Below are 251,178 nucleotides of genomic sequence, written 5' to 3'. Positions count from 1 at the left end.
TTTTACTGGCACTTTGGAAATAGTCTAAACATTCATCAAAAGGAGCAAGCTAAAATGTACTGACTTGGGAAAATACACTATTGTTGTTCATTCGCTCAGTCGTGTCCGATTCTTTGCAACCCCATGGACTGCAGCACGCCAGGCTTCCCTGTCCTTCACCATCTCCTGGAGCTTGCTCAAACTCATGTCCATTGAGTCAGTGATACCATCCAACCATCTCATCTTCTGTCATCCCCTTCTCCTCCTGCCTTCAATCTTTCCCAGCATCAGGGTCTTTTCTAAGGAGTTGGCTCTTTGCATTAGGTGGCCAAAGTATTGGAGCTTCAGCATCAGTCCTTCCAATGGATATTCAGGATTGGTTTTCTTTAGGATCAAATGATTTGATCTCCTTGTTGTCCAAGGAACTCTCAAGAATCTTCTCCAACACCACGGTTCAAAAGCATCAATTCTTCGGGTTCAGCCTTCTTTATGGCTGAAACATTCATCAAAAGGACCTAGCTAATATGTACTGACTTAAGGAAATGCCTACCATATAATAGGTTAAAAAGTAAGTTATATAACATTATAATGCTATTTTACTTGTATAGTGCATAATGTTAGTTGTTCAGTCATGTCCGACTCTTTGCGACCCTAGAAAGTGTAGGCCAGGCTCCTCTGTTTATGGAATTCTCCAGGCAAGGATACTGGAGTGGGTTGCCATTTCCTTCTCCAGGGGCACTTCCCAACCCAGGGATCAAACCCAGGTCTCCTGCATTGCAGGCAGATTCTTTACCATTTGAGCCACCAGGGAAGCCCAATTTTACTTGTATAAAGAAGTGTATTTTGATATAAACAAAGAAAACATCTGGAAGCATAACCAGCTAGTTTAACTGTGGCTACTTGTAAGAGACAGAATTTGGAGATGGGGATTAATCAGGGATTTAAAAAAAAGATTTATTCTTTTAATGAGGACATATTGGTTTCTTTTATAATTAAAAACATCAATCTTTTGGAAGTTTTTAGACATGGTGGCTAACTCTACACTCTTCTTTACATCTGGTAAATTATGATACACAGAATAAAGAGAATCAACTTAGTTGGCACAAAGAACATTAGTTGAAAATTAATATTTCTGGTTTTGCATTCTGTCATTATTTATAAGCAAAGACTAGTCAGAAAGAGAAAAGAGGACTATAATTGCTTATTCTTATTTACAAAGTGACCAGTCAGGGATGCCCAGTCTACTTTTTGAAACTGTAGTTTGTGAAAATTGCTTTAATTATGTACATCTGCTTAGGGGGAGTAATATAACAATGCTTATGATAGTTCACATTTTATAATTAAGTTATTACTTCAAATATTAATTCTTTTTTCAGGTTTAGCCAATAGAAAAATGACCATTATTCCTCTGTTTTAAACTTTTTTGCTGTTGTTTGTGTTGTACCTTAAGGTGGAAGAGTTTCGGGATAGGAGGAGGGTGAAGAAACTATCAAAGCCACTTTGTTATTAAACATGCTGTGCTTAGTTGCCCAGTCATGTCTGACTCACTCTTTGCGTCCCCCTGAACTGTAGCCTGCCAGGCTCCTCTGTCCATGGGGATTCTTCAGGCAAGAATACTGGAGTGGATTGCCATGCCCTCTCCAGGGGACCTTCCCAACCCAGGGATCAAACCCAGGTCTCTCACATTGCAGGCGGATTCTTTACTGTGTGAGCCACCAAAGGATATTACATAATTAAGAATAAATAGTGGTGAAAATTATGACTAGTAATATTCATTCTAAACTGATATATTGTTTCAATCATTCTGTCTTTTTTTATTGTGGTAAGAGATACACAACATAAAATTGACAATCTTAATCGTTGGTAAGCATACAGTTCAGTAGCACTAAGTATATTCACATTGTTCTGAAAGTGTCATTCTAGTGGACTGGTTTTCAGCCACCTCTTTTGTAACCTGTTTACCCATAACACTATGCAAATCAAGACTCTTTAACTTTCTATGATCTGGATACACAAAGTGAAGAGTTTTTATACCAGCTATATAATACTGTTAAGTGTTTAGTTCATAAAACTGTTCCTTAAAAGGATGATAAAATAAGACAGCTTTATAGTAATGTTTCTTCCAGGCTGGCCTGTCCCACGGTGGCCATGATAAAAACCCACTGGGTAGAAAGAACCAAATGTTGGGTAGGAAAGAAGCAAACAGATCTTTTCCCATTGAGACAGCATTTTCTTCTGCTGCTGCTGCTGCTAAGTCACTTCAGTCATGTCCGACTCTGTGTGATCCCATAGATGGCAGCCCACCAGGCTCCCCGGTCCCTGGGATTCTCCAGGCAAGAACACTGGAGTGGGTTGCCATTTCCTTCTCCAATGCATGAAAGTGAAAAGTGAAAGTGAAGTCGCTCAGTCGTGTCCGACTCTTAGCGACCCCATGGACCACAGCCTACCAGGCTCCTCCATCCATGGGATTTTTCAGGCAAGAGTACTGGAGTGGGGTGCCATTGCCTTCTCCTTCTCTTCTTCTTCTCTTTACTTTTGCCAGAGTAAATTAATCCCCAGTACAATGGCTGAAAAGACAAGATTCCATGGGACACAGGTATTCTTATCAGTTCAGTTCAGTTCAGTTCAGTCACTCAGTCGTGTCCGACTCTTTGCAACCCCATGAATCACAGCACGCCAGGCCTCCCTGTCCATCATCAACTCCCAGAGTTTACTCAAACTCATGTCCATCGAGTCAGTGATGCCATCCAGCCATCTCATCCTCTGTCGTCCCCTTCTCCTCCTGCCCCCAATCCCTCCCAGCATCAGGGTCTTTTCCAATGAGTCAACCCTTCGCATGAGGTGGCCAAAGTATTAGAGTTTCAGCTTCAGCATCAGTGCTTCCAATGAACACCCAGGACTGATCTCCTTTAGGATGGACTGGTTGGATCTCCTTGCAGTCCAAGGGACTCTCAAGAGTCTTCTCCAACACCACAGTTCAAAAGCATCAATTTTTCGGAACTCAGCTTTCTTCACAGTCCAACTCTCACATCCATATATGACCATTGGAAAAACCATAGCCTTGACTAGACGGACCTTTGTTGGCAAAGTAATGTCTCTGATATTTAATATTTATTCTTATAGACAAACCCAAATCATCAGTATCCTTGGCTTTCCCCAGAAAATTTTAACTCAGATTCAGTTCTGGCTTTCTTACACAGCTCTAAGCCTAGCTAGCTCCCAGCTAATTGGAAGCTTACCCTCCTTCTCTGTACCTCTTTCTCTCTCTCAATCAGCTCAGCACCCAAACGTTTAGGCACTAAATGTAAACTGCCATCTCCCCAAACCCAGGCCCTGTTTGGAATCTACTTACAGAGTCCAAGAGAAGTGAGTGTTGAATAAGTGGTATAGTGGATATAACAGTCTCTTCTTTCTTTTCTCCCTGGATTTCCCACAACAAACAGGGATATGGTCATGCTGTAACCGGTGGCAGCCCCACACTTCACCCCAAGTGAGGCTTTTTATTCTTTCCCCTCACTTCTCTCTACTTGTCTTCACTGAGGCCTGTCATATCTGGGGTCTGCTGTGTTCACTCACCAAACTGAGCCTGCTTACCACAGAAGGATTGCCTCACTTTCCGATCTGTCCTCCTAGGGAATAATTGTGAATGATCACCTACTCCACTCTTAAACCTATTTACTTCTTATTGATATCTCCTCCAGCGGTGAAACTGTTTTGCCTTCATCCTCGAGTTCTTCCTTGAAGTGAGAACAATTTTTTTTTTTTGAGAACAATTTTTTCTAAGTAACATTTACTAAAGATTTTTATTCAAATTAACTGTTGTATTGAATACATTAACATTTAAATGTGCCTATATCCTTTCTTCTTAGGCCCACTCTCATGTTTGTCTCCTTCCCCTTCTCTGTCTGGTGTTTAAGATCTATTCTTATGTAAGTGAAATTATCTATTTACTGTAATACTGTCTTATAGTCTCCATTTATGAAATCTTATCTAAAAGTCTGAATATTAACTTTGAAAAATATGTAATTTTCTCAATTAAGATTGAATACTTGGAGAAGTGAAAACTTCCCTTTTAAAAAAGTCATAGGAATAATGTCAAGGGATTCCTAAAATATTTAAAAATATTAACAAATAATTATAACATCTTATGTTATATAAGTTTTGTTAGACCAAGATCACAGGAAAAAGCAGGACAACAATTTTCTTTTTCAAAAGTGTGACTGCACATCTACATTGCCCTTGGATGTGTAGAAGCCCTGTTAAGCTAAATTGTCTGTTTCTTTCATTTGGTAAAGATTCTTGCTTTTTTTTCCTTGTCAAGCAGACTTTCAAGTTATTTTATTCTCAGACCTTGAACTAAATGTTGTTCTTTTGAGTAAAATGCACAGAAGGACTGCATCAGGGAGATGACAAATGTCCAATTCATTTAAATAGTATTAGTATGATTTAATTATCTTAGCTTTTGCTTTGCTTTCTGTGAAATAAATTAGATAACATGTTTAAATGTTAAATGACAATTTTATTGATTATCCAGAGACTTAATTGTATATGAGCCCTTATCTAAGCATAAATGAAAGTTGCACAGTTAGGAATTTCTCTGGTGGTTCAGTGGCTAAGACTCCATGCTCCCAATGCAGAGGGCCTGGGTTTGATCCTGCTCAGAGGACTAGAACCTGCATGCCTCAGCTAAGACCTGAAGCAGCCGAATAAATTAAAATAAATGTTAAAAACTCAAAACATGGATAACATATTATCCATTTATTAAAGGTAGATAAATACTTACCTAAATTATCATTGTAACAGAATAATAGCTGTAATTTGAAAGGTCATTCTTCGTTGAGCCTTACTTTATTTTTATGCTATCTAGTTCATATATATTTCTCATTGGGGTCATAAGGGTTGAAATTTAAAAAAAGATAGCCATAAGCTTTGTATCTCTTACTAGGCTTGGGTTAAGAAGGAGTTAAAAGGCTTTCCTACGCATGGTATCAATATGCCACAGGAAATTCTTACCCTGCTCCGGTGTCCTAAAATATTCCCATGTGGGAGAAAGACTTCATATATTAGAGTACTTGTATAAGTGTTACCAATGATGCCATAGAAATTGGAATGAGAGATAGAATAAGTTATGGTAGATGATTTCACATCAGGTGGGCCTAAAGGAATCTTCACTAGAGGGCTCAAAGACATGTTTTGTGCAATATCTGCACTATTAACAATTATATATATGGACCCCCTGCAAACTGGAATGATTGCAGATAATGGAAAAAGTCAAGCATAATACTCAATTTTTAATGGAAAAGGGAGGAACTGGAAGATCACACTCTGTTTAGTCTTCTTTGAAATACCATGGTGTTAATCTTTGAAAAACAACAACCAAAGGAAAAAAAAAAACACCCTGTAATTTATAAGTCCACAGAGGGTGGCCAAGTATCCATTGTCTAATATGAGTTTGCGAAAAGCAATCTTACTTATTTTACTTCTTAAATAAATGGCAAAAAGAATGTGTATAATAGTATGGCAAAGTGGTAAAGAATCTGCCTGCAATACAGGAGAGGCAGATTCAATCCCTGGGTTGGGAAGATCCCTTGGAGTAGGAAAGAGCAACCCACTCCACTCTTCTTGCCTGGGAAGTCCCATAGACAGAGGAGCCTGGTGAGCTACAGTCCATGGGATTGCAAAGAGTTGGACATGACTGAGAGACCGAACATAGATGCATGCATGTTTAATTAGATATATGATCATTGCTGATCCTACAAAATATTGTGATTTAGAGAAAATTCAGTTATCTGCTCCTAGCCTTGTTTAATATATTCAGATTACTCATAGAATTGTATATGCTATATATGCACAGTTTCAAGTTCTGATTAATTCATTTAGCATTATATCATAAACTACATACTACTCTTATGTGACCAAGTTACTAAGAAATCTGAACTTGGTGGGGATATAAACACAAAATATTGTATTTTTCCTTTAGCCACTGCTCCCACTGTACTATGTTGAATAAACACCCTTTCTCCACAGGCAGATTCCATAGTTTTCTGCTCTTTTAAGATACTCAAAGTCCAGCCTGGCCTAGTTTCTAAAATTTTGGTGTCCTAAAACCCCCTCCAATGGGGCCAGATTTGTAGCCAAGGGGACGTGAAATGAGGAAGGGAGTATAACTAATTTTTCAGTCCTTCTCCCTCATCGGGCCCCTAAAGACTGGGCTGGGTGTCTGGTTCCAGGATTTTTTTTCCTCCTTCTTTTGCAAGGCTCATTCCTCTGGTATCGAGGGCTAGAAGTAGGAATAGAGGAGGAATGAATCTTGCTCTTTGTCTTGGTCATCTATGCTTCTCCAACTGGCACTGACTACCCTCAGTGTTCTAAACTGCCTCACCCATAGCACACATCAGTTCCTTCAGGGAGCAGAAGGGACCTCAGTATCGTAACAACACCCTCACAAGGAAACTCGGGCACCTTTCTGTGTTCTTTATTGGATTTATTTACTTGTGTTTTCCATGACATCGTATGGAAAAACCTGAGCAAACTTTTTGGCCACTCCAACTCAATACTTTGTTAGTAGTCTTCCCTTTTGGTGGAAGACTGCAAAAACAATTCAAGCCCCAATATCTTCCTGGTGTCTCCTGACCTACAGGAAATCCACACGTTATTTCTTGTATACAGTCAATGTCCCCAATGCATTGGACACACACAGTCCTATCAGCTATCATATCTTCACAAGATAATTAAATTTAAAATGTTAGCCAATGCCAATGCTCTTCATATAAGGTGGGGGTAGGGTGGGGAGTGACAATAATGTAAAGTATAGCTACTATTTAACCCTGACTTCTGCAGGTGGCCATAAGGCCTAAGTTGATACTCATAATTTCATTTTTCAACCCTTCATTTCACATCCCTTTATCCCTCTAAGCATCTTGACCTTTCATTCTTTATCTACTTCAGGCCTAAATCTTAATTCCAAAATGATCTTGGTCCACTGTGGACTTATTTTTGGACTTATATTGGCTATCTTCTCTGAGTTGCCTCTGTTGGATTTCAAACATCATCTATGTCCCATGTATAGCAGTAACTGAATTTCCCTTTGATGACTGGGATTAATCACCACATGACTATGGTGTCCCTTTTCTGCCTTTAATTCTATAGCTCCAGGAGCTAAAGATAGCCAGGGAAACTTTCAGCTTCCAACTCCTCTGAACCCTGATGGAAGCGTTCCTCCCTTAGATATAAGATTTTAAAAAGCATGAGCCCAACGTTGTTGGGAAGAAAAGCAAAAATTTCTTCAGTGGTTTACTTGGTGTGATAGTGAGAGGTCCATTTTTACTTCCTCTTTTATGTAGTACATGGGTTAGTACTACAGGGATCCTTTTTTAATCTCCAGTGTTCTGGTATTTTATAATCTGCCTTGGTATTGAACCTTTTTCTTTAATTGTTCTGTGTACACAGAGGACACTTTGAAACTCAAAACTCATCTTTTGAATTTGAGAAATTCTTATTTTTTTCTTTGCTAATTTCTTCCCCATAATTTAAAATCTCTATTTTCTCTGGAGATCCTACTAACCAAAAATTAGTTCCCGTGGTTTAACTCTTTTTATTTAAATATTTTTTTTCTTCGATTCTTTGTGTATTGTCCTCCTTTCTGAGATTTTTACAACAGTTTAATTACAATCCTTTTACTAACATTTTTACCACTCACTAGCTGTATGACATTGGGAAAGCTGTTTAATATCTCAGTCTGCTTCCTCATCTTTGAAATGGAGATATTAGCAGGAGATAACCATACTTCACGGTGTTGGTTTTTTGGTGTGGTTTTTTTTTTTTTTTTTTTGAGGATAGAATCATAAAAAGTGCTTAGAATATTTTGACACACACGAAGTACTCAACAATAAATATTAGTTAACATTAGTTATTCATCAGTATCTTGTGAACTTGGTTAGTGTAAGTGATCTTTGGGCTGTTTAGAAGATAATTTCTAACCAGATCCTGACCTTGGCCTCTTTTGAAAAGACCAAACAGTTGGCCTTTGGCAGTCATGCCTCTCTATCTCATTATGTTCTTCAAGTGCAGCAATTTTCAAAGTCCTTCTCCAGTTTTGCCTAAATCTGTACCTGTGGTTTATTGTTGTTGTTCAGTTACTAAGTCATGTCCGACTCTTTTGCAGCCCCATGGACTGTAACCCGCCACGTTCCTCTGTCCATGGGATTTCCCAGGAGTGTGTTGCCATTTCCTTCTCTAGGGGATCTTCCCAACCCAGGGACTGAACCCAGGTCTCCTGCATTGCAGGTGGATTCTTTACTGCTGTGCCACCAGGGAAGCCCTGTATCTGTGCTTACATGTATATATTTTGTAATGTAAAATTACATGTAATGTGTTGTAGGAAACTCTTATTCTTAAAAAGGGAAATGATAGAGGGAAAATGATGATTCATGAGAATGGTCTGCTCCAGGAGTGTGCATTTATCCTTTTATCAAGCATCTTTATTTAACACTGCTATGTGTTTAACCTCTGCTAATTGCTAAGGACAGAGATTTTGTTTATATCATCTTCTTAATTACTTTGAGCATCTACTATGCTTGAGAATCTATGTAAGTTCACAATCTATGACAGTACTTTTAAAGTATGGGTCATGAAATCAATTCAGGATGTTGAAACTTGAGTTTAAAAAAAAAGAAATAGAATAGTATAGAATAGTAAATACCAGGGTACATTGCATGTAATAAAGTTCAATATTGCTTCATGGAATTTTTATTTCAATGTATCCTGGGGTTGTGATTTAAAAAACATATTTTTTTACTACTTAAGTCTGGGTCAATGAAGTTTGAAAGTCACCAATGGAAACGCCAATAAACAAGGAGGTATTTGCAACACCATGTGATAAATATTATGGTGAAAAGGCAAGTTAAGGATTATATTCTGGAGGAGGGATTCTTGATCTGTATTTTAAAGGCTAGACAAATTGTAATAAATGTGGAGTAACATATTTCCAATAAATGAAATAGCATAAAAACTCAAAAATCCTTGTGGCTAAAGGAACAAGTATAATAGTAATATGTAAGTAAGAGGAAGGAGCCAGGTCAGGGAGCTTCTACTCTTCATCATCTGAGGAGCTGGGATTTTATATTGACATCTCTAGAGAGCTACTAGAGGATGGGGAATACAAATACAAAATTTAGTATCTGTTTTGTGTTGAACACTCGACAGCACTGTGAAGAATGGATTGGAGGATAGTGACAGGAGGCAGAAAGTGGAGAACTGGAGGCATGGAGAGCAATTAGGAGGCATAATAAAGGCCATTTTAATCAAGAGAAGAGATTTTAAAAAGACTGAAGGAGAAGGAAAACACAGGACTGGGCAGCTATTTGGATGTGTGGAGTAAGGAAGAGTCTGATACCCAGCTTTCTGGCTTGAGTCACTAAGGCAATGGTAATTGTCTTTTTCTAGAAGGTTGCCTATCTCCTCTTCATTTCATTGTTTTTCTGGGGTTTTATCTTGTCCCTTCATCTGGGACATAACCTTCTGCTTTTTCATCCTGATTAACTTTCTGTAATGTGGCTTTTGTTTAGGCTGCTGTGGGGCTGTGTTTCTTGCTTCTCCTGTGTGCCCTCTGATGGAGGAGTCTAAGAGGCTGTGAGCAGTGGGAAAAACTGGGTCTTGCTCTGGTGGGCAGGGCCTTGTTCAATAAAGCTTTAGTCCAATTATCTGCTGATGTTATGGTGCTTTAGTCACTAAGTTGTGTCTGACTCTTGCGACCCCATGGACTGTAGCATGCCAGGCTTCTCTGTCCATGGGATTTTCCAGGCAAGAATACCGGAGTGGGTTGCCATTTCGTTCTCCAGGGGATCTTCCCAACCCAGAGATTGAACACAGGTCTCCTGCATTGCAGGCAGATTCTTTACCAACTGAGCTACGAGGGAAGCTATCTGCTGATGGGTGGGGTTATACTCCCTCCCTGGTAGCTGCTTTGGCCTGAAGCCACCTAGGGTCTGCAGGCTCTATGATGGCGTTAATGGAGACCTCAAAGAGGGTTGCCACCAAGAGGGACCTTTCCAGACTGCTGCTGCCAGTGCCCCTGTCCCTGTGGTGAGCCCCTGTCGATCCACCACCCCCTACCTCCCACAGGAGACCCTCCAACACTAGCAGGTAGTTTTGGTTCAGTCTCCTGTGGGGTCACTGCTCCTTTCCTCTGGGTCTTGGTGCGTGCAAACTTTTGTTTGTGCCCTCCAAGACTGGTGTCTCTGTTTCCCCCAGTCCTATGGAAGTCCTGTAATCAAATCCCACTGAGCTGCAAGATCAGATTCCCTGGGGATTCCCAGTCCTTTTGTCAGATCGCCAAACTGGGAAGCCCGATATAGGGTTAAGAATCTTCATAACAGTAGGAGAACTTCTTTGGTATTATTGGTCTCTAGTTTTTGGGTCACCCGCACAGCAGGTATGGGGTTTTATTTTATCGTGATTGCACCCCTCCTACTGTCTTGCTGTGGCTTCTTCTTTGTCTTTGAATGTGGGGTATGTTTTTTTTGGTGGGTTCCAGTGTTCTCTTGTCGATGGTTGTTCAACGGCTAGTTGCAATTTTGGTGCTCTCGCAGGAGGAGATGAACATACATCCTTCTACTCTGACATCTTGAACCAGAAGCAGTGGTAATGGTCTATACTTAGGAAATATTGATAACAGGACTAATAGCTTGTGGTCTTGACCAGTTAAGAATAATCAATAAACACTTAAGTGGTACCTATATAGTTAATGTCAAGCATTGAGATAAGTGTTAGGGCCAAGAAGGAAGTATAGGATAATAAGATACATCCTGGAAGAAACAGGAATCATGAAATCAAAAAATGGCAAATCATACTTTCCATGAAACCTTCAGAATATTACTCAGCTTGAACTGATTTTTTCTTTTTCTGAAATATATTGCATATTTACCACAGTTAAGTATATGCATTATTTTTTAATATCTATTTTATTATTTGGCTGCATATCTTCTCTGGTGGCTCAGTCAGTAAAGAGTCTGCCTACAATGAGGGAGACCTGGGTTCAGTCTCTGGGCTGGGAAGATCCCTTGGAGAAGGAAATAGCAACCCACTCCAGTATTCTTGCATGGAGAATTCTGTTGTCAGACGAGCCTGGTGAGCTACAGTCTGTGGGGTCACAAAGAGTCAGACACGACTGAGTGACCAACACTTTCACACTCTGACTGCACCAGGTCTTGGTTGTGGCATGTGGACTCTTTAGTTGCAACATTCAAACTCTTAGTTGCAGCATGTTCCCTGACCAGGGGTTGAACCTAGGCCCCCTACATGGGGAGCACAGAGTCTTAGCCACTGGACCACCAGGGGAGTCCTCTGCACTGTTAGTTAATGGTATTAGCTGTGTTTTTCCTTCTTAATACATTATGAGATCTTTATCAGTTCGTTTCAGTTGCTCAGTCATGTCCAACTCTTTGCGACCCAATGGACTGCAGCATGCCAGGCCTCCCTGTCCATCACCAACTCCTGGAGTTTACTCAAACTCATGTCCATTGAGTCGGTGATGCCATCCAGCCATCTCATCCTCTGTTGTCCCCTTCTCCTCCTGCCCCCAATCCCTCCCAGCATCAGGGTCTTTTCCAATGAGTCAATTCTTCGCATGAGGTGGCCAAAGTATTGGAGTTTCAGCTTCAGCATCAGTGCTTCCAATGAACACCCAGGACTCATCTCCTTTAGGATGGACTGGATGGATCTCCTTGCAGTGCAAGGGACTCTCAAGAGTCTTCTCCAACACCATGGTTCAAAAGCATCAATTCTTTGGCCCTTAGCTTTCTTTATAGTCCAACTCTCACATCCATACATGATGACTGGAAAAACCATGGTCTTGACTAGATGGACCTTTGTTGGCAAAGTAATGTCTCTGCTTTTTTTAATATGCTGTCTAGGTTGGTCATAACTTTCCTCCCAAGGAGTACGTGTCTTAATTTCATGGCTGCAACCACCATCTGCAGTGATTTTGGAGCCCAAAAAAGTAAAGTCTGCCACTGTTTCCGCTGTTTCTTCATCTATTTGCCTTGAAGTGATGGGACCAGATGCCATGATCTTAGTTTTCTGAATGTTGAGCTTTAAGCCAACTTTTTTCACTCTCCTCCTTCACTTTCATCAAGAAGCTGTTTAGTTCTTCTTCAGTTTCTGCCATGATGGTGAGATCTTTATGGTGAGAGGAATAATTATGTTCCCTTTATATTTCCTGGCTTATTATGGATACTGTGTCTAAGAGATGGAGTAGAACTTCATGGCCATTTAGAATTCCATATGATGAAATGCTCTATCATCTTTTTATGGTTCTCTAGTATGTTTGAACAAAGTGGGATTTATCTCAGCTACTACTGAGCAGTTTCTCTGTGATCCATGTCCCCTCTTTACCACCCAGTTATGCCTTGGGTTTCACTCATTTGGCTGCTCTTCCCTTCCTAGAACTCTGAACCTACTGTCTTTGATGATACGATGTTGCTGCTGCCACATGGATCTCAGTGAAGGAGTGATACGAGAAAGGCTACATTCAGCATTACTGCACCTTAATTTTTATTCCATACCATCAACACAAAACTAATTCACATAAAATGCTTTACTGAAAGTTTGGAGATGATTAAGGGAAGTATAACTGCTGACTGTCTTATTCCCCATCCTCATCCTGTATTGTCCGGGTAAGCCCATCCATTCATCCATCCAGGCTGAGGAAAGAGCAGGATGAGCAAACAATGACTATTTTCTGGGGTTTCTTATCAAGTTGTAAAAATAAGAGATAATATAGACAAGACCATGTAGATCTGTAACTCTGATTTTTTCCCATGCTGACCAGAGTCAATGAAGAAGCTGCAGGTTAGGGTTACCCAGAAACTTCCTCAAAAGTTCAGAATATATTGACTCTCTCTCTCTCTCTTTTTTTTTTTTTTTGGTATTTTTGCTGCATCACAAAACCTGCAGGATGATTCCCTGACCAGGGATCAAACCTGACCCTCTGCAGTCAAAGAGCTGAATTCTAACCACTAGGCCATCAGGGAATTCCCTAATTAATCCTTTTTATACATAAATGTATTCTTCTCCATTGTGACATCTTTTGAAGTACAGAGACCTTATACCACAGTGAAGACTTCTTATAAGTATTACATTGTCACATTTTTATTATATTGTCATTACTTTGGAGTAAACTGAAATGTTAGTCACTCAGTCATGTCCGACTCTTTGAGCCCCAATGGATGATAGCCCGTCAGGCTCCTCTGTCCATGGAATTCTCCAGGCAAGAATGTTGGAGTCGATTGCCATTCCCTTATTCAGGGAATCGTCCCAATCCAGAGATTGAACACTGGCCTGTTTGCATTGCAGGCAGATTATTTACCATCTGAGTCACCAGGGAAGTCATTATCTTAAGGTGGTATATATCCTATCGTCAGGGCCACTGGGAATGGAAAATGCAGAATACTACTTTGAGACCTTTTAACAGTTCTTGGTCAAGCTCCTTCTGTGTTCTCAGCTTCTGACCTCTTCCAATCAAAAGAAAGCCAGTCATTCCACAATTCTGCCCACTTTTCCTCCTTGATTTCTGTCTTTCCACAAGGTCTAACTCTCCTCTAGGTCTAGCTCATTCACGATGTTTCTCCATAACTTTCTAACTTAAACTTTCAGATTATGTTTCTGGTCACTACAATTTTATGCTGATCAATATTACATTATTCCTTTATAGTGATTCTTCAGAAGGAGTTTCTTCCTGGCCATACCCTAGTTCCTAGTTTCCTTCTCTTGAGAATTGTGGCCCTCTCTTCCTTTAATGAATTCTTTCTTTAGATCTCTCGCTACAAATCTGCCCTTGACTTTTGTGGAAACTCTCTACTGTTTGGGGTTGGTTTCAAACTAGGATGAGTTCTCCTTTCCCCAAACAGCAATCCAAGGACACAATGACCCACTGCAGGATATTTCCCATCAAAGTCTTGAGTTTCTTAGCCTAGATTTACACTCTAGGGGCATTTCAGCAGGGGAGTCCCAGGGCAGACTTCAGTCTCCAAGTCTGGTACTTTCCAAGGTTTCTGTCAATATGGTATGCAAATATACCTCGACATTCTTCCTCTCGTTTCCCTGTGGGTAACCATTAGGCCAAACAGACACATGGACACAAACACACAACTCCCAAGGACAAATAATTACTGTCTAAATCCATGATAAGGAAAAATTTTTTTTCTCAATGCAAAATATCTTTTCACAGCTTTTGCTGCCCATACTAGAGATATACTATTTGTCAAGCAGCTTCAGTTTCTTTTCCCTACTCTCCAGCAATGGACAGAGGCATGTCGGTGTTTAAGTAACAAGTTCCATTACAATTTCTAGCCAAATAACAGAATTACATAACTGGGTAACATTTTCAGCTTCAAAAGACTGGGCCCAATTTCCTCCAGCCTTTGATTATGAAAAATTTCAAAAGCATACAAAAGTTGAAAGACGTTTTGCAGTGAATTCCCAAATACCAACCCCCACCCCAGGGTGCCTCAGTTTCCTCAATAACAACTGAATTTTTATAGTATCTGAAAACTGAGGTGGGGGGGTGGGGCGTCCCTGATGGCTAAGACAGTAAAAAATCCATCTGCAGTTTAGGAGACCTGGGTTTGATCCCTGGGTCAGGAAGATCTCCCAAAGAAGAGAATAGCTACCCACTCCACTACTCTTGCCTGAAGAATTCCATGGACAGAGGAGCCTGGTGGGCTACATACAGTCCATGGAGTTGCAAAGAGACGACACTAACACATACCCCAGTTGGGCATCACATTATCTATGTATCTACCCATTCATTCTTGTGTTTCTTTTATGGATTTCAAAGTAAATTTAATATACCAGTAGTCTTCTTAAATACTTCATGTCATCACTTAGAGTTCAGTATTTATTTATAGATTTTTTTTTTTTTGACCTGGACTGCCAGGGAAGTCCCCAGGTTTGTTTGTTTGTTTGTTTTTTTCCTTTTGAGGAAAAATTTACACACTATGAAATTTATAAACTTTAAGTGTACATTCCTTAAATTTTGGAAAATACATACATGTGTGACCTAAACCCCTAGCATGACATAGACTATTACTATCGCTCCAGATTCCCTCATACCTCTTTCCAGTCAATTCCTCTCCCTAAACAACCATGATTCTGAATTTTTCTAGCATAGGTTAGTTTTGTTTGTTCTAGAACATTACATAAATGTAATCATATAGTATATGCTCTTTTGTACTATGTAAAGCTTCTTGCATTTAGCATGATATGTTTTTTTAAGTTGCAAGATAATTGCTTTACAATGTTGTGTGGTTTCTGCTGTAGAACAAGGTGAATCAGTCATAAGTATACATATATCCCCTTGCTCATGAGCCTCCTACCCACTCCATCCCCCCATCCCACTCCTTTAGGTTGTCCAGAGTACCAGGCTGAGCTCCCTGTGTTACACAGCCACTTCCCACCAGCTATCTATTTTACGCATAGTATGATACTTTTAAGACTCATCCATGTTGTTGTGTTTATCAGTAGTTTGCTCTCTTTTATTCCTGGATAGTATTCCATTCTGTGAATATAGCATAGTTTGTTTATCCATTCACCTATTGATGAATCACTGGGCTGTCTCCAGTTTTGGCTTTTATGAATAAAATAGTTGTGAATACTCTTGACCAAGTCAAGTCTTCTTAAGAAGACTTGGTCAAGAGTGTTGACCGCATTTTCATTTCTCTTGAGTAAATCCTGAAAACTAGAATTGCTGAGTCATAGTGTACTGTCTGTTTAGTTTTATAAGAACCTGCTTGATCCTTTCCCAAAGTAATTATACCATTTACATTTTCACTACAGTGCATGAGAACTCTGGTTGCACCATATCCTTGCCAGAATCTGGTGTGTTCAGTCTTTTTAATTTTAGCCATCCTAGTGGGTGTGTAGTGCTATCTTTTTACTGTGACTTAATTTGCATTCCCTGATGATTAATGATATACAGTTTTTCATGTGCATATTAGCTACTAGTATATCATCTTTTGTAAAATGTTCACCTCTTTTGCCCATTTTCAAACTAGGCTGTTTATTTATCACTGAGTTCTATGAATTCTTTATATTCTGGATGTCAGTCCTTTGCTGTATATATATTTGCTAATTTTTCTCCCAGATGTGACTTGCCTATTTCTTTCCTTTTTTGTTTTTTTTCCCCTATTAATTTCTTTTTTTCCTCCTACCCTACTTTATTTTATATATAAAAAATTTTTTTTGACATGTATACACACCTATATTTATTTATTTATTTATTTTTGGCTGCACTGGGTCTTCATTGCTGCTCTTGGACTTTCTCTAATTGTGGAAAATGGGGGCTACTCTCTAGCTGTGGTACACAGGCTTCTCATTATGGTGGCTTCTCTTGTTGCAGAGTATAGGCCCTAGGCTTCAGTAGCTGCAACTTGCTGTCTCTTGGGTGAGTGGACTTCAGTAGTTGCAGCATAGGGGCTCATTAGTTGTGGCTCATGGGTTCTAGAGCTCAGACTCAGAAGTTGTAGAACATGGTCTTAGTTGCTTCATGACATGTAGAGTCTTCCCACACCAGGGATTGAACCCATGTCCCCTGTATTGGCAAGCAGATTCTTATCCACTGTGCCACCAGAGAAGTAATTCTATTAATTTTCTTAAAGCTGTCTTTTGACAAGTAGACAGTTTTGAGTTTAGTGAAATCTAATTTAGCAGTTTATTAATTTATGGTTATTGATTTTTCTGTTCTGACTAAAAAAACTTTACCTACCTCTGAGTCATGAAGATATTCTTTAATGTTTTCCACTAAAAGCTTTATGGTTTTAGCTTTTGCATTTAGGTCTATGATTCATCTCAAATTTATTTTAGAATATATTTAGAGGTAGAGATTGAAGTTTCTTTATTTTTCCACATAGATATGTATCTAGTCAAGTGTCATTTGTTGAAAAGTTTCCTTGCCCCTACTGGATTGCATTAGTATAATACTTTTGTTAGAAATCAAGTGACTTTATAATTTTGTAACTATTTCTGGGCTCTCTATTCAGTTCCATTGATCTATTTATCAATCTTTTTGCCAGCCAGTACCGTACTGAATTGATTTCTTTAGCTTTGTACTAGATACTGAAGCCAGGAAGTATAAATCCTTCAACTTTGTTCTTTTTCAAGTTTACTTTGGATATTCTGAGGCCTTTGCTTTTCTCTCAGCAGTTTTTAAAGAGCAATTTTTTTCCTTTACTTTGGATCAGATCCAAAGCTTCCCTCCTTACTGACCTCTAAGTAGGAGGGAGGCAAAAACCAGATCCAAGTAAATCTCCGGGGGTGGGGTTAGGGGTGGTTGGTTGAAGGACTAGGCAGGATGTTTGTTCTCCTAGTTATATACTTTTGATTGGAATGGGAATATGTGACAAACCACAGAGTTTTTACTGCATTATTACCTAAAGCTGCCTTGACCTTTGGCATATGCAAAAGTTTTGGTATCATTCTTTCAGCTGTATTCATTGAAAAAATTAATGATAGTAGTTGCTGCAGTAAAACATTCTCCACACTTTCAGAATCATGCTATCTGTTTTTTTCATATTTTCTGTAGCTGCAAGAGCTAGTTTAGTGCCAACATAAGGCACTTAATAAATTTTGTTAACTAAAATTTGGGTTATTATAAATCATAATATCAGAGTGTTAAAAGAAGCATTAAAGCTCATCTAGTTCAATCCTCCATCTGATCATAAGGTTTCCCACTAAATACCAGCTTGTACTGACTTATATAGTAATAGGGTACTCACAGCCTTAAGCATCTACAAAAGTTCATTCCATGAATTCCTTCCAAAATCCATTGGGAATCCATTGGGAAATCCATTGGATTTCCCAAATCCATTGGGAAAAATCCATTGGGAAAAACAAAACAAAACAAAAACCTGACTGTTACTGCTTCCATAACGGAAAAAAGAAGACTGTGGTCCCAAACTAAGATCACTGTTATTCCCACTGTATAATTCATAGGACTTAGAGTCAGACTGTGAGGAAGAGCAGCTTAGGCAGATGCAATTATAAGAGTACATCTGTTTCATCTGATTCTGATATGCCACTCTTCCCTCTCCACCAAAATGAGAATTTATTTCAATTAGAGCAAATGTTTCTACAGGTAATATAATACTTGTACAGTATAGAGAAGTCCTAAAATGTGTCATTTATCTAGTATCTAACTATGAGTGGCATAGGTTGAAATAGTCATTTCGGATTTATTGATTTCCAGGTCAGCCTTCCAGTTGGAACATAATTTGCTCACACTTGGACACTTAACTCTTTACACTTCTCCCCTGTCTACCCTCTGCCATTTCCCCATAAAGACTCTTAGCAAGGAAAAAGTTAAAAGCACAATTTATAAAATTTGTAGGTTTTGGAATATTTCAATAAAATATAAAGAACTACCTTGTAATTTTAGGTATAGGCCAAAATCAATATACACTTAAAATTTCCAGATGTTCAAATTCCTTTGTATCTGTGTCATTTATTTCATTATGCTATTTATTTTCTAAAAAGATTTATTCACTTATTTTTTGGTTGTGGTGGGTCTTCATTGCTCTCCTCGGACTTTCTCTAGTTGCTGTGAGTGGGGCATACTCTGTTGCGATGCATGGGGTTCTCATTGCGGTGGGCTTCTCCCTTGTGGAGCACAAGCTATAGGTGAACGGGCTTCAGGAGTGGCAGCTCATGGGCTCGGCAGTTGTGGTTCACGGGCTCCAGAGCACGTGCTCAGTAGCTGTCACACACATGCTCAGTTGCTCTGCAGCATGTGGGAATGTCTCAGACCAGGGATCGAACTATGTCCTTTGCTGGATTCTTAATCACTGGGCCACCAGGAAAGCCCCTATTCTAAATATTCTAAGTGAGCATCTTGATGTGGGGGAGGGATACAATCCAGCTTCTTCCTCATCATAGTGTCATAGTGATGACATAAGTACCTTTAGTCTAGGAGGAGCCCCACTCCTGGTTTAATTAGTCATGACATCCTAATGCTCTACTAGTGTTTGTAGATTTACTTCTTGAAAGATGACATTCATCATACCTGTGTGGGATATGGAAACAGGAACAAAATGTATTCCTGTCAGTAGGGCTTCCCAGGTGGCGCTAGCGGTAAAGAATCCGCCAATGCAGGAAACGTGGGTTGGATCCCTGGGTCCGGAAGATCCCCTGAAGTAGGAAATGGCAACCCACTCCAGTATTCTTGCCTGAAGAATCCTATGGATAGAAGAGCCTGGCAGGCTACAGTCCATGGGGTCACAAAGAGTCAGACACAGCTGAGCACACACACTCATGGCCCATGCAGAATCTCTCACCTCGCAAAATAATGAGAGGAAGCTAGAAAATAAACCGAAAGAATATGTTATTAAAGATAAAAGGAGGGCCAAGAGTTGCGGCAAAACAGGCTCAATGGAAATTGCCTCTTGTTTTAATAATTACATTTTGGTTTATCAGGGCACTAGGCATTAGCATAATTCTAACTTTCACCCACAAAGTTAATACAGTGTAAGCTGCCTGGGAGTTGGAGACATATTTCTGCGGATTGGTCTAGTAAGCCCATACTTTGCTTTTGCATCTGGGGGTAATATTTTTTGAGCAAGGACTTCACAGGCAGATTTAAATTTCCAGCTCAATCAAGCTACATATTAAATAAAAAGTGACTATTGATAACAATACTTTTGCAGCTAGTCTCTTAGCCTTTAACTTCCAATTTTGCTTTCTGCAATGTTATTCTTTTCAACTCAATCTTCAAGTTTTCCACTTATAGTTGTTGTGCCACAGTTTTAAAATTGCTTCTTGTTTATAAATATCACCTTGCAATCTAAAGAAAGAGTTATAAATTACTATATTGGGATTTTTATTTTTAAAAATTGTAAGAAGTTTTGAATTATTTCTACCTCCTTTTCCCAAATATACTGTGAATCTAATTTGACAGGTTTGTCTTTTGCTATCCCATTAACTCATAAGTTTTCCCTCAACCCTGATCATCTACAATTGAGGAAAAAATAGGTTTTAATATCTAATAATACTGTTAGCCAATCATCATAATAGAATGACAGCTTGCAAAATTTTTGAGGGCAGAAGCTCCAATTCACTTGTTTTTGTATTCCTTTCAATACTTAGTTCATCCCATGGTACCTACTTTTAATATCTTTATTCACTTTATTGTTTGTTGTATTTGGATAGATGAAAAATCCAGCAAAATTCACCTTTATTTAGGGTAGCTGAGTTTTTCTAACTTCTCATTATTCAGGGTAGCTGGCAGCCTTAGTTTTAAGTTGTTAATATCATCTCCATTGTGACTAGATTGGCACCAGTGAAACTCTTAAAACTTGCTTAAAAATCATCTATTTTTTATCCAGGAAAATTGTTATTATGGCCTAGTGTTTATTCCTATGAATTATTGTGGGGAATTCTGTCTAAATGTAGTGTTGTCTTCCTCTCTCCAAGTGGCCAGTTTGACCCTAAATTTCACTCCAACAGTATGGATTTGGCAAACAACAATATGTTCCATTAGCAAATAATCCCTTCATTTAAATAAATGCCTTCCTTTCCCTTAAGTACTTTTATTTGAACTGAGGGACTTTGGGCTACAAACAGACATCCTTCCCTTGAAAAGTAACATACAATAAACATCTTGAGATTCCTACTTAGAGAAACTTCATACAATAAGAAAGCAGAGTGTCAGGGACATAAGGTGCTAGTAAAACAAATTATGAATTTGTAAATCTTGGTCCATAGGGTCACAAAGAATAGGACATGACTGAAGTGACTTAGTACGTATATCCAATTACATTGTTAAAAGAAGTTTGAACAGACTGAAGAAAGAGATGTGATGGTGGCAGACAGTTAAATCTACTGCAGAAGAAAAGCTCACTTTAGGAGTACTTGTAATACGTTGTTCCTTATCCACAATTTCCATCTGCTGCTGCACTTTCCTCATTTCTTTGGATGTGTGTGCCGGGTGCTCAGTCATGTCTGACTCTTTGCAGCCTTCCAGGCTTCTCTGTCCATGGAATTTTCCAGGCAAGGAAACTTTCCTGGAGAGGGTTGCCATTTCCTCCTTCAGAGGATCTTCCTGACCCAGCAATCAAACCTACTGTCTTCCGCTTTGGAAGGCAGATTCTTCACCACTAGTGCCCCCTGGAAAGCCCATTAACTTGGATACTTAACAGAAATAAAACCATTAGTGAGACTTTAGAAAAGGGAAACCTCTTGTTAGATTCAACACTGGAAGCATGAAAGAGGGTGGAGGAGGGATTATTGCACTAAATGAGATAAGCTAAAGCTTGGAGTGTTAGGCTTTTTTTTTTTTAAATAGGGAGCATGCTTTTTGGGGCTATTCTGGTGCCTCAGATGGTAAAGAATCTGCCTGCAGTGCAGTAGACCTGGGTTCGATCCCTGGGTTGGGAGGTTCCCTACCGAATGGGAATGACTACCTACTTCCATATTCTTGTCTGGAGAACTCTATGAACAAAGGAGCCTGGTGGGCTACAGTCCATGGCGTTGCAATGAGTTGGATAAGACTGAGCGACTAACACTTCACTTTCATGCTTCCTTTAAAGACACAAACAAACAAAATACACAGAGCTGGGATTTCGGAATGCACTGACCATCTCTAAGCTAGACGTAGGGACTATATGTTATTAATCTTTGTATTCTTTATACACAGGATTGTATCTGGCATGCAATAGATGCCCAGCAATGTTGTTGAGTGACTCAATATTCGGCTCAATATAGTGGTAATGGCAAGACTCAGTTTGAGAGACACTATTTTGGTTCAAAGTAGAGCTACTTATTTTTGGATGGGGCTGGAAATGTTTTTGTAGAGGGAAGTTGGGCCAGGATTCAGTGCCAGCCCTGGCAGATGGATTTTTTCCCCCCTAAACATTTGTGTCCCACCTCAACCGGAAAGGGATCTGGGTGACTAGGAAGGTGGAGTCTACTAATAAAGCTTTATAACAGTACAGGAGGTAGTCTATTAAGTGTATTCATCCCATGCCAATTTAAGGGCATATTTCTCAAGTTACCTTTACCTAGGTTTGCCCCAGAATGAATGAGTTCCAGGCTGTTTTATTGTCAGTATTTCCCTCTCGTCAACGATTCAATTATTATCGTTGTTATTATTATTATTGAGACACGTTCTTTGATCCTTCGAAATCCCGCTCAATCTAGGCCTCAAGTGTTCCTGTAAGTCTCAAGGGAAAACGACTTTGGCTGAAGTCGGCGCGCAAAGCCACACCCTGCAAGAGGCCTTAAGAGACCTGGGGCTTTCCTGGCAGCTACCCAGCTGCTGGCAACCACGCGGCGCGTCGGAATCCCACAGTTTGGCACCGAGGTCGTCCCGTGGGAGGCCGACCCGCCTCCTCGCGCCGCGGACTAGCTGCTTCTGGCCGGGACGCGGCCCTTCACGCCGCCCCGCCCGCCCCGGGCTCATTTGCATAGGGACGCGCGCGGCGCCGGCGAGCGGGAGGGCGGGCGCGGCCGGGGAGGCGGCGCGCGCGCGCCCTGACAGCTCGGCCCTGCTCGCTCACTCGCTCGTCCCCGGCTTCCGAGCACAGCATGGCGGTCAAGGTGACTCTAACTCTCTGCTGCTGCCTTTATTTCATAAGAGACATTCCGGGGACCCTGCCTGCAGCCCCTCACGTCTTCCCACTGACTTTTTCGCCTGATTGTTAGATGGCGTGTCCTGGGGCTCCAGGAAGAACTGTGCGGGGCTTGGACCGGAGGGAGAGGATGCCCGGCGGGGGGAGGGGAAGGAGGAGGGATTGTGAGTTGGAGGGGCTTGTAAGGACCACTGGTCGGTGAAGGAGGAGGAGTATCCTGCCCTAGGTACATGGGGTTGTGAGCCAGCAGTTGGAGGGCATCAGAAAGGGAGTGGGAGGAAGTGGCATGGATAGCCGGGGATACCCAAGGCATCCGTGTATTGTGGTGGGGGAGGGGGTGAGTGAGTATTTGGGGGCCTCTGGAGCCAGGGGCAGCGGTTGGCATTTGAGCTGCAGGTGGCAGGATGTCTAAAGTATTTAGAAACGTTGTAGCCGCTTTCATTATTTTAGGTTGGGTGGAGAAAGAAAGAGGCGTAGAGATAATTATATTCTGCATTGCTTTCCACGGGAAGAAAGGCCAGTAGGCCATGCGATTAATTTGGGTGTTTCAACTTTGCTGTTGTTTCTACTCTTGCTGGACTCTTGGTTTGAAGGTGGGTGGATGCTCACTGTGTCACTAGTGGATGTGGAATAAAGTAAGGGCTTGATTCTCATGGCGTTTCCTTTCCAGCCCAGGGGAAATCTATCTGATAGATTTTGCTGTTTCTTAGGCTCTTCACACCTGTCTTTCCACCGTGTGATCACACAGCTCCAATTTGACAGTTGTTATCAGTATTAGTGCTTTTAATTTGTTTTCAACTAAATGCACTTGTAAAAGATAAGAGCATTGATTGTTAGCATCTGTGAACTCTAATCTGCAGAGATTATGTGATCTCTAGTGAAGCATTAACTGGCTTTTTTTTTTTTTTTCCCTTTACAGACAACCAAGCGAGGTGATCCTCAGGAGTTAAGAAACATATTCCTACAGGTAATAGCTTATGTGTTGTGCTTCTTCTTGGTAGGGCAGGTGTTGGGGGGAAGGTGTAAGTCTAGTACTTTTCAGGCCTTAGCTTTCAGGAATGTTTTATCCATATTTTCATGTATTCTTCAGAACATGAGAATAAATAATATAAATTATAACTCTTATTAAGATTTGATAAAAAGATTTCCCTCAAATTATTGTTTTTTTTTAAATGACTTAAGACATAAAAAAAAATCACTAAGGAGAAAAATTTCAGTTTCCCTTAAGCATTGTGACTAAAAATTTCAAAACATATTGACACACTTGTGCAATTGATAGTTATGATTCACATTTCTTTGTTCTTTGAAAATTATGTTTATAAAGTTTTCCTGCTTCTAAGCAACTCTCGGTGCAATTTGTTACAGAGATAAGAATATTATAGTTATTCTTAATTTGTGTGTGTCTTTTCTTCTTCTGTTTATTTTTATTATATCCATGGGCTTGGGGGGGGTGTGTTACAAAATGTTACTATGTGTGATTCTTGCAAGAATCCACCCTCACTTCTGTTAAGTTTTTATAATCAGTGACTTGGCTGTAGACTTTTTAAAAATTGGCTTAGTTTTTTGTTTTGCTTTCATTTCTTAATTTCAGAAGTTCTGCATGCAGGAAATTGTGCTTAAGTACATATAAAGGGAGGCAAGCTTAGGTGTCCTACCAAATACTGTGTTTTTCTCTGAATTCTTTAGAGAATGTTTGAGAACGGGTCTATTCTGGACCCGTTCTTGTATAGAAACTTTGACCTTGGGCAGGTCCCTGCTGGGTGTTAGTTTCCTCTGTAAAATGAGAGGTGATCTTCCAAGATTCCTTCCAGCTCCAAAAGTCTATGATTCTATATTAGGAACAGATTCTAACATGCACATCAGCCTGGTGCAGATGACATTTTTATCTGAGAAATGTGGATTGCTTAAGCTATTGTTGGGGAGGAGGCTGCATAGATGACCAGTTAGTGAAAATGAGAATCTTAAATTTTATAAACTCTGGTAAAAAAAAATAAATAAACTCTGGTAAAGGGAAGCATCATTTCCAGAACAAAAGTAATTGTAATAGAGATGCTCTGTTTGTGGTTTGAAACCTTGATTTCTCACAAGAGTTCTTAAAAATAACCAAAAATATGTCAGTGTTAACCACGCCACGTACTCAGTTGTTTCATGAGGAATTCATGTGATATAGTTAATTTTGTTTTCTAAATGAAGTAGGCATAGGAAAAATCAGTGGAAATGCCTCATGAACTAATGAACAGGGCATTGACCAGGTGTTGGCAACACTGGGTTCAATCGCCAGTCCTGCCTCTATCTTGTGGTTTTACCTGTGAGCTAATTATCTGACCTTCCTGGGCTTCATCTTCTCATGTAGTTCTCAATGGGCTATAAGGGAATGGGAATTGAAGTCCTTTCAGCTTTAAAAATCTTGTGGAAAAAAATCTGTGATTCTGTATGGATTTGATTTTGGAGAGGAGAGGGCTGGGACTATGCCTCACTTTTTGAAAACTTTCAAGTTTTATCTTTTTATACATTATTTTGATGATGCCCTTACTTTTTATACTGAAAATTTGTGGAATTCATTAACTACATGTTTAGCAGTAACAGTAAAGCATTGACCCAAGAGTTATTGATAAGAGTCAGAACATAGATACTAGCTTCTGGTAACTGAAACAGCTTGATATAGAATAGAGTTAGTTGAGTCAGTTTGAGAGCTATTAGCAAGTAACATAGATTTTGAATTTATATCTTAAATACTTCAAACTATAGTTACTTGAAGCTATAGGGCATTATTTAGAAACAGTTTTGTTTTAGATGCATTTGGTTTTTTAATATTTTAGAAACAATAGCAGGCAAAAATACATACTACTATGCATTTCTTTGGCAACTTAACATATTTATCAAAATATTCACTGGGAATTATTTACTGTGTGTCATGTATGTACTTGTATTTAGTTTAGTAGTAGACACTAACATGTTGAATAATTAAAGGGGAGAATTGAGCCAAGACTTGAATGAACAGGTAAACGTGACTAGTCCCTCTTTGAGACCTGTCCCATGTCCCACAACTTATGGTTGAGGGAGTCAAGAACAAATGAAGGCAGATATATAGCCTCTGGTACGATAGTCAAATTGATTTGTCTAGATCCTTGTGGTCATGTAGTAATAATGACAATGGCTATCATTTATTGATCATTCTGAAGTATGCTGGGCATTGGCCTAGTCTTTTAGGGTATTATATTAATTTTTTTTCTTTTTAAACTGACATATAGTTAATTTACAGTATTTCAGGTAAGGATATTTTATTAATTTTCATAACAACCTTCCTGCATGCTTAGTCACTCAGTCATGTCTGACTGTGACCCCATGGACTGTAGCCCACCAGGCTCCCTTGTCCATTGGATTCTCCAGGCGAGAATACTGGAGTGGGTTGCCATTTCCTTCTCCAGGGGATCTTTCTAATCCAGGGGTTGAACCTGGGTCTCCTGCATTTCAGGCAGATTCTTTAACAACCTTAGGAGATAGCATTATTGTCCCTGTTAAATCATGCTCAGTCGCTAAGTTATGTCTGACTCTATGACCCAATTGACTGTAGCCCACCAGGTTCCTCTGTCCATGAGATTTTCTTGGCAAGAATACTGGAGTGGGTTGCCATTTCCTTTTGCAGGGGATTTTCCCAACCCAGGGATCAAATCTGTATCCCTTGATTCTGGATTCTGTCTGCATTGGCAGACAGATTGTTTACCACTGAGCCACCTGGGAAACCTCTCCTGTTAAATAGATGAAGTTAAATGAGTTGGTTATTGTCACTTAGCTCATAAATGGTAGAGACTGGATTCTAGTCAAACTCTAGAATCCACATTCTTAACCCTTACATGATACCACTTGTGGGTTCTTGAATGACTTTTGAAAGCTAGAGACATGTAAAAGTCTAACCGCAGCTGTGTTTCTTAAGAAATTAAAGAAAAAAACCTGGTTACTTAGGTGATGAAATAAAATACCTTTCCACTGTTGACTATCTAGAACATTTGGCTAAGGACTTTGGATTTGAAACAGTAGGAAGGCACTCTGGGTTTCTCACTGGGCAAGTTGAAGTGGGTAAATTCTGGCAGCTCTTTGTGTATGTTGGATAAAGTGTGGAGAGGCTGAAAGTAGGTAGAGAGATCTGTTAAGAGGCCATTGAAATAATTCATGTGGGAGATAATGACCTGGAGTGGCTGATGGCTGGGGAAATGGAATGGAAGGTCGATACCAGGGACTTTGGAAGGGATGAAATCAATTCAATGTGGTATTAAATATGTAAGTAAAGGAAAGAGCAGTGAATCTAGCATTTTTATGATAGATGTTAATTTATAAGGCATCTATTTTAGGAGTTGGGTGAGAGGATTGTTAAAGTTTGGTTCCTAAATAAATGTGTCCCAATAAACTGAAGTCAGATACAAGTTTTGTATAGGTGGTTGATGAAATGTTGGATTAGGAGGAATAATTACAAAATAAACAAGACAGGGAATAAATGACTGATTTATAAGTGATATTATCAATTGAAATGGAAGGAGGAGGAGTGGAAGTGAAGGAGGGAGAATGGCCTCATGGGAGTTTAGAGTGTCACAGAAAAGGGTCTAGTCAAAGTAAAATCTAGATTATTCTGTTATTAATATAATTTTGTTTTGGTAGGATTTGAGGGGTCACTTGAATTCAGGGTCATTTGAGCTGCTTAAAGACTACAGAGAAGATATAATTTTGAATTTTAGAATGCAGTTGAAAAATTCTGAAAAATTTAGATCTATGGCATTGACTGTCTAAATTCACAACTAGCTGGTGTGGCTCACAGTCATTTGTTTTATAAACAGCAAAATATTCCTGTTTGAGAGTGATGTTATACCTATTCATGACACTTCATTTTATGTGCAAGTCCATTTATGTGCAAGTCGATAAGAGTAAGTAAGCATTTTGATTCTGAGTATAGAGAAATGTTTTTTTTTATGTTCATCATTGCTCAAATTTTGGTGAGCTGTGTTTTCTATTAATTAAAAAAAAAAGAAAAATAGTATTCACTAGGATTCTTTTTCCTGCCCCCCCCCCCAAGTACGTAAAATTGGAGCTCAGCAAATGAATTCTTATGTGTTAGACTGCTGTAATTTTACAACCAGCTGTCAAACTAATATTTTACTGTTAGTACCTTTGAAACTGTCAATCCTGGATTTGTCTTCTACCTCTCTCAGCCACACACTATCATTGACCCAAATCTGCTACATCAGAGGTATATAGTAGCAAAAGGAGACAATGGAAGCAGTGAAAAGGAAGGTGAGGTAAGGACAAGGGGAATGTCATAGGCTGTTTGTTATAAACCTGGCAAATTTAAAAATGAGTTAATCTGGTTTGGTCTGTGTTTTGTGGCAAAGTAGGTTTATCAAAAAGCTGTTTTAACGGACTTCCCTGGTGCTCCTGTGATTAGGACTTGGCTCTTTCACTGCTGTGGCCCAGGGAATTAAGATCCTGCAGGCCATACAGTGCTGCCCAAAAATGAAAAACTGTTTTAAGTGAATGATTTTTGAAGATCTCTTTTTTTCTTTTTAAGTTGATAGATTTTTTTTTGTTCATTTACCAGTGTATCCTATGATAAAAGCAATACATGTTGAGACTGTAGCATAATATATGCTAGGCCCAAAATGTGTGGCAATGTAGAAATCAAATACTATTTTTATCCTTTTTTCTCATCACCAGTGTAACTAGAAGATTGTATCCCATATCAAATTATGAAAATCCATTTTTTCTGTCTTGTTTATTTTACATTAGAAAGTAAAGAGGATGCTGCTGCTAATGTAAAGTAAACAGTGATTCTTCTGTAGAGTTTTTATTATAACAAATTTTTAATTGAAAGAAAGGTCCTTTATTCAATAAATATTTTTTTTACATATTATGTATTTATTTACTTTTGGCAATAACCTGCAGCTGAAAAGGGAATTAGCTTTTAGCAGGAGACTCTTCTATTTTGTTGAACTATGAGTTAGGGCTATGTTTTCCAAAGTGTAGGAAGTGAATAACAATATTACAGTTATAATAAGAGAATCAGGTATTGAAAGATGACAACATCTACTGAGGCCAAATGTGGAGAAAAAAGGTGCTCTCATAGTGCATTTGTGGAAACAAAGACTCTTTGCAAAGCACTTGGCAATGGTTTAAAATAAAGATACCATTTAAAGAAACAATCCTATTTTGGGGATGTTTATCCCAGAGAAATAAAAATACTCATAAGAATATACACGTACAAGATTGTTAGTGGCAGCGCTCAGTTGTTCCTCAAAAACAAAAAAAAGTTGGGGGGCACAAAATAAATGCTATCAAAGGTCAGTGGTAGAAAAATTTTGAAATAACCATGGAAAATTAAGCAGATACTAAAAGAATGAGTTAGACTTACTCCAGCTAATTTAGAGGAATTTCAAATGTACTGTAAATGAGTCTGCCTGCAGTGTGGGAGACCCTGGTTTGACCCCTGGATCAGGAAGATCTCCTGGAGAAGGGAATGGCTACCCATTCCACTATTTTTGAGACTTTCCTGATGGATCAGATGGTAAAGAATCTGCCTGCAGTCAGAAGACCCAGGTTCAATCAGGAAGATCCCCTGGAGAAGAGAATGGTTACCCACTCCAGTATTCTTGCCTGGAGAATTCCATGGACAGAGGAACCTGTCCTGCTATACTCCATGGGGTCACAAAGAATGAGATACAACTGAACGACTGACATTTTTTTTTTCTTTATAAATGAGGAAAGACAGGTGTATATACGGAAGGATAGATAATGTTAACTTGGTTGAGGTAAGAATTCAGGGGAAATAAAAACAAACTCTCAATGTATATGTGCTAAATTTTGAGCAAGTGCATAATTTAAAAGTAAGAACTTAGTAATTCAGAACATGAAGTTAAAAGAGACTTCCCAGCATGAATTGGGTTGAAGAAACCAGTGAGAGAGACACAGGAAGGGATCTATAGTTTTCTTAGCCACCCTGATTAAGGGTTTTCACCAGTTTTTCAGGCTATAGGAATTGAAGGTAATAGCCTTTATCTTTAGTTTATAAAGTATTTGCCATGAACTATATAGAGTTCTTATTTTTAAAAAAGTATTAGGCATTAAGGGCATGCTAGCAATATAGTGAAGACTTTATCCTTGAATCAACTAGACAGATGAAAAAATAATTAGGATTAAAACATTAGAGTTATCAAATGCTGTCTATGTCCTACTATCAGTCAATACATTTTTAATTGCCTAATAGGCTAGGCGCTATACGAGGTTTGGAGGTACGACAGAGGAGTTTGATGAAGGCATGACCTCACATTCTAGGTAGGGGTGAGACAGACAATAACAAAGACCACACATTAAAAAACAAATATCAACCACGGGATTGTGACAGTTCTGATAGGTAGAATGATGGAAAAGGTGATCGTTTTTCAAGATGGTGGTCAGTGAAGGCCCCTAAGGAAGTGATATCAGGGCTGAGAACTGAAAGGTAAGTAGAGAGAATTCCACACGTGCAAAGGCCTGGATGTGGATAGGATTTGGTATGTGCAACAAACAAAAATGAGGCCAGTGCTCCTGAAGCCTCAGTGAGTGAGGGGGTGAATGGCCAGTAAGAGATGAGGCTGAAGGAACCACAAGCAGGACCTTGTTTGTTTATAGGCCATGAAGAAGAGTTTGGATTCTTTTCTAAAAAATGTTGTGGAACCTGTTGGAGGTCTTTCACCTTGAAAGTGGAATGATTCAATTTATATGTTAAATAGATTGCATTTAAAGAGATCATACTGAAATGTAAGCTTTCTCATATATTTCTGTGCTTTCTCATGGATTTTCTACTCTACCTTGAGTAGACTGTGATTTTTCCAATTTAATTTCCTCCTGTCCATAGCATTCTTAGGATATCTTGATCTGGGCCTTGGTTGACTCCTTTTCATCCAGGAGGCAACAGAATGTAGCCAGAACCTTACATGGGCTTTGTAGTCTAACCAGAATCTGAATACTCTTTGATCCCTTTTGCTGAGTGACCTTAGGTGTTTACATTTCTGTGGGAGTCTGTCTTCTCATCTGTCTAAGAAAGGATAACTGCATCTAGCATATAGGGATGTTACAAAGATAAGATAATGTGTAAATAGTGCCTGGCACTCAGAGAACCTGGTAAAACTTAGTTCTTTGTCCCTTTCCTTTTCTTCTGAGCTGAGGACTTTTCTTTCCTGAAAAGGAGCTCAGTCCCTTGTGTTCCCCAGGTAACTGTGCTGGACCTAGAAAGTGACTAAGGATGCTAATAAGTATTTATGATCATGTACATGTAATCAGTTAATTAATTATTAATTACATTCTTGAGATATACATCTGAAGATCTTCACAAATCCCCATATTCAGAAATATCTCCACAAAAGATAATTTCTCTCTCAAGTCTAGAGATCCTGAGAAGGGGTAGAGCCATGATTAAAAACTGGGAGACTGTGGAAGTATGTGCAGAGTTTTCATTTAGGCCTTCTGTTGCTCTGTCTTAACCAGAGGAGGAATAGTAGTCCAACCAAGAAATACCAAGATGCAGACCTGAAAGAGAGACTTATAATTCATTCTTTATGTTTGTAATTTGTGAAAAATCATCTCCCTGTTCTGGTCAGCTCTCTTTTACTTAGCACTGCTGAAATTTCTGAAACATGACTCACTGAAACCAGTGCCATGGCTTCTAGGACTGTACTATTGTTTGTTAGCTGTTATGTTGTAGGGACTATTTTAAGCTTTTTATACAAATCACTGTATGTAATCCCCAGGACAACTCTATAAGGTAGGTGCCATTAATATTCCCATTTAATAGATGAGAAAACTGAGCCCCAGAACGGTTAAGCATCCTGCTCAAGGTTATATAGTAAATGGAGGAGACTTGCTTTATGTATGTTAATACAACTTGCCTTATTTACTTAATATTGTATGGCAATGCAGGTATGGTAGTACATATAGAATCATCTTATTTTTGGGGTAGCCTTTTTTATTATGAAAAACTTCAAACATATATGAATTTAAAGAAAATACCATAATGAATTGCCATCTACCATCACTAATCTTTGACTATCATGGCTAATTTTGCTTCATTTATATTGCAGCTGCAGGGGATTATTTTGAAGCAATTCTCAGACATCTTATCACTGCATCCATAAATACTTCAATGTCTATCTCTAAAAGATGATGACTCTGGAAAACAAACCAAACAAACCACAATACTTTCTTGCACCTAAAATTTTTCCTTAACAAACGAATTTCAGTTCAGAGTTGCAGTTTTCATGCTTGTTTCATTTTTTTTTTTAAGTTACTTTTTAAAAATCAGGATCCAAGCCAGGTTCCTGCATTGCATTTTGTTGATCTGTCGCTGCTCCCTACCAGGATAAGAGACCTTTTTTCCTTATGGCAAAAATCTTGCTATGTAATCAAGGTTTACCAACAATAAAGCATTTGATACACCTGGGAGCTGCACCTTGATTATTAAACACATGATTTGTCCAGGCTTGTAAATATATATGCCCCTGAAATGTTCCCATGGTTACTTTGACCAGGAAATGGAAGTATTTATTTTAAGAACAATGCAAATTATTCAACTTAATCTGCTATGAAACATTCTAGTTCCAGTTACTGAATTCTCTAGGGTCATTATTTCCAAGGTTTTTGGCCATTTTTAGGAGTTAAATTGTTTTGAAAAACTTAGCTTACTGTGGTAACTTCTGTTAATTTCAGTGATTAACTGAAGTCTTGCACTTCCTCACTTTGTTAGACATTGCATGGTAGCTGACAGAGGGCCTTGATGTAACAAATAGTAAAAATACACATATTAATACCAAAAGAAGGTAGTGTTTCATGAAACAATCTGAGAAAGGCAAGTTTTTGGAGAATTTTTTTTGCAGTATTAAATAGGTTTTGTTTACAGTGTAAGTGAAATATGCAACTGAAAATGCTAATTATATGTATAAAACTGCCTTTTCCTAAAAAATGCATGTGTAGATTTTAGTAAATACCAAAAAAATTTTGTGTCACTCATTAAAATCTGTTTTAAAAAATTAATGTGGCTTCATAGAGTTGTTAAAAATTGATGTGGCTGTATGTATTAAAAATTATTTTTTCTCATTAAAATATTATTTCTGCTCTTGAATTCCCCATTGCACTATTGTAACAGAATTTGTGTTGTTGGATCTGTTGTGGTCTTTGCTTGTTACATAGAGTGCTTGAGTAGTGAAAGGGCATGCATTCCGGACTAAATTTGGCTTGCATTAGGAGTAAGAGCAGTAATAGTGAAGGACAACAAGATTAGCTTCATGTGCTCAACTCTTGCCTTGGTACAAGTTTTTCTCTTCCTTCGCTCATGTAATTCTTTTTTCTGTATAGGAAATGCCCTGTGTGATATTTGTAGTTGCCAAATTTTGTGACATTGTCCTTTAGAGTTAGAAATCGCAAGGATGTTGCAATCTGAAAATGTCAGTTTATCTCAATTGGAACAAAGTCAGGGAGGAACAGTTTGTTTTGACTCATGTTACAACCACATGTTGGATAAGCAGAGATGAAGGTGCCTAGACCAGTCAGGACTGACTTTCTGGTAAACCCAAGAATAGTAGAAGTATAGAAGTATAGTAGAAGGAAACCTTGGTTAGAATAAGGGTGAAGAGTTAGAACAGTAACTCCTTCATGTTTGAGCAGAAGCAGAAAAATTCAGTATGCAAGGAGGGAAACTGGGATCTGCTGCTTTTCTGTATTTCTAAGCGTTTTAGAATAACTATGTCAATCTGCATTAACTTTGCAATTTCCAAGTACTTTGATGTTCAAGATCTCACTTTTTTCCCTTACAGAAAGATCTACCTTTCTGTAATTTCTCGTTAAAGAGACTCTGAGAAGTGTGTGTTTGCTCCAGAAATCTCTACTATTTAACAACACCAGGAGATTAGAACCTCTTTTCTGACCTTGGTTTCAGTGTCCATCATGCCATGGTCTCTGAGTGACCTGAGGACAGGAACTATGTTTTCTTGATTCTGCATCCCTAGTGCCAGACCTAGTGCCCAGCACAAAGTTGGTACTTGATAAATGTTCTAAAATGAATGCAAAATAACCTGAAAGATTTAAGCAGATTTTCCGCGTAATAAGAAGTGCTTCTAGATATATTACCTTGGTTTTGGTGGGCGTACTGAAAAAGAAAATCCTTGATCTTGACACACTATAATTTTTAAAAAGTGACCAACATTCTAGTCACAGCCTATCAGAACTTTCCTTTATAATTTCTGGAAAATCTTTTAGAAATATAAAACTCGAAAACTTCTGTTTTTAAACTTCAACCATTTAAACAGCTAATTTATATCATTAAAACTATTTGGGTCTATTTACTCATTCATGTTCTTGAATTTTAAATTAACCTTTTTTTTTCTTCCCTTACTCAGTGGAAATGTAGTGTGTAAACTTTGTAAAGTCTGCTTTATAATAACCTGTGATGTTGGTTGCATACATTCTAAAGGTTACTTAAGGTTACATTTGGCAAAATTGCAAAGGAGTTATTAGTATGCAGTTAACTACAGTCACCTGAGGTCTTGATGTGTTGATCTGTTGGCTTGATAGAACATTTCTGGATAACATGATCGTCTCTTTTGAAGCTAGAGGTAGTTTAGTGAAAGTATAACATAAATCTGTGTATGAAATCATACTTTTATCAGCAATGATTTTGATTAAATGTATAAAGATTTTAATCTTTCTTTAAGATCCATTTTCTTTCTCATGCTTCAGAATGTCAAGGCTTTTTCAAACACATATGAGCTATACTCAAATTCAGATATTTCTGGAAATGCCAAAGCTATGGGCACTTACACATTAAAACACTTCAGTTAGGTTTTAAAAAATAGACCACCTATTTTTTTTCTGATACTGTCAGCTGCTTCTTGTCTGTCTTTTATGTGTCCTTGACTTCTTGCCCAAGAAGGATTTATGACTGCTTAAGAAACATCTTTGAAATGGCAAATGATTAACTCTAAAGTTATTTGGAGTATGGGTATAATATTTGGCTAATTTCATTTCAAGTCATTTTAGTTCAGCCTTTGAAATGATAGGAACAAGATAAAAACAGTATTGTGCAACTAAATTAATATATTAATTTTTTATCATAAGTGTTAGCCTAGGAGATCCAAAAGTTTGTTTTAAATTGCCTTTTTTCATTTTTAGTGTAAACATGCAAGTCATTTTGGTTAGCAGAAAAAGTCTTAGTAAGCCTGGTTAACCTTTCTTTATTTCTAGCTGTGTTACTTTAGGCCATGTTTCCTTTTTTTGTTTGTTTAAGCGTTATTATTCAGTCAGTTAAAATCAGCATTAAAAGTAATGAAGTTATTTAAAATAAATAGGTCATTCTTATTTTAAAAAATATTTTTAGTTTAAATGTATCACCCTTTTTGAGGTACCTGCTTTTCTTTGTTAAGGAAATGTTCTAGCCTTTTGGCTGACTGTGGGTAGATTCTAGTTTCAGTTCTGAATTCCCTCTTCTGTTTTGTCTGTTCAGACAGCAGGCTCAGTGACATTGCCAAGTAATTGTCTCTAATTTAATGAGTTAATTAGTTAACTGTCTCCTGCAGAAGTCAAGTACTGACTCCTTGTGGCTGAGAAGACTTGTGTTATTTTCCTCTGAGCTATGCACTTTATCTTTCAGTTAAAATAGACTAGGAGAGTTGGGAAAAACACTAGCAAAATACCTCAGGGTAAGTGATTCTCTGGCATCATTTATAACCCCAGATATTAGCAAAGCCTGTTCCAGTACGTGTCAACAAAAGCAATTGTTTTCCTTGTTGGCTGCTGTGTCCTTGGTGGTTTGTGCTAAGGCTGCTCCGTTTCCTGATGGTTTTAAAGTTAAGAATGTCAGAATTTCTCTCTGTGTGTATGTAATCTGTGTATATAGTGGTGATAGTCCTGGCAGTAAGATTCAGGTATTAGATATCAGACACCTTTGTGACAAAAAGAAGTGGACACTTCAGTCAGTTCAGTTACTCAGTCGTGTCCGACTCTCTTTGCGACCCCATGGACTGCAGCATGCCAGGCCTCCCTGTCCATCACCGTCTCCCAGAGTTTACTCAAACTCCTGTCCATCGAGTCAGTGATGCCATCCAACTATCTCCTCCTCTGTCATCCCCTTCTCCTCCTGCCTCCAGTCTTTCCCAGCATCAGGGTCTTTTCAAATGAGTCAGCTCTTCACATCAGGTGGCCAGAGTATTGGAGTTTCAGCTTCAGCATCAGTCCTTCCAATGAATATTCAGGATTGATTTCCTTTAGGATAGACTGGTTGGATCTCCTTGCAGTCCAAGGGACTCTCAAGAGTCTTCTCCAACAACACAGTTCAAAAGCTGTTGATGGTTGGATGGCATCACCGATTCGATGGACATGAGTTTGAGTAAGCTCTGGGAGTTGGTGATGGACAGGGAAGTCTGGCGTGCTGCCGTCCATGGGGTTGCAGAGTCAGACATGACTGAGCGACAGAACTGACTGACTGATAGTTCTTTATATATTATATATATATATATACACACACACACACACACACATATATTTTTGGGTATGTATTTATATATTGCTAAATTACTTTTTTTGTTTAATTTTTTTTAATTGGAGGATAATTTCTTTACAGTATTGTCTTGGTATTTGCTGTATATCTGAATCACTTTTTTAAAGGACTGAATGTGAAAAAGCAAGATGGATAGAACAGTGTGAATAGTATGTTATCATTTGTGTTAAAAAGACATGAATAAGAATAATCATACATATTTGTATGTATATATTGGCATATATGGGGCTTCTCAGGTGGTGCTGATGGAGATATAAGAGACATAACAAATGTGGGTTCATTCCATGGGTTGGGAAGATCTTCTGGATAAGGGCATGACAACCCACTCCAGTATTCTTGCCTGGAGAATCCCCATGGGCAGAGAAGCCTGACAGACTACAGTCCATAGGATCGCGAAGAGTCAGACCAACTGAAGCAACTTACTGTGCATGAATGCATATTGGCGTCTATATATATATATATATATATCTTATATATAAAATTTACTTGTTTATGCACAAAAAAATATCTGAAAGTGTGTGTGAGAAATTGATTGCCTCTGGAGTGAGGAATTGAGTGACTGGAAAGAGGCGGGAGGAAGACTTTTTTCATTGTATATTCTTATTTTGAATGGTGTGAATTGACAGTATTAAAATCATAAATAAAACAAAAAGCCTCTAGCAGTGGGTGAAAATCCCCGTTGTTTTTTCATTTTCACTCCTACTGCTTTGGTGCAGGCCTTGGTCTCTTTCCCCTGGATCTTTGCAGTAGCCACTACGTGGTCTCCCTGCCCCCAGGCAGCTTATCTTTTCTCCAGTCCGTCTTTCACATTGCTGCTGGGGAGAGCACATGTCAGATCATGTCTCTCACTTCCTAAAATTTTAAGTGGTATCCCATGGCCCATAGGATAAAGTTCCAACTCTTTGTTTTAGCATTCCAAGTCTTCCACTGCCTGGTCTCAAATTGTCTTTGCAGTGTCACTTGTACACATCTTTGTGTACCCTCTCTTTGTTATCTTTCTCCAGACAGCAACTCCCTCCCCCCAAAAAGAAATAAATTCATTTAAAATTTTTCTGTTTTTTTTTTTTTTTTTTTTTTAAGCCTGAAATACCCTTTCTCTCAATTTGCAGTTAAAACTGAATTTTGCTTTCAAGGCCTGTTCCGAACATTATTTTCTTTTTCCTCTCACCAACTCCCTGCCATCTATCCTCAAAATGAATCATTTATTTTTGGTTTGCATTGTATGTGTCTCATACCTTTGGCACTCATTCTAGTTAATTGCTCACTTATCAGTTGCTTAAGTTCTATTTTTAGACTTCCTTGTATTGATCCCTCTTTCCAGTTCCAGTAGCCTTGCCAACATTGTGCCTTTCTCCACTCCTGCCTGTCTTTAACCCTGGTGGTTTTCATATCTTGGTAAATGTGTCAGATTATGTTATACATTGAAGAATTTTGAGGAGAAGCAGCAATTGATTAGAATTAGTAGAATCCACTCAATGTCATAGTTTATTTTTTCTTTATCCTGTTTGCATGCCTGTTTTGAAATGTCAAAGATAATTTAGTTTTCATTTTATAGATATGTGATATATATCTAGGGACCTGGGAGGAGAATGTCCTTGTTGAAGGACTCACAGTGAATAAGTTTAGAGCCAGGGTGTAAACACAGGAACCTTTCAGGTATGACTTTTATAGCATGTGGAGAGAACATGACTTTATTTTGGGATTATACTAGTTAGGTGCTTTTGGTGGTACCAGCTAGTAAGAATGTGTCCACCTTTGGGCTGCTTCTTATGTTGACGATAGAGCATTTGCTGTGATAACCTCAATGATATTTTTCAGAATACAACAAAGGAAACTATTTAAAATTTAATTCTGTCCTTATTGAAAGAGCTAATGGCTTGGTTTAGTCAGATTCCCAAATGAAGACATTTGAAATGCTTAACCAAAAGCAAACCAACAGTCCTTTGATCTTTTGATCCTTGTCTTTCCTAGAAGCAACCTCTTGTAATTTTTTTAGTTATTCATTTTTCATGAATAGAAGTATTTCTATACTTTGCTTTTCATAAAGTGTAGAAATACTTCATATCTTTGTACTGCTGCTTCTAGACACTATTGACTTTCTCTTATAGCAGCTGAGGTATTTGACTTCCTCTCCCATTCTTCTCCCTCCATGCTTATCATTATATTTATAATTGTTGCTAAATTAATATTTGGTATCTACATTATTATAATTCTAAATTGTTTATTTTCTGCCAAATCATGTAATGTTTTCTGTTTTTATATGACAAAAATACTTGTTCATAATTTACTTTTTTATAGAGTTAAAAATTGCTTAACTTTTCGTTTACTTAGTGATTCGTGTACCTGTTACTGATCCCTTAACAAATATTTACAGAGTGCCTACCATGTGTCAGCTATTATTCTTGGTGTTTGGGATACATCAGTGAACATGCTAGGCAAAAATTTCTTCTTTTGTGATATTTACATGCCACTTGCGAGATAGACAGCAAACATAATAAGTAGAATACATAGTATGGTAGTTGATAGGTGCCAAGGGGAAAAGCAGAACACCATAGGGGATTTGGGAATATAAATACAAGTCTGGGTGGGTAAGTCTCATTGAGGAGCTGACATTTGTGTAAAGATTTAGGCTCCTCCCAGGGTTATTTTCCACAAAGCCAAATGCCTCGAATAATCTGACATTGCAGTTTCCCTAGCGGCTTGCTTTCTTGGAGCCCTCCCTCTGCCAGCCAGGACTGGCACTCCAGAGCCCTGCAACACAAATGTTGTCCCGGGATTTCCCTTGGCCACTTCACTGGGCTGGATCATCTGGTTTCCTGGATCCTCCGTCTTTCTATTACTTGGTTCATGCTGTCTTTTTGATGGGGCAAATTATCCCATAGCTTCCTGAGAAAGCGTACATTAAAGGGAGGGAAAGCATATTGAGAATATGGATATTCCAGAGTACTTTTAACCTACCCTTACAGTTGATTGAAAGTTTGGCTCAGTTTAGAATTCTTGGTTAGAAATCATTTCTCTTAGAATTTTCAGTGCCTTACTGCATTGTCGTCAAGCTTTCAAAGTTTCTGTTGGGAAACATTGAGGGCCATGATTCATAATTGTTTATACATGACCTATTTTTTCTCTCTGAAAACATTTAAGATTTTCTCTTTATTCTGTTGTTCTTTAATTTTATGATGATGAGTCAAGCCCTGGTGTGGGTCTTTGTTGTGTTTTAATTGACTGTGCTTGGCACTTAGTGGCCCCTTGTATTCTTCAATTCTGGGAAATGTTCTGATGTTACTACTTTGATAGTTGACTGAAGTAGCTAAGTTAATCAACTGCAACCCATAGAGGAAGGCTTTGGCTGTTCATGTTTGGTCACCAGTTTAGTCAGTTCAGTTCAGTCGTGTCTGACTCTTGGCACCCCCATGAACTGCAGCACACCAGACTTCCCTGTCTATCACCAGCGCCCGGAGCTTGCTCGAACTCATGTCTATCAAGTCGGTGATGCCATCCAACCATCTCATCTCTGTCGTCCCCTTCTCCTCCTGCCTTCAGTCTTTCCCAGCATCAGAGTCTTTTCCAGTGAGTCAGTTCTTCACATCAAGTGGCCAAAGTATTGGAGTTTCAGCTTCACATCAGTCCTTCCAATGAATATTTAGGACTGATCTCCTTTAGGATGGACTGGTTGGATCTCCTTGCAGTCTAAGGGAGTCTCAAGAGTCTTCTCCAACACCACAGTTCAAAAGTGTCAGTTCTTTGGTGCTGAACTTTCTTTACCATAGTACATAAGACCCTTACTATATATTGAGTTGTTTATTTAATAAGCAGATATTATTATTATTTTATTCTCTAAAATTATTGACATAAAAGGCAGAATTTTTTGTTTCTTTTTTCCAGCTCCTGGTACTTAGAAGGAGTACCTGTGTTGGAAGGTCTTGTTTGTTATGCTGTCGTTGGTCATTGCCCGTGTAAGGTTTGGCAGGTGTGTCCCCACCCCCACTCTTGCCATCAGGAAGCCTCCAGAGGCTTTGAGGCTTTCTTAACTTGGTTGCCCTTTCACCTTTCTTTATCTTTCTCATATTTCTTCATGTGTGTATACACACACACACACACACCCGCCCCCCCCATAAAATTCACCATTTTAAAGTGTCCAAGTCAGTGTTTTTTTTTTTTTTTCCAGTTTATTTACAATGTTGTGTGACTTCACCACTGTTTAATTCCAGAGCATTTTTATCACCCCCAAGGAAACTCCCCCTATGTAAAGTGGTTAACTCCATTCCCCAATCCTTCTAGTTCCTGGCAACTACTCCTGTACTTTTCTGATGCTGTGAATTTGCCTATTATGGACAGTTCATATAAATGAGGTCATGAGTTATATGGTCTTGTGTGTAGTTTCTTTAAAGTGTTTTCAAGGTTCATCCATATTGTAGCATGTATCAATACTTTGCTAATGTTTTGAACCCAGGCTCTGGGTGTCTGTTTTTGGACTATCCAGAAAAAACTTCTACATTTATTGTTACCTTGATTATGATACTGGCATTTAATTTACTTTTTCAGGAAACTTTTGTTGGGTACAAAAAGATACTGAACAATTTTAACTTTAAGTATACATTATTTACTTTTTAGTATGCCAGTACTGAGGTTGATGGAGAACATTACATGACCCCGGAAGACTTTGTCCAGCGCTATCTTGGACTGTATAATGATCCAAATAGCAATCCGAAGATTGTGCAGCTCTTGGCAGGAGTAGCCGATCAAACCAAGGATGGGTAAGAACTTGTATGCTCTTTTGAAAGCTAATGTTATTCAATGTCGTACTAAAAAAATGGGAAAACCATAAATTTACCCATGACTATTTAGAATTTTAATGTTAATAAACCATATCTTTTCTTAGAAGTTTAAAAAAATTGTTATTTACTGCCATTATCAAGTATACTTTCCTTTCTTTCTTTTTTTGAAAAAAAAATACATGCAAAGCCATATTTTATGTTGAATAATCTGACCAGAATGGTTTTCGGATAGCTAAGTTATCTTTTATTCATTCATTCAGTAAATATTGAGTACTTACTGTGTTTTAGGCACTTTCTATGTACTAGAATTCCATCAGTGAATAAACCACAGAAAAACAATAAACAAAATTTAAAAGTAAACTATAATGTTAGGTGGTTATAACTGCTATAAGGAATAATAAGGAAGCATTTAGAGTGATACTTATTCATCTATCTGTCCATTTATCTGTCAGGTATTTATGAGACAGCCATCATTTGCCAGGCACTGGTGAACATTAGGAATATAAATAAAATGAGGTTCATGACCTTGAGAAGAAACTCATGGCTTAGTGAGAAAGAATGAGTAAACAAAGGGAAAAAGTAATACTTTGGGAATAAGGTGCTATGATAGAACCATATAAAATATACAAAGGACACCTAAGACAGTATAATTAACTCTGTTTTGGGTGTTTAGGAGAGCATCTTAGAAGAAGCGATGCTTGAGTGAATCTGGCAAGACAAAAAGAGTTTGCTGGTTGCTGGACAAAGAAGGAGAATTCCAGGAATGGAAACAATTGGCATGAAACATCAAGGGGCAGGGACACGCAGTTTTGAGGGCACCTCACCGTGTCCCCTTTGACTAGCAAAGCAATAAAGCTATTCTTTTCTACTTCACCTCCCCACACAAAACCCATCAAGGGGCACCTGCATGTCCGTGTTGCCTCCCCAGTGGGCAGGTTGTCAGAGTAATGGTCGGGGCACAGCTGGGGACCTTGTGTGCTAAGCTTTGACTGTATCCTATAGGCTTGTGACTCTCAGACTTGCAGGTATTTTTAGCCTGGCGTTGTAGACATGTGTGTAGTCACAGTAATTACAAAGTGCATCTTACTTAAGTGTCAGTTTACTCAAATCAAGGGGAAAAGGCATTTTTATATTAAAATCTAGTAGTACTGTATTATGGAGGGAATGGAATGTTTGTATTCTTTGCTTTGTGAGTTCCAAGCTAGAGCCCCAGGACTCCAAGGGCCCAGTTTCTTTTTCTTGCCTGTAGAGGGACTTGTGTGAAAAACTAGGCAAAATTAGTTTTAACTCTTTAAAATGTTTAGAAGGCTGTCGTAATACAGTGGAAGTGTTGGTTTCTAAGTTCTTTGAATCCAGGGTTATTGTATTCATTTGTATTTTCTCACAGAATTTAGCACAGTGCATGAAATTTACTATGAGTATTTTATTTCTTGTAAAGATTTTATATAATTCATCACTGACAGATATTGAGGAACTTGTATACATTTTGTGCCCAGTCTCTAGAAAAAGTCAAATTGGCTGCTAGGCTACTGTGGACCATTCAGTCATTGAGTATCTCAATAATGATTAGACAGTGAGGCATATACAAATTAATCATATTTAATCAGAATTCCTTCTTCAAATTTAGAAATTTTAATTATTATCATTAACTTGGTCTGAGACTTGTCAGACGTATCTTTTCAGATGTTTCCTCCATATCTTTTCAGATGCTTCCTTTTGTGACCATATGTTCTGATCCATTCCACTGGTGTATCTTATTTGAAGTTTCATGTGGTTCTGTCAGAAGCAGTTGTGTTGTTAAAGTGTGGTCAAGTGGAATTGAGTGTTTAAGTTGCCAGAGTAGAATCGGTCAAAAATGGGTTTTGGCTAGTAAAGAATCTAATAATGTTGAATACTGTTTACTTAAAAAAAGCAAACTGTCTCTCTTTTGAAAAGGTATATCTGTTCTATTTAAAATTTTAAAAACTGCTTAAACTTCCTTTTTTCCCTCCCTCCTTAGAATAAGTCAGATTGAGATTGGGTAGGAAATTTGATTCATAGAGTTAGGTCATAAAAATTATAAACATATACATTATTTCTAAAAGAGAAAGGTGGAATTTTCTAGAAACCTCCCATTCATGGTCGGTCTTCATAGTTTCCTGAACTTACTGAAATATAATGCAAAAATGAATGATTTTGTATTTTCATTTTTCTGGGGAGAAATCACAGGTTTTTGAAAGGGTCTATGACTTCAGAAGGGTTTAAATATCATTGTTAAAGTTGTTTTTCTTTTTAAATATTTTAATTTAAGAAAATCAAAGGTGTTGATGATGTTTAAACTTATTCCAAGTAGTCAGCCCTTCCTCATTTCACATTTAAGGAAAATGAACTCCAGAGAGATTGATTGACTTGTCCAATAACACAAGATTAATTCTCTTAATTTTTAGCTCATCTTCTTGTAATCATTTTAAAAAGCTATCTTTTCTGTATCATTCTGTTTCCTGCTCCTTTAAGCAGGGCAGTGATGAAAGTTAGGATAGTTTAGTTGGTTTATCTTTTTTCCAACTCCAAGAAGTATTCCTTGATTCTATTATAGTCTTTTTAGGACAAGTCCTGTAGGTATATGGGCTTCCTAGGTGGCTCAGTGATAAAGAATCTGCCTGCCAATGCAGGAGACGCAAGAGACATGGATTAGCTCCCTGGGTTAGAATGATCCCCTGGAGTAGGAAGTGGCAACCCACTCCAGAATTCTTGCCTGGAAAATTCTGTGGACAGTGGACTGCAGTTCATGGCGTTGCAAAGTCGGACATGAGTGAGCATAGCATGGCCTATAGGTATGTAACTTGACAAGAATCATGTAATAATGTTTATAATTACTCCAGACCAAATCTGAGTTAATTAATAATCTGAGTGATTTAGTTAAGTGTATGAGAAAAGCAGGTTTAGGGGTGGTTAGTACTATGTCTCTTTTGTGTTCTATCCTTGCCTGCCCTCCCTTGTTTTCTTAGCACTTTAACTGCTCCCTTTCTCTTCTCCTGGCTCCCTTTCTTCTAATAAATGGTAAAGTAAGCAAGAGTGTTTTGATACAGGTGCTTGCTATGGACAACCGTGTATTTCTTTTTTGGTTTGTTTTTTGTTTTTTAAATATTTCGTTTGGCTCTGCCACATGGCATATGAGATCTTAGTTCTCTGAACAGGGATCAAACCCGGGCCCCTCGCACTGGAAGGTTGGAGTCTTAACCACTGGACTGCCAGGGAAGTCCCTGGAGAGCCACGAGAGACAACACTGTATAAATAGCATAATTGGTTGTCTAAAAGTAAAAGCCATTCGGTTCAGTTCAGTCACTCAGTCGTGTCCGACTCTTCCCGACCCCATGGACCACAGCACGCCAGGTCTCCCTGTCCATCACCAACTCCCGGAGTTTACTCAAACTCATCTCCGCTGAGTCGGTGATGCCATCCAACCATCTCATCCTCTGTCGTCCCCTTCTCCTCCTGCTCTCAATCTTTCCCAGCCTCAGGGTCTTTTCAAATGAATCAGCTCTTCAAAACAGGTGACCAAAATATTGGAGTTTCAGCTTCAATGTCAGTCCTTCCAGTGACAACTCAGGACTGATCTACTTTAGGATGGACTGGTTGGATCTCCTTGCAGTCCAAGGGACTCTCAAGAGTCTTCTCCAACACCATGGTTCAAAAGCATCAATTCTTTGGCATTCAGCTTTCTTTGTAGTTCAACTCTAACATCCATACATGACTACTGGAAAAATCATAGCCTTGACTAGAAGGACCTTTGTTGACAAAGTGATGTCTCTGCTTTTTAATATGCTGTCTAGGTTGGTCACAACTTTCCTTCCAAGGAGTAAGCGTCTTTTAATTTCGTGGCTGCAATCACCATCTGCAGTGATTTTTGGAGCCCCCCAAAATGAAGTCTGTCACTGTTTCCACTGTTTCCCCATCTATTTGCCATGAAGTGATGGGACCAAATGCTATGATCTTAGTTTTCTGAATGTTGAGCTTTGAGCCAACTTTTTCACTTTACTCTTTCACTTTTATCAAGAGGCTCTTTAGTTCTTCTTCACTTTCTGCCGTATGGGTGGTGTCATCTGCATATCTGAGGTTATGGATATTTCTCCCAGCAATCTTGATTCCAGCTTGTACGTCATCTAGCCCAGCGTTTCTCATGATGTACTCTGCATATAAGTTAAATAGCAGGGTGACAATATACAGCCTTGATGTATTCCCTTCCCTATTTGGAACCAGTCTGTTGTTCCATGTCCAGTTCTAATTGTTGCTTCCTGACCTGCATACAGATTTCTGAAGAGGCGGGTCTGGTGGTCTGGTATTCCCATCCCATGAAGAATTTTCCACAGTTTATTGTGATGCACATAGTCAAAGGCTTTGGCATAGTCAATAAAGCAGAAATAGATGTTCTTCTGGAACTCTCTTGCTTTTTGATGATCCATCAGATGTTGGCAATTTGATCTCTGGTTCCTCTGCCTTTTCTAAATCCAGCTTGAACATCGGGAAGTTCATGGTTCATGTACTGTTGAAGCCTGGCTTGGAGAATTTTGAACATTACTTTACTAGCCTGTGAGATGAGTGCAATTGTGTGGTAGTTTGAGCATTCTTTGGCATTGCTTTTCTTTGGGATTGGAATGAAAACTGACCTTTTCCATTCCTGTGGCTACTGCTGAGTTTTCCAAAATGCCCATCAACAGAGGAATAGATAAAGCAAATGTGGTACATTAATGCAGTAGAATATTACTCAGCCATTAAAGAGAATGAATGCTATTGCAGCACCATGTCTGAACCTAGAGATTGTCATCCTGAGTCAACTAAGTCAGAGGAGGAGAAATATTGTATGACACTTCTTATATGTGGAATCTGAAAAGAAATGATATTAGTGAACTTATAAAACAGAAAGAATGGATACATGTATATGCATTTGAAGTGTGCAACCTGTGAGAACTCCAAAATTAAAACTCGTTGCTGAACAACTGTCAACAGGAGAATGTGGGATCCCACCAAAAAATATACCCCCCATCCAAGGGCAAAGGAGAGGCTGCAGCAAGTCAGTAGGAGGGATGAAATCATGTTTAGAATCAAACCCTCTTCCTGCCAGAGACGTTTGGAGGGCTGAAACAAAACCTGTATGCAGCAGGAGACTCCACAGAGAGTGACAGACCTGCCTTTGAGTGTTTGAGTGTCTCCTGTGGAGGTACAGGTCAGCAGTGGCTTGCTGCAGGGACTCTGGGTGCAGCAGACCTGGGTATGGCATAAGCCCTCTTGGAGGAGGTCACCATTAACCCCACCATAGAGCCACCAGAACTTACACAGGACTGGGGAAACAGACTCTTGGAGGGCACAAACAAAAACTTGTGTGTACCAGGACCCAGGAGAAAGGAACAGTGACCCCACAAGAGACTGACCCAGACTTCACATGAGTGGCCAGGAGTCTCCTTGGGTTGACGGTGGCCTGGTGCAGGGTTGGGGTCACTGAGTGTGACAGTGCGTGCATGGACCCTTTTGAAGGAGATTGCCATTATCTTCATTACATATACAGTTACAGTTCAGTCTCTCAGTCGGGTCTGACCCTTTGTGACCCCATGGACTGCAGCACACCAGGCTTCCCTGTCCATCACCAACTCCCCACGTTTACTCAAACTCATGTCCATCGAGTTGGTGATGCCATCCAGCCAGCTCATCCTCTGACATCTCCTTCTCCTCCCACCTTCAATCTTTCCCAGAATCAGGGTCTTTTCCAATGAGTCAGTTCTTTGCATCAGGTGGCCAAAGTATTGGAGCTTCAGCATTAGTCCTTCCAATGAATATTCAGGACTCATTTCCTTTAAGATCGACTGGTTGGATCTCCTTGGTGTCCAAGGGACTCTCAAGAGTCTTCTGCAACATCACAGTTCAAAAGCATCAGTTCTTCAGTGCTCAACTTTCTTTATAGTCCAACTCTCACATTCATACATGACTACTGGAAAAACCATAGCTTTGACTAGATGAATCTTTGTTGGCAAAGTAATGTCTCTGCTTTTTAATATGCTGTCTAGATTGGTCACATGGACTACATGTGACCTTGTCTAATTCAATGAATTAGTCCTTGGACCTTAGTCCTTGTCTAATTCAATGAAACCATGAGCCATGTGATGTAGGGCCCCCCAAGGTCATTGTGGAGAGTTCTGACAAAAGGTGGTCCGCTGGAGAAGGGAATGGCAAACCACTTCAGTGTTCTTGCCTTGAGAACCCCATGAACAGTATGAAAAGACAAAAAGATAAGACACTGAAAGATGAACTCCCCAGGTCGGTAGGTGCCCAATATGCTACTGGAGATCAGTGGAGAAATAACTCCAGAAAGAATGAGCAATATTGCATAGGAACCTGGAATGTTAGGTCCATGAATCAAGGTAAATTGGAAGTGTCCAACAAGAGATGGCAAGAGTGAACATCGACATTCTAGGAATCAGTGAACTAAAATGGACTGGAAAGGGTGAATTTAACTCAGATGACCATTATATCTACTACTGTGGGCAACAGTCACTTAGAATAAATGGAGTAGCCCTCATAGAAAACAAAAGAGTCCAAAATGCAGTACTTGGATGCAGTCTCAAAAATGACAGAATAATCTCTGTTTGTTTCCAAGGCAAACCATTCACTGTCACAGTAATCCAAGTCTCTGTCCCAACCAGTAATGCTGAAGAAGCTGAAGTTGACCAGTTCTATGAAGACCTACAATATCTTCTAGAACTAACACCCAAAAAAGATGTCCTTTTCAGTATGGGGCACTGGAATGCAATAGTAGGAAGTCAAGAGATACCTGGAGTAACAGGCAGATTTGGCCTTGGAGGACAGAATGAAGCAGGGCAACGGCTAACAGAATTTTGTCAAGAGAATACACTGGTCATAGCAAACACTCTCTTCCAACAACACAAGAGAAGACTGTACACATGGACATCACCAGATGGTCAACACCGAAATCAGATTGATTATATTCTTTGCAGCCAAAGATGGAGAAGCTCTATACAGTCAGCAAAAACAAAACCAGGAGCTGAGTGTGGCTCAGATCATGAACTCCTGATTGCCAAATTCAGACTTAAACTGAAGAAAGTAGGGAAAACCACTAGACCATTCAGGTATGACCTAAATCAAAACCCTTACGATTATACAGTGGAAGTGAGAAATAGATTCAAGGGATTAGATCTGATAGAGTCCCTGAAGAACTACAGATGGAGGTTCATGACATTGTATAGGAGGCAGTGATCAAGACCATCCCCAAGAAAAAGAAATGCAAAAAGGCAAAATGGTTGTCTGAGGAGCTCTTACAAATAGCTGAGAAAAGAAAAAATGCAAAAGGCAAAGGAGAAAAGGAAAGATATTCCCATTTGAATGCAGAGTTCCAAATAGCAAGGAGAGATAAGAAAGCCTTCCTTAGTGATCAATGCAAAGAAATAGAGGAAAACAGTTGAATGGGAATGTCTAGAGATCTCGTCAAGAAAATTAGAGATACCAAGGGTACATTTCATGCAAAGTTGGGCTCAATAAAGGACAGAAATGGTATGGACCTAACAGAAGCAGAAGATAAGAAGAGATGGGAAGAAAACACAGTTAAGAACTGTATAAAAAAGATCTTCACGACCCAGATAATCACAATGGTGTGATCACTCATCTAGAGCCAGACATCCTGTAATGTGAAGTCAAATGGGCCTTAGGAAGCATCACTACAAACAAAGCTAGTGGAGGTGATGGAATTCCGGTTGAGCTATTTCAACTCCTAAAAGATGATGCTGTGAAAGTGCTGCGCTCAATATGCCAGCAAATTTGGAAAACTCAGCAGTGGCCACAGGACTGGAAAAGGTCAGTTTTCATTTCAGTCCCAAAGAGAGGCAATGCCAAAGAATGTTCAAACTACTGCACAGTTGCACTCATCTCACATGCTAGTAAAGTAATGCTCAAAATTCTCCAAGCCAGGCTTCAACAGTACATGAACCATGAACTTCCAGATGTTCAAGCTGGGTTTACAAAAGGCAGAAGAACCAGAGATCAAATTGCAAACATCTGTTGGCTCATAGAAAAAGCAAGAGTGTTCCAAAAAAACATCTATTTCTGCTTTATTGACTATGCGAAAGCCTTTGACTGTGTGGATCATGACAAACCTTGGAAAATTCTTCAAGGGATGGGAATACCAGACCACTTTACCTGCCTCTTAGAAATCTGTATGCAGGTCAAGAAGCAATAGTTAGAACTGAACGTGGAACAACAGATTTGGTTCCAAATCAGGAAAGGAGTCCTTCAAGGCTGTGTATTGTCACCCTGCTTATTTAACATCATGAGAAACGCTGGGCTGGCTAAAGTAGAAGCTGGAATCAAGATCGCTGGGAGTAATATCCATAACTGGAGATATGCAGATGATACCACCCTTATGGTAGAAAGTAAAGAAGAACTAAAGAGCCTCTTGGTGAAAGTGAAAGAGGAGAGTGAAAATGTTGACTTAAAGCTCAACATTCAGAAAACTAAGATCATGGCATCTGGTCCCATCACTTCATGGCAAATAGATGGGGAAACAATGGAAACAGTGAGAGACTGTATTTTTGGGGGGTTCCAAAATCACTGCAAATGGTGACTGCAGCCATGAAATTAAAAGACACTTGCTCCTTGGAAGAAAAGCTATGATCAATCTAGACAGCATGTTAAAAAGCAGAAATGTTAAAAAAAAAAAAAAAAAAAAAGCAGAAATGTTACTTTGCCAACAAACGTCCATCTAGTAAAGCTATGGTTTTTCCAGTAGTCATGTATGGATGTGAGAGTTGGACTACAAAGAAAGCTGAGTGCGGAAGAATTCATGCTTTTGAACTATGGTGTTGGAGAAGACTCTTGAGAGTTCCTTGGACTGCAAGGAGATCCAACCAGTCCATCCTAAAGGAAATGAGTCCTGAATGTTCATTGGAAGGACTGATGCTGAAGCTCCAATACTTTGGCCACCTGATGTGAAGAGCTGACTCATTTGAAACGACCCTCATGCTGGGAAAGGTGGAAGGTGAGAGGAGAAGGGGACGACAGAGGATGAGATGGTCCGTCACCGTCTCAATGGACATGAGTTTGAGTAAGCTCCAGGAGTCGGGGACGGACAGGGAAGCCTGGCGTGCTGTAGTTCATGGAGTCACAAAAGTTGGACATGACTAAGTGACTGAACTGTTCTGAAGCACATTCACATCACCACTATTCAGCTTCAGAACTTTTTCATTTTCCCATACTTAAACTCCACCTCATTGAACAAGTCCCCATTCTCCCCCAATACCCAGTTCCAGGTTACCACTATTCTGTTTTCTGTCTTTATGGATTTGTTCTAAGTACTTCATATCAGTGAAATAATATTTGTCCTCTTGCATCTGGCTTATTTCACTTAGCATGGTGTTTTAAAGATTCATTCATGTTATAGCATGTATCAGAATTTCATTCCTTTTTAAGACTGAATAGTACAAAGTGACTTATTTTGAAGTTGCTGATGCTTTTGTGTTTCTTAATTGACTTTCTTCAATAAATCACCCTGTATAACAAAGGTAACTGAATATTAAGGTTTGGCTCAGTATCCCCCAGATGCCTTCTTTTTTTTTTTTTCCCCAGATGCCTTCTTATAATAATATTCTACTTGTTAGAGATACCAGATACCCTTCCTATTTTTCAGCTATAACTTTAAATTTGGGGTTGGGGGACAGGATGGTGTACACTGGATTGATTGAAGGTAGAAGTTGAGTCTTCACCTTGGCTTACTGAGTTGCTGAATGTCTTTGTACAAATCACTTCTTTAAATTTTCTAAGGGTCCTTCTGACTCTAAATTGCATAAATATATGATATGCCTTTCTGAGTATACTAGTATATAAAAATGTAGATATTTAATTAAGTTCATAGAATGTGTATATATTTTTTCTCTCTCTGCTTTTTTGTTTTATTAATTTACCTATTTTATTTTTTAACTTGTATTTTACTTTGGGGTATATAATTGATCAACAATGTTGTGTTAGTTTCAAGTGTATAGCAAAGTGATTCACTTATGCATATATATGCATCTGTTCTTTTTCAAATTCTTTTTCCATTTAGGTTATTATAGAACTTTCTTCTTTTAATTGAAGTATAGTTGGTTTATAATGCTGTGCCAGTCTTTGCCATATAGCAGAATGACTCACTTATATACATATGTGCATTCTTTTTCCAATTTTCTTTTCCTTTATGGTTTATTACAGAATATAGCTCCTGTGCTATACATGAGGTCCTTGTCATTTGTCCATTCTAAATGTAGTAGTTTGCCTCTACCAACCCCAGACTCCCAGTTCCTCCCTTTCCCTCCCCACCTCCCCTTTGGCAACCGCAAGTCTGTTCTCTGTGTCTGTGAGTCTTTCTGTTTTGTAGATATGTTCATTTGTGACATACTTTAGATTCCACATGTAAGCGATACCAACGTGACTATCCACACACTCCCAAAAAGCAAATGATTGGTTTGCCAGCCAACCATTTATGACCTTTGCTAGTTAAGGAGAAAACCTCTGACTGCTTTTCGTAAATACAGAAATTTTACTACTGAACATGAAATATGTTTAAAATCTAATATTCTGTATTTCAGGGTAACTGTATTTTTATGTTTAATTGCTGAGACTTGGCCTGTTTTGGAAAAATCAAGATGCTGTGCGTTGTTCTTTCCTCCTATAATCAGCCTAGCAACTTTTAATTTTATGAGCAGAAGAAATAATGCTAATTCTTCATTATAAATATAAAAATTTTAAATGTTTCTAAATTACATAATGTAGAAAGTGACAACCTACTCTCACTGGTTCCCTAGATCACTGTTGTATTTGTGTTTTATATTCTCACTGATCTTGAGTTTTGTTCAGAACTTAAAACCACAAATTGCTCATTGCTTTTTAGGAGTATACAGATATAGTCATGATGATACCACTGTTTTTACTACCCTAAAATTTGTGTACTGATAATCATACTTTATAGAGTTTTACTGTGTTTTTTAGTAATGCATAAGATGTGTTATATGACACGTGGCTTGATAAACAGTTTTGATTGGCTTGTTCCTCCTAGGATTCTCTAGCTTGAGCACAGGGAAGGCTTAGTCTCCAGTGCCCTGAGTACTACTGCCACAAAGCCATTCTTTTCCCTCAGTAAAGGGCAAAGGCATAGAGTATATTGGGCTTCCCAGGTGGTTCAGTGGTAAAGAATCTGCCTGTCAAGCAGGAGACTCAGATTTGATCCCTCCGTTGGGAAGATCCCCTGGAGGAGGAAATGGCAACCCATTCCTGTATTCTTGCCTAGAGTATCCCATGGACAGGGGAGCCTGGCAGGCTATAGTCCATGTGGTCCAAAAGAGTTGGACATAACTTAGCAACAAAATAGCAGCAGCATTGCCTTTGGATATAATGTAATTTAAACATACTTCAAAATGTTTTAAGTAATAAAAATGTAACTTTGAGTGTGTAATATGACTTAGATGAGTGAGGGCATAAAATGAAATGTGAAATGTAGTCATTTTCTTAATAATGTGTTGGAAAACATGTCTCTAAAAAGTCATATATCCTAAATTGAGTTTATTCAAGAATATTTGAGTTCCTGCCCTGAATCAAGCCTGTGCTCTGACAAGCCTACTTTCTGGCAGGGAATTAGATTTGAAATAGTGAGTTACGTAATTACTTTAACAGGGATTTTGTGAGGGGCACCGAACAAATGCTGTAAGGATGTGACGTAGTCTGCATACTTTAAGATGATTCTCTTGAGGAAATGATATTTGAAATGAGCTATGTAAAGATTTTGTATGTGATTTGTGTGCTTAGTCAACTTTTTGCTCAACCTCAAAGACTGTAGCCCACCAGGCTTCTCTCTCCAGGATTTCCCAGGCAAAAATACTGCAGTGGGTTGCCATTTCCTTCTCCAGGGGATCTTCCCAACCTAGGAATTGAACCTACATTAGCAGGCAGATTTTTTTTTTTTTTTTTTAACTGATGAGTCACAAGGGAAGCCCAAATGCTCCATAAAATCACTGAAGGCTCTTTCCCACTTTTTGATTGGGTTGTTTGTTTTTCTGGCATTGAGTTGTATGAACTGCTTATATATTTTGGAAATTAATCCTTTGTTAGTTGTTTCATTCTATTATTTTCTCCCATTCTGAGGGTTGTCTTTTCACCTTGCTTCTAGTTTCCTTTGCTGTGCAAAAACTTTTAAGTTTAATCAGGTCCCACTTGTTTACTTTCCTTTTTATTTCCATTACCTTAGGAGATGGGTCATAGAGGATCTTGCTTTGATTTACGTCATCGACTGTTCTGCCTATGTTTTTCTCTAAAAATTTTATAATTTCTGGTCTTACATTTAGGTCTTTAATCCATTTTGAGTTTATTTTTGTGTATGGTGTTAGGAAGTGTTCTAATTTCATTCTTTTACATGTAGCTGTCCAGTTTTCCCAGCACCATTTATTGAAGAGGCTGTCTTTGCTGCATTGTATATTCTTGCCTCCTTTGTCAAAAATAAGGTATCCATAGGTGCATGGGTTCATTTCTGGGCTTATCTTGTTCCATTGGTCTATGTTTCTGTTTTTGTGCCAGTACCATACTGTCTTGATGACTGTAGCTTTGTAATATAACCCACAGTCAGGAAGGTGATTCCTCTCCATTCTTCTTTCTCAGGACTGCTGTGGCTATTCAGGGTCTTTTGTGTTTCCATATGAATTGTGAAATTTTTTGTGCTAGTTCTGTGAAAAATGCCATTGGTAGTTTGATAGGGATTGAATTGAATCTGTAGATTGCATTTGGTAGTATAGTCGTTTTTCCAGTCAAAAAGTAGGAAAAAGACTTAAACAGACATTTCTCCAAAGAAGACATACAGATGGCTAACAAACACATGAAAAGATGCTCAAACATTGCTCATTATTAGAGAAATGCAAATCAAAACTACAATGAGATATCACCTCATGCCGGTCAGAATGGCCATCATCAAAAAGTCTACAAACAATAAATGCTGGAGAGGGTGTGGAGAAAAGGGAACGCTCTTGCACTGTTGATGGGAATGTAAATTGAGAGAGCCACTATGGAAGACAGTATGGAGATTCCTTAAAAAAACTAGGAATAAAACTATCATATGACCCAGCAATCCCACTCCTAGGCATATACCCTCAGGAAACCAAAATTGAAAAAGACACATTTCCCATTGTTTATTGCAGCACTATTTACAAAGCTAGAACATGGAAGCAACCTAGATGTCCATTGACAGATGAATGGATAAAGAAGTTGTGGTATATATACACAATGGAATATTATTGAGCCATAAAAAGGAATGCATTTGAGTCAGTTCTGATGAGGTGGATGAACCTAGAACCTATTATAGAGTGAAGTGAGTCAGAAAGAGAAAGGTAAATATCGTATTCTAACACATATATACACAATCTAGAAAAATGATACTGAAGAATTTATTTACAGGCCAGCAATGGAGAAACAGACATAGAGAATAGACTTGTGGACATGGGGAGAAGGGAGGAGAGGGTGAGATGTGTGGGAAGAGTTTCTTGGAAACTTACATCACCATATGTAAAATAGATAGCCAACGGGAATTTGCTGTATGGCTCAGGAAACTCAAACAGGGGCTCTGTATCAACGTAGAGGGGTGGGATGGGGAGGGGGAGGGGAGGGAGGTTCAGAAGGGAGGGGATTTATGTATACCTGTGGCTGATTCATGTTGAGGTTTGACAGAAAACAGCAAAATTCTGTAAAGCAATTATCCTTCAATTAAAAAATAAATTAGAAAAAAATCCATTGAAGGCTATTTCAGTGTAGTTTTGGCCTCTGGCTAGTTTCATAGCCTTTAGTATTATAGGATGAATAAGCTTTGGTTTTCCTTTTTGTTTTGAATTTTCCTTTAAAGTTTTTATTAGTGGCATTTCAAATATATAAAAGAAAGAGTAGTGTAATAAATTCAATATACTCATCAACCCACTTTTTTTTGAGGTTCATTTGTGCTTTTATTTGCCAGTATAGTTTAATCACACACATATATATATTATGTATATATATATATGTAAAAGTGAAACAAAACTTTGTCAAAATTATCCACCTTGAGTATTAATTCTTTTTTAAGACTTTTTTTTTTTAAACCAAGAATGAACTGCGCTGTTGCATGTAATCACCCCAGTTCATGTTAGAGTTCACTTTAATAAAGTGTGACTACACCTTTTTTAAAAAATACACCTACTTTTAGTAATTGTGAGGATAATTACTAAATTTATTTCACTTATATCTCCACCCATTCCTCCATCCCCTGGATTATTTTGAAGTAAATTCCAGGTGACATATTTTATCTATAAATATCTCAATGTGTATTTCTATAAGATAAGAAAAATTACCAAAGACAAATCTCAAAGATATTGATGTGTCAGTATTATCAAGCATTTGTGTTATATCAGTATTTTCATTTCCTGGTTTTCTTATAAACTAAAAAAAATTTATTTTGTTTTAATCAGAATCCAAATAAGATCTGTATCTTTGTAATTAATTGCTGTATCTTTTAGGTCTTTAATGTGGTTCTTTTCCGTATCTTCTTTAAAAGTTTTTTTTTCCAACTCCGGAATGTTAATTTCTAGATTACCACAGTCTACATTTTTGCTGATTGTGTTTCTGTCATAATGTTTAATTTAACATGCTTCTTTGTCCTTTATATTTTTCTGCAAATTGTTGATTACATCTAAAACATTGGTTCTCAACGTGCTGGGTGGTGTTGGCGTCTAGTGGTCAGTGATGTTGCTAAACATGATACAATGCATAGGAGGCCTCCCACAGCAGAGTTACCCAGCTTCAAATGTCACTGTTGAGTGCGGAGGTTTGGAAACTCTGATCTAGAGACTTGGTCAGATTCAGTTTCAATTATTTTTCATCCAGTCTCTTTCTTTCTGTGATATTTAGGGACTGTTGATTATTGCTTAGGTCCATCAATGTGTTTACAAAAGGGTAATATTCTATCATGGGCTCCCCTGGTGGTTCAGTGGTAAAGAATCCACCCGCCAGAGCAGGAGATGCAGGTTCAGTCCCTGAGTCAGCAAGACTTCCTGGAGAAGGAAATGGCTACCCATTCCAGTATGCTTACCTGAAAAATTCTGTGGACAGAGGAGCCTGGTGGGCTATAATCCACTGAGTCACAAGAGTTGGACACCACTTAGCGACTACACCACCACCAACCAATATTCTATCATTCCTTCTGTCTTTATTATCTGGAATACCACTATAGAGAAACTTCCCTTCATCAGTTATTTGGTTACCCTGAGCTATAGTTCGTACTGTAAAGGCAGGTTACCAGCTGATGATATTTTATATTTTATTCCAGGTTGATCTCCTATCAAGAGTTTTTGGCATTTGAATCTGTATTATGTGCTCCAGATTCCATGTTCATAGTGGCTTTCCAATTATTTGACAAGAGTGGAAATGGAGAGGTGACATTTGGTAAGAAAAAAAAAAGATTATATAGTTAAGTGAAGTTAGTGAGGCTGGTTCAATCTTTAATTGCTAAATTTAGTAACTGCATACAGATTGCTGCTTATTTAAGAGCTAGTCAGAAGATGAAGTTTTAATTTCCTTAAAGAATTTATGTAGATAAAATTAAAATGGTTTTATTTTCTTTAAAGCATTAGATTATTGCAAAAAAAAATTAAGGAACATAGGAATGTTGTTGCTTCAACTCATTGCCTCTCTGATGCTTTCATATTCCTAAAGTTGGTGGTATAAAATTACCTTGTTCTGGGCCAGTCTGGGATAGATTTTTTCTGAAACAGACTGAACAACATGGAGTAATCATCTCATTCTTTAAGGGGTTTCAGGGTAGAGAATTCAGAGCTTCTCTGGAGCCTCTTTGGAAAATTGCTACTGTGTCATGTTAATGCCCAAGAACTGAAGGAAGGAACTGAAGGAAGGAGTTAAGGCAGGAATAGTTAGCATTCTCTGAAGCCCCATTTAAAATTTTTGATTTTAGAAAAGAAGGCTAGAATATTAAAGTTGCCTTCTGAATTGGGTGTAGAAATCCATTTAAATCATTTGGTAGGCACATCATTGAGCACACTGTGGATGTCTCAAAAGTGTACAAACTAGGATTTCTGTATATAGCTATATATTAGTTTTTTAGAAGAGGCCTACTTCCAGAAATTAGTATGTGTTTAGTAAAAGTATCAGCTAATTTTTCCTGCAATAGACTTTTCAATTAAAAAGTAGTGTTTTCAAGGACCTAGAGCACTCCTCCCTTTTTTTAATATTTGAATTTTTTTTCATTGTGGTAAACAGTACCTAACACTAGCCTTAGCATCTTAACCATTTGTAAGCATACAGTTCGGGAGTGTTGAGTATATTCACATTGTCATGAAACACATCTCCAGGACTTTTTCATCTTGTAAAACTGAACTTGAGCCCTTTTAGTGGCGTGCACTGTGAATTGGCATCAGTTTGTGGTAGAGAGACTCCTGAAAATCTGGCTTCCCCTGAGCCATGGTGCTAAGTATTTATCACTGTAGTGTTTGTTAGAAAACAAATATCCTCTTGTTAAACCCAAAGGGAGACGTGTCACTGCTGTGGTAAGAATGGTGAGAAAGTACAGGCATTGGAAAGGACTAGTGTTGCTTTTGCTGTCATCTTCTTGGGCATATGTTCTAGCACGGCATTAATTGATTTCTTCTGCCCACTGACCCATTGTCTTCTGTGTAAGAACATTTTCCCAAATAAATACCTACGCAGAGCTCTTTAGGTTTCTGTGTTTATCTCAGCATTCTCTCTTTGGAGCAAGCCCTGGCCTTTTCTGCCTCCTAAAGAATATTGACTTTCCTCAGAAAAGCCTAGATTTTATAGTTTAAAACATAAAGGCTTTATCATCTGATCATTCAGCATTAACTTTGTACTTCTAAGAATGTTGCATTTTCTATATTCAGTAGTTACCACACATGTTCGTGTGCCTTCTAAAAATGGTGCACAAATGCTTGGGAAATAACTTGATATAAATATCAGTGTTAGTGACAGTATACCCATACTTCTATCATGTGTCCTTGATTAAAAATTAGATTTCCCGAAGCCAAATTCTAACTTACTTTGCCACTTTTACCTTGGTATTATGATTCTTTGATTGCTTTTTCCAATTTCTATTTTAAAAAATAAGTCACTCGTCAGTTCATTCAACAGACTAACAATAGAGATTCATACCATTGTTGATTAGTGGATTAAAATGTGTAGGAAGTAGCTGAATGGTTTATACACACCATATTATTTCATGCAAATGAAAGCTTATAGTTATTAGACTCCAGCTTTAGCGTTTTATAGATCTTTTGTTTTTCCCCTCATACTGATTTATGAGTTAAGACCTCAAGAAAATACAAATAGAATTAAAAGCAAAATGAATCAGTTTTTATAGCACCTGGTATAAACAGAACATGGAATTCCTCCAGAATCCTTCGTTCTACTGCTCCATATTAGAGTTGGGAAAATTCTTATAGAATAAGATGAATTTGAACTCCCTTTTGATGTTGTTCCTGTGATCCCTGGCCAACTGGATGGTTCTCTTGATGGTGTTCACCTAAATCCTGGGGACCTGGACCATTCCCTTCCCTAATGTTGAGGATTGATTTTTAGACAAACCTTCTTAACTATAATGAATCATAATGAAGGAGAGAAAAAAGCAATGAAACTGTTACAAATGCCATTTAACAAGATTTCTAAGGCCCACTCATTTCAGGCTGTATTCGACTACAGAATTTCAGCATAAGGAAATAATTAACCTGGAGTTAATTTTAATAGAATTTTGGATCTGTGATAAAGGTCAGTTTTAATGTTTGTACTCACTTAATAAAAAGAATTATGCTTATATCTTTATAGATGTATGTTTAGGTAGAAAGAAAATTTAGATCCTTTCTAACTCAATCCTTTTCACCTGATGGACTTATGTTTTCTAGTTTAGAGCTTATTTAAAGTATAGTTTTTTCTTGTGCACATCAGGAGAGAAAGCCAGGAGAGAATATTGGATGCAAAATAAAATGGAATAGGGAAAGACTATTATGCCATCAGTATTATCTCTGTCTCATGGACTCTGATGATTTATGTGTACGTCTGTATATATTGTTCTCATCTTTGCTTTTGTTTTTTAGATATGGCTTTTATACACATCAAATTGTGTACTTAAATTGTGTACCTCTTTCAAGTATCTATATATATAGCAGTATTGAATAACATTTACTTGAATGCTGGACAAGCTTTTTTTTAAAGATGCCTTTGCTGTAGGGGAGAGGACTTAGATCAAGACGTTGATAATCCATTTCAGAATGTACAAGCTCAGGAGAGGGTTCTGAAGTTTTTAAAAGAATGAATAGCATGATTAGTTGTTTCTTCTTTGGTGTTCTTTTAGTGAAACTTCTAATGCATGCTGTGGATGATTACTTAATGGCTTGTATATCTGTTTCTGCCTGGTGGCATGAGCCTTCTACGGGCCATTGCATGATTGGTGTGTGCTAGATATAGTGTAAACTTGCCTTGCTTTCACTATCATCCACTAGTGTACTGGGTGTTCTGCTCAATAGAATTGGATTGAGGTAACCAAGATAACCAGCTATCCTACACTGCGTTGTCAATAGTTGCCATACCTTTGTCCTAAGATTAAAAAAAGAAGAAGAAGAAACCTGTTGCTTTAACAAGGATTCCAAAAAACCCAACAATACTCTTACCTATTAACTAATAAATGAATATAAAATGTTATGTATTCTAAATTTCCTATTAAAAAGCTCATCAATATTGTGTTCTAAAAGTGTTTGCCTAGAAATGGGAACTGTTATAAGGAAACTTTTCCAGGGGCATATCTTTATCCCTGACTGTAGAACTCTCAAGAAATAGGGTTTGCTTTTAATTTTATGCTGTTTGACCACCAATGTGTATAGCAAATAAATATGTGTTCCATTTGTGCCTCTAAAATACTCTTTTTCCATAAAGGGAATAATAATCAGATTGGAGTGTTTTAGGCATGACTGCTGCTATGGTTAAAAGGTTTAGGAGATGGAAGTCTACATATGAAAAATGTCATATCCTCTGTCAGTGGAAACAAAGCTCTAGACATGGTATAATATGAAATTCTAATGGTAATAAATACCTAGTTTAACTTGGTAAGAATGAGAGCTTCACTTGGGTGTTCAAATTAAATCAGTAAGAACTTTTGAGACTCAGATATTACAGAGAAGGTCACATTAATACTCAAGACTGCTAGAGTAGCTTAGAGTTTGAGGTAAAAAAAGGACATGGTATCGCTTACTTTTATGCCATTTGATGGTAGATTGTTGAAGCATCTACCTTCTATAGTAATAGATGCTCTTTAAATGTAAGCTCATTTTTCCTGAGAAATGGACCTTTACATATATTGGGCAGCAGGACTACTGTGTGGACTGATTGTGCAGTAGTCCCTTTTGGAGGTAGGTAAAGGGGTTAATAGAAATACTTTTCCCTCAGTAAAACAGAGGAGGTTACCCAGAAATGAAGCCACCTGAAGTAGGACTTAGAAGTCTGGCTTGACATGCTGTGTTGGCTGGGACTTCTACAAGCTCCTGTTGTTGATCTTTTTATTGTTGTTGTTTGTTTTCCTTTGTTTTCTTTTTCAGTCTCTTAGTTGTTCCTCTTCTTTCCCCTCAAGTTTTCTTTCTCTGAGAAGCTCTTCCACAAGTCTTGCCATTGTTTTTGTTCAGTTATACACAAGGATATTCATTGTTCATGGTGGGAGTCCTTTTAAAAGCCTCTCTGACTTCACTTTAAGAATTGTGCAGGTGAAACTTGGCTGTTGAGGACTCTCTTTTTTCCCCTCTGACAATAAAAATGTTTGCTCTCAAGCCTATAAGCTGGAAGCAGTGGCTCCTGCTGGGCTGGAATCCTTGGAATCAGGATGTCGTTGGGCTGATGGTAGGTGGGCTGTGTCACAGGGCTGATGGCTTGTATACCTACAGGAGGAGTTCTCTGGCCACACCGTTGGTACAGCAGCTCCTTCCAGGCTCATTCATGGAACAGGCATGGTGGCAGTCTTGGAGAAGAGTGCCAGCCCCGGTCAGAGGTAATTTTGTACTGCAGAAAGGTGAACAAGACCAATAGGAAGCTCCCATAAGGACCAGGGGAGGGATGAGGGTGGATAAGATGGGGAGACACAGTGTGGGCTGCTGGGGAAGTTAAAACCTCTGTTAAGACATATTTACATAATATATGTGCTTCAGTGTATTTCATTTAGTCCAATCATCATAAGTGACTGATACAGCTAAACTGACTAATGTTATAGGTCTGTGAACATTTTTACTTAATCACAGTTGTCACCATTTACCTGCCCTCCTGACAGATCATTGTGCTCCTCTCCTTTAAGCAAAGAGAACATGACAGGCTACTTTTGTATCTGACCCCATTTCCCTTTTCAAAGGAATTATAAACCATCTCTTTTATAAGCCCATGCTCCGCAGGAAGTGAAAAAGTGGTCTTTTGTTTTCTGTATGTCAGAAAACAAATGGATTCCTATTTCCCTTAGCAATGCCAACCTGATATAAAACACTCAGTCATGATCCTGTTGCCAGTAAGATGTGACTCCCATCACTTTCATCCAAGCCAGAACTGTGGCCACTGAAATAGCACTGCTTAGAGAGCTAAAGACCTTTGTTTGCCACTGGAAAGACGGGATTCTCTCTGGGGAGAAACTTACTATGTAGCTTCAGTCGGATACATTGGGTGTTTTTGAGATTATTGGTGCCCCCCTTTCATGTCATACAGAGCCTGATAAAACTGGATAAGAGGAGATCATTAGCACTTTGGGCTATTCCCTCAGTATTAAGCTCTCCAGTTCTGGAGCTTTTGTACAACCTTTTTTTTTTTTTTTTTGGATAAGCATATCCTGGTAAAAGTAAAGTGGCAATTATGAATTTGACTTTAAAGCAGTGGTTGTACTAATTATTTCTCTGAGCGTCCTGATTTAGCCTTAGGGAGTTGGTAGCGGAAACAACAACAGAAAGGAAGTGGGATACACCAAGAGATGCCAGAGCAGGTTTGAAAGTCTGCAACCTGTGACATGGCTAAAATAATTAAAAGTGTCTGTGGGTACTGAATAAACCATAGCACGTAATAATGGTCATAATAAAACCATGTACAAAACTGTCAGCTGACCACTTTGGGAGAAGTGGGAAATGTTTAAACAAATATTCATGGAAAATGACATTTCTATGTTTGGAGAAATTACTATGAGTAATTTAAACCATCACTTTAATTGTTTCAAAGGTATTGTAAGATCTTATTTAAAGGTTGCTAAGAAATTTACTAAATAGGATTTTAGTTAAAAGTTTTTATTATAGTGCTATTTTTTTATGAATGTAAATTACACATTGTAATTTTGGTTTATACATGTCCTTTTTGTGATAGAAAAAGCAATTTTTATGGTTCATTAAATTTTCATAAGTTTGAAAGATTTTGAGTCTGGTTTTATTTGATATAGTTTCACATGAGATTCTGGTATTTTCCAATCATACAAAGGGAATTCAGTTTTATTCTGCTATTGTATAAAACTTACTTAGGTAGCAGTAAGTATATTTCTTATCAAGCAGTTGAGTTTGGAGAGTTGTGACCTTTAAATAAAGGTTATAAAAAAACTTATTCCCTTTAATAATTTATCTTATGTAATTAAGTTATCCTAATATGCTTTCCATCAATTTTTTCATATTCCCTTAGTTTAATACTTAAAATAAGAAACCAAATTAATTTGGAAAGAGAAGCAGGTAGGAGGATCCTAAAAAAAAAAATCTTTGCTAAACTGCCATAGTATTTTTAGCTCAAAAGAGTTTTCTGCCATCCTTGTTATTTTAATAATTTCATAAACTAACATATTTTACAACTTGTTGAAGTCTCACGTAGAGTTGAGGGTAATCCTCTGTGTTGCTTAGGATCCCATAACTTGCTACTGCATTAATTCTTTGCTTTCAGAAACTAAAGCTCATATCTTTGATTTGTGTTTATGGAAGATGAAAATAATTGACATGATTTGAAAACTCTGAAATACTGTTGCTATTTAGGCCAGAAATAGATGCTACATTCCATTTGAAAGAAAAGATGAGAATCCCATCTCCCCAGTGACATCCAATGCCGCCTTCCAACTGACCGATCGCTGTGACCTATTCAGAGCTGTCGTGTTGAGTCCAAACTGGTAGGATTTCCAGTTCAGGATTCTTACACTTCTCCCACTTCCCCACCATAGCAATGCTTTTATCAAAAAAAAAAAAGTATATTAAATCTAAAGGGAATCCATTAAACCATTTACAATGTGAGATTTATATCTGTTTAGAGAATTTTCAGAAATTAGATAAAATAGCATAGTTGGAGATTATAAAACATTAAGCTTATACTTACTAATTCTTAATATAATTGACAGCTATAGATAGTGAAAGCCTTTCACTAATATAATTGGCTTAAATTTGAAAATAATTTTGTTCTTAAGACATCAGTAAAAAAGGCTTCCTGCTTTCTTAACTTTGTTAATGATTTTTTTTTTTTTTTGGCATGAGCTTCTAAATTAGTCTATCCAGTCTATGCTTGTTAAAGTACCAGTCATTTGTGAATTGACTTTTCTAGTGAGTGTAGAACTGTGTAAGAAGGTGAATGCCATTGTCAGTGCATGAAGACAAGCTGTCGGAGGGTTTTGGTTGTATATTACATGGTGTGACTGGTTCCTATCTAAAAGTTAGTATACTGTGTTTAGTCCTTCTTTATTTAAAAGTGAATCACTAATTTCACTTATCTTAAAATATTTTAATAGCTGAGACTAATAATCATGGTTTTACGGGGATTTTGAAGCTTTGTGTCAAGACCATATTTTTGACAATATCAGAAGCTTTTAATAAGGTGCTTGCTGCTGAGCTAATGATATGCTTTGGGTAGTATTTCTTATACCTATCTTCAATAGATATATTCAGGCTAGTGTGAATGTAATAATCAAGCCTCAATCAAGCCATACTTAGTATGACAAATATTGCATTATACCGTAATTTAGCTATTCATGCTTCTGATAAAGGGCTTAATTCGACTCCTTGAGGAACCGGGAAAACACTATTGATTTTATACTGGAATGCAAAGTAGCAGCCATTTATAGTGCAAGATATAAATCACTTCCTAATTAAAATTAAATCAAGAGAAATTAAGAATCTCATGGCCTTATATGTAATGGTACACAATCTTAACTGTAAAATTATATTTTGTATCAATTGTGTTCCTGTGCATGGGTTTCTGGGCACAAAAAATTTTGCAGCTAATCTTAATAGAAGCAGATAATATTGACTTTTAAAATTTCTCTTAATTTCTTTCTGTAGGAACATTGCAGTGGACTAAACTACTTATTCCAGATATAATTTATTTATTTTTATTTTCCTTTTCAAGAAAATGTCAAAGAAATTTTTGGACAGACTACTATTCATCATCATATCCCTTTTAATTGGGACTGTGAATTTATCCGGCTACACTTTGGGCATAATCGGAAGAAGCACCTTAACTACACAGAATTCACACAGTTTCTTCAGGTGAGCTTAGTTTTTCATAACCAGTGTAAATATATAACATTCCATATCCTTCCCTTTTAGTTTTATTAGGTTTATTACAAAAAAAATAGCAATTCTCTGTGGAATTTTAACCTCATTTTTCGTTTCCCACTACCAGAGGCAATTTATTTAAATTCTTACAGTTATTTCTTTCCTTCAGTGTTTACTTTCATAGCTTTAAATAATAAACATTTAAATGTTTTGAAGTGCTGATACTTCAATTTTTAATTTTTCACTCTTAGATATTTTTTAAATTTAATTTGAACCGTTGAAGATTAGCAACTAGCTCTTTCACCTTTCCCTCTCAGACATTTTCTGTTTCCACCCTCCATATAATCATGTCATGATTCTGCTTAGATTATCATATTTGAATCACCACAATTTTGTAAACACTGTACATGACTAAAATGATTACTTTTCTTAGAGACTCTAATTTTTATTGGTTCATTTTCTGTGTGTTAATGCTAATTCATTCTCAGACTCTGCCTCAGTTATTAAACTCTCATTTTTAATATGTTAATAACAGAATAAGTGTTTGATCAGTTTTGTTCTCTTGGAGCAATCCAGGAGCTTTCTTTTTTAAAAAAATTTGAGGTAAAATTCACTTAACATTAAATTAGCCATGTGAAAGTGCATAATTTAGTGGCATTTACTACATTAACCAGCTCTGATTCCAAAATCTTTTCATTACCCCAAAAGAAAACCCTATACCAAAGAAGCAGTCACACTCCATTCTTGCCTCTCCTCAGCTAGTGAAGCCACCAGTTTACTTTCTGTCTCTATGGAGTTACTTACTCTGGGTATTTCATATAAATGGAATTATACAGTGTGAATTCTTGTGTCTGGCTTTATCTTAGCATAGTGTTTTCAAGGATTACCTGTGTGTAGCATATATTAGTACTTCATACTTCATTCTTTCTGTGGCTGAATAATATTCCATTGTGTGGGTATATCATATCTTGTCTATCCGTTAGTTGATGGGCACTTGGGTTCTCGCCTTTCGGCTGTTATGAATAGTGCCGCTGTGAACATTGGTGTACATGTATTTGTTTGAATACCTGTTTTCGAATCTTTTGAGTGTATCTCTAAGGTGTGGGATTATTGGATCACTTGATAATTTTAACTTTTTGAGGAACTACCAGACAGTTTTCCACAGCCCCTGCACCACTTTTCTGGAACTTTCTGATACCTGACTTTGTACTTATTACATAGCTATCAGCTTGTGATCGCCCTTCACCTTCATACTGGGAAGTCCATTTGCCTTTCTGTTATGTTGAACCTTCCATTTGCTGGATTTCATCTCTTCATTTGCTATGATTTTTTTCCCTTCTTTTTGGTACTTACTGCAAGGGCTTCCTAAGGAAAGTAAAAGAATTCTTTTGTGAGACTTTTTACATCTGAAAACCTCTGCTGTATCATTACATTTAGTTTGGCCGGGTATAGAATTTTAGTACGAATTTATTTTCCACCTAATTTGAAAGTAAATCCCTCTTTTTCCCCCCCTAACATCCAGTGTTGCCACTGAGCAGTTAATTACCATTCTTTTTTGGTTCTCTTTTGACATTTTTTTTTTACCCCACTCTAGAGGGTTTTAAGATTTTTTTGTTTTCAGTATTTTGAAATTTCATGATGCTGTACCTTGATGTGAGTTTATTTTTATTCATTGTGTTGGACATTCAGGGGCTCTTTTAATTTGAAAGCTTGTGTACTTTAATTCTTGAAAATATTCTTCTATTTTTTTTTCTTGCCTTGAACTAGTAAATATAATAACTGTATGATCCTTTAGTTCTCTTTTCTCTCCTGAATCTTCTATTAAGTTGTTTTTATTATATTTCTAATTTTCGGGAGTTCTTTTTGGTTTCCTAATATTCCTTTTAAAATACTATATTGTTCTTCTTTCATGAATGTACTATTTTCTCTCACTTCTCCAAAAATATTATAGACAGGTGTTTTGTTTTTAAATTTTCTTCTTGCAATCTGCCTTTTTCCTTCAAGTTACTTTATTTCTTTTTGTTTGGATCTCCGTTTTTCCTGTTAGTAGCTCTTCTTCCAAGTCTAATGATTCGGGGTCCTCTGCTCATATTAAAATTAGGATTGAGGCTTATTGGGAGCTTTGGGTTCATGTACCTTACTGTAAAGTTCTCTGGGTGGGTGGTCTTATTGGGGACCCTCTAGTTCAGGTCTTTTATTTTGGATAGGGGAATCAGAATAATCATTTGGCTTCCCATCTGAAGTATTAGACCTGGCTTTTGATATTTAGGTTGCTGAGTAAGACAAGAGGGTTACAGGTCTCAGTATTCAGTATGGAGGTGGTATGTGTGCTCAGTCATGTCCGACTTTTTGCAACCTTATGGACTGTAGCCTGCCAACTCCTCTGTTCATGAATTTTCCAGATAAGAGTACTGGAGTGGGTTGCCCTTTCCTCCTCCAGTGGAAGTGGACTCTCGTTTATTTTCTTCCTTTCATCTGTGCCTTGTCTCTCTTAGTCCGGACATCCTCTGTTAAAACTCACCTTGCTGTCTGCCAGGGTTGGGAACAGGCCAGAGGCCCAGCTCTGGTGGAGTATGGCAGGCAACTAACTGCTTTATAAACAAACTTCCATCTAAGCTTCCTGTTCTCATTGCCACCTTCACCATCACTCTAGGGGTACTGGTACTGCCAATTCATGAGGCTTTAGCAGATTCTGTTACGTACATTGGATTGCTTTTTTTGCTTTTCTAGTTTTCTTGGGCCTTCTAAGCCAGTTATCATTTGCCTCTTTGCACTCTAACCTTAAAAATGTAGTTGCTGTCTTCTTTTTTGGTTCTCTTTGTCTTTGAGTGTCTGTTTTTCATTCTTTACTGGGATTTTTGGTGAGGAATAGAATTTTGAAAGACAGAGCTAAATGTATGAGTTCAGTCTCATTCAAAGCCACGGTATTTCTGAAGCTCTGCTATTTTATCTCATAGTTAGATGAGATGCATTTCTAAGAACACAAGATCTTTAGCTTTAGTATAACTTCCTTTATTTACTCTTTTCCCCAGTTCCTTTTCCTGCCCTTTCAATCTGGAAGCAGATTTATTTTCTTTTATTATTAGAATATTTTTATCTCTTTACAATATCTTTATTTTATCTTTTATAAGTCCAGAATATTTTTTTTTTAGGGTGATCACATTGTCTATTCTACCCAATGTTTTGATTATACTACATAAATGGAGAGCTTATATGCAGAACTTTCTTCCTTTAGTTGCTTCTTTTTGAAGGCCTTAATTTAAATTTTTTAACTTTTTATTTTGAAAGATGTCTATATTAAAAAAAACAACAACCCATGTACCCATCAACCAGCTTCAACAATTATATATTGACCAGTTATTTATTTATTTTTTTTACCTATACTTACCACTCTGTTCCATACTCGAGAATTTGGAAGGCAATTCCATTTAATCTATAGTTGCATATGTGATACTTCAAATACATATATCTTTAAAAGATACAAAAGAGTCCTTTAACTGTTGACCTGATAGAAAATAGAAAATCTATTCTTCTGACATTAGTCTTGCAGTGAGGATTCTGCTTTGTCTTTAACATAAAGGTGCACATTTTCTTCAGTACTAAGTGTTATTAATACGGCTTAATCATGCCCATGGTTGCCACTGGATATTTCTGAGAGGTTAAGATGCGTGCATGGAGAAGACAAAGATACAACAAAGGCATAAATCGGGAGGAAAATAAGCAGAAGTGCGGAAGAGAAAGCCTATATAAGATGGAGTAGATGTGTGTCTGCTTCTGATGCTGCTCAGGAATATCCTTTCCTTGGGGAATGCTCTCAACCATATTTTAAGGCTGAAATAGAGATTTTAAATGCCTGCTTCATTTGAGGGATGATGTGGTTGGAACTGAGGTGATAAAAATATGAAGTGGGTTAGGGAGAAGGACTAAAGTAGAAGAGGAAAAAATTTACAAATTGGAGATTGAACAGCATGCTCCTAAATAATGGTTCATAGACAGAATCAAAGAAAAGTAAAAAAATATCTTGAGACAAATGAAAATGGAAGCACAGCGTACCAGAGCATTCATTCTTTGGTGCTTAGCAAAAGCAGTTCTAAGAGGGAAGGTTATGGTGATAAACACCTGCATTACAAAAAAATAAAAACCTCAGTCTACCTTTGTACTTCAAGGAACTGGAAAGAGAATAAGCTCAAAGTCAGAAGGAGTTAACAAAGATCAAAGCAGAAATAAATGAAATAGAGACTAGAAAGAAAATAGGAAGATCAATGAAACCAAAAATGGCTTTTTTAAACAAGTAAAATTGACAAACATTTAGCTACACTAAGGAAAAAAGAAGACTCAAAATCAGAAAGAGGAGACTGATTACAACTGATAAAGATCATAAGAAGCTACTATAAACAGTTATACACCAACAAATGAGATAACCTAGGAGAAATGGATAAATTCCTAGAAACATACAACCTACTTCCATTTCATGAAGAAATGGAAAATCTAAACAGACCAGTTACTAGCAAGGAGATTGAATTAGTAAATAAAAACCTCTCAATAGAGAAAAGTCCAGGACCAGACGGCTTCACTGTTGTTGTCCAGTTGCTCAATTGTGTTTGACTCTTGGTGACCCCGTGGACGGCCACACACCAGGCTTCTCTGTCCTCCACCATCTCCCAGAGTTTGCCCAAATTCATGTCCATTGAGCTGATGATGCCATCCAACCATCTCATCCTCTGTTGCCACCTTCTCCTCCTGTCCTCAATCTTTCCCAGAATCATAGTATTTTCCAGTGAATTGGCCCTTCACATCAGGTGGCCAAAATATTGGAGCTTCAGCTTTAGCATCAGTCCTTCCAGTGAATGTTCAAGGTTGCTCTCCTTTAGGGTTGACTGATTTGATCTCCTTGCTGTCCAAAGGACCCTCAAGAGTCTCCTCTAGCACCACTAGAGGAAATCATTAATTCTTTGGTGCTTAACCTTCCTTATGGTCCACCTCTCACATTTGTACATGCCTACTGGAAAAACCATAGCTTTGACTATAGGGTCCTTTGTTGGCAAACTGTTGTCTCTGCTTTTTAATATACTGTCTAGGTTTGTCATAGTTTTTCTTCCAAGGAGCAATCGTCTTTTAATTCCGTGGCTGCAGTCACAATCTACAGTGATTTTGGCTTCACTGATGAATACTGCCAAACATTTTAAGAAGAATTAATACCAATCCTTCTCAAACTCTTCCAAAAAGCAGAGGAGAGTGCACTTCTTCCAAATTCATTGTACAAGATCAATATTACCCTAATAGCAAAGCCAGACAAGGGCACTATAGGAAAAGAAAAGAACAGGTCAGTATCCCTGATAAAGATTGATGGACATATTCTCAACAAAATATTAGCAAACTGAATTCAGTAGTAGACTAAAAGGGTCATAATCAAGTGGAACTTACTCCTGAGATGTCCTAACCAGAGCAATCAGACAAGGAAAAGAAATAAAAGGCATCCAAGTTAGAAAGGAGAAATTAAAGTTGTCCTTGCTTGCAGAGGACGTAATATATGTAGACTACCCTGAAGATTTTATGCGTACACAAAATACTGTTAGAACTAATAAATAATTTCAGGAAAATTGTCAGACATAAAATTAGTATACAAAACTGAGTAACATTTCTGTATACCAGCAGCAAACTATTGAAAAGGTAAATTAAGAAGATGGTTTCATAATAATATGAAAAAAGAAGGAAACCAGAATAAATTTAACTAAGTGAAAGATCTGGAAACTATAAGATGTTGATGAAAGAAATTGAATACATAAATGAAAAGATTTTGTGTTCATGGATTGAGAAATTAATATTGTTAAAATATCCATAGTACTCAAAAAAGGATTTATGGATTCAGTGCAATCCCTGTCAAAATTCCAGCAGCGTTTTTCTCAGAAATGGAAAAAAACAATCCTCAAATTTGTATGGAACCACACACACAGAAAAACAAAACCCAAATATCCAAATCTATCTTGAGAAAGAACAAAGCTGCAGGGATGACACATCCTGAATTCAAACTATGTTGTGAAGGGATAACATTCAAAACAGTATGATATTGTCATGAAACAGACACATGGATCAATGGAGCAGAATAAAGAGCCCAGAAATAAACCCATGTAAATATGGAGAAAGAGTAGTCTCTTTAATAAATGGTGTTGGGGAAACGGGATTCCTATCTTAAACCATACACAAAAGCCAACTCAAAATGGATTAAAAATTTGAATGTAAGACCTGAAACTTTAACCCCCTAGAAGAAAACATGGAGAGTAAGCTCCTTGACATCCATCTTGGCAATGATTTTTTTTAATTTGACACCACAAGCAAAGGCAACAAAAGGGAAAATAAACAAGTAGGACTGCATCAAACTGAAAAGTGGCACAGCAAAGAAAACCAACAGCAAAATGAAAAGTTAAGCTATGGAATGGGAGAAAATATTTTCAAACTATATATCTGATAAAGGATTCATATCCAAAAAATGCAAGGAACTCATTCAGCTCAGTAGCAGAACAAAGCGAACACCCTCAAATGCAATTGCAAAATGGACAAGGGGCCAGAATAAACATTTTTCCAGAGAGGACGTACAGATCACCAACCGATACATGAAAACTTGCTCAGCATTGCTAATCAGGGAAGTGTGAATCAAAACCACAATGAAATACCACCTCACACTTACTGCGTTGTCTGTTGTTAAAAAGACCAGAGATGACAAATATCGTCAAGGATGTGGAGGAAAGGGAACCTGTGTACACTGTTGATGGGAAAGTAAACTGGTAAAGCCACCATGGAAAACAATACGGGAGTTTCTCAAGGAGTTAAAGGAGCTTCTGTGATCCAGCAATCCTACTTCTGAGTATGTATCCAAAGGAAACAAAATCCTCATCTCAAATAGACTGTATTCTTGTTTATCATAGTAGCCAAGGTATAGAAACAAGTGTCCATTGACAAAGGAGTGGTTAAAGAAAATGTGGCATGTGTATGTGTACACACACACACACACACCATTCCACATTTATGCAATGGAATACTATTCAACAACAACAGAAAAGGAAATCCTGTCATTTGCAACTGCATGGATGAACTTGGAGGGCATTCTACTAAGTGACATAAGCTAGACACAGAAAAAAACTACTTCCTGGTATCACTTAAAAAATAAAACATTGTACGTGTAGAAACAGTAAAATAATGATTATGATTGGAGGGGGTAGGAGAAATAAGAAGAGGCTGGAAAAAGGGCATAAATTTTATTATAAGATGAATAAAACCTGAAGATCTAATGTATAACATGGTGATGATAATACTGTATTGTATAATTGAAATTTGCTAAGAGTAGCACTTAAGTGTTCTTGTCAAAAAAAAAAGTAAGTATGTGAAGTGATGGATGTGTTAATTAACTCAATGGTGGGAATCCTTGCACAATGTATACATGTATCAAATCATAACATTGTACACATTTTAAATATACTACAATTTTATTTGTCAATTATACTTTAATAAGTTGGAATTTTAAAAGTAGAAGGGGTGGAAAAGAAAACTATTTTGTCAAATCATGCGTGTGCTTAGTCGCTCAGTTGTGCCCGACTGTATACAGCCCCATGGACTATAACCTGCCAGGCTCCTCTGTCCATGGAATTTTCCAGGCAAGAATACTGTAGTGGGTTGCCATTTCCTGCCTCAGGGGATTGTCCTGACCCGGGGATCAAACCCGCATCTCTTGTCTCCAGGATTGGCTGGTGGATTTTTTTTTTTACCACTAGTGCCACCTGGAAGTCCTTGTTAAATCATGCTTGTTGTTTATTTTGTACTCTATCTTTCATATATTTTTACCAGTTGATTTTTAGTTTCTCTACTTCTGTTGGTCTTTTCAAGAAAATCCAAATATGTGTGATGGTATTATTAAATTTTTTAAAAGTTAAGATTATTGATAGACTTGTCTCTAGCTTATCAACCTGCTAAGAAAATACTTAAAAATTTGTTTTATTGTTAAATATCATACAACTATGGACATATTTATATGTGTGTTTTATACAAATATAAAACAAATTTACAGTTTAATGAATTACGAGTGAAACCAATTTTAATGTCTTTCAACCACTGTTGAGATACAAAAAAAATATAATTAGTAAAATGGCGAAACTTCTATCAAAAGCTATTTTAAATGTCAGTAAAGGGTAAAGCAACATTGATTTGTAGGCTTTTATAAATGAATGATAATGCTAATTGCAATGTTTAATATATATTCTGTGAATAATATTTATATATTTAGATAGCAATATTGTTTCCAAGGCCTTCCCTGGTGGCTCAGACTGAAATCCATAGAGAAGATACCCTGGAAAAGGAACTGGCGACCCACTCTAGTATTCTTGCCTGGAGAATTCCATGGACAGAGGACCTGAATCGCTACAGTCCATGGGGTTGAAGAGTCGGACATAGCTGACTCACTTTCATTATTTCCAGAGTTGCAGATAGTGTAAAAATGGCATCTAATAGCACTATTATGACGTTGTGATAACAGATTTATTTGGATTGTGTCACATGTCCTAGGAAAGAAATGCTCTAATTTTGACTTTTAAGTAGTCCTTAGGATATTGTGAAAGTGAAGTCACTCAGTCGTATCCGACTCTTTGCGACCCCGTGGACTGTAGCCCACCAGGCTCCTCTGTCCATTGCATTCTCCAGGCAAGAATACTGGAGTGGGTTGCCATTTCCTTCTCCAGGGGATCTTCCCCTTAGGGTATTACTTGCACTTTAAAAATTTATTTAATTAATTATTTTGGCTGTGCAGGGGCTTTCTCTAGTTGCAACGAGCAGGGGCTTCTCTTGTTGGAGAGCATGGTATCTGGGGTGTGTGGGCTCAGTAGTTATGGCACACGGGCTTAGTTGCCCCATAGCATATGGGATCTTCCCAGATCAGGTATCAAACCTGCATACCCTGATTTTGGCAGGTGGATTGTTAACCACTGGACCACCAGGGAAGCCCACTTTTTTTTTTTTTTTTAATTGATGTCACCTACTACAAAGTTTGGCTGCCCAATAGTTGAAAAGTTCCTAGATCTTCTGGATTGTTCTACAGTTTGTGGAAGCCACATAGAGTGATAGATGAACAGTGTTTTGCAGTTTGTTATTCATAACTTTCATATTAGAATTTGAGCTGTGGTTGGTTGAATCTAAGGACATGAAACCCTCGGATACAGAGAGCTACTTGTAATCTAGAAAGAGCTCTGGGATGACAATAACTTCTTCAAGCAGGAGAGTTACTACATATTTTAAAAGCAGAACTTAAAGCACTAAAAAGATACTCTGTTTTCAATAATGAAAACTTTTCAAGTAAACAAAGGTGTTTTTTTTTTTTCCCCTCCCTTTTTATTGACATTCTGTGAGTCACTTTTCTTCCTGAGGAATAACCTGTAATAAGTATATTTTCAGGAAAATGTGCTTTTTGAAAAGAAATGAAGAGTTTTGCTGTACACTCAGAGATGTGTATTATTCATTTTTAAAGTAAATGCATGTACAGGAAGGATGTCCATGCTTTTCTAAAACACATATTTGGGGTATGCTTCAGTCAGCCTCAGGCCCTGTTTCTGACTTCTCCCCCCAGGAACTACAGTTGGAACATGCAAGGCAAGCCTTTGCTCTCAAAGACAAAAGCAAAAGTGGCCTGATCTCTGGTCTGGATTTCAGTGACATCATGGTTACCATCCGCTCTCACATGCTTACTCCCTTCGTGGAGGAGAACTTAGTCTCAGTAAGTGAAAAGCAATGACTTCAACTCTCTGTTTCCTTAAACCTTTGAAACCCTTGTCCTGGCTTGCGTCCCTCGGCGTGTCTGCCTCTCATCTGTTGTAACTTTACTCTTGGTTGGTAGGAGGTAATCAGATGTGTGTAACGGAGGTATGTGTGTGTGGGGGGGGTGGTGATAGTGAATAGTTTCCCCCCAGATCAGCACCACAATCTTGCTCTCATATATTTCCAAATTGTTTATTTCCATTTACAGAGTCCACCTAAAGAAAACAGGGGAGTATGTAGACAAGGGTGTGCAATTACTTTTTCCCGAGGGCAGTACTTCTCACAGACACTACTGCCTTCACCTTTGGCCTCTTTCCATCCCACCAGGCTCCCAAAGCCTTGCTATAAGGATGGCTCCTTCCTTTGTTGCCTGCAGGGTGCTGTTTGCTAGAGGGATCATCACTGACCTCTACACTGTTTTAATAACCATGGCTGTGGCAGAAGGTATGGAGGAAATATGTGGGCGTCAGCCTCTGTGGCTCACTCCTCTCTCTGCCCCTTCACCTGTGCATTCAGTCTGCATGGACCAGACAGTTTTTTGTTCTCTAAACTGCTAAACTCTGTAAAGTAAGCATCTGGGCCAATAGCAAACTGATGTCATCCACTTCCTCACAAAGAATGGTGAAACTGTCCTCACTTACCAGTTTTCTTGTTCCTGTATTGTACTTATGTGTAAGTTTTTGATTGCTGCTTGTTTTAAATGGAGGGAAGCCAATGAGCGCTTTTGTTGTCTCAGCTGAAGATCATTATCCCTGATTTAGACCAGGGTATAAGGATCAACTTCTGTTCTTTTTCTTCAGTGAATTTGAACATGGAGCATGTCACTTTCTCCTACACATTTCACCTCCTTGACACCCATCTCCCACTCCCCTACCCTCACCTCATACCCTAGCCAAAAACATGAAAGAAGGAAGAAAAGAAAGTAAGGGAGAGAGAGAGGAGAGAAGAAAAGAAAATCCTAGAGAGAAGGACTCAGTACCTTGGGGTGAGGGGACCCCTTTAATCTTTTCCAGTTGAGTTAGATAGACCTGTTATAGCCTCAGTTTACCAAATGCCATCTCAGTTTCTGGAGGAACATGTTAAATAATTTGAATCTGGCTTTTTGGGTCACTGGTATCCAAATTCAGGCTAATACAAGTATCACATATATTTGGGTTAAGGCTTGTGTGTGAGGGATGGGAGGTGGGAACATATGCCCATCATTACCTATACTGTCCTTAATATAGATCTTTATGATTAAGGTTGTCACACTGTTATTTCCATAAGTATTTGAGTTTTTAATAGAGAATGTTTTTGATCATCTGGATTCCTCTCACTCGGCTTAGAAATTAAACGTTTGCAAGCTATGAAAAATATTCTCTTTTGAGTTTATGTCCAACTGTTGGATAGAGGGAGAAGTTACTTCCTACCCTGCAGAGTAGGGTAGGCTGTATTGTCCCCATTCCTCCCCAGGCATGAGAGAGCCTCTTTAACACTATTCCACTAAAGACGCATTTACAGCAAGTAAATCCTCCCTAGATTTTCTCTACATCTTTTTGGAGTTTTTTGGTAGTTTTACGTTTTGTCATAGAGATCCAGAGCTCAGTACAGACCATTCTATATGTTAATTATAACAAGGAGCTAAAAAAGAAAAGATTAGTAAAGTTGATAAAGTGAAATAGTCTTAAAATTTAAAGTTACCACTGGTTTTTATTATATGGGTATGAAAAAAAAAAGCAAGTTTAAAAAATGTTTCTTATATTGTATGTTGAGGTTTGGATTATCCAGAAATAGCAGGAGTTTCATAGTTGAAGGTCTTGAAAATCCTGTTTAAATAATCATTGGTTTTGATCTGTGATAATTATATTTGTTGTTTTTGACCTTATAGGTAGATGAACCATGAAGTCCAACTTCCAGATGTTGCTTTTCTTCCTTAACACCTAAATTATATAGACTTTCCTGAGGGCTTGAAATGCACTGAGAGTGTTTCAGCATGATACCTTCTTGTGTTTATGGACTGGTTGTTTATCATTTTAGTAACGAAGACACCTTTGCTTCTTCTCTGAGAAAGTTCGGTGTCCATAAATGTGTTTTTGTTGTTGTTTGTTTAACTTTCTGTGTTGTCATTTCCTAGGCAGCCGGAGGAAGTATCTCACACCAGGTTAGCTTCTCATACTTCAATGCATTTAACTCCTTACTGAATAACATGGAGCTTGTTCGTAAGATATATAGCACTCTAGCTGGCACAAGGAAAGATGTTGAAGTCACAAAGGGTAAGATTTTTAAAATACATATTGATTCGAATCTCAGCATTTTCACTTTTCTTTACCTAGGGCGAGAGGTTGATCTGGGTTTCCTACTGGGAAGCCACATCTAGAAAGTATGTTACCATGTGTGTATATTTCACTTGGACCATCATGGTCTCCAAAAATCCAGTTGGATTTAATGGGATGCTGAGGTCAGGAGTGGAAAAGTGGCTTTGACAGTTTTAAAAAGAACCTTGGCCCAGTCTGTCAAACAGATCAGTGGCAACGGCTTCTTTGTATGAGGAAGGAGTGGCCACAGAAAGATGGGCAGGACTACTCCTTTTGCTGAATTGTAGTGGGATGTTTTAAGTGACTGGAGAAGAGCCAGTTCTTTTATCTTGTAGCTCTGGAGACCAAAGCAAATAAACAAGATGAGGTTAGAGGAATCTAAAGAGATTGTTTTACCTCTGAAATTACTTTACCTGCTTTACTGTTTCATCATCTTAACATTTTATCTTTTGCCAGTTTTCATATTTTTGTAGTTATTTCTATGTGGCTGAACTTAGATATTGAAATTCAGTTCTAGATTTTAAAAATAATACCAAAATGCTTTTAGCTTTCAGATAATAGTTAAGCTAGAAGTTTTTTATATGTTAAGAGTCTTTGAAGATTTTAAAGTATTTTCTTTTTCTTTCAGAGGAATTTGCCCAGAGTGCCATACGCTATGGACAAGTCACCCCACTAGAAATTGACATCCTATACCAGCTTTCAGACTTATATAATGCTACAGGGTAACTATTCCAGTAATTCCTCATGAAAATTTTTAGGACTGTTACTTTAATGTGAAGCAGTGGTGTTCTCAGTATATAAATTTCAAGAAAAAGACACAGGCAGATATGAGGAACAGGGGAGGAGGATGAGACAGGTGAAGACAGACTGAAGTTAGGGGGAAATGGAGGAAGGGAAAGGGAAAGCAGGAAGGGGAGGGGAAGAGAAAGGAAGGGAAGAAATGGAGAGAGAGGTAAAGAAGGGAGTAAGGGTTGTTGAAGAGTGTGAGAGAGGGAAATGGGGAAGGAAGAATTATATAGGAGGGGGAGAGTGAAATGAGAAGTAAGTGAGTGACAGAAAAATTGATTTAATCTGGACTCTGTAGAGGTGGTTAGAAATTTTTAGAGATTTGTGGCTATTTGCCTAAATTTATAAAATAAATTGAAGTACATGTTCAGGAATCTTACAACCTTTTTTGATTCATTGTGAGTGGGCATTTTCCTAAACAGTATATACCATTTTGTGTTGGAGGGTATCATTTTCTTGAAATATGCCTGTGACATTATTATCATGGTTCTCATCATAATTAAGCTTAGATGTTTTATGTCTCTTTTATAATTGAAAAAACCCAAAGCACATAGAGAGTATTTCATTTGTGAAGTCTTACACAAATCCAGATGAAAAAGCTTTGTCTGTGGGCATCTAGTAAGACCTTGGAATAGGGGACTCATGGTCTACTAAGTGATCAGATTTTCTTAGTCAGCTTTAGCAGTTATGTAAGTGTAGGCATATCTGAAAAATAGGTTTTAACCCTAGAACTGAAGACTAGTAGAAGTTGAGTGTACATAGATAATTTATTGCCTTCATGTTACATAATAAATTGTCAAGCTGGAGTTGATACTGAATAAACCAGCCAGTCTTTGATGACTGACATGAAATATCAGGCCATACCTCATCCATCTAGAATTTACATTTGTAGTAAAGGTATTGAACATCCTTCATGATAATAAAAGCTTGCAAAGAGTGCTTCTCAAAACTGGATCTGAAGTGACCTACTGCCTGGTTCATGCAATACACTTATTTTAAAACAGTAGTTCATTCAGTCAGTTCAAAACTCAAAAGAGTTTAAGAGCCCACTGTAAAAACATCTCCCATCCACCCCTTCTCCCTTCTACCCTTAAAAGCAACCAGTATCTATCACTTTTGTGTTTATCCTTCTCAAGATACTTTGCACTTAAGTATTAAAGATGTATGCTAAAGAAATATATTCAATGTGTATGAACTGAACAGTCAGTGTTTATACTTTGCTTCTGAGAAGAATTATTTCTTTAGTTTTTTTAATCTATCTTGAGAGTCATTAAATTTGTGTACTCTCTATTATTTCTTTAGAGTCTTTTGCTTTTTGTGTGGCAAGCAAAGTCTGGGTTTTTTTTTTCAATCTTACTAAAATGATGTGTGAATAGGGAAATACTACTTTTAAACCATAGTTCTTTTTCACCCTTTTCTTTCTGAAGAAAGGTGATCTTAGTATGAGGTGTCTGTCGGTGTCTAACAGTTCTTTCTTTCCCATATTTTTGCCTGAAGGCGCTTGACTTTGGCAGATATTGAGAGAATAGCCCCACTGGCTGAAGGAGCCTTACCTTACAACCTGGCAGAACTTCAGAGACAGGTAAGAGGCATCTCATAAACAGAATCATCTTCAAAAAGGCTAAAGTAGTATGGACATGACAGCCTGAACTTTCTGAATCTATGGAAATGAAGACATGATTTACAGAAAGACTTTACTTAACTCAAAGATGACCTTTATAGAACTGCTACCCTCACCCTTATTGAGTATTCTCATGGGGCAGCTAGATTTATGTTTGTGTTTTGTTTTTTTTTTTCTTTTAGCTTTTTAAGATGAGGAAGATAAAAGTGTAGACATATATGGGCTTGGCTTCCCTCCCCCAGAGTAGCAGTCTTTTCCTTTCATTTGTCTGGTGACATTTAAAGATTAGTGTGAAGTTCACTTTGTATTATCAAACTGGTATTTTTAGGGTTTTTAAAATACAAGACATTCCTCTACTGAAATGAATCTTTGACTGAGAATCTTTCACTGTAGTGTCTTATAGATTACAACAATAACACAGGAAAACTGTCAATAATGAACTAGAAAGAAAACCTTGATTATTATTACATTTTTGATAATACTAGTTTTTGTTTATGTTAAGAGTGATAAAAACAATAACTTCTGAGTCCTGTAAAGTTAATGCAGCCTTATTTCTGGTTTCAAAAATACTCTCTTAGTAGGAAAATTAACTCCATGATATATATTACCTTGAAGAGTAGAATTGAGCAGATTTTTAAAAAATCTTGTTTTAAACTGAAACCCTATTTCTGAGGCATTTGGAAGAAACCTCAGTTGCAGTGGTAGTCACATAGTTTTGGGGGTGGGGATGAAGGTTATAGGAGGGCTAGTCCTTGTCTAACAGACATGAGACCTGTGTCCCTCATGGTTCTTTAGAAGATTGATACACTGTGAGGCTAGGAGACGTGGGGAGGGTGAGGGGAGATGGGGGGAAGAAGACAGGAGTCGAGGGAGAAGAGAGAGAGAGAGAAAAGCTACATTGGCATACCATGGAAAAGGCCCATGTCTGTCTTGCTGCTACCACGTTGGTGAGTAGCCAGATGTGCTAGCAAAAGATCAAGGTATCTGAGTGTGGTTCACTGTGGGAAGTTTTAGTAGCAAAACTTTCTTCTGTTTGAGCTCCATGGAATGATGATTCTGCCTCTGAAACAAATTAGAATTTTCAGTTTTACTCTGTGTAATAATCAGGAACTTCATAGGTATTATAAGATCTTATTTAAAGGTTGCTAAGAAATTTACAAAATAGGATTTTAGTTAAAAGTTTTTATAATAGTGCTATAGTCAGGTAAGTAAATTGAAAATGGAAACTAATTGCTTTTATATCTACATTTTATGTTAATACTTTGCTTGGGGTGTAGTAAAGCTTCCTGTAAATTAAAATATATCAGTAACCCACTGAGATTTAGCCTCTCTAGTAGTAAAAAACTCTTATTTGCTGCCTTCAAAGTTTATTTTTGTTATAAGTTCTCAGATCCTTTAAAAAAAATAGGTGGATTTATTCCGATTCATTGATTTATAGTAAAATTTAATAAAATTATTTAAAATTTGGAGATGTGTTAAAATATTTAAAGAGCTCTTACTGAATATAGTTTTATCTTTTATAGTACACATTTTATAAACAAGCATTTTTTTCTTGAAGTTTGAAAAATTTCATTTCAAAAGGAGGTTTTTTTTTTTTTTTAGTGTTACATGTCTATGAATAAAGCTTTCCTTGGGGGTGTCCTTAATAATTCTTAACTGGGGAATATCTCATTTAGCTTATTAAAAACAGTGTAATGAATTGAAAAACCCAACTCATTTCCTCCTTTTTCAGCCTTTCTGGCGCTCTTCTTATTTTACTGTTTTTCTCGCCCCTAGCTATTTTGCTGGAGGCCATCAGTGAAGGTTGCTTTTGTAATCTTTGGTGCCCTAAGTTTGCATTGCTCATAGTTCTGATTCCTTAGGAAGGTGTTGTAATTCTGCTACTGTTGGAAATTTTCTTGAAGACAGATTAGAAGATGATTTGCCTGCCTTCAGTGGCAGCACTGATGCCCAAAGCTCTTGTCAGTTACTTAGAAAATGGGCAGTGATAGAGACCACCATTATCTCTCACTGTGTTTCTGACTGCCATCCAGGGTGGTGGTAGAGTGCCTTCTCTTCCTTTTCCCTAACTGGTAGAATGGCATGGGGACCTGCAGTCTCCAGAGAACAGGTAGACATCCTGGATATACTTATATTGGTCCCAAAGGAGGAAGCTCAGAGCCTGTATTGTTTATTTTTCCTTTCACATATCAGTTAGATTGGGTAATCTTATTACTGAGGGGTTGGGCTTCCCAGGTGGCACAGATGAAGAATCCACTTGCCAGTGCAGGAGATGTAAGAGATGTGGGTTTGGTCCTTGGGTCAGAAAAATCCCCTGGAGGAGGAAATGGTACCCCACTCCAGTATTATTGCCTGGAAAATTCCATGGACAAAGGAACTAGAAGGCTACAGTCCGTGGGCTTGCACAGAGTTGGACATGACTGAACAATTGAACACACACACATTGCTGAGAGTTTGGAATAAAGAAACAAAAATGAAGATTTAAAATCTTTTTTTTTTCCTGTAAATAATTGTAAAAACAACATGTGGAAAAAATAAAACTCAAGTCATAAATAATTTTTACAATTTCATGGAAACATATATGAATATTACTTAAGAGGGATTCAAATTAATATCCCTAGTTACAGCCATTGTAAAATCTGATCCTTACTGTCTTTGGGATCTGGTATAAGTTTCTATGGACCTCGGTTTCTCATTTAGTAAAATGAGTACCTGCAGATCTTTCTAAGAATCCTTCAAGTTCCTGCATCCTGTAAAAATTATGTGAAGCAATGGATTTTTTTCTTTTTCAAAAATTTTAATGTATCTCCCTTTTTCCTTGTAACATTAAAGGCTTTATAAGGAATATAGGCTAGGACCTAAGTAGAATAATATAAAAATATGCCGAAGTTCTTACAGCAAACAAAGTAATACATTTTCTGCAGTTTTCAGTCTAGAAAAAGTTTTCTTAGTTAAATTATTTTAAACTTATTAATATGAAGCATTCTAAGGTAGCCATATAGACTGCAATTTTAGTGACTTGTTTTTAAAACTTCTCTAGACCACAAAATCACAGTAGTGCTAACCATAATTATGTCCATGTTACTTCCAGAAGACACTTTTGATTCTCTTGTAATTTTTCCTTTGTTATCAAACTAGGAGTACATAATTGTTTACATTTCGTATGTAGAGTATTCCCCTATAGGAATTTCCTTGAAACTAGACAAAAAATAGGGAGAATGGCATATTGTGTTATCTCAACCTGTGAAAGTTAAGAAAACACTTGTGTATGATGGAGGGTCTCCAAGCTTAGAAATAAAAGTTATGAGAAAGGCAGAGTTTAAGAACTTGGGCACCGATTAGGTAACATCTTTCCTGTGTCAGTCTCATCATTTATTAAGTAGAGAGCGTAGTATCCATCTCACAGAATTGTTGTGAGAATTACATGAGATCATGCACTTATACCTACTAAGTATGCAATACATGTTAACTGCTATTATTGTGGTGGTGGTGGTTAAATATGAGAAGGCTATCTGAGCAAACTCCAAGTCAAACTCACATACAGATATGACACAACTGCTTCATTCACCCTCATCTACTTTCCTTAGAAGAATGGCAAGTGAGGAAGAATTATATCTTGTGTCTTCTCCTTTATGGCCTGAAATGTTTCACTTTTTAAATTTTGGGGCTGGCTGAAATTCTATATTTTTTAAAAAATTTTGATTGATGGATATCATATACAAAAAAATTCCCGCCCCACAGCATACCCCAAAATCTATTCCTCCTGGGGTGTTCTAAACTTGAAAGATAAAAGCTTAGAGAAGATAACATAGGAGATTATATTCATAATCAAAAGATAAATATAGAGATTTTTACAAACAGGGCATAAAATACTTGTCATAAAAAAAAAAGTCAAACTTCATTAAATTTAAGAATCTTTGTTCATTAAAACATATCACTGAAAGGCTGAGAAGACAGGCTACACAGAAGAGAAAGAGGATATCCAAATGGGGGAAGGAAGCAGGGAGTGAAGAAAGAAAGAGGGGAAAGAAAATTCCGAATCATTAGTAAACAGAAAAAAATACATATTAAAACTACAATTAGATGCCATTTTATACTATCCAGATTGGCCAGAATTACATCTGACAATGGCAAGTGTTGTTTAGGAGGAGGAGGAATGAGAACTGTCATATACTGCTGGCATCTCAACTTTGAAAATTATTTGGGTGTATCAACTACAGTTGAAGAGACCTGTGACCTGACAGTTCCTCTCCTGGGTGTAGTCCGTGACAGGAATAAGTATGTTGATTAAAAGGAACATGAAACAATGTATGTAGCAACATTATTTGCAATGTGTTATCAGTAGTAGAATGGGTAGATATGTTGTGGTATAGAGATGACCAATGAGAAAAATGGAAATTTTCGTTTGATTAAAATGAGTTAAAAAGAAAAAGGTGGGTTGCAGAGAGAAGAGAATGTGACATTTTTGGACCATGAAGCGCTTTGGAGATTAAAGACCGATTCTAGTCCAATATGAGAATAGGTAGACAACTTCTTTATTTTTTCTTTACTGTATATCACATAATTACTTTTTCAACTATATGGGGTAAATTTTATCTACGATGGACCTGCTTGGGAATATACATACTTTTTAAAAGTATTGTTCCTATGGGAAATTATATTTAAGCTGCAGTCCACTCGCACAAGAAACTTTTGGAATGTAAGATGGCTTGGGTTCTGTCAGAACATTATTAGAATGATTTTTCCCTCTATTTCATGTATATCGCTTCTTAGACATAAGAGTTTGTGTATTTTTCATTCTAATAGACCTTCTTTAAAACTTTGAATAGCTGCGGAGTAAATAGAAACATTATAATTCAGTTACTGATTCCTCTTTTTTTTTGAACTTTTAACACCTGTCATCTGTGATAATATTACCATAAATTGAAGTCTGTTCTCAGAAAAGAAGAGATTGACTTTCTATACTAGATTTGTCTATTTATTAACCATTTACCTCATTTAAAGTGTTATAATTAAAGACTTATTACAGTTTTTAACACAATTTAACCTCACTTCTTAGTCAGAAAGAAGTATATATTGTTTAGCATTAGGGAGAAATATATATGCAAATATGGGCTTCCCTGCTGGCTCAGTGGTGAAAAATCTGCCTACAGTGTAAGAGACGTGGGTTGGAGACAGCGGTTCAGTCCCTGAGTGGGACAGATCCCCGAGAGAAGGAATTGCCAACCCATTCTAGTATTCTTGCCTGGGAATTCCATGGACAGAGGAGTCTGGCAGGTTACAGTCCATGGAATTGCAAGAGTCAGACACGACTTAGTGATTATACCACCACACATATATATGTGTGTGTGTATATGTATGTATATATATAATTTTTTTTTCTTCCATCTCATAGACTATCACAGCTTTGGATTATAATCTTGTTTTGTGAGCTCAAATTCAGGTGTGTTAAATTTGTAGATGTGATTTGCAGACAAAAGAACTTTGTTTTATTTTCCCTAACCTTTTAGGGGGCTTCCCAGGTTGCCCTAGTGGTAAAGAACCCTCCTGCCAATGCAAGAGACATAAGAAATGTGGGTTTGATCCCTGGGTTGGAAAGATCCCCTGGAGGAGGGCATGGCAACCCATGCCAGTGTTCTTGCCTGGAGAAGCCCATGGACAAAGGAGCCTGACGGGCATCATATAGTCCATAGGGTCGCAAAGAGAAGGACTGAAGTGATTTAGCACAGCACATTTTGCCATTACAGTCATGCATTTTAGTTGGCATAAAGTCTAGTCTTCCCCTCCCGCCCCAACGCATGCTCAGTATAAAAAACTTTAGCCTTTCCTTCTTTTTTTTTCTGTTCATCAGTAGTGTACTATTTGGAAGAGGCACTTCTGTTTATTGGGTTGGCATACTATGTGAAGTAGCTTGGTTTGGGCAGGGTGCTTGACTTGTTAACTGACATGGTCTTGCCTTATCTAATTCTCATAGGATGAGTTATGGTTAACAACAAAGTAAAAGAACTTTCTCTTCTGCAAATGAGATCTTGAACCATTTCCTCATTTCCTATCATCCACATAGCTTTTAGAGAGCAGGTTAAAAATCGTTTAAGGTTCTCAGCTCTTATTGTGCTTTGAAAAACACTTAATTAATCTTGTTAAATATCACCTTCATGATCATAATCATAACCTTAAGGAAAAGAGTGCCTCTTTCCTTTGGCCCATTTGTTCACGGTGGGTGATCTTCTTAGTGCTGAGATTTTCTTTCAGCCTAAATGCTAAAAAATTCAGTATACAATCATTAATAGAGATGACAGCTACAGTAGCATTGTACTTATGAATATTCATGAAGTGAAATCCATAGCATTAATTACATTAATTTACATACCTGAATATAAGTGAACCATAAGTGATGGCTAAGCCTAAAAAAAAAAATCCTCAGTAGCCGTATATTGTATGCTTTTAAAAAAAATAAATGCTATTTAATAAGGGTGGAGGTGACATTTCTTTCAAAAGGCATTTGGGTATTTAGAGTTAAAGATGTTTTTAGTTAAGGATTAAATCACAGTATAATCCTACAGTGTTCATAGGATTTTGTAGGGCTTAAAAATGTTCTTTAAAGGACGAGCATGTAAAGAAAATATATGATTTGAACACAGGAGAAACCTTTTATATGAATGAGGGAATTAGTGGTTACTTGATTCCTTCTTTAATTAAGGTATAGTTGACTTACAACATTACATTAACTTCAGGTATATAACAGTGGTTCAGTATTTTTATAGATTATACTCCATTTAAAGTTATTACAAAATGATGACTATATTTCCCTGTATGATATATCCTCTTTGCTTCTTTATTTTATACTTAGTAGTTTGTCTCTTAATCACATACTCCCCCTTTAGTTTTAGTTTTTAAAAAAATTCTATTGTATAGTTGATTTATAATGTGTTTAATTTCTACTGTATAGCAAAGTGACTCAATTATACACATATACATTCACTGTTTTTCATAGTCTTTTCTGTTACGGTTCAAGATATGAATATAATTCCTTCTGCTATACAGTAGGACCTTTTTGTTTATCCATCCTATATGTAATAGTTTGCATCTGCTAATCCCAAACTCCCAATTCTTCCCTCCCCTGCCCACTTGGCAACCACAGTTCTGTTCTCTATATCTGTGTGTCTGTTTCATAGATAGTTCCTTTTTGTCATATTTTAGGTTCCACTTATCAGGATACCATTTGGCCTACACCCCTATCTTGCCCCTCCCCATTCTTAATTCTTATTTGGGATCATAGCTGTTTTAGTCAGTGACTTTTAAATTTAACATTCTTTTGAAAGGAGTCATGATTGGAAATAATTCATATTCTATGAGAATGAGATTTATTTTCACCCAGTTTTGTGATTGAGAAACTCCAATTTCAGAGAAGTTTCATGTGTGCATGATTAGAAATTAAAAGCATATGTGCTATAGAGGTAGTATAACAGCTATAGTGGTTATGAAAGATTTTAAAATCTAAGCCAAAATGCCATAACTTGAATTTCTTTAAAATATTTGATGTTGAACATCATCTTTGCCTCAGATACAGATTATGTTTGTTTTCAAATGAATTGTCCTTGAAACAGCATATCTGAATTAACTGGTTAGCCTCATCATATTTGATCAATATTTGAAAAACTGACTGAAGCATTTTCAGTTAATATAATACTTTAAAGTGACACCAAAAAGGGTTTTGCATTAATAAATGCAAAATAAAATTTAAATTATTTTGTTTCATTTCAGTTCAGTTCAATCGCTCAGTCGTGTCTGACTCTTTGCAACCCCATGAACCGCAGCATGCCAGGCCTCCTTGTCTATTACCAGCTCCTGAAGCCTACCCAAACTCATGTCCATTGAGTCGTGATGCCATCCAACCATCTCATCCTCTGTCGTCCCCTTCTCCTCCTGCCCTCAATCTTTCCCAGCATCAGGGTCTTTTCCAGTGAGTCAGCTCTTCACATCAGGTGGCCAAAGTATTGGAGTTTCAGCTTCAACATCAGTCCTTCCAATGAACACCCAGGACTGATCTCCTTTAGGATGGACTGGTTGGATCTCCTTGCAGTCCAGGGGCCTCTCCAGAGTCGTCTCCAACACCACAGTTCAAAAGCATCAATTCTTTGGCGCTCAGCTTTCTTTATAGTCCAACTCTCACATCCATACATGACCACTGGAAAAACCATAGCCTTGACTAGATGGACCTTTGTTGGCAAAGTAATGTCTCTGCTTTTTAATATGCTATCTAGGTTGGTCATAACTTTCCTTCCAAGGAGTAAGTGTCTTTTAATTTCATGGCTGCAGTCTCCATCTGCAGTGATTTTGGAGCCCAAAAAAATAAAGTCAGCCACTGTTTCCCCATCTATTTGCCATGAAGTAATGGGACCGGATGCCATGATCTTAGTTTTCTGAATGTTGAACTTTAAGCCAACTTTTTCACTCTCATTTTTGTATAATTTCATCTCATTCTTGTATATTTTCTATTTTTGTATGTTTAGAATATATATTGTATGTAATTTAATAATGTTATTTAGGTTTTTATGCATATAGTCAATATAGTGCAACATACATATAACTTATAAATGAAATCATATAGTATCTGGCAGGAGTGTTCAGTCAGAAACAGTTGTTGGAAATGGTGGCAAAGACAGTGGGTGACACAGGCCATTGCTCTGCTTACTCCCTATTTCACAGTAAGACCTTCGGCAAGTCACCTGTCCTGTCCGAAGTGTGGCCATCTTACCTGTGTATGTATAGTGGACTGACTGACAAATTAGTACAGTGTGATCTCAACTGTGGGTAGAAGTTGCTGAGAGCAAGCACCCTTCTGATGGTCTCACAGGGGAATTTATTTCTAGAAGATTGTAAAACATGGATCCCCAGAAACTACCACAACATTGTAAAGCAATTTTATTCCCATAAAAAACAAGAAAGAAAGAAAAACATTGGGCCCCTTGAGGGCTACATTTGGTCGCCAATCCTGAGTCCTTGGTAAAGTGCTTTCATCTTTTGGGGGACAGCACATCTCTAAATAAAATTAATAGTATTATTATAGTAATAAATGGAACAAGAAGTAATTATCTTTTAGATGGCATATTTTTTTTTTTACTGTTCTCTGAATGAATCAAAATTAGACTATACACAAGGTTTTGTTAAAATATTCTCTTTCCCAAAATAAAATAAAATATTCTCTTTCCCTTTTTAAAGTTCAAATAAAATATCAGTATTAAATGATTAATTGCTCACTTTTATTGCAGCATATAAATCAAACATAATGGATGGCTATGTAGTTGCTTGGGCTAACTTACTAGGAAATAAATGTACCCCCTACAAAATCATAATTATGTCCTATGTGCAATTTTTCACCTTTTTATTTTATTTAAGATTTATTTATTGATTTATTTTTGGCTGTGCTAGGGCTTTCTCAAGTTGTGAAGAGCAGGGAACTACTCTTTGTTGGGCTTTCTCTAGTTCCAGAGCACAGAATCTAGGCATGTGTGAGGGCTCAGTAGTTGTGGCTCAAGAACTTAGCTGCCCTGTGGCACGTGGGATCCTCCCCATCAGGTATCGAACCGTGTCCCCTGCATTAGCAGGCAGATTCTTAACCCCCAGAGCACCAGAGAAGCCCTCACCTTTTAAATAATGGTTTCTTCTACACATTAAATTCTGTTTTAGATGTAATGGATGTATACTCTCAGCTAATTGTATGTGCTTCCCTGGTGGCTTAGATGGTAAAGAATTAACCTGCAATGCATGCGGGAGACTGGGTTTGATTCCTGGGTTGGGAAGAGCCCTGGACGAGGGCATGGCAACCCACTCCAGTATTCTTGCCTGGAGGAACCCCCTGGACAGAGGAGCCTGGTGAGCTACAGTCCATGGGGTCACAAAGAGTCAGACACAACTGAGCGACTTAGCACACAAATTTGGTATGTTGGGACAGTTGACATTTATACAATAGTGATTTTATTTGAAGTAAAGATATTTGACTAATTGCCAGATCTTCCAAGGGTTTCATATTGACTTTTCATCAAACATTACTGATTTTCCTTCTTACTATAGAATTTATTGAACCACAACACTGTGGCAAGTATAATGAGGTTTTAAAGATCTCTGCCTACAGAGATCACATTCAGGTAGTAAATATTAGTATTTAGATATCAGATGCTTTTGTTAAAAGAAATGCTGTGGTGCAAAACAAGAACACAAGCCTTTCTATAGGCTGCTCCCCAAATTGTTAATAAATATCTGGTTTTGTCATTTTTAGCTTGCTTCATTGAACTTTGAGGAGATTGTACAAATGAAAGCAGATTGGCTTACTTTTTTCTTTCCTTTAGATTTTAGGCATGGAGTCCCTTTCCATTAAATTATTCTAGTGAGAGTAACTAAACTTTTTTATTATGCTAGTGTTTTAAAAGCTCATTCAAGTTGATATTTTTCAAGTTTTCTTATGATAAAATAGTATTTCATTCAGACTGTTATCATTTGTAGCTGCTATTTTTCATAATCAAAATATTAAAGAAGACTGAAACATTAATACAGAAAAATTATTTCAGGTCATTAATGCTGCGGATACCAATGAAATATCATTCTGAATCATAATAGGATTTTCCAATTTGCTTCATTTGCAACACAAATTTTGTATTAGAACTACAAATATGATGAGGACAGTGGCTCTCAACCTAACTATACAGCAGGATGATTTGAAGCCTTTTAAAAATTTACAAGCCCCAGACCTCAAGGATATCTTTAAGTGTTTCAGATGTTCTCTTTGCATAGGCAGAATTGAGGAATACATAGGTATAGGAGAGCAGATGCTCAGTAGCATAGGTGAGAAGTATTATAATTATCTAGTGGTAACCTCAGTGGTTAAGCTTCAGAGCCAGAAGTAAGGGGGCAAATGCTCTGAACTCTCGAAATATAGCAGCTATTAAAGTTTTTCACGTTAGCCCAGAAAGACGTCTTTGACCCTGCTTATGTCTAATCCTGATAGTTCTAGTTAAGTGATTTCTTCAGCCTTGATAGATGGGAGGGAAGCATCAAAATCAAACTAGGAGGCTGTTGGTAAAAGAAGTTATAGCTGTCAAGCATGGGAAGATAGCACAAACAGCTGCCTTAGATCCTGGTCGTATGAATGGTCGTATGATAGTCGCATGAATATGTTGACCTTCTGTCTAATGTGGATCTTCATCTAATCTACCAGAGATGGTAAATTATGATCAGTATTCTCTGAGGAAACAAGATAGTTTTTGTACATTTTAGAAAGATTTTTCAATTTTAAGTTGATTAAAGCAAAGAAGGTATAAAGATTTTATACCTAAAATATTTACCTGAAAGATTCACTTCTGTAGAATGACAGTGTATTATTCCCCAATAGTAGCAGATAAATGAGGCATTAACAGGCTTGTGAAAATGAGGGGGGAAAGCTACTGTATCTGTTTGACCAGATATGGTTTTTAAATGTCGATAGTAGAAGTGTCTGTTTCAGAATCTTAAATTAACGTAGCCAAATTATAGCTTTTTTCATTTGCTGTATGCTTTTCCAATTTTTTTTTTTTTTAATATTTTCTTCTCCCCCACAGCAATCTCATGGTTTAGGCAGGCCTATCTGGCTCCAGATTGCCGAGTCTGCTTACAGATTCACTCTGGGCTCAGTTGCTGGAGGTGAGTGACATGTCTGTGTGCTGTTTCAAGCTTGTATTCATGTAATATTATCTCACTAGACTAGGAGAGATCAGCAAAGGTGCAGTTCATTGTTCGCAAGGGTCACGAGTTCAGGGCTTTCTGAAGTGTTCTTTATTTTTACCTATGATCAGAGGACTTGTCATAGCACAGCCATGGCCCCTTTGGCTCCAGTCTGTCTTCGGGACAAAAACCTCTGGAATCATGTGAACGTCTTGGATGTGTGCTGCATTCCACTAGTTATTATGGTAAAGCCAGTATGAAGAAATGGAGACTAAGACTGTTTTTTGGTGTTAGGAGTGAGGGAAGGTGGGAAATCAAGATTTGGGGTACAAATCCCAGACGCTTAAGAAATAAAAGAACGTCTTAAAGTGATTCACTTTTGCTTTTCTCCTTGTGTTTGGTGTCTTGCCTTCCCCCCCCCACCTTTCATCTTTTGTTGGTTGAAGAATATCTAGACTTGTTAGTGATTTGCTAAAATGAACCTCCCTTCTCTGCTCTTGGGCAGAATTTAAGAGGCTTTTTTTTTTCTTTCTGGCTTAAATCGCTCCATAGAATATGTGTAAAACCTGAAGTTGCTTTGTTGAGAAGAACCTAGTAGATGTGATTAAAATACTTACGTTTTTCAAAACAAGCCTGAACTGATGAAGCTATTATTTTTTTCTTTTCAGTCTCAGTTTTAGAAGTTGCAAAGCATGTTTTCGTTTTCAACAGTTGAAAAAGTTAATACACTAATTCATGTTATAAATTTTTTAGTGCCTGAGATATTCTGAAGCCTGGCCTTTTTTAAACAAAACAAAACAAAACTGGGTTCTGTAAGTAGGGGGAGGGTCATGTTGAGATTTGGTTCCAATATTATAGCTGTAACTAAGGTCAATTTACCAAAGTGCTGTAGTAAACTAAATTGTAAATTTATAGCCACTTCTGTGTACATATGTAGTTATTTTAAGGGGTAACTGGTATAATATATGGACACTTACTGGAACATATAAAGAACTATGTTATATATAATAGTTGAATGTTAAAGAAAATTGAGTGTTGACTATCTAATGTTGGTGACAACGTGAAAATTTGCTACAGTTGTTCTCTGTAGCAGCTGTATTTATGGATCCCAGTGGTTGCTAGCCTCTGATCCTTCATCTGTGTGTGAAAGAAAGAAAAACTACCTAAAGTCTCTTATGTGAGAATAGATACTGTGTTCTATTTCCTAGTTCTCTGAGATGAGATTTGTTGTCCTTACAGATTCTCCATTTAATTGTGCTTTCTTTTAAGCCTAAAAATTGTTTTGTTTGTAGCTGTGGGAGCCACCGCAGTATATCCTATAGATCTGGTGAAGACTCGCATGCAAAACCAGCGTGGCACCGGCTCTGTTGTGGGAGAGCTGATGTACAAAAACAGCTTTGACTGTTTTAAGAAAGTCTTGCGTTATGAGGGCTTCTTTGGACTCTACCGGGGTGAGTAAGTGAATCTCAGCTGCTGAAGTAAGTGAGTTTATCTCACCGCAGCAGACGTGGCCTCACTCATGAAAATCGGTGCGTAGCCTGTTCAGTCAGACCAGGATTGTTTTTCTTCTTATTGTCTTCTTGTTCATTTTCCCTTTTTACATTCTTGCTGGTAACTAGCTATATTAGTCTGCAAACAAGGTCTTTATTTCTTATTTCTGCCCTCCAAAGTCTACACTTGTCCCAATATGGGTTTGTAGTCACTGTGCTCTTACAAACTGAAGCACAGGTCTGCAGGTGAAATACAAGGATGACAGGTAAGAAATAGAGAGCTCCTTTTCTCAGTGAATTTTAAAGGAGAAATAACACCTCTTCTCTTTGAAAGAGAAGCCAACCTGCCCTTTGGAGGTGAGTTTACTCGCTATTCACTTGTTTCAGCTGAAAGAAATAGCAAATGTTTTTGTCTCTTCCAAGGGGACCATTCATAAGTATTTGCCAGTGAGTCATCTGAAGTCTAAAAGACAACAGAAAAGGAAAGCTTTTTGCTCCCAGTCCCGTTCTTGCTCCACTCCTCCTCTTCGCTTGGAGGCACTGGGTGGAAGCAGGCTGTCTTTTGCAGGGAATGTGATCACCAGCTGTAAGCTGAGCACAGTGCTGTCGGCGTCAGAGGCAGCCGCCATGCAGGATTCTCCCCAGCACCGTCGGCTTTGTAGGAACTTGTTCTCTTGGGAGAGGGAGACTTTCATGTACGTGTTTTCACATTAGAATTTAGAGTTTCCTTTGGGAGGGAGATTAATTTTTTAATCCCTTTGGGCGCCACTTGGAATTCTTTGAAAAACTCTCTACATGCTCAGGTCCAGGGCATTTATGTAATTTACTGTACTTGTTTGTTTGCACACACAGTCTCATTAATCCTGAGCTCATTCTGAGCCTGAACAAAGACTGGGCCTGAACAAAGCTTTATGCTCGTGGACAGGAGGAGAAACGCCTCTGATTGGTAATATGTGCAGATACTCAAGTGAAAAGGTAGTTCTGATATACTTGAAGGAGAGGGTCACAAGGATGTTCATTTTTGGCATTTTATTTAGAACAAGAGAGTGGTTCTGGAATCAGATTAGGCTCAAACACCCTGCCCTTGAGAGGGAATGTGATGAATTTTCTTAAGATATTCAGAACTCTAGCCTGTCTTAAATTCTAGTCGCACAACATGCGCAGAGGTGTACATTGTCTAGAATGCAGGTCTGTGCATGTCAGTCTTGTTTGAGACTTTATTAATCACTGCATATCTGAATTCTGTTTATATGAAACCTGATGGTTAAGTGGTGCTAAGTGGCTTTTTCTTTGACATCTCCAATCTTTCTTTGTTGAATATGACTCTTTCTCCCTGTTTGGCATACTTTAAAAGAGAAGGAACCTGGATATACATACTGCAGTTTACCTTCTCAATAGATGGATGCTTACAGAAGATTTTATTTGAGAGAGATGTCATTATTTGGATTCAATATAGCAAGTTGGAGCTAGGGGGTAAAGAAATTATTAGCTTGATTTAAGATGTGAGCTGATAAAATCAGTCCTTTAAATGAGAAACTCTTATATTGGGGGGAAGATTGTAGGAGTCCTGTATGTGAACACTGTGTTGAGATTGTCATATATTGTTTAGAGCTGGTCCATTATTTTGTCAGATGATTGACAAAACTGTTGACAGAGTAGCCTAAATTTCTTTGTAGGCAGCAATGGTAAAATGACATAAACCATCAGTACTATATTAAAATTCTATGAGCCTTACTGAGACAAGGTTGTAAAACAAATACTCATGCTGACATGGTTGTATGGGAATCAGATTAAAAGTAATAAGGCCTGATAATCATGAGAGAAAGTTAAGACTGCCATCTGCTGATTTATTCTTTTAAATCAGCTGCTACCCATTAAAGGTGTGTGCAGATTTGTGTTTGTCATTGATAATTCAGTTTGACTGACAGTAGCCTATATGTATGATTACTTGCTGGCTCTCAACTTGTAGAAAATCACTTAGCAATATCCTCAAAGTAGGCTTAAGATCAACAGTGAGCATGCAAACACACACATAATTTCCCCTTGCCTGGGTGATTTAAAGACTATAATATGTTTATTGTTAGCATCTTTAAAAACTGTATGCAAAAATGTGTTTTAACGATTTGGATAATCTGTGTGCTTTAGAAAGTTGAGTCCTGTGAATAGCTACAGATGTTGAATTGTTTATATATTTTTTCTTTTGCAGCCAGCCTGGAAAATTTAACTTTCTAAGAATAATGGTTTCCTTTATTTTAGGAGAATTCTTTTGAAATGACTTACGTTTGACATATATTAGTACATAGGCTAACAGTGGGCTGTGTTTTCCTTGTAGAGCATACCCATTAATTGGTACTTTAAGCTGCATTTTTCTTTGTAGTTTTGGCTTTCTTTTAAATAAATGAGCACTAAATTCTGCGTTTCTCTAAAGAGAAAATTATGGGAGTTGATTTTCTGTACTAGCCAAGCCACTGTGTGCTGTTACACAGGTAGCATCATTTGTGGCAGAACCTGGGTCTACTTAATAGGATGCTTTCAAGAGCTTTTCCAGGCATACATCATTGGCTTCTCTAAAATGTCTATGTAAGTTAGTATGTTGTTGGTGGTAAAGAGAGGGAATGTGGTTCTGTTGTCATTGGTAGTGTTCTGGGAGTAGAGAAGATCCATGGGCTCCCTTTCTTCCTCATAGTTTTTGAGAGGTGTTAGATAACTAGACTTTGAGGGAAACCTGCCTAAGAAAAGGATTTATAGCAACAGACGGTATAACATTGTATTTAACATAAATAATTATTATATACATATGCATAGTTTTTAGGATAATCCATTTTTTCCCACTTTCATGAAAATCCTAAGATGTTTGATGGGTAAATAATGTGGGGGAAAACGCCTCATTGGGCTTGTGTGTTCATGTCTAGTACATCTATGTTGCTTACAGTTCTCTTTGTTTACCTAGGTCTGATACCGCAACTTATAGGGGTTGCTCCAGAGAAGGCCATTAAACTGACTGTAAGTTGCTAACTCATTGAATTTATGTCATTTGTTTAGATTATCACTAAGCCAAAAATTAAAACTGCTTCTGGGACTTCCCTGCTGGTCCAGTGGTTGAACCCCACACTTTCATTGCAGGGGCCACAGGTTCAGTCCCTGGTTGGGGAACTAAGATTCCTCATGTTGTGTGGCATGGCAAAAAAATTAAAAAAAAAAATACAAACAAACCAAAACTGACACTGCTAAGACTAGCACACTGTTGAGGCATTTGTAAAATTTTGAATTTATATGTAGACATCTGCTAATTTTAAATTTTATATGAGACAAATATTTTGCTGACTTGGAAAACTAATAATGTACCACTAAAGGCAATGGTTGGGAGTTCTGGTTAATTAATGTTGTCTTTCTAATTAGGTTAATGATTTTGTCCGGGACAAATTTACCAGGAGAGATGGCTCCATTCCACTTTTAGCAGAAATCCTCGCTGGAGGTTGTGTAAGTATTAATACTGTGATTTCTCATGACAAATATGTTTCTTTAGCCTTTTGCAGATATAATACCTGAGTAACATCCCCTCAAGCTCAAGGAATTCTAGGCAGTTTTCTCAGATCGTATGATTTTTAAAAATATTTTATTGCATAATCTTAACTGGTTTTGAGGCAGAAAAGAGTATTTTTGTCAGCTCAGTCTGTTAGAAGCTCCTGAAACATCACCTTTCACACTTTTTGAAGTTCTAATTCTGTTTGTTTTTAAATACCACAGAAAACAGAATAGTGGGTAGAGTTACCATTTATTTTTATTGACTGGAATAAGTGTGAGGTGACTGATTAATTGGGCCCTTTTATTTTAGGTGTAGGATTGAGTAAATCATTGTAGTATCATTACAATTTCCCTTCTTTTAGGGACCAGAGCAAGCAACCATAAATATGTTGAAGCTGTTGACAATTTTGAACCCAGAGACTTTATCTTTAAAGTGTGAGCATGACATTGGATTTTGTCCAATCCTCAAATCTAAGTTTGCAGCTCAGCTAATTTGTGGTATTCCTTTCACATTTAGTAGTACCTAATTTGTTTAATCCATTTTGTCCTTGAAACCCTTAATGACTTCCAGTTGACTTGGCTGACAGTCTTGACTCAATCCTCTTCAGTTGTTTGTGGAACTGAGGTGATGAGGTCAGTGACCTTTGCAGCTTTTAATTCCGAGAAGATGCCCTGAGGGTGAGAGAGAGAGGTCCCTCTGGATTCTCCTTCATGATGTTTGTCAGCCTTGCACATACCTAGGTCCTTACCTTTCTGCAGCCAAAGCTCTTATGGAAGAGGCAGCTGGGTGCACTCCCTTGTGTGATTATGTGTTTGCCTCTACACCTTCACGTATGCCCACGTGCATTCTTAGAAAGAAGACTCATGTCTTTGGCTATCTCTTTTTTTCATGAACAACAAATAAGAAACATAGAATAAGACCTTTGCTAGCTCTTACTATAGTTTCTCTTCGTCTTTACTCCAATTAGATGCTACAATTTTTCTCTTCAAATTAAAGACCCATCGCAAATCATATTCTTTTTCTCAGTGGTTTTAGTTTTAATTTGGTTAAGAAATTTCCTAACTCAGTTTTGCCACAGCACATGTTATACATTTGTCAGAAATCTCTCAAGTAGTGTTCTCTTGTTCCATATAGATAATTATTTGTTTCCATTTGTAACATCCAGAGGTTTTTGCCCATGAAATTGACTTGTTCCCCCATGGCTGACCTGTGACCTAAGTAGTTACATTATGATCAGGTATTTGGTTCCTTTGTTCTTTCTAGGTAAAGACCCTGTTTCTAGGTTTGAACTTTGGGAATTTCTGTTGAAATCTGGAGTACCTCGAGGGTTGTACTGACACTCTACATTTCTTCCTTAATCATGACTCATTTCTGGAGGCTTTGATGGATTGTCTAGCTAGAAACTGACAGCATGAAAAAAAGTAGGTTGGGCTCTAAGCAGAATGATTTCATTGTCTGCAATTCTTCACCACAAACACTTATGCTTCCCTCTTCCCTCTGAATCTCTTCATTCAGGGATAAAAGGAAATGTATAATTATCAAGTTTCCACTAATAAATTCAATCACACTACTGTGTAAGTGATTGGTGAAGCACAATCTGCTACTTCTCCCAAAAGTCTCCTTATTTCAATGGAGAGTAAAGCCCTAAACAAAGAAGAGGTCTCTGTTGATAGACTATCAGGCATTGTGGAATATAGGAATAGTCTTTTTGCTGAATGAAATCTGGTAAGCAGTCACCAGGTAAAGAGTGGCTACCCAAGAGGTAGATAGGTAGGGGGGTATGTGTGTGTGTTGCTTAGTCATGTCTGATTCTTTGCAACTCCATGGACTGTAGCCTGCCAAGCTCCCAGTCCCTGTGTGTGTGATGCTTAGTCATGTCCAACTCTGCAGCTTTGTGGACTGTGGCCCACCAACCTCCTCTGTCCATGAAATTCTCCAAGTAAGAATACTGAAGTGGGTAACCATTCCCTTCTCCAGGGGATCTTCCCAACCCAGGGAATGAACCTGGGTCTCCTGCATTGCAGGCAGGAATGAACCTGGGTCTCCTGCATTGCAGGCAGATTCTTTTTAGTCTGAGTCACCAGCGAAGCCTGATCATAAAAACCTTAGGATCCTGGGTACGGGCAGTGATAGAATGTGGAGTGCCCCATGGGTGTTTGGCTAAATGCTGTCAGTGCCACCAGGCACCAGGAGTGTGGTCACTCAGTTTTAAAGATGTACTTAATGTGTTAGCCTAATGCAAGTTGATTCAGAAGAAATAGTGTTGACTTTATAGGTTTTTTCTTAGCAGAAGGGTCAGCTAGGACCAGGGCCTCAGGTTCCCTACATGTGCAAGTGAAAGTTTACTGCTCTGAAAATGACTGTGCTGTCCTTTAGGCAAAATGATGTGCACTGACTGGATCATATGGTAACCAAGAAATGAAACTGTCTGGTCCTTAAGCATTATGTATTTTCTTGTTTTTTGTTTTGTGATCTGTTTTAAAAAGTATGTGATATTAGATACATGCAAAAGAGAATATGTAGATTAAAAGCTAAAATGAGCATCCATAAACCTACCACTCCAACTAAATATTGCTATTATCATTGATGCTAATCTGCTTGAATGCTAATGAGCAGTAGGGACTTTTCTTATTGGGTTGGACATTTTATAGGCATTATTCTTTCCAGTTGGAGTTGAAAAAAATAAAACCTGAGAAAAGACATAGCACTTAGTGAATGACAAAATTGACAGTCAAACCACTTTTGTCTCTAAATCTCTGTTAGTACACATTTGGTATGTTTTCATTCTCTCTTTCATTTATTCATTCTCATTCAACAAGCTGTCAAGGCTGAGAATGATTTAGAGTTTCCTCCTGTGCAAGGAACCAGACTTAAGATATGTTTATATCTCATAGAAAAAGGGTAGTTCTGACCATTCTCACCAGATAAACTTAATCTTAAATCTAATCATATTCCACTTTGGTAATTTGAAAGTAGAATTTCTTATCGTGATTTGCTTCATTTCTACATGTCACCAAAGAAAATACATGCTTATTATTATCATCATAATAGCTACCATTTCTTGACCATCTTGTACTAGACTGAACACTTTATAGGCATTATCTCGTTGTTATTCCCAGCTATTAATAGAGTTGAAGAAACTAAAAGCTCAGTGAAACCAAGCACTTAATAAATGGAAAAATTGAGATGCAAACTACTGTCTCTAAATCTGTATTCTTTCATATTTGGTATATGTTTCTATTCATTCAGTCTTTCATTCATTCTCTCATTTGTTGAATGATTGCTATGTTTAAGGAAAAGTTTTGAAATAACAGCTTTATTGAGATAGAATTCATATATCATGTAATTCCCCACATATGAAGTAAACAGTTCAGTAGCTTTTAGTATATTCATAGAGCTGTGTAATTATCACTATAGTCAATTTTAGAACATTCTTATCCCCCAAAGAAACCTACTACCCTGTCTCTAATGATTCACCATTTCTGGACATTTCTTATAAATGGAATCAAACATGTGGCCTTTTGTTTCTGGCTCCTTGGACTCAGAGTAGTGTTTTCAAGGTTCATGCATGTTGTGGTATGTATCAGTATTTCAAGCGTTTTTATTGCTGAATAATATTTCAGCATAATTATATATAGGTAATACCTATAAATAATATATAGATAATACCATATTTTGTTTATTCATTCATCAGTTGTTAAACATTTGGGTTTTTTCCGCCTTTTAGCTTTATGATTAAGTGCTGCTATGAACATTCATGTAAAGTTTTGTGGACATATGTTTTCATTTCTCTTGTATATATACTTAGTTGTAGAATTGGTAGGTCATATGGTAACTCTAATTAGTATTTTGAGGACCTGTGAGACCATTTTCCAAAGTAGCTGCACCATTTTGCAGTCCTCCCAGCAGTGTATGAGGGTTCCTATTTTTCCACACTCTTACTTACTACCTGTCCTTTATAGCCATCCCAGTTGGTATTTAGTGGTATCTTACTGTGATCTAATGACTGACATTGTTGAGCATTTTTTCATGAATGTACTGGCATTTATATATCTTTGGAGAGCAATCTATTCAGAATATTTGGTCATTTTTAGTTGGGTTGTTTGTCTTATTATTGAACTATAGGAGTTCTTTATGTATTTAGTGTACCTTATCAGATATATAATTTCCAGATATTTTTCACTTTCTTGACTGTGTCCTTTTGCAGAATTGAACTTTGATTTTGATGAAGTCCAACTTACCTTATTTTTTGTTGTTGTTTGTGCTTTTCATGTCATACCTAAGAAGTCATTGCCTAATCCAAGATCATAAAGATTTATACCTCTATTTTCTCCAAGGGTTTTATAGTTTTAGATCTTACATTTAGCTCTTTGATCTTTCACATGAATTTTTAACCTTATTTTACAGTATTTTGCTTTGAGCAGAGATATTACCAAATGAAGGTTTTATTTTTTATTGTCAACATCTTATTATATTTCCTCTTAATGTTTTTATATACATGATCATATGCATGTACACGGACACATGCTTGCACAATATTTTTTAAACCAGGTCCAAGTTTTGTTAACTCTGACTTCCTGTTTGGAAATGCAAGCAGCTCTCACTGCTTTTAAGGGCAGCAGAAAATCACAGTGGAGCTTCTCACTTTGGAAATAGATACGATCTTTGGGAAAAAAATTATAAACAGAGTGTGCATTTTCATATTTTAAATTTTCATCATAAACATTAATCAAACTTACTTTATATCTATATTAAAGTCTTCTCAAGAAACACTAGTTCAGAATTTATGATTTAGGTGTGATTGCTTATTTTTTGTTGTTGTTATTTCTATAACTTGAATTTTAGATTTAATAATTTCCCCACCCTTTTTTAGGTGGAGATGGGATAAGAGTGTGTACATGTGGGTACAGTTACTCAGTAAATATCTGTTATGGGTGCATATGAGTAATGTATATGTAACAATAGTCTTCAAATAATTTTTCTCATTGTTCTCATAGGTAAGCCATCCTTATCAGGCTGTATGTTTTTATTTTTCTATAAGAAAGTCTCTCTTTATATATGTATAAGTATATACATATTTGTATATACACACATTACATGTCCATATCAGACATAAATATAATTGTTTAATTATGATATCTGTTGTGTGCAAAATAATACTATGTCAACTCAGAATTTTTCAAAGTACTTTCACATGCACTATTATCATCTCCTATAAAATGGGTAGATGAAGAACAGCAGCTCAGAGTCTACCTCTCACCTCAGATCACACAGCTAATATATGTTGCAGTTTTCATGTATTCTCAAGTATTTTGATTTTAAGATCAACTCCTTTTGTTCTGTAATACTATCTTAGGAAATCAAATCAAGGCCTCGTCCATTTATCAAAATAAATCTAGATGAGTCCATTCAACTTTGTAGTGGCTTTTCTTTTTTGAAAAATATTATATGGATGTATATTATAATAATTTAGCATATATCTGAATATATATGCTATTTAGGTATAAAATATATTAAAAAATCTTAGCTATCAGCTTAATGAGTTTTAACAAATGTATACACCCATGAGATCAGCACTCAAGAGTGAGATGAGGAACATTTCGCTCCAGGAAATTAATTCATGCCTCTTTCCAGTCAGTCATGCTTCCCCTCCCCCAAGCAGCCACTGTTCTGATTTCTGTCGACAGTTTTGTTTCTTCTTGGATTTCATATCAACAGACTCATACAAAATGCTTTCTTTTATGGTTGGCCTCTTTTGCTTAATAAAGTGTTTTCAAGAGTCATCCTTGTGTGGGTATCAGTATTGGTTTTTTTGTTCAGTTTTACTGAGCATTATTCCATGGTATGAATTAACTACAGTTTGCTTCCCATTCTTCTCTTGAAGGACATTTTGGGCTGTTTTCAGTTTTTATCTATTATAAATAAGGTTGTTATAAGCATTATTTAGTACCTAAGAGTAGTCTAAGGTAGATGGATATTTTATTTATTATAAAAGACATTGCCAGTTGGTTCTTTTGACATATCATTTTACAGTCTCATCAGCAGTGTACAAATATTCTAGTTCCTCCCTATTCTCAAAATGTTTGATATTTTTAGTCTGTTTTAGTTATTCTGATTGGTCTGAAATTATATCTTGTTGTGGTTTTAATTTGCATTTCTCTGATGCCTAAAGATATTGAGCATCCTTTCATGTGTTTATTGGCTATTTATCTTTTTTGGTGAATTATCTGTTCTAGTCTTCTACCTGTTTAATTAGGTTACTCACTGTTACTGTTGATTTGTAGGAGTTCTGTATACATCATGGATACAGTCTGTTGTCAGATATATGTGTTATGAATATTCTTCCCAATCTGTGACTTGCCTATTAATTATCTTAATGGTTTCTGTAGTGGTTTTATGAAAGAAAAGGATTATGTGAATTTTTTGCACATGTCCATAAACCTAAGTGGGAAAAAATTTAGTGTCTTTCTGAGTCAACAAAGTCCCTTGAGAAGTCTAAAGGGACTGACCTATATGTATTTTCTAATGGTTAATTTCTCTCTGGTTAAGTATCTGTTTTTATGTTGTTAAACTCTAGCCAGAGCACTTAGGAGCTTCCCTGGTAGCTCAGCTGATAAAGAATCTGCCTGCAATGCAGGAGACACCAGATCGATTCCTGGATCAGGAAGATCCCCTGGAGGAGATTGGATAGGCTACCACCTCCAATATTCTTGGCTTCCCTGGTGGCTCAGACAGGAAAGAATCTGCCTGCAATGCGAGAGACCTGGGTTTGATCCCTGGTTTGGGAAGATCTGGAGGAGAGCATGGCAACCCACTTCAGTATTCTTGCCTGAAGAATCCCCATGGACAGAGGAGCCTGGTGGCCTACGGTTCATGGAATCATGGAGTCAGACACAACTGAGCAACTAGGCACAGCACAGAGCACTTACCTATCTGATCACATTTACCTCTTTCAGGTAAATGATCACATTTACCTACTTCTAAAAGGATAAGGTTCCAAATAGGAAAAGGAGTACATCAAGGCTGTATATTGTCACCCTGCTTATTTAACTTATATGCAGAGTACATCATGAGAAACGCTGGGCTGGAAGAAGCACAAGCTGGAATCAAGATTGCTGGAAGAAATATCAATAACCTCAGATATGCAGATGACACCACCCATATGCCAGAAAGTGAAGGAGAACTGAAGAGCCTCTTGATGAAAGTGAAGGAGGAGAGTGAAAGAGTTGGCTTAAAGCTCAGCATTCAGAAAACTAAGATCATGGCATCTGGTCCCATCACTTCATGGGAAACAGATGGGGAAACAGTGGAAACAGTGTCAGACTTCATTCTTTTGGGCTCCAAAATCACTGTAGATGGTGATTGCAGCCATGAAATTAAAAGACGCTTACTCATTGGAAGGAAAGTTATAACCAACCTAGATAGCATATTAAAAAGCAGAGACATTACTTTGCCAACAAAGGTCTGTCTAGATCAAGGCTATGGTTTTTCCAGTGGTCATGTATGGATGTGAGAGTTGGATGGTGAAGAAAGCTGAGCGCCAAAGAATTGATGCTTTTGAACTGTGGTGTTGGAGAAGACTTGGACTGCAAGGAGATCCAACCAGTCCATCCTAAAGGAGTTCAGTCCTGGGTGTTCATTGGAAGGACTGATGTTGAAGCTGAAACTCCAATACTTCGGCCACCTCATGCAAAGAGTTGACTCATCGGAAAAGAACCTGATGCTGGGAGGGATTGGGGGCAGGAGGAGAAGGGGACGACAGAGGATGAGATGGCTGGATGGCATCACAGACTTAATGGACATGAGTTTGGGTACACTCTGGGAGCTGGTGATGGAGAGGGAGGCCTGGTGTGTTGCGATTCATGGGGTCGCAAAGAGTTGGACACGACTGAACTGAACTGAAGAGGATAAAAGTCATAAAATTCAAAATGTACATATTGCTCAACAAAGGACTGAGGGCCCCATTTTCATAGCCCTGTATGAACTTACGTCCTGGAGAACACATCCCTTCCCTTGTTTCTTGCTTCCAGTCGGTGTGGTGCTCTCACCTTAGTTACTGCACAGGAGATATGTGAGGTAGATAAGGTAGATGATGGAATCTCTATTGTCATATTAGGAAACCAAGGAATGAAAAGCTTATGACCTATCTCGGTTACAAAGCTAACAACCATATAGGTCGGCAGCTTTCCAAACCCGGAATCTTTCTGTTCTTTTTCTCCCTTTGGCCTGTGTGTGCACATGTGCTCGCACGCACCACCATATCCGTGCCCATATAGGTGTAGCAAGGGGCCCACTTCTTAGTTGGAGCACCTACTAATCCTGGGAGCCCAGAGTGGTAGTTCGCCAGCTCCCTAAGCCATATCTTTCTCAGCAAGCTGAGCTTGCAGGTCTCTATAAAGAGCTGTTTGGAAATGGTCTCTTCAGCTCCCATCCCCAGGAACCAGTGTGGTCTCAACTATGCTTGCATACTTACATGGACACACATACATATGCGCACATATTAAAAGTCCACATATATTAGTGTGTAATTTAATCTATTCATATCTCTGAACACCCTGGCATTTATCATCACTCCTTTAAACTCTGACTGTCTTGGACTATTTTAGAGCGAACCATAGTGTTTCCTGTTGCTGTATACAATAAGGATGCTTGGTTGATGGCATTGTGAGCCAGAGCCACTGTCTCTTTTCATCCTGCTTGAGTCAAAGTGACAGCTAATTCTATGACTTTTGTTTGTTTTTCTGGCTGTTTTAAATGTATATATTTGGTACATCTGTTCAAGGAGCTGATATGGCCTTAAATTGAAGTTAGATTTTCATTTGTCTCTGTAAGGGAAGACTTTATAAAATGAATTGTTTAGATTGGACATTTGTCAGTTGGAAAATAGTTTCAAACTATAAGAGACAACAGATCAAAGAGGAAGGTAAACAGGGGACTTGGTGCTGGAGGTGGAGGGGCATGGGGGGGTGGGTCATGCAGCCGGTGGCTGGATCCCCAGCCTCTTTGTGGTCTTTGCCCCCGGGTAGGATTATGCGGGCCGGTCGAACAGGCCCAGTCCTGTGTGCAGCCCCTTGGTCTCAGGCACATCAAAGGTGAGTGGTGACATCTCAGTATCACATCCTTTTCTCCTAACTTCTGCTGTCAGCTTTGTCTGTTATTCGCTCAGTGATGTCCAACTCTTTGCGACCCCGTGGACTGTGGCCTGCCAGGCTCATCTGTGTATGGGATTCTCCAGGCCAAAATACTGGAGTGGGTTGCCATTCCTTTCTCCAGGGATCTGGAGAAAGGAATCTTCCTTACCCAGGGATCGAACCTGGGTTTCCTGCATTACAGGCAGATTCTTTACTGTCTGAGCCACCAGGGAAGTCACTAAAGCTTTAATAACTAAAGCTGTCAGCTTTCGTTGGTTTATTTTCTCATTAAAAAATTATGCAACACAAGATGATATGGAGGTTTTTCCATTCTATTTTCTGTAGGATGTGGGTAAGCCTCATTCAAAATGAGATTTGTTCTGTCTCATTGTGTCATTTGTAATTCAGTTCTGGAACAAAGAAATGACAACTTAATACTGAAAAATGGAAGCATCTAAGTCAGTTTTAATATTAATGCTCGCATCTCTTTAAAACAATAAACAACAAGTTTGAGAGGGAAGTTTAACAGTTAGAGGTTAGAAATTAATTTTGTTGATTTGGTGAGTGAAAAAATTCACCAGAGGTATTATTGTATGAATTGGTATGCTAGTTAACACAAGTGCAAGGTAGGAAGGTAGGAAGACATCAAATTACACAGTGTTCATTTAAGGCTACATAGCTGTGTATCATCATGTTTTAACCTGCAGTTTTATTTATCTCAGTGTCTATTATTTCAGATCACTACCTTTACTTAGTTTGATTTTTTTTTGATGTCCATATATACTTAGGTAGATAAGCCTATTGAAAATTTTGGATCCACAGATAACTAGGGCTAACTAGTTTTTTCAAATGCATTTAAAATATATGAGTTCCCAAGTTTCCCATGGGGAAGCATGTATGAGAGAGGACCTGGTATGTAAAAAGAGCCGTTGTTTCTAAAACCAGTTCTGTTTCTTATTTCTGGTGGTGGGGGTAGGGGTTGTTTTTTGTTTTTGAGTAGTTAGTATATTCGATTCAGAATTTAAAAGATATAATGGCATATACTTTGCAAATTCTTTCTCCTAGCTATTTACTTCTCCTCCCGGGGGTGCAACCAATGTTTTCATCTCTAAGCTATTCTGTTTTTTTATAAACTTTACTAAATTTTGACATATTTGTGATAAATGGGTGCCTAATGTTTTTTGTTCTGTTTATGTAACTTAGCATGATTTTATTATCTAATATTATAGACTGAATAAGAGCATAGAATTATTTGTGCTTAAATATTTACTTATTAGTCATTTTAATTTTTTTGTTTAATTTTGTTGCTTCTAAAAATAGCAAATGTCAGCCTATTTGTAAAAATACAGATACTTTTTAAATTAAAAAGTTACTATATTTTTATTTCACACTTTAACACATCTGAAATTCGGTATATTCAGTGATTATATTTACTGTAAGTAGTGTTTTTTCCCTGTGAATATCTGTTATTAAATTCATGATATCAGAATCAGTAGAGTCTTAAAATAGAGGAGAAATGATATTTTCTGGTGTGTTTGTTTCTCAGAGGGGAAACAGTTAAGGATGTGATAACATCATAATCTTGTTCTTTGTCACTAGATTTCTTATCAGAGTAATTGAATTAGTTGCAAATTTTATTCCCCCTTCTCCCTGTTCCCAGTTTAATATGTATGAGAGTAGTTAACCTCAGAGCTTAAAAAAGGACAGTGCATATTTGCCTTGTGTGTTTTCCTTAAAGTGTTACAACGTACCCAAAGTTTTAGACAAATTAGATAGCAATCTTTATTATTCAGTGTTTCTGTGTTATTCAACTCAGGCTTGGCTGCTTGCATCTTGAAAGCCAGTACTTGAGAAGTGAGTGTTGGTTAGAAAAGGAAGGGTTGCTTTATTCAGGAGGCTAGCAATCTGGGCAGAAGGCAGACTCGCGTCCAAAAACCAACTTCAAAGATTCTGCTCAACTGTGAAAGTTTTTAAAGGGAGAATCATTTGGGGAGGGGGATCTGTCTTCATTATCTTCCGCTGTGTACAGTCAGTGATGAGGTAGCATGGCAGTGCTCCCGCAATCTTGTATTAAGCCTGAAGTTGCCGTTCTCCACCTGCATGGGGGCCTTAGTTCCTATAGCAGTCAAAGGTAATTTGTCCTGTATACTTCTTGGGGAGGAACCAGAAACCTGCCTCCCGGCTGCATCCGCTGTTTCTTGACTGCTCCTGCTTTGTCTCTGGGCTTCTGCTCCCTCCCTTTCCTGAAAAGCAACTCTTTGAATCTGTCCTTTGGAACTCAGGGAAGGTCAGGGAGGCTGAAGGAAGCCTATTTACTACAAACTAGAAACAGGAGACAGAAGAAAGGATCCCACAGGGTCTTGCTCCATTTCATCTGGATATTGTCTATATATTCCTAGGTCTGTCATAAAGTTCTTAAAAATGATTATTTTTAAAGAATGTATAGATCATGAAATTGGTAGAAATTTTCTCCTTCAATCATAGTAGAGTACACACATAGGTGTGAAACAAACACACAGGTGTGTGCCTTGCTTATAGTGTTATTTCATTGTTTACACATTCACTTGTTATATTTCATGTATTTTACATATATATGGACATAAATATATCTATATACATATATATGTTTAGCTTTGTGATTGTGTCCAATGTGTTGATGGGACTTAGTGTATGTTGTTATTGTTGTTCAGTTGCTCAGTAGTGTCTAACTTTGTAACCCCATAGACTGCAGCCAGGCTTCCTGCAGCCAGGCTTCCCCGTCCTTCACTATCTCCCTGAGTTTGTTCAAACTCATGTTCTTTGAGTCGGTGATGCCATCCAACCATCTCATCCTCTGTAGCCCCCTTTTCCTCCTGCTTTCAATTTTTTCCAGCATCAGGATCTTTTCCAGTGAGTCATGTCTTTGAATCAGGCGGTCAAAGTATTGGAGCTTCAGCTTGAGCATCAGTCCTTCCAATGAATATTCCTTTAGGATTGACTGGTTTGATCTCCTTGCTGTCCAAGGGACTCTCAAATCTCCAGCACCACAGTTTGACATTATCAGTTCTTTCTAACTGATGAAAGACAGCTGACAGAAAAGCCTCTTTCATGGTCCGACTCTCAACATCTGTACAAGACTACTGGAAAAACCATAGCTTTGACCGTATGGCCCTTTTTGTATATGTAGTACAGGTGCTGGGTAACAGATCTTAAAGGCGTGTAATGGTTAATGTGTTCGTGTTTTCCTTCTTTTATTTGTACTGTTTTAATTGAAAGCCTATTACATGCACATGTAGAAAGAAATTTGGAGAGTTGTTAAATACAAACTTCACTAAACTGACAGTTATTTCCAGAAGGGTCTGTGAGAGACAGAAGAGGAGGGAACTGTGTCTTTGTGGTTGGGGGCGCAGTGCTGTTTGGAGTATTTCTACTCTGCAGGATATTATAATTTACTAATGATTAAAAACATGAAAGAACTTTGTATTTATTTAAACATAATGTCCATATTTAATGAGTAGAACCCAGGGGTTGACATCATCTGGTGGTGGCGAATTTGGGGGATTATAATAAAAATTTATGCTTTTTTTTTTTTTAATCTGCTTTAGTTTAGAACATAAAGCGCATTTTCCCAGAGATAGTCTTTGCAACCATTATTTAAACAAGAGGTTTCAAGGAAGTAGTAAACTTTTGTAATTGGTTTGGTCTTTAATACTAGAGCTACAGGAGCAATTACTTGGATTATCATTTTAACATAATTTTTCACCCAGCAATCCTTTTCATAGTATTGTTTCCTTAGATTGAAACATTGAAATACTTTCTCCTGCCTGCAGTGCAACAGATTAAGAGACAGAAGCAGGGGCAAATCAACATGTAAAATTGGGTCAGTCGTCATTCAGGAACCTTAGTGCCAGTGGTCTGGGTTGTGTAGATTTGGGAAATCCAGAGAGAGACAGCAAATTGCTGCATCCTCAGTACTTGGTGGACAAAAAGAGGATTAGAGCCCTGAGGAATCCAGGGCAATCACTTCCCACCAAGAGGAAAGGAATCTTGTGTCAGTGTTGGCAGTTGTGGATTTTGATAGGAATGAGGGATCAGGGTGAGAGCAGGGGTGTTTTGTTGGTTTATAGCCCCTGGTCAGTTAGGAGAATGGTCTGGGACTTTTTGTTGCCCCTTGGAAAGGGGATCTGGAGGGCTGTGGGTTTTAGAAAAATGAACAGGAATATGGGTGAAGGTAGAGTATTGAAGTGGCATTGAATGTTGCCTGTGGGTTTTATGGGTATTGTTTATAGTTTTCTATACCTGTGGGATTCCAGTACCCAGTGAGGCACCTGTTTCCTGTTTCACATGTGACATGCTATTACAGTGAAGTTATGATTATGTAATGTAATTATGGTTATACGAGTGTGGTTCTGATTATATAATATAAACAGCTACACTTAAGATGACAATGTGCAAATGAGATTTTTTTCACTTCATGAATGGAAATGTATATTATGTTTTTAAATTTTTATTTATTTTTATCTATCCATATGTGTACACACACATTTTTTTCTTCCTATGGAAACCAAAAAAGGAGTTGGTAGCAGTTTTGTTAAACATTCTCTCTACTCCCCCCAACAGACTTCCAGTGCAGATACACTTTCATTATCTAAATTTAAGTATCTATGGTCGCTCACCACGGGTGAGTGTGGAGTGTGGCTTTGGTTTGCCTTCTCTTGTACTTGTGATAACTAGATGCTCCATTTCCCACCTCTGTCTTGAACAGTGTTTCTAGTTTGGTCTTGAAATGATACTGCAATTGTCCTTCCAAATTATCTTCTTTTGTGTGGATGTGGTTGCAGAGTTTTGTTCGGGATAATACATTTTAGAATTTGAACCAGAGGAGACTTTCCACCTTTGGCTAGCGTGGGGTAAAAACACCTCTGTGTTAATTGCTCTGCAGTCCAAGAAAGTAGCAGCAAGTGGTTGAGCTAAGGAGACTGCTTGTTTTTAAGAAGAGGAAAGAAGCTATGTAGATCTGAATTTTAGCTCCAGCTTGGTAGAAGATACCAGTCAATCTCCTACCATCTCTTTCCCTTTCTTTGGAGCACCAGCTGCCACATCTGGCTTCACTTTTGTTTTCCAAATGAGTTTATTAGTTTTGCCATTTTGGATATGGGTGGGTTGACCCAGGGAAGATTGATCTGGGAAACACTCCTGACATTTCAAATAGAAGCAAAACTAGACGTAAGTTGATTTGAGACAGAGTTTGGGGCCATCCCTGTGAACCCTTCCAGCATCGGCCAAAGCATCGGACTCTCATTCCCCTCCCTGCAAAGGGGGAGGAGTAAAGAGGTACAGTGTGGAGGTCTATAGATTTTTTTTTGGCTGTACTCCGGGTCGGTCGGGCTCTGATATGGAAATCTGCTCTGTCTCTCCTTTCTTGCCTGCAGGCTGGCGGCTCTCAGGTCATCTTTACTAACCCTCTGGAGATAGTAAAGATTCGCCTACAGGTAGCTGGAGAGATCACCACAGGACCCAGGGTCAGTGCCCTGAATGTGCTCCGGGACCTGGGACTCTTTGGTCTGTATAAGGTGGGTAGATTCCCTTGGGTTTTCTCAATAAGAGAGGTTGTAGTGTACTCCATAGAAATGTGAAAAAATGTCAAAATCAGACTACTTCCCCATAAATGGAAAAGCAATCTTGTCCAGCAGGGTAGTTCCAATAGTAGAAAATCAAAACAAAAAGAAAAAATCAGGACACTTCTATTAGAGGCAGTGGGATGTGCAACCACGCTGTCCTGTTGTCATCTTCAGGCTTTTATGAAGCTGCCAGCAGGGAGGCCAGCACCACAGACCCGCTGGCTTCAGGCTCACAGCCTTTTATTTACTGGTGGATATGGGAGAAGTTTCTTTGGTGTTCTTTTGGGGCTGGTTTAGGACTGACTTCAAAATAGTCTTATGTTTATTTTGAGTCTGAGCTATCTCTATTGTTATCTTCCCAGTAGGAGCTTGTCTTTGTCTTAATAATTTGACCACAGTGAAACAGTAGTAGAGTTTGGTAGGATTCAGGTCTTTAAGAAGTTAAGTGGTGGGATTTGTCAATAATGAATTGCATTTTAAAAAAGCAAAACAAAAGCAAACCAGAGTGTACTGTACTTTAGCAAAATGCCAGTCAACAGATTCCTTCCCTGCAGGTATGCTTACTCCCATCATTACAGATCAGATGTAATGGAGCAGAAGCTATTATTTTTCTTAAACAAGGAAGAGTATTTCTTTCTCTTCTTTTGCCTGGTGTAAGGGGAGCGATACGAAAATTTAGCTTTTATAGACAACTGTTTCCACAGTGTCTGATTTATTTATAGATCCATCACTGTAGAAATGTGTAAATTGGCTTCTGTAGCTGCAAATTGGAAATTAGAAATTCTCTCGATTAGAATCACACAGCTACAAAGCTCTTAGGAGACCAGTAAACCAATGATGCCTGTCCTGAGAGTTTTGTACATACTCTCTCCCTTCTACCCCCAACTGCCATCCTTTTTAGAATTCCCTTGGAAAACTGACTTTATTAAAATTGTTTCTCTCTGTAGTATCTCTCAGAGAGTCCCAGGAATTTTTTTTTTCTTTAATGTTTGAGTTTGTCTTTTAAAAACAGAGCCATCCGGAAAACAAGTACCAAAGATGGAGTGTCTGCCTGGCCGGCTAAAGCCTCAGCAGTAGGCTAGTGTGGGCTGAGGAAGGGGCAGTGTCAGTCACCAAGACAAGCTGTCTGACTAGATTTCTACTCTCAGGAAAACTTCCTGATAAAGTATTTTCTCTGGGTTTCCCTGTCCTCTGCCATTTAGGACATGGGAAGTGAGGAGGGAAGTTTGGTGGTTTCTTTTTCCCTTTCCCTAGAATGCGTTAGTCGTTCAGTTGTGTCCAACTCCTTGAGATCTCATGGACTGTAGCCCACCAGGCTCCTCTGTCCATGGGATTCTTCAGGCAATACTGGAGTGGGTAGGCATTCCCTTCTCCAGGGCATCTTCCCGACCCAGGGATCAAACCCAAGTCTCCTGCAACAGGGGCAGATTCTTTACCATCTGAGCCACCAGGGAAGCTTCCCTTCCTTTTCCATGGCTCCTACCCATAGCTTTTTACCTGGTGCTTCAGGGGCTCTACGCTGAGGTGGACCGAGTTGGTAATTTGTTAGTTTGAGGAGCTGCCTTCGTTGGTTGCTTTGAAATCAAGCTCTCAATACTGGGTTTCTAAGTCTGTTCCCAGCCACACCCCATCCCCTGGCACTCACCAAGGTGAACCAGAACAAGCGGCCTAGAGGTTTGAACATTGAATTTTTATTAACCTTAAAATCTGATCCATACTGGAAATGCCAGAAGATTCTTAGTTGTCAGAATACCATTGTTAACTAACTCTAGGACTCCCAGATCCACCAGACTTTCTCAAACTTTGAGCTGCTTCTCAATTTCCCTGTGCCTGACTTGTTATCCTGTTTCTTTTCCACGTCAGTCTCAATGCTGTCTGAGGGGCATCTCTGGCTTGTCACCCTGGATCCCTCGTGGTCATTCACACCTTGTTTATACAACTGTTTTGCACTATTTCCTCACTCTGTGACAGGGTGCCAAAGCGTGTTTCCTCCGAGACATTCCCTTCTCTGCAATTTATTTTCCTGTTTATGCTCACTGCAAACTACTTCTGGCTGATGAAAACGGACACGTGGGAGGTATAAATCTCCTTGCAGCTGGAGCCATGGCAGGTAACTATTTTTTTTTCTTTTAAGCCAAAAGAGTCCCTACCCACCCCACCCCCATTCTCTAAGTACAGAATCTCTGTGCTCCTCTTCTTTATTTCTGGAAAGGTTATTGTCTGTATCTGACTTAGTTTAAATATGACTGCTTTTTCTCCTTTGTGGGGTATGCTATAATTCTGATGAGCGTTAATTACATTTGCATAATGTGGATAAACAGCTTAATGCAGCTTAGGAACTCGCAGCCAAATTAGCTCTGCCCATCTCAATTGGGCTTTCATCAGTACCGTGTTTCTTAGCCGCCTCTGCCCCTGAAACCTTGGGTGCAGTCAAGCTGAGCATTAACGTAGAAAAGTTCATCACATCAGTTGCTTTGTTGCACCTCATCATGATGCACAGGTCTAGCATCCCCTCACTTTCTTATTCTGTATATTGGAATCAACATGATTTGGCTCCAACTTGAGTTTGAAACTGACCGTGTTCCTTCTACCATCATCCTCATCAGACCAAACAAAGCCATACTTCCTCAGCTGCACCACTCCGCGGTGGCATCTCTTCTCAGCTCTTAACATGCTCCGTCTTTTACTGATGGTTGTTTACGTAAATCCTGCTCTCTCTCCTGGGCCGGGAGCCCCTTGAAAGCCCCAGGGGTTTCAAATGTAGGAAGGTACTGCGAAGCTTCCTCTCAATCCCGTGCTCTAGCCTTTCTCTTGTGTTGAGAGGGAGCTGATTCCAGATAGAAGGGGAGGACCAGGTTGTCCTTCACTGCAGCAATCCTCACACTTGGCAGAAGAAGGAAAGGGCGTGTGTTTACTTGCCATCACCGCTGCTTAGGGAGACAGACGGGCGAGGTGAATGAACACAAGCCCAGTGCTGTCCCTGGGTGCTCAGGTGGCTCTGACCACCCAGGCTCCTGCAATGCGTGGCGGTCCCTGGGTGCCTTCTCCTCTGGTCTGCTGGCTCAGCGGAGCAGGACAGCCTGGGCACCCCTGGGGGTGTGGGATATAGCAGGAACCCTGGGGTCCAGGGCTGCTGGGTGGACATGTTATTCTTCTCATCCATGATGACAGGGAATGACTCATGATGATTAAGAAACTCTCCCAGGGAGCCTTGAGCCCTTATTTGAGGCAGTCACTTGCAGTTATAATTCAAAAGCCAGTAAAGCTACCAGCTCAGTCTTGGCACTGAGTGTTCATCCAGCTCCTTTCAGGTATTCACCAAAGTCGCCCCAGTTGAAGGGAGGGCCAGCACATCTTTCCTCATCTTTGCTCTCTGCTATTCAGACAGCAGCAAAGAACACTCTAATCATGGACAGGCATTTTGCCAGTGGCTGATGGAACCATGTAAACATTTTCATGGAGCTGTCAGCACCAGTTTCTTGCCCACAGACATTTGCTGTCAGTTTTTGGAATTAGAAATGAATTTTTCTAATTTTTACCTGTAAAGCTTTGCTGGCAGGCACTGAGAACATTCAGGATTCAGAACATTCCAAAGGCAGCAATTTACCTAGTTTCACGTGAATGAGGTATAGGGCTTGGCGGGAGGATATTTGCATCGTCTCTAACAGAGCACTCCCCGCCGCCCGCACCAACTACCTACCCTGAGTGGCCAGCTTCATCTGCCTAGTGATGATTCGGTGAAATTCAGACCAAATTGAATTTCTTCCCCCTGAGGAAGATTATCTTGCTCCTTTGTTCCCTGTTTTGTTTTATAAGTGAAAGGTGTGGTTGTGAAATCCATCTTGTGTCCTGCCGCTGATGAGTCTCAGCGTGGCCCCAGGGAGCTGGGGCCCAGGGAATGGCTGACAAGGCCTTTTGATGATCAGTTCCCCCACTGTTCCCTAACTGGTTGCCTGGCCGTCTCTGCTTCAGTTGTAATGACTTCTGTCATGTAAGCATGTCTGAAAGGAGTCACAGTCAACTCTCAAGTCAGCCCCTCAAAGGGTGAGTGGATATGAGTATTGATATACACCTCATACAGTAAGGCGATAGGAATCAGCAAAAAAAACACTACAGTTTGCTATCAGGTAATATTTAGCAGCTCATTAAATTGATATTATCCTCATTCTTTATTATAGATGAAAGTACTGTCTTATTTAAGAAAGGAAAGAGGTAATAAAATAATTGAAACCCAAAGGGGAACACTGGGAATTGTCCTAGTAATATTGCTTCATTTATTCCTCTCACTGTTCTTTGGGATCATGCAACATAGAGTGATTTTCCTAATTCAGAGTGAATAAAAGAGTCTTACCGTGACTCCACTGAAGCAGCTAGTGGGACTTTATTTCCTTTTTCCATTATTGCCCAAGGTATCTATCTAAGAAGCGTTGAGTACAGCAGTCAAAGTTGTTAATTGTCCTGTTAGCTGTTAGCAGTCTGTCTGCCCTCTGTAAGGGATCTGGGATGAATTAAACGTGCCTTTCTCCTGGAAGGGGTGCCTGCTGCTTCTCTGGTGACCCCCGCTGATGTCATCAAGACGAGGCTGCAGGTGGCTGCCCGCGCCGGCCAGACGACATACAGTGGGGTCATCGACTGTTTCAGGAAGATACTCCGGGAAGAAGGGCCCTCAGCGTTTTGGAAAGGAACTGCAGGTAGGGGCCAGAGCCGTGTGGAAAGGCTGGCTGGCATGGGGTCCTGCTCCCATTACTCGCGTGTGGTCTTTGCCGTAGCCATCTTGCTGTTAACTGCCCCTTCCCCCTTTCTCTCTCTCTTAGCTCGAGTGTTTCGGTCCTCTCCCCAGTTTGGTGTTACTTTGGTCACCTATGAACTTCTCCAGCGGTGGTTTTACATTGATTTTGGAGGCCTGTAAGTGCAACTTTTCAAACTCCCTTATAAAGAAAGCACCAAAACGCCAGACAGGTGTTCGTTCAGCCTATAAAGGCATTTTTGGGATAGCAGCTGATAGGACAGAGGACCCTGCAGGAGCAACACGCTTAAAACAAACCATGGGCCTGAGACTCTTCACTGTTAGAGGAGTAAGACTTGGACAGGGTGACCCCATACACAGCATTAAGCAACTGCTTGCGCAAAGTTTAGAGAGGAAGCAAATTAAAATGTAATATGAATAGTTCCTTTTTGGTGTAAGCAGATACTGAGCTTCATGGATTTACGTCCTTATTTGGCCTTTTTACCAGAAGTAATATAAATTTGTGTTAGTTACACTTTTGTAAACTTCTGAAAACTCAGTCAAGCCCTTTCACACCCTTATGATTTCATTATTCACCATAATTTATTATTAGATAGGTTTAGAAGTTCTTAGAACTAATTCTTTGCCAAAGAAAAAAAAGGTTCAAAGAAAGGTTATGCCCATGGACATAATCACTGGTGAGATTTAGGCCAGAAATTGGGCCTTTTGACAGTTAGTACTTGAAGCTTTCACCGTGGATAAGAGGAATCACTTGAATTTGCTGGGAGGGGAAGGTTGTACCCAAAGCAAGCAATTACCAGCTTTTCAACAGAAGATCAAATTCTGTATCTGAGTCTTTACTGCATAAACCTATGAACTCTTTTCCTGCTCAGAAGCCAGGTAGGGAGTTAGCTGTTGAACCAAGAAGTTGAGGGACTTCAACTGCACAAAGAAAGTAAGCACAATCTCAAAGTTTCGGGCTTTTCAGTACTTTTGCATTCTGGAAAAGTAAGAATTATGTTTACTTCTCTTTAAATAATTTTAGTAGTAACCTTCATGAGCTTATTACTTAAAAAGTTAGCTTTTAAAATTATGTCAAAATAAAATGTAAATTTTCTGCAGTTAATTTATGCTTAGTGTAAAAAATTGGGAAAATAGAAAAATCATTCGTAATCCTACTTCCCAGAGTGGTAATATATGAGTGTATTTCTTTCCGGTCTCTCTCTCTGTGGATCCATTTGTGTGTATGAAATGGAGGCCACTTCTCTTCTAAAACAAATATGTGAATGTGTTGCTTTCAGTGCAGCTGTAAATCATGACTAGTGCAGCATAATTGACAAGGAGGTAATTGCACACTCTTGGTGGCACATGGGTCAGGCTGAAAGTGTGCAGTTGTGTGTCACCGTCGTCAGTGTTTTGGTTTGTTTTCTTGGAGTATAGTTGCTCACAGTGCCGTGTGTCTGCTGCTCCTCAACCGTGAACACACTGACCATTGACTTTTCCTACCAACAGCAAACCCTCTGGCTCAGAACCGACACCTAAGTCCCGCATCGCAGACCTTCCTCCTGCCAATCCTGATCACATCGGTGGATACAGACTCGCCACCGCCACTTTTGCTGGCATTGAGAACAAGTTTGGCCTTTATCTCCCCAAGTTTAAACCTCCTAGTGTTGCTGTGGCAAAGGTGGCGGCAGCAGCTCAGTGATGAGACAACCATTCGGCCTGGCAGAATGGCGCCCTAGAAAGAGAAGCCTAGGAGAGCAGCCTCGCGATGTATCCAGTCAGCTGCATGGTGCTGACTGAGCTGAAGAATCAAATTATTCTTTCTATATGACATATACATATATTTGTTTATAAACTAATCATTTGCCCAGGAAAAAAAAAATTACAATGCAGTTTGAAGCTTTAGTTTTATGTGTTGAAATGTTTTCTAAGCCTTGGCATGAATTAGTGTTCTAGACTGCTTTGCACAGCTTGCACTTACAGCGACTGTACATATTGTACATCTTTGTACAGAGACATCTTGGCACCTCATCCCAACAAATCTCATTTATAGAATGTAATGCAGTTCTGAGTGGCTTGAAATGTACAGAATGTTTTGAAAGTGTTTTATTAAGAGTCACACGAAAATAAATGTATTAAAATTAAATTCATTCTTTTATTGGTGACTTTTGGAAATAATGCATCAATATTGGATGTATTTGATTCCTAGCTTGTTTTCCATTCTGGAGTGGAAAGGTATTTGCTGATAAGAGGCATAATGAGACCAAGTGCTGACACCATTGAATAAGAGACCCTTTGGAACAGATGCATGCCAGCGGATGCCGGAGGACCAGGCTGATGACTTGCGTGTGCTGATGTGTTTCCATTTGTATTTCACGTGTGTATAGATTCTCCTCTGTTCATCAACCGAAAGGCATTTCCTAGACAGCTCCTCGCCTGTCAGTGTGCATATGGAAGCAGGGATGTCTCCAGCATTACCAGCTTAGTTTCCGCCTTCCTCCGACGCAGCAAGGCAAGGCACAGCTGGCATAGCTTTCAAAAGAGTAAAGAATACTTCGGCAGTTTTCATTCGTATGGATATGATTCCAATCGAAAATAAAATGCACACCAAAATGTATGCATGGAGTTGGATTTTCCTTCATAAATGTACTGATAGCGCTTTTGATTTTGATTCACTACCAGTTGCCCATGACTAGTGATCAGGTTTCCCTCTATCCCACTTTTACAGGAAATCATTTGACTTGGAAAGGGCTGTGGTGGAGTAACTGGAGAAGATGTAGTGGGCTCTAGCTTCTTCCTTGTGAATCTAAATACAAACTGCTAATTCCAAAAGTCACTCACCAAGGGTGTGATTGCTAATTTAGATCTAAACATATGTCTTGACAGCCACATCCTCACTGCTCTAGTTGTGATTTGATGTGTAGCATCAGAGTTTATTTACTTTAGCAAAGTGCTTTGGGAAAACATTATTGTCGTTGCCAGTGAGCTGGGATAGGAAATAGTATGCAAATATTTTCAAGGGGTGAGCCTGGAGATGGACCAAGTCACTTAATATCCTTCTCATGGTTCATCGTTGATGGCTGACAGCCCTGTAACACAACGATAGGCTCTCTTGAGGCCTTCCAGGAACAAAAGAATTAGCTTTGAAAGCAAGTTATTTCCTAATGTATTCAGTTATTCTCATTGGAATGGAATAAATAGCAATACAGTTGTTTTGCTATTACCACCTGTTAAAAATGAACAAGTAGCCTGTGGATGTGTTCTTACAAAAATTCAGAAATTTGGTGTAAGATATAAAAGTACCCTCTTTACCCTACTTCTCCCTTCCCCTCCCTGCCCCAAAGGTAATCACTGCTCACACAGGTTAGAATATAAAATTTTAGTCTGTTTTCATACATATATATATATAAATTCATATACATTTTTATATTTTAAAAATAGAGTTATGCTGTGTATATGTTCTGTGACTTGCTTTTGTTCATTTGTTCACTTTTGAAATCTTTGCATGTCAGTTCATAAAGATTTATCTTAATTTTTAATAGCTGCATAGTATTTCAGTGTATGGGTTATGATACTTTTCATAAATATTTCCTTATTGACACTCATTTTTTTAACTATTGCAGGCAATGCTGTAGTGAACAGTAAACACCTTTCTACACGTATTTTGTACATGTGCTAGTATTTCCTTAGGATGGATATTTAAAATTGGAATTGGTACTTCATGAGATATATGGGTTTTACATTTTTATACATATTGTCACATTGCTTCAAAAAGGCTTTATGAATTTACTTTCCTTCTGACAGTATGAGGAGAACTCTTATTTCTTTGCAACTTCAGCAAAAATGGATATTGTCAATCTTACATTTCAGGCAAATCGTGATAGGTAATCAATGCTGTTTTAGTTTTCATTTTACTAATTACTAGTGAGGTCAAATGTGTTTTCGCATTTACTGACCATTTGTGTATCTTTTTATTATTGTAGAGTATGCAGAAAGTCTATGAAAACATCTTCATGTGTATGTATACACAGATATATACACATAGATTATTTTTTTAAGGAGATGGTCATAAACACCTATGTAACTACCCAGATGAAGAAAGAGAATATTTCTAACACCTCAGAAGTTCCTTCAGAGGATCCTTCTATCATAACTCCTGTTGTCCTCTTTAGCACCATCCCGGCTCTTCATTTCTTCACATTTCTTTCTTTATAGTTTTACCACCCACATATACATTCTTAAACACACTTTTTGGTTCCTATTTTTGAAGTTTTTGTGAATCAAATTATACTGTACACTTTTAAGACTTGTTCCCTTTTCTAAACATTATAAGATTCATCCCTGTAATTTGCTATAGTTTGCTTATTCCATTGTTTGAATATAATAATTTATTTTGATGTTTTACTCTGAACATCTGCATCTGGGTTGTCTCTAATTTAGGGATATTACAAATGGTGTTGCTCTGGATATTTTGTATGTGTGTTTTGGAGTATTTTTTTCTTTTTTTTTTTCAAATTTGGAGTATGTATTTTGAAAGGTTTCCCAGCTGGCTCAGTGGTAAAGTAGCAGCATGCCAGGCAGGCAGGAGACCTGGGTTGGATCCCTGGGTTGGGAAGAGCTGGAGAAGAAAATGGCAACCTAGTACAGTATTCTTGCCTGGGAAATCCCATGGACAGAGGAGCTTGGTGGGATACAGTCCATGGGGTTGCACAAAGTCAGATATGACTTAGTGACTAAAAAGCAACTTCTGCATGCGTTTTTTAAAAGGAAATATACCTAAGAGCAGAGCCCCAGGGGTACTGAATTTATTACAGTCAACTTAGCTAGATCATGCCAAACTATTTCCCAGAGATGTTCAGACTGATTTTCATCCCATCAAGAATGTATTGACATTTTAAGTTTTACTAATCTGTTGAGTGTATAATGTTATCTTGTGGTTTTAATTAGCATTTTCCTTACATCAAATGAGGCTGAACACGTTTCATCTGTTCATATATATTATCACATTGTTTTTCAGAAAAGACTTTACTAATTTACTTTCTGACTGATAGCATGGGAAAATGCCTCTAAGTTTATTGACTATTTGGATTTCATCTTTGGTGAGTGAAATATGTGTTCAAGTTTTTTGTCCGTTTTTCTTAAGAATTTACAGAGGGTTCTTTATATATTCTGGATACTACTCATTTATGAGTGGTATTGCAGAATCTTTTCTCAATTTGTGGCTTGTCTTTTTATACTATTTTGATTAACATTTTCATATGTTCAAATATATTAAATTTTGCTTAATGTTTTATATTTCACTTAAAAACTCATTCTCTCTCCAGATTGTGAATATGCCTGATATTTTCTTCCTAAATGGTTTATAGTTTTGCCCCTTTCATTGAGGTTTCATCCTACTTGAAACTGTCTTTGACATGTGGTAATTTTTTTTTTTTGTATCTTTATGTGGTTAATCTGTTGTCCTAGTACCATTTGTTGAAAAAATTTTCCTTTTTCCTACTGCTTTGAAGTGCCTTTTCAGTTATATATTAAGGGTTGATATATGCAAAGATTTATTTCTGGACTCTTAATTTGTTTTATTGATTTCTCCTGTGTTGTATACACTCTCTTCAATACTCTGTCTTTTAAAAAAAGTTTTAATATATGGTATAGCAAGTCCTTTCACCTTGCTGTTGTTCTTCAAGAGCTTGTGGCTCTTCTTGGTCAGTTGTTCTTCCATGTCCATTTTAAAAACAGCTTGTCAGTTTCCTCCCCAAAACTAAAAAAAACAAACAGGGTGGGCCTGATTTGATCATGATTCTGTGGGCCATTTGGAGAGAATTAGTGTCATTATATTGGGCCTTCTAATCCATGAACATGTTATATGTCTTAGTCTAAGTCCTTTTAATGTCTTAATAAAATTTTATAATCACCAAAGAGATCCTGAACATTGTATGTATAAATATATATATTCATTCCTATGTAAGTCATATATTTAGATGCTATATATATACACACACGTATATACAGGCATATACACACACATATATGTTTCTTAATGTCATTCTAAGTGTGCCTGAATGAGGTTTTGCCACTTTTTATTTTAAAAAAACTTTAAACCTACAGAAAAGTTTTAAGAGGTAAAATGAACTTTTTTAGTACCTTTCAACCAGGTTCACTTCCCTATTTGTTTTATCTTTACAAATACACATTAATTTTTGCTGAACCATTTTAAAGTATGTTACAGACATGGTACTTCATCCCTAAATATCATCCCTAAATATTTCAGCATCTATATACTAAGAAAGAGGTCATACTGCAACTGAACAATACCATTATCATGCATAAAAAATGACCAATAATTTCATAATATCATCTAAAATTCAGTCAAAATTCAGACTTCCCCACCAACTCCAGAAATGTCTTTTGCTTTTCCAGTGCAGAATCTGATCAAGATTTATGCTTTATTCTAGGTTGCTGTGTACCTTTCGTCTTTAATTCTGCAGTCATCCCTGGCTTGTTTGTCCTTAACATTGTAAATTGTTTCTTATAGAATGTCCCACGTTTTATACCTGATTCTTTCCTCATGGTGTTGTCTAACTTGTTCCAGTGTGTAAACAGGAAGTTAGTTTAGTGGTGAAATTTTCTTTTAATAGCTCTACTAAGGTATTCTTTACAGAGCCGTGTAACCATCACCACAATCCAATTTTAATGTGTTTCCATCACCTCCCCCAGGGAAAATACATATCTACTTCACACATTCTCACCAACAATTTATTACTGTCTATCTCATAGTTATTCGATGGGTGTGAAGTGATACTGCATTTTGGTTTTCATTTGCATTTCCCCAAGGACTGAAGATGTTGGGCATCTGTTCATGTGCTTGTAGATATTTGTGTTTAAGTCTTTAATCTCTTTTTAAGATGGGATTTGCCCTTCTATTATTGAGTTGTAAGAGTTCTTTATACATATTTATAGAATATGAGTCCTATATAAGATTTGCAATTATTTTCTCCCAGTCTGTTTTCTTAATAGTCTTTTGAAACACACGAGTTTTACATTTTAGGTCCAATTTATTAATTTTTAAATTTTATGGATCATGTTTTTGGTATCATATAAAAATTCTGTCTAAATCAAGACCATCAAGATTTTCTCTCTCTCTCTGTCTCCTTTTTTTTTTTTTTTTAACGTTATCTTTTGTTGTTGTTGTTCAGTCGCAAAGTCATCTCCAACTCTGCAAGCCCTCGGACTGCAGCACTCCAGACCTCCCTGTCTTTCCTCATCTCCTGGAGTTTGTCCAAGTTCATGTCCACTGAATCAGTGATGCCATCCAACCATCTCATCCTCTTGTCGCCCTCTTCTCCTTATGCCTTCAATCTTTCCCAGCATCAGGGTCTTTTCCAGCGAGTTGGCTGTTTGCATCAGGTGGCCAAAGTATTGGAGCTTCAGCTTCAGCATCAGTCCTTCCAATGAGTATTTATTTCTTACATTTAGACCTGTGACATATTTGGAGCTAATTTTTATGTATGGTGTCAATGATCTAAATTTATCTTTTTGCATTTGGCTATCTAATTTTCAGCATCATTTGTTGGAGAGACTGTCCTTTCCCCAATGAATTGTTTTGGGTGCTTTTGTCAAAAATGAATTGACTGTGCATATAAGGGTTCATTTCTGGATTCTCTGGTATCTTTACCTTCCTCCTAGTGGAAAGCTGTTTCTCTTCTATCTTAATAAGGAAGCTTCCTGTTTCTCACCATTTAGTATGATATTAGTGTATGTTTTTTGTAGATTTTTTTTTTTCTATCATGGTGAGGAAGTTCCCCTCTCTTCCTAGTTTACTGAGAGTTTTTATCATGAATGTTTGATTTTGTTTAATGCTTTTTCTTTATCAATGTGATCACATGATTTTTCTTTTTTAGCTTATTGGTGTGGATTACATTGATTTTCAAATGTAATGTTGAACTAGTATTGCCTTGGATAAATCCCAATCTGTTGTGTTATATAATTCTTTTTATACATCATTAAATTTTATTTCCTAACATTTTATTGAGGATTTTTGCATCTGTACTTAGGAGAGATACTGTTCTATAGTTTTCTTGTAGTGCTTTGTCTGGCCTAGTATTAGGTTATGCTGTCCTCAGAGGAGTTAGGAAACTCCTTCTTGTATCCTCTGAAAGAGATTGTAGATAATTAGTAAAATTTCTTCCTTAAATGTTTGGTGGAATTAGTAAAATTTCTTCCTTAAATGTTTGGTGGAATTCACCTTCTGGGTGTGCTGCTTTCTTCTTCTGAGGGTTAATTATTATTGATTCAATTTCTTTGATATAATCCTATTCAGATGATCTGCCTCTTTTGTGAGTTTTGGCAAATTGTGTCTTTTGGGAATTAGTCTATTTCATCTAGGTATTATCATTAAGTATGTGGGCAGAATTTTTCCCATTATTTGCTTATTGTCCTTTTAATGTCCTTGAAATCTGTACTGATATTCCTTCTTTCATCTCTGTTATTAGTAATTAATAATTAGTCTCTTTCTTTCATAGCCTGGCTAGAAACTTGTCAATTTTATTGACCTTTATAAAGAAACAGTTTAAAATTTTTTTAAAAATTTTTTTCTATTAATTTCCTACTTTTAATTAATTCTGCTCCAGTTTTTATAATTTCTTTTTTGATGCTTGCTTCAGATTTAATTTGCTCTTTTTCAAGTTTTCTAAGATAGAAACCTACATGATTATTTTTAGATCTTTTTCCTTTCTAATATGTTCACTCAATGCTATAAGTTGCCCTCTGAACACTGCTTTGTTGTATCCCACAAATTTTGATAATTCAAAATATTTTAAAAATTTCTCTTGAGACCTCCTCTTTGGCCCTTAATGTTACTTCAAGTATGTTAATTTCCACATATGGGATTTTCAGTTGCCTTTCTGTTATTGATTTCTAGTTTAATTACATCATGGTCTTAGAGGAGGCGTTGTTGTTGTTCAGTTGCCCAGTCATGGTCCCACTCTGCAACCCTCTGGTTGCAGCACACCGGGCTCCTCTGGCCCCCACTGTGTCCTGGAGTGTGCTCAAATTCATGTCCATTGAGTCAGTGTTGCTGTCTAACCATCTGCTGCCCCCTTCTCGTTTCGCCTTCAGTCTTTCCCAGCATCAGGGTCTTTTCCAATGAGTCGGCTCTTCGTCTCAGGTGGCCAAAGTATTGGAGCTTCAGCTTTAATCCTTCCAATGAATATTCAGGGTTTATTTCCGTTAGGATTGACTGGTTTGATCTCCTTGCTGTCCAAGGGACTCTCAAGAGTCTTCTCCAGCACCACAACATGATTTCTATTGGTTAAAATTTATTTATATATCATAGCCCAGAATGTAGTCTATCTTGGTGAATGCTCATTGTGAGCTTGAGAACAATGTGTATTCTGTTGCTGTTGGATGAAGGAATCTATGGGCTTCCCTGCTAACGCAGTGGTAAAGAATTTGCCTGCTAATGGAGGAGACACAGGAGACATGGATGGGTTTGATCTGTGGATCAGGAAGATCTCCTGGAGTAGGAAATGGCGACCTGCTCCAGTATTCTTGCTTAGAAAATTCCATGGACAGACGAGCCTGGTGCACTACCATCCATGGGGTCACAAAGTGTTGGACACAACTGAGAGAGTGATCTATGCATGTTGAATTTTGTCAAAAACTTTTTATATACATCTGTTGAGATGATTGTTCTTGTTGTGATGTATCATATTGATTGATTTGCAGATACTGAACTATCCCTGAATCTCTGGGATAAATCCCACTTGATCATGGGGTCTGATCCTTTTAATGTACTGTTGGATTCAGTTTGCTATTTTGTTGCAGATTTTTGCATCTATGTACATCAGTGATATTGGCCTGTAATTTTCCTTTTTCTTTTTTTTGTGGTATTTTTGTCTGGTTTTGGTATTAGGGGGATGCTGGACTCAGAATGAGTTCATAAGTGTTCTTCCTCAGCAGTTTTTTGAGCATAGTTTGAGGATCGGTGTTAACTCTTCTCTAAATGTTTGGTATTATTCACCTGTGGATGTTTGGTATTATTTACCTGTGAAGCAGATCTGGTCCTTGACTTTTTAAAAATATTATTTATTTGGCTGCACCAGGTCTTAGTTGCGACATGAGGGATCTCTAGTTGTGGCAGGTGGAATATAGTTCCCTGACCAGGAATCAGACCAGGGTCCCCCACGCTGTGAGCGCAGTCTCAGCCACTAGACCACCAGGGAAGACCCTAGTCCTCAACTTCTGTTTGTTGGGAGTTTTTTTGTTGTTGTTTAATTACTGATTCAAATTCATTACTAGTAATTGATCTCTTCGTATTTTCTTCTTGCTTCAGTCTTGAGAGATTGTAGATTTCTAGGTTATTCACTTTATTGGCTTTTAATTGTTCATAGTAATTTCTTATCTTTTGTATTATATGGTGTTGGTTTTAACATCTCCTTTTTTATATCTTATTTTTTGTTTGTTTGTTTTGCCCCTGTCTCTTTTTTTCTTGAGGGGTCTGGCTGAAGTTTTTATCAGTTTTATCTTTTCAAAGATACCAGCTCTACTTTCATTGGTCTTTATTTTTTAAATCTATTTCTTTAATATGTGCCCTGATCTTTATGATTTCCTTCCATTAATTTTGGGTTTTGTTCTTCTTTTTTTGGTTCCTGTAAGGTTAGGTTGTTTATTTAAGATAAGCTTATATTGCTGTAAACTTTCCTCTTAGAACTATATTTGTTGTGTCCCTTAGGTTTTGGATCATTGTGTTTTCTTTTTCATTTGTCTTCAAGTATTTTTTAATTTCTTGTTTGATTTCCTTAGTGATCCATTGGTTGATTAGTTGCATATTGTTTAGCTTCCAGATGTTTGTGTTTTTAGCAGTGTTTTGTCCTCATAGTTTTCTAGTCTCATAGCATTGTGGTTGGAAAAGATGCTTAATATGATTTCAATTTTTTTAAGTTTACTGAGGCTTGTTTTATGGCCTAGCATGGAATCAATCTATTCTGGAGAATATTCCGTGAGCACTTTAACATGTAGTTTGTTGCTTTGGGATGGAATGTTCCCTCCCCCTACATATATATAATCTATTAAGTCCATCTAGTCTAATATGTCATTTAAGGCCAGTGTTTCTGTTATTGATTTTCTGTCTGGATTACCTGTCCATTGATGTAAGTGGAGCATTAAATTCCCTACTATTATTCTATTATTATCAGTTTCTCCCTGTATGTCTGGTTAAGTGTAAAGTGAAGTTGCTCAGCCGTCTCCAACTCTTTGCGACCTCGTGGACTATAGCCTACCAGGCTCCTCCATCCATGGGATTCTCCAGGCAGGAATACTGGAGTGGGTTGCCATTTCCTTCTCCAGGGGATCTTCCCAACACAGGGATCGAACTTGTGTCTCCTGCATTGCAGGCAGACACTTTACCCTCTGAGCCACCAGGGAATGTTTGCTTTATGTATTTAGGTGATCTATATATATGCAACCAAGTTGCATATATATTTACAATTGCTATGTATTCTTCTTGGATTGATCCCTTGATCTGTGTCCCCAGGGTAAGCTTCAGTTGCCACCTTCCTCTTCAAGACTCTCCAAGATCAACAGGTAGGTCTAAACCAGGCTCCTTTCATATGACTGCTTCTGCCCTGTATTCTGGTGTGTGTGAGATTATGTGCTTGCCCTTTAAGAATGGAGTCTATATTTCCACAGCCTTATGGTTCTGAAAGTAAAGCCCCCCTAGCCTTCAAAACCAAATGTTCTGGGCTTTCGTCTTACTGGTGCAGACCCCGTGGGCTGGGGGATTTCATGTGGGGCTCAGATCCTTGCTGTAATTGGAATTCTTCTCCTGTTTCTGGGTCACCCACCTGGGAGTGTGTGTCCTAGGTATACCACAGCTCTACCCTTCCTGTCTTGTAGTTCCTTCTTTTTAGTTGTAGATCTTTTCTTGTAGGTTCTGGCCTTTTTCACTGACAGTTGTTCTATAAATGGTTGTAATTTTGGTGTGAACCATGAAAGGAGGTGAGCTCAGAGTCTCTGTTTCAACATTTTGAAACTCCTTCTCCCTTCACTTTTGAAGGATAATTTCACAGGCAATAGAATTCTAGGTTGGTGGGTTCTTTTTTCTGTCAACGCTTTAAATATTTCATTCATCTCCCCTCTTGCTTTCATGGTTTCTGCAGATAAATTGAGTTTTATTTCCTCTGACTTCTTTCAGGTTTTTAAAATCTTTGATCTATAGTTTCAATACTGTGTACCTCAGCATAGGTTTTTTGTTTTGTTTTGTTTAGCATTTATCTCTAAGCGTACTAGATTTGTGGTTTTGGTGTCTGACATAAATTTGGGAAAAATTCTCATTGTTTCAAATATTTGTTTTGTCCCTTTCTTCTCCTTCTGGTATTCCCGTTACACATATGTTACACCTTCTGCAGTTCTTAGATATTCTGGGGGTTTTGTTTGTTAACAGTGTTTTTTCTCTGTTTTTCGGTTTTAGAGTTTTCTAATGAGATACCCTCAAGATCAGAGATTCTTTTCTCAGCCATGTCTAGTCTACTCATAAGTCCATCAAAGGCATTATTCATTTGTTGCAGTGTTTTTATCTCTAGCATTTCTTTTGATTCTTAGAATTCCTGTCTCTGCTAAGTTGTTCTTCCATGCTGCCTCAATAGAATCCTTAACATTTCAGTTTTATCTCAGCCTGATAATTCCAACATCCCTCCACATCTGCCATATGACACATGTGCCATATTACATAATTTTGATATTGCTGTCTCTTCCAACTGTGTGTCTTAAGTTTCAGTATGCATGTAATTTTTTCCTGACAAATGAGCATGACGAACCAAGTAAAAGGAATTAATGTAAATAGGCCTTTAGTGATGTGGTGAGGCGTGAGGGGAGACGTGTATATGCCTGTGATTAGAGCTCAGCCTTTCAGTGAGCCTTGTCTCTGGGTGGGCTTCCCTGGTAACTCAGATGGAAAAGAATCCACCTGCAATGCAGGAGACATAGGTCCAATCCCTGGGTTGGGAAGATCCCCTAGTGTTGAAGACTCTTGAGAGTCCCTTGGACAGCAAGGAGATCAAACCAGTCAATTCTAAAGGAAATCAGTTCTGAATATTCATTGGAAGGACTGATGCTGAAGCTCAAATACTTTGGCCACCTGATATGAAGAACTGACTCACTGGAAAAGACCCCGATGCTGGGAAAGATTGAAGGCAGGAGAAGGGGATGTCAAGAGGATGAGATGGTTGGATGGCATCACTGACTTGATGGACAGGAAGTTTGAGCCAACCTCCAGGAGTTGGTAATGGACAGGGAAGCCTGGCATGCTGCAGTCCATGGAGTCACAAACAGTCTTACTGATGCCTCTGGACTGTGAATTAGATGTGTTTCTCAGTTCCCCAGTCCACCACAGTTAGGTGGGACACGATGGCTAGAGTGAGAGTTGGGTACTTCTGTCCTCCCAGGTCAGTTTGGCTTTGTTCAAATAGTTTATCCGAGGGTAGACTTTTAAGCAAAATGCTCTCATGTATTTCAGAATAGTTCCTTTCCTCTTCCTGGAAACATACTGGAATTATTCTCATATATTCGCTGTGAGGAACTGGTAGACATTGAGGAGGTAAAACACAAGTGTCCCCATCCTACCCGCTGCATGATTGGGTTCCCCTGGTGTTTTAACTTAGAATTATCCACACTGACCCTCCAATGATTTGTCTGTTATGGTTCAGGTTTCCTTACTCTGGCATTCGTTTCTAAAGAGGTTACTGCTGTAGTATGTTGTGATCTTCTGTATGTGCCTGTCAGTCTAATTCTGGAGACAGTGCTTTGCCCTGTGACCTTACTTCCCTGATAGATCTAGGAGGAGTTATTTTCAGTTAGCTTTTTACCTCCTTTTTGAGGGACTAGCAGTGTATAAGCTGGTCACATGCAGGACTGGAAACTGGAAGTCTAGGATTCTTGGTTCAAAGTAAGTTCCTTTCTCGTACATTATTGTCAAAGAGAAGCCTGAAGACAGTAGTATTAACTTGTACATAACATGTTTTTTGGCAGCTAGCAGCTTTTAGGACTTGTTAATCATGGTTATTTTGAAATTTTGCCTTTAAAAAATGCATCTGGTTCTGTGCAGTGTAGGGATGAACCCTTTTATCCTAAGACTTTTCAGACCACCCCGCATGCCTAAATCTGCTCTACTCTGTCTCTCTACATACTTTTATCTCCTGTCTAGTTATATATTAGAATATTTGAACCTATATCTTTTAGCTTACCTTGATATTTTCTCCATCTGTACTTCTAGGTTGAGTAATGAGAGTCTTGGCTTATGGTCATCCTGCTCACAGCTTTGTTCTTAAGCTCTACCCCTCAACTATTTAGTCTTTATTTAATGCCTATCATATCTTCTTCTCTGCCCTTGGGATACGGAATCACTTATCTTCTTCCTTCTGTGGATTTTTTTCCAAGTTTTTCTTTAGGGCTTTCTTGGAGTATTTTGGTGATTCATAGTTGTAATTTACTTAGTTGCTCATTTAGTTGCTGATTGAGAGCCTCTTTTTGTGGATGTTGTTCTGTTTATCAGAGCCAGTGATGGGATAGGTGGGTTGTGCTTCCGGGCAAGGATATATCAGTAGTTGGATTCCGGATATAGGCTTTTTTTTCCTCTTGAGGGTAAGCAAGTATGAGGCAGTGCCCTGCTTCTCCAGTTCCAGTGTCTTCCCCCACTGTTAGGGTGTAGGCTGGGTGTAGACACCCCATCAATACCCAACTTGGCCCACGGCTGGGGGATGGGACTAGTCTAGCTATTCTCAGTCAGCTCCCTAATGGACCACCCTGCCCAGTATCCATGGGCACTCTCCCACTTTTTGTATCTATTGATTCTGGGCTCCAGCCCATTCCTCTATCTGTTTAGTGTTGTGATTTTCTCTCATTTTATTTGCCTATAGCCTTAATCCCATCTGTTCTCTTTTTGGCATTCCTCACAATTTCAGTTCCATTGCTAGCCCTCTCATTTTCAGTGCTATAGCATATTTCTTATTTTTCTTCTACTCTAGCACCTGACAGAATTTAGGGTTGAGAGAGTAGATGCTTCTGTTCCACCTGCCACCTTCATCCAGGCTCCCTACTACCATGTTAATCTATGTAACTAATTTTTGTAGTGCTCCTTTTGCTCCAGTTAATTTTCTTGAAAAGAACTAGTATTGCAGTGGCCCCTGAGCTGGTCCCATAGTTACAAAATGTGCTGTACTATTAGCCATTCACAGAAAGTATTATGTACAAGGAATTAGTGAAATACCAGCTCTTTTCTCTGCTTCCTAGTATGCACAACTTTGTGATGAACCTACAGATACTCAAAAGCACATCCTGGTAGTGAATACTCTTAGGGACCACAAAATAGTATTCAGTAATAACCTATTTTATTTGCACTGAAAGAGACAATAGATCTTAAAAACTACTCAGTTGGTCAGCAGCATGGTGGGGTGAGACATTCCTTTTTGTCCCTCCCTTTTAAACAATGAATTAGACATCCATCCAGAAACAATAGCACTACTGTGAAAACAAGAACCATATGTCAGGGGACCCAGGAGTCGTCTCCCCAACCTGTTAATGCAGTAACAGGCTGTGGGACAAGCAAAACTCTCCCAAACCTTTTTTTCCCAGTCAGAAAAAAACCCTGCAGAGTGCTGACCTTCGCAGATACAATGTTAGCAGAAAACCTGTAGAAATTCTGACTTCCAAAGGAGAGATTCCAGCCCATCATCAGAAAAGGAAAATCAAACAACCTCCCCCACCAAGTTTGGATGACTGTCAAGAGGAACTTTCCCTTTGCTGTTCCCCCACCTCCAGGCGACACTGCAAGGGGCGGAACTATCCAGTGGGGGCAACCTCTGTTGGAAAAAAGGGGAGTTGTGAGTGTGCACCCAACCAACCCAGTAATGTAGGAGACAGTTGGCGAAACCAGTTTCTCTCCAGCAGTACCCAAAGCACTGAGGCAGGACCTCTGTGACTAGGGGGTTATCAGGAAAGAGGCTGATAAGAATATCAAAAGGCATTACAGGAATGCAGTTTCTGCTGACAGTGTTCAAGACTTTAGCAGGAAGCCTACTCACAATCCCCAGGAAATGCCTCACCCAAGGATCACCCTGCTGGACCCACAGGCATCCCTAACGCCCTAGGCGCTAGACTCCTGTCTCCCCTACTCTGTGGCCAGGTCCTTATGCACTTTTGGGGTGCAGTTGCAAGAATAAGGCAAATGAACAGTCAGAAAAATACACCAGGATTGGTGGGCAAGAGAGCAACCACAAACTGGAGCTATAGCGCCATCTTCTGGAAAGCAGGAGATTTCCTGCGGCCAGTCAGCAGAGTGGTAAGAACCAGAGAAGACATAAAAGCTTAAGAATTCTGCCACAAGAGGGAGCAAAAAGAGTGCAGTAGGTATTCCTATACGAAGGCAAAGAAATCTCCATATGTAACAGCCACAAAGAACAGTATACCCCATCTGAAGCCAACCAGTAAAGATTGAATTAAGATGTCAGGTATTTCGGATGTGAAAGCAGCCATGCCAGACTACAAAGAACATGGAAAATCAAGTAATCATGTCATCACCAAAAGAATAATTTTCCAATAACTGAGCTCATAGGTATGGTGTTCTGGGATCTAGCTGATAATTCAGAACAACTATTTTGAAGAAATTCAATGAATTACAAAAAAACCCTTAAGATAATTCAATTTTATCAGGAAAAAACGTATATGAACAAGATGAGATGTTTACCCAAGGAATAGATACTATAAAAAAATAATTCTGGAGCTGAAGAAATTCAGTGAAGGAAATAAAAAATGTGATAGAGAGCATCTATAGCACAGTGAAGCAAATGGAAGACAGAATACATGACCTGGAAGACAGGAATTTTGAAATAAGAGCAGAAAAAAGAAAAATGAGTGAAAAAGAGTAAAGAAAGTCAATGTTATCTATGAGATTCCATCTAAAGAACAAATGTATGAATAATCACTGTTCCAGAAAGAGTAGAGAGGGAGAAGGGGACAGAATATTTATTCAAAGAAATAACAGCTGAACAAAAACCTGAGGAGAGATTTGGATATCCAAATTCTTGAAGATAACAGGTCAACCTGTGATCTCAGTGCAAAAAGATTTCCTTTAAGACACATTATAATGAAACTGTCAAAAAATCAGAGAATTTTGAAAGCAGTCAGGAAAAAAAAGATTATATAACTTACAAAGGAACCACCATTAGGCTATAAGCAAATTTCTCAGCAGAAACCTTACAGGTCAGAAGAGAGTGGAATAACATATTCAAAGTGTTCATTGAAAGAAAAAACTGCCAGCCAGGAATACTTTATCTGACAAACTTACCCCTGAGATATGAAGGAGAAATACTTTCCCAGAAAAACAAAAGCTGAGGGAATCCACTAGACTTGCTTTGCAAGAAACACTGAAAGGAGTTCTTTGAAGCTGGAATGAAAAGATGCTAGTCAGTGACATGAAAATGGGAAAGTATACAACACACTGGTAAAAGGTATGAATATAAAATCAATATACAGAATCAGTTGCATTTATATTTGCATGCATGCATGCTCAGTCATGTCTGACTCTGTGACCCCATGGATTGTAGCCTGCCAGGCTCCTCTGTCCATAGAATTTTCAGCCAAGAATACTGGAGTGGGTTGCTATTTCCTTCTCCAGGGGATCCTCTCAACCCAGGAATCAAACCTGCATCTCCTGCACTGGCAGGCAGATTCTTTACCACTGAGCCACCTGGGAAGCCCCACATTTATATAATACCAATAACAAAATATCTGAAAAGAAAAAAAAACTACCCCATTTACAATGGCATCAAAACAATAAAACATTTAGGAATAAATTTAGCCAAGGAAGTGAAACATCTGTACAATGAAAACTATGAGACTTTGATGAAAAAAACTGAAGAAGTCACAAATGGAAAGATATCCTGTGTTCACAAACTGGAAGAATTAATATTGCTAAAATGTCCATATTACCTAAAGCCATCTATAGAGTCAATGTGATCCCTATCAAAATTTCCATGGCATTTTTCACAGGAATAGAAAAAATAATCCTAACATTAATATGAGATTTAAAAAAGACCCCAAATATCGAAAGCAATCCTGAGAAAGAAAAAAACCACAGGGATTACACTTCTTCATTTCAAACTATACTACAAAGCTATAGTAATTAAAATAGCATGTTACTAGCATAACACACACAGATCAATAAAACAGAACAGAGAGCTCAGAAGTAACCCACTGCATAAAAAAATGAACTCATGTTTGATAAGGGAGCCAACAACACTCAATGGGGAAAGGACAGTCTCTTCAATAAATGGTGCTGGGAAAACTGGATAACCACATGCAGGAAAATGACACCCCTATCTTGCATCACTCACAAAAATTAACTTGAAATGGATTAAAGACTTAAACATAAGACTTGATCCCATAAAGCTCCTAGAAGAAGACATAAAGAAGCTCCTTGATACTGATGGGTGCAGTGATATTTTAGATATGACACCAAGGGCACAAGTAACCAAAGAAAAATCAGCAAGTAGGGCCACACACTAAAAAGCTTCTGACAGCAAAAAAAAAAAAAAAAGAAAAAAGGAAAAAAAGCCGCATGTGGAACGGGAGGCGGTGTTTGCAAAGCGTATATCAAGCAATTAATAGCCAAAATATAGACACCAAACAACTTAGACAACATGTAGCTAATGCCAAACCTCTATCACTCTATCCTTTATATAAAGTGAGATATAAACATGTCAAATCAACACACTGAACCCTGGCCTCCTGCACTGCACGTGGATTCTTCACTGTCTAAGTCACCAGGGCAGCCACTGTACCCCTTAAACTTATGCAATGTTATGTAGTTTACTATATACCTCAGTAAAAATGTTAAAAACTGTACCCTATTGACTTCAGGAAAAGGCCCAGCACTACCCTTAGCTGCCTCATTTGAGAGGGCCTCTTAAATCAAGAATTCTATGCCTAGGGCCTAATGTAGCTGTATCCCCCATCTGCAGAGCCAATAGGATATGACCACCTGGAGCCCATTTCATTTCAATCTAGGTTATGTTTAAGGTACCTGGGGCTCTAAACAGCTCAGCTTTCAGGTCCATTTTCCCAAAAATGTAGGCTTATAATAAGGGTGGTCAAGAGGTGGCTCTTTGTGGGGAGACAAAACTTAGGCATGTAGGCTAAAGAACCCACAAATGTTCCTTAGTGGCTATTAAGAGATTGAATGGTGGAAGAGGAGAGGAATGGGCTGTGGGCTGGCTCTCCCCTGGCCATCACCTCTGGAATTCTGAGAAATCAGAAAATTCTAAAATCCAAGCTGCATGTGCATGTTGAGTGAACATAATAGCTCGTTAGCTTGATTTTATAACATCAAAATATTTTGACCTGTTTCCTCAGGCCCTGCAGATATTAGGGGGAGGATCTAAGAAAGAGAGGCAGTGATTGCTAAATAGATTTCAGGCAGAGTCCTTCTTATCAGAGTTGTCACAAGGGAGTCCTGATCAGTTGTAGGTAAGTCGACTACTGAAGAGCTACCACCATCTTCAGCCAGCGGACATTTACATCCCCATATCTAATCTGTTTCTTCCTGAAGGTTGAGTTAACCAGGACAATAGAAAGTTCTAACATATCTTTATAGGTTCCCCGAAGCCAGAAGACTAATCCCAATTCCTCTGTTACAAAGTTACTTCATGGTCCTCTTATGCCTGTGCCACCGTACCCAAGCTTATCTGAATAAAAAACTGATTTGTTGGTAGACTAAGATCATAAAGGCAGTGTGGTATAGTGGTTAAGTACACAACTCTGTAATAAGAATGCTTGGGTTTAGTTCCTAGATTGTGAGTCAGTTAATGTCCCCAAGCACAATGACAACATGCTGGATGTGGCTTGCACCAGCTCAGGGAGAGCCCATCACATGTTTATTTTCCCAACTCCACGTTCAGTGACATCACTGGTAGTTTGCTATTGGCCATGGTGGAAGTATTTACACCATAAATTGTTCAAATTAATTTGTTTTTTAAGTTAGTAATAACAGTAGTTCCCACAGTATAGGGGAGCTTAGATAAATGAGAATGTGTGTGTGTGAGAATCATGTAGCAAATGCTCAATAAATGCTACCAGTTATTAATACACGGTCAGAACATATTAAGGCCAGAGTTTACAAAGCAGAGGAAACAAACTTTGGAAACAGACATATACTTCCACCAAGTATAAAGTATTAGTACAAGATCTTTGTACTACTGATTTTCCCAATTCTATTTCTTTGAAACTTATTTCATACAGGTTTTGTGGTCTTTCTCAGTAGAGAAAATGGGGGAAGGGAGCTAAAATAAGATTAGACTGTAATCCTAACTGGTCAAACCAGAAAGCCCTTTGTGGTAAAGCAGAGGTGTTGGTAGAGATCTCTGAATTTCTAAAAGCTTGTCTTTAAACTCTATTTTTCTTCAATACCAAGCCACCCAATCCATAGATTAGCTTTTGTTATATTACCCAGATGGCGACATAAAATAATCTCTCTCCATTCTTATATTCTTTAAAAAACAATCCATTATTTGTATGGTACTTCATAATTTACAAGTCTTCACATACATAGTATCTCACGTAACCTTCACAGAGAGCAAAAATTTTCATCACTTAACAGATGACAATACTGATCCTTTACCCAGGTGATATTACTGGTAATGGGAAGTATCAAAAATAGAACTTGGGACTTTGAGACCAGTATTCTTTTTTTCCTTATACCAAGCCACCCTTAAGTATAAAAGATTCTGTTCCAAAGCATTTCTATTTGTTCCTAAAAAGTTTTTTTAAAAAATCTAGTACAAAAATTCACAAAGATAAAATGACTTGCCATCAAAGCCTCACTGGCGGTACACTGATTTCCGGAGTCACAGTCATGTCTCGGCATGCTCAGCACCACGTAGGTGTGTTCTACACCCTACACAATCACTGCCCTACAGCTTTCTGATCAAATCAAGTACATTACAAGAGAGGCAGATAATACATTACCACGGACCTGAATAAATGACCTCACAAAGTGAAACAGACCTTTCTGAAAGCTTACCTGAGTGCAAGCTGTTCCATCCTCTGACTGGGAACTGGTAATGGAATATTAAGAAGCTGAAACTGAGATTCCTGCTATGAAACTAACAACACAAAATACTGTAATTTTAGAAAAGTTTGTAAAAGATTGCTGATTGGCTATGTTCAAACTATCAGTGGCCAGAAGCTACATTCTGAAAACTTAAATACCAGAAATGCATTTTAACTTTTAAGAAGTTCGGGGATTGTGAACATGGCAGGCAGAAAGAGAATCTGTACATCTGAATTCCAACAAAAGGTCTGAGAGCACTGGCCTATTGAAAAAAGGATTACAATATGATGACTATTCAAAGCCTTCCAGTTGGCATTCTGGCTAGGATATAGGATCTTTTCCTAAAATGTTTCTTTTATGTGAAAATGATTTAAAAATTATAATACCATATATTAAGTGCAAGCAAATTATTACCTTCTTAGGGCATTAAAATTGATTAGTTAAAAGAATGTTAATTGTAATCCTCTTCTTCAAAAGAAATCATAAACATGCTGCTCCCTTCTTGCCTTTGGGGCAAATTTCCTCTTCTTTGGTAGCACTAGAGACCCCCAGTCTATAAACCAGATCTCTAAGTAAATAATTTCCTGCTGCTCCTAAGTTATTTCAGTCGTGTCTGAACTCTTTGCAACCCCATGTACTGTAGCCCACCAGGCTCCTCTGTCCATGGGATTCTCCAGGCAAGAATACGAGTGGATTGTCATGCCCTCCTCCAGAGGATCTTTCTGACTCAGGGATCGAACCTGCATCTCTCATGTCTCCTGCATTTGTAGGCAGGTTCTTTACCACTGGTGCCAGCTGGGAAGCACTAAGTAATTTCTTCAGCACGTTTTTTAAATGAATAAAAAATAAGATTCCCAGGTATCTTCCCCAAACCTGTAAGGTCCCTAGTTGCCTAGCAATCAGCAAGATAATAGCAGGAAAGCAAGAACTCCTTTCTTGCCCCTAGCTTGGCAGAGGGGCTGGACCTCAATGGGAATCTCGTAACTAAATCATCAAACAGGGCACAGCTATAGCTTTTTAGCTGTAAGCCCAAGATTCAGGCATGATACTGTCACGTTGGGTACAGTGTTTCGTTTGAAGTAACTTGGTTCTCACAACCGGCGAGCAGCTGGCGTTGTACCTGAAGTTCTTCTCTACAATGTACTTAATTGCACAGTTTTTTCTGATTATAACGTCACAATGCCAATGCTGAAATACCAGGACTGTGGGAAAGACGTTTAAAAAGCACGGCCTGAGGACTTGCCTGGTGGGTCTGTGGTTAAGAATCCGCCTGCCAATGCAGGGGACACAGGTTTGATCCCTGCTCCGGGAAGACCCCACATGCTGTGGGGCAGCTAGGCCTGTGCACCACAGCTACTAAGCCCACACGTGTGAGAGCCCACGCTGGGAAGCTACTGCAGTGCGAAGCCCACACACTGCAACTGCAGCAGCCCCTGCTTACCGCAACTAGAGAAAGCGTGTGATGAAGACCTAGAGCAGCCAAAAGTAAATATTTATAAAACTGTAAAAAAATAAAAATGAAAGCAAATGCCCGACAGAATGGAAAGATGAAAAATTATATTCTTCACACCAGATTTTTATTCACTCATTCAAGCACCCTCTTTTCCATGTGGTTCAAGTGGTAGAGGTTACAATCTATTACTACTAGTACAAAACAGAATGAATCAACATTCTTATAATATTGAAAGACTAGGATCATTCCTAACACTACTTTGCTTTACTTCTTACTCCTAAATTTTAAGTCATCCATTCCTTCAATATGCAATATCTCAGCATTATTGAAACAATGTTTTATATCTAGAGATTTTCTAAACTTTGTAGGGAACTAGATCTATAAATGAAGTTTTTTTTTTTGGTTATTTTTTTTTAAAAATACAATTATCTCTGAGTTTTACAAGCTAATTATTGTCTGCAAAACTGAGTATTCTTCCTCTATACAAAGGTCACCAACTTAATTTCTCATTAGAAAAGAAAATAACCAAACAACAAACACAAGATAAGAAATTAGCCAGAAAGCTATGGCTTGTTTCCCACTCAGGAAAAAAGTATAACTGGTAACAAATAAGGTACAATTTCCCTAAGTGGATATTTTTTTAAACTTGTAAGGTTTCCATTCCTAAAACAGAAGAGTTGAGACACTTTTCTAAGCAACTTAATCTGTCAGATTTCATATCAATATTTACACCCTCAGTACTTTCTATTTTGCTTTTACACAGCTAACTTTAAAAGGCAATTCCTCCCATTAAATTTGTGTGTTATTAAAAGTGTAGGCTAAAGTTAAATGAGCAAAGATAAAGGCCTACATTTGTATTTTGGGGTAGGGGAAAGAAAGTTATTTCCAAAAGGCAAGAACTCTTTGGTGAGAAGTATTTTTTACTAACACTTACCAATTTTATTCTTCCACAATTGGATGCATCAACTTGAGTCCAATGAGCATCTGGATTTACCACATCTTGTGATTTCCAACCTTAATCATAATTGTGTCTTCTCTTTTTGTACTCATTTATACAAATGGAGAGCAAGAATACAATAACCATTTTAGTGATTACATGAGTTCTATACTAAGACAGTGTGACCCTGCTAAGATAGAATTTTTGGCTCACAGGCATTACTACCATGAGCTAACTTATCTGCTGCTGATATAAAAAATACTCTGGTATATAATAGGCAATTATGGGGTGTAAACTTATGAAAACTGAATATATAAAACTAGAGAATTGCCTGAAGTAATTACAATCAATAATTTCAGAGCTGGAAGGAAATTTAGAAATCATCTAATCTTAATTCCTAGATATAAAGTCAGATATAAAGACTTGGTTGGCAAAAACCACACTTCTCATGAGTGCCAGAGCTAGTTAATATTCCAGGTCAATTATTCCTCACAGTATACAATATTCATAGTTAAGAATAAATTACTTGAAAATTTATTTCCCAACAGATCTTTGTTAGATTAAGAAAATCAATCCAAACAAAAATGTTCAAAATCTGCTATCTATTCTTCCTTCTTTGTTCATGTTGCTGAATAAATGACAGTTAAACTTTAGAAGGACAAAAGGTCAAGGAACTAGATCAAGGAACTAGACAACTTAAAGTGAATAAATTCAACATCTGAGCATAATCCTTTTCTCTAGTCCCGAAACAGGTTGATTTCAACACTAATTCTTAGATATTTGCCACTTAACTTCCAGGCTTATAGATAAAGTTGTAACAGATCTCAAGATGTGTAGTTGATTCAATGACAAAAACTTAATTTGAGCACTTTCCTTCATGGCTATTACAACCACAAAATCAATTTCTCCCAAAGGAGGTTTCAGCCTCAGAGGGCTCACATATAATCTCAATTAGCGAAAACAATAGGCAGCTTTCTGTTTATTCTTTACACATGTATATCTTAAATGGGAAGAAAAGGGAGTAAAACAAAAATTAACCCAGAAGAAATTTTTTCACTTAGATTACCTAGACATAAGCTCATAATGAACTGGGAGATCTACAGTATACTGTATGGTCATTTAAGGCACAAAGCTTTACAGGACTTGAGGTAGCTGCTTACAACAGGAGCTTAAAGCAAGATGAAGACAAGATACCTTATAAAAGAGAGAGACTTTAATTGCAAGGAGTAAATCACAATGAAAATTTGAAAAGTTAAAGCATATTTGTTTTTATTTATAGACAGTTATCACAAGAATTGTAAAGAGAAAGAGAATATCAGAATGGACCTGGATAGATGTTTTCATGCTACAGCTAAGAATAAACAATGTTCCTACATATTATGGTTAATGAGCACATTATCAGTGTAACAGTGAATTATGGTATTTAAAAATATGTAGACCATAATTTGTGCTTTAGAAATAATTGTATATAGTGTTATAAGCTGAAAAGACTTCAAAAGAATACCAAATATACACCTGTGTATAAGAATTCAGAAAAGGTTGCATTCTGTAAAGTCAATCAGCTGTATTAAAAATGACACAAATTCAAAACAAGATGGATGTTATATAAAAAAGGACTTTGTAAGACTTGCTTGCTACATTATATCCATAGTTTAATCCACAAAATTTCCTTTTAATTATCATTCAGACAGAAGCATGCAAATAGTTCTAGGATCTACTTCGAGTCTTCCCCAAATCCACTAAGGCTACACATTCTCTCTTCAGGAGCTAAGCAGGTATTCGGGTAGCTGCTTCCTCCTCTGCATCCGCTCGGTTTGCGTTAATTTCTGCAAGTGTTCGGCCAAACCGTGCCCATTCATCATTTCGGGGGACAGCAATTTGCTGTTAAAAGAAATACAATGCTTTATGTACAGTGAAATAAAAGATCATCTTACCCACTATTTTTCAGTGTTTTCAAATAATTTTTCCATTAAAAAGTAATAATTGACTTGAATGTACCTTCCATAATTACAGCTACTATACCAATAATTTATAACATTTCAAAACAAAAGATAGTGTTTGATAAGTGTGTTGTGACAGCCTCAGAAATGATTTTGCTATTATCAGCATCTGTGCAAGAGAGAATGACAATGATGCTCTGTAAATATAACTCCTATGCACTATCTCATGGATTTTCTGGTGAGCAGGAATTCTTGGAAGAACTTTTACTTCTTGCACACTAGTATGAAGTAATTTTTGAAACATGGTTCATAAGAGGCTGGTTTCTTGTTTAAATATTTTTGTTTGGAGTATAAGATAACCTTTCTTGATGTATCTTAAACCTTTCGTCAAAAAGTATGCTGCTACTTACCAATTCAGTGACACATCAATAGTAAAAGGGGAAAGGACGCTTGTGATATATTTCCCTCACTGAAATAGTTCAATAACCAAAAATTTTTGACAGCTGTCATTATAATATTGGAGGAACCTGGGTCATAGAAGATCTTGCTGTGATTTATGTCGGAGAGTGTTTTGCCTATGTTCTCCTCTAGGAGTTTTATAGTTTCTGGTCTTACATTTAGATCTTTAATCCATTTTGAGTTTATTTTTGTGTATGGTGTTAGAAAGTGTTCTAGTTTCATTCTTTTACAAGTGGTTGACCAGTTTTCCCAGCACCACTTGTTAAAGAGATTGTCTTTTTTCCATTGTATATCCTTGCCTCCTTTGTCAAAGATGAGGTGTCCATATGTTCGTGGATTTATCTCTGGGCTTTCTATTCTATTCCATTGATCTATATTTCTGTCTTTGTGCCAGTACCATACTGTCTTGATGACTGTGGCTTTGTAGTAGAGTCTGAAGTCAGGCAGGTTGATTCCTCCAGTTCCATTCTTCTTTCTCAAGATTACTTTGGCTATTCGAGGTTTTTTGTATTTCCATACAAATTGTGAAATTATTTGTTCTAGTTCTGTGAAAAATACCGTTGGTAACTTGATAGGGATTGCATTGAATCTATAGATTGCTTTGGGTAGAATAGCCATTTTGATAATATTGATTCTTCCAATCCATGAGCACGGTATGTTTCTCCATCTGTTTGTGTCCTCTTTGATTTCTTTCATCAGTGTTTTATAGTTTTTATTGGAAATAAAAGCAAAAATAAACAAATGGGACCTAATGAAACTTAAAAGCTTTTGCACAACAAAGGAAACTGTAAGTAAGGTGAAAAGACAGCCCTCAGATTGGGAGAAAATAATAACAAATGAGGAAACAGACAAAGGATTAATCTCAAAAATATACAAGCAACTCCTGAAGCTCAATTCCAGAAAAATAAACGACCCAATCAAAAAATGGGCCAAAGAACTAAACAGACATTTATCCAAAGAAGACATACAGATGGCTAACAAACACATGAAAAGATGCTCAACATCACTCATCATCAGAGAAATGCAAATCAAAACCACAATGAGGTACCATTACACGCCAGTCAGGATGGCTGCTATCCAAAAGTCTACAAGCAATAAATGCTGGAGAGGGTGTGGAGAAAAGGGAACCCTCTTACACTGTTGGTGGGAATGCAAACTAGTACAGCCACTATGGAAAACAGTGTGGAGATTTCTTAAAAAACTGGAAATAGAACTGCCATATGACCCAGCAATACCACTTCTAGGCATACACACTGAGGAATCCAGATCTGAAAGAGACACGTGCACCCCAATGTTCATTGCAGCACTGTTTATAATAGCCAGGACATGGAAGCAACCCAGATGCCCATCAGCAGATGAATGGATAAGGAAGCTGTGGTACATATACACCATGGAATATTACTCAGCCGTTAAAAAGAATTCATTTGAATCAGTTCTAATGAGATGGATGAAACTGGAGCCCATTATACAGAGTGAAGTAAGCCAGAAAGATAAAGAACATTACAGTATACTAACACATATATACGGAATTTAGATAGATGGTGGTGATAACCCTATATACAAAACAGAAAAAGAGACACAGAAGTACAGAACAGACTTTTGAACTCTGGGGGAGAACGTGAGGGTGGGATGTTTTGAAAGAACAGCATGTATATTATCTATGGTGAAACGGACCACCAGCCCAGGTGGGATACATGAGTCAGGTGCTCGGGCCTGGTGCTCTGGGAGGACCCTGAGGAGTCGGGTGGGGAGGGAGGTGGGAGGGGGGATCGGGATGGGGAATACGTGTAACTATATGGCTGATTCATGTCAATGTATGACAAAACCCACTGAAATGTTGTAAAGTGATTGGCCTCCAACTAATAAAATAATATTTAAAAAAAAAAATAATAATAATATTGGAGGAACCTAGTATGCCATATGAGGGCACAGAGCATTCAGTGTGGCAAATGGATATGCCAGCTTCTAAATCTACTGTATGACTTTAGACTCGGACAGTATACCCAGTATTGTAGCTCCCAGACAAATGTGACTATTTAAATTACTTAAAATGAAATAAAATTGAAAATTCAGTTATTCAGTTGTTCGAGCCACATTTTAAGTGTTCAGTAGCCAAATCTGGCTGATAGCTACCATGTTGGATGGTGCAGCTACAGAGTAATTCCATCTATGCAGACAATTCAACTAGCTGCTCTAAATGATCCAATTTACCTCTCTCCAGATGCAGTTGCTAGAGGCTGTGGGATTTCCAGAGAGGATGGAGAATCATAAGGCACAGCAAAAGAAAAGAGTGACTGCTGTTGCTGCTGCTGCTAAGTCGCTTCAGTCGTGCGACCCCATAGATGGCAGCCCACCAGGCTCCCCCTGTCCCTGGGATTCTCCAGGCAAGAACACTAGAGTGCGTTGCCATTTTCTTCTCCAATGCATGAAGGTGAAAAGTGAAAGTGAAGTTGCTCAGTCGTGTCCGACTCTTGGCGACCCCATGGACTGCAACCTACAAGGCTCCTCCATCCATGGGATTTGCCAGGCAAGGGTACTGGAGTGGGTTGCTATTGCCTTCTCTGGACTAAGGCATTGCTGCTGCTGCCGCTAAGTTGCTTCAGTCGTGTCCGACTCTGTGCGAACCCCCAGACAGCAGCCCACCAGACCCCGCCGTCCCTGGGAGTCTCCAGGCAAGAACACTGGAGTGGGTTGCCATTTCCTTCTCCAATGCATGAAAGTGAAAAGTGAAAGCGAAGTCACTCAGTCGTGTCCGACTCTTCGCAACCCCATGGACTGCAGCCTACCAGGCTCCTCCGTCCATGGGATTTGCCAGGCAAGAGTACGGAGTGGGTTGCTATTGCCTTCTCCGGACTAAGGCACTGGCCAGTGCTAAAACATGAGGAAACCACTCCTGAGCATTGTGCACAGTCAACCCAAACAGTAAAGATGAGAGGGCTGCAACTCATCCTGTTGGGTTCATTCATAATGGCTTTGCAACAAGGCTCAAGGGGTCAAGAATGACATTTCACATAGTCATTAGATAGCTCTTAAAAGATACTACTTTTTATTTGAGCTACCTGGTCCAAACAAATCTATGTATACAGAAAATAAAATCTCATCTCAATGTCAATTCTGTAAAGCCTCCAAGGCCAACTATAACTAAATCTCTTCTGCTTGAAGAATTTCTAATTTCCAGCAATGTATGCTGGAAAGTACTTTCGACATATGATACTACCCTCAAAATTTGTTGCATAGGGACACAGGACATTCAGTTTAGAAAGGAAACTAATCTCAAGAGTTGCTTCTGTAATGAAAAGTAAGTTTTATCTTTACAAACACATGTGTTATTCAATTCATGAACCTCAAAGACTAGATTTAACCACAAAGATACTGTCACTATAGTTCCATGAAAGCTAAATAGATGTGTCAAAATTACAGGCAGCGAGCCCCATACCTCTCCCACATCATATATAACAATCTGTCCTTCAGAATCGCCCACGGCAATCTCTCTTCCAGAATGGGTCCATCTTACACGATTAAGAGCAGGATTACCTTCCACAGAAATGCTTGCAGTTGGCACCTAAAGTCATTTAAAATATAGTTCAGTGTTAAAAGTTTCATCAGGATTTCTATAAACATGTAAAACAGTAATTCCTTTTTCTTCCAATCTGGCTAGGTTTTTGAAAACAAAGATGAAAATAGATAAAGAATTTTCCCAACTTTCTTCCTGTTCAGTGATACATTCTGAATGACATTACAGTCAATCCCTGAAAATGGTTTGGGAAAATAACTTAAGTCCTTTCATAAGAAATCTTCACATGACTGGACATATCATTTTGAGAAATCTTCTCTTTTTAATAAAGGATTCTTTGTTGTTTTGACTTTTTTAAGAAGTCAAGCCATTTGAAAACAGATGGCCAAAACCTCATTTAAAGAAACATCTCAAAAGCCCGCATAAACAGATTATGGTTCAATTTTAGAGGACAGGAGTTACTTTTGTAGCTTGTGTCTCTGTTAACTAAAACCTATGATTTCATCCAGATTCTACACAGTTCATACTAAAGATGCAGTATGGGTCATTCCAAAGCCCTTGTTCCCATGAACTATCTGGAGCAAGGCAAGATGACAGCACCAACACAATGGCACCATCCCTTGGATTATGACTGTATCCTCTGCTATGCTGAGGAAAAAGAAATTACTTGCCACTCACAGAGCAAACCTTCAATGTTTGACTCAGAATAGAATCACAATATTTAAAAATTTTTGAAACCGGATTAAAAATAATCCTTCTATTTGACACAAGTCATCCCCAAATGATTAATTTAACCTTCTAGAATGCCAAAATAGTTGTAAGAGAAAAATTATACCTTAGCTTTATTGTGAGTTAAATTATAGAACAGATCCAAATTTAATTGTAACCACAAATGCCTAACACGAAAATCCAAATTAAGAAAATTGGTACCACTCCAGGTAACTAGAAATGTATAATTAAGTCCAGTCATGTACCCAGGACTCAATATCTTTCCCTAGCAGTATCTGAATGTTGCTCTTCAAACTACTAGAGCAGAAGTTAGCATGATGTTAAAATACTTGTATTTCCAATACATAAATTCCTTGTCCTGTATAATCAACTAATTTACTTCAAGGATCATGATAACATATACATTTAGCCGGTAGAAATATGAAAAGATGTGAGAAACAGTGGCTGTGGGGGAAGGCACCAAGATACTTTCTCCTCAACAACTTTTATTGACAGAACTGCTAATGTTACTTCCTAACTACCACCCTGCAATACAGGACTCTAACAACACTCTAAGCCTCTGCCTACATTGGTAAAAACAAACATGGTTAAAAATAAATAACACCTGCAGTTACATTTCATTCCAAATAAGTCATTTTAGTATAATAATTAGGAAATCTGATTATTTCTATATTAATTTTATAGTAACAATAACACTGTTTTTAATCTTTCACAGAGCAAGTCATGAAAATACATTTTTTGTCACTCAAGTCAGCCTAAGACTAGTATTTATGGATAATATACAATTCTACCAAGGCTAAGAGATAATTCAGAAATTCAGAATTAAGGTTAACGTATGTCAACAGCCTGAAACTATCTGCTTTCTAGCCTATGAATGAAAAATATCCCAGCTGCCTTATGAATGAGATTTTGCCAGGACATGAAGAGACGTGACAAAGCTTTTCAGAGGTAAAAGGAAGCCCCAGTGCTCCTGGCAACAATGTTTCTCCCTTCAGTTCTGCACAGCAGGCTGTTTATTATTTAGGGCACAAAGCTTATTTGCTTTCTTTGTGATGAAGCTACAATCACAGAGTCCTTTCACATTCCTTGGGATAAAAGGAATTTCACAAATTATTCAATAAATCTCCAATTTTCTATTTTTCAGTGCAATTTTTGTTATTTTCCTGCTCACCTCTGTGTCATTATTGAGATTCCACAAATCCAGCCTACCCATGCCATCCACACAGGCAAACAGGGCTGGGTGAGTGGGTGACCACATAACATCATAAACATAGTCTGAATTATCTTCAAATGAGTACAAAGGCTTGTTATTCTGAAAGGGAAAAGTTGATTTTTAGCACAGTCAAAATATGACACACATTCAATAAATATGATAACATTTTATGATACTTAACTCAGTCTAGAAAAAGTTCCTGTAATCTGTTTCACTACAGAATTACCTGGAGTTATGAACTATGAATCAACAACTGGATTGCATTTTCTATTTAACTTGCAGATACCATACTGTTTTAAAAAAGGAATAGGATGTGCTTTAAAACATTTCAATGAGAAGATTCTGGAAAGATGAAAGCAATGGCACTATACTTTTTAAATCTCCTCTAAATCTCCCCATAAACCCAGACAAAGCACTGAGGATAGCAAAACCAAAGATTCTTAAACAACATCTACAACAAAATCAGGAGACAAAACTTCAAATGTATAAACAGGTGGAAACCTTGGCCAGCTATGAGATCTGCATGGTACATCTGTGTGAGAAGTACAGGAAGGCACGCGAACTTCTCACAACTGGAGAATAGAACAGAAAAGCCTCACAGTACACAGCGGGTCATCACTGGACAGCATGGAGGCCAGTCTGAGAACAGCAGCAGAGACTGGGAGGGAGTTAACACAATTCCACTTACACACTGAAGGCAGACTCCACTGTGATATAAGTAAGGTCTAATGATGCAATCTGAGCCCTGAAAAACTAGCAAAATTAACAAATCAAAGCTCCCTTTCCAAGACAAAGTCTCGCCAAAAAGAAACTGAAGGGAATGGAATCCAAGTTGTGGAATACAGTGCAATAGGGACAAGGGAAAGAGAAGGTTCAGATAGAGGTGGTGGAGAGGAACAGAAAAGATGCATTTCAGAAAGCACAAGACGGACAGAGAGAGAGAGAGAGAGAGAGAGAGAGAGAGAGAGAGAGATCTACTTTGCAAAAAACCCAGGAGAGCTTTAACCTAGACCACAAAACTAGAAAGGGCTTCCCAGGCAGCTCAGTGGTAAAGAATCCACCTGCCAAAACAGGAGACACTGGTTCTATCCCTGGTTCAGGAAGATCCCCTGGAGAAGGAAATGGCAACCCACTCCAGTATTCTTGCCTGGAGAATCCCATGGACAGAAGAGCCTGGCGGGTTACAGTCCATGGGATCGCCAAGAGTAGGACACAACTGAGCGACTAAACAACAACATGAAACTAGAAAAGCTATCCATGCCCGTTTCCTCTTCCTCAAACATAGAGAAAAACTCATTTCACTACTAGATAATAAGGAACAAAAAAAAGGGATCTCAGTCAAAGCTCACACAAAGTTATTGTGACAGATCTTTAACGAGTGTAAGGATGTCATGACAATTAAATGCGAAAAGAACAGTCTTTTCAACAAGTGATGCTGGGACAACTGGATATACACATGCAGAAGAATGAAGTTGGACCCTCCTTCCCCACATCAAACCCAGAAATTAACTCAAAAATATCTTAGATCTGAATATAAGATAATAATAATGTAAAATAATACAACTTCTAAATACAAAAGGTAAAAACAGTAAAACTTAGAAAGCACAGGAGTAAGTCATTGTGACTTTGGACTTGTCAATGATTTCTTAGAAGAGATAAAAGCATAAATGAAAAAAAAAAGTATATATATTGGGGTAAATCAAAATTTAAAACCCTTGTGCTTTAAATAATACCCTCAAGAAAGTGAAAAGAGAGCCTATACAATGGGCAAAAATATTTGGAAATAATATATCTGTAAGTAACTTGTATCTACAACTCTTAACAAAACTTTAACAATGAGACAAACAACCCAATTAAAACTTGGGTAAAGTTTTAATAGGCATTTCTCCAGAGAAGATCTACAAATACAAATAAGCACTTGAAAAGATGTCCAACATCATTATCCATCATGGGAATGCAAATCAAAACCACAATGGATTATCCTTTCATACCACCAGGACGGCTTAAATAAAACCCCCAAACCACCGAACTGTACACTGTAAAATGATGAATCTTATGGTATCTGAATTATATCCCAATAACATTTAAAAAAAAAAAAGAAGAGATAAATTGAAATTTTTTAAAAGTGATAGACAAATGAGATTAACAAAGATATACCTATAACAGCAGGCCCTAAAAATGATTATCAAAGCAATACTATAGAATACAAAAATAATTTTAGAGAACTCTCGTAAGATAAAAGACAGCCTGAAATTCAAATTAGAGTATCTTGTATATCTATACAATCAACCTTTAAAAAAAAAGAAAAAAAAATTGATCATCCAGATTTTTAAACCAAGTTATGAGGTAATAAAAAAAACCAGGATTGTCATCAGGCTTTTTGACAATGCTTTTGCCAGAAAACAAGAGTAATATATTTAAGGTAATCAAAAAATGTAAACTGTAGATTTATACAGCCAAACTGGTTTCCCCAGTGGCTCAGTGGTAAAGAATCATCTGCAATGCAGGAGAAACAGGAGACGTGGGTTTGATCCCTGGGTCAGGAAGATCCCCTGGAGGAGGCCATGGGCAACCCACTACAATATTTTTCCCTGAAGAATCCCATGGACAGAGGGGCCTGGCGGGCTACAGTACATGAGGTCACAAGAGGTGGACATGACTGAAGCGACTTAGCAGACAGCACAAACTGACCTTCATAAACAGACTCTTGTGAACACAGGAATAATGCACCCATGAGCACCTCCTGAGGAATCTATTGCAGAAGAAGCTCCAGATGACCAAAAAGAATGAAGAGGCGTCAATATAAGGACTGGGGGACACCAAGCTTCTCTTTAAAGAATTATAAACAATCTGCAACTATACACAATAGTATGAACGATACCACAAAATGCAAAATCCAGACTGTGAGAAACTTACAGGACAACCAAACTGGTTTCTTCAACAGCAGTAGCAGCAAGAAAACAAGACAGAGAAGGAAACCCGATTTTTAAGAGAAGGGCTCAAAGGATGTGTCAATCACAAATAAATGAACCTCATATGGATTCGGCTTCAAACAAATAAATGGTAACAAAAAAAATTTTTTTTAATCGAACACCAATTGCCTATTTGATGAAATTAAGGAATCACTATTCATTTGGGGGGAGGGTGCAACAATGATATGGTAGTATTACAGGTTTTTGTGTTTTGTAGATATAATACTGCATATTATAAGTCTTTGTTTAAAATAATCCAGTGGTAGGGAGGGAATGTATGTAGGAATAGATCAAACAAGGTTGGTCATGTGTTGATAATTCTAGGAGCTAGGTAATGAGCACAACGGTTTAATTATACTCCTCTTTCTGCTTTTGTATCTATTTGGAATTTTCTATAACAAAAGTTTAAAATTATAAATCTAAAACTTCCCAGGTATCAAAGTAAATGTCAACTGCATGATTATCTTAAAAGTAAAAAAAAAATCTGTTTGTAATTAAGAAAATAAAAATTTTCACCGAACTTAAAAGTAAGCTAAAAACAGAAAGTCTAAGAGTTTTTTTCCCTCTTAAGATCATTATTTTCCTATAACTCCCCTTGGCAACAATGCCAAGTGAAGTCTCCCTTTAAGGTAGTGGATTTCAACTGGGATGGGTATCACAATCATTTGCAGAGCTTTTAAGAAATCCAGATGCAAGGTCCCACTTTCAGTATGCATCATGAGTCTCTCTGGTGTTGCTCCACTAAAGATTCTGATGCACATCAATAATTAACAAATAGCCTGTTTAGAAATAGCAAGGAAAAATAAGAAAGCTTTCTTAAGAGAACAATGCAAAGAAATAGAGCAGAACAACAGAATGGGAAAGATTTCTTCAAGAAAAGAGACACCAAGGGAACATTACAAGAAAAGATGGGCACAATAAAGGACAGAAATGGCAAGGACCTAACAGAAGCAGAAAAGATTAAGAAGAGTGGCAAAAATACACAGAAGAACTACACAATAATGTCTTAATGACCCGGATAACCACAATCGTGTGGTCATTCACCTGGAGCCAGACATCCTGGAGTGTGTAATCAAGTGGGTCTTAAGAAGCATTACTATGAACAAAGCTAGTGGAAGTGATGGAATTCAAGCTGAGTTATTTAAAATCCTAAAAGATGGTGCTGTTAAAATGCTGCACTCAATATGCCAGCAGATTTGGAAAACTCAGCAGTGGCCATAAGACTGGAAAAGGTCAGTTTTCATTCCAATCCCAAAGCAAGGCAATGCCAAAGAATGCTCAAACTACCACACTATTGTGCTCATTTCACATGCTAGCAAGGTAATGCTCAGAATCTTTCAAGCGAGGCTTCAATAGTATTTGCACTGAGAACTTCCAGATGTATAAGCTGGATGTAGGAAAGGCAGAAAAACTAGAGATCAAATTGTCAACATCCGATGGATCACAGAAAAAGCAAGGGAATTCTAGAAAAAACATCTACTTTTGCTACATTTTCTACACTAAAACCGTTGACTATGTGGATGACAACAAACTGTGAAAATTCTCAAGAGATGGAAATACCAGGCCACTTTACTGCCTCCTGAGAAACCTGTATGCAGGTCAAGAAGCACCAGTTAGAACTGGACATGGAACAATGGACTGGTTCAAAATTGGGAAAGGAGTATGTCAAGCTTATTTAACTTATATGCAGAATACATCATGTGAAATGCCGGGCTAGATGAATCACAAGCTGGAATCAGACATGCAGATGATGGTACAAAGTGAAGAGGAATTAAAGAGCCTCTTAATAAGGGTGAAAAAGGAGAGTGAAATGGCTGGCTTAAAACTCAACATTCAAAAACTAAGATCATGGCATCTGGTTCCATCACTTCATGGCAAATAGATGGGGAAAACGTGGAAAACAGTGAATGATTTTCCTGGGCTCCAAAATCACTGTGGTGACTGTAGCAACGAAATTAAAAGACGCTTGCTCCTTGGAAGAAAAGCTACGATAAACCTAGACAGTGTTTTCCAAAGCAGAGACATTACTTTGCCGACAAAGGTCCATATAGTCAAAGCTATGGTTTTTCCAATAGTCATGTACGGATGTGAGAGTTAGAACATACAGAAGGCTGAGTACCAAAAAATTTGATGCTTTTGAATTGTGATGCTGGAGAAGACTCTTGAGAGTCCCTTGGACAGCAAGGAGATCAAACCAGTCCATCCTAAATGAAATCAACCCTGAAAATTCATTGGAAGGACTGATGAAGCTGAAGCTCCAATACTTTGGCCACCTGATGTGAACTCATTGGAAAAAACCTTGATGCTGGGAAAGAACGAAGGCAGGAGAAGTGGATGACAGAGGATAAGATTGGATGGCATCACCAACTTAATGGACATGAGTTTGAGCAAACTCTGGGAGACAGTAAAGGACAGAGAAGCCTGGCATGCTGCAGTCCATGGGGTTGCAAAGAACTGGACACAACTTAGCAACTGAACAAGGTCTATAAATCCTGAGGTGATTATATGCTTCAAGACAATCCCGTTTTTAGGCAATTTTATGGTCTCTCATCAAAGAACAGTTGTTCACAGTCATGTGCACATACATGTTCAACTCTAAGAATATATATTGGTACAATATTTTTTTTAATTTAAAATACTGGTAAAACTATTTTGGAAAATTGCTCAGCAGTATCAACTGAAAGGATGCATATCTCATGGCCAAGTATTTCCCTCCTAAGTATATGCCAAACAGAAACAAGTGCTTATGTTCACCAAGAGACACCTACAACTATGCTCATAGCAGCATTATTCATAACCCAACCCCAAACTACAATCAACCCACATACCATCAGCAGCAGAATGGGTAAATTATAGTATATTTACATAAGGGGATACTATATACCTGAGACAATGAACAATCTAACAATCTACAACTACATTCAACAAAATGGAATGACTCTCACAAACATAATGAACAAAAAAGCCAAACACAAATAAGTACGGATCATATGATTCCATTTTTATAAAATATGAACAATTTAATATACTAATTTGATTAAAACACATAAAAACTATATATAAAGAAAAGACTGTGGAATGTCTCAGGAAATTATTAATAAAATTCTTCATCTAATTCAGTGGACTATGATGCAGCCAGAGGAAAAGAGCAGGATGCATTAAAACTGGGTAAAAGATTATATTAAAAATAAAAATACAATAAATGGCAACATGTTTCCAAATTTATAAAATGTAATTAGAAACCTTTGGTAATTTTTTCAAGTTTAATTTAGAAAACATGGTCATCCAAGGATTAACAATTTTCCCCCTCAAAGAGAAAGAAAGAACACACACAATACCAAAATTGTTCATTAATATATTAATCTTATATATGACACTGCAAATTGAAATCCCAAATGGATCATCTGAAACACTTTTTAATAGTAATATCTTTTCTTAATTTGATGAGAACTTCTGCCTAAATGGAAGAGAGGCAGCAGGAAAGAGCTGAAGAGGGATACAGACCTAGACTCTTATTTCAGGGCTACCAATAACTAGCTTTAAGGCTTTGGAGAAGTCATCTCATCATTGCAGGCTCCTACTTCCTCATTTGCAGAACAAAAGTTCTGTTATCAGTGGTTCTGAACTTTGACTATACATTGTAATCCCCCTAATCATGGAGGGATTTTCAAAATTATGGTGTTGCCAAGTCTCCTTAGATATTATGATTTAATCAGTCTCAGGTGCCAGGTGAGCACTAAAAGTTTTAAAAATTGCCAAGGTGATTCTAATATGACCAAAACTGAGAGCTACTGAACTAGATGATGTCTAAAGGTCACTGCTGCTCTAAAATTCTTACACACAAAAGGTCTGCAAATACATCTGCCAAAAAGAACGAATCAAAAGAATGTATTGTTTCTTGAACAACAGATAGTATTTGAATAATCAAAGGCAGCTCACTACAGTACATGGTGAAAATAAACACTGAATGGTCAAGAGACAAAGCATATATATATATATATATATATATATTTTAGTTCTTTACATTATGTATTGGGTTAAATAGTGTCCTGCCCACCCCAGCCCCCCAACTCACTGCCAAATTCAAGTCTGTTTGGAACTTGTAAATGTGACATTATTGGAAAAAGGGTCTTTTGCAGACTTAATTAAACTGGGGTTATACTGCTTAGAGCAGGCCCTGAATCTAGCATGACTATTGTCTTAAAAGAAGAGAAAAATCTTGACAGACATGTAGGGAGAGTGCCATGTGACGACAAGCAGAAACTGAAGTGATGTACCTGGAAGCCAAAAAGCACAAGATTGTTGGCAACCCTGAAAACTAGAAGAGAGACAGGGAAAGAGGGATGGATTCTTCCTCAGAGCCTCCAAAAGTAACCAACCTTGCCAACACCTTGATTTCAGACTTCTAGCCTCCTGTGAGAATAAATTTCTGTTGTTTTAAGTTACTCAGTTTGTGACAATCTAATATGGCAGCCCCAGGAAATGAATACAGTAATTCTATATTTTTCTGGGGGAACCTGGGGAGCTCTAGATTAATAACCAAAGAGTCCCTATAGTAAATCCATGAACATAACAGTGAGGTACTCTCCAGAGAACTGGGAAATAAGTACGTCCTCACTTGAATCAAGATAAAAATAAACAGATTCTCATTAAAAAGAAACAATTCCAAGGGCAGAAACACCTTTCTATACAACCTGAAAGAAGATAGTAACTTTTTGAGAAGGAATCTATGTATCCATTAAAAGAAATGGAAATATAAAGAAACAATCTTATAAGAAAACTGAAGAAAAGCCTAATTCAAGCACTGTTCTGGAGACAGTGTCTCTGTCAACAGACTCTGAGAATTACCACCTATGGCAGGGTTATCTCTATGTGAAGATGAATGAATGAATCAGGCTATCCTTGCTTGATGCCATTAAACATTCAAATTAGAAAACGTCTTTTGCTCCAATTCCTTGCTCACCAAGCAACCTTCTGATTATAATTTCGTTTCCCATGCGGGTTGTCCAATACAGGTAAACAATGAACTGGTCAGGCAAGTATGAGTATCTGGGCCTTCTGGCAGTTGTTTCTCATTGTAAATTAACAAATTGACCTTCTCCAATGTATCAGTGTCTTAGACACCTGTGAGTTCTAATTAGCACTCCCTAGCTAATCAACTCCAGTAGACTGATAAAACTGAGTTTCTGAATATGCAAAGGACAGGCTGGACACTGGCCAATAACAAGTTATTACAGTAAATGCTGCCCTGGAGGACTGGGTCCTGATGGTCAGTCAGCATTTTCCAAGAAACATCCCAACTTCAGAGTGTTTCTTCATTTTAATTTGTCTAGTAGGTGCATAGCTGCTGTTAGAAGCATTAGTTAATTATAATTCTATATATGTATAACTAATTATAATATTTAATATTAAATTATAAACTTAATATTAAATAAAATTTAAATATTTAATATGATATGGTTATAATTGATTAATAATTAATTATAATTCTATATAGTCTCTTTAATCCTGTTTTAATGCAGGGTTAAATAGAACAGTTAAATAGATTACAGCTTTTCAAGTAACGAGGGAATTTAAGTCATCAGAAACTGTGAAAAAATTTTAAGATATATATGGACTACAAAAGCTCAAGAACTAATTAGTCTGAGAAATACATTAATGATTTTAACTTTATCACTTTACAGTAAATATGCTACTGAGAGGCATCAGTTCTGAGATTAGAATATACTGTGCATATATTAATACATTTTGTCCTCCAAATAAATAATTCTTATATTTTAAGAGTAATCTGTAGTAAGTACAGTTAAATATGGTTGGAATATTAATCTCACTTATCAGGTCTACCCCTAATCAAGTGTTCATGGAATCCTCAAGTTATCGTCAAGATAACTATTCTATTCCTCCTACCATTTTTCAGGACTGCCAAAGTACTTCTGTTGTGAATTTTCAAAATTTGGTATTTTAAAAAGTTAACTATATTAGAAGCAATATCTTGGTTGGTTTAAATTACACTTCATAAAAAGGCGGAAAACTATCTATCTTTATCTTCTTCATTAAAAATAACTGAGTTCAAAAAAGTAAAAAAAAAAACAATTTGATGATCCAGAACCCTGTTACTGCATTAAAATCCCTGACTCTGCAAAAACTAGAAGATGACAGAAGATAGATTACTTGAAACTAAATTTGAGGCAGTACCAAATTGAGACTTCAAGTGGCAGACAGAGGACTTACAGAAAGGGAGAAAAAAGAATCTTGTTTCGCTATCGGGGCACAGACAGATCTTAAAGTATACAAAGATACACCAATATCTAATGATTCATTCTTCCAGTTTATGGGGACTCAATTCCTAGAGTCAGAAAACATTTAGCCAAGTAGAGGCAAAGAGAAAAACATTTAAAGTCTGTTAAATTTATGAATTTGAAGATACTGGTTTAAAAAGCTTAAAGCTTTTTGAGCTGGAACAATGTTTTTACGAAGAGATTATCTTAAAATTTTGCCTATTATTCATTATCATTGTATTGGAGAGCAGAGAGGCTCTACCAAGTTTTTTAGGGAAGAAATGAAGACCAGTAGCACAATTACCCATGAAGTATAAACCCAGAATCAAAGCAATAATGACTTTGGGAGTCATAATATGCCCAAATAAAAAAACACTTAGCAGATTGTTGCTCTTTCTTCCTTCATAGACTAGAACTATTTGTGTGATGAAAAGTCAGAATAAAAAAGTAGTTCTTCTGATATAGTTTTGAGGGTATGTCATCTTCTATAAAATCACCCTGTTCTGTGTTGTCCTATTCTTTGGTTACTAACATTAGAGTGACCAAAGAACAGGGTGGTGGGGGAAGGGAGAGCCAAGTACTACAGCTGAATGAACAAATGAGTCTTTTATACGAAGCTTAAGAAGGACACAATGCCTAGCTCAATTAGCAAAGAAAGAGATATGACTGGCTGTCATTCTTATTCAGTAGGCAGTTTTACATTGAAATACAGGAAAATACAAAAACAAAAAATATGAACTACCAACCAACCAGCTGTGTAGTACCACAAAATAAGCACCAGTCAGTCCACTGTCACAGATGTAAGTAGTGTTCTTATTTAGGCAAGATGAAGTCTTCATTTTCTAGTCGTATTTGGTGGTATATTTAAGAATGGAAGCCTCAAATTTAAAGATAAAAGGATGGCAAACTGAAGCCCTGAGATATTAAAAATAACAAATCTACAAATAGATAAAAAGACTCTTTTCAAATACTGAAAAAGGGTACTGGCCAACGATCTAAGATGTAAGGTATCCAGATATCCAGAAATCTAGCCACTCAGGTGGCCAGCTACAGCACAGAGAGAAACAATTGGCTTCATCTCTCCAATTCTGCATCTTGCTTTGTTTTTGCTAGCTGGATTATGCATTTCTTTGCTTATAGACGTGAGAATCTTCTACCTCTACCTTTCTCCACTGTATAAATCTCATTCAAAAACAAAAATTCAAGAGCAATCCGGGAAAGAAAACAGATGATAAACTAAATACATTAACACTCTGCCTGATCTCCATGGAGGAGAAAAGGAGGAACTGAATGAACACTGTGAAGTCTCTATAATACTAGATAGACACTGTGTTAAACAGTTTTTAATAAATTTTCCTTCATTAGACTTAAATGCTATTTTTAATGCCTGCTAATTAATCCCAAATGTGCTTAGTCACTCAGTCATGTCCGACTCCTTGTGACCCCATGGACTGTAGCCTGTCAGGCTCCTCTGTCCAGAGGGATTCTTCAGGCAAGAATACTGGGGTGGGTTGCCATGCCTTCCTCCAGGGGATCTTCCCAAACCAGGGATAGAACACAGGTCTCCCGCATTGTAGGCAGATTCTTTACCATCTGAGCCACCAGGGAAGTCCAAGAAAACTGGAGGTGGGTAGCCTATCCCTTCTCCAAGGGAACTTTCCAACCCAGGTATCAAACCAGGGTCTCCTACGTTGCAGGCAGATTCTTTACCAGGAAAGTCAATCCCAAACATGAAAACGTTCAATTTTAAGAGAGTTTTCTAACTCACTTCCTACTACACTGAAAGAAAGCATCAGGAAAGGACAAGAGTGAATAGTGAGTTCACGCCTGATTTCGAAGGTCAACATTTGATAAATAAATGATTCCACTGTAATAGTAAAGAAAATCTCTTCAGAGCACCAGGTTTTCTCAAAAAAACTGAAGAATCAAAGTTAGGATAAGGCAGATGAAAACAAGACAAAACACAGCTTAAAATTTAACTTAATTTAAATAGAACGTGCTATTCCAAGAATGCAACTTTGTCAGCAACAATGTAACACTGCAGAAAAGTTAGACAGCAAAGTAAAGGCACTTTGGATTTGCCTTGAGACTTTCAATAATTCAGGGCAAAGTCACATATTTCTGGAATTGTTGGAGGATCAGGAAGCACTTCATAACATAAAAGGTTTTTCAAGGCTTATTTAAACACAAACAACTTGTATTATGTACTGTGGTCAACAAAAATATACATGCATCCATAAGTATTTACTTATGTATAAGTATAATAAATTTACTTATTTAATATAAAATGATTTTAATATGAAATAATAGAAATAAATTTACTTATACTATAATAATTTATAAGCATTTACACAGTACTTTCCTAATGGCTCAAGTTTATGGCACAGTCTTATTGTACAACAGTTTTTATCTATCTTTTCTCCAGCTTCCATCAGCTCTGAGTCACTGCAGTTCTGAACATCTTCTAAAAGCTCTTCAAAGAGCAAAGGCTTTTGTGCCAGGCTATAGGCGAGCTATATGAGAGACATGTGAGATCTTCAGAGGCTTTTCCCCCAGCTCAGTTCAGAGTAAGAAGCTCTATGCTTGAAATGCCAGAAGTGGTGGGACAACTGGTCTTGGTTATGACTGGAATTACCATACCTGTGAGCATATTTTTAAAAAACTTCAATATCTAGTTTTCACTCATATTCTGTGTAACTTACTAGGTTTGATTTATCAGTAAATCTTTCCAAGCTATTAGGAGGCTTTTCATCTTTTCCATGTGGTATTAGAGCACCACCTTGTGTCAGAAACCTGAGTACCTGATCAGACATCTGTTTTTAGATACCTTAGTTGTCCAAAGTTTTACTGTCCAGTCAAATGATGAAGTGACAAAAAGATGTGAGAAGTCCACTGCTCCAACAGCTGAATGACAATGAATGCCAGTAATTGGTCCTTGATGTCCCTCAAACATCTCACTGATTCCAGCTTTGCTATTTCATAAGAGTAAAAATAGTGAAATCTCTTGTAAGTAGACCACTTACAAATACATGTTATCACAGATTTATCTATTATTATACTTTGACACAATTTCAACAAACTTAACTCGTGCTCATAACACATCAAAATAATTATGTTGAGTGTTACTCTATCCATATTTGATAACACCACTAAAGCAGTATTAAGTACATTTTGGAACCATAAACATCATGCTATTGATGACAGAACTCAAAAGTCCAATATCTAAGGTTCTGAGGTGGTGGAATAGAGACAAAGGGATGCTACATGTAAGAGAGAGAACCTTGGTTACTTTTAAAACAAACGCTTTCAAGTGAAGGTGATCTGTATTTGTGATGAAATCTGGACACTCAATTTTTTTTTTTACAGGAAGCAATTGATAAAGTACAGCCAGACAATTTCAAAACAGATTGAACAGCAGGAGAAATACTAGTCAATTTAAAATGTGTACGTGACATTACTGTACAATTATCAGGAGAAGTGAACTTTGAGCCAAGAATGCTCAATGTCCAAATAAATCGAAATGGAAAAACAGTTGAAAATCTTATTTACAACTTTAAAGGTCAGTATGTAGTATGTGAATTTTTGTATTTGTAACTGCGGAATGTTACTTCCTACCACTAACTTTTGTGAGCACATCCACATATATGAAAATCACAACACACCACACCCCTCAAAATCTATTACTAGAACACATTATGATCTAAAATGACCTTTTATTTTTAAAAAGTATTTAATTTCATATACCTGAACTTAAATAACTTGTCACAAATAAGTGGCTCTAGGAGAGATTTCTACTTGAATTAAGAGGCAAATTGTTTAATAAGATTATTCAAGGGAGAATTTTAAATAATTGCAAATTTCAGTTTAGATTTACCTGCCATGGCGACATGCTGTGTACACAGAACCTTCCTCACTTCCAACAACGAAGTTGTTGACATCTCCAACAGGGAAGGACATAGATGTCACAGCGACTGCCTTTGACTGTTTATGAACTAATTCCATGCTATCCTACACAGAAAAAATTGAGATTATTTTGTAAACTTACAATTTTTAAATTTTTAAGAACATTTTCTAGTCTTAGTTCTTTTACTATACTACTTACATAAATTTAATTGATTAAAAGAAGCAGGTTTCAAAATGAAGTATATACATCACAGATTATATTTAATACATGCTTAGATTTATAAACTGTTACTATAATACTATTATAAAACATCTATGAAAAATAAAAGCTGGGGTTTATAGACTTAAAAAAAATACCAATATTGCCTCAAAACTTCAGAGTTTTCCTAGTTTAACCTACCTGTGGATGGGAAAGCATATCCAGACTCCAGGAACAAATTTTTCCATCAGTAGAGATACTAATCAGATTGTGAGCATTCTGCGTTCCAACAACATTTACACAATATACAGGATGCTAAAGAAAGAAATATTAAAGAAAGTTCTCTGTAATTATTTTCACCAAAAAGATGAAATAATTTTTACTGTATCATCACAGGTATTGTTTCATATCCAAACAGTCTCACATCATAAGGGTATTTTTAATGTGAAGTTTGATCCTATTCTGTGGATTAACAAAAGATTATCTTAAAAGAGAGATAAGTTTCTAATAAAATAATTTCCAAAAATACAAAAAAAAAAACAAGGCTTCATTCTTAGTTGCTAAATGATGAGGAATTCACACATCAAAGGAAACACATTTTGAGACTATTTTGACAGATGCGACTAAGTATTTAATGATGAAGGAGACCTAATGGAAACAGCCTCTTTACTCACCGTGTGTGCTGCAGCTGACAGCGGAGTCCTCTGCACGGGAGTTCTTTTATTGCTACGGTTATCCCACAGCACAATCTGGCCTGAGTATGTACCACCCACAACCAGATTTGGATGAAATTTTGCAAACGTAGCAGACATAACGGCTGACTGCAAGTAAGTAAGATTTTTATATTTAAGGGTCAAATGAAAGAAATATGACAAGTTATAAGAATAAATCTATAACCAAAAACATTTTCCCCTTTATGGTAAGCTACCAGAGAATAAAACCATCAGTAAATACACTCAAAAATGTCATTTTGTTTAAGAACCTAAAGATACAGCTCTAGAATAGTTTTGCTTAAGTCGAATGTAATGACTGTTTACAGAAATATTTAAGCAATTTATCCAACAAAGCAAAAACTATTTGATTACAGCATTAAATCCAAAGATAACTGGCTCTACTTTATCCTTTGACAGAAATCTGACAAGAGAGTATAATGCTAGTTTTGATTCAGTTAAGTGTTTTGCAGAATTATTATATTATTAAAAGATAACTTATGCAACCACAAAGGCTTGCAAATTCTAACCTCCCACTAAATCCACTTTAAAAATCTGCATCTGTTTCCTACTTCAAACATATGTTTCTACTTAAAACTATCTAGTTCCAACTCCTCAGGCCATGTATAAGTAATTCAGTGGGCCAACCATCTAATTGTATATTCAGCAAGTAAGTTCCTGAGAAACTCATTGCAGAAAAGACATTTTATAAAAGATTCCTTTTATACAATCAATCACAATAACAAGAAATCACAACAGCAAAGGACTTTAGGTGTGATTAAACATGAGAAACATCAGAAAAGCTAGAAAACAGAGATCATGTTGAACGGAGAAGTCTTCAGTTTTTTGTTAACATCTGTTTGCAAATATGGGGTGGTTTAGTAAATGCCAATCCAATGAAATCATTATGTTGACAAGAAAAGAAAAAAGGCACTGTCTAAATTCATTAGTGAATTCTTAAACTGGGGGAAGACTGCTAAAAGACTATCTTACCTGGCAGTGAAACACATACTCTGGAGTAGTTTTTTTGTATTTCATATTCCATACAAGGGCCACACCGTCAGGCTCATGAGGAGCATCTTCATTGTTGTTATAGGAAGCCACCAGTAATTCTGGATACTGCTCATAAGAATCAAATCGGGAAAAAATGCTATGCATAATAACTCTTTTACATTCCTAGTCACTCAACTGTTTTTATTAAATTATTCTGAAAATGCAAATTCCTAACCCTTCATCAAGAAATACATCTCTAGAGTTATGCTCTCTGCAACATTAGTAAAACTTTGAATTAGTAAGGTTATTTTAAAAGTCTTAATGCTACAACATTTTATTAAAATGTGTTGCAATTCTATCCAAAGGATAGAATTAAAATGGGTAAGCAATTAAAATAAGTAAAACTAAGCTGTGGCATAAATAAATAAATAGTGTTCCCAATCCTTTCTTCCTAAGTACATAAGGCAGTCATAACATTAGAGCAACCATAACATTAGAGCAACCATAACATTAGAGTCATCATCCACTGTTATAATATACATTAATTATACAAAGTTTCCATAATTAAAATACAACTATCTGCTTATTGTAATTCAAAAATGGGTGAATAGAAACCAATTTTGTTGTTGTAATTTACCTGAGATGACCAATCCAAACAACTAACAACCCGATGCTTTGACCAACGTTCGTCAAAAAATTGTCGATTTAATGACAGTTTAGCACCTGCTTGAATCTCTCTACAGAAAAAAACAAAAACAAAAAACCAACAACGGTGTTATAACTTCTCACTGTTAAAGTAAACACTGTTAACACCATAATTTTAGCAACTATACTTGCCCTTCTTTGTCTTCCAAATCTCTTCCACTATAGTCAAAGAAGATGTTAATCTGCTCTGAAAGAGCTCTTTCTACAATTCTTGTGGAATGGTCAAAGAAACTTAAAAATTCCTCAGAGTGCAAGATTTGCTGCTTTTCTTCTTCAGTCAGCTCATGAGGAGGAGCTGTAAAACAAATGTTTTTCTAAAGTCTGATTTATGCCACTCAAATCATGTCACCTCACTATCATAATTTGGATCAATGAATGTCACTCGTTTTTCAAGCAGATTTACCTCTTTGGAACATTTTAATCTACTTTAGTGCATAAATAATAAAAAAACAATCTTAACAGGAATCAATAAAATTTTTTAAATTCTTTTTTTTAAGTTAAATTCTTTTAAGATACCTTTACTATCACTTTCTTCATCTTTCTTTAAAGTTTTCTCTTCCTCAGGTTCAATAGGTGGTTTAGGAGTCACCACATCATCTTCTTCTTCTTCATCTGAATAAAAACAAAACAGTAACACAAAAATTATTTTTATGACAATAACTGATAGCTCTTGAGGTAATTATTTCAGAACATATCACAACTTTTTAGGTAAAAGCAAAAGTGAACCACTCATAAAATGAGTAGAAAAAATGTACATTTTATCAATACAATTTTTAAAAAAGAATTAAGTGGAACTTCTTTATACATACCTAACATGGTAAGTCAGCAACAGCCATATCAAATTCTGTAGCTACATAAACTGAAATAAGATATATAAGCAACTAGGATGAGTTCCTCATGGAAATCTCTAAAAGCTTGCAAGCATTTATCATTCCAGACAGAACAACATGCAACTCCTACATAGTTTTATGTAGCATGCTGACACATTAATGCTGTAAAATGAAGAAAATCAAATGTCTAAAATAGCCTACAGAGCTGGCTGCTTACTTGTGATCTGAAACCATCAGTGTCTAATGGATCTTCATATGGCATAAAGACGGCTTACATTAACTCTCAGGTTGCTATTTGAGAGGCAGATTTTAAAGATAATAGCTACGAGACCACATTTTCTATTCTGTCATTTTAAATGCAAGTCTCATTATCTACTGTTATATGATGTGGCAATAAGCACTTAAAATAATGTTTTCTTAACTTGAATAAAAATACACATTGAGACAATAGACAATGTTTATAAGACGTTTAAAAATGACTAACTCTTCTCTTATACAATCAAACCAGGAAATAACTTTAAATTACTTATTTTAAAATGTTATAGGACATACAACTCTGCCTACCTTCTCTTTCACTACATACGGAGATGGATTTTTATGAAGAAAATGCTTATTTTTATTGCCTAAACAGATGAGTCATTTGTCTATGAGGGAATGGCAGCAGGCATCTGTAGCAGAGTGCATCTCAAGTAATAAAGAGCCTGTTCAATAAGGGGACTTTACTTGTTATAGTCATTTCCCCGACCCATGTTCAAAATTATCTAAAACACACTAACATACGACATACACAAAAGAATGGTCAAGTATGGGAACCAGCTGCCAAGTCATGGTCCCAGCAGCCAGGCCAGCTGACTAGATAGCAACAACCAGATGGCACTGCTGGGATTGTGTCTTTCTGCTACAAGGTGGCAATGGGATGGCATAACATTCTTCCGCTTGACTGCTTCCAATCCTGTCTCTCCCCAATGGCGAGCCTGTGCAATTACCCACACTCCAGGAGGCCTACAGATAAGCCTTTACCCTGCAAACAAAATGCAGCTTGTAGGCCACACCAGCTGCCAAACCACACACATAGTGTTAGGTTTGGAAAGCTATGAAAATCTTTCTAACTCTATAGTATAAGCAATAAAAATATAACTGTACCTTTAGGAAAGAAAGCTTTAAATGACACTGTATAATGCACACAATGATACAACCTCCAACTTAATCAAAATGATAATGACGTATACCAATCCTACATTACTTGAAATTGAGCGATTTTTACGTTCTGACAAGTTTACAGAACTAGGATAAATGGCACGAATGATTTCAATATATGCTCATACTTTTGAACCAAATGGTGAAGGTTAAAATTTTTCCTTTCAAGGGCCTCAATCAGCCACAAAGGAAAACAGTAATCACTGTCTTTTCAGCCAGCCCAACCGCATTTGTCAGCCCTTTCTCCGTCAATGCAGCCAGAGCAATCAACCTGCCAAACATTCAGAATGGAAAAACAATCTGAAAATACAGGGTATAATGCACCTGCCAGTGAAAATGGCCATTTCAAGAAAAGCTAGTGATCTCAGTGACCCCGCTGAGGAGGCGGTGGTGCAAAGGGGAAAGAACACGCAAAAGAATTCTTAGTGATCGCCACTCTCTTGCACATTGACACTTCCTTACAAAGCATGCCAATTACAGCTTTTGTGCTACTTAAAAAAATGAAAGCTTTTTTGGGGGCAAAATAATCACAAAGAGAAACAGAAAGACAGTACTCCCTTTTAGATGAATTCTCATATACAATGGATTATTAATCTGAGAACAGTGTATGTGGTAACAATTCTGTACTGTACTACTCAAACATCATGATGAAATTCTATCATCAAGTCACCTGCCAATATAATGTAATGAAAATAATTTAATTACACTTAAGCTGACTTTTAGAGTAACAAGATATTTACTTCAATTAAAAATAAAGTCTGAAAATACATACTTTTCCATTTTCATCTAATACTATCAGTTATCAATTTTGTTGACTAGTAAGTTCACTGTATGTAAATCCTAAAATCAAAGACAGGGATCTGAGTCACCCTGGACAGGTCATCCTGAAGCGTTGTGAATTATAAATTACAGCCTCCTATCCACATCATATCTTCCTCTCTCAACTTTGTTGCATTATACGGCTTCTAAGTACCATTTCCAATGACAGGTGTCAAATTCCTGTCATAATGCATGTGGTCAGTACTTTAGTGCTAAGTGACCTCATAATCTACACATTTAACAGAAAAGATCATGCTTACAGACACTCTTTTCATTTTAAAATTTAAAATGTAGATGAAGTATGGTAGACAGTGATCTAACTCTGCCCACTTCATGGCATTTGTCGTGTTTATTTGCCCATATAGTTTAGTTGTAGCTGAATGATGACTACAATCTATTTAAATACTTGTTTTCAGGATTTTATTTTAGAATGAATGTACTACCTCTTTCTATATGAATTAAAAACTGATTCAAAAACTCAGATACTTAAGAATCAAGCTTCATAAAATGGCTAACACTAAGAAAAATTTGAAGAACATTACAAAATGATCTGCTTTAAAAATATTTTTATTATTAAGCTGATTATCTACACATACCAAATATTTGGCCAAAAAATGCCTAACACACTATCATTAGAGACTGTTCCTCTGAAACAAAGTCTTATCAAAAATGAATACAACTAGCTACTAAAAAAGTATTAACATGACCAAAAATATAATATTACAATTCTAAAGATTCTCTAAGCTAGTCCCTATTATATGATAAGCCGTAATATATTTAAAACTGAAAAACACTACAACAGAGCAGGAAGACTGAAAAATGGGACTGCCATGTCACATCAATTTATTGATGAATATTCATTGCAATATGCTAAGTAGTTAACTCCATGCTTTCTCTGACAGGGAATCTAAGATTATAAACTGAGCAATAAAGAATGCATAAAAGTAGCAGTTACTTTTAAAATGACAAACCTCTTGTCAATGAATGTTAAGATTAGGTTTAATGAACCATTGAATTTTTACTGAGTTAACATCAAAATTGTGATGTATTTTGGTGAGATGGAAAGAAAAGCGGTCTGTAAATTAAGCTGCACCTAGAAATAACATGAAAGAATGAAATTCCAGTTGTTGGAATAATCTGCTACAATGGAGTAGGTTAATCAAAGTTAAATCATCTGTGAAATGGGTGGCTTTTGTTAAGCTGAAGGAAGGAGTCTTCAGAACAAGTTTTCTCATCTGTATGTCACATTGCGTTAAAGAGCTATCTAAGAATAAGCCACAAGGCACCCTCTGAATTATTTTAAAATATTGTAACACATAACAAGGAATATGCAAGATCCTAGAAAATACTCACTATAAACTGATAGTCTTTAATCTATCACTTATCACAATTAATTCTTAGCACGAGGTCAAAAATAATTCTATATCATTTGTGCATTAATGCTATTTAGCAAACAGTTGTCTATAAATTTATTAACTAGTTTCATCATACTGATGTACTCTATTTTAAGATAGTTTAATATCTTAATGAAGAATTCCTAATTTACAAAGTAGCGTAATTACTCACTACAAAGGAAATTGCCAATGAATTCCAAATATCAGGAAAAATGTGTTGCACATAAAGACATAATTTAATTTATAAAAATTCTACTTATAAGTAATTTCATGAACAAAATGAGACTATTAGAAGGAAATACTTCAATCATAAGTTTAAAATTACATGTTAGATATGAATGATTTTCCTTTAATATTTTCAAAATAATCCTTCCTTTTCTGGTTCAATATCCTTTTGAATCACTTCATTTTGATCCATTTGTCCATAATTTCATATTCTTATACTTTACTCTTTAAAAGTCAATATTAAGAAAATATTAGGACAAAACTTTAGGAATGTTATCAGTGGAATTCATTCCTTTTATGTTTTTAAACACCTAGAATCAAATGCAAGGTCACTTGTTTCTTAACAATTTAGATATTTAACAAGGGAAAATTTTAATCAGGAAATATTTTGAATACAGATCTAATGCTAATTTGGGAGATAAATAAAGAATAATACTTTAATTATACCATTTATTTTAACACAGAATTTGTTTCTCTACATTGTCTCATTTTATATAAAATTCAAATTTTTATTTAGGCAGTACTGGCATCATTAACACAGATCCTGTTATCTGTGATCTCACAAATATTACATTTTTCTGAGGCCACAATTTTAAATATGCTGATTAAAGTCTTTTATAATGGTTAAGAACAAATGCTTCAATTTTCAATTATTTTTATATTCTCACAGATTCTTTGAGGGTTAAAACTAACTTATTACATATGTTATTTACTCCAAAAAAATTTTTTTTAAATCCATTTTAGACAAGAATAATATTAGCCAGAAGGCCTAACAATTTAGTCTACTTGGAAAGTGTGGATTCCAGATGTTAAGATCATGTAATAAAAAATTAAGAGCTATTTACATATAACATTTTTCTACACATTATATATTCTAATCAACATGTACCTGAGGAAAAATATGATTACTAAATCAATACCAAAAACTATTATGAAACTCCACACAGATAAGAAAGTAGAATGATATGAGAAACAGCACTCCAATGGAAATCAAGAACCAGGTTCTGACTGTGGCCTGATATTCTTTTATATTGTGACCATAGGGTCATCAATGAACATTCTTGGGTCTCAGTTTCCTCAGGTGTAAACAAACTGATTAAACTCTGGAATTTCCTCTTTAAAAATCTGTGTCTAAAAATTGCAACAACAACAAAAAAATCCATGCTGATGATCTTTGGTGAATAAGAAAAGACAATGCCATTTTCAAGAAAGTTAAAAACTTCTAAAAGATAAGGGAAGAAAGTAACTTTTCCAGGCATGTGTCTGTGGGTATTACACTCCTGCCATGAGAAGTTTTTTTTACCTGCCGGGAGCAAAATTGACTAAGGTCACATGTTCCTAGTCAATTTCATTCACAGTAGGTGCTTTAAGACAGCAAAGCACCTCAGTTCAGAAATGGTACTATCAACTTACAGAGTAAACTTGAAAGCAAGAACATGTGCTTTTCAAAAGAATAGATTCAGCCATTTTTTTAAAAATGAAAAAGGGAGTTAAGTCTAAGACCAATTTTTATCTTCAATTTGATAACTAGCATTACTTCTGTACTAATTACAGTGCCTACCCAAGTTCAATTTACTGTCTTTTACACTCAAACTGTGAATTTCGCAATTCTGTCCCATGGTGAGTTTTGGAAATTATTACATATACTTAAATGCGAGCCAAGGAGGCTAAGTCTGAGAAGCTCTTTATTAAACCAATGGAAAAGCAGAGGTAGAGTTAAGCACAAAGTGTTCTCATTATAAAACTTTAAGTGTAGGGGTTTTTTACCCCTCTTTCTAAAACTTCCATAAATTGGGAAATGAAACAATGTAAGGGCCCTGGACATGAAAATAACTGTAATGATACAGACAGGAAATCTCATTTTTATAAATAGTTCTAAAGGCTAAGGACAGCCCCATGGTATTACAGTATGTTTCTCATTCTCCTTCACTTATATACCTCAGCAGTAGTGTCGTGTTAGTTGCTTAATGACGTCCGACCCTTTGCGACTCCACTGACAGTAGCCTGCCTGGCTCTTCTGTCCATGGGATTCTCCAGGCAAAAATACCAGAGTGGGTTGCCATTCTCTTTTCCAGAGGATCTTCCCAACCCAGGGATCAAACCTGGGTCTCCTGCATGGCAGGCAGATTCTTTTTCATCTGAGCTACAAGGAGGCCTATATACCTCAACCTTACACTAAAAAAAAAAAATCAAGTAGATAGCATACACTCAATACACTAGTAGAATCACTGAATTCTTGTTAGGTTGCAAATGAACAAACGTGGATCTTTATAAAACTAATATCTAAGTCTAGTCCACAGAGGAAAATTTTAAAGAGAGTGGTACATAGGTGTACCCATTAGAAACTGGGCTCAGTTTATGTATCTTGCCACTTTTACCCTCTATTAGTGAAGCTAAGAAAAATTCTATTTAACAACATGAAAGATCAAAGCTGTTTATTCATTACTCTGAGTCAATCACTATAAAATATTATCTGATGCAAATTTACCAATAAATAAGTAAGCCATGCTATCTTTTAATGAAATGTTCTTCAAACTACAGGTCAAAGCCAATAATTTAGTTATGGCCAACAATGAAAAAAATGAAATACAGTAAAAGCAGAGAAGGCATTATTTAAAAAAACTTTTGTATCAGTTACAAGACCCTCCCCCCCCCCCACTATCCAAAAGTAGAGCAATCCTTGAAAACTTTAAGCTGAAATGATGTAAAATGAAGAAGCAATTACTTTAAGACACATCTTAACAGGTGCACAGAATAAATACAGCAGATGCTCAGAGACAGTTTAAAGCTATAAAGCTATGGCAGCTTTCTGCTGAGATGCTGACTGTAGTTTCCAGGGAAGGAGCTTGGGTTTGTCACACTCCCCAAGTGGCATAAGTGAACTTTTGAAATTCGAGGGATACCTGTACACATATGTATCTACATTTGTATTAGACTATAATTAATATAAATTGAATTTCTTACCACAGGTTAACTACCATAAAAGAATGCAAGTGCTGCTTCAGTGACAGCGTAGGAGAGAAAGCATATATTGGAATCAGCCAAATTTGGTTTAGAATTTTATCCTTAATAATAGCTCTCTTTCAGCTTCAGCTTCTTCATATGAAAACAGAATTGGTATTTAACTCTCAAGGTTTTGGTAAGAGAATCAGAGATAACATAAAGTGCCTTATACTATATCTGATATGTAGTAAGCACTCTGCTGTTACAATTTTCAGTCACCAATTTAAATATGAGGTTTGAAGAACTGTAACAAACAAGTAGCTAAGATAATATATTTGAGAGATGCTAACAGGTCCAATTTTGCTCACAGCATTCACAGGGATACACAGAACAGAGAGTAACAGCATATGTTTGTATCTAGGTCATCATGGAAATACAGAAGGCTGTAAGGGAGGATGTATGTTTCATTTATGGATCTAAGAGCAAATAATGATTACAACATGATACAGTCATATTAAAATCAAGATCCGAGACTATACTTTCTCACCCAATTTCATCAATATTGTTACTATAGTATTAACACTAGAAAATAATATTTTCCCAGCAGTTACTTCCCAAGAAAAGGCATGGGGAGGGCTGGGAAGACCCAGAGGAGTCGGGTGGAGAGGGAGGTGGGAGGGGGGACCGGGATGGGGAATACGTGTAACTCTATGGCTGATTCATGTCAATGTATGACAAAACCCACTGGAAAAAAAAAAAAAAAGAAAGAAAAGGCATGGGGAAAAAAAAAATCTCAAGTAAGTAAATCATTCTCCTAAGTAGGCAAAAGCAATTAATTCCTTCACCAAATATTTACTGAGTTTGTACTCACTATACATCATGCACTCTCCAGACCAGGCATTATAGCAATGAAGAAGAAACAGTCCCTATTGTGTTCTGGAAAATTTGGCGAAAAAGTTGAAGTACGATGATGCTAAAAGCCTTGCCCTAAATAGAAGAACCTGTCTGCAATGCAGGAGGCATAAGAAACACAGGTTCAACCCCTGGATCAGGAAGATCCCCTGGAGGAAGGCATGGCAACCCACTCCAGTATGCTTGCCTGGAGAATTCCATGGACAGAAGAGCCTGGGGGGCTACAGTCCATGGAGTCGCAAAGAGTTGGACACGATCAAAGTGACTTAGCACTCATGCAACTAATTTCCAAGTGAATAAATACAGTTTATCTTGAACTTCTGTGTAGCCAGCTTACTTTACAAATCACAATCTTTTAAATTTTCCCATTAATTTCAAAATAATTTCAAATATGGAAAAAAAGCATTTTTTACAAAACTGCCAGTCATATACTATGTAGCTATACATTCAAATTAGCTCAAAGACATTATTACATGTTCACTTTAAAATTTATATGCATGTCAAGAATAAGCAACTAAAAATGAAAATTTCAGGTAGGATATAAAACCATGTGTGCTTGTATACGTATACATATATAATTTTTGAAAAAACATACTGTAGAAAACAGACTGGAAACAAAATATTAACAATGGCTACTACACAGTGGTATCATAACAGGCCTATTTCCTATCCTTTCTGTCTTCTCTAAATTCTCTATGATATACTACAGTAATTAGAAAAAATTATTTTAAAAAATGGAAGCCTTCATTTAAACAATATATATAATTATAGGTGTATTACAACAGGCATTACCTAAAATTGCTTCAGAATTGCTTTACATTCTAAAACAATCTAAAATGCATTTCATAAATAAAACTAAATCTTCATATTATTATTATAAGGAAAAAAGCCTGATTTATTTTTTAAATGAGACACTGTACCCTCATTTTGGCTATTTTGCTTACTTTCTATTTAACATATCTAGCATTTCTCATTTAACATATCTAATAATGCAGCTCCCGAAAGACAGACATTTCAATACTTGAACACATTAGTTAGTAAAATAATACTTTCTGGAAATTATAGAATCCTACAGTATTAGTTTTCTCCATACTGGTAGTTCAGCACTTTTATCTTTCCTCTTTTCTTTTTTTAAAGTGGTTTATGTCTCAAACAAATCTATCATCAAGGACTTTTTTTCTGGTAAGATGAGGGATTCTGCAAATGTGAAAGCTATTTTACCAATTGATGGAGCAGCAGGAATAAAAAAAATGTATCCATAGAAATGAATATTCACATGGTTAAGTTATAAAAAAAACTATTGGACAAAAACTTATTCCAATTTCCTCAAAATTTTTGAGTTTAATTGTACACACAATAATGTCAAGTCCTTTTGGGAACATGAAGAAAATCAATGGAAAAGTTCATGATATTTATGTCATGTCCATCCTTAGGGGGCAAGGAAAGGAGAGTTGTTAAAAGTGCATGTGATGATCTACTATTAAGTTTAAAAAATCTATAAAGAGTTATAATAGCTCCTTTTCTTTTGAAGTATATATAAGTATGAAAATTTAAAGATTTTCACTGGTAATAAGCTAGGAATTTCAAGGATTCCCCCCGCCCCCCACTCTTGCTTACTTGTATCTTGGGGTTTTCTGCAATGAATATTACTTTTGCTTCTCCTTAATGGAGAAATGTGGTAATTTAATTGAAATTTTAGAGATAAATTAACTTAAACATTTGATAAAGTGCTTATGCTTGATATTCTACAATTAAACAATAATAAATTTTTCTGGCTGAGGAGAAGAAAAATGTTCTTTATGTACAGACTGCTAAAAGGATTATAATAGGCCCACAATTCCAAAATATCATCAACTCTAAAATCTGTAACTCTTTTGGTGGTAAACCCTAACATGACCAGAAGTAAAGGTATCTATAATAATTATTTATCTCACTCAGTTTGAATATTTATATCTTTTCCTGTTGAATATTTATGCCCAAGATGCTGCTGGAGTATTTACACATGGTACATATAGTACTTAATTACTTCTTTGAAATGTAAAAAATTCTGAATCCCTATATATATACACCTCCATAAGTTTCAGATAAGAAATTGTGAATCTGTTTTAGGGACCTTAAGTAAACTTCTTTTATATCTAATAAATTTATTAGCTTCCCTTGGAAAAACAAGAACTATCACATTAAGTTTATGCTTAAATCATTAGCTATTCAGTGAGATTTTTAAAATCAGTCCCCACTGTAAAAATGGTCAGCTCCTTCTGATTTAAGACACAAAGGACTCCACATCCAAAATAATGTCTATGCATACTCCTTCTGTTTCACAGAGATCACAGGCTGCTATATAATCAACATAGTAGAGCCCTTATATCATAAAATAGGAAGTTTATGAATTAGGTCTAGATTTGTTCATTAATACAGATAATTGGCAGTATATCAGAATATAGTATGCACCAAAGGAAATAATTTACATTATTTCATTTACTATTGGATATACTCTCATTTTGGGAAGAATTACGTTCATGACACAGAAATAGAACATTCTTAAATTTATTTTTTGCTTCTAAAGCAGCACATAGCAACAACAAAATGAGAATGGAAATATTTGTATTTATGCCAACAAAATTAAAAACATACATATATATAGCTTATACTTCTATTAAATTCTACAAGAAAAAGTTTTAAAACTCTAAAGAGCAGATACATAAATATAGAAACTCAAAGTATTATTTTTATAATGTTCCCCTAAGAAAATGTGCCAAACAACAACAACAAAAAAAGAATCCCCTTATTTAACATGGGGATTAATGACAATCATATTTAAGGACAGATACTCACCTTCTTTGGGCTGAGCCATAACTGGAGTCTGAGTTTCCTTTGTGTATGTTACAATTTCACGAGGAGGAAAGTCAACTTGTGTAATTTTAGCCATTCCAAGTTTAATAGGTCCTCGTCTGAATAAAGTGAACACAAATACTTTCAAACACTACAAATGATACACTTTAACTACATCAAACCATGTTTTTTGGGAAAAGTAAGAATTAAATATAGTATACCCAACAGTGTAATTTTTTTTTCCCAACAGTGTAATTTAAACCCCTGTTTTATTCAAGAAAATTTAAATGAACAATTAATTGGCTTTATTTTAAAAAAGAATTAGAAGGTAGCAAGAACAAAAGAGATTTCTGAATCATTCAAGGTGTTTATTTTTCACTTTAAAAAGGCAAATAATTCAGTTTCTTAGAACAAATGTGTGGGTAATAACAGAGTAAAAAGATGGGAATTTCAAAGTAGACTGCTGAATATGGTTGGTTATGAGAATTGTTTTTAGCAGGGATATGATTCTGGAATTTTTTTGTTAAGAGTTAAATATATTAATCTCACTCATACCACATTTAGTCTCCCTTCACCATTAGAAGACACTGGCTTTAAGACTGAGAAATAACTTTCTGTTGAAAACAAATTTTTCTACTTATATTTTGCAGAAATTGAGAAGTATACAGTTAATCTAGATTATAAAATAAAATATTTAAACTTAAAGTCTCTAATCTCTGTGTGATCAATATTGTCCTTGATTCACACATGGACAAACTATTGTGCAGATTATTTTAGATCTAAACTAAAGCTACATATCTTCTGAATATCATGCAATTACTAAAGTCACTCCTATTTTAAATAAGTGAAATACACTATTTTTTGACAAACAGAAGAGAGTTGTGGATAATGAAAATGTACCAAAAGAAAAATATATTTTGTTCTGCATCTGGGGGAAGTTTTTCTTATTATAGTAGATGTCTAAATTCTAAACCAAATATAGCATGCTTCCAAACTCCCAAAATTCTCAATAATGAATCTGTCTTACAAGAATATAAAGCTGGATATTTGAAATATATATATGTATATATATTTGGTAATATAACTTTTTTCTTATATAAACATCCTTTTCAAAATCCTGTATAAAAAAGTTTAATAAAATTACTACATTTAAAGAATTAATTATCTCTAAGGTCCCAAATGTGGGCCACAAGAAATTTTTCATGTGTTTTCTACCTTGGAAATATCTTAGAAAAAAAAAAGCATAATCAAAGAATTAAATGGAAAAATTTAGGAAGATTTAAAGTAACTTAGCATTCTAAGAACAAAATCTGAAATAAATTTTATATTCTAATTTTCAAGATGTAAACCATATGAAAAAATAAATTACTCATATCTGAAATATAATTTCAGATATTTTTTATATCTGAAAAAAAGTGCTTGGGTCAACAACATTAAGAACAAGTTACTAACTTGAGTACATATAGGGTTTAATAGATAAAAATCACAATACTACAACAAACAAAATAAGATTTAGGGATAGACTTGGGGAGATAATACTTTTCTTATCCAAAGCCACTTTTACTGAGAACAAGCAAGCAGCCGGGGGTGGGGGAGCCTCAGGGCAGCCAACAGAGAGGACTTCCAGCTAATGTACAAGAAGTCCATATACTTTTGTTACATGGCCTTATTCAAGGTTTATTTAAGAGCTTCCCAGGTAGCACGAGTGGTAAAGAACCCAACTGCTAATGCAAGATACATAAGAGATGTGAGTTTGAGCCCTGAGACATAAGAGATGTGGGTTCGATCCCTGGGGTCGGGAAGATCCCCTTGGAGGAGGACATGGCACCCCATTCCAGCACTGCCTAGAGAATCCCATAGACAGGGATCCTTGCAGGCTACAGTACAAAAAGTCACAAAGAACTGGACATGACTGAAGCAATTTAGCATGCACGTAAGGCTTATTTATTCTTACTTTAGACCTAATTTCTAAAGGTATTAGGGACGTATGTTTTAGAAGCTTCAAACTATCAAGGGAAAAGAGCTATCTGAGTCAGACACAGAGGCAGAAGTAAACATTTATAGTTTGCATTGGAGACTAGAATAAATAAGTAAATGAATAAATGAATAAATCAATAGCAATCTGGAGCCACAGTGTAGAAACCGACAGCTCTGTTCCTCTCAAAACCTTAAATATCATCAGGATATTTTAATATAGGAAAATAAATTTTCATGTTGAGTAACCCAAAAAGATTCAATTGCATGTAGAGTATGTATTTTTAAAAGTTTAGAAAGTTTGTAATACACTGTAGAAAAATTTACATCAAAAATATAGCAATAATAAAAGTAATTTAGACATTTAAATTCATAAGACTTAGGGTACCTATAAAATCAGATACATAAAATATTTTTTTTCACTAATGACAGAGGACAAATGAGGTGTCACAGTGAAATATCACTCTTCGTATTATCTGTATGTTAGAAATTTAAGAAAAATAAAATTAGGACAATTTCACAGAGAATCAAATTAATTATAAAAGAGGGAAGGTAATAAATCTATTCAATACCCCAAATCGGAATCTGAGTGAAGCTGAAGAACTGATGGATCTGTATCCCAATGCAGCGTCCTAAATGGTTGTAGGACAACCATGAAGCATTAGCAAAAAAGGCCATAAGTTAGTCAAGCAAATACATTCTATGAATAGCTAAAGTACTGTTCACAATTAAAAACCATATGTTCTGGTTAGTACAAAAAAACACGAGATATCAGTCAAATGCTCTAGTGCATGCAATGCAAACATACAACCTAGAATAGTTAAAAAGACAGTATTTTCAGATTATAAGAAACTATTCTTGCAAAATAATGGATAAAAACAGACAAGACAGCCAACATCCCAAATAACACGTTTTTGGATGATAACAACCTAGGCTATACGTATAGTTGAAATTTGAAGTTTCCTAATGAAAAAAAATCTTAGTTAACATATCATAATCTTGCCCAAAGCATTAAATGTGTGCAGGAAATTGTCATATTGGTAAAGGAAATGAGTCAACACATAAGCCTTTTGGTAAGAAAACCAAAGACTATTCCACTGGGATACAAAATAGCTTAAGTTTCCAAAATGTGACCCTTATGTAATTTATGGGTTAAGCACTGCCTTGGGCTTACATGTCATCTGCTTTAGGAAGCAACTAAAGATTTCTGTCTCTAGGAAAAAGCAGACTTTTTTTTGCCAGGAAAAATATTTTATGTTCAAAGAATTTATCTAAACTAAACTTTTGGAGAATATCAATCCTAAATAAGTATTTGGTTGTGTTTAGCCTTGCCTATTGGGGAAACAACTTCCACGGGATCTTTTCCAAAAGATTTAAGGAAAATTTAGTCATTACTAGAATAAAAGGTCCTTTATCACACTGGTACTCCTATAGATTAGCAATATGTAAGATAATTATGTATAGTACCATATGATGCTCAGAATCCCTATTAAAAAGTTAAGCACAATACATTCAGTGCTACCATCTTTGTCAAATATATTTGTTTCTCATTTATGCAACAAATTATAATGTACAACTAAAACTACTATAATATTTAAATATAAGAAAGGAAATCTTTACTTGCCTATGCAACTTAACAGTAAAAGCAATCAAATGAACTAGAGAAATGCTTCATTTTAAAAATATAAAGAAAGATGTTGGGATATAAATGGTAATGTGTGTACACAAAGAAAGAAGGGGCCACAGTGAAGATTTACTTTATACTAAGCAATGAATAGCAACAAACTCAGGCTTTGTTAAACCAGAAGAGGTTGTATGAGATGCTCTCCAAGGAATGTTCTGTACATACCCTTTACATTCTCTAAGAGTTCGAGCTGTTACCAATGACATAGAGCTCCTTGTTAAGGATGTCATTTTGGTCTAAAATAGAGTAAAACTCTACCTCAGAACAGAGCCAGTACTGAAAATATATTATACAAAGTATGGGATTATATTAAAGGCATCTCCAGACATACAAATTAAAATTTTAATATAATCCTGACACATATAATCAAAAGTCCAAGAGATAAACTGATAGAGAATGTAAAAAAAGGATAAGGAGCATGGATTATTCATTGAATAACTTATCTAAATCTGAGAGTTAACAGAAGTGATTGAGAAAGTGAACTAGAATCTTAACGATATGCAACTTGCCAGTCAGCAAAGTTACAGAAATATTTTTCATGGCCTCCTATGTATTTATTCATAAATTACCACCAGGCCGAACAGAAACTTTTGGCATTGGGAAACTGTGATTCAGATGTTTTGATATCATACTTGGAAATGTCTAATATGTTTTTTTCCTATTCCCCAAGTGTAGTAATCCATCGACTGTCTTGGCCAGTTAAAGGAGTTGAGTGTATAGGTTTATACATCTCACACATCTTCATGCATTTTGCTGTTTATTTTTTCATTATCATCATGCCAGCTCAATTTATATCCATTCTTTTTCTTTCTCAGACTCTAGCATTCTTTTAAAAAGTCACATTTTAAAATGCGATTACTTCACTGCCAATATCATCAATTAATCAACAATGTTAATTATTTCTCTATTATGGAATCTGGAGATGATTTAAAGGAATTCATAGTCTTGCTGTGTGTACATATATGTTAAAAAGTGAACATATTTAGTCCTCTTGAAAATTAACAATTACAAATTAGTTTGGATTCTCAAAGGAGATGACGTATATATTAAGACTAAAAAGATATCAAGTCATCTCATTCAAAAAGAGGATTTCTCTCCCATTAATCTTGTACTCATTCTCTAATAAAAAAATACCCTTTTAAAAAAAATTTTTTTTTAAATACCCTTTTTTAAAAGTATCTTTGATGTTAATTTCTCATTTTGATATTAATTTCTCAAATGCTTTCTTCTCTGCAACCACCCTGTGTGATTTTTCAGTCTTTTAACTTTACTGAGGCTTTCAATAGCTAAGTCAAAGATCTCTCTTGGTAATTGTCACATTGCATTTGAAAATATGTGGATTGTTTTAAAATATCTTTTGATCATGATTTCTAACATAATTTCACAGTGATAACAGACTTGAGAGCACAGGTATGATTTCAATACCTTTAGACAATGAAATTTTTCCATCTTGTTTTATGTTCCTGGATATGTTTCAGTGTCTCCAGGTCTATAGTCTATAGGAACTTGAATAGAATTTGTATCCTGCTGTTGTGTGAAAATTGTATACATTTTAATTATGCTGAATTGGTTCATAGTGCTTTTCAGGTCTACTATATCCTTCTACTTTTCTGTCCATTCTTCTAATTTTTGAGAGTTTGATATTGAAACTCCAACTAAAAATACTTATGTATTTTAAAAAATTGCAATATAGTGGAACTATATGTAACTTTGTTCTGTATTTTCCAAGTCTCCTGTAAATGTTATCATATTTTCATAATATAAAAAATAAAAATACATATCCCTAAAGATATTTAAATACTCATTTTCTTGTTTTACATCTACAAATCTACACTTTAAACACAATTTAGCACATTATTCTTAGGATTTTGAAATACAGTGAATACTATATTTAAGTTATGTAAATTAATGAGCATTAGAATGCAAGTTCCATGAAGGCAAGGACCAAGAACGTTATTTTCTGTGATAGCCTATAGCACTTAACATTAAATTGGCAATTCAATTAATATATATTCTAACAAAATAAACATATTTCTTAACAGTTATTTACTTCCTATACCAATTTACAATATTCCAATTGGACCTCTCTAATAGTCTTTAGGTTTTCCAATGAAACTCAGGTGGTCATATTTTAATTTGCATACATGCTACATAGTATTTTTGAAAGCAAACTAGCTGATGCTGCATTAGAGTAATCTTCCTATTTCTGTTCAAAATCAAGAACAGTAAATTAACACAATACAGTATAGGCATTAAAATAATATATAATATCAAGTAAAGAAATTTAATAAATTTTTTTTGTGTTTTTTACCTTGGGAAATATTTTTACTTTGGTAATGTATTATAAGGGAAAAATAAAACCCTTCAGAAAATGCCACTTGCTTACTAGGAAAGGAATACTAACATATTTGTATAAAAATACAGAAGTACAAAAGCATGAAACAAATTTAGCCTTTAAAAATGAACTTAGATTAAATAAATTCAGCCTTTAATCTATAATATATTCTTTTATCATGTCACTTAACGTCCAAAAAGATTATTGCTTAAATCTGCAGTTTCAGTTCTATAAACAGAACAGGTTTGGAAAGCATATCTCAAACTCAGACTGGTAAGCCTTTTGTATCTTCTAATTGTTAATGACAACTTGATTATTCAGAAAGTGATTAAAGGACTGAGTTTATGGATTAGTTAGCCCCTTTTCTTCTTTTTTTGTCTTGTCTTTTAGATACTCATTACTTGTTTGCAACTTCAATCGAGGTGCCTGGGCATGAAGATAAAACTTCTTAGCTTACTTCTCATTAAAAGGTGTGTTTAGGTTTTCCTGAGGAAGACATGTAACTTCCTAGCCCAAAATAAGGATTCAGAATAAAGCTTTTTAACTGGCTATGTTTAATCTCATTTCAGTTGCCAAAAGAAATCAAAATGTAAGATGTTGTTAAATAAAGATTTGGTATTATTCGGAGTGTGACAGAGAAGTAATACTTTTCTCAGTATGGTATTTGGAAAGAAGTTGAAATCTTACTGAATGTTTGAAAATCAAGTCCCAACATGTATACAGGATGATAAAACAAATGTGAGATACTGTTTTACAAGGAAGATGCAAGTTCAGGAAAACTTGGCAGTGAACTTTTTTTTTTAATTGAGGTATAACTGGTATATAATATTAGTTTCAAGTATATAACATAGTGATTTAATATTTGTATATATGGTGAAATGATCACCATAAGTCGTCTAGTTAACATTCATCTTACATAGTTATAAAATTTTTTCTTATGATTTTCTCTTTCTCTTTAAGACCCAATCTCGCAGCAGTTTTCAAATATACAACATATTATTGTTAACTACCGGAGAAGGAAATGGCTACCCACTCCAGTGTTCCTGCCTGGAGAATCCTATGGACAGAGGAGCCTGGCAGCCTACAGCCCATGGGGTCACAAGAGTCAGACATGATTTAGCAACTAAACCACCATAAGGTGTTCATATATAATGTAGTTAAACTGTTAACTATAGTCTCCATGCTGGACATTTATATTTCCATGACTTATAAGTGGAAGTCTGTCTTTTTTCACCCCCTTCACCCATTTTGCCCACCCCTTACCTCCCCCACCTCTGGAAAACATCAAAAATTTTAAAAATGAAAATAAAAATGAATCAATCTTTTCTCTGTATCAATGAGCTAGTTTCATTTTTTAAATTTCACTTGTAAGTGAGATCATACTGTATTTGTCTTTCCCTTTTTTTCTTTCACTTAGCCTAATGCCCTCAAGCCAGTAAATACTTTTTAAAATTTTTATTGAAGCCAGTAAACACTCAATGTTTCCTTAGCAATTATTCCTTATTCTTGATATTTTATGTGTTATTATTTTCTACCTAATTAGAATAACTTAATAGAGTTAGGCTGTTTAACTGAATTGTTTATTTCAATTACCAAATGGAAGCTAACCATAAGAGAGATTTTACACTATTTATACCCAAAACACTCACATAATAACCAATACACTGCTGCTTAAATAGAGACAATAATTTAATGAATTAACACTTCTATTTTTAATATAAGAAAATCAGCATAAATCAGTTAACTACTCAGTAGCTAAATTAATCAAGTGTGACAGTAAAATAACATTTTAAAAAAATTTCCCCCCAATTTACAATAAACAATTTCTGTGTCATTTAGATTTCAAAATGTTACGACTAACTCAACATAACTATTTAGAGTTGCTCTATACCACTGACAGTAACTGGGTAGTAAATGCATTCTATCATTAAAATATTGAAAGAAGATTACTGTACCTAGATCCCACCGCACCATCTCCAGAGTCCTGGCTCCCAGCTTCGCTTGGTGTGCTCACAGATTTGGAGGATGGAGACATAGGAGGAGGGACTAAATAGTGAAATAGACAGGTATCCGCTGTTACTACACGGAGAGGTTGCTCAGCTTATGACGTTTCAAAAGTAATTTAATATGAAGTAATTAACAAAAAAGAAAAAATAATGGCAAACCAAAAAACAAAAGTACATGAATGAAAATGAACAGTAAAAGAAGAGGAGAAAGACAAAGTTAACAATGCATGCTGACGATTCATGCAATTTCTCTGGCAAAATGCATTTGGGCTTTATATTAAAAAAAAAAAGGCAAGATTATGAAAGGATGCATTTTCATTTCGGCCAACACCAAATGTGGGTACTAATTTTCAAAGGAAAGCATTCCTTCTCCCCTTTCTAACTTTTTGCTTTTAAGATCACCAGATCATTTATTTTTTGTCAATCTTTTCTTTCAAAAAAAATTAATGTCTTAAATGATATAATTTTCCCCTCCAAAAAAAATAAATAAAAAGAGCCAATTTAGAGAAATGACTACTGGTAAAGGAATGACTCCTTTAAAAGTTCATTAGTTTCCAGCAATTTGGGTGAAAAATGCAAACAGGCCATAAAACAACATGCCTTCTAGACATGATGCATAACATAAAGTGATGCATGCAACTTAAACAAGGCAAGGCTTAATGGTAACTTCCTTACCCCAGTATTCAGAAAAAACTGAAGTGTACAGACAAAGATACAGACACCCAAAATATTCTTAATCCCTTCTTATAGAAAAATACACATTTTTCATAGTATATAAAACAAACAGCAAATGCTCTCCCCTAACTTGTTACTTTTAACATTAGATACCAAAAGTTGAACATGAGTATTTCATGCTATTATACTTGTAAACTTTTTGATTACCATTTCAGGGAGTATAAGAGGATCATCACTGCCATCTTCTGGTTCAATTTTACCAGAAATGCCCCCAACCACAAGTATCTTTTTAAAATAATTTTTCAATATACAATATCAAGTGACTAATACATTTTATGTTGAACTGCAAGCCCTTCTTTTAATAGTTTAGTGAAAAGAAGGTTAAGTTCCTAGTTACATAGGAACCAATCTAAAGAAATATGTACTTAATTAAAAGTCTGTTTTTGGAATAGTCACTTTCACTGAATCCTTAAAACTATGTTTAAATGTTTACACATGCTTCAGTAAAAACAATGGGTTTGCTAATCTAACAAAATGCACCAAGTATAGTATGATGATTTATATCTTAAAGATAGGTACAAAACAGATCAACCTTAGTTTTCAATGCCAAATTCTACTGGAAACCAACAGGAAGATTAGAAGGAAAAGAAACACAGTTAGAATGTTGATTTCCTGAGATACTGTGGTTAATTCTTGCTCAAATTTCAAAAGACCATAAAAATATAATAAACGGTTTCTAATTTTGCAATTAAAATCTCTTGGAAACAATGCTAAAACCCAGATTGCCTTTATATAATTCACATGTGGATAGTACTGTGCTAGGGGCTGCGTGTATAACTCAAAGTAGCTAAACATGACTTGTATCTGAAATAAAAGAACTTCAATGTCCCCTAACTTCTCTTACTTTGCCAACAAAGGTCCATCTAGTCAAACCTACGGTTTTTTCAGTAGTCATGTATGGATGTGAGAGTTGGACAATAAAGAAAGCTGAGCACTGAAGAATTGATGCTTTTGAACTGTGGTGTTGGAGAAGACTCTTGAGAGTCCCTTGGACTGCAAGGAGATCCAACTAGTCAATCCTAAAGGAAATCAATCCTGAATATTCATTGGAAGGACTGATGCTGAAGCAGAAGCTCCAATACTTTGGCCACCTGATATGAAGAACTGCCTCATTGGAAAAGAATCTGACGCTGGGAAAGATTGAAGGTGGGAAGAGAAGGGTCAACACAGGATGAGATGGTTGGATGGCATCAACTCAATGGACATGAGTTTGAGCAAACTCAGGGGGTTTGTGATGGACAAGTAAGCCTGGCATGCTGCAGTCCATGGGGTCACAAAGAGTCGGACACGACTGAGCGACTGAACTGAACTTCTCTAAGGTTAAGTTTTTCCTCATCTTTTTGTCCAACTCTCACTGTGAGGCTTCCCCCAAGTCCCAACTGATATAGTAATAAAGGTAATATCTAACAGTGGTTTGTCTACTGTGCTGTAAGCATAAGCACAAATATGTGTATTGAGTTATAGTGAGGTACTACAATGTTTTCATATTAAAGATTTCCAAAGAAGAAATTTTTAGCTTTTTTAATTATATACTTAACTTTAGGCTTAGGAAAATAATTTTTCTAAGTTTACATAAATGAAAGATTTCAGGAAAACAGAGATATTCCTATCAATCTAATTGTGATAAATTATAAAATTATTTTCCAGTTAATGTTTTTTTCCCCTTTCTGGTGACTTTAATCAATAAGTTCATCATAGTATCTGAACTAGTTAAGACTGTGTTTAAAAAAATGCTATCTCAAATATTTTATGAAAACAGGTTAAACAGCAATTATACATACATAAGTAAATACATTAAACTAGGCAATTCTCAAACTTTCAGAAATAAAAAATAAATCACAGGGGTGATGCAATCAAATTAACACAGATCTTCAGCCAGAAGCAAAATAAATCACAACTTCAAGTTTGTAACTAGACAAAAATCTCTTTCTCAGAACTATTCTTTCAACCAAAAGACAGTTTTCAAACCAGCTGAAAAAGATACTCATTAAGGACTCAAAGTTTTATTTGGCCCACCAAACTCATCTTGCGACATCAATCTATACCACAGAAGGGACAAATCTAGAAAAAGAATATGGCTATCATTGAAAAAGGAAGAATGTAAACAGGAAAAAAGGGAAAGGAAGCATTATTTGGTGACAACCTTATTTTAACCCAGTTAGTCTAGAAAAGTCAAAGAATATAGTAACTGCACAATAAGGCAATGTCACTATACTCCCAGCCTCCAATAAACACCACCCAAAAATGAATAAACGCGTGCACTCAGGAAAGCTTAAAAAAAACAAAACAAAAACTAAATAGCTCATAGCCATTCAAATTTCAGCAAAGACTTAATTCTAGAATTCATTTTCAAAAATGGTTTAAGAGTACAATCAGCTTTAGAAATAACATAAGCTTTATTAATTAGCCTTTGCAAAGTACCTGAAATATGATTTGCATGATTAGAACAGTGATTCAATCAGATTACCTTCACCATACAGTTCTGTATATAGTCTAAAGAAAGGTTTTAAAAAATGGTACAAAATAAAAGATTTATGAGTGAATATGATATGAGTGAATCAGGTGAATGAATTTAAATTTCTTAGAAGTTTAGAGCAGAGATATCTAATCCTTTCTTCAAAAACCAAGGAAGAAATGTGAAGTAAACTGAAGACAAATCTACCCCCATTAACTGCACCGATTATGCAAATAATACTAGAAGGCCGTGACACTGATTTTTGATGACAAAAAGCGCACCAAGAACCAAGAAGGCCTCTTCTACTAGCTTAGAGCTTGGCCTTCCCAGGATATAAAATTAACTCTGTTGCCAACTGGTCTATGAAGAAAACAACTAGAAATTTTAAAACCACAAAGGACTTGGGCATGCACCTAGATTTAGAAACCAGAGTCAACTTTGAGTCAACCACTGAGAACTACACAAAAGTCACAGACATGAACAAGGATGGTGCACAGCCCAATTATTTTTGAAGTAGAAGAAAGTTTCTAGCAAGAAGGGGCTCTTGCCAGGAAGAAGAACCCAGAAAAGGTGGACAGCTAAAGAAAGTAAATGTAGGGAGTGTTGGAAGAGCACAAATGGGAGGAATGAGCTTCTGAGATAACCAAACCATGTGAGGCCTCTTATAGCTCATCTATGATTCTTGGCACTCAAAGGCTGAGTTACACAGTAATGCCCTCTTGTGGCTATAAGTGTTTCTAGACTGGAATATTAACATTTAAATAACTTTAAGTTTTCATACTTTATCTTTTTTGTCTTGAAAGATGATGCTTTAAACTTTAATTTTCTGAAATATCAATATCTTCCTTTCCTATGACCCCTTCTTCTGATAGCATTAAATCCCTCCTCTAATCTCCCCTAAATGTTTCCTTTATTCTCTTTACTGTTTCAGACCAAAGGTAAATTTTGTAAAAGAAATTAATAAAATTTTATAGCATTAAAATACTATAAGAATTGTTAAAATTAAGCTAAACCTGAAAAAATGAGTTGATAACATAGAAATTCTATCTAAAAATCAAAATTACTAGTTATTAGATAAATAAGTGCTAGGGAATGTTGTACATGATGACTAGAGTTAACACTGCTGTATGATACATAGGAAACTTTAAGAAAGCAAATCCTAAGACCTCTCATCATTAGGAGAAATTTTTTTCTTTTTATCTATGAGATGATAGATGTTAACCAAATCTACTGTACATAAATATATATACATATATATGTATATATATATACACATATATATGTATATATATATACACACACATATGCATATTACATATGCACATAAATCAAACCATCATGATGTACACCTTAAACTTATACTGTGATGTATCTGTCAATTATTTCTTGATAAAACTGGAAAAATCAGATTTAAAATATTGGAAGTTACAAAAGAAGGAGATAAATGAAGCTATGCTTATTTTGACTACCAAACTTTGTTTATTCCTAATAAAAAACTGATTATCACAGTATATAAAAGCAATATACTATGCCCTACTGATACATATTCAGGCTACAGAACAACTGACAAAATCGGTTTTCATCTCTTTGTAAGATGGTTAAAACAGTAGTTACACATTCAAAAAGATTCACTTTTTTGGGGGGTGGGGGAAATCAGTGTTTATTAACTTCACATTTGATAAAATATGTCTTGAAAGTTGTGCCTAAAATTAACTTTAAGACTGGCCACTTAAATTTCATTAAAAGAATAATCAAGCCATATTTCTTTTGTGAAATATTCAAATTTCAATTTCCACTATGCATTTTGCTTAAATTTAAACAAGATTTTGTTGTTACTGTTTTTAAAGCAGATGGCTCTTATTGGTCTTACTAGGTGGAAAGACATATGACCTAATAATAATTGAATAATCATTTAAGCATCCAGTCTGCAATGGACACCAGGGATAAAAAATGTAACATGCTATCACTGTTCTTAAGGACCTCTGACAGAAAAACAATCAAATGATCAAATAAATAATCTATCAGCAAAGAGAAGCTAAGAGCAGTCATCTTAGCTGTATCTCTTTAAAAAAACTAATTCTTTTCAGTAGAATTTTTTTTTAAAAAGGGAAAAAGGACATTTTAGCTAAAACTAGACTGATGTTTTTAATAAATCCTTTTGAATATTCTAGTGGTGTTTTCATACTTCTACGACTTAAAAATATTTAATAAATACATCTGTAGTGAAAAGAAAAACAAGTATCCATCTAGGTTATGATACAGAAACTTTTTTTTTTTTTCACGTGAACCTGATATTTATTTAGGTTAATTTCTCTTGTATTTAGGGTTTGTTTATTTATTTATTTATTTCAGAAACTATTTTTATTGCTACTATCCAGAAAGTTTGACAGCCAATGCTTTCGCCTGTATCCTTTATTCTCCAGGCCTAATTTCAAATAAATACTAGAAAGATCTTTAGATATTTGTGAGAGAACAGAAGGTGGAAAACTACACAACTCACTTAATGAGATTACTATAATCATCATAATAAAACCAGACAAAATATAGTAAAAGGAAAAAAACTATAGGACTGACTCTGAGTTATAGATGAATTCCTAAATATTGGTGCTATGTAAGAAAAATATTTTCTCATAACTAAGATGGATTTATTCCAAAATGTAAGCATGCTTATACATTTGAAAACCTAACAATATAAACTATATGAACATATTAAAGGCAATAAAAAGCACATAATCATCTCAAAATATGAGAAGATCCATGAGTTTGTCATACATATTTAGGTGACTTTAAAGAATGTCAAAATTCGTTGTGAATGTGGGCTGGACTTAGTGACTCTCTTCCAACTGACAGAATACGGCAGAAGCCATGTTCTCTGACTTCCAAGGTTAAGTCAAAAAAGGATAGCTTCTTTCCAGCTCTCTTTCTCCTGGGACTGCTGACACACTGCAGCTAGGTGACATGCTGCCAAGGATACTCAAGCAGACAGTTTTATGGAATGGCCCACACAGATAAGAACTCAAGCCTCCCACCAACAACCAAAGCCAACCTGCTGGCCACGTGACTGAGCAAATCACATGGCTGGTAAAGCAAATCCTCAGGCTCCAGTCAAACCTTCAGCTCTGACTGATCTTGACTTCAACCTCATGAGAGATCCTGAGCCAGAACCACCAAGCTAAACCACTACCAAATTCCTGACTGGCAGAAACTGTGAGTGATAATAAACCTTTATTATTTAAAAAAAAATCAAACTGATACAACAACAAAAAACTTGAATAGACTATAACCATTAGAAAAACTGAAATGGTGAATAACTCCTGTTCTCTACTATCCTCTGGGGACAAAAAGCATAATCTGAGATAATGTTACAGTTGAGTTCCACCAAGTGTTTAAGGAACAGATAATATCTATCTTTTACAACTGTTCCACCAAACAGCAAAAGAGAAAGCTCTCCAACTTATTTTAAAACCAGAACCATGGTGGCCACTGAACATGAAGAGCATAAGAAAATTACAGGCAAATTTCATTTATAGGCATACACAGAAAAACCCTAAATAACATAACTAAATGGAGAAAAATCAGGTTGGATCCCTGCCTTCTAAAGGTGAAGGCTAAAATAATAAAGAAAATGTAGAATATATTTGTATTCTCAAAGTAGGAAAGTATATCTTTTAAAAAGACAACCAAAAAAGGGAGGGAGTTGTCGTTTATAAATGGTAGATCTGACCACTATTAAAATAAAAGATTTAAACATATCAAAATGTTCGATCCTTGATCAGGGATCTAAGACCACATGCTCCAGAACAACTAGCCCCGTGCTGCAACTACTTAGCCTATGCACTTTGGAGCCCATGTGGCACAACTAGAGAGACTGCATGCCACAACTACCGAGCCCAAGCACCAAACTAGAGAGTCCACATGCTGCAAGGAAAGATCCCTCATGATGCAAAGATCCCAGGTGCTGCAACTAAGACCCAATGCAACCAAATGAATAATTCTTTTTAATGAAGGATTCTGTTTCAATAAAAGATACTATGATGGAAGCAATCTAAATGTCCTTTGACAGAGGAATGGATAAAGATGTGGTACATATATGCAATGGAATATTATTCAGTCACCAAAAAGCCAAAACAATGACATTTGCAGCAAAATGTATGGACCTAAAGTTGTCATACTGAATGAAGTCAGACGGAGAAAACATATCATATGATATCACTTAAATATGGAATCTAAAAAAAAAAGGTACAAATGAACTTATTTACAGAACAGAAATAGAGTCACAGATGTAGAAAACAAACTTATGGTTACCAGGAGGAAGAAGAAGGGATAAATTAGGAGATTTGGACTGACATATACAGTCCATCCTAAAGAGATCAGTCCTGGGAGTTCATTGGAAGGACTGATGCTGATACTGAAACTCCAATACTTTGGCCACCTCATGCAAAGAGTTGACTCGTTGGAAAAGACCCTGATGCTGGGAGGGATTGGGGGCAGGAGGAGAAGGGGACGACAGAGGATGAGATGGCTGGATGGCATCTCCGACTCGATGGACATGAGTTTGAGTAAACTCCAGGAGTTGGTGATGGACAGGGAGGCCTGGCGTGCTGCGATTCATGGGGTCTCAGAGAATCGGACAAGACTGAGTGACTGAACTGAAATGACTGACTGATACATAATAGTACTGTATAGCACAGGGAACTCTTCTCAACACTTGAACTATATGTGAAAAGAATCTAAAAAAGAGTGAGATATGTATAGACATAACTGATTTACTTTGCTGTACATCTGATACTAACACAACATTTCAAGTCAATGATACTTCAATAAAATTTTTTTTAAATACTGTAGATAATAAACTAGGAGAAGGTATTTTTAAAAAAACTAAAGCAAATAAGTCCTCTCTTAAGTATACAAGGAACTCCTACAGCAAGATAAAGAACCCTAATAGTAAATGGACAAAGAACATGAATATGCAATTCGTAGAAGGGAAAATGTGAAAAGTAGATAAATGAAAAAATGGTCACTCTCACTGTAAACAGATAAATGTATATTAAAACATTTTGACATACTATTTTACACCCATCAAGTAGACAAAAATTAGAAAGTTGGATAATATCAAGTGATGTGGATACAGTGAAACAGTTACTTTCTCACACACTGGTAGCAGAAGGATAAACTTATTCTTCAGAGTGGTAGGTAGGACCTAAAAAATGTAAGCCTACAATAACATACCAAGCCAATTCTTCAGCATACATTCCAGAGAAACTCTTCCACAGTCCTTTCAAGGGAAAAGAATATAATCTTTGCAGTATTGCTTGTGAAAGCAAAGCAAAGAGACAGAAGAAATCACTAGGGAACAGATAAGTAAAATACAGTATATGATAGAATATTATGTATCAGTTAGAAATAAGTAACTAGATTATATGTAACATCATGGGTAAATCTCAAATACAAACTGCTTTGAAAAAAAGGAAAAAGACAAAGTGAAACACAGAGCACAATACCACTTATGCACATAAAACATATCCACACACAGATACATACATAAAAACTGGAAAAATGTCAACACGTGCCAGACTGATCAAAAGGATGCATGTTAAAAACCCAAGAATCAGTACTTAATGCAAGACTGTGAAGGAGAATGAAATTGGAGAGGGGTAATGAAGGAGAAACACACACACAACTAAAGAACATTCAAGAATAGATGATGGAGGTGGGCCATAAATTGAGAAATATGAGCAAGTGAATTTAGTGAAACTGAAGTCCTAAAGAGAATAGAAAAGGAACAAAAAAATCCTATGGGAGTAAACCAAAGCCAAGGCTCAGGAAAAAAAATCACTTAAAGCCTATACAGCAAATAAGCAACCTGGTTTAGGCTCTAGGGTATTTTTTTTTTTTAACAAGATAAAAGTGTTCTGATTAATTTCCTTTTAAAATTGCAATGTGCAACATAAGTTTACCAAATAAAAGACATAAAAATTAAAGTACTTCAACCTTCAAATTTTATCAATAAGAAAAAGACAAATAACCTGAAAGAGCTTCCCTGGTAGCTCAGCTGGTAAAGAAACCACCTGCAATACAGGAGACCCCAGTTTGATTCCTAGGTCAGGAAGATCCCTTGGAGAAGGGATAGGCTAACCACTCCAGTATTCACGGGCTTCCCTGGTGGCTCAGACGATAAAGAATCCACCTGCAATGTGAGAGCCCTGGGTTTGATCCCTGGGTTGGGAAGATTTCCCTGGAGGAAGGCATGGCAACCCACTCCAGTATTCTTGCCTGGAGAATCCCCATGGACAGAGGAGCCTGATGGGTTACAATCTATGAGGTCGCAAAGAGTTGGACACAACTGAGTGACTAAGCACAGCACAAGCTGAAAGAAATAACAATGAAGCCAGACCACGAAAGTAACCAGCTTTTTTCACCTTAAAACTTTCTAGAAATAGTAACTCTAACAAGACAGTTATAATACTTAAAGACTGTTATCTTGCCGTTCACAACAATAGGCATACAGCAGGTACTACCTCTGTTATTTGTCCTCTGGACTAGATGGAATTAGCCCACAAACTAACCCTGAATTTTAGGATGCTAAATGACAAAAGCCACATCAAACTAAAATACTATGTAACAGCACCCAGTTCAGAATTATTTTAAGTAAGCATTTAATATCTATATGTAACAAGATTGTCCTCAGTACTTTTACTATTTCAGCTTTTTGGTCTAGTACTGTTATAAAAATGAAGAGTCCAGAAAAAGAACAAGATTAAGTCAAACTGCTGCCAAAATCAGCTACCAATATTATTTCCCTTATTAGCACTGACAGCAGAAGGTTATAAGCTTCTCCTTCCACTCCTATACCTTTGAACATCAGTACACTTTTAGAATTTTGATTCACTATACCTGTCTTTAACTTATAGAAAGGATTATAGAGTTAAGAAGATCAGGAATCACAATCATCATGGAGCTTAATACAGTATGGCACAGAAAGCTAGTTCAACAAATGTCTGTCGAAATAAGTTACTGATTTAACAAGAAAAGGCAACTGGCTTATGTTAATAAATATAGTCTTGCAGTTCTTCTGAACAAACAAAATAAACAATGTATTAACACATCTGAAAAAGTCAATTCCAAACAAATTATAAGATTAATGCTTTTTATGAGGCACAATAAGAAAGATATACAAAATACATTAAATCAACTCACTCATCTCATGTATATCTGAGCTGAGTAAGATCTATGCCTCTCTTTTATTAACAGATATAATAATCTTATCCTTACCAATGGGGGATTCTGCAGTTAGACCCATGCTTTGAAGCAATGCTTCAGCTTCTCTTCTTTTTTTTTCAAGATCTGATTCTTCTTGCACAGGAGCAACCGCTTCCTTCTTCTGATCCGTCTAAATTTTTTAAGTTAAAACTTAAATTTACATACGGTATGAGACACTTCTATTGGCAAAAATACATATGTTTTAAATAATGTGCTAACACTGTATACATCTGGAGGTGGGCTTAGTTTTGAATACACATTATAGTCACCAAATGAAAATCATTCTCATAGTTTTAGTAAAAATCTCCAAATGATATGTATTAAATTGATTCATTTTTATATGTAATCAAGAAGTTCTCACAAAAAGATTCTGAACAGATACGTTCAAAAAGTACAGTCAATTTCTATTTAATTTATAATATGAAACTGCTATCCATAGTCAAGAATTGTGGAAATCTCACAAATACATAAATATCAAAATGCTATGAAAAAAAAAATAAAGACTATCATTTAAGACATAACAAATTTTAAGTAAATGAACAATTTGATTTGTTGAAAAAGTACAAGTGCCTCAAACTTCTATATGTAGTCTTCACTGTACTTATGCAAATTTATGTAGAGGATGTTTGTCAAAAATTCATCTGGAGAAAGGTTTTATTTTTAGCAACTATTGGTCTTATTTTCATGGTTTGGTTAAATTAAAATTTACTCTTGCATAGCACAAAACTTTTTGTTACTGAAATTTTTACCAACTTTTATTTTAGCCATTTATAGTTTTAGCAAAATCTTCCAGTTATAAACCTCAAAACTCTCAAATCAATATTCTCAACATCTCAAGGGAAATTTAAGCCTTAAAGGGAAAAGTCTTATGTATACACCTCAAAACTCTATTTCAGCTAAGACAACCATTACTCATACAATTATTGGCAGTGAACTTTTTATAGTCATAATATTCTATCATACCATTTTAACTTAAAAGAGTCATCAAAAATTTCATTAAAATAGTCAAAGAAACTATATTATCAAGTAAACACTGTATCAATATATAGCGATTAGACTTACTGTTTAATAGCACTGATTTAATGTTTCTTGTAATGTTTGATAAACTTTAAATTAGATATAAACCACCTAATAGATATTCTGTACAGCCACTTATGGCCATGTTTAGAAAACAAATACCAAATTTGCTCTCAGTTCTGAAGGGTTTAAGACTATAGGTACTAGTTTGGAATGGTTCTGCCAGTCTTACTCATGCTTCTACCAGTTTTTAATCAAATAGCTAACCTAAAGGTCCAACACTCTTACAGTAATGGATCACAAAAAGGTTCAGAATAAACTAGAAAATTCTTTAATTGTAGGCTTTTACAGCATCATAGCAATGCTGCACATAAATTGGACCTTTGGTTTTTCTTTTTCCCTAAGAGATTCCAAGAAGTCTTGGCTATTATTTAGGCCAGTGGTCCCCAACCTTTTTGGCACCAGGGACAAGTTTTGTGGTAGACAATTTTTCCATGGACAGGGAGTGGAGAATGGTTTCGGGATTATTCAAGCGCATTACATTCATTGTGTACTTTATTTCTATTATTATTACATCAGCTCCACCTCAGATCACCAGGCATTAGGTCCTGGAGGTTGGGGGCCCCTGGTTCAGGCTATCACATAGAAAAACTTCATACTAATGTCACATTAGGAACAAACTATCTTAACACTGCCCATTTAAAACACTGAAGATAAAAATATACAAATCTGTCTACACGGTTTTCATTGGGACAAATGTACATTTCAAGACAGGAGCAAGTAAAATATCTCTAGCTCAGGGTCAATGTATATTTGCCATACATAATGAAATGGTGATGCCAAAAATCAGATCTAAGTATCTAGCCCACCTTCATGATAGTATCAAACCCACTACCTGGTAAAAATATTTCAATGACCAATTCATGACAAAGGAGAGACAATCAATTAAATAATCCCTTAACAATTAATAATCTAGTCTATATTTCTCTTTGCTATTATTTATTCTGACAACTAGCAGTTCTGACTGGTAAGATATTCAGATAAGCTCAAAGTCCAAACTAAGCTCTGATTATATCACATTTTATCAGTAATTACAAGGCAGATGCCCCTTACTTTATATAGTAAACATATTCCTAGAAGACTAAGTATGTATATTGAGCTTTTCACCTAGAGTGCTATATGTGCAGTCACAACTGCTGGAATTTTAACTATTCTGAAAGCAATAAAGGTATAAGTACTTAAAATCCAATTATTTTATATTATCTTTTAAAAAATCAAACATACTTCCTTTTTCTTTCTTTCTTCTTCTTTCCTCTTCTTTTCCTCTCTGATTTGAGCCAACCGCTGCTTCTTACGTTCCAACTCTGCCTTTAATTCACTTTTGTCAGACATGTTTGCAACCTTAAGAAGCATACAATCATTTACAATCATCATTAAACTGGTAAAAGGAGTACTCTTTTAAAACTGTCTTTCAAGAAGAGAACTGTCTTGAAAGGCCATGTAGTTCAAGGTCATCAAATGAGAACATGTACACTCTACTTTTAAAATAAAAGAAGCATATATACTACTAAGACCTGAAAATCATTATAAACAGATGTATATAGGAAATATTCACAGTTGAGCATAGTAATTAGCACTCAGTAAACTCTTTAATGTTCACATGTTCAAATTTAACACAATGTCTCTGGCTCTTAAAACAGAGGACAGGGATTGCCATTAAAAGCCAAGCTCTAAGACACAGTAAATCAGCTACCAGTTCTGCATTCACTCCTAGAAATCTAATAAAACAGGCAGTCAGACAGAAAATTCCTATAAATTCTAAAACTATCATGCAATAGTAATACTATGGAGAAGCAAAACACAAATATAACTATCAACTGTACTTAAAGGTAGAGCTTCCCTGGTGGCTCAGGCGGTAACGAATGCCTGCAATGCAGGAGACCAGGATTCTACCCCTTTGGAAAAGGAAATGGCAACCTACTCCAGTATTTTTGCCTGGAGAATCCCATGGACAGAGAAGCCTGGCGGGCTATACAACACACAACATACAACACACACACTTTAAGTATGTTGGGGTCGCAAAGAGTAGGATATGACTGAGCGACTCTAACACACTTTGAGTCAAAGCCCAACAACAAAGTCTGATTGAATAATTGCATACAGCTGACAGGACCACTCAACCTGCGAGAGGCCGGAGCCTCCAGGCCTGACACATTCACTTTCTTAAAACTCCAAGAAAAAGAAAGTCTCAGGAATTTTGCGCTACAATCTCCGCGTCTAGGTACTTTCTAACACACACCGGGTGAGCAAGGCGAAAAGGAGTCACTTCTCCCCTGGGTATAGACCAAGAGGGCGCGGTTCACCTAGGGCCTCTTGGGGAGGTGGCCTCCAACGAGCCTCAAGGCTTCTCGGGGCCCCTCCGAAGGGTCCAGAGAGAAGGGAGTGGGTTCGTCGAGGCCCCAGCCTTCCTGACCCACCCCGCCTCTCCTTCCCAAGGCCGGGCCGGGCTGGGCGGCACTGTCAGCAGGCCAAGCCGCCCTTAGGGCCGCGACGCGAGACACAGCAGATAGAAGGGGACGGACGGGCAGTCCACCCACCTGTTCGGTGGCGGGATGGGGAAGAGTCCGCCTGCCAGCAACTTCCCGGTAACGTCCCTCTCCTTCGCCCGCAACAGCAACAGCCGCCGCCACTAGCTCCGCGGCTTGCCTCAGCACACAAAGAGGGATGGGCGGCGGCTGCTACGGCGAGAGCTTAGAGACAAACGGCTTCGCCCCAGCCGAGTCGCTCACAGACAGCAAGGCAAGGCCCCAGCGGCGGGAAGAAGTAGCCTCCCTACCACTTACCTGAGTAAAGCAGTAGCCAAGAGATGAGACAAAGACTCCACCCAAGGACCCGAAGTGTTTCCCCTTTGCCGAAACTCGAAGACTAAGCCTAATAGCCTGCGGCTGGCTAAGCAAACACCGCCCTCGCCGGATTGGCTCCAAAGAGAACTACAAGCCCCAGCTGTGAGGGAAATCGGCACTCGGCGAGCAAGGCACTCTGGGGGTTGTGGACAACGGTAGTCGCAAAGCATGCTGGGACGTGTAGTGTTTCCTAGTCTTTCGCCTTCCCTCTTTGAGGCCTTCCTTCAAGATTTCAGAGACAAGCTTCCCGCTGTTCTCTTTAATGTAGTCTCCTCGGTTGGTCACTGGTCACAATGTTGTATGTGTTATATCTTAAGATATTTGATTCCACATTGGCCTAATTTTAAAAAGTGGTGAACCTATGTATTACACTGCACATTTGGTGAACATTTCTAAAATATTTATACCAGTATTAGAAAAAAACGCCTTGTAGAGGTTTAAGCAAAATCTATAATACAAAACCTAAATTTTGAAAATGTAGTGTAACCTCACTGTCAAAAAATGTGAGAAACTGTCTTTAATTATAAAAAGATTTGTAAGTCTTTACTCAGTTTTCACCAGCGTTCATGGTTGTAAACTTGATTAGCTGGATTATTGCAGTTATGAAAATTAACAATAAAACCTCTGATTGCTATATTTCCTCTTAAATTTCTTCATGTACACATGGAATATCTATTTGAGCCTGCAAATAAAATGATTACTGTTGCAATCAATGAATCAATAAGAATATGATGTACTCGTATCCATCCGGGGACCTAGAAATATTAGGAACAGGTCAAGAAGAGAAAATTTGTGTACTAGAAGGTAGTACATGAAGGAACTATCCAGGATGCAATATGGAGAGACAAAAAAATAATAGGTAAGAAAGATTTAGAAACACGGAGGGTAGGAGGAGTAGGTCTAACAAACATCATGAAATTTTAGATGAGAAGGGGAGAGAGAGTAGAGTAGAGGCAATTTCAGATGAAAATACAGTTTTCCATAACTAGTGAAAATCACCAATTCACAGATTCAAGAATTCTGGTTAGTTGCAAACAGGATAAATGAAAAGAAATCCAGAATTTGATACAGCTGAATGTAACTGTAAAAAATAAAAAAAAAAATCAATCCTGGAAATAACAAAAATTTCCATTAACTGATAAATGGATAAAATTGTAATAGATTCATACTGTGGGATACTATTCAGCAAACCAAGAGGAATGAACTACTCATACACGCAATGGCATGAATGAATCTTGAAAACATCATGCAAAGTGAAAGAAGCCAGACATAAATGGCTATGTACTGATCTCATATTTATGAAACCCTAGACAAGGCAGAATCCTAAGCAATGAAAAAAAGCAAGCCAGGGGTTGCCTGCATTGGGCTGGAGAAAGTAACTAACTGTCAAGGAGGCAAAAGGAAACTTCTGGAGTCATGGAAGTATTCTGTTACTGTGGCTTAGTAGTATGTTTTGCAATCAGGAAGTGTGAGACCTCCAACTCTGTTCTTTTTTGAGATTCTTTTAGCTGTTTGGAGTCCCTTTAAGTTCCATATGAATTTTAGGATGGTTATCTTTATTCCTGCAAAAAAAAAAAAAAAAAAAAAAAGCTGAACGGATTTGGGGGATGGATTGTATTGAATCTGTATATTACTTTAGGGAATACTACTGCCATTCTTTCATTTTAAAACCTTTAATCATTAAGAAAAAGAGGGAGGGGGCTCAAAATAATACAACTAGAAACAAAAAAGGAGGAGTTACACTGGATACCACAGAAATTCAAAGGATCTATTACAAGCAACTGTATGCCAATAAAATGGACAACCTAGAAGAAATGGACAAATTATTAGAAAGGTCCATCCTTTCAAGAATGAATCAGGAAGAAATAGAAAATATGAATAGACCAATCACAAATACTGAAATTGAAATTATAATTTAAAAACTTCCAACAAGCAAAAATCTAAGATGAGATGGCTTCATAGGTTAATTCTCTCAAACATTTAGTGGAGAGTTAACACCTAACCTTCTGAAACTCTTCCCAAAAAATCCAGAGGAAGGAACATTCCCAAACTCACTCTATGAAGCCACTATCACCCTGATACTAAAACCATACAAAGATATCACCAGAAAGAAAAAAAAAAGAAAGAAAGTAATTTATAGGACGATATCACTGACAAACATGGATGTAAACATTCTCAACAAAATACCAGCAAGCAGAATCCAGCAATATATTAAAAGGATCATACACCACAATCAAGCAGGATTTATCCCAGGGGTGAAAGAATTTTTCAATATCCATGAATCAACCAGTGTAATACACCACATCAACAAGCTGAAGAATGAAAACCATATGATCATCACAGTAGATGCAGAAAAAAACTTCTGACAAAATTCAGCACTCATTTAGAATAAGAACTCTCCAGAGAGTTCTTATACTGCTGTCTTAGTATCTTCCAATCTGTGACCTTTCAAAGTCTTCTGTGACCCTGGAATATGTTTCCATTGACTTAGTGCTTCTTTAATTTCTTTCAATAAATTTTTCTTTTTTCTTTTTTTTTTTTTTTCAGTTTCATTGGTTTTGGTTTTTAATATACGGGTTTTGGCTTCCTTGGTTAAATTTTATTTAAAAATGGAATTCTTTTTTATGCTCTTGTAAATATATTGAATTTTTAATTTTGTTTTTGGGTTGTTCATTGCTAGAGTATAAAATACAGCTGAGCTTTGTGTGTTCATCTTGCATCCTAAAACTTTGCTGGATTCATTTATTTGCTCTAACAACTTTTTTTTTGTAGATTCTTTAGGATTTTCTGTTCACTATGAGGTTATGTCCCCTGTGAATAGAGATAGTTTTACTTCTTCCCAATTTACACATATTTTATTTATTTTTCTTGCCTAATTTCATTAGCTAGAATTTCTGGTATAGTGTTGAACAAAGTGATGAGAAAGAGCACACTTGCCTTGTTCCCTAAGGGGAAAAACTTACAGCCTTGAAATTACTTCTTTTTTTTAAAAGGTCAGAATATCTCCTCCTTTCACTGGCAGAGTAACCAAGATTATTTCATGAAGACCGCGGGAAACCCCTCAGCTGTTATTTGGCCCTATTCACCCAGGCAACTATGTCAGCTCTGGACTGGAGGAACTGATGACTCCAGTTTTCAGGCACTGAGCTGAAAGAGGTGTGGGAAATACCTAGATATAGTTTGAAATTTCCATCCACTTAATAGGGAATAGAGGCTGTGTGAAACCCTTTAATTAGTTTCTATCTCCTAGTGTCCTGAAATTTCTATCTCAATGTGATTAAAGAATCACTGGCCAAACAGGGATGCATATCTGTTTTTCAGATTCTAAAATCTGATTAAGTAAGTAAAGGTATATATAGCCTTAGAATGAAGTACCATAAAACTTTGAGATTAGTGTGGTAGTTTTCTATATGCTGATGGCAAATAACCTTCATTATAATTTTCAATTGAAAAAAGTAAGGTACAACCCATGGCTGATTCATGTCAATGTATGGCAAAAGCCACCACAACATTATAAAGTAATTAGCCTCCAATTAAAATAAATAAATTAATTTAAAAATAAAAAAAGTAAGGTACAGACTCTCCAGAATGAAAACCACAATCACAGAAAGCTAACCAAAATGATCACATGGATCACAGACTTGTGTAACTCAATGAACCTATGAGCCATGCTGTACAGGAGCACCCAAGGTGTGCGGGTCATGGTGGAGAGTTCTGACAAAACGTGGTCTACCGGTGAAGGAAAAGGCAAACCACTTCAGTATTCTTGCCTTGAGAACCCCATGAACTGTATGAAAAGGCAAAAAGATATCATACCAGAAGATGAGACCCTTAGGTTGGTAGGTATCCAATATGTTACCGGGGAAGAGTAGAGAAATATCTCTAAAAAGAATGAAGAAGTTGGACCAAAACAGAAATCACACCCAGTTGTGGATGTGTCTGTTGGTGATAGTAAAGCCCAGTACTGTAAGAACAATGTTGCATAGGAACCTGGAATGTTAGATCCATGAATCAAGGTAAATTGGATGTGGCCAAGCAAGAGATGGCAAGAGTGGAACCAGTGAACTAAAATGGACAGGAATGGGTGGATTTAATTCGGATGACAGTTATATCTACTACTGTGGGCAAGAATCCCTTAGAAGAAATGGAGTAGCCCTCATAGTCAACAAAAGTGTCTGAAATGCAGTGCATGGGTGCAATCTCAAAAATGACAAAATTACCTTGGTTTGTTTCCAAGGCAAACCATTCAGCATCAGAGTAATCCAAGTCTATGCCCCAAACACTAATGCCAAAAAAGCTCAAGTTGAATGGTTCCATGAAGACATACAAGAACTTCTAGAACTAACACCAAAAAAGAAATGTCCTTTTCGTCATAGGGGATTAGAATACAAAAGTAGGATGTCAAGAGATCCCTGGAATAACAGTCAAGTTTGGCCTTAGAATACAAAATGAAGCAAGGCAAAGGCTAACAAAGTTTTGCCAAGAGAATGTACTGGTCATAGCAACAACCTCTTCCAACAAGACAAGAGATGTCTCTACACGAGGACATCACCAGTTGGTCAATACCAAAATCAGATTGATTATATTCTTTGCATCCAAAGATGGAACAGCTCTATACACCAGCAAAAACAAGACCTGGAGTTGACTGTGGCTCAGATCATGAGCTCCTTTTTGCAAAATTCAGACTTACATTGAAGAAAGTGGGGGAAAGCACTAGGCCATTCAGGTACAACCTAAATCAAGTCTCTTATGATTATACAGTGGAGGTGATTAATAGATTCAAGGGATTAGATCTGGTAGACAGAGTGCCTAAAGAACTATGGACAGGGGTTTGTAACATTGTTCAGGAGGTGGTGACCAAAACCATCCCAAAGAAAAAGAGATGCAGAAAGGCAAAATGGTTGTCTGAGGAGGCCTTACAAATAGCTGAGAAAAGAAGAGAAGTTAAAGGCAAAGGAAAAGGAAAGATATACCCATTTGAATGCCAAGTTCCAAAGAATAACCAGGAGAGATAAGAAAGCCTTCCTCAGTGATCAACGCAAAGAAATAGAGAGAAACAATAGAATGGGAAAGACTAGAGATCTCTTCAAGAAAATTAGAGATACCAAGGGAACATTTCATCCAAAGAGGGGCACAATAAAGGACAGAAACAACAAGGACTAACAAAAGCAGAAGATATTAATTAGAGGTGGTAAGAATACACAAAAGAACTATACAAAAAATGTCTTAATAACCTGGGTAACCATGATGTAACATGATGTTCACTCACCTAGAGCCAGAAATCCTGGAGTGTGAAGTCAAGTGGGCCTTAGGAAACATTACCATGAACAAAACTAGTGGAGGCGACAGAATTCCAACTGAGCTATTTAAAATCCTAAAAGATGATGCCGTTAAAATGCATTCAATATGTCAGCAAATTTGGAAAACTCAGCAATAGCCACAGCCTGGAAAAGGTCAGTTTTCATTCCAAGCCCAAAGAAAGGCAATACAAAAGAATGTTCAAACTACTGCACAATTGCATGCATTTAACATGGTATCAAGATAATGCTCAAAATCTTTCAAGCTAGGTTTCAACAGTACATGAACTAAGAATTTCACATTCTTGAGTTGAGTACAGTCTGGACTTAGAAAATGTAGAGGAATCAGAGACCAAATTGCCAGCATCTGTTGGATCATACAAAAAGCAAGGGAATTCCAGAAAAACATCTACTTCTCCTTCATTGACTATACTAAAGACTTTGACTGTGTGGATCACAACAAACTGTGGAAAATTCTTAAGGAGATAGGAATACCTGACCACCTTAGCTGTCTCCAGAGAAACCTATCTACACATCAGAAAGCAACAGTTAGAACTGGACATAGAACAACGAACTGGTTCAAAATTGGGAAAGGAATATGTCAAGTCTATATATCGTCATCCTTCTTGTTTAACTTATATGCAGAGTACATCATGCAAAATGCGGAGCTGGATGAACCACAAACTGTAATTCAGATTGCCAGGAGAAATATCAACAACTTCAGATATGCAGATGATACCACTCTAATGGCAGAAAGCAAAGAGGAACTAAAGAGCCTCTTGATGATGGTGAAAGAAGAGAGTGAAAAAGTTAGCTTGAAACTCAAAATTCAAAAAAGTTAACATCATGGTATCTGGTCTCATCGCTTCACTGCAAATCGATGGGGAAAAAGTGGGAACAGTGGCAGATTTTATATTCTTGGTCTCCAAAAATCACTGGAGACTCTGACTGTAGCCACAAAATTAAAAGATGCTTGCTCCTTGGAAGAAAAGCTATGACAAACCTAGACAGCATATTAAAAATCAGAGAGATCACTTTGCCAACAAAGGTGTGTAGAGTCAAAGCTATGGTTTTTCTAGTGGTCATGTATGGATATGAGAGTTGGATCATAAAGAAGGCTGAGTGCTGAAGAATCGATGCTTTTGAATTGTGGTGTTGGAGAAGACTCTTGAGAGTTCTTTGGACTGCAAGGAGATCAAACCAGTCAATTCTAAAGGAAATCAACCCTGAATATACTTTGGAAAGACTGATGCTGAAGCTGAAGCTCCAATATTTTGGCCACCTGATACGAAAAACTGACTCATTGGAAGAGACCCCGGTGCTGGGAAAGATTGAGGGCGGGAGGAGAAGGGGATAACAGAGGATGAGATGGTTGGATAGTATCACTAATCCAATGGACAGGAGTTTGAGCAAACTCCGGGATATGGTGAGGACAGGGAAGCCTGGCTTGCTGCAGTCCATGGGTCCTCAAAGAGTCAGACATTACTTAGGGACTGAACAACAAGAAGTACAGAATAATTTGCGTAGAACGAATCCATTTTTATAAAAAAGAAACATCCGTGTGTGTGCTATTTTTGCAAGGATACACAAGAAGTGAGTAATAATGAATGTCTAGAGAAGAGGGTTAGGTATCTAGGGTAAAATGAAGACTTTGTTCTGTGGCCCATTTGAATTTTTTAAAAAAAGTAACATGAGAGCAACCCCCCCCCCAAAAAAAAACCACCCAAGTTTTTATTTCATTTCATTTTTAACACTTAAAAAAACATTACAGTGTTGATTAAAAAGATTTTAATGTCTGAGAAAAGATCAATACTTCAGATATTATTTAGTTCAAACCACCATGCCATTCCTGATTCTTAAATTGGCAGGACTGAGGAGGAATCACACAAGCATTAGTACTGAAGGAGTTTTTTATTTTAGGGGGAGAGCTGAGAAGCTTGCATTTTAAAACTTCCTAGAATAGTTTGTAAGAGAATGTAAAATAGATAAAAATTGCATTTGTTGAACACATTCATATCTAGAGTTACACTTGAACTCAATATGCCAACATACAGAAAATTTTAGAAAAGTAACATATTGAACATACTTTCAGGATTTCATTTATATGAACATTTAAAGCAAGAAAAACTAATCTTATGATGTTAAGTCACAATACCAGCTATGAGTATGGGAATATTGCCTTGAAGAGGAAATGGTGAGGTTTGTGGGGTGCTGGTAATGTTCCATATTGTGGTGTGGGAGGATTACACAAATTTACATGTGAAAAATTCATTGTATAATTATGCATTGCAAAATTGTATGAATTTTATGGATTTATATAATCTGAAAAGAAATTCTACCTTAAGTAGGGTCCTCTTTACTGATGATAGATTATATTCAATAGAGACGCGAAAAACAGAGTGGCATATTAAACTGTTGCACTTAAACTTACAAACCATCAGAAAGACGTAACAACCAAATCAGAAGAGGAAGGAATTTGAAAGGGTTAAAAATGTGTCTCCCAGTGATCCAGGCATCATTAAATATTCAGGGAACTCCAGTCTTCCCCAGGTAGTCGACTATTGTGTTTATAACCTTGTGGTATGCACCTTCATCATACAAAGTTTATGAAATGATGTTGTAAAAAAGAAAGAGCCACATTAGTGATATACAAAACTTTCTGACAATTATACTTTTAGTATTTTTCTGTAAATGTCACTTGCTTGATTATAACTCTGCTAAAATGAAATATAATGAAATTTAATATGTACATTCCTGTGAGCTTTTTAGCAGGCTAAAACATATTTCCTGGGATCTTCTCATAAATATTGCATCTCTTTTATTTTTTCCTCATGTTATTCATAGATCCCATAAAATTTCACTTTGGTTGTGTTCCTAATGTTTCCACCATCCTGCCTTTGTGCTTTGAGACTGCTCATCTTTTTTTTTTTTTTTTTTGAGACTGTTCAACTTTTCATGTTAACTATTCCTTCCAAGTCACTTGAGTTTTTAATATTTCTAAATATTTCCACTTCACCTTCAGGAAATGTATCCGACCTTGTCTTTCAGAAATATTGCACAACTAACTATTTTCTTCCAACTTTGAGATCTATCTTAACTTTCCCATTTCCTCTCATGCCTAAGGGAAGCTCTTTAAGAAACTAACTCTCCGTCAGGGAAGTGTTTTTGAGCTGACCAGCAAATCTCTCCTCATAATTTAACAGCATTACTTTTCTATTATCCTTATTATTGTTCTAGTGTGTATTTTTCCCTTTGGCGTGTTCGCTGCATTGTTAACTTAATATAGGTTTTTTTTTTTCCCCCCATTATTTCCTCTACTTGTCTTGATGCACATATTTTCTCTCTTAGTGTCAAAATAAGGTGATGGTGAATTATGAGTCCCTTCTGAGCTGAGGACACTTTTGTAATCTGGTAACCTTTGGCAGGAAGTACATATCCTAGTGAATGATGGAGCTCTTAAGACTGATTCACTGTAGAGCATTACAGAAAATAGGCTGAGGGTTCAAAAATTCAAGGCAAGCTTCTTCTCCTCAGCGTGGTGTATATACTGTGCTCTCACTTTTCTACCCCCTATTATGTGGTTAAGAGAGAGGAGATAATGACAGCTTCTTAAAGTTACCTATAATGCACTCAAAACTCTGTTAGGTGTAATGGTTTTAAAAGGTAGAATGAAAACACAGCTAGGAGATCAACACAAAAGGAATCATTTTCTGATAGAGACAGCAAGACTTGTGTGCCTCTTGATACACACCTGGAACTTCCATTAACTGTAACGGGAATTATGAGTGCCCCATTAAAGGAGTGTATACCCCCATCCCAAACGTGGTAAAGAGAAACCTTTCTCCCCGAGAACTTCTATTGATCCAGTTTCTTGTGGTAGAACCAAATCTTGTATCACTACATATTCAATATGTTGTCTTTCTAATGTAGGGGTGGATAACAACAATCACTAATTGTCCGTTGACTCAGTGGACCTGAGTTTGAGCAAACTCAGGGAGATGGTGAAGGACAGGGAAGCCTGGCGTGCTGCAGTTCATGGGGTTGCAAAGGGTCAGACATGACTTAGTGACTGAACAACAACAAAATAGTTAAACAACCATCAACCCTATGTAAAGCCCAAACCAGACCCAGACTGACTAATTTTCAGGTTAGAAGCATTGATCTGTAATATCCCTCTTTGAATAAACATTTATTCAACATTTGACCTTACTGGCTTTAGGCAAATTTCAGGGTGGTTAACACAGAAATGAGCTTCGCATTATACAGAACTGTTAATTAACAACATGTACAGATTTGTATAATGGGAAAAGAACTTTGGGTTCCTCAGTGATCTTTCTAGCTTTACATGAATATAGAAATCTTGGTCACTGACAGGCACTGAGCTTTATATGTATATATCTCTCACTATCTCCCAAGATCCCAAACCATGCATCCAACTCCCCACTGGATATATCCCGGAGATCTACAGGTACGTCAAATTGAGCACGTCTGAAACTGACCAGTCATCTTTCCCAGCAAGACTGCTCCTCCTCGTTCACCATCTCACTGGATGGAAACCACAATTCCTTCAGTCATTCCAGCCACAATCCTACAAAACCATCCTTTCACCTCACACATCTATCACTGTGGATTCCATTCCCTAAATATTTTCTGGAGGCAGCAGAAAGACATCTGTGGTGCTGAGTGGGGCAGGCTGCGGCAAGCGAGACTCTAGCTAGCATCAGATCCAGGCAGATGATCCTCACACTGCCCAGGAAATGTGGCAGCAGGAAATAAGAATCCAGACACAGTGACCAACAGGGTTAAGGTTCAACCTCAACAGCCCTGGGCTCAGAGAACTAATAGAGTGGAGAGAGAAGCCAGGGGTGGAGATGCAAAATAGGGGTTCCCAGGGTTGGGATGGTAGGCAGGGACTGGGTCACACGTGGCCTGAAAAAAGAGTCAGTTGCTAGAAGACACAAGGTGAGAACTGAATCAGCATTATGGGTGACCTCAGGCAGAGCCACGGGAGGAGGCAGTGGCACCCCACTGCAGTACTCTTGCCTGGAAAATCCCATGGACGGAAGAGCCTGGTAGGCTGCAGTCCATGGGGTCACTAAGAGTCGGACATGACTGAGCGACTTCACTTTCACTTTTCACTTTCATGCATTGGAGAAGGAAATGACAACCCACTCCAGTGTTCTTGCCTGGAGAATCCCAGGGATGGCAGAGCCTGGCGGGCTGCCGTCTATGGGGTCGCACAGGGTCAGACACGACTGAAACGACTTAGCAGCAGCAGCAGCAGGCAGAGCCACAGAGCAGTAGATCCCATGGTCCTTTTGTTTCCCTGGTCTTGAAGCCAGTTAACCTCAGAGAAGCTGAAATGGGAATAAGGGAGCAGGTGGAGTTAGATCAGCTTTTGGCTTCTAGGACTTTGGGGCCAGTGGTCATCACATCAACTGTCACTGGATGCTTTTTATAACTCTCTCACTAACAACTCCCTCATTGTTTTAACTTACTGCCTAAGAAGCTTTTCTCTGAACAATTGTACAATATCAAAGGAACAGTATTTGTGCCATTGATTTCACTGTTCTCAAGTGTATTCCAGACTATCAAGTTACCAAAGTAAAGACAGTAAGTTGCAGGGGATCAGGCCTCCATCTGGCTTGGCGCCAGTGCTTGAGCACTGTGCCTAGCCCATGGTGAAGGCTCAAGAAATAGTCTTTGAATTTTGAATGAATTACAATGATAATTTAGTGGTATTTATCATATTTATTATTTATTTAGTGGTATTTGGGCCTTACAGATTTACAATTCTAATAGTTCAAGACACAAAATCCTTTGTTATAAAGGCAAGTGAAAAAATAAGAATATAAGTGTAAATAGAGTAAGGTATCAATCACTTATAAACAATTACGCAGGGCAAAAACTAGAGGGAAACTCACCAAAATGTTAAGAGTGAATGCTGTGTGGACAAGAGGGCCCAGAAGAGGAGTTGGTAAAGGAGAGTTGGATGATCCTAGAGGGAAAAGTTTTCATTGACTGGGTGGAGATATAAAACCACTCAGGGAGAACCAAACTTTCTCAGAAAGCATGACATCCTCTACGCAAAGGACAAAAGGAGTGTGACATCAAAGAATATCACATCGTTAGCAGTTTTTAGACAGTTAAGGCTGAGAAAGTCCAGTCCCTCAGAAATAACTTGATGCTGAAACAGTTTTTGTCAAATCGTGTCCCACAGAACCCAGAATTCAATATGTAATAATATTTAGGAAAACTGTAAGTCTGATTCAAATTTCTTCAATGTTTACAGCACTAAGATAGCAACTATCATCCATTCACCCTAGTTTCAAGTGTATGTTTTTATCCAAAGTGTGCTCTTTGATTAACTTTATTAGTAAATGTTAAGTGTTATAAAGCTGACTGCATAAAACAAATCTGTGCTGATAAAGTGTTAGTCACTCAGTTGTGTCCAACTCTGCGATCCCATGGACTGTAGCCCACCAGGCTCTGTCCAAGCAGGCAAAAATTTTGGAGACAAGAGTACTGGAGTGAGTTGCTATTTCCTTCTCCAATGCTGATAAAACATTGGTCTTATCTATTTTCCATATTGGGCTTTGAGTTTTATTAGAAAATTTTATTGGGGGATAAAAAGGTTCTACTTCTTAAAAACAAAAGTGAAAACTACTGCCTTCAGTTTCCACAGTCCCAATCTTGAAGCTGCCCACTGTGCAAAATGGAGAAAGCTGAGTCAGGGCCCACATTACAAATGCTAGGGAGTTTTATCTTGATGGCAACAGAATCACTGATGCATTTGTAAGCAGAGGGGTTACATGTTCTAATTTTAAGACATATTTTTAGTAGCTGTTTGAAGATGGACAGGTGGGCAAACCAAGAACAGAGGCAGGGAGATCAGTTAGTAATTTAAGTGAGAAAGGATGAGATTAAAGAGGACAATGGGAGCGCTGAGAATAGAGTTGAGAAATATTTATAAGATAGAAACAGTAAGATTCCAGGGCATAGCACACATGAGGACTCTGAGCAGTATTATAATCTGGTTCATTTAATGAGTTTAGGAGCAAAGTGATAGTCTATAAACACAATTTGAATATAAAAGCAATCAAATGTAGAAATTTATGTACTAATTTACTTTTATTGAGCAAAAAGCATAGTCAGTAGACTAAGAGATGACACATTCAAATTAGAATAACTCAAGGAGAGTGCATTTACCAAAGGGACCATAATTTCCCCAGATATGAGGAGTTAGGGAAGAACCTAACTAGTCCTGAAAATTCATTGAAATCAGTCCTGAATATTCATTGGAAAGACTGATGCTGAAGCTGAAACTCTAATACTTTGGCCATCTGATGTGAAGAACTGACTCATTAGAAAGGAATCTGATGCTGGGAAAGATTGAAGGCAGGAGGAGAAGGGAATGACAGAGGATGAAATGGTTGGATGGCATCGCTGATCTGATGGACATAAGTTTGAGCAAGCTCCAGGTGTTGGTGATGGACAGAGAAACCTGGTGTGCTTCAGTCCATGGGGTTGCAAAGAGTCGGACACGACTGAGCGACTGAACTGAACTGAGGGAAGAATGATGAATGATACTCAGGAACCAGTGTGGAACTCAAAGCTGTAGATCTGTCACCAGTCCTGAAGCTTGAAAGATGAGAGGAAGGACAATAATGGAATTCCGAGAGGAGAGAAGATTCTAGGGTGTGAATTGACTTGAGAGGAGCGGTGACCTTCTAGCCAGGAACCCAGGCAGCTAAGTGTATCTTATAGGGAAGCCACTGGGGAATATGTGTCCTGATGCCACTCTCACTATAATCTTCCTGGGGCTGTCTGTTAGCCAAACCCACTGAAGCCAGAGAGCACAGGAGGTGATCCTCCTGAAGCAGAAAGAGAGGTGGAGAAGGATAAAGCAGGGTGGAGGGGTAAAGTACCATAGGGAGAGTATTGGATGACCTGTTAAAGCTGTTTTATTTCAAATAATAGAATAAACACATGTTTCTGATAAACATCTTTGCATACTAAATTTTGGATTTCAGCTAATTATAACTACTGACTTCATCTCAGGGTAGGAACATGTCATAAAACACTCAACAGAGATTAGAACAGTGCCTACAAGGAGTGTGTGTGTGTGTTTTCACTAGTCAAGGGCAATATTTTCCAGGAATGAGAAAAATGCGTATTTTGTCACTTATATAAGAAACTGCATGTGGAAATGAGTTAACTGGTACCATATTTTTAATTAATTCTAGTAATAGAATCTTGTTGGGCAACATCTCAACCTTTATTTTGAACTTATTGGATATAGAGTAGGAAAGGAGATGGGGGCATGTCTTTAAAGGCATTGTATTTTATGGTGATAGATCCATAACTTCCTTTTTTCTCCACCTAAATGCAGAATCATTTAAGAGAGAGAGGGAGAGAGAGTCGGAGAGAAATGAACTCAGGCAGATGGAGATCACAACATCACCCTATATTGGTAAAGCTGCAGGACACTGTAACCTGGTAATATTCACCTTTGAACTAGGCAGCCTTGCCTAGTCAGTCACTGACAGCCCTGAACATCACCTGGTCTCCTTGGGGAAAGGGGTACAGCTTCTATAAAGCTCACATCAGAGAACTGAGAGTGTGCTTTCTTTAAGTCCATGGATGCCAAAGTAAACAAGAAGGAATAGAGGAAGAATGAAACTGATTATACCCAATGTTTTTTCTCCCAAACTCACCAGTTAGATAATTCGCTCTTCCTCTTTTAGGGAGGAATAAGGGAAGGGATGGGAAGAGGGCAGGAGTGGTACTCTGGAAGAGATCTCACGACAAGGAAACGTAAGGTGAAGAGAAAGGAATCTCTCTGCTGATAGAGGCAGTATCTTAGCTAACGGGATGTTATTAGGAAATATAGAAGAGGTAAAATTGTGACTTAGTTTGTGAAACGTTTGCCTTGACAAGCCACTGTACATCCCCATCTTCCCCTTGAGAAGAATATGGAGATATAGAGCAGGCAGTTGAATAAGTGGGTCTGGAGCTCAAGAGAGGAATTGGGCTGGAAATGTAGATGTGAAAGTCATATATATATAGATAAATGAAGATGGATATGGATATGGAAGATGGATATGGATAACAATGCCTTGAATTCAATGTACATAATAGAAGAGAGCTCTATATGGAGGAGAACACCAGCATTCAAGGAAACAGGTGGAATGAAGTGATTATAAAAAGTAATGAAGAAAGATAAGAGTCAAGAGTGGGTGGGATTATGTAATCTACAGATTCCATGAGAAGGAAGCCACTATCTGTTACACTAGGCTACTCAAAGTTGTGAAATCATCTTTGACTATGCTCTTCATATCTAACTTGGTCAAAGTCACTTAAGTGAACTAGTTTTAAGATGAACCCAGTGACTCAGTTGGGATGAAATAGAACACAGGTGAAGGTATTCAGGAGAAGAGTTTCTGAACTCAACTCAAATCAGTGGGTTTTCATTATGCACATTTATAAGGTGATTAACAGTGTAGTGGTGGAGGGAACACAGAAATTAGGAAAATGTGGGGATTTGCCCCACATTGGGAAAATACCTTGATTTAATTTTTCTAGTCTACCCTCAGTCCTGGAACCTCTGAAAGTATCTGGGTTGGGGTAGAGATAGTAAGGAGTCATTCAAGAGGGTGGTCTGGACAACTTTATTAGCAATGAAATAGGGCCCCACACTTAGAAAAGATCCAGAAGTCAATGTCTCTTCTATACCTTATTCATAGAGATTTTTTGATTCAGGCGGTTTAAAGCATTAATCAGCAGTTAACCATCAGTTAATTGAAAAAGTAAATTATCTATTACATCCAATTTCTCAACTAGACTAGATTATTAAGATGTGTCAAATCCTTGATTTTGACACTGTTTTGGATTCTACTTAAAGAAAAATCAAAGGAAATACATATATATATACAGAGTAAATGGATCATCACACTTGAAGCTAACTCAAAGAATAGTAAGGTCCATGCCAAAATGCATCTCTGCGTGTGTGTGCATGCTCATTTCTTAAAATCATTCTTTGACTGACATTTCTTTTATAGAGCTTCAGGATGAAATAACAAAAAAGAAAAATGCGTGAAACTTATTTTAAAAAGTGATTATCACATAGTGTCCAATGAATATTTTAAATTATTATTATCGTTATTGCTACCACTATTACTCCCCCCTTTTTGGAATATAGAAATAGAGGAAATGTGCATGTAGATAGAATCTTTCTCCACTATACTTCCAACAAACAATTTGAGATTTAGAAGTCTCTGGAACAGTAATTTTTGAATTTTTCTAACTCAGGCTGGTGAAAAACACAACTTCTCCTTGAATAAATTCACCTATACACAAAATATTGCACAGATTTTGAAGGAATAAGCCCTTTCAGCATAAGCTCTAGACTTTCCAGGGTGGTGAGACAGGGAGCCAGTCGCAGTTACTGTAGTCAGTGTCTACAAGCACTGTGTTAAGTGTAGGGATAGAACACAGACACACTTAAAAAAGATTTTAAAATAGCCACTAACCTCATGCAGCCAACATTCAATGGAATAATAGTGTGTGTCCAGGCCTCTGTTGAACATTCTGGAAAATGCAAATATCTATAAGGCTCTAGATGTCAGGGTCTCAGATTCTTGAGGTGGAGAGGTACTAGACCACAGTCATGTTCAAAGTTCAGAGGCACAGGGCCAGGAGCCGGCTTGCTGGAAGTGGCTACTGAGTGATTATACTTGTTCCCGTAAAGTTGATGATGAATTAAAATTATATTTACTGAGCTGCTGCAGTCAATAAAAGCCCCAATTAATGGACCATTAAGGGACTTAACAGTGTAATGGTGAGGAAGACATTCCTGAAAAGTTTAATAATCTCAGATCCTGACACAGCCAGAAAGTCATTAGTCATTAATGCCATGTCTGGATCTCAGCTACAAAGTTCTCTATGAGAAAAACCCCTGGCATTTAATAGCGCACAAGATTATACTTGATTTGTTATAGAGAGAAAGATATACCTTTTCAAATGTATTGTTAAATCTCTATGTTTTCAGTTAAGAAAAATGAGCAGAAGCTACTGAGTGAAAATCCATAGCATGATCACATGCCAATTAAATAAGCATTACCACTGAATTAAAAAATAACAGAAATGCAAAATTGAACATAGTGTTGTGCTGATTAATAAGACTATGACTGTGCCTGTATTGTTTAGTTGCTAAGTCATGTCCAACTCTTTTGCAAGCCCATGGACTGTAGCCTGCCAGGCTCCTTTGCCCATGGGATTTTCGAGGCAAGAATACTGGAGTGGGTGGCCATTTCCTTCTGCTCGAACCTGTGTCTCCAGCATTGGTGGGTGGATTCTTTACCGCAGAGCCACCAGGGGAGGTCCATTAAGTAATTCAGTTAATTCCCCGTGCAATGTGTAGCAACTCCTTCAGTGTAAAGCTGCATTGAATCTAGAGAAAATTAAGCATATAGAGTCTCTTCTGCCTTCTTAAATATTTGTGCATTTATTCGTTCATTCAACTGCTATTTACTGTGAACATCTGTGTAAGGTTTAGTGATGGGCACTGGGAGACCACGTGAGCCATATAGTCAAGGCACCCATGAACTGCACAGTCCAAACAAATGATCAACTGTGATAAGTACCGGGAAAGAGTTACCTGGTGCAGCTAACGACAGACTGAAGATCTTTTAAGGTAAGGTGGTCCAGGGAAGCCCTCTGAGGAGTTAGTTCAACAAAGATCTGAATCATAAAGAAGTCAGTCTTAAAAAGGCAAGCCGGGAAAGAAGGGAAGGGTGGGACTTTTGGGCTACTTAGCGTCTGAATTCCTTTCCTGAATGCCTTCTCAAGAAGCAAGTCTCAGTAAGGGGCAGACTTCTCCAAAGCCCACCTACTCTCTTTTCTAGCCTTCCTTGCAGTTAGGGTCTTGGAATGTGACCCAAGCTTGGTCAGAGTCATTTGTCCACAGCAGTAAAGCTAGTGATACCAAGAAGCAGAGTTCAGAATTTCTTCTGATGGCAATGAGTGCAATAATAACATTCAGTTTCTAGAGCAGGGATTCCAGGACAGGATTCCCTTGTCTAAGGGAGCTTGGCACTCAGAGGCAAAGGCAACAGAGCCCTCTTCAGGCTGGTTCTGGGTGTGATTTTGCCTGAAGTTCTGTATGTCCAGCTCTGCTTTATTTCTCCCTAATCTTCAACATCGTATTGCAATCTTCCTGAAAATTCTGGGAGCCACCCAATACATTCCATTTCTCTTAGGCCTCAATCAGCCAGAGTCAGTTTCTGATGAGTCCATCTAAAAGTCCTGATAGGTTGGAGTACATTGTAGGCAGAGGCATGTGCAATAGTCGTCATAGGAGAGTTAGAGAGAGAGCTTGGAGGAGCAAAGACAAACCCTGGGTGGCAGCATAAGCGAGAAAAGGTGGCTCGTGGATAAGATGGGTGCAGTCAGCAAGCCTGGCAAGAATCAGAGCAAGCAGGCCTCTGGAGCAGAAGTTGGAAATGTGCTGAGCCTACGTTTTCTCAGGGAGACTCATCTAACTCCTGATGCAACATGTCTCTACTGATGTCTGAAGACTCTGAGGCAGGACTAAAGGGTTCTGGGTGGGTGGTTGCCACTCTGCTGTGCCAAGGAATTCCAGACCATACTCTACTAAGACGACTAAGCCTGAACTTGCCATTTCTAACTCTGTGAGATCTCTCTCCTTGAAGTACCAAAATGTGTGTCTCTAAAGGCATTTATAGCATTAATTTGGTTATATATTTTTCAATGTCACATCCATCAATAGACACTAGCTAACTCCCTGGGGTCACAGTGGAGAAGTGGGATATTTCATGCTTTGGATTAAGACAGATCTGAATTTTGGGGTAGGTTCTGTCAATAATAAACTATATGATCTCAGACAAGTTGCTTCGCCTCTCAGAAGCACAATTTTCTCATTTGAAAAATGAGAATACCAGTCCCTTGGTGAGGATTATGGCACTGTAAATTACTATGCAGTACCCATCACATAGTAGGCACTTTTAATGTCAGTCTTTTTGTTCCTCAGTATTTCATTGAATTGAAGTCTTCTGCAGCTACGAAAACAATATATTAATAAATTCGTTGCTTTTGTGTGTACCTTATTGTAAAGTGCTAATTTAGAAACAAGTAACATATATTGCTTTCTTAGTTAAGAATTTGATCACGAAAATTTCCTTATTCTCAAAAATTCCCTAAAAGGTTATTACCATTTACTCAGTTCACTCCAGCAAAATTACTAACCAAAAAAAAGTTTTTTTTTAACCTTATAATATCCCTACGTGAATATTGTGGAGTACAAGTAAAACACTGTGTCCGAAACCACAAGGTAGATTTTGTTCCTCTTGAGAAGCAGCTGTACTAAGTCACTTCAGTAGTGTCTGGCTCTTTGCAACCCCATGGACTGTCGCCCAACAGGCTCCTCTGTCTATGGGATTCTCCAGGCAAGAATACTGGAGTGGGTTGCCATTTCCTCCTCCAGGGCATCTTCCCAACCCAGGGATCGAACCCATGTCTCCTATGGCTCCAGCATTGCAGGCAGATTCTTTACTGCTGAGCCACCGGGGAACCCCGGAGGAATATATTATTCAAATTCTGATTGTCCTAGCCAAAATATTCCCTTATATAATATTCCCTGGGCTTGAGTCTTTTTTCATTCTAAGAACTTGAAATCATAGATGCTCTATAGATTTGTCATTGACCAAATATGTAACTCAGCTCTAAAGACATTAAAAACTTTGAAACATTCATTACAAAACAAAAAATCCTAGAACCTCTCAAGCCCCTTGCTTACTGACTTGCTTAAATAATTTAATCTAATGAATTGAGAGTCTTTTAGAATCCTTCTTTCCTCCTTGCCTCCTGGTCTCCATTTTCTGATACATTTTCTGATCTCCATTTTCCTCTGATTTCTTTCTTCTGTTTCCTTGATTTTGGCATAGTTTCTCTCCTCATGCCTGGCGCTGTGTTGAGGAAAAAAAGAGGTTATATATGCAAATGCACAATGTTTCCCTTCAAATGGCAAATGAGACAAAGCAGCTAGCATACAGGATTCATTTGACTTTCTTCCTCTAACTACTTTCTGTAAACCACAAGCACTTGCAACCAGTGAGAGACCAGTCAAGGTAGATCTTGATTTACATAAGGGGTTTGATAATGTTTTTGAAAACCTGCACTCCTCTCTTTAAAAAGTCCCATCTTCTTGGCATTGAAGTAGCACTCTCAACACTGAAAATTCCTACTTAGCCCTGGTGATTGGAGCCTCAAGTGAAAACATTGTCACAACTTCCCACAGAGGGAAGGGAAGAAGCTGTTATTGCTGCTAAGTACAAATGTGAAAAATAATGAACAACTGAAGAATATTCTTATGGGATAATCAGGCACTTGTAGTCATTTCTTGGCATGTTTGCTTTGGAATTCTAATCACTAACAACAGTTCAGATTCTCAGAGAAAAGAGTATCTACCCATGAAAACCCTTAGGCAAGACAACTGGAAATGCTTATTGTGAAGAAAAGTAAAAATATAGCAAGATATATCTGTGGCACATGAGAGGAATGCATAAGTGAGCAATGGAACGTTCTTTTGGAATTGGTCTTGAGGTGCAATTGTTTTAGGATTTAACCAAATCAACTTTGAAAGCATCTTGCCTTCATGTAAAGGGCTAATCATACTTAGGAGGAGGAATCAATGCTCAATTCTGCTCTATGGTATAACTTTTACACACAAGTGTAATTGATTTGCAGACCTCTGAAACCAAACCTCTGAAACCAAACTAGTTAATGAGAGTAAATGAAACCCCTGACTCAACAAACAAACTAATTTAGGGGACTAGCACTACTATTCTATCTTTAACGGTAGGTTTCCGGTGACCCAGAGTTAGGTGAGTGCATTCACCTAACTTTCTGCCTCCCACATCCACATTTAAGGAGCCATGTGATTTCATTGGGCCCTCTCAAATCACATCATCATCATCTTCTTTTAAGATCAGCTGATTATCAAACTTAATTTCATCTGCAACCTTCGTTCCCTTTTGCCATGTAACATAGCATAGTCACATGTTTTGAAGAGTTAAGACCTGATTTGGTGGGGTCCTTATTCTACCTATCACACTTCTCAGTCAGACTGTAAACTCCTTAAGTGTCATGTTTTTCTCTGCATTTCTCATAACAAGAATAGGTCTAACTATATTTGCATTTTGATTGTTTCTTGAACTAATAAAGCTTCTCAAAGGGTGGTCTAAGGAGTGTTGGTGGTCTTTGACTTCCAGGTATATTGCAAGTTGTATTAAAGTTCAAGTCTGAAAAATATGTAGCTAAAGAACCCTCAACAAGTTGTCTTCATTGCCGATACAAATTTATATTATTAAAAAAAAAAAGAAAAGGAATTTAATGACACTTTTCTACAAAAACAAAGGCGTAAGCCAAGAAAGAGGACACAGGGCATGGGAAACAGGTAAGGCAATACAGGGCAGGGGAGAAGGGTGTTCTCAGCATCTAACAGTACTGGATACAACCGAGCCTTGTGGGAGCTGGAGAAGGTGCGACTCCAGTGAGATGTCTGTAAGATGATTAAAATGGAACAGCTAGATTACTTGTTGTGTCTGATGTACTAGAAGGATACTTACACTTCTTTCAGAGAGTTTGGGGATGAATCAGAAAATTAAGCAAATAAAAATATGAAGCAATTATTGTACCATAAAGAAAATGTATTTCCAGAATACTATGTAGCTTTGCTGTGAATAATAATCATTAATAAAATGAATATTGAATTAAATGACATACTAATTAAATTGACACTGAATATTGATTAAAATGAAAATATAAGTACATAGGAGAATAAAGAGAAGATGGTGAGGAGAATATGTGGATAAGAATGAAATTCTCATCTTCTGTAGTAGAAAGTCAAATAAAATCTGAAACTGAAAAAAAAATCAAGAAATAGTAGCCTAAGAATATTATTTAGAAACAAGGATTAAAAAAATAATAATAAATAAATAAAAAAAGAAAGAAACAAGGATAAGCAGCTAAAAGAGCAGATATTATTGGAGGGGAAGTTTGGCTCAGAGCCCTGTTATTATTGTTTGACTATTTAAACTACATATGTGCATTAATTAATTAAAAATTAAAATTAAGACAAAATATGTCTGAACATTTTGAAAAAAAAATTTTTAACAGAAAGGTTATTTATAAAGGCAAAATTCTTTTACAAGTTGCCCTCTCTTTCTTCTTTATCTCTTTCTCTTTGTCTCTTTTGCATATGGCAAGTAGTCCACAGAAACGTTTACTCTAACCACAGTGATCTTTATTTTATTCCCTGATTCTAAAACTGGAAGGACTACAGTATGATTTAGCATTTAACAAATCAACATGCAGTCCAGGTAAAGGTGATCAGATAGTGGCAGTACAAAGTGATCAGGAAGAACTGTACAAGGAATGGCAGGGCATTTCAGGAAGAGTATCTAACAGAGATGAAAAAGAGTACTGATAAGGAAATAATCTGGCTTATATTTCTGTCAGACTGAACGATTGGCTGTTACCTAAGTGTGCCATGTTTTCTTTCCAGTTGGTTCTTCATATACATTTATAAACCAAACATAACTAGATTCATCATTACTGATATTACCTTGGATATCAGAAGATGCTGAGCTACCTATGCTTGCATTATTAACTCTTCTACTTTATTTCTGGGGGGCTGTCCATGCTTGCTTTGTAGGATTTTAAATAACTCCTAAAATGACATATCCAGAGGAGAGAATTTAATTCAATTAAGCTTTGGCAAAACCTCTTCCCTCCTTCCTGTTCTTTCTCTGCCTTCTAGCTTAATAATTATGAGCACACAGTTAGGCAATGATTTGTGGGGCAGTGAGACAAGATTTCAAAAATTAGAACTGTCTCAGTAATTCCAGCAAATGTGGTTATCCCAGGTTCTCAATTGCGGTTTTTTTTTTTTTTTTTTTTTTAAATTTTAAGTACCAAGGTAGTTGGGCAAGATTAAGGACTTACAGTTTCATTTTCTTCTACTTGTTTTTTGAGTTAAGAGGCCCTAATCTTCATTATGTGTGTGTGTGTGTGTGCGCGCTCAGTCTTGTCTGACCCTGTGGGAGACCTGTAGTCCACCAGGCTCCTCTGTACATGGAATTTTCAGGCAAGAACACTGGCGTGGGTTGCCATTTCCTTCCCCAGGGGATCTTCCCCGTCCCAGGGCTTGTGTCTCCTGCATCACAGGTGAATTCTTTACCACTGAGCCAAGTGGGAAGCCCCAATCTTCATTATACGTTTTCCCATTAAGTCGGGCAGTTTGATTAATCAACCCCAGGAAGAGGTGTTTGGAAGCAGGAGAAACTGGAGCTATCAGCCCAGAGAAGCTAGTCAAAGAATGGCAGGCAGTAGATATAATGAGGCAAGAGGGCAATGTCTGTCCCTCATACTGACAATATCCCACGACAATGGCTCTGTTCTCTTACAGTTCATTCAATTTTTACTGAGCATCCCAGTGTCTGCCACTGTTCTAGATGCTGGGGATACAGTTGTGAACACAGTGTCTTAATTCTGTCCAGTCTTATCTTTTTCAGATGTCGCCGCGCAAATTAAGAATACAATTGAATTTTCTAACCCCTATTCAAAACCCAGTCCAGCATTCTTACTGGCTTCATTTGACTAAAAACTTCAGAGGAGAGACTTTCCCATGAAATTTGCAATGTCCCCAGCTTCTGATCCCTCAGGGGGAAGAAGCTTTATTTCTTGGGTAGTTTGTCTGTTCCATGGTGTTCTCCCACCCCACCACCTCTCAGATAAAGGACTAAATTCCATGAAAAACCACAGCTACCCTGAAGGAGAAATCAGTCCCTAATGATATTACACTTGCACAAATTGAAATGGGGTTAAAAGCTCAGATTGTGGATTCTTAGATTTTTTGCTAAGCTGGAGGCTTTTACGGGCTCACTTTAAATTGAGAGGCAGAGTTTAGATCCTTTTGTTACTTAAGAGACTGAGCAAATTAGCAAGTCCGAGGCAAATCTTTTTTGATTACTGAACTATTACAAATGCCTCCTGGCCAAAGAATAACCTCTCTCCAGAGGGAAATGTTCAGCAGGACCTTTTGCTTAAATTCATAAAATCTGTTAAAGCAAATCTCTCACATTTCCATTAAGTCGGTAAATTACTTCTAGGGGAAAAGGATAAAATGCTGGCAATAAAATGGCTGGACTATATTAATGATGGGAGGTGGGGCTGCAAAGGTGGAAGAATTGATGCTACATTTACAGTGCAAAGAATTTCAGGCCTTTTCACGTGTTGAGCTAAATGTAAATGATGTCACCTTCTCCTCCCCTAGTGGGAGGCAAAGTTATCTATCCGCAGAGGCTTCACCAAATGCGTTGTGTGGCTGACATTAAAATGACTACAAGGTTATTTCTTTCCACATCTATCCCCTTGGAAAATTTTTCAAGATTTTATTGTAGATGGGGAAAATGCATAATGCCATGGGAAACAAAGCCCTCACTACATTCTTGCTACTGGATTATTGCCATTCTATCTCAATGCTGATTGAAACCCAAGATTCGCTATCTGAGCCTTAATGAGATGCTGGCAAATATCTTTCTGCCCCGCTGGAAATGTAATCTTTCTATTGAACATTTTGTCCCAGTGAATCTCATCTGCAATAGCATTTTGCATTTGAATCAGGGAGGTCAGCGCTTGATAGCAGACCATGTGGTGCTGGCTCTGTTCACTTTTGGGTGAAATTGATCCCTGAAGGTGTTGAAAGTACAGCAGTGAGTCATTAACCATAATTATCTCATTGCTTCATGCAGATGATTAAAGTCATCATACCACTGCCCAATTTGTTGTGTGTCTAAAAATCGGACTTTCCTATAAAAATAACTTGCCAATTCCCGTGTCCACAATGCTTCCCAAATATATAGAATTAGCATATTGTCTCAATGCATCTAGTATACAGGCATTATATTTACTTAGAGAAACATGTATGCCGTAATAGTTGTCGCTAAAAGGGTCATATTTTTATACCTTTCATACATTTCTCTGTTTTGCATGAGTGAAGAAGTAGTGCATGCTCTGAACTTAACCTAAAATTTAAAGTTAAAATACTCTGTCTCTTGTCTAACCATCAGCATTTTCAGTGCCTTTGAACAGAGTTAATCATCAAGCATAATGCTAAATTATACTTTTGTTTCCTAAGGCTGAGATAGCAGAAAAGGGAGTGTCTAACCAGCAGTTTTTTATCCAGAGTAGAAGCAGCAGCAAAACACATTTACAAATATTTGGCTTGGTAGTTAAATAATTTATTCCATATCTGAAAGCAATAAAACATTCCTCTAGAATGCATGTACACATATATATGCATATTTTTAAAGTGAATATGTGCTACCAAAACATAAAAACTTGCTTTTCATGCTGTGCTAATATCAAAAGACTGAGCATTTAACTGCTATGTGGACACGGCTTTGCACATGTAAATTGCAAATTTAAATTTACACATCAAAAAGGCCTAGCATATTCTAATTTAAATTCACTTAATTTAAATAGTGACAGATTACAGTTCTTTGCAATATGATCAATTTAATCAAAAACTGAATAAAACTACCAGAGAGATTTGCCTATATTAGTAGACCAAAAAATTGGGTTGCAAACCCAGTCATTGAAATTTTAAGTATTGAAGAAATTCTAGAAAATAAACAGCTGGTAAATGAATGAATCCTAAGTTTGAGTAAATATAAGGCCTAGTACAATTTCAGAGTACTAAACTCATTGTCATCATAATGTAACCTTAAGTAGAGAAAAAGGGAGGGACAATTTTGGTATGATGATTTAATAATAGACCAATACAGTTTTCTCTAAGTAGAGTAATAAAAATATTTAAATGTGCTCAAGTTTTTGTAGTATGTATTTTAAATCTTAACATTGTACAAGCACTTTGAGCCAGCAATTCCATTTTTCAGAAATTATACTAATGAAACTAAGAGTGTGATAAGGATGCTTGAAGGAGTTTAGTTACAATTATCACAGTGCTGTTCACTACAGCAAAAATAACATTAGAAAAGTCTAACAATTTTATACTAATGATTTGGTAGTGCACATTATTTCCAATACAGAATATGGATTCTATACAATGGAATACTATGTAGCTATCAAAATTATGTTGCAGAAATATAATTATAGAAATGCATTTGTTGATATAGAAACATATTTTTAATGTTATGCTGTGTAAAAAAAAAGTTCAGTTTCTACAACAGTACAGAAGTATGAAGGTCTTTCCAGTTGGCACAGTGCTAAAGAATCTGCTTACCAATGCAAGAGACATAGGTTCAATCCCTGGGTCAGGGAGATTCCCTGGAGTAGGAAATGGAAACCCACTTCTTGCCTTGAAAATTCTATGGACAGAGGGGCCTGGCGGGCTATAATCCATGGAGTTACAAACAGTTGGTCACAACCGAGCAACTGAACACACATACAAGTATGATTCCATATATATGAATATGTGTATAGGTGTGTGTGTTTGTTTTCAGGAAAATTTGTCCCCAAAACATTAAGTGGTGATCTTGGAGTGGCCAGGTATGTGCTTTTTATTTTCATTTTCTTTGTCTATTTTTTTATTTGCATAATTTTAAAAATTAAAAATATAACAGGAATGGATTGCTCCACAGTGCCATAAGTGTCATATATTATTCTAGCTAGGATTCAATCTGGCTTTGCCATTATTCTCTTAAAATTGAGGGAATCCAATCTCAGCAATCTTCCAATGCCCTCTCTTCTCTTGAGATTGGAAAAGAAATTCCAGGACATTGGAGAAGAGCCTCTGCTCTTCGGTTCATCGTGGTGGGCGCTTCTGATAACTCCTCATCCAAAAGTGAGTGGCTTCACTGCTGGCCATGTTCTCCCTGCTCAGTGTGGCCACAGGGACAGGGGCCCTGGCCACAGGGGTTTAGGGCTCAGTCCCCAGGCATCTGTTCAGCCTTTTAACTTCATGGCAGTGCTGGTGGGGCTTGGAAGGAGCTGATATTTCTACCCTCACATTCAAATTAACAGTATTTAACAAACAGGATTTTTTTAAAGGAAGTTTCAAAAAAGTAAACTACTTTGTTATGTCCTTTATTTTAAAAAGTGCATGAGGGATTAATCTCTTAAATATACAAACAGCTCATGCAGCTTAATAACAAAAAAGTAAACAACCCAATTGAAAAGTAGATGGAACATTTAAATAGACATTTCTCCAGAGAAGACACATAGGTGGTCAAAAAGCACATGAAATGATGCTCAACAGCACTACTTATTAGAGAAATGCAAATCAAAACTACAATGAGGTATCACCTCACACAGGTCAAAATGAAAGTGAAAGTCGTTCAGTTGTTTCTGACTCTTTGAGACCCCATGGACTATACAGTCCATGGAATTCTCTAGGCCGGAATACTGGAGTGGGTAGCCTTCCAGGGATCTCCAGGGGATCTTCCCAAGCCAGGGATCAAACCAGGTCTCCCGCATTGCAGGCGGATTCTTTACCAGCTGAGCCACAAGGGAAGCCCAAGAATACTGGAGTGCATAGCCTATCCCTTTTCCAGTGGATCTTCCTGACCCAGGAATTGAACTGGGGTCTCCTGCATTGAAGGTGGATTCTTTTCTTTACCAATTGAGCTATCAGGGAAGCCCCAGATCAAAATGGCCATCATCAAAATAATCTACAAGCAATAAATGCTGGAGAGGGTGTGGAGAAAAGGGAACGCTTCTATACTGTTGGTGAGAATGTAAACTGGTACACCCACTATGGAGAACAGTATGGAGGTTCCCTAAAAAACTAAAAACAGAACTACTATATTTCCAGTAATCCCGCTCCTGGGATATAACTGGAGAAAATCATAATCTGAAAAGATGCTCGGACCTCTGTGTTCATCGCAGCACTATTTACAATAGCCAAGACATAGAATCAAGCTAAGTGTCCATCAACAGAGGAATGGATAAAGAAGATGTGGTACATACATGCAATGGGATATTACTCAGCCAAAAAAGGAACAAAATAATGTCATTTGCAGCAACATAGATGGACCTAGAGGCTGTCATACTGAGTGAAGTCAGTCAGACGGAAAAGGACAAATAGTGAATGGTATTGCTTAAATGCAGACTCTAAAAAAATGACTTAAATGAACTTATCTACAAAACACAAATAGTTACAGATGTAGAAAACAATCTTATGGTTATGGGGCGGGGAGGGACAAACTGGGAAATTGGGAATGACATATACACATTACTATATATAAAACAGAAAACTAATAAGGACCTACTGTATAGCACAGAAAAATACTCAACTCAACTCAATACCCAACTCAAATACTCAACTCAATACTATGTAATGACCTATATGGGAAAAGAGGCTGTGAAAAAGAGTGGGTATACATGTAACTGATTAATTGTGCCGTTGCAGAAAGCAACACACAACATTGTAAATCAACTCTACTCCAATAAAAATAATAATAATAAAGATGGTAATGGCATTTAAGCCTTATTTTTAAATGTATAAGATCAACAGCTAAATATTCTTAACACTTTCAGGCAATGAATGACACCAATGAAGACACAATCCTTGTCCCCAAGAAACATAATTAGCCATTTTTCACTGCTTCCTGGAAAAAGCAGGTCTATGGACAAGAAAGACTTGTTCAGGCCAGGCAGCTACATTTCCCTCTCAGCTCCCACCTCTTCTCAAAACCACCATTCCCAACCCTTGCTACTGTTGCAATGTTGGGTGTTCTGATAGTCAACTGGATAGTATAGCATTAGCCTGAGATCCCCTTCCAGATGAATGAATAGGATTTAATGCTGGGAGATCACTGGACTGGCTGGAGATGGTATAGTGTTTGACCATATACAGGGCTTTGGAAAAAAAAAACAAAAAAACAGAATGATTTGTCATTGTCTATCAGGGGCTGGCTCTAAATGATTTGGTTTCTGCAAGGTTGGAAGAGGGAAGGAAGCTTTATGCAAAAAGGTGCTGGCATCGATACCACCCACCAGATTTGAAAAGAGAAGGAGACTGCAGAGAGAAGGAGACTGAATCCCAGAGAGCCGACACAGTACATACCATCCTGGAGTCTGTGTGTTGGACATGTAGATGGTGACATTTGAGCCCTACCCTTGGCACATGACTGTGTTCCTTTAGTAAGAGCACCATTTAATTGGACATAGGACAAATAGTTCAGAGTTGTGGTTTTAGATATTTAATTGAGATTAAAAAACAAGACCCTTAATAATGACCTTCCAGAATGTAATGGATTATTTCATAAGCAAGACGTGATCAATTGTCTTCCACCCTCAGTTGAGACAGGTTGAAAGCTTGAATTATGGACTGAGAAAATTTGATTTTCGAAGAGTCGGTCACTTAGCTATGGATTATGTGTGTTTCTCCTTAGTGTTACTATAATGTACTCCTTATTTAGCACTTACATTGCATCAGGTTCTGTGCTAAACATTTCAAATGCTTTTTTTCCTTCACTAAATCTGTACAGTAACTCTGCAGAGTAAGTATTACATACCTCAAAACACAGGTGAAAGAACTGATGTTTGAAGATTTTAATTCTTGAACTTTCCTGATGGCACAATGGATAAGAATCCGCCTGCCAATGCAGGAGACACGGGTTCAATCCCTGGTCCAGGAAGACTTCACATGCCACAGAGCAACTAAGCCCATGTGCCACAACCATGAGACCGTGCCCTAGAGCCCACGAGCTGCAACTACTGAGCCTTTGTGCTGCAGCTGCTGAAGCCCACCCGTCCAGAGCCTGTGCTCCACAGGAGAAGCCACTGCATTAAGAAGTCCATGCACCGCAACAAACAGCAGCCATCCCCCTCACCTGCAACTAGAGAAGGCCTGAGCAAAGCAACGAAGACCCAGCACAGCCAAAAATAAATAAATAAAAAAAAAATGTTTAAATGGCTACTGGCAAAATAGAGCCTGAAATTTTTTTAAAAATTCTTTTTCAAGTTTACAAGTATCAAGTTTGCCTGATTTCAAAGTCTAACCCTTAACTGCTACTTTCCAACCGTTTAGGATGATTTTGGCTGCAAGGAACAGGAAAATCCCAGTTCAGTATGCCTAAAGAAAAGTGGGTTTTGAATAAAACTAATAAAATTAATTATAAATAACTACCCATGTGATTGAAGCAGTTTTGCTGGATGAAGAGGACTTGATCAGTCAATTTTTATTTTGATTTTTTTTTAATGCAGATCAGTCAATTTTTTATTCAAAACCCATAACTAACATAAACAGAGGTCCAGAGGGAATGTGGCATCAGGGCAGCATGTCGGGGCCCAGGCTCCTCTTCACAGAGACTCCCTTGATTCTGCCCCCACTCCTACACCACCCCATCCCTTCTATGTTTTAGCTTCATTCTCAGACTGAGACCAAGAGGGCTTATCAGTTCCAGGAATCATATCCTGGCTAAACAACATCCAGTGGAAGAAAGGAAATGTGCATTTCTTGTCTAAGAATAAGGAGAAGACCTTTCCCGGAAAGCCCCCAATCCTCAAAGACTTTCTCCCCCATCTGTTTTTCCAGAAATAGACTATATACATTCTTAATTACTGACAAGAGGAATGGAGTTACTGTGACTGGCTTAGATTAATCATCTAAGGAAAAACAGATTCTGATGACTTGGGAACTTGGACCACTGTACTCCAACTGTTATCAATTAATTGTAATGCTTCAGAACCACCTGTTAGGCTTACCACTAGCAATGTCATGGACTTTGGATAGTAACATTACCATGAATTTTATCTTATTTTCTACCTCAGTTTTTTCCTATTCTTATTTTCCAATATATTGAAATATGGGTTTACGTGTAAGTGATCTTTTTAGAATGAGGTGAGATAAAAATAATAATGATTAAATATAATTAAGTAAATATTTAGACATTTAAATTTTAAAATATTGCTGATTTTATTGGTAACCTTGCTTTATTATAAATAAAATAAAACATTGCTTTATTGTCTGTGGACTTCTTATGAAGGAACTGTGCTAGTACAAATTATGTGCATATTTATGACATTTTGGGTTATTCTGCAAGAACAAGTTATATTTTTAAGAGAAACTCCTTGACAGTGAACACTGTTAAGCCTAGGATTGATGAGATTGCTGGATTTCCTCTAGAGGTCTTGGCATATAAAAATTAATTATAAATAACTACCCATGTGATTGAAGCAGTTTTGCTGGATGAAGAGGACTTGATCAGTCAATTTTTATTTTGATTTTTTTTTAATGCAGATCAGTCAATTTTTTATTCAAAACCCATCTCTTATTTTTCTAGACACTGAGCAGGATGGAAAAGTATGAGATTCAGATTCTTCCCCAAAGGAGTTTGCCAACAGGAAGGCAAGGCAATTCCTCCTACACAGAACAATCAGATAACAGTCACAGACACTGCATGGTTCAGGCAATTCTGGGTTAAACTCTGTTTTCCTATCTGTAGTGAAAGAAGGTTAGGGTGCCCACAAAACTTCTTGATTCTGACAGTGCTTTAAACTTCTGTAATCCTGTGATGCTTCTAATGCTATGAATCTATCTCTATTTCCTCATCTCCATATTGAGACTTAATAAAGTTAAAAGATGGGCCTAAAACAACACTAAGGCTAGAATCAAGGCAAACCCTGATACAGCAGGACACTCAGTTAATGGGTTTTGTGGGCTCCTTTGTTAGAGGGAAACAAAATCACAGCAAAAGAATCTTATGTCAGGTGGGGGTTTATACAAAACAGAAGAGAACTTCCAAGATAAATTGTGAGGTCTTCTCCTAAGTCTTTAGTATCTAAAACCAACAAATGAGGCCCCAGGATGGTCACGGAGATATCATGATTTAGCAAAGAAAGATTTAAGTATGTTCAGTGTACCATTCTTATGAAAGAAAGCACTTAGCACATAGTAGGTGATTGATAAATATTTATTGATGTAATTAAATAAATCGAGTGATTGAATGAATGAATAAATGTTATCAAATGCTTCAGAATGATAAAGATGCGATACATACATACAATGGAATATTACTCAGCCATAAAAAGAACAAAATAACGTCATTTGAAGGAAATAGATAGACCTGGAGATTATCATACTGAGTGAAGTAATACAGAGAAAGATAAATATCATATGATATCACTTATATGTGGAATCTAAAATATAGTACAAATGAGCTTATTTATAAAACATAAATAGACTCATGGACATAGAAAACCAACTTATGGTTACCAAGGGGAAAGGGGAGGCAAAGGGATAAATTAGGAGCTTGGGATTAATAGATACAACCTACTGTATATAAAATAGATAAACAATAGGAACCTACTTATAGCACATGCAATGATATTCAATATTTTATAATAACCTATAATGGGCTGGATCATAGAAAAAGCAAGAGAGTTCCAGAAAAACATCTATTTCTGCTTTATCGACTATGCCAACGCCTTTGATTGTGTGGATCACAGTAAACTGTGGAAAATTCTGAAAGAGATGGGAATACCAGACCATCTGACCCACCTCTTGAGAAACCTACATGCAGGTCAGGAAGCAACAGTTAGAATTGGACATGGACCAACAGACTGGTTCCAAATAGGAAAAGGAGTACGTCAAGGCTATATATTGTCATCCTGCTTCTTTAACTTATATGCAGAGTACACCATGAGAAACGCTGGGCTGGAAGAAGCACAAGCTGGAATCAAGATTGCCGGGAGAAATATCAATAACCTCAGATATACAGATGACACCACCCTTACGGCAGAAAGTGAAGAGGGACTAAAAAGCCTCTTGATGATAGTGAAAGAGGAGAGTGAAAAATTTGGCTTAAAGCTCAACATTCAGAAAACTAAGATCATGGCATCTGGTCCCATCACTTCATGGCAAATAGATGTGAAAACAGTGGAAACGGTGGCTGACTTTATTTTTCTGGACTCCAAAATCACTGCAGATGTGATTGCAGCCATGAAATTAAAAGGTGCTTAGTCCTTGGAAGGAAAGTTATGACCAACCTAGAGAGCATATTAAAAAGCAGAGACATTACTTTGTCAACAAAGGTCTGTCTAGTTAAGGCTATGGTTTTTCCAGTGGTCATGTATGGATGTGAGAGTTGGACTGTGAAGAAAGTTGAGCACTGAAGAATTTATGCTTTTGAATTGTGGTGTTGGAGAAGACTCTTGAGAGTCCCTTGGACTGCAAGGAGATCCAACCAGTCCATCCTAAAGGAAATCAGTCCTGGGTGTTCATTGGAAGGACTGATGCTGAAGCTGAAACTCCAATACTTTGGCCACCTCATGTGAAGAGTTGACTCATTGGAAAAGACCCTGATGATGGGAGGGATTGGGGGCAGGAGAAGGGGATGACAGAGGATGAGATGGCTGGATGGCATCACCGACTCCATGGACATGGGAGTTGGTGATGGACAGGGAGGCCTGGCGTGCTGCGATTCATGGGTTTGCAAAGAGTCGGACACGACTGAGCGACTGAATTGAACTGAACTGAACTGATAATGGAAAAGACTCTGAAAAACAAAAGATATGTGTGTACAACTGAATTACTTTGCTAGTACACCAGAAACTAACACAGCGATAGCTCAACTTTTTTATGTTTATTTATTTGGCTGTACCGAGTCTTAGTTGTGGCATATGAACCCTTAGTTGGGGCAAGTAGGATCTAGTTTGCTGACCAGGGATTGAATCCAGAGCCCTTGCATTGGGAGTACAGAGTCTTAGCCATAGGGCCACCAGGGAAGTCCCTATAGTTCAATGTTTTTTAAAAAGTGTTTCAGGCTGGGTTTCCTGTTAAGCAGAATCAAGAGACAGAGAAGAAGGCAGGGAAGAGGATGAGAACAACCAGGTAGAGAAATGAACTCTGATGCAGTCTGAATGAAGGCCTCCACCAACCCTCCAGTAGGGCTCTGGAACTGGCGTGGTCTTCCAGAGTCATTCCAAATTGGGCCAAGAAGGCCTAAGCTTTATACCCACTCTGATCAGCTTTGGATGTGGGCCGTTCATAGAAGGATGCCTTGGACAAGGAAGTTCCTCAAAGAGACAATCCCCTAACAGAGCTGACAGTGGGAACTGTCTTCTGAGAGTTCTACCAAGAGGGAGAATACATCTGCAGTAGATTGAATAGTAGCCCCCCAATGATACAAACAAATCCTAGCCTGTGACTGTGACTTCATTTGGAAAAAGCATCACTGCAATTGTTAATAAGTTAAAAATCTCAAGATGAGACTACCCTGGATTACCTAGGTGGTCCCTAAGTCCAAAGACAAGTGTCTTTATAAAAGAGGAAGAGGAGAAGACTCAGAGACACAGGGGAAATGTCCATGAGAAGACAGAGATGTGGATTGGAGTTATGCAACCACAAGCCAAGAAGTGCCTGGAGTCACCAGAAGCTGGAATAAACGAGAAGTTCTACCCTAGAGCCCTCAGAGGGAGCGAGGTCCCACCGACACCTTGATTTCAGACATCTTGCCACCCAAACTGGCAGAAACTAAGTTTTTGTTGTTTTAAATGACTCAGTTTGTGGTAATTTTTCTTGCAACATCCCTAGGAAACTAAGTCCTGAATGGGGATCTCTGGGTAACTCATTTCAGTGGCAAGGATTGAGAAAGGTGGGGTTTCTGGTTAAACCCATGAAAACTCAGAAACCTGTTTTTTAATGTTTCAATTCATTTAAGGTTTTTTGAGGAGGGATTGCTCATGAGAAATGATACACAGAACAGACATTAGTAGTCTTAATAATCACTGTACATGATATAGAATGACTCCAGATTCTGAGGCTGGTGTATGTTCTTAGTATAAAATGACCTAATTACCTGGTAGGATCCCTGTAGAATTCCCACAGAGGCAGGCTACACTGGTATTCTTTCAGGGACACCTACTTTACTTACTTTACATTCCTACCTAGAAAGGACATTTTTACTATAATATATCTTATTTCCAAAAAAGAATTATAATATTTCTTATTCTAATGTGGTAACTGTACATTTATAGACTTTCTACAAAAATTATAAATTATATACATTATGTGACTATAATTGCTTATAAACAGTGTGTGCTATAATTTAATTGTATTTTGAATAAAGGATTTGCATTTTGTAAGAGCATTAGGTATTTAGCTACCAAGTCACTAAAAGAAAAGAAATCAAATTAACACGGAAAGTTTAAAAATATTTATGTTTTAACTAAAATTAAGGGGGGTACCCAGATTTTTCTTACAGAGAATTAAAGTAAGCTTTACAATTTAGAAATAGTATTCCATCAAGAAAATTGCATTTGTGCTATTTGAAAGGCAAGGAGAGGGTATATATCTATGAAATACAAAGCATGGAACTGAAGGTTTATAGAAAAACCTGGAAAATCATCATAGCTTATTTTTGAAAAGGCTCTTGCCCCCATGAAATTTTGATGTGTTCTTTACATAGCTGAATTGTTTCCCTTTTTTGTTGAGTGTCACAAGGCAGAGAGGTCTAGAATTACCATGTTATGAATGTGACTGAATAGGTTTCAAAAATATTTCAAAATAGGTAGTTAGCAACAGGGGATTGAAATTCTCATTTAACAATCAGTATTATTTTAAATGACTGCAAGATTTGTTTTTCACATCTAGGCAGTACTAATTGGTCACACTGAACACAAAGAAATGTTATATTTGGTAATATTTAACATCAGTTAAAATATCCTAATACTTGGGTTTTAGCCCAATTTCTTTGCTTCTTTTAAGTCAAAGAAACCCTTTAAGGAAGAAAAAAGTGACTATAGCAGGAGGGAGCAAGTAAAGAGAGAAGGAAGACTGAGGAGATGAGATGAAAGGAATCAAGAAGCTCAGAGACACATGGGACAAGCATTCAAGGAAGAGATTTCCAGTCTGAAACTCTTCTAGAGAATAGAAAAATAGAGAACACAAACTCATTTTATAAAGCTAGTATAGCCTTTATACCAAAACCACGCAAGTACAGAAAGAAAATTTATAGGGCATTTTCCTCATGAGCATAGATATACAGACAGGTAAAATATTGCCAGCCTAAATCCAGCAATGTATGAAGAAATAATAAACCATGATGAGGTTAGGTTTATTTCAGAAAATAAGAGGTAGTTTAACATAGTTTTACTATCATTACAATATCAACAAAACAAAGAAGAAAAAGCACATAAACATTTCAATCAATGTAGAAAAAGGATTTGATATACAGTGAGAAGAATTCATGATTTTAAACAATGCTTAGCAAATCAGGAGCAGGAAGAAACTTTTACTCTCATGAAAGGTGAACATATTACACATAGTGAACATTACATATTCACTTTTCCAATTACATAGTGAACATTAAAAGTGCAATGTGAAAGTCATTATCTTTAAAGTCAAGAATAAGACAAGGATGTCCACTATTATTATTACTGCCAGTTCAACATTGTATTGGAGGTACTTGAGGTGAAGGAGGGAGAAAAAGATACTAAATTGTCAATATTTTCAGGGGGACAGCCACATACAATGAGGCCCTGCCATTATAGAAGAATTGCTTTGCCGCCAGGGCTCTAAAGACAATGTCCACTAGTGTTTGCTGTTGAATCCCTGGGGTATCCCTGCTTCCTACATCCTCTTACTCTCTGGAGTGTGCTTCTCTCGAAATAAATCCACTTCTCACCTATTGCTTCATCTCCGTGTTCTTTCGCAATGAAGCAAGAACTTTATTTATTTTTTTTTTTTAAATATTATTTTATTAGTTGGAGGCCAATCACTTCACAACATTTCAGTGGGTTTTGTCATACATTGACATGAATCAGCCATATAGTTACACGTATTCCCCATCCCGATCCCCCCTCTCACCTCCCTCTCCACCCGACTCCTGAGGGTCCTCCCAGTGCACCAGGCCCGAGCACTTGACTCATGCATCCCACCTGGGCTGGTGGTCTGTTTTACCATAGATAATATACATGCTGTTCTTTCAAAACATCCCACCCTCACGTTCTCCCCCAGAGTTCAAAAGTCTGTTCTGTACTTCTGTGTCTCTTTTTCTGTTTTGCATATAGGGTTATCGCTACCATCTATCTAAATTCCATATATATGTGTTAGTATACTGTAATGTTCTTTATTTTGAAGCAAGAACTTTAAATTCACCAGCAACAAGGGCAACAGCATGATCTGTAATCCCAGAGCTCAAACATTACGGTCTAGAATCTACGTGAGTATAACACGAAGGCCCTATAGATCCTGGCACAAAAGGCCACTCTAGGCAAACACCATTCAACAAACTGACAAACAGACCCAAGAAACCACTCAGGCCAGTGCACTATTTTCCATTTCTGCCCTCAGCGGTTTTTCCAGCATCAACTCAGAGATCTCACTGAACTGCCATCCTGTATGAGAGCAGAGGTTTCTTCTTGGGCTCCCCGGTACCATTCTGGTACACTCAGTTTTGGTCCCAGGTCAACATTTTCTAACTTGACCTATGCATCCAGTCAGTGATTCATCCTGAGTTGCTGACCATTTACAATCACTCTGTTATCTGCTTTGTATTACAAATCGTCACTATGTCTTCTCTTTTGCAAAGAATGTGGCTACATCATTAGATCAATAAATGTTTTTAAATAGCATTAAATTAGCATTTTAAAAGAAGCTAATGCATGTCTTGGCTGCACTTAGAAGTCAGAATTTATCAATGTCATTGATTAAGTCTCCACCTTTGCACACACTCTCTTCTGTCCATCTCTCCCCACTACCCTCCTAAATGTTGTTATTGAAACACCTCTCAGATTGCCAGGGGATGGGGTTGGTTATAGGGCCCTCACGTATCTCTGCTTTGCAATGGCATTTAAAAACTTTCAAAGGACATATTATTTTCATTTATGTAAAATATAGTTGGGCTACCCTGGTGGCTCAGATGGTAAATAATCCTCCTGCAATGCTGGAGACCTGGGTTCAATCCCTGTTGGGAAGATCCCCTGAAGGGGGGCATGGCAACCCACTCCAGTATTCTTGCCTGGAGAATTCCAAGGACAGAGGAGCCTGGCAGGCTGCAGCCCATGGGGTCACAAAGAGTTGGACACGACTAAGCGACTAAGCACAGCACACAAAATATATTAGCAATGGCATTTTAAAACAGTAGCAGCAAATCTAAAATTCTCAAATTGTACATACAAGGTTAGACAGCTTTGAAGTGCCATAAATGACTCAGATTGGTCACCTTGGTCTCATGAATTTTAAATTTAGCAACAGAAAATCAACAAAGATTTGATACCAAGGATAAAACATATCTAAGGTGCATATGATGAAATTATTACATCCCCCTTAAAAATAAACCTAAAGCCACCATAAACCTTGAATTTCTATAGTTTTGAAACCAAGTTGCCTTTATCATCTCTGTTCATATTTTGAAGGATTGTAGTTGTACATTTTGTGAGAAAATGCACATTTGACAGTCGCTTACTCTTGTATTCCCCAGCATAAAGTCAGAACTATTTATTTCAGAAAGGTTAATTTCAAGTCAAGCTTCACTTTTTGTTTTAAAATAGGTCTTAAGAGAGACTATTTAAGCATAGCCTTAATTTAATTGATTTAGCACCCCGGAAACTCATTTAAAAATAAGGACATTTATAACAAAGAGAAGCTGCCATGGCAAAGAAATTATTACATTCTCTGCTCCCTGCAGATTTTTGATTCATTGTTTTACAAGCCCACCTCAATTTAATTGCTTTTTTTTTTTCTTTTTCTTTTCTACCTTATAAACATATAAAATGGTCTCAGCCCAGGAAAACTGCCATTTGCTGGAACTGGCAAATAGGTCATCCTAGTCAGTAATAGCAACCGAGAGCAGGTATCAAAAGATGCAATTTCAAAAACATAGCTTTTAAAAGAACATACATAACGTTTTTCTTCTTGCTGAGAGAGCCAGTAAGCGTTAGAAACAACATTTAAATTGAGATTTTCTGTGGACATCATCCCTATTCTTCACCCCACAAAATTTTGGAAGAGAGAGTTAAGTCCCAGGTCATTGGAGCAGGATTAATTTTGGGAAAAAAGAATGATATATCTCTGACATTGCTTTTTAAGGGCTAAGTTCTGAAAGATGTTACTGCCTGTCTAGGAAAGCACCCTTCTGGCTCTTGGTTTCAGATTTTGTTTCATTCCTCATGTCCCTCTCCATATGATATGTGGATGAATTAAGATCAAAATCGTTCAGTCTGGAAAAAGATTTAACCTGAGATCTGAGGAAAAGGGACTGGAGATGAAGAGCAACCTCAAAAGTTCATGAAGAGACTATGACAGCTTAGCAAAAGCCATACTCCAATAAAAGTCTGAAAAAATGCAGATATCAAGCAACAGATATGTGTTTCCAACCATAGGGGGAAGCCTGCAAAATTTTTGCTGGATGGCATTGAAACTGTGAGAACTACAGAAATTCCTGGCACAAATGACTTCATACAGACCGCAACACTAAGAGATGTGACCAAATTTTACCACAACTGCTAGCAGCCTAAAACCCAGGGAGGCTTAGTGGTAATCCAAAACCAGACAAACCAAAACCCAAAACAAACAAATGAACCCCAAAATGTTTAATGTAATGTTATAGGAACTCACAGCTGAAATTAATTTCAATGCTTTCCTTTTTGACTGTCAAAGAAAAGGTTGGTAAATCTCCTATAAGACATGAGGAAGAGGGCTAAAGAACATTTTTGGGAAAACCACTGAAGTTCCTCAAAAATAACAGTCATCAATTATATTCAAATTGGTTACGATGTTGGCTAGAATGAAAAGAATATTTGTTATCATGATGTTAAAATTTATTTTTAATAATATTAGCTTCCAAGTTTGGAAACAAATCAAGATAAAACCATATAAAGGATTATAATATTTTTAAAATACTTTTTCCAGTGTTACTTCTACTAGGATACTTGCCTCAATGCCTAAAAGTTAATGTGAAGAAGATTTAGAACTACCTATGATGAATGATCTGGAATTCAATGTAAAGGAATGAATTCGTTGAATTCCCCCCAAATTCAACGAATTTGGGTTGGTGGGATGAGAAAGTCATGTTTGAAAACCATGTGGCTTACAAGGCTATGCTTGGGTGTATCTGTTGGTCCATATCCAATCCAGAAATCAATAGTCACATGAGAGGGAATATAAAATATCTTAGATCAAGGCTCTCAAATGTCTAAGAAGCTCTGCTATGGAAGGTCTGCTGCTTGAACAAAAACTATAGAATCTGCACTCAGAAATATGAGTGCCTTGAAGAATTAATGGAAAGGAAGAAGAAAGAGAAACACCAATGTAGCCAATCAATTGGCTAAGCAGACATGTGGCTAAACATTTGCACCTAGGAATGAATAAACAAATATGCTGCAATCACTCCTCCGTAAAGTTGAAGGTTTTGTCCTGAGAGAGAAATTTAATAAATTATAAGAAAGGGGGTCTTAGTTTTAGAAAGAAATTATCTAGGAATTTATTAATGTTAAAATACTTGTTTTATTTCTATAGCTATCCCAGAGGTCTATATCTTGGTGTCTTATTCTGAGAAATTGGGACTAACTGGAGAAGAAAAATGGAAGTGGTTTGAAACACAGAATTCTTTAATCTGGCTACTTCTACATATAAGCTAGCCCCTGGAAGTGGTACAGATATACAGTTTAACTCCTGGTTTCCTTACTTTAGGTGTTTACATTTTTAAAATGATATATTTAGTGTTTTGTGCTTAGGCAAAGAAATTCAGATTTTCTTAAAACAAATCAAAAGCCAACCATTGTCTGGGTAAGGAAAACGTTTAAGTGGTAAAATGAAAGTGATCAGCTAAACCAAGGCTGAAAAAAGCGAAAGTGGAAGTTGCTCAGTCATGTCCAACTCTTTGCCACCCCATAGACTGTAGCCTGCCAGGCTCCTCTGTTCCAGGCCATAATACTGGAGTGGGTAGCCATTCCCTTCTCCAGGGGATCTTCCCAACCCAGGGATTGAACTCAGGTCTCCTGCATTGCAGGCAGATTCTTTACCATCTGAGCCACCAGGGAAGCCAAAACCAAAACTATGATTTATTAAATAGATATTTAACGAGCTTCTGTCATTTAAATGGCACTATGCTGCTGCTGCTAAGTCACTTCAGTCGTGTCCGACTCTGTGTGACCCCATAGACGGCAGCCCACCAGGTTCCACCGTCCCTGGGATTCTCCAGGCAAGAACACTGGAGTGGGTTGCCATTTCCTTCTCCAATGCATGAAAGTGAAAAGTGAAAGTAAAGTCATTCGGTCATGTCAGACTCTTCCCGACCCCATGGACTGCAGCCTACCAGGCCCCTCCGTCCATCGGATTTTCCAGGCAAGAGTACTGGAGTGGGGTGCCATTGGCTTCTCCAAAATGACACTATGGTGATTGGTCAAACAACCTGAATAAGAAAATGTGGAAGTGCTTATAATGTCAGTGAGGTCTCTCAGGGTTAAAGGGGATTAAAGGGGATAAAAATTAATAAAGGGAATTTACTGGCTCAGTTAGTTTGGATCAATCGCTCAGTCCTGTCCAACTCTTTGCGACCCCATGGAATGCAGTACACCAGGCCTCCCTGTCCATCACCAACTCCCGGAGATTACTCAAACTCATGTCCATTGAGTCAGTGGTACCATCCAACCATCTCATCCTCTGTCGTCCCCTTCTCCTCCTGCCTTCAATCTTTCCCAGCATCAGGATCTTTTCAAATGAGTCAGCTCTTTGCATCAGGTGGCCAAAGTATTGGGGTTTCCGCTTCAGCATCAGTCCTTCCAAAAAACATTCAGGACTGATTTCCTTTAGGATGGAATGGTTGGATCTCCTTGCAGTCCAAGGGACTCTCAAGAGTCTTCTCCAATACCACAGTTCAAAAGCATCAATTCTTCTACACTCAGCTTTCTTTATAGTCCAACTCTCACATCCATACATGACTACTGGAAAAACCATAGCTTTAACTAGATGGACCTTTGTTGGCAAAGTAATGTCTCTGCTTTTTAATATACTGTCTAGGTTGGTCATAACTTTTCTTCCAAGGAGTAAGTGTCTTTTAATTTCACAGCCGCAGTCACCATCTGCAGTCATTTTGAAGCCCCCCAAAATAAAGTCTGACACTGCTTCCACTGTTTCCTCATCTATTTCCCATGAAGTGATGGGACCAGAGGCCATGATCTTAGTTTTCTGAATGTTGAGCTTTAAGCCAACTTTTTCACTCTCCTCTTTCACTGTCATCAAGGGGCTTTTTAGTTCTTCACTTTCTGCCATAAGCGTGGTGTCATCTGCATATCTGAGGTTATTGATATTTCTCCCAGCAATCTTGACTCCAGCTTGTGCTTCATCCAGCCCGGCGTTTCTCATGATGTGCTCTGCATACAAGTTAAATAAGCAGGGTGACAATATACAGCCTTGACATACTCCTTTTCCTATTTGAAACCAGTCTGTTGTTCCATGTCCAGTTCTAACTGCTGCTTCCTGACCTGCATACAGGTTTCTGAAGAGGCAGGTCAGGTGGTCTGGTATTCCCACCTCTTGAAGAATTTTCCACAGTTTATTGTGATCCACACAGTCAAAGGCTTTGTTATAGTCAATAACGCAGAAATAGATGTTTTTCTGGAACTCTCTTGGTTTTTCGATGATCCAGCAGATGTTGGCAATTTGATCTCTGGTTCCTCTGCCTTTTCTAAAACCAGCTTGAACATCTGGAAGTTCACAGTTCATATATTGTTGAAGCCTGCCTGGCTTGGAGAATTTTGAGCATTACTTTACTAGCATGTGAGATGAATGCAATTGTGTGGTAAGTTTTAGCATTCTTCGACATTGCCTTTCTTAGGAATTGGAATGAAAACTGACATTTTCCATTCCTGTGGCCACTGCTGAGTTTTCCAAATTTGCTGGCATATTGAGTGCAACACTTTCACAGCATCATCTTTCAGGATTTGAAATAGCTCAACTGGAATTCCATAACCTCTATTAGCTTTGTTAGTAGTGATGCTTCCTAAGGCCCACTTGACCTCACATTCCAGGATGTCTGGCTCAAGGTGAATGAGCACACCATCGTGACTATCTGGGTCGTGAAGATCTTTTTTGTACAGTTCTTCTGTGTATTCTTGTCACCTCTTCTTAATATCTTCTGCTTCTGTTAGGTCCATACAATTTCTGTCCTTTACTGAGCCCATCTTTGCATGAAATATTCCCTTGGTATCTCTAATTTTCTTGAAGAGATCTCTAGTCTTTCCCATTCTGTTGTTTTCCTCTATTTTTTTGCATTGATCACTGAGGAAGGCTTTCTTATCTCTCCTTGCTATTCTTTGGAACTTGGCATTCAAATGGGTATACCTTTCCTTTTTTCCTTTGCTTTTTGCATGTCTTCTTTTCACAGCTATTTGTAAGGCCTCCTCCGAGAGCCATTTTGCTTTTTTGCATTTCTTTTTCTTGGGGATGGTCTTACTCCCTGTCTCCTGTACAACGAACGTCAAGAACCTCTGTCCACAGTTCATCAGGCACTCTGTCTATCAGATCTAGTCCCTTAAATCTATTTGTCACTTCCACTGTATAGTCATAAGGGATTTGATTTAGGTCATACTTGAATGGTCTAGTGATTTTCCCTACTTTCTTCAATTTCAGTCTGAATTTGGCAATAAGGAGTTCATGATCTGAGCCACAGTCAGCTCCTTGTCTTGTTTTTGCTGACTGTATAGAGCTTCTTCATCTCTGGCTGCAAAGAGTAAAATTAATCTGATTTCAATGTTGACCATCTGGTGATGTCCATGTGTAGAGTCTTCTCTTGTATTGTTGGAAGAGGGTGTTTGCTGGGACCAGTGCATTCTCTTGGCAGAACCCTATTAGTCTTTGCCTTGCTTCATTCTGTACTCCAAGGCCAAATTTGCCTGTTACTCCAGGTGTTTCTTGACTTCCTACTTTTGCATTCCGCTCCCCTATAATGCAAAGGACATTGGAGTGTTAATTCTAGAAGGTCTTGTAGGTCTTCATAGAACCGTTCAACTTCAGCTTCTTCAGCATTACTGGTTGGGGCATAGACTTGGATTACTGTGATATTGAATGGTTTGCCTTGGAAATGAACAGAGATCATTCTGTCGTTTTGAGATTGCACCCAAGTACTGCATTTCAGACTCTTTTGTTGACTATAAGGGCTACTCCATTTCTTCTATGGGATTCCTGCCCACAGTAGTAGATATAATGGTCATCTGAGTTAAATTCACCCATTCCAGTCCATTTTAGTTCACTGATTCCTAGAATGTCGACATTCACTCTTGCCATCTCCTGTTTGATCACTTCCAATTTGCCTTGATTTATCATCCACTCACCCTTCCATCCATCCATCCACACACCCACTCACCCATCCACAGATTTATTCAAACAGATAGTAGATGACTACCTGCTATATGGCCAGATAGGTGCAAGAAATATGGTGAAGAACAAAAAACAGACAAGATTTCTGCTCCCATGGAACTTTCAACCCCTTTAGCTGGGAAGAGTGACAATAGTCATATAATTGACATATATGACATGTACATGATAATATATAATTGCACTTAAGTGTGCTGAAGGAGAAAGGAGAGCATATTATGAAGGACCAGAGGTCAGAGAAAGCCTCCCTAAGGAAGCAGTGATGGAAATGACAGCTGAAGACTGGGAGAAGAGCATTCAAGGTGAGAAACTAGCCTGTGTTTCTTGCCTGTATTGAGATTAGTGACTGCAGAGTTGGACTGAAAGATTGTTTGACTCTTCTTGGGCAGAGTTGGAGGAAAACATGAGTAGGGGCACCCTCTTACCTCCACAGTCATTCCAGTTCTTGTTACACCCCCAGCCTTGCTTTCCATGAATAGTAAGTACCACTGTTAACCTAGGTAACTCTTCTTCGAATGTTATTATAAGGAAATATGGGCTTTAGAAGATACAACTTACGGTGCCAGTCCTGAAAACACATCACTGGTCCTATTTCGCTTCTGCTTATTAATGATGAGTAACGACACATGGGATTATTTTCTGAGTCAGGAGACCTGGATTCTGGCATTCAGTTTGCTGCTAGCCAGGTGATAAGGGTAGGCATGCCGCTGAGTCTCCCTGTGCCTCAACTTCCTCAGTTATCACATGGGATTCGCATTATGAATTCAGCCTCACTGCATTGTTGTGAAGGTTAAAATAACACAAAAATTTACGTTTGAAAAATGAGTTTTATTGTTATTATATTACTAGTCATATTGAATCAGTTGTTACTGTTGTTTTTGGTGTGGAATAGCTTCTATACAAGCTTCAACAAAATATGTCTTCTGATGTCTTACTGGGTAAAGTGAAACTTGGACAGATATAAATGTCAATGAGTGCCTTTACAGGTTTTTCATCAGTTTAATGAGAAAACTAGTATAGTACTTGTTAGGTTTCCACCAATGTGGGGTTGAGAGGGTTAATGTGCTTAGAGCTTTTTGAAAGTAGGTTGCTTCCTGAACACAAATATAAATCTCACTTGTTATTATTACTATCATTATAGCTGATGTTTCTTTTTTAACACATTAACTTTCCTCCACTGAGCAAACTGCTCAATTGTTGGGAAGACTCATGTCGTCATTCGTCTCTTCTTGATGTGTCTCGCTGCTGTTGAGCTAAACAATTCTTTAGCTCCCAGGGTGCTTATTTAATAAATGATGCTGTGAAGTTCCCAAAGAAAGACTTTCAATTTTCCTCTTGTGTGATGGCTGTGATCAAGCTCCAACACCCTGTGGTCTGGTTCAATGAGAATGTACACTTGGAACTCATTCACTAACTTGCTTGTTGTATTTAATCTGTTAAGTTCTATAAACTGTAGAAGTACCTAATGCTTTTCTTCTTCTCTTGACAATTTTCTCCTTTGCTTTCCCTCAAACTTGGGGAAAAAAAGTTAATTGCTATATATTTTTGAGCTAATTTTCTCTGACTTCTGCAAGATACTGTGAAGAAGGAAGGTTATGTATCTCTTAAAATGCACAAACACACACACACACTACATCCTGGCTAGAAGTTGAGTGGAAAGAATAGTTGATGCACTGAAGTTGTAGAATCATGGCATTATTAGAGATTTTGAGATCAAGTTTAACTTATTCATTTCCCAGGTGAAGAAACCGAGGCCAGAGTTTATATGTGGAGCCACGATCACAGGACAAAGGCAGTGCTAAAATGTGACCTGACAACCAAATCCAGCCACACCCATTCGTTGTATTGTCTATGGCTGCATTTGCACTACAATAAGATGAGTAGTTTCCTCTTCCTTGTTTTGTTTCTAATTTTACTTAATAATCGATTATTTTCGAATGAGGTATAATTGACACATGACATTATATTTGTTTCAGATGGACAACATGATAATTCGATATTTGTGTATATTCCAGAGTTGAGCAGTTTTAACAGACTGTATGACTCTCAAAGCGAGATATTTACTGCCTGGCTGGCCCTCACATAAAAGATCACCCATCTCTCTCTAGATTTTCGGAGTCTTCTGCTTCCAGCTGGTAGAAGAGCAGACATGAAGTATGTTTGAAGTGGGGGCTGGGGAGGTGTGGGGGTAGCCAGGCCTGGAAGGTATACACTGATTCTGCCCACATTCCATTGGTCAGCATTCATCATATGGTCCCACTTAGATGCAAGAAGTGTTGGGAAATGTAGTGCTGAGCAGCTGATCCTCAGTGCAAACGTTACTCTATGAAAGAAGGACCATGACTTTTGATGGACAGCTAGTTGTCTGTGCCACACTTGGGCAGAAACTGTTGGTTTCCCATAGTGTAGTAGATAGTTTGTAGTAGATAGTCTGCTCAATACATGGCCCCCGTCCCTGAGAACTATAGCCTTCCAAAGGGTGGGCTTCTTTAGCCATGTCTCTACTGGTGGTTTAGTTGCTAAGTCATGTCTAACTCTTGTGAGATCACGGACTGTAGCCTGCCAGGATCCTCTGTCCATGGGATTTCCCAGGCAGGAATACTGGAGTGGGTTGCCATTTCCTTCTCCAGGGAATCTTCCTGACCCGGGGATCAAACCCATGTCTTCTGCACTGGCTGGGAGATTCTTTATGAGGGAAGCCACCAGGGAAGCCCAAGATACAAGGAAAGCATCATAATTATAATTAGTAATATAAAATTTACAAGGAAAGGTAAAAGATTACTGTCTTTCAGTATTCTTCAACACAATAGGAAAGGAAAAGGAAAAGGAAAGTGAAGTTTCTCAGTTGTGTCCGACTCTGCGACCCCATGGACTGTAGCCCACCAGGCTCCTCCGTCCATGGGATTTTTCAGGCAAGAGTACTGGAGTGGCCTGCCATTTCTTTCTCCAGTAAAGTGTTTCAATTGGACACAGAAGCTGTGAGACAGCCACCTGTAGTCCTCACAGAGAGGCAGAGAAAGCCACACAGCAGAATGAGTCAAGGATGAAGCAGAGACACCCAAAGCAGAGACAAGGGGCCATGGGGCTCCCTGAAGAACATAGTTTCTTTGGTTCCCGATTCTTTTTGGATTCCTGGTTCTTCTTTTGCATGAGGCCCATCTGTCCTCCATAACTTTGAGACTTTTCAGATACCCATGGTAGTGGACATGTATGGTTTTTATATACCCTGAGCCCTTTCCTTTATATAGGGGAACAACTCTTCCTCCACGCCATACTATGAGCCAACATGTGATCGCATGACCTTGCTTTTTTATCCTCAGTGATGAATACACATACATACATATACACACATATATAGCTGACTGTTGAACAACACAGGTTTGAAATGTGTGAGTCTATCTATATGAGGAGTTTTTTCAGTCAATATACAATTAGTCTTCTGTAGCCATGGATTCCATGTCCAAGGATTCAATCAACTTCTGATCATATACTAAAGGGACTTGAACATCCATAGAAGGTGGGAAGCTGTCCTTGAACCAGTGCCCCATGGAAACAGAGGGACAACTGTGTGTGTGTGTGTGCGTGCATGTGTGTGTGTATACATACATAAAGTGGAATAATTATTATTCACCCTTAAAAAGAAGGAGATTCTGTCATATGCTACAGATGAGGAACCTGGAGGACATCATGCTAAATGAAATAAGTCAGTTACGAAAAGACAAATGATGTATGATTATAGTTATGTGAGGCACCTAGAGTAGTCAAAATCACAGAGACAGAAAGTAGAACAGTGGGGTCTTGTTGAGACCAGGCAAAGCCACGGAGACAAAGAGTACGTTCGTGCTTGCCATAGCTAGAGGGAGTGAAGAATGAAGAGTGACTGCTGATAGGGACAGGTTTTCCTTTCGGGGTAATTAAAATGTTATGGAATCAAAACCAATACAATATTGTAAAGTAAAATAAAGAAAGAAAGAAAAGAAAAAAACAAAAAGGCCAAAAAAAATGTTATGGAATCAGATAATGGTGATGGTTATACATCTATATGCACATAATAAAAAACTGCTGGGTTTTAAATTGTTTTTTTTATTATTTTAAAGAATTGTATACTTTAAAAGCATGAATTTTATGGTATGTAAATTCCATCTCAGTGAAGATGTTATTTTTTTGAAAACACTGCAATGGATTTCAGAGCATATCAGTTGCTGCCTGTCCCCTACTCCGCAAGTCAATTATACTCGCTGTAGTTACAGACCTACAAGGTGCATTTTCATGGCCCCCACACATAAAGCTCTATCACAAGTGTATTTTTGGTGCTGATCATAATAATACTTACCTAAATGCATTAATTGCAGGCCCAGAGTAATGGACTAAATTATTTCCCCCAATGCTTTCTTTTTCCAGGATTTAGCAAATGCATGGTCCTTTCTCACTGAAGGTATATAAGTTTTGATGCTCCTATTTCACTACTGCAACCATCTCAAGTCTCAAAGAACAAAGGATATATCAGTAGAGAGTATGAAGTGATTTCATATCTACCTTGTGACTGTAACAAACATAAAAAGAAGTTTGAAACATCTTGGCATTTTTGCCTGCTGACCAGAATCATACTTATGCAAACTGTCACTGGGTTGTTACTGCCATCATCCTCACTCTGGGCAAATCAAATGCAAAAAAGGAAGAATGGGACAAGTCCTGCTGAAATAAAATGGGAATGCTTGTGACTCAAGGTACATGGTAATTTTTTCAAGTTCCAGATTTATCAATTTAAGTGGAAGATAAACCAAAATCTAGTTTTAAAAAATGTCCCAGAGAGATGGAAGGGATGAAAGGAGGGAATTGTAATAGGGAATTACCAGACATTTCTAAAGTTACTTGGATATTTGACTTTGGAATCATGTATATGTTTTACATGATTAAAATAACTATGAAAATAAATGAAATTAATAAACCCAATTGTGGATTGAGTGGGTGGCTTAACGACACAGAGAACTATTTAAAAGCATTTAAAAAATAATAATTTAACTGAAATGTACCCTAATACAAAAGAACTGCAAAGATGAACAAACTTGAATTTTTCCAGCAGTCATAGCCCTAATGATATTATTGATACAGCTATTCTAAGCTATTATATATATAATAAGATAAAACAAATAAGTAACTGTGTTCTTTAGAAGTCAAGATTTTCAACCTAAAAGAATCATAAAATATGAGAAGTTTACTAAAAAATATGCAATCTTACATTTGAATTAGAAGTATAAATGCATGACGGATTTTCTATAAAAAAATATTTCCTAGTTCCATCTACTGGAAAGGCCTAGGAATAATGATGAACCCAGTCTCACTGATCTATTCTGGCACCCAGACTGCAGTCTGTAAATACAACTTCCAACCAAAAGCAACTAAGGTCTCTTGGGGAAACAGCTAATTATATGGGGCAGGAAATGATTATGACAAGCTTGGAATACCTTGTTAGAAAATCAGGACACTATGAAAAACTACTGGTGTCATGACAAAAGGATTCAAAAGTCAATATGAAGAGACTCCTATAATAGGGACAATTCAAGCATCAAGATGAATAACTGCAATGAAATGAAACACACTAAAACCAATAAGTTTCATCTTTGGAGAATGCTCTGAACCTAGTCATTTATCTGGAAAAAAAAAAAAAGAATCAAGCTTTTATTCTGACTTCCCTGTATTAATTATACCTTAGGACAATCAAATTGTTGATGAGAGAAAGCTTTACTTGATATATTTAGGCCAGTAAATGAAGAAGGAATGATAGAAATAGAATGCGATCATTTTACCACCCTCTAATGAATTTGTGGATATAGGTTACCATCTTAAGGGGCTGCTGACATTATAGAAACAACCAGACATTTTCGCCCCCTAGTGGAAGCTCACTATTATGAAGTATTCTTGATAAGCAAACCCAAGTCCAATACAGTAGCAATTAACAATGTATCGGGATGGGGAATACGTGTAACTATATGGCTGATTCATGTCAATGTATGACAAAACCCACTGAAATGTTGTGAAGTGATTGGCCTCCAACTAATAAAATAATATTTAAAAAAAAAAAAAAAACAATGTATCTATATTTCAATTTCAATTAACCTAATTTAAATTTCAATTAACCTCTATGTGCTGTCCAATGTGGTAGACACTAGCCATTTGTGTCTGTGTAAATTTAAATTAATTAAAGTAAAATAAAATAATTCAGTCCCTCAGCCACTTTAGTGCAGATACAGAACATTTCTATCATCATAGACAATTTTGTTGGAAAGGGCTGAAAATGTAACTACTAGTTTACAAGAAGTACAGGAAATGGAAGAACATAATTCACACAATGTGAGGATTCAATCACCAAATCCAGAATGTTGGAAACTCTATTTAGAGACAGATGATCTAGGTGTTTCAATGAGTAAATTACAAAGGGGAAAAGGGGGTGGGGAGGGAGAGCTTATAGTTTAAAAGAGGCAAGAAAAACATCAACCAAATGTAAAGTATGGATCTCATTTGAACACTGACTGGATATTTGATGATACTATGAAAGTAGTATTATCTTTTAGTGTTAGTGACATTATGGTTATATCAAATACATAATTATGTTTTAGAGGTATATCTGGTAATGGTACAGAAGTAATGATTTAATGTCTAGATTTAGCCCTAAAATCCAGTAGAGACAGAAAGTAGACCAGGGCATAACTGGTATAAGATTTGCCATACACTGACAATTCTTGAAGTTAGAGATTCTGCAAAACTATCCTGGTTTTTTGTGTAGGTTTGAAGTCTGATAGAAGAAAAGTTTAAAAATTGACTGGCTTCTCTTTTAGATTCATAAAGTAGGTCTGAAACCATTTGGTACTTTCTGCTGTTGTGTTTTTTTTATTCTCCATGTCAGAATGCTTGCAGCAGAGAAGGGGTGGCCTCACATTGTGACACCGTGTCCTCTGACGAGCTCTCTTACCCTTTGACAAGTTACAAAACTGTGATTTCCCATTACATTAGCTGTAAGACCTCTTGGTAGGTGTCCAGTAGCCGCTTGACATTCAACGTACACTAAGAAGTGATCATGGCAGCCAAAGAACCATGGAAGATGTTGGAAGTTCAAAGATGAATAAAATGTAGTTCTTGAATTCATGAACTTTACACTCTGATGAAGAGGTGGTCATATAATTCATAGAAAATAAATTACTAAAATAGTCACAAAGTTTAGAGAAGCCAGAAGGGATTGGTCCATTACATCTTAGGGTGGTATTGAAAAAAATACTTCATAAAGAAGGTGGACTTTGCACAACACTTTGAGAGAATGAAAACATGCTTTCCAGGTTAATAGCATGAGCAAAGACAGGCAGGCATGAAAGAGGCTGGCGTGTCTGAGAGGCTACACACAGTATGTCTCAGTGCTCTGGAGGTGTTCATTAGTAAAATTCAAGTGATTACTGTCTTATTAACAGGAAATCTCAGTTCAATTCAATAAATCCAATTCAATAAACTTTCAGTTTGATTTAATTAATACCTAGCAAAGCAAATGAATAACTGAAAATATTCTATCATTGAAGCAGTTTTTATGTACTTAACACTCCCCTAGAGCCTGTGGAGGGTCCAAAAGAAAAATAGGAAAAAATCCTAAAGGATTTTTTGTCTTGGTAGAAAAGCAGGATTTACATGTGTGGAATAATTGCAGAGAATGATTAGAGAACTCCCAAGGAAGATTAAAAAAAAAACCCAGAATTTCAAAGAGGCTTAAAAATCAGGGTTTTGTTCTGAGCTAATTTTGTTGATAATGACAGTCAACACTGAGGGCTCCAGGACATGTATGAAGCACTCACACATGCTTCCTCATTTAAGTTCAAGTTCATAAACAGAAAAAATCTGGTTCCCAGTGACTTGTATAACGGATATTTTTCTTCCATGTTTTAACTGTAGATACTGGGAATATCATCCATCAAGTTTGCCTTGCTCAACTTTAGCTGGTCTTCACATATACACACGTGTGCCTGCATGGGGGTTGGGGAGTGTGGGGAGGTTGGGTGTATGTGTCGTGTGATGAAACTGACACAGGGAAGACTTCGGGCTGCCTGACTATGGTGAGATTTGGAAAGGATGAGCTGGGCCAATGTGGTTCATTTTCTAGGCAAACTGCTCTGCAAACACAGAAAGAATTGGCTAGAAGAGGAGAGAAGGGACAAGGGAGCAAACACATGAAGAACAAGAAGCTGAATCACGTTAATGGCCAAATACCAGTGAGAAGCTCCTATGGTCAACCCAACTGCCCGTTCTGGTTTTTCTAAGGTCTAATTATTTGGATTTTTCCAAGATCTCTTTGCACGGTCATCCTTGTATAGACAGTATGAGCTTGAGAGTCTTAGGACTCTGATTTGCAAAGATGTTTTTTTAACTCACTTGTCATCTTCGACTGCAACTCAGTTTCTCTTGGATAAATACACGTCAGATATGGAATTCTTCCTCCTCTGTCCTCCTCCTTTCTTCCAGAGGGATATATATTCCCGCACGGACGGGCATGGGGATCAAGAAGCAGCTCTGGCCTGTGAAAGGTTCACCCTCCCTGAGGCCCACATGGTTCTGGGTGATCTCCTTTATTTTATTGCCTCCCTGGCTGATGACCTAACCCCAGTAATTCTGAGGCTGGTCCTCCACTGTGCCTCTTCCTCCTTCAGGGGCCCAAGTAGTCACTCCCACTTCCTCTTGAGGGTCAGAGACTCTTGATTGTGTTTCCTGAACCATGCAGGAGTATTCTGGATCTGATAGAATGCCCTAACCTATGACACTGATGTGTTGCCTACTGTGCTAAAGAGGCAGGTTCAAATACAATACAATAATGTGGCTCAGCCATGTCTGGCTCTTTGCGACCCCATGGACTGTAGCCCTTTAGGCTCCTCTGTCCATGAGATTTTTACAGGCAAGAATTCTAGAGTGGGTTACCATTCCCTTCTCTAGGGGATCTTCCTGACCCAGGGATTGAACCTGCATCTCTTGCATCTTCTGCATTGGCAGGCAGATTCTTTACCACTAGTGCCACTTGGGAAGCCCTAGGAGGTAGGCTGGTAATCTAGTCTAAGACAAGATCTACCTGAAGCCCCACCCCCCACCTCCAGTATCTCAGCCTGATCAGGAACAGTGTTGGATGCAACACTTCTCTGTGAGGTTTGCCCTCTCTTCAGCTGCACCCCTAGGCCCATGCCCAGCCCCTTCTGTCCATGCATGCATGCTCAGTCGTGTCCGACTCTTTGCAACCCCATGGACTGTAGCCTGCCAGGCTCCTCTGTCCAGGAGCCCCCCAAATGCTAGCTTTCATTTAACAATCTGCACTCTGTCACACATGATTTAGCCAGGCTGAATGAAACCCCAGTCCTGGACAAATTCTTCTAGAATCTTCCTTCCCGTCACCTGTTCAAAATTCACTTTTGAAAGATAGGTAACCTGCTCTTGTGTGTTCATGTAAGCTTCTCCTCTCTGGGTGTTGTTGCTTCATGTTCTTCGTATTGAGCCCTTTCAGACAACACAACCAGACTTTCCTCTCTCAACCAGTCTGGCTCCTGCATTGGACAATTTACTTCCAAATTTAGTTTCATTTCTCTTCTTAGTTTTAAGAATCTAAATTGGAACTCAAAGGTAAACAATGATTTCTCTGTTCTTGCCTTTATATACTCTCTTGCTAAAGACAGCATGCAGAGTTGCCTGCTGTCTGAAAGGAAGAGGGAGTGAAATAGTTACAAGAAACTTTGGGGAGAAAGCCTTACTGGATATTGCAAAGTGTTATCTGCTATACAACAATACTTGAGTATCTTAGTAAAGTTTCTTACAACCTGTGCGGCACAGCACCAGAATCCTCTTTAAAATGCTGATATTTGAGCTCCAGGATGATTTATGATACAGATTTCCCAAGTTACAGTGCAAGATTTATATGACCTTCTGTCCTCAGGAAAGAGTCCAACCCAAAATACAACCAATCTTTGAAATATCTTCATTACTAGATTGTTCTACATAACTGATTCTTGTCACTTTACATATAAGATACAAGAAACCCATAGATAATCTACTCACTTCATTTTCACAATTATCTCCAACATCAATCTAAACATACTCTTTTTATAAGCATGGGCAATTATCTTTAATAAAATAATTAAAGTAATAGTTTGAAATTTTTCCTTTTCCAGTCCTTGAGTAGGATATTAATAAAGAGGATACGGCGTTGGGGGCGGTGATGGCGGGTAGGGGGGTTGTGGGGGGGGGGAGGGGTGGAAATGGCAGATAAAATGGTAGATATTTTAAAAGCCCAATCAATTTGGAATAACTAATATCATTAACATGGCCATACTACCCAAAACAACCTAAAGATTCAATGCAACCCCTATCAAAATATCCAGGACATTTTTCAAACAATTAGAACAAATAATCATAAAATTTATATGGAACCACAGAAGACCTCAAATTGCCAAAGTAATCCTGAGAAAAAAGAACAAAGAGAGAGGTATAAACCTCATAGACTTCAGACTGTTCTACAAGGCTATAGTAATCAAAGCAGCATGGTATTGGCTCAAAACCAGACACATAGATCAATGGAACAGACTAGAGAGTCCAGAAATAAACCAATGCACTTACAGATAACTCAGACATGACTAAGCGACTGAACTGAACTGAATCTATGACAAATGAGGCAAGAATATACAATGGAAAAGACAGTCTCTTTAACAAGTAGTGCCAGGCAAACTGTATAGCTACATGTAAATCAATGAAATTACAACACTTCCTCACACCATATACAAAAACAAACTCAAATAGTTTCAAGACCTAAACTTAACACCTGAAACCATAAAGCTCCTAAAAGAGAGCGTAGCTGGAATACTCTTTGACATAAATCATAGCACTATTTTCTTGGATCAGTCTCCTAAGGCAAAAGAAATAAGAGCAAAAAACAAATTGGACCTAACCAAACCTAAAAGCTTTTGCACAGCAAAGGAAACCATCAACAAAATAAAAAGACAGCCTACAGAATGGGAGAGAACACTTGCAGATCATGTGACTGATCAAGGGTTAATATCCCAAATATACAAACATCTCAGTTCAGTTCAGTTCAGTTGCTCAGTTCGTGTCCCACTCTTTGCGACCCCATAAATCGCAGTACACCAGGCCTCCCTGTCCATCACCAACTCCCAGAGTTTACCCAAACTCATGTCCATCGAGTTGGTGATGCCATCCAGCCGTCTTATCTGTTGTCCCCTTCTCCTCCTGCCCTCAATCCCTCCCAGCATCAGAGTCTTTTCCAAGGAGTCAACCCTTCCCATGAGGTGGCCAAAGTATTCGAGTTTCAGCTTCAGCATGAGTCCTTCCAATGAACACCCAGGACTGATCTCCTCTAGGATGGACAGGCTGGATCTCCTTGCAGTCCAAGGGACTCTCAAGAGTCTTCTCCAACACCACAGTTCAAAAGCATCAATTTTTCAGTGCTCAGCTTTCTTCACAGTCCAACTCTCACATCCATACATGACCACTGGAAAAACCATAGCCTTGACTAGACGGACCTTTGTTGGCAAACTAATATCTCTGCTTTTTAGTATACTGTCTAGGTTGGTCATAACTTTCCTTCCAAGGAGTAAGCACCTTTTAATTTGATGGCTGCAATCACCATCTGCAGTGATTTTGGAGCCCAAAAAAATAAAGTCCGACACTGCTTCCACTGTTTCCCCATCTATTTG

The 251,178-nt window shown here is 37.4% G+C and overlaps 2 protein-coding genes across 5 annotated transcripts; one reads left to right on the top strand and one right to left on the bottom strand.

The window, feature by feature from the left end:
- The first annotated feature begins 22,446 nt into the window (after positions 1-22,446).
- SLC25A12 (solute carrier family 25 member 12) lies at positions 22,447-117,787 on the top strand. Of its 2 annotated transcripts, XM_065931759.1 has the most exons (18): positions 22,447-22,563; positions 23,515-23,562; positions 40,774-40,916; positions 56,281-56,396; positions 64,353-64,492; positions 74,109-74,255; positions 76,410-76,548; positions 77,219-77,312; positions 78,874-78,958; positions 90,592-90,673; positions 91,987-92,145; positions 95,135-95,187; positions 95,584-95,664; positions 110,253-110,393; positions 112,413-112,551; positions 114,974-115,132; positions 115,256-115,346; positions 116,680-117,787. In XM_065931759.1, the coding sequence occupies exons 1-18, from the start codon at positions 22,552-22,554 to the stop codon at positions 116,870-116,872; spliced, it is 2,022 nt and encodes a 673-aa protein (XP_065787831.1). In that variant the 5' UTR covers positions 22,447-22,551; the 3' UTR covers positions 116,873-117,787. The 2 variants fall into 2 exon arrangements, with proteins under 2 accessions (XP_065787831.1, XP_065787832.1); XM_065931760.1 differs by lacking the exons at positions 22,447-22,563; positions 23,515-23,562; positions 40,774-40,916; positions 56,281-56,396 and adding an exon at positions 60,262-61,008.
- Positions 117,788-139,900: 22,113 nt separating this feature from the next.
- On the bottom strand, positions 139,901-195,888 carry DYNC1I2 (dynein cytoplasmic 1 intermediate chain 2). 3 transcript variants are annotated; one of them, XM_065931758.1, is made up of 17 exons: positions 195,488-195,641; positions 194,175-194,291; positions 191,886-192,003; positions 181,373-181,463; positions 175,971-176,030; positions 173,428-173,543; positions 162,789-162,884; positions 162,401-162,567; positions 162,205-162,300; positions 161,568-161,693; positions 160,539-160,685; positions 160,066-160,179; positions 159,637-159,770; positions 158,590-158,734; positions 146,471-146,611; positions 144,493-144,618; positions 139,901-140,538 (listed from the first exon to the last, which is right to left on the bottom strand). In XM_065931758.1, exons 2-17 carry the CDS (start codon positions 194,280-194,282, stop codon positions 140,425-140,427), a joined length of 1,899 nt encoding a protein of 632 aa, XP_065787830.1. In that variant the 5' UTR covers positions 194,283-194,291; positions 195,488-195,641; the 3' UTR covers positions 139,901-140,424. The 3 variants fall into 3 exon arrangements, with proteins under 3 accessions (XP_065787830.1, XP_065787829.1, XP_065787828.1); XM_065931757.1 differs by lacking the exons at positions 175,971-176,030; positions 195,488-195,641 and adding an exon at positions 195,734-195,888; XM_065931756.1 differs by lacking the exon at positions 175,971-176,030.
- Positions 195,889-251,178: the final 55,290 nt, after the last annotated feature.

Source organism: Muntiacus reevesi, chromosome 3 (assembly GCF_963930625.1).
Source record: "Muntiacus reevesi chromosome 3, mMunRee1.1, whole genome shotgun sequence".
In the NCBI taxonomy this organism is placed as follows: Eukaryota; Metazoa; Chordata; class Mammalia; order Artiodactyla; family Cervidae; genus Muntiacus; species Muntiacus reevesi.
This window is presented reverse-complemented; position numbering and strand designations above follow the sequence as displayed.

Coding starts and splice junctions, on each gene's coding strand:
- SLC25A12 (XM_065931759.1), top strand. Junction 95,188..95,583: donor AGAAGGCCATTAAACTGACT/GTAAGTTGCTAA, acceptor CTTTCTAATTAG/GTTAATGATTTTGTCCGGGA. Junction 115,133..115,255: donor GTTTTGGAAAGGAACTGCAG/GTAGGGGCCAGA, acceptor TCTCTCTCTTAG/CTCGAGTGTTTCGGTCCTCT.
- DYNC1I2 (XM_065931758.1), bottom strand. CDS start 194,282: ATGTCTGACAAAAGTGAATTAAAGGCAGAGTTGGAACGTAAGAAGCAG. Junction 173,544..175,970: donor CACTCAGATTCCGATTTGGG/GTATTGAATAGA, acceptor CACTTTATTCAG/ACGAGGACCTATTAAACTTG. Junction 160,686..161,567: donor AGTATGTGTTTCACTGCCAG/GTAAGATAGTCT, acceptor ACTTACTTGCAG/TCAGCCGTTATGTCTGCTAC.